General features: G+C 45.1%; 1 pseudogene; it reads right to left on the bottom strand.

The window, feature by feature from the left end:
• Positions 1-61323: 61323 nt before the first annotated feature.
• LOC146812675 (AP-1 complex-associated regulatory protein pseudogene) lies at positions 61324-62249 on the bottom strand (annotated as a pseudogene).
• Between the last annotated feature and the right edge of the window lie 226109 nt (positions 62250-288358).

Below are 288358 nucleotides of genomic sequence, written 5' to 3'. Positions count from 1 at the left end.
TCCAGCGGGAAGACCGCTAAGATCCAAATCAGGCCCTTAGTGACCCAGATGTACTAATTATTTTACAGCACAACACTATATGGAATTCTGTATTTTTACAGAGTGCCATATTTATACAGAATCATCTTTGCTGATGCCATTGGCAGTACTTGAGGTAAAAAGTTGTTCAGCATAACGCTAAGCATTGCACTACAGCGAATCCCAATGCCTTGTGTGAGATTTTTCCTCAAAGTACATACTTCAGTACACACTTCAACAAAAAGAAGCCATGTAAATGACTAATTTCTTGAAAATTGCATGTTACATATGAGAATACCACACAATATTCTACTTGCCCCGTGTTAGATTCTGTTTCAGGCTTTGAAAAGTTACCCTCTCCATCCAACGCAAAGACTCCTCTTTGTGGTGGAGGGAGCTGTAGGGACCAGGAAAGCATCACTGGCAGTTGTCGATGCAGCATGAGGAGCAGGCCTGGTGTTGCGTACAGTCGTCACTGTAGTGCGAAGATTCTGGTGACATTGTGAACGGTCAGGCCAGAGCTTCGCGATGGCATAGCTAGCAAGTGGTTGATGCTGTAGCGAAGAGTCTGGTTGATGGCACTTCACATTGGTGGGCTGTGGAAGCGACAAGGTTTTGGCACAAATGGGCCCATTTGCGATATATGGAGCCAAAAAATGTCAATTCGGCTCCACTTAGACCACGCCAAGGGTCCAATATCCTGAGAGGCACCCCTTGGGGTCATGGACCTACTCCAGCTGGATCTGGGTGCTGATCCAGGTGGTTGGGAGCCTGTTATGTCCCTGTGGTTCCGTACAGGAGGTCAGCAGACTAGCCCTTGGAGTCACTCTGGGAGTTCTGAGGTCAGGTGCAGGTGTAATCCCTCTGACTCAGGCATGAGGGTAACAATGAAGCAGGGCAGCAATCCAGAAAGGCTCTAGTCCAGCAGCTCAGTTGTTCATCAGAGTGGCAGTCCTTTCAACAGCACAGTAGTCCTTATTTCTGTCAGAGTCTCACAGGTCCAGAAGTGTACTGAAGAATTGGTGTCTTAAGTGCAATATTTATACCAGGTGTATCCTTTGAAGTGGGAGAAGCTTATAGAGGTTTCCCCTTGGAGTGCAAAGGTTTTCCGCCTCCCCTGCCCTGGCTCAGGACTAACTACATGGGGTATTCAGTCCTTTATGTGGATGCAGGAGACAGCTTCTTCACGTGTAAGTAGGGCTGTGCTCTGCTTCACCCTCCCATCCTGCCAGTGATTGCCCATTCAGGAACACCTAAGCTCATCATTCTATGCGGCTGTCTAGGAGGAATATACAAAGCCCAACTGCCAGCTACACCCCATCATGTGACCCAGAGACAGGCTGCAGGCACTAAATGGGTAAGACAAAAATATGTCGATTTTCTAAATGTTGCATTTTCAAAATTGTAATTTAAAATCCAAATTTACCATAACAGAGGATTTTTTATTACAATTCCAACGACACCTAACATGAACTCTTTACCTGTACCTATTTGGAAATTACATCTTAATAAATGTAATAAGGTAACTCCAATGTTATCCAATGAAACAGGCAGGCCTTGCAGTAGTGAAAAATTGATTCAAGGGTTTTTCACTATCAAGGCAAGTAAAACTTAAAAGTTCATGTCCAACTTCTTAAATACACTGCATCCTGCCCGTAGGACTGTCCAGGGCCTATTCTAGGGTTATTTATATGTATTAAAAAGGAAAGGCTGGGCCTGGAAAAAGGTTTCTTTTGTAACCTACAAAAAGTGATGGGAGGCTGCTTACGATAGGTCTAATCACTGGCAGTAGCTTGAGGTAGTACTCCAACCCATCGTTCATGCCGCTTCAGTTTGGACCCAGCCATATGCAAATTAGTCTTGTCCCTACTCCTCATGGGGACAATCTGGCCAAACTGCAAAGCCAGGTCCTCCCTGAAACAGAACCAAGTAATTCAGGACCGGTTTTGTTCTATTTATGGGCTAATCAGCCGGCTACAGCCTGGTGCCAGTGGCATAGTGAGCATGGGACCCACATCTGGGCATACCCATGCAACTTAGGGCAGTACATGAAAAACACAAAAGGTGATGAGAGGCTGCTTGCAATAAGTCTAACCCCTGGCAATAACTTGGGGTAGCACCACAACCCACCGTTCTTTTGCTCACCTCAGTTTGGACCCAGTTATATGCAAATTAGTCTTCACCCTGCTCCAGTAGGAACAGTCCATCCCAACTTCTTTCATCTGTCTGTGAAACCCGTTCTGCTTTCACAGACTCATTGAGCCCCTAAGGGCATTAACTTTATTTACTTTTGTATTTATTTAATTGTTTTGTAAAGCTTGGGCTAGTAACCGACAGTCACTTTGTAGTGCCCAAACCAGCGGCAACAGCACTTTAGGGAAATCCAAAGCCTCTCCTTTATGACACGCAATTGGATGCAGTAAAGTTAGTTCAAAATGTCCTTTTGTTGTCAGATTTGATTATTGCTGGATCAAGCTGCTCTCATTGGACCGCGGTTACTTTTAGGGGTACGCTGCCGAAGAGAAGGCGGTCAGCTGCTCTCATTGGACCACGGTTACTTTTAGGGGTGTGCTGCCGAAGAGAAGGCGGTCAGCTGCTCTCATTGGACCACGGTTACTTTTAGGGGTGTGCTGCCGAAGAGAAGGCGGTCAGCTGCTCTCAATGGACCACGGTTACTTTTAGGGGTGCGCTGCCGAAGAGAAGGCGGTCTTTCTTCGAAGATCCTTGTCTTCAGATTATTCCCAAATGTTGACAAGTTTGGTTAACTCCTCAGCTCTGGTCTCAGCCTCAGAGCATCCCACGCTAACACCCACAAAGGTTAACCTCCAAAGCCTTATGGTTGTTGTGATCTGTTTGAGCAGGTTGACGTGGCACAGTCCGAAATTGTGCATCGAGGAGTCATTTATGAATCGAGATTTTAGGTGTTGAGTGCTTTAAATGAGGTACATGGAAGTGTGAACTTTAGACATTGTGTCCCCTTGGAGTAAGTGCAAGTCTCTGAGGACTGGATTGATTTGGTGTGATTTGCTTTAGCTGTGGCATAGACTGGATGTATTTATTTCCTTGCTTTGTTTTGTAATCTCTCAAGATTCGAGATCTCCCTCTTTGGGACTCCAGCATAGACGACGTTACAATAGTTTTTTTTCTGGATTAATTCATTGAACTAGCAATGCAGAATTGACTTGGGACCTGAAACAACCAGAACACCATTCACAGCAACGTAATATAAACATTTGTATTGCAAAGGAAAGAGTAGCATCAAAGCACACTCCACGATTTCTTAAAAATCCTAATTTCTCAGATCAATTAGCTGCAAGGTTGTCACATGAGGGTGTTCAACTCTTATCCCCCCAGACAGCTGTAAACATGTTTCAGGCAGGCAATGATACTCTGACCCTGACAGCTCTGCATGCCCAGTCGAATATTGTTTGGGGTGTCTTTTGCACACTTTGCAGCCTGTAGATTGCAATGGGACTGGGGATGTACTTGGCAGGGATCTACAATAAACATTGAATAACTGGGCCTTCATAGGACGTGCTGGTGGAACCCCACAAGCGATGTGTCTGACAGATGATGAAGACAAGCCCCTTCTGATTTGCTGGCTGTGGTTGGATGAGGAGTGAGCCCATCGCAGGACCATTCTGGAGATTAAAGATGAATCTGTCAGCTACTCGAGCAGCATTGATCAGCTGTCTCATAATAGACAGATAAGTCAAGAATGGTAAGGGTTGCAGCAATAGTATATTCCCAAAACTCATACCAGATGGGGAGTTCTAATGGAGAATTATTAGGTCGATTGGAAAGAAGAAGACTTTGTTTAGTGAGATAATGCCAGCAAAGGTACTGCCGTGTCTCGGAAAGAGTTCCATTATGTCTGCAAACAACAGGCCGCTAGGTACAAGAAGATGACTGTCACCTCATGCGAGAGACTGCAGATTAGTCAGTGCCGTGGGATGTGAATGTTAGTGGCAAGTAGTGTTGTACTCAGTGGCGTAGCAATAGTGCCATGGGACCTGGTGCAATCAAGGTTCATTGGCACGAATCCACAGGCTAGGCAGCGAGGTGGTACCCATCCACAGGCTAGACAGCGAGGTGGCACCCATACACAGGCAAGGCAATGAGGTGGCACCCATCCACACGATAGGCAGTGAGGTGGCACCCATCCGCAGGCTAGACAGTGAGGTGGAACCAATACACAGGCAAGAGAGTGAGCTGGCAACCATCCACAGGCTAGGCAGCAAGGTGACACCCATCTACAGGCTAGGCAGCGAGGTGGCACCCATCCACAGGCTAGGCAGAGAGGTGGCGCCCATCTACGGGCTAGACAGTGAGGTGGCACCCATACACAGGCTAGGCAGCGAGGTGGCACCCATACACAGGCTAGGCAGCGAGGTGGCACCCATTCACAGGCTAGGCAGCGAGCTGGCACCAACCCACGGGCTAGGCAAGGCGGTGGCACCCATCCACCGGCTTGGCAGAGAGGTGGCACCCACCTGTGGAAATTTAGCTTGCGAACTGAACATTATCTGCGCCATCTTGTCTCTCCCCAGCGCGACACACAGGAAAGCGCACGGCAGCCATTTTAGGCACCCTGGTCTCTCCCTGCTCATTGCCGATCGCCAGCGCGTCCCCCTGGCGCTGCAAGCATCCCCCATGCGCCGGCCACCCCCGCTCTCTCATACACGGGCCATAAACCCTCTCCTTCTGCGCGACCCTGCCATAGAACCACATCCCACGCCTGACCGACATCCCATACATGGTCATGCATCTCTTCTGATAACCCCCTTCCTCTGCGCCCCATTGTCCGAACTGATCCCAGGCCATCACCTAGCCCTGCGGATGCAGTTTATTACCCCTACTGTAAGGGAAACACCCCACATCAAAGGGATTACAGTAGATCAAAGCCCCTACCCCCTGAGACCCGGCCGGTCGCACACACCCCCGGGAATTGGTGGAATGTCCAGCTGTGTGATAGCCATCTCCTACTGTGGATGGGGTGGGGACTTCCACTGTAGATATGTGTGGGAGCGAGCTCGAAGTGGGGATTCCGAGGATGTTCTTTCATGTTCCAAAACAATCTCAAGAATGTGCCATGTATGATAACCCTGCAATAAAGTCATAAACCTGTGTATAAGAGGCCAGGCCTCAGAGATGCAGTTAGAGCACCTCGTGACGATACCTTGCTGTCTGATCTGATGTGTTCTGCTCCGACGGAATAAAAACTTTGTTTCCTGCCTTCCAGTCTCCGGTGCCTGCCTCTTTCATTGGTAAATTATCAAATGGTATGAGAGGCGATTACCGCCGGGCAATACTTGAAGGGTTATCGACTGAAACTGCCGCTACCATTTAACAATTGGCGTCCCAAACGTGGGGCCCATCAGCGACACGTGGATCCAGTGGGAGAGGTCCTGACGACAGAGTGAACGACTGCAACGATCGGGAGAGCTCCTGCCCGATAGACCCTCGTCTGGCAGCCGATCATCCGAACTTCACTGGTTCCGAGCAGACCTCTCTCGAATGATCTACGGTCCTGACTGGGAACCATCAGGAGTGCCGCGGCAAATACGGAAAGTAGTGGACGATCGGGCGCTGGAGGCGGAAGACGAGAAACTGTCCACGCGGTCCGGGTAAGGTCGTGAAACACGACAAATTGCGAAATAATTGATTGATTATCTGAAATACTAGTATTGCTCATTGATTGTTCTCTTTGAGATATCGCTGTCTACAAACGGGGAGGAGTAGAAATTCTCTTTCTCTCTCCCTTTGCAGATAGTGAAGGGTAGGTAACGCAGACTTTTGTCCCCGTTGTAACCCGTCGTGCCTATCTTTATCTCCCCACTGATTGATTGTCCGAACATTGATTGTTTTGAAGAATAGTGCTCTTTGAGATATTCTCTGTTTGCAAATAACGTAGAATAGAAATATTCTGTCTAGTCTTTGCAAATAGTGAAGGGTAGGTAACGCAGACTTTTGTCCCCGTTGAAACCCGTCGTGCCTATCTTTATCTCCCCATTGATTGATTGATTGATTGATTGTCCGAACACTAGTTGTTCGATATTGGTTCTTTGGAGGTATTCTCTGCTTACAAATAACGAGGAATAGAGATATTCTGTCTAGTCTTTGCAAGCAGTGAAAAGATAGGTAGTGCTGACTTTTGTCCCCGTTGAAACCCGTCATGCCTATCTTCTCCCCACTGATTGGTAGTTGGTTCTGCCCGGACCGCTTATTAGAGGTGGACCATCCGGCTCCACTGGAAGGCACCCCTAATAAGGACATGTTCACTAAATATGGACTAGTCGCCGTAGCTTATAGCAAGCTATGGCATAAATATACAAGGAAGGACCCCGAGAGTCAGTGGCCACTGATGGGATCCTTCGACGACCATAAGATAGAAATGCTAGAAATAGCTCTGCGTAGCAATAAAACGACGCCTACTATGCTTGACAGTATCGGCATGTGGCGCAAAGAAGCAACGCAACGGAAAAAGAGGGAAGAGGTAAAAGCAGAAAAGGAATTACGAAAGGCAGCTCACCTTGCCGCTAGAAAGTTAGAGGAAGAGATAAAGGAGAGAAGGGAAACAAAACTAAGACAGGAGCCCGAAACATCAGGCCAGTACGCTGTTAGGACCCCCTCTATGCTCTACCCTGAGTAGTCCTCTAAGCAACGGACGAATGATGAATTACTATTAGGTCCCCCGATCATTTACATGCCCCCTCCATACGCACCCTCCCAATCGGTAGTGCAACACCCACAACCCCTAAACACAAGCGAAAGCAGTACAGGGGCCTCGGTCCTCACGGCCTCCGCGCCGGCCGAGCCTCTTGTACTGAATACAACGTCGGCAATAACGTTGGATAACCCTGAGATGAGAAAGAAAGATCCCACCAGAATGAATCGACTAACAAGGGAGGAACGAGCAGGAATCGACAAGATAGTAGGGACACTGGTGGAGCGAAAGGAAAGTGAGGAGTATATAACAGACGTGTATAACTCATATGCCGACAGCCGCAGATGACACTTTGTCGTGCGACTCTGTTATCACGCCCTGAATACATATGAGGATAGGTACCACGATAAAGGTCCCGAAGGCTTAGCGGCCCTATATAGGAAGGTAGACATTGGGGAAGAAGGAGAGGGCGATGTGACGAACCTCTTCACTCGTACACTCGAGGTCTATCGACACCTTAAAGAACACAGACAGGCCACTAAAGCAGAGACCCCCGTAGCAACTAAGCCCCAGGAAGGAAGGACTGATACCATGATGCCCATCAAAGAGGCCGCCCCCTATTGGGTCCCCCCACGAGGTCAGGGAACTCATGACGACATCAACCACCAAGATGCGAAGGGAAGGGTTGTATATAATTGGGTCTACCAGCCATGGGACCGACAAGATATTTTGACCTTTCGAAAAACTCTACCCGACTTAAGAAAGAACCAGACTGCCTTCTACACCGAACTAGGTACAGCCTTAGCCTCAACAATAATGACTTTAGCAGATATCGATTTGTTCTTCGGATTATGTCTGCCGGCTGATGTGTGGAAGCAAATCCGGAAAGTTGACCACGCTGAACCGTTCAGATATACCTGGGTACAACTCGATACCATAGATAAACAGCGAGAACCGGGACAGAAACCCCCGAAAGCCATATTGGAGCTCCCAGACAAGATTGTACAGAAATTGAAGACTCTAATCCCAGAAAGAAAGGTAGACTGGTCGATAGTGACGGCTTGTCGCCAGAAACCCCAGGAGGATGTGTCTGAATACTTCTCTCGATTCGAGACTGTGTTTTCCGATTATAGTGGCCAGGACATGACCACTGCAACCGGACATCACCTCTTTGTCCAGAATTATGTGAAGGGTCTGTCACAAGAAGTCTCCCAGAAGCTACAGACCAGCGAGAGTAGTTGGGCAGCCTCTAAACCCGCAGCAATCCTCCAGATGGCCCAATACTACGAAAACCAAAAGAATGAGAACGATAGGGCGTCCAAGAGAAAGAAAAAGGAACTGAAGGAGAGGGTAATGATAGCACAGTTGCAAGGGGTGACCATAGGAAGGGAACCCCCGAAAGGGAATTACCAACCAACCGCCCCTAGAAAGCTACCCCCTAGAGACCATACACCTGCACCCTACAACGGACGGAGAGACTTAGATGGGAACCAATGTGCGTTCTGTAGAGGGTTCGGACACTGGAAATCCCAGAGCCCGGTCCTTCTGGAATTGAACAAAAATAGGGACCCCAGAGACACAGCATATGACCCCAGAAATAGAGGACAGGGACGAGGGTACACGAACGACGCCATCAACGACAGGCCAGGCAGACCAAACACTTTTGATCGCCCCTGACAAAACCAGTGTCAGCAGTCCGACTACGAAAGCACCCATGACTTCGCATAGGACCGCCAGGGACAAGGGAGGGATCCAGTCGAACTCCGTGTTGACCAGCAAGGTCCTTACGTCACTGCTAAGGTCTTGGGCACCAAGTCTCCATTCCTGGTAGATACTGGGGCGACACGTGGTGCGTTATCTAAACGACTGATTCCTAGGGCACCCTTGTCTGGCTCACATGTAACCTCAATAGGCTTCGATGGAACGCCCTCCACTAACCCCTTATCTACACCAATCTCCTTTGACTTAGAAGATAACGTCACTGACACGACCTTTCTACTCTGCTCCAACACCCCCGGTGCTATTATGGGACTTCATTTGCTAAAACATTTTCGGGCTACCATCAGATGCTCCCCAGACGGAGTTCGAGTCATCCTGCACGATAACCCCGATCCATTCAGACCTCGTCACACACGGCGTATGCTCTCTATAACCGATGCTGACCTGTCCCTACTCGACACGTTACCTTCACATCTATGGGCTAAAACCGACTCAGATGTAGGGCGCATGGTGATCGACCCAGTACACATAACCGTCCGACCGGACGCAGTGCTCCCAAAGCTCCCACAGTATCGGATATCGCCCGAAGGCGAGAAGGCATTGGTGGAAATCATCGAGTCCCTAGTCGATGCAGGAGTGGTAGAAGAAGTAGTCAGTAATGTTTGCAACAGCCCTATCCTACCCATTGTAAAAAAGCAAGGCGAGGGAGATGAGAAAGCATACCGCTTTATTGTCGACTTGCGAGAAGTTAACAAAGTAGTCATACCTCAGTACCCCGTGGTCTCAGACATCACCACCATCCTCACCCTGATTCCGTCCACTGCCACCACTTTTACCGTTATTGATCTCAAGAACGCATTCTTTTCCATCCCCATCCACCCAGACAGCCGCTACCTGTTCGGCTTCACCTTAAAAGCCCGTTCGTACAGATTCTGTAGGGCACCCCAAGGCTACACTGAGAGTCCCAGCATTTATAGCCAAGCCCTCAAGAGGCAACTAGATGCAGTCCAACTACCCGATGGAGTGGTGTTAATACAGTACGTCGATGACATTCTTTTGGCGGCCGACACCACTCCACTTGCCGTCACAGCCACCATTCACCTCCTCCACTTCCTTGCGGAGAACGGTCACAAGGTCTCCAGGAAGAAATTGCAATTCTGCCAACCCCAAGTAACATATCTAGGCCACCTACTATCCAAAGACGGGAGAAAACTTACCCCTGACCGAATTCAGACCATCCTAGAAACCCCTGTTCCCAAAACTCAGAAGCAAGTAAGGTCCCTAGTAGGCCTCACCTCCTTTTGTCGACAATGGTTGCCAAACTTCAGTCTTATCGTAAAACCTCTGCTTTCCCTGCTGGCTAAAGATGTCCCCTTCCCCCTCCCCTGGACATCCGAATGCCAATCCTCCTTCAAAGAATTACGAGACGCCCTCTGCTCGGCCCCAGTCCTAGGAACCCCAGACTACACTAAACCTTTCTCCCTCTACACCCACGAAAGGGAGGGATGTGCGTTGTCTGTTCTAACCCAGTCCATAGGCCCTAAATAACGCCCTTGTGCCTACTTCTCTGCCACTCTTGACCCTGTAGCCAGAGCTTTGCCCGCCTGCCTTCGAGCAGTAGCCGCCGCTGCTGTCTCTATCCGGCAAAGTGAGGGGATCGTGCTCTCGAACCCTCTCACAGTATTGGTACCCCATGCGGTTGACACCCTCCTAAACCAAACCAAGACCCAACACCTGACTAGCGCACGACTGACTGGTTACGAACTAACTCTGCTTGCACCCCACATCACATTGAAGCGATGCACCACTCTGAATCCAGCAACTCTACTACCTCTCCCTGACGCTGACCCCAATGCGTCCCCTATACATGACTGCGTGACCCTCACCGACGAACAGACCAAGAGTAGGGTTGACCTCCGGGATACTGCCTTCCCGGACCCTGACGGAGAACTGTGGGTGGATGGCTCATGTATCAAGCTCCCCGATGGCACCACCTCAGCTGCCTATGCAGTCACCACAGCCCGAACAGTTGTTGAGACAGCCCGCATCACACAGCGATCCGCACAGGCGGCGGAACTAATTGCCCTCACACGAGCATGCATCCTGGCAGCAGGGACAACCGCAAACATTTACACAGACAGTCAGTACGCCTTCGGGGTAGCTCACCACTTTGGGCTCTTATGGAAAGAGAGGGGATTCTTGACTTCCCACGGCACACCCATCCTGCATGGAGATCTAGTCTCTGCCCTGACTGAAGCAGTCCTCCTCCCCACACGGCTGGCCGTGATCAAATGCCAGGCGCACAAGAAGGTGACAGACATTATAGGACAGGGAAATGCACTAGCTGACATTACTGCCCGAACCACAGCCGAGAATAGGTCCGCGACCCGTATGTACGTGACCAGGTCACAAACTGAGAAATGGAAGGATGCTAGGGAAACGATTAGGGATATCCAACTAGCCAGCACACCACACGAATTAACTGAATGGGCCCGGGTGGGATTGAAAGACGATGAAGGCTGCTGGCGAACTAAAGACTCGAACAAATGGTTGCTACCTGACTCATACTTGATCCCCATGCTGACCATGGCACACTCCCCCGCACACATAGGGTCTGCCCCCATGATCGAACTCATCTCCAAAGTCTGGCACAACGACAAAATCCCAGACTCAGCCAAACGTCTGGTCCAACAATGCCTAGTATGCCTCCAACACAACCCTGGGAAAGGAACTGCTGTACCCCGGGGAGGGTTTGGGGTTCCCAATCACCCCTTTGAAGTCCTACAAATGGACTATGTCCAGTTAGAAAGGTGCCAAGGTTTTAAGTACGTACTTGTCGTTGTGTGTGCCTTCAGCAAGTGGGTGGAGGCCTACCCAACCCACGACAACACCGCTATGACAACTGCAAAAGTACTACTGAAAGAATTCTTCCCCCGATACGGCCTTTGTCGAATTTTGTGGAGCGATAATGGCCCCCACTTTGTAGCCGAGGTTATCCAACTCATCCTAAAGGGGCTGGGTGTGAAACAGAAATTCCACGCGGTCTTCCATCCCCAATCTGCAGGCCTGGTTGAGCGACATAATGCCACATTGAAGCTTAAGATAGCAAAAATAGTTGCCACCACAGGACTGAAATGGCCAGACGCTCTCCCGCTAGCATTGCTATCAATGCGTTCCACCCCCACTAAACACCACTTAACCCCCTACGAGGTCGTTTTTGGGCAGCCCATGAACCTTTGGACTGCACCAAAACCAACATCCATCCACGACGTCCCGGACGTCCTCATGTCTGACTATTTGTATAACCTAACTAAAACGTTGTCTGTTATCCATCTGCAGGTGCTGCAAGCCATTCCCGATGTTTCCAGGGGCCCCGGGCACGACATCCAACCCGGCGACTTTGTCTTAGTGCGTAACTTCCAGTGCACCAAGAGTCTGGAGCCCCGGTGGACGGGCCCCCCTGCAAGTCCTAATCACCACCCGAACAGCTCTTCGAGTGGAGGGGAAACGCAATTGGCTGCATGCACACCACTGCAAGAAGGTATCACCGACCCTGACGACCACGGACAACATCACCGCTCAAGAGGAACTACTGGACAAAGACCGACCATCCCTGAACCGCCGCCCAGATACGGAGACACTTGAGCTAGTGAAATATCCCGATCCCACTGTGCCATCCAAGGAAGGGTATAACTTGCGACGAAAGGAGAGAACTTCGGCTAAGCAGACCACAAACTAAGTGGAAAATCTCAGAGCGGTAGCCTAGTCACCTCAAAGGCCACCAGGAGAGAAACTAAACAAAGTCTGTGGTTCTGCCCGCTACCGAGTCTCTTGAAGGTGATGGAAGCGGCCGACATGAAGATGATGGAAGCAACCGGATGTCCGAAGATCCACTACAGAAACCCAAAGACTGACAGAATGCACAGCTCAAAGACTATTACACTTTTCATTACCCTTCTCTTTTGCCTTCTCCTCATGGTCACCTTCTGGATCATGGAGGAGAGCACACCCGCTCATAAGACATTGCTGACCACCGTTCAACCTACCACCATGAAAGAACACCATCTGATCTCACTTTCACCCCAACTCCGAGAAAGGCGTAAGGAGTTCTGGAATAACTCTTTTGTGCAGCTGCTCCACCAACACAATCTTGCCGCCAACGCCACTAATTGCTGGATCTGTGGATTGCTACCACATGCTACTGAACACTCTATCCCTTTCATCCCTTCACCTTTCTCTGTCCATGGTTCCTGCCTCGCCTGGCTAATCCTCCTGCAAGAAAGCTACAAGGACAATGCCACTTCCGGCAGAACCATGTCACACTTCTACCATGGGTTCTGGCTGAACAAAACTGGAAGAACTTCTGCCCCCTTCTGCCCTCTGAGATCAAACACTTCCTTTCACATGGACATCCCTACCAAAGAACGAGTTGAAATGCAAGTGTTCAACAACCCAGCCAGACCCACCTTCTCTTACCTCCGGAAACGGACGGGCGCCACCCTAACAGTGGCCCTGTCCGTCATCAACATCACTGGATTTGTGTGCCTCGAAGGCCTGGGGGCGCAGCTGGTGGGCCGCAGCTCCTGCCTCATCACCCGAACATTGGACTCAGTTGATCCACCCTCCTTTGTTGCCTCCCCGAATATGTACTTCGTCTGTGGTACTAAGGCCTACACCTGGCTTCCGAAAGGTTGGGGAGGCACCTGCTACATCGCCTTTGTCCTTCCTCCGACATATGTGGCTCCAGCAAACCATCACCGACAGAAACGTGCCAAAGACATTGTGCAAGCCGACTCCACCGGAGCACAGTTCATGGACGCAGTAAAAGGTCTTGTTCCGCTCTGGGGTCCAATGGCAAACAGCCGTGCCATCCGCCACTTAACCCAGGCAGTCGAAACGGCGATGAACATTACGGCTGGCGCCCTCGCCAACAACACCGCCGAGCTCCAGGCCGTCCGCCTAGTGGCCCTTCAGAACCGCCTCGTTCTAGATGTGGTTCTGGCTGATCGTGGAGGAGCATGCCGCATCATTGGGTCCAGCTGTTGTACCTACGTACCGGATAACTCACCCTCAGTCTACAAAGCAATTGAACACCTCCACAGACTTTCCGCAGAGGTTCATCAGGAGCAAGAAGAATGGTCACTGGGGAGTTGGTTTTGGGACACTATTAGAAATTGGGGATGGAGGCTGTTCTCATTTATCCTAATACCAATTGTGATACTATGTGGATGCTGCTTGGGGATTCAGTGTCTGCCACCTTTATGCTCACTTTTTATGAACTGCATCTGCCCTAAGACTTTGAACTTTGAAGCGGAACGAATGAAAGCTCTGTATGAGATGGAAGTTCGTAGTATTATGGGGGTAGATCCAAACTAGACAAGCTGGCGAGACATGTTAAAAGGGAGGACTGTGGAAATTTAGCTTGCGAACTGAACATTATCTGCGCCATCTTGTCTCTCCCCAGCGCGACACACAGGAAAGCGCACGGCAGCCATTTTAGGCACCCTGGTCTCTCCCTGCTCATTGCCGATCGCCAGCGCGTCCCCCTGGCGCTGCAAGCATCCCCCACGCGCCGGCCACCCCCGCTCTCTCATACACGGGCCATAAACCCTCTCCTTCTGCGCGACCTTGCCATAGAACCACATCCCACGCCTGACCGACATCCCATACATGGTCATGCATCTCTTCTTATAACCCCCTTCCTCTGCGCCCCATTGTCCGAACTGATCCCAGGCCATCACCTAGCCCTGCGGATGCAGTTTATTACCCCTACTGTAAGGGAAACACCCCACATCAAAGGGATTACAGTAGATCAAAGCCCCTACCCCCTGAGACCCGGCCGGTCGCACACACCCCCGGGAATTGGTGGAATGTCCAGCTGTGTGATAGCCATCTCCTACTGTGGATGGGGTGGGGACTTCCACTGTAGATATGTGTGGGAGCGAGCTCAAAGTGGGGATTCCGAGGATGTTCTTTCATGTTCCAAAACAATCTCAAGAATGTGCCATGTATGATAACCCTGCAATAAAGTCATAAACCTGTGTATAAGAGGCCAGGCCTCAGAGATGCAGTTAGAGCACCTCGTGACGATACCTTGCTGTCTGATCTGATGTGTTCTGCTCCGACGGAATAAAAACTTTGTTTCCTGCCTTCCAGTCTCCGGCGCCTGCCTCTTTCATTGGTAAATTATCGAATGGTATGAGAGGCGATTACCGCCGGGCAATACTTGAAGGGTTATCGACTGAAACTGCCGCTACCATTTAACACCCACCCATGGGCTAGACAGCGATGTGGCACCCATTCCACAGGCTAGGCAGTGAGCTGGCACCCATTTCACAGGCTAGGCAGCAAGCTGGCACCAACCCACAGGCTAGGCAAGTTGGTGGCACCCATCCATGAGCTAGGCAGTGAGGTGGCACCCATCTACAGGCTAGGCAGTGAGGTGGCTCCCATCCACGGGCTGGACGGTGAGGTGGCACCCATCTACAGGCTAGACAGTGAGGTGGCACCCATTCACAGGCTAGACTGTGAGGTGGCACCCATCCACAGGCTAGGCAGCGAGAAGGCACTCATCCACAGGCTAGGCAGTGAGCTGTCCCCAACCCACAGGCTAGACAGTGAGGTGGCACCCATCCACTGGCTAGGCAGAGAGGTGGTACCCATCTACTGGCTAGGCAGCGAGGTGGCACCCATTCACAGTTTAGACAGTGAGGAGGCACCCATCCACAGGCTAGGCAGAGAGGTGGCACCCATCTACTGGCTAGGCAGTGAGGTGGCACCCATTCACAGGCTAGACAGTGAGGTGGCACTTATCCACAGGGTAGGCAGAGAGGTGGCACCCATACACAGGATAGACAGTGAGGTGGCACCCATCAACAGGCTAGGCAGTGAAGTGGCACCCACCCACAGGCTAGACAATGAGTTGGTACCCATACACATGCTAGGCAGTGAGGTGGTACCCATCCACAGGCTAGGAAGTGAGGTGATACCCATCCACAGGCTAGGTCGTGAAGTGACACTCATCCACAGGATAGGCAGTGAGATGGCACAAATTCACAGGCTAGGCAGGGAGGTGGCACCCATTCACGGGCTAGGCAGTGAGGTGGCACCCATCCACAGGCTAGGCAGTGAGGTGGCACCCCTTCACAGGCTAGACAGCGAGGTGGCACCCATCCACTGGCTAGGCAGAGAGGTGGCACCCATCTACTGGCTAGGCAGCGAGGTGGCATCCATTCACAGTTTAGACAGTGAGGAGGCACCCATCCACAGGCTAGGCAGAGAGGTGGCACCCATCTACTGGCTAGGCAGTGAGGTGGCACCCATTCACAGGCTAGACAGTGAGGTGGCACTCATCCAAAGGGTAGGCAGAGAGGTGGCACCCATACACAGGCTAGACAGTGAGGTGGCACCCATCAACAGGCTAGGCAGTGAAGTGGCACCCACCCACAGGCTAGACAATGAGTTGGTACCCATACACATGCTAGGCAGTGAGGTGGCACCCATCCACAGGCTAGGAAGTGAGGTGATACCCATCCACAGGCTAGGTCGTGAAGTGACACTCATCCACAGGATAGGCAGTGAGGTGGCACGAATTCACAGGCTAGGCAGGGAGGTGGCACCCATTCACGGGCTAGGCAGTGAGGTGGCACCCATCCACATTCTAGGCAGTGAGGTGGCACCCCTTCACAGGCTAGACAGCGAGGTGGCACCCATCCACTGGCTAGGCAGAGAGGTGGCACCCATCTACTGGCTAGGCAGCGAGGTGGCACCCATTCACAGTCTAGACAGTGAGGAGGTACCCATTCACAAGCTAGACAGTGAGGTGACACTCATCCACAGGGTAGGCAGAGAGGTGGCACCCATCCACAGGCTAGACAGCGAGGTGGCACCCATCAATAGGCTAGGCAGTGAAGTGGCACCCACCCACAGGCTAGACAGTGAGGTGGTACCCATACACATGCTAGGCAGTGAGGTGGCACCCATCCACAGGCTAGGAAGTGAGGTGATACCCATCCACAGGCTAGGTCGTAAAGTGGCAGTGAGGTGACACTCATCCACATGATAGGCAGCGAGGTGGCACCCATCCATAGGCTAGGCAGTGAGATGGCACCCATCCACAGGATACCCCGTGAAGTGGCACCCATCCACAGGCTAGGCAGTGAGATGGCACCCATCCACAGGCTAGGCCGTGAAGTGGCACCCATCCACAGGCTAGGCCGTGAAGTGGCACCCTTCCACAGGCTAGGCAGTGAGGTGAAACCCATCCACAGGCCAGACAGTGAGATAGCACCCATCTACAGGCTAGATAGTGAGGTGGCACTCATCCACAGGCTAGTCATCGAGCTGGCACCAACCCACAGTCTAGGGAAGGAGGTGGCACCCATCCACCAGCTCGGCAGAGAGGTGGCACCCATCCATGGACTAGACAGTGAGGTGGCACCCATTCTACAGGCTAGGCAGCGAGCTGGCACCCATTCCACAGGCTAGGCAGCGAGCTGGCACTAACCCACAGGCTAGGCAAGGAGGTGGCACCCATCCACGAGCTAGGCAGCGAGGTGGCACCCATCTACAGGCTAGGCAGTGAGGTGGCTCCCATCCACGGGCTAGACGGTGAGGTGGCACCCATCAACAGGCTAGACAGTGAGGTGGCACCCATTCACAGGCTAGACTGTGAGGTAGCACCCATCCACAGGCTAGGCAGCAAGGAGGTACTGGAGATAAGGTGTCAAGTTTGAACCTGGCTGTGTCAGTGTGCTCATTCTGCAGGTATTTAGGTAATGCCACAGTCCGGTTAAAGCAGGCTTCTCCAAGGAGTAGCTTGTGAACTACTAGTAGCTCTCCAGGTATCTGTAAGTAGCTACCCTGTGTGCAGCCTAGACTACTAAATTAGAAGCTTTTACTTGGTTGAATTAATTATGTATACCACATTTTTGAGTGTATAGTTGAGACAAACGTTTTATTTTCAGAACTCATAACCTGATATTTGGAGAGAAATGGCTGAATTTCCAAAATATATTTAGAGCTGATATTTGAGTGATAAATAATGTGGCTTATGGAGGACTTTTTACAAATGTTATTACCTTGGCGACAGAGGCACTGAAGCTATTATTGTTATGTATTACCCATGTAGAGGCATTCCAAATTGACAAATGTGCTTATACATTACTGTTTGCTAACATGTCTGATGAAATGAGATGATCGCTGGAAGTAATCTTGTATATTGTAGCTACTAATGTAATCTTGTCTGAGGTAGTCACTATTACAACACTAAGGGCCCGATTCACAAAGGTAAAGAGAGACAATGGTCTAACTTTACGACTTTCGGTATTCACAAAGGGCATTACCTACTCGTAAATGCCTTTTGTGAATACTGAAAGTCGTAAAGCTTCTCTTATGCAAGGGGCTATTCCGAATTGCCTTAAAGCTGGTCAGGTTACCCCGATCCTAAAGAAACCAAATGCGGATCCCACGGACCTTCTTAACTTTCACCCAATCACTAACATCCCCACCTTGGCAAAACTCTTGGAGAAATGTGTGCTTGCCTAACTTTGCCATCACATTGACCATTTCCAACTCCTGGATCAATGCCAATCTGGTTTCCGCCCAGGTCATAGTACAGAGTCGGCGTTAACGCACACCATGGATGATGCCCTTAGAATGCTGGATCACAATGAGTCATGCTTACTGATCCTGCTGGACCTTTCGTCAGCATTTGATACTGTCAAACATGATCACCTAATTGACCTCCTAGAGCACAGGACGGTGCTGTCCGGGCTGGTTTTAAGCTGGTTCTTGTCCTTCCTGCATCACAGATTACAAAGCTTCAAGGTGAACCATTCCTTGTCCCACCCTGCACCAGTCACCTTGGTGGTGCCACAAGGGTCATCATTGTCCCCCACTCTCTTTAACCTGTTTATGGAGCCTCTGACAGAAATCTTAAAATCTTAAAATCATCCAGCATTCGCTATCATATGTATGCGGACGATACCCAACTATACCTGAAGATTGCCTCCCCCGAAGACATCCAGTCCCTCAATTCAGTCCTGCTGGAAACACAAAGATGGCTGACATACAATCACTTGAAGCTAAATACTCTTAAAACAGAATTCCTTCTGATCTCACCCCACAACCAATCCCTCGTCATGGAGCAGACCGCACCTTGTAGATTCGGCATCATCTCTGGACATCATTCTAGACAAAAGCCTGAACATGCAGAAGCCCATCAGTTCCCTCACCAAAGGAGCGAACTTCCAACTCAGCTTACTTAGGAAGCTCAAACCCTTCCTCCCTGCTCATGGTTGCAGTTCAAGCATTAGTGATCTCAAACCTGGACTATGGTATTGCAACACTTTGTGGCCTGCCCAAAGTTAGGACGGCTCCTCTTAGGGCTACCCTCAACTCCGCTGCGAGGCTCTAAACCGGCACAAAAAAATACCACCACATCTCTAGGACTTGCGGGTACTGAATTGGCTGTCATATGAAGCTCGGATACAGCTAAAAATTACATGCATGGCTCACAAAGCCATCCACTTCAAGACGCCGTTGTACCTTGCACAGAAACTGGAACTCTCCTGTTGTTCTAGAGCCTCCAGAAGCGCCAGCTCCCTTTTGCTCAAACCTCAAAAATTAAACAAAAAAGAAGACCTATAACCGAGCCTTCTCAGGGATGGCTCCGAGGATCTGGAACTCCCTTCCCCCTGAAGTCAGGGTGAACCCGTCTACTGTCTTCTTCAAAAAAGAAGTCAAAGGGCTACTGATGAAGAAATTTCTGCCTGGCACCTTCCTTTGATTCTGGGTCCATACCCGTTGTCTGTTCCCCAGCCACCTTGTTCATGAGTCGGTCGGACAATTCTAGACTGTGATATTTTTGCTCCCTCTGTTGTTTATGATGTGTTTTGCTGTGCCTCACGAGATTGCTGGACAATTTTGACTTTGAATATGTCGTTTTGGTCATTCTGTTTTGTATGCTTTTTACCTTGTGATGCATAATCTATAAAGCGCTCTGATACCCTCGGTGGTCAAGTTTGCGCTATATAAAACTTTCAAAATAAATAAATAAGTAAAGTTCGACTTTCATCTCACTTTACCTATGTGAATCGGGCCATATAATGTTAATAGCTCTCAACGAGTTGATACAAACACACAATGCTAGCGGTAACCCTCTAGGACAGCACCGGATTTAAAAGTAACTCAATGTAACTGCTGGTGATATAATCCATTCACCATAAGTGTGCAATTTTGGTTGGCACCCGCCAGCACAATGCCGTTCCAGTTACTGGAATGTACACGTACAAAAATAACACCAAATGCACCACTTAAACAATATAATTCAAATAAGTCCAAATCCTTAAGGTTTTTTTCTTTTTCAAAAAGTTCTTCTTTGTTATGCAGTAAGTCATGCAATTATAAAAATTTTCCAAAACAGCCAAAGCAGCCGACGCGTTTCGTCCACCTCTGGACTTCTTCAGGGCTGCAACAAATTTATACAAAAGCGCAATGTAAATGATCAACATAAAGACTAGGCACAAACATTTATGACATAACAATAAAAGACATTATGGACATTTCTAGACGCATATTTGATGCCAAAAAATACAAGCTCAAATACAATTACATCATGTCTATTTTAACAATTAAAAAACAACGTGTAACATTGCAAGGAAAAACCATTAATTCATAAAATCACAGTTGCTGTTTGTAACAATATTTTTGTGACAAATTGACTGGTTGAGTAGGCCGATGAGTGTATAAGCAGAATGTATGAACACTCCTCTCAAAATGCCACATAAAACGGCCTTAAGGGGCTGAATTTGTCGAAAAGGAGGGTTAAGTCAATGCAAGGTAATGGGTGGTAGACCACCAGAGTCTGATATAAAATAGCAAAGCGAGAATGAACGTGATAATGCAAAAAATAAGCAAGAAGTATCACCTAGTGTGGACAACATTAGCGAGTCCAAGTCTAGGTCTGACTTAAATGGGGAGAAAAAGGTAGAGACATAGTGACTAAAGGAGAGAGGAAGGGATATACACACCAAGAAAACTTGTTGGGGAATATCACCGTCTTTGGATTCTGACTTTCTTGTTTCTGCTCCCTCACTATTTCAATTGGCAGTATTGCTGGGGGTAGAGGTCAGTTTTCCTAAAAGAACAAAACGACACATAAGGTCCACTAGTATGCAAAAAGATTATATGCAAAAGGACGCCAAGTTTAAGATCATAAAAATATCTTACTCACTTTTTGTAAAATAAAAAACATTTTAATCGATGTGGAGAAGTTGTCTATTGATTGGCCCAGATGAGGCTTGCCAATGTAATGGTGGTCAATATAAATATTCATCCAATGGTAAGGGCAGCTATAACACGTTCCAAGATACCAATAATAAAGGACATATGTCAAAAAGTATTCAATCAATAATAAAAGGTCAGAAATCCAATGATGATACTTAATGAGAGGAGTGAGAGGGCAAGGGAACATCATATTTTAAGGAAATCGCATACCTCTCTCAAAATAATAACATCAAGTCAGTTTCATTAAAGGCGCTACAGCGATCAGAACAGAGGGTACAGTAACCTGTAACAATCCAAGTATGGAATCAACCAAGGTGACATCTAAGTAGAAAAACCGTCAATACGCTAACAAGATGGACTTCCCCATGTTGTCTAATCATGAAAATGAAACCTAAAACCACCTAACGAGTTCCATTGAACATACGTAACTCTTATTACAGAAAAGGTTGGCGATCCCTTGGTTAAAGAGAGGTGCATCAGTGGTTTTATGGCGGGTAGGAAAGCCCAAAGTGTGCAATGGCTGCCATTGGTAAGACTATGAATTAGTTGAATACCTGCAGGGGTTTGCTGAGTACTTTGGAACAGTGGTTTTGTGAGTAGGTTTAGTCTCTTAGTTTTAAGGAGCTGCTGAGCAAGGTGGTACCACGATTCCGTCTTTGGCCCAGGATGCCCAAGTGCAGTGGCAGGATGAGGGGCATGATGAGCCTGGAAAGGAGACCACCCGGCGATGGGACACACCCATTCGGACAGAAAGGCTGCCAGAGATCTCCCAGCCTTTTCTGTAATATGAGCTACTAATGTTCAATAAAGATCATCACAAGCTTATAATAATATCATTCTTGTATTAGTGACCGTAACAGACATGTCCACGGTGTGCAAGGGCGACGCAGCTGAATGATAACTCTGCCCCTCAGTTCTCCCAACAGTGCGTCTGCCTCGACAACAGATGCACTGGAGGAGCAGATATCCAAGGTGGATAGATGGGATGTGCCGATCAGTCCTGGTGACTCCACCATCTTGGAGGCTTGGCAGACATTTTGTTGACCGGATAAGTATGGATTAAATGTCTTCATGAGGGAGAAAATGTATTCATTATTTTCGGGACTATTTACCACCAAGGTGTTTTAAGAACTCTGTCTAGGGAGAGAAGGAAAATAATAAAATCACTGTGCAAAGTGTTGGAGTTTTTTTGATGTTCTAGTTTAGTTGCCGTTTAATTCTAGGCACTTTTTTCATGAATCCTCCTACGCTTTCATACTATGGCCAAGATTCACAAAGGTTTAGTGTTGGGTTAGAGTTACTTTTTTACTGCTAAACCTTTTTGGGGATTAATAAACCATCACAAATTAGTATTTGCATTGGGTTGTATGAAAAAGTAACACAAAGCAGCGAAAAATGCTTTGCGTCAAGGGTGCATTACATGGGTGGTACATGTGCATTCCCATGTGTAACCACCCATGCTTTTTGATGCCAAACCCTATCAACTAACATTAGTAGACAGGGTTTAGCTCCAAAAATTAATGCAGCTCAAAAGTAGGTGCTAAAAGGCTTGCTTTTCCGACTTTGCATGTGTGCTGCACTGTACGGCACACATACAAAGTAGGAAAATGTTTTAAACTTGTCTAAACCCTTCTTGTACAAAACCTATGGTGGACTCAGGCACACGCCCTAGCACTATGGCGCTAACATGTGTGCCTGGCACACGGCAGCTAAAAGTGGCGCCGGCGCTAGGGTTGGAGAGAGATATATCTCTTCAGATATGGCTCTCTCTTGCTCCCTCCCTGTCACACAACGCAGCGCAGCATTTTTGGCTGCTGCGCTGCGTTTCGTGATTTTTTGCAGAATCTGGGACCAAATGTACAGTTTGACAGCCTGCACGTGCCACTCCGGGTTGGAAATCCCCGAGCAGACCCTTCTCGCTTTTGTCATACATGAAATGCTTCTTGGAGCTGCGGGTCCTCAGCATGGAATTATTTCACAATTAATAATCCGGGCTCCGTCCAATCAGAGAGCGGAGTCTCCTCCCTGGGGCCCCGTGTCTGCCGCGAGAACATCTGTAGCAGCTGTCCTCGTGCCGCCAGGAAGGTTCGCGGTCCCAGTGGCTGCTCGTCAGTGGATGGCAAAGAATGACTTTGAGAGCCCTACCCTCCTCGACAGATGTGCAGAGCCCATCAAGATTTTATGATTTCTTTGCAGCGGGAGGCAGCAAAAATCAAATGCTCCCCAGGAGAACTGACACATCTCAACGTGCTTGTCACTTGCGCAACCTCCAACCAGACGCGTCCTGCCCCGGATTCCTACACAAGAGAGAGGGAAGGTTGCTGCCATGAGCAAATTCGTAGGTTGTGCAAATAAGTACTCCCCGTGATATGCAGCATGAAATCTAAATAATATTTATGCATTTAACACTTCCTGTGGCTCTGTTGCACCGAGATCTTATCGATACCTTATATATAGACATATAAACTTGAAACGTTTTGTAACACCATGTATGTATTGTCAGGTCAGTTCCCCGGGACCTGTAGATCTCAGTTCAAGACCAATAAATTCATTTTTGACACTCATATTTTCGATGGTTCTTGGAGTCACAGCTTCATGCGAGCCTTGTCTGTTGGCTAAGTGGACTATTTCGTCTACCACAGGGGCCTGAATGCGACGTCATGGTCACAGGTTCAAATCCCAGTGGGTCCACTGAGCCTCTCATCCATCTGAGGTCGAGAAAATGAGTACCATTTAGTTGGGTAGCAATAAACAATCTGTTATTTAGCGCCAAGATGCCTACGGGTGAACATGTGCTTTACATACATGTTATGTGTTACTCAAGCACACTCAATACCTCATCTTTGGGCTTGGACTTTTAGGGAGTAGCAAGGTCGAACAACTTTGGGGGTGATTGACTACGTTTTTGCGCCATGTTTGAGTCAAACGTAAAAGTAATGTGAAGCAGCTCATAGCGTTGCTTCTCATAAGTTTGCGCCATGCGGGCGTGCCAAGGGAGGTTCATAGGCATTCCCATGCTACCACCGAAGGTTTCTCACGCTAAAACCAATTTACTAAATACAGTATAATGGGTTTATTGTGAGAAAACTGTGCCCTTTTAAACTAGGCACGAGGAAGGAGAGGAGTTGGCCTAACGGCTAGGGCGGTCGACGTCGAATCTGGGGATCCAGGTTCGAGTCTTGGCAATGACACTGAACATCCTGTGATTCTGGGCAAATCACTTAATCTCCCCATGCCTGAAAAAATGAATGTGTCCTCATTTAATACAACTGGTGCTATGTAAAGCGCTCTGATACCCGATTCGGGTCAAGTTCGCGCTATATAAAACCCTGTAAAAAAAAAAAATTGAAATGCTTTCATTTCTCCTTCCTTTCCCGACTTTGCATGCGTGCTGCACTGTGCAGCACGCATACAGTGTGAGAAAAGCTTAACCTCATGTATAGGCATAGTATTTTGTACAGGAAGGGTTCCCTTCCTGTAAGAAACCTTTGTTAGACACACACACACCCTAGCACTATGGCGCTAAGGTGGTGCGTGGTGCACGGCAGCTGTAATCAGCGCCGGCACAGGGGAAAGGGGAGGAGAGAGCGATATCTTTGAAAATATGGCGCTCTCCTGCTCCTTCCCTGTCACTCAACGCAGCACAGCCTCGCGGGAGGCTGCGCAGCATTGCATGGAGATTTGGTAAATCTTCCCCTAGGTCTTTTTTTTGGAGGGTGGTGAGGGCAACAACAGCTAGTTCAGTGAGTATGTACCAAACAAAATAAATAATAATAACCAAGCTTTGTTTTTCTTTTGGAAACAAATATTAACGTATAGAAAATGCGCTTAATAAATTCAGAAAGTGTAATGCCATAAATCACTATTCTGTCTCTCTTCCAACATCGATGCGGTCTGTACATGTGCAAGGTGTAGGCACACCTATGACTGTAACCAAATGGCTCGGGCCAAAGCACAGTTCTGTCGTTTACTCAGTTCTGTGTCCGGACTTCAGGACCCCACCACTCAGTCCCTGTCAGAGTCAGGCACCAGTTGCTCTTCTTCAGGATGAAGTGGTTCAGCTGTTGTCTTTAATGAAATCAAGATTCTCTCTGCATAGAAATTGGAGAATCGTCATTCTCCTACAAAAACAATGTTTGTGGTGCGCAGGCCCTCACGCTTGGTGGATGACACTCCACTGGGGAAAAGAACATTTGCTGCAGCGATGGCTGAGACACATGGTGTAGGAGAGTAGGGTCTGCTATCCTATGGTCACCCCAAATTTTTGCTTTTTGCTTCACTGGTTTTTGACATATTGAGGCTGTGGGCCTGCCAATCAGACCCCCAGCCTGCTGTTCTCTCTACTAAATTAAAACTATGCACCCTAGGTGCATAACCAATTGGAAGTGGATCACCCTGTCAGCCCCTGTACCAGTGTACACTAGGTACCCAGGGCATTGGTGTATCTAAGGCCTACCAGGGGCTGAAGCATGTATTATGCCACCCCAGGCTTGGCCTAACAAATTTGACACAACTGGCTGATCACTCAGCTGGGGTAAGTTGGTGTAACCACCTCTTACTTAGGTGTAGTATACCTATACCTAACCTTAAATGGGACACCTGGTAACCTATAAGTCACTCCTATGGCAGGCCTTAACAATCCTGAAGGCAGAGTGCTTGGTTCCATGTGAGATGGTGCTCTGGCATGAGCTGAGCCTGTCTGCAGTGGTCGGAACAACTTCCTTCTACTGTTTCCAGATATCGTCATACCATATACTCTTAAGTGCATTATGAACCTCGCGGTTAAATGCTAACTTTGGTTTGGCTTTATCAAAACATGTCGAGTAAGGTGTCATACGAATTGGAATACTAACCCCTCGCCAATTCTGGCGACGGGGTTAGCATTCCACCCTTCTAGAGGGACACGACATGTACAGTACCTGAAACCCGGGTAAAATCAGACATAGCCTCAGCTCCACAAAATGGATGCTGCCACCACAGACACAAGTCTGCCCTCCTGCTGCTGGGAGTCCTTCCAGCTTGGGAGGTGTGGACAAAGGGTTTCCTGCCAGGGGAGGTGCGTGCACCACCCCAGACAGGATTTTGTGTATTGGTCAGGTAGGGCTTGAAAGAAACCAGACATGCCTGAGGCTCACAAGGAGCCTCGGTGCATATGCCAGTTCAATCCGGTCCTGGGGCACACCAGTCCCGGGCCTGGGGCGAGCTGGACAAAGGATTGGGGGTGTAACCACCCCCCTTCCTGGTCCCACCCTTAGGGAGGGACCTAGCAGGTAGTCCGGCCCCTAGAATCCGCTTAAAGGTAGGAGCTGTGTCCTAAGACTTCAGACATCCTGGAATCAACTTGAAACTAAGAAGAAGATGGGAACTTCGACGCTCTGCCGCACAGAGGACTGAAGCCAATCTCCCCTGTGGTCAGGGAGTGACCACCTTGCTAACGCAAGCACCATCCAGCGAATCAACGTCTGCTTTGCCGCCGCCTCCCGCCGGAGCCCGAGCCCAGAGACTGACAAGACCTGGACCTCCAGACCTCTCACCGCCCGATCCACAGTCCCTGAGAAGAGGAGACCCGTGGAGGCACCGAGACACGTGGAGCCAGCCATCTTGAAAAGACCACGACAAGCTGCAAGCGCAACAACCGAGGCTCCCTCCGAGTTGTGCTTTGGGATCTGAGAAGCCCAACACCCGAGCAGCATCTGCACCAAAGGTGAGCCCTCCAGCATCTCCACGATCTGCGTGGGGCCCTTCTGCATTTTGCCACTTGACGCGCCTAACCGGTTGCTGGCCCGCTGGCTAGTGGCCATCTTGGCGACGAACTTCAAGAAATACACGGCTGGTCTGGTTGCTCCAGACTGGCCCTTGCTCCCCTCCAAAGGAGCAATCCCTCTGACCTTGCTGGTCAGAACCATCAGCTTATTTCGTTTTCCACAACAATTGCTTTTGCCAAGGCTTGTTTGCTTCGATCAAGTCGCCGACACCGCTGACAGCGAGAGCCTGCGTGGGACAGCTCGTGACTCGACTCCTGGTTGTCGTCAACCTTCAAGGACCACGTGGCTGCAGAGACAAGCTACACCTTCCTTCCTGTTTGCACCCGACATCGCCTGGTACCCACCTGGTGCCACGCTGGTCACTGGCTAGTGACTGTGAACACTGTCCCCTCTGCTTACAGGTCTTCAACATCTCCGATCCACTCTTGGATCCACTGCATCTCTTCCGGACCGGCCGCCTGCAGCATCTTTGCCCCCAGGCTCCATTGAACAGATAGAAGAAACCCGACGCACTTCGACGCCTATGCACCCGCTTCCTGTGGGTGAGGTAAAGCTGGCACTCCGGTGCCCAAGTGTAGAGAATCATCTCTAGTGTCTGTGTTTCCAATCTTAAGTTCCTAGTCCATCCGGAAGATCCTCTTTGCAGTAACTTTGTACTTTTTACGCACCCATTGAAAACCTATGGGAGCTCGCGTGTGACTATTTGCTCTGCACACGCAACCCGTGTACCTCCTGGTCACTAACTGAAGTTAGCTCCTTGTAGGCCCAGCGATTCTAGAGGCCCTAGGCCTTTTCCCTTTTCTGTTCGTGGTACTTATACCACTATTTTAGTATATGGTTTGAGCGGCCACCAGGGCCTATCCATATAAAGTGCAACTTCTGTGTATTCTGTTATAATCTTGTTTGACGATTTGTGCTCCTGTGCTCATAAAGAGACTAGGGGTTACTTTGAGAAATAAATACATATATATTTTGAATATATATCTGTGTGGTGTCCTTTCATTGGTATAAAAGGGGGTTACATTTGGTAAAACAGCTTGCTTAACACGTTTCACGAGTTTAGCCTCAAAGACTGCTTAGCCTACGCTACCACTAGGGCAGCTAGTCCGAAAAGGTTGACTTACAACCACACCATAAGGGTTGCTTGGCATGGTACAAGGTGGTCACTTTAACTAGTGAACATCATATACCAGGCCAACTTCTCACATTGGTGAGCAGCGGTTGGATTTGAGCTTGCTGTGTTTTACCATTGTAATCTCTTGGTTACCAATTGAAAGATCACATAGGTACCTATAGGTACATATAAAACAAGATTAGATATACTTAAGTTCTACTGAACTTAGTTGTTGTAGAGCAAAGGGAGTAGCACACCCTGACTACAACTACTAGATAGGTTTAGTAGGTAAACCCAAGTGTAGGTAGATTGCAACACATCCACCCACACTTAAGAGCAATGGCTGGGGCAGAGGGGTCCAATGTACCCATCTCTGTTGAAAGTGACCCCAAGAGGGCACCATCCATCTTTGCTACCCTAAATCAGAATGAGCTCAGGCATTTGGCAACTCTTAGAGGCCTTAAACAGCCCAAGAACCCTACCTCTGCTGAGCTCAGAGAACTCTTACAGAATGATGAAAATCAGAAAGAGCTCGAGAAAGCTTCCCAGTTAGCCCCCTTAGGGACAGGAACAGGAGGCCCCCCTTCTGAAGATGCCACTGAAGTACCCATTTCCAATAGCCATCCCTTAGATGAACACCATACTACAGAGGAGGAAAGTGGTGGGGAGACAGATGTGAGTGAGGATGAAGGGAGAACTAGCCCAGTGCCAAGTGTTATACTTGGCCCAGCTAAACTAAGGCTATTGGGGACTGACAATGGGATCATCCCATTGGATCTCCCCAGTGGACTTAACCAGAGGTCTGGGAGGCAAAGGAATCACTCAGGTGAATCTAATGCTTCTCATACCTCTAGAGGCTCTCAAGGTCACTCCAGGAGAAGGATGACCACCCCTCAGAGGAGGGAGCATGAGGCCAGAATGCAGGAAGCCCAGCTGAGGATCAGGAAGCAGGAGCTAGAAGTAGCCCTGATGGAAGAAAAACTGAACAAGGCTAGGCAACCTAGAGAGAGTGGGTCTATACCCACTGGTGGCAGCATTGTCCCTAAGGACAAAGATAGGGTCTTTGATAATAGGAACCTGTCTAAGGTTGTGCCCCCCTACAAAAGTGGGGATGACATCCACAAATGGATAACTGCTCTTGAGAGAGCCTGCAAAGTGCAGCAGGTTCCTGAAGACCAGTGGGCAGCAATCCTCTGGCTCTCCTTTGAAGGAAGGGGCAGAGATAGACTCCTCACTGTTAGAGAAGAGGATGTCAGAAATTACAGAGTCCTGAAGAGTGTCCTAGTTGATGGGTTAGGCTTAACCACTGAATAGTACAGGTTAATGTTCAGAGACACCCAAAAGACACAGACTCAGGACTGGTCTGAATATGTTGAATGTGCCACTAAGGCTTTGGAGGGTTGGTTGCTGGGAAGTAAGGTATCTGATTTTACAGGATTGTATAATTTGATGATGAGAGAACAGATTATAAATAACTGTCAAAACCAGCAACTGCATCAACACTTGGTTGACTCTGATCTGACCTCTCCCCAAGAATTGGGAAAGAAGGCAGACAAATGGGTCAGAACCAGGGTTAAGCAAAAGAACCAGAACCAGGGCCAAGGGGGTGATCAGAAGAAAACAGACCAAAAGGGTGGAGATCAGAAACCTAAAGACCAGAAGTCTTCAACAGGGCCCCAAACTACTGCTAAGGAGGGTGGGTCCCAACAGTCCAAAAAGAAGAAAGAAGGTCAAAAGAAACCCTGGTGCAATCATTGCAAAAATACAACTCACTGGACTAGTGATTGCAAAAAGGGTGGAGCCCCCAACACTGTTGCCCCTAAGGCACCTGCTCCCAGTACTACTGTTAGCAGTGTTGGTCCCCAGACAAAGGGTGTAGTGGGAATCACTATGGGAACTGAAGGAGATTCTGACTTAGACAGAACCCTGACACAGGCAGTCCTGATCTGTGATGCCGACATTGATTTGTCCCTGACTGTGAGCCCCAGTAACCTGGGCAAGTACAGACAGACTCCTTTAATTAACGAAAAAGTGGCTCAAGCCTACAGGGACACATGTGCCAGTGTCACTATGGTGACACCAGGCTTTGTGGATCCTGGACAGTACATACCAGGTGAGAATTACCTGGTGACCAATGCCAGCAATGCCACTACTTCACATAGTGTGGCAGTTGTTAACTTCTCATGGGGAGGGGTAACTGGCCTCAAAAGGGTTGTGGTTAGTGCAGACCTCCCAGTAGAATGTTTGTTGGGCAATGACCTAGAGAGTTCTCTATGGTCTGAAGTGGAGTACAGGACACATGCAGAGTTGTTAGGTATATCACCACATGTCCTTGCTGTGACCAGGTCACAGGCCAAAAAGTGCCTTACTGAACCACAGGTCTTGGATCCTGGAACAATGGACCAAGCACCTACCAAGAAGAAGAACAGGAGGGTCAAGGCTGTGCCTTCCCCCCTGCCTCAGAGTGATGATCAGCCTTCCCAGGAAGCTGATCTAGAGAACCCTGAAGGAACTGTCCCTGAAGAGCTTGAACCTGATCGGGTTGAGTTTCTGGGGACAGGGGGACCTTCCAGGGCTGACTTGAGGCAGGCTCAGTTATCCTGTCCCTCTCTTGAACCCCTCAGACAGCTGGCTGCTGCTGAGGCCGCTGGGAATGCTCAAGGTACCCATAAAGTGTATTGGGATGATGGGCTCCTTTATTCAGAGGCTAGAGACCCCAAGCCTGGTGCCACCAGGAAGTTGGCTATTCCTCTGCAATTTAGGGGCTTCCTTCTTACCTTGGCCCATGATATTCCTTTAGCAGGACACTTAGGCCAGAACAAGACTTGGGACAGGCTTGTCCCTCACTTTCACTGGCCTCACATGAATGAAGATACCAAGGAGTTTTGTCGCTCCTGTGTTACCTGCCAAGCCAGTGGCAAATCAGGTGGCACAACAAAGGCCCCCCTAATACCACTACCTGTGGTGGGGGTCCCCTTTGAAAGAGTGGGAATAGACATAGTGGGTCCCATGGATCCTCCCACTGCATCTGGGCACAGATTTATACTGGTGGTAGTGGATCATGCCACCAGGTATCCAGAGGCAATTCCCCTTAGGACCACTACAGCACCTGTTGTGGCCAGGGCCCTGCTGGGAGTATTCTCCAGAGTGGGGTTTCCTAAGGAGGTAGTATCTGACAGGGGTACCAACTTTATGTCAGGATACTTGACAGCTATGTGGAAGGAATGTGGTGTCAACTACAAGTTCACCACTCCTTATCACCCACAATGCAATGGGCTTGTTGAGAGATTCAACAAGACCCTAAAGGGTATGATCAAAGGATTACCTGAAAAGCTCAGGCGAAGATGGGACATCCTTCTACCCTGCCTTCTGTTTGCTTACAGAGAGGTCCCACAAAAGGGGGTTGGCTACAGCCCCTTTGAATTGTTGTTTGGGCACCCTGTAAGAGGCCCACTGTGTTTAGTGAAGGAAGGATGGGAGTTACCTCTCAAAAAGCCTAAACAAGACATAGTGGACTATGTACTTGGTCTCCGCTCCAGGATGGCTGAGTATATGGAGAAGGCATCCAAAAACCTTGAGGCAAGCCAGGCCTTACAGAAAGCTTGGCATGACCAAAAGGCTGTCTTGGTTGAGTTTCAGCCAGGACAGAAGGTATGGGTGTTGGAGCCAGTGGCCCCAGCAGCACTCCAAGACAAATGGTCTGGACCCCATACAATCCTGGAAAAGAAGGGAGAGGTCACCTACTTGGTAGACCTAGGAACTCCCAGGAGTCCCCACAGGGTACTCCATGTTAACAGGTTAAAAGCATATGTTGACAGGGCAGACATGGGCTTGCTCATGGCTACAGATGAGGGACAGGAGGAAGAGAGTGACCCTCTCCCAGACCTGTTGTCTCAGAACCCTGAAGATGGCTCAGTTGAAGGAGTGACCCTTGGAGGCAACCTCACTGCCCATCAGCAGACTGAATGTAGACAAGTTCTACAATCATTTCAACATCTGTTTTCCCTAATACCTAGCCAAACTGACTGGTGTACCCATGTTGTGGACACTGGTGACAGTCTGCCTGTAAAGAACAAGCTCTACAGACAACCTGACCACGTCAGGGACTGTATAAAGGCTGAGGTACATAAAATGCTGGAATTAAGTGTCATTGAACCCTCAGAGAGCCCCTGGGCTAGCCCAGTGGTTCTGGTAACCAAACCTCACACCAAAGATGGCAAGAGAGAGATGAGGTTCTGTGTGGACTACAGGGGTCTCAATGCTGTCACCAGGACAGATGCACACCCTATTCCAAGGGCAGATGAGCTCATAGACAAACTAGCTTCTGCTAAGTTTTTGAGCACATTTGACTTGACAGCTGGCTATTGGCAAATCAGATTAGCTGAGGAGTCTAAGGCCAAAACAGCATTCTCAACCCCAGGTGGGCATTATCAATTTGTGGTGATGCCCTTTGGTCTGAAGAATGCACCTGCCACCTTCCAAAGGCTGGTGAACCAAGTCCTTACTGGGTTGGATGACTTTTGTGCAGCATATCTTGATGACATTGCTGTCTTTAGCTCCACCTGGGAGGATCACCTGATCCACCTGAAGAAGGCTCTTGAGGCTCTGCAAAGGGCAGGCCTCACTATCAAGGCTACTAAGTGCCAGATAGGGCAGAGTAAGGTTGTATATTTGGGCCACCTTGTAGGTGGAGGCCAAGTTCAACCACTGGAGAGTAAGATACAATCCATCAAGGACTGGTCCCCTCCAACCACCCAGACTCAAGTTCGAGCTTTCTTGGGCTTGACTGGGTACTACAGGAAGTTTGTTAAGAACTATGGGTCCATTGTGACTCCTCTTAATGATCTGACATCCAAGAAGATGCCCAAAAAGGTTCAGTGGATAGTAAGCTGTCAAAAGGCATTTGATGACCTGAAGGAGGCCATGTGCTCTGCACCTATCCTGAAAAGTCCTGACTACTCCAAAGAGTTTATTGTCCAAACAGATGCTTCTGAGTTGGGTGTGGGAGCTGTGCTGTCACAACTTAATGTAGATGGTCAAGACCAACCCATTGCTTTTATTAGCAGAAGGTTGACCCCCAGAGAGAAGAATTGGTCAGCTATTGAGAGGGAGGCCTTTGCTGTGGTGTGGGCCCTGAAGAAGCTGAGGCCATACTTGTTTGGCACTCACTTCAAGATTCAGACCGACCATAAGCCCCTCTTGTGGCTAAATCAGATGAAGGGTGAAAACCCCAAACTGCTTAGGCGGTCCATTTCCCTACAGGGTATGGACTTTACAGTGGAGCACCGGCCAGGTACTGACCATGGGAATGCAGATGGTCTCTCCAGGTACTTCCACTTAGGACATGAAGACGAGACTGGTCAAGGCTAGTTTAATGTCCCTGCGTTTGGGGGGGGTTGTGTAGGAGAGTAGGGTCTGCTATCCTATGGTCACCCCAAATTTTTGCTTTTTGCTTCACTGGTTTTTGACATATTGAGGCTGTGGGCCTGCCAATCAGACCCCCAGCCTGCTCTTCTCTCTACTAAATTAAAACTATGCACCCTAGGTGCATAACCAATTGGAAGTGGATCACCCTGTCAGCCCCTGTACCAGTGTACACTAGGTACCCAGGGCATTGGTGTATCTAAGGCCTACCAGGGGCTGAAGCATGTATTTTGCCACCCCAGGCTTGGCCTAACAAATTTGACACAACTGGCTGATCACTCAGCTGGGGTAAGTTGGTGTAACCACCTCTTACTTAGGTGTAGTATACCTATACCTAACCTTAAATGGGACACCTGGTAACCTATAAGTCACTCCTATGGCAGGCCTTAACAATCCTGAAGGCAGAGTGCTTGGTTCCATGTGAGATGGTGCTCTGGCATGAGCTGAGCCTGTCTGCAGTGGTCGGAACAACTTCCTTCTACTGTTTCCAGATATCGTCATACCATATACTCTTAAGTGCATTATGAACCTCGCGGTTAAATGCTAACTTTGGTTTGGCTTTATCAAAACATGTCGAGTAAGGTGTCATACGAATTGGAATACTAACCCCTCGCCAATTCTGGCGACGGGGTTAGCATTCCACCCTTCTAGAGGGACACGACATGTACAGTACCTGAAACCCGGGTAAAATCAGACATAGCCTCAGCTCCACAAAATGGATGCTGCCACCACAGACACAAGTCTGCCCTCCTGCTGCTGGGAGTCCTTCCAGCTTGGGAGGTGTGGATAAAGGGTTTCCTGCCAGGGGAGGTGCGTGCACCACCCCAGACAGGATTTTGTGTATTGGTCAGGTAGGGCTTGAAAGAAACCAGACATGCCTGAGGCTCACAAGGAGCCTCGGTGCATATGCCAGTTCAATCCGGTCCTGGGGCACACCAGTCCCGGGCCTGGGGCGAGCTGGACAAAGGATTGGGGGTGTAACCACCCCCCTTCCTGGTCCCACCCTTAGGGAGGGACCTAGCAGGTAGTCCGGCCCCTAGAATCCGCTTAAAGGTAGGAGCTGTGTCCTAAAACTTCAGACATCCTGGAATCAACTTGAAACTAAGAAGAAGACGGGAACTTCGACGCTCTGCCGCACAGAGGACTGAAGCCAATCTCCCCTGTGGTCAGGGAGTGACCACCTTGCTAACGCAAGCACCATCCAGCGAATCAACGTCTGCTTTGCCGCCGCCTCCCGCCGGAGCCCGAGCCCAGAGACTGACAAGACCTGGACCTCCAGACCTCTCACCGCCCGATCCACAGTCCCTGAGAAGAGGAGACCCGTGGAGGCACCGAGACACGTGGAGCCAGCCATCTTGAAAAGACCACGACAAGCTGCAAGCGCAACAACCGAGACTCCCTCCAAGTTGTGCTTTGGGATCTGAGAAGCCCAACACCCGAGCAGCATCTGCACCAAAGGTGAGCCCTCCAGCATCTCCACGATCTGCGTGGGGCCCTTCTGCATTTTGCCACTCGACGCGCCTAACCGGTTGCTGGCCCGCTGGCTAGTGGCCATCTTGGCGACGAACTTCAAGAAATACACGGCTGGTCTGGTTGCTCCAGACTGGCCCTTGCTCCCCTCCAAAGGAGCAATCCCTCTGACCTTGCTGGTCAGAACCATCAGCTTATTTTGTTTTCCACAACAATTGCTTTTGCCAAGGCTTGTTTGCTTCGATCAAGTCGCCGACACCGCCGACAGCGAGAGCCTGCGTGGGACAACTCGTGACTCGACTCCTGGACATCGTCGACCTTCAGAGACCACGTGGCTGCAGAGACAAGCTACACCTTCCTTCCTGTTTGCACCCAACATCGCCTGGTACCCACCTGGTGCCACGCTGGTCACTGGCTAGTGACTGTGAACACTGTCCCCTCTGCTTACAGGTCTTCAACATCTCCGATCCACTCTTGGATCCACTGCATCTCTTCCGGACCGGCCGCCTGCAGCATCTTTGCCCCCAGGCTCCATTGAACAGATAGAAGAAACCCGACGCACTTCGACGCCTATGCACCCGCTTCCTGTGGGTGAGGTAAAGCTGGCACTCAAGTGTAGAGAATCATCTCTAGTGTCTGTGTTTCCAATCTTAAGTTCCTAGTCCATCCGGAAGATCCTCTTTGCAGTAACTTTGTACTTTTTACGCACCCATTGAAAACCTATGGGAGCTCGCGTGTGACTATTTGCTCTGCACACGCAACCCGTGGACCTCCTGGTCACTAACTGAAGTTAGCTCCTTGTAGGCCCAGCGATTCTAGAGGCCCTAGGCCTTTTCCCTTTTCTGTTCGTGGTACTTATACCACTATTTTAGTATATGGTTTGAGCGGCCACCAGGGCCTATCCATATAAAGTGCAACTTCTGTGTATTCTGTTATAATCTTGTTTGACGATTTGTGCTCCTGTGCTCATAAAGAGACTAGGGGTTACTTTGAGAAATAAATACATATATATTTTGAATATATATCTGTGTGGTGTCCTTTCATTGGTATAAAAGGGGGTTACATTTGGTAAAACAGCTTGCTTAACACGTTTCACGAGTTTAGCCTCAAAGACTGCTTAGCCTACGCTACCACTAGGGCAGCTAGTCCGAAAAGGTTGACTTACAACCACACCATAATGGTTGCTTGGCATGGTACAAGGTGGTCACTTTAACTAGTGAACATCATATATCAGGCCAACTTCTCACACATGGTCTCTCCAAAAGGACTCAACCAGGGCATTAAGTGGGAATAAAAAACTGGGGGGTCTCAAAGGGGCGGTTTCTATGTCATTAGGACGTGGCATAATAAATCATAAGCTAAAAATCTCTGTTTAGCATAGTGTGCTGCCCAACTGGTATTTTGCTGCTTCTGTCATTGAATCCAGATATATAGTACATGTAACATCACAGCTACAAAAAGCCAGGACTATTGTCTTTGTCAATGGTTGTTAGTTGCATAAGCTAAATAAGCAATAACTATGGCTCCTTATATAGAATAGGAAAAATGCTTCAGTTCTGAAATGATGACACTGTAAAGAACTATAACTAGTCTCTGAAGTTACATCCAAGGTAGTGGATGGTGGTACTGCTGCAGAGTTAAGATTTTCTTTTTCCGCGGGTGAGAGCAAAAATAGAGAGCACTATAGGGACCAGTCTTGGCACCTGTTTTTCAGAACTGCCTGTGCTGAGCAGGACATGGTCCACTTAAAGCCCTGGGCTCTGCACTGTTGAAGCGTGGCGCAGGTGTAAGATCGGAGACACGCAGGCCTCACACCATGGTCAAAGTCACTTAGGCAGGAATCCTGATGCACTGATGTGGTGGAGTTAAACAGGTCCTTAATCTGTGAATCAGCATTCCCACACTCAGAATCAGCATAGCTTGGGGGTGATCACTAATGTAGTAAAGCGGTGGAGACATCCGGTCCTCAAGCAAGCAATCACCCTTGCTAAGGGGATTCAGGGGTTATCACAGATGCAGTGAAGGGGAGGGGTCAGAGGTCAGGTTTGGCAGCAATCCAATCCCACAGTTTAAGCAGTTATGGTCCAGCTGAAGTCAGAAGCGGCTCGTGTTTGGGATGGGTGACAGGGCGGTCAGGCAGAGGGTGGTTTGGGGGAGCATCGGAGTCACGAATGAGGGGGGCAAAATAAACAAGAATTTAAAAAAATGTACCTTCAGCTGGCCACGTCCCACGTCATGCTCAGCTACTTCAGGCACAGGCTCCCAAAATGCCCTGCAGTCATTCCTGAAGCTGCTCTCGCATGAGAGCAGCTCCAGGATTGGCCTGCGCCCCCTTGATTGGCGCTCCAGGACAGACTGGGAGTTTGTGCCTGCTCTCTCCAATCTTAGAGATGAAGCTGGGGCTGGAGAGAGGTTTACTGAGCATGATGGTTTGCAGGGCTGAGACGGCCGGCCATACCATCATGCGCAGTGAAGGGAATGGACTACCAATCCCCTCAATGCTATCACCCCCCAGGCCCGCCCTCAAGACTCGGCAGGAAAGGAGAAACAAAACAAGTGCTGTTTTTTTTCTTTCCTGCTGTTCTTGGAGGAGAGGCGACGCTCCTCTGCTATAGGGGAGGAGCCGCCACTAGCTAAAGTCTTATTGGCTATGGTCTGAAACACTGGGAGTTAACCATTGGCTTATCCACAATTGACATATATAGTTTACTTATTAATCCCTAGTAAAGTGCACTACATGTGCTGAAAAATTACATTCTATGACTTGGCCTACACCACTGATTATGTCACCCACTTAAGTACCCCTTTAAACATTTCTCAGGCCTGCCGTTGCAAAGCCTGTGTGTGCAATTTTAAACTGCCATATCGACCAGGCAAGTTAACTCTCTTTCCAGTTCCAAACCATCTTTTTTAAAACATATGTCACCCCTAAGTTAGGCCCTAGACAGCCCTAAGGGCAGGGTGCAGTGTATTTAAAAAGTAGTACATGTACTTTTAAGATTTACATGTGCTGGTAGTGAAAAACTATTAAATTAGTTTGTCACTACCGCAAGTCTTATCTCTCCCATTGTTTAATATTGGGATTACCTTATTACATTTTTTAAGTGTAATATCTAATTGGGAAAAGATGCACATTTCGGGTTTGGTGTCTCTGCATTCACAGTTTACAATCACAACTTATGGTAAGGTTGGATTTTAAGCTGCAAGCCTGAAAAGGCCACATTTAGAAAGGTGTCATTTTCTTACTTTTGCCGTTTGATGCCTTCTGCCTGTCTCTGAATGGACATCTGAGGTGAGTGACAGCTGGGCATTGTGCATTCCATCTAGATAGTCACAAACAATGGGAGCTTAGGTGTGACTTGATGGGCCTAAATAAGCCACTAACTAGCTTGATGGGTGGGCGGAGCTGAGCACTGCCTCGAAAACACATGCATAGTTTGTGTCCTGTCCACACATAATAGGGCTTAACAACACTGCACAGTCACGTCAGCCAGCTTGGAGCCAGGACAGGGGAGACAGGGCATCTGTGCACTTCACAGGCATTCTTCTAGAAGCTTCTCCTCACTTCAAAGACACACCTGTGTATAACAGAAGGACCTCAGACACCACCACTTCTGTACACTTTTGGACTTGTGGATCCTCTGCCAGAAAGAAGGACTGCTGTGCTGATGAAAGGACTGCCACTCTGCTGGACTGCTACTTTGCTGGATTCCTGATTTGCTGTGCTGACCTGTGCCTGCTGCCTTATTGCCTGGGAATGAGAAGGACTGGACCTGCATCTCTATAATCTGGAAATCAGAGGGACTCCAAAGGCCAGTTGACTGGCCTCCTGTTTTCTGAAGACTCAGGGACACAAAAGACTTCCAACCAACCTGTTCTCGCACCTGGGCTATGCATTTTGTGGGTCTGCCGTTCCAAGTGGTACAACCCCAGTCCTGGAACCTGAATCGGCCCAAAGCAACGCCAAGCCCCACAAAGCCTTGCTGCACAGCTTTCCGGGGCCGATGCAAAGAAATGCCAAGCCCCACAAAGCCTACCGTACACCTTCCCGGAACCAACACCAGACGACTTTAAGCTTTGCAATGCAACCCAGGTTTTAAGGTACTGTGTTCAGTAGGCCCGAGTAGATTCCTATAGGTGGCATGTGCTCTAGCACAGTCAGCCAGAACATGGGATTTTGTCCTGGTCCAGTGCAAAGAGTTAACCACAGTTGGCGCTTTCCACTTTTATGCTCTATTTTCACCTAAATCTTAAAAAATTGGATATCGCAGGATCTACTTATTGGATTTTTGTTGTTTTGGTCTTGTTTTATTTAATAAACCAAATTATATTTTTCTAACCAGGTGTGGTATATTTTTGTGGGGTGTTTTCACTGTTTTACTGTTTGAAGTGTTGCACAAATGCCAGTGGCGGTTGCTTCGTAACGGGGAAGGTGATGTGAGGGGGACATTTGGATAGATTTTTTGTTTTTAAACTTACCTTCTTAACCGCCGCCAGCTCCGCATGCCTCACCTCCCTCCTCACCAGCACCCGAAGCACCCAGGCTCCCAGACTCAGCTGCATTGTGACTGGTCTGAGCGGCCTGTTTGGCCAGTCAGGCAGTACCTGGAAGCCTGGGCATGTTCTCTACAGGGCTGTGCAACACAGTCGCATGGAGAATATGCTAAGTGCGCATGATTGTTTGGTCAGCCCAAGAGGGCCGGCTAAACAATCATGCGCATTTGGGAGTGCAAAAAACACTCCTCACAGTGCCCCACCTGGACCTGGCTCCAATCACTCACAGAAAAATAAAATGATAATAATGGCTTGTTATTTTCATTTTATTGTTATTTTTTCCACTGTTCAAATAGCAGTGGGACAACACTCCTCTGTCGTAGTGGAGGAGCCGCCACTGACAAATACTTAACACATTGCCTCTTAAGTTAAGCCTGACTGCTCAGTGGCAAGCTACCAGAGAGTGAGCACAGGTTCATTTAGGGTGTGCATCTGACTTACCCCGAATAGGATTGTGGTTCCTGCTGGGACAGGGTGGATTCCTCTGCCAACCAGAAACCTAATTTCTAACACCCCCCAAACCGGTTCTGAAGCGTGAGGCCGTGGACGCACATGTACTATGACTCAAATGGAAATTCTGTTCTTATACCATAGGCTGATTATGTGTTTCCCTTTCAGACAACTGCATGGCACCGTTTTCCATGTGTGAGGTTGACCCCCCTTGTTACAGCCTAACAACACTCCCCTTAGGCAGCCTCTCAGGGCTGGAGCTGAGTACTTCTTCACAACAGACTGCACAACCAATTCAGCTGCCAAATCAACCAGAGCTGGGTACGTGCTTTGGAAGCCTGGATTGTACAGTACATGCACCAAGTAGCAAATTAATTTGTTAAATTAACTTGGTAAGCATTCAAAAGCATATTAAGTTTTAATAACAACTGTCACACTCCTCTGAGACACTATTCAAAGTTTATGTCAGACATGCAAGCAAATTAAAATTGTTGTTTTCAACTTACATAATGGGCGGTTTATATTCTTCAACATATGCTCTTTGCATTGCAGCATGTGATCCTGATATTTTTGATGGGTTTGATATATAGGATAAAGTACCCCAAAAAGTAAAGTCTAAGGATATCACAAATAACTGAGGTGTTCTTTGACCATATTGGGGCACAAGCCTGCCGGCCAAGTGCCTTTATAAGGCTTATAATATATTGTGGTGTTTCCCCCCTACACTTTCTGTAACTGCCAAGTGTCCCTGTGGTGCTTTCAAATTTCAATTAAGTGCATCACTTGTGTGTTAGAACTCAAGAATGCACATATCAGGGATCCTGCTCAGTTTTCTAATTGACGGCGAAGACCTGGCCAATTTTCGAATTGAAATTTGTAAGCACCACCGGGGAATTAAGATCCAGTTGCTCTTGGCTGTATTTTTAAGTACATGAGGATCTTAACACGATTGCACTAGGCAACACATTTAAAACAGATGGAATGATGGTCCTGGAGCTGTTTGACAAACTGAGTTTCCAAGTATCCTTCTTACACTGATCAAGGTGCATCTTTGTCACTGTCCTGATGAAGACCCCATCGCTGTCGTTCAGTATTAGGAGGCCAAAACGTTGACAATATATGAAAATTGGATTGGCAATGTTTGGATTTAAACTAGCTAGGAGAACTTTTACATTGTAAACTCACATCAGTATAGTTAAAAATTTACAGGCACTTGACCTCAAGTTTATTGAGCCATCTTTGTTGATTTATGATTCATTTTTTCACAAACTCACAAGTGCAGTAGCTCCTCTATGCACTAGTTTATATAAGAACCTCATTGTTTGAGGTTTATCTTGTAAACATGTTTATATCAGCATGAACACTTTGATGCATTGAAATTAATTTATCCTACAAATGTTGGACTTCTTGTTGTTTATCTGAAGGAAACTACTTGTAGGGAGGAGGCTTTAACAAGGAGTTGTGTGTCTAAGACTTGCTTTACGAGAACCAGTGTATTGTAAAATGCTCATGCAACCCATGTTTTAAGAAATACAGAGTAGCCCCATGTTTTTCACTGTAAGGACTAAGAAAGAGTAGGTGCAAACAGTTTAATGGAAAGGAAAACAGAATACAAAAAGCAAGGCAACTATAATGTTTACAGAGTAACTGGACAAACACACAGGGTCACCACTAGGCCTGGGTGAAATTTAAATTATGCAGGTGCAATGCTAGTAGTTTTGTGTTACGCTTGTTACGTGAAATCACCCACATTTCACCATTATGCCACTTCATGCAGTTATGTGCCATTTGCTGTAAAAAATGTACTTCGAAATATTTAGTAGTCATGAACACCACCCCCACTTCACAACCCCCGGACGGGCTGGTTCCCACAGGAGTGGGGTGACACACTACAGGGTGGGCATACGCCTCTCAGATGCACCCATTGTTCTGTATATTTCATCTTGGGGGGGGGGTACTCGACCTTCTCAGATCACAGATGATTAATGTGGGATTGGAGAGCATTGTCTGGATTTTCTGGTTACATAGACAGGCAGTTACTGATGCAAACCCGGTTGGAGGGTGGGGGAGACAATCTCTGCAAATGTATTCAATGTTCATTGTATGATTCAACGTGGACTTACCTACTGCGGTGCGGCAGTGGACTACATATGTGAATGCTAGGACTTTTTGTATTATGGAAATAGAAAATAAAGATTACAATTTTTTTTTAACTTCAAACCAGAAATTCCCAGTACACAAATCAAGACTGCATGGGAACAACTGAACAAGAAGTTGTTGATTACAGTCTCTTTGTTTAAATGTGTCCTTGTGACCAACATTGACACAAGGATGCTTTTGCGCTGAAATATATAGCAGAATGACCGATTTCCATTTCACCTAATTATGTGTAATTTAGTGTAATTTCTCCATAATTACCCCATAGAAAATTACATGAATTTTGCACAACTCTTGTTACCGTGAGGGTTGTACACAAGTAAGAATCAGAAGTTCCCACAGCAATATGGAAACTTAGGGCCATATTATCAAGGAACGGCGATAACATTATCGCCGCTTTAGCGGTAGGAAACTGCCGCTAAAACGGCGATAATGGGCTTGATAATATGCCCTTGTGAATTCCCATAGAAGCCCAGGTTCTGGTGTGAAGTGAACCTGGGCTTCTATGGGAATTCACAAGGGCATATTATCAAGCCCATTATCGCCGCTTTAGCGGCAGTTTCCTGCCGCTAAAGCGGCGATAATGTTATCGGCGTTCCTTGATAATATGGCCCTCGGTGTCATGCTATTGATTGTTCTTACTGACTATCACTCTGCAAGCACTCCATAGAAAGAGGGCCAGAGATGGGATTCAGGTGAGTACAAAATAGTACACTTGTCAAACACTAAAAGCCCAAGAAAAGAACAAGCCAAGCAGCAGAACGAAAATAGCTCTAAATAAACAGGCACACAATGCAAAAAAAACTGGTGCATGTGACAAGCAGAACAAAGGGGCTGAGACTTAAGAACTGTAGCAAACATACAGGAGTAAAACACAATGTTAAAAATGGAGAACGAACAAGGAGGCCACGCACAAGGGTACACGTAACTATAACAAGCTAGGGAGGGAAAATATGAACAGCGAATACATCAAATCAAGTACAATAAGACTGGACTCAGTCAATTGCATAAACATGGACTGCAAAGTAAGAAAGAGATTGCAAAAGGAGAAACTAAAGAAAATTGTATATAAATCAAAGAGGAAAAATATAGTCAGTGAACAAATCAGGTGTCAAAAACAAAAAGAAAGGGAATAGTTTAGAGTGTAACTGGATCATAAATGGGCATACAGGACAGGATGGAAAGGGAAACAATAGCATCAATAACCAGAAACTCAAATCAAAGTGGAGAGAAAGAGAGAGAGGGAGAGAGATAGATAGAGAGAGAGAGAGAGAGAGAGAGAGAGAGAGAGAGAGAGAGGACTAAGTCAGCATTCAGGCAACAATAACTCTGGCATATAAAGGTTCAAACATCAATGCACTAACAAGCAGTGTTAGGAAATGACTGTAAGACTTGAAGCATGAGCCCCTAAAGTGGAACACCACAACTATACCCCATAACTTACCTTATTTGTACATCCCTCGATACCAACAAAATTAACTCTCTTCTGACCAGCGACTAGTACTTTCTTGACAAGAACTTGAGTTCAACAATCTCCTGTCGGGAGTTAAGGATGGGATGGTGTAGGGCAAAACCTCACTCGTAACCTAAGTCCGTTCCAATGTGAAGGGACTGTTCAGGCGAAGAACCCCGCCCTTGCAGGCTAATATAAAAAGCCTTGTGGAAATTCCACTAGTCTGTACACGCCATGAAAGCACGTCTACAACCACCTTATTATCTATGCTGCACAACTGTATGTCTTCTGGAAAACACAAAATGAAGATTGCCAAAACTATCCTACAGATGGACCTAGATTTTTTGATCTTGGTGGAAATCTGGCTTGGTGAATACTCTCTGCTGGTTATGTTCTTTCTGATGTTGCCAAACTATGGTATTATCAACTTGACAGGGTAGGCATTAACGGTGATGGAGTTGAGTCATTCAAAGAAATTCCATCACCTGCAAATGATGTGTCATGGACCCCCCCCCCCCGCACCACCTTTCAATGCCTCAGAGTAGATGTCAACTCCATCACAGCCAGACCAACCAGACTTAACATCATTTACCACCCAACCGAGGACAACAAATTATTAGTTGAACAATGTATGGGCTTCATTATATACCAACTTATATTTTCTGACTACCACCATATATTCAGTGATAACTTCAACCTTCTCTGGGAAGATCCCAAAGATAACCATTTTCAAGCTCACCCCTCATTCACGCTCAAAAATGACCAAACTCAATTCTCTCTGAAACCTAATCACACCAAGCGGGTCACACTGGATCTGCTTACCACTGGAAATTAACTTATACACACTGCTGAGTTTTTGTGGACTGATTGGATCAATGCCAATTACCCTTTAGCCTCTCGTTCTCTGAATCCATAACTCCTGGTCAGCCCTAACACCCCAAATTCCTGACCAGGGAAATGAGAAACATCAACCATGATGTCCTGGAAACCACCTAACCTACATACTCCTGATCTTTTTGGACCAATTAGATGTAAACATCACTGCTAGCCAACTCAATGTCACTTTACTGGCAATCATGGATGATGTAGTGCCCCTGAGAGAAAAAAGGGTTAAGGTGAAAAGAACATTCTCATGGTACGCCAAAGATCCCAATGAAGAAAGAAAAATCCTCAGATTCAGTAAAGGTTCCTGACACCAAAATCCCTCTAGTAACAATCTAGAACTTGGTTGTTGCACCTGAAGATCCTACAAAAACATGTCTTTGATGCCAATTGCCAGTCTATCAGCCAGATCATAGATCAATCAGGCTCAAAACAGACCCAGAAAGTTATTTGAAGTAGTCAAAGCAGAGTCAAACCCACAGATCACTCTTGTAGTTCTGAAACCGGAGTCGAAATTTTAGCAATTTGCACACTTTTTCATGCTAAGAGCAAAAGTACTGGAACCTCCTTGCTTGAACCTACCATCATTTCTCACTCTTACCAGGAAATTCACAAGCACCTGGTATCACTTCACGAACTTTTAAGGATCACGCTACGAAACATCATCTCCCAGATTAACCCTACTAGTCACTTTTAAGACTCAATACCTGCTAACCTAGCAAAAGAAGTGTGTGGTGCCCAATTACCACATTGGTCTAAGATTATCAACCCCTCACTTCAAATTGACATTTTTGCTAATTGCTTCAAAATAGAGCAAATATCCCAATTACCAAAATAAAACCTGATGATCCTGAATACCTCACCATCGAGTAGCTGATCTCTGGGCACCCATTTATAACACAAATATTGGAGAGCTCTTTCAATGTCCAACGAATACAATTTGCAAAAGTCAGTAACCTTCTAGGTGAGCTCTAATCTGGCTTTAGAGCGGGCTGACGCACAAAGTCTACCATCCTACAAGTTACTGAGAATGCTGTCAGAATTATCAATAATGGAGACTCCTGCCTGATAGTGGTGCTGGAAAGAGGGACATTATTGTTGTTGTGTTTGCATAATATGAAGGTGAGAAAATACAATAGAAAATAACAATTTAAAATGTCCCAGATGCACTGTGTTTAAGGTAAAACTAAATTCTTGCATTTTAAAAAAGGTTGTCCATGGGCTTGAGTGTCTTTGACTTAAGCATTTTTCCATTTAGTTTAGTTTTTAAAAGGCATTTTCGAGATTTGCCAAGTGCAAAGTCATAAACTGTAAGAAAGCATTGGCAAAGCCAATCAGTTTGGTTTTGCCAATGCCTTTTGGCCTTGTCAATGCTTGTTTTGCCATGGTTTTTAAAGAACATTACTGGGCGCACTGCAGGATCCTTGTCTAAACTAAAAGAATAAAAAAAATTTTGGGGTCTCCAAATGCGCTCATTGCCAATGTAGTTCATGGCCCTGAAGTCAACTACTTTGTGTACAGTGTCTTCTTTGCTTCAGGGCAGACCGTCAGTTCCTCCACCAGAAAGTACAAATGTCAGGTGATGTACCATTATCCCTGGGAGACTTACTGGCATGCAGTCTCCAGTCTCCATGGCATGGTTTTGAAGTACTTATAATGGGAATAAAGTATGGTGGTTTGGATCTCACATTTATACATTTTCCCCATCCATTTCTAGTTTGGGTTGGTTCTCTTTCAATTGCCATTTTTCTGGCTGTTCCTCTAACACACTTTTTCTGCAAAATGATGATTCACACAGCAGGTAGCAATAATGTGGCTCCAAGCAGGAGTATCCAAAACTGTGGCACAATGAAGTGTGAGATTTCCGCACCTGGTGGTCATCAGCTTTCCAGAAGCAATAATCAGGGACTGACAAAAGGACAGACAATTGTTTTCACCTATCAAGTAATACGTCTGCATGCAGGAAAAGTTCCAGAGGTTTATTGGTAGAAGGCATAGTAATCAAAATGCTGACAGCCACCTGCCCTGGAACCTCTGTACCTCTGTACCCCCTACAATCCCCATAACAAGGAGAGTTTTCCCTTTAGTACTCTATAAAAAGAAGGGAAGGCCACAACACAGCCTCAGCCAAGAAACAGAGGACCTGATTTAGAGTTCTGCAGATGGTTTACTCCATGACCAACATGATCAACATCCCGTCCCCCATATTACAAGTCCATTATATTTAATCACACTTGTAATACGGCGAATACGATATCCGTCATGTTTGTGACTGAGTAACCCATCTGCCACACTCTAAATCAATCCCTCAATCACTTGAACAGATACTGCAGTCCCACCCCTCAGTCGTGTTAATTAAAAAATGGCAGTGCGTAATGAGAACATTTGCTAACACATTTTTAAGGTGGACTCTGTCTGCATCATCCTTCACTTCAGTGTCTGGTCCCCACGCTCCAGCCATAGATATGCAGTCAATACACTTCCACTGACAGGGGAAGCTATGTCCACCCTCCACACTGTGCCATGCTAAACCAGGTTTTATCTGGCCCCAGTTCTCAGACTCTCACCAAATACAGAATCCAACACTGTGCATCACGCATTCTTTGCTCATGCATTTACTTTGAATACCAGCACAAGGACCGCGATACTAACAGATACTAACAGAACTTTACTAGAGAGACAGAGAGGAAGGTTTGGTCAATTTAAGGATTCACAAAACTTGGTATACTGAAACCACTGCTTTATGTGGCTTACATAGGGCATGGACAGGAGTCCTATACTCACCATAAGGACACATTTTGTGCAGCCAGGCAACATAACAGGTTTTGGACCTTGTAATATTAGGGACATGGCTACGCATCTGCCGCCATGCTAGGTTAGCATGCCACTGGGACCAAACCAAAAGTCAGGATACTAGTTTCACACGCAGTTGGGCACTCAGGGCAGGGATCCATTCCAGGTCATGCATGGGACTTCCTGTCCCAATAATCTCAATGATGCTAACTAATTAACTTGCTCCCATTCATATTTGTTGTATATTTTATCACTGGCTTCACAAACCCTTTTGCCTAATTTTCCTTATGCAAAAGCCTTTCTGTAATATGAGCTGGAACAAAATTTGGTGCTCTGATGAGTATTACAAATGCGTGATAAGTGCTGAAAATTCACTCTTTCTTCCATGCTATTACCCAGTCAGGAAAGACAGGAAAACTGTATTGAAAGACATTCCTTAAGGTAGGTATTTTGGGACAGATTTACAAGCCCCTTGCGTCATTTTTGTGCTGCCGTTGCGTCACTTTTTGTGACGCAGTGGTGGCATAAAAATGCGCCCCATTTACAACAGGACGCATCTAGGGAGATGCATAACGTTGTAAAGACCTGGGTCACATTATACCTGCGTCAGGTATAATGTATGCAGGGTGGGCGTTCCAACTCAAAAAAGTAGAAGTGACGCAGTGAAATCTTCTAGGACGCCACTACGTCAAAACCTCACGCCTGCTTGAAGGAAGCGCAAGGAGTGACGCAGTGTAGTCAGAGTAGGCCTCAACATGCATTGCTGGAGTTTGTATCAGGCTCGAGACACGACTTCAGCAATGCGTGACTTTTGCACCAACAGATGCATCAGAATTTGTGACGCATCTGACAATCCTTGCGCCATGGTATGCCGTATTGTAAATACGGTGCATCTGTGGTGGTGCAAGGGTGTCTCAGGGTTGCGCAGGGACAGTGACGCATCTCTACAGATGCGTCACTTGCTTGTAAATCTGCCCCTTTGCATTTAACCTTTCAAGGACGGATTAAGGGCGGTGCGACCAGCGTGGCTGCACTGGGCGCTGACCTGGAGGGGAGAGCACCGACCTGGAGGGGGGAGGAGGGGTTGTGTGTTTAGCTGTAAGTTATGATTTAAAAGCACCTGCTGCAGAGTTCCTTATGCTTCCAGCATTCAGACAGCAGTAAAATGTCAAGATAACTCTTGTGATAAAAGTTCCTGCTGGAGAGAGATCGGAGTTTTGTCTAGTGGCAGTTTTGTCTCGCCATAACCTAGAGCAGAGGGTTTTTATGCCTGCTGCAAACAGCAAATCTGTATTTTATCTGGATAGCTGAGTGGATGAGTAAAGCCAGCCTTTACCAGTGCTTTAAAACAAATGAAATGTATGTGAGAGGGGCTATGGAGAGATGATGGGCACCTTTGCTGGGTGGTAGTGAGGGAATCAAAAGAGGAGGTTATGGGGGTGTCGCCCAAAAAAATTGCCGCACCAGGCTCCACCAACGCTGGCCTTTAATTTTCTCTTATTCACAGTGTTAACATTGCATTCATTGCTTCCCCCCTGGAATGCAACTCACATATGATTTCGAATTGCACACAGCTTCCATGTATCTGGCACTCACACACACCTGTGAACCTGAGACTGGCTAGAACAGGGGACTTGTATGCGATGGCTCTTACAAGACATGCGGTAATAGCCCATACTACAGGAAACAGTCATCATACGCCTGTCTGAATGGACAGGGCAGTGCAGGCCCCCCTCCTTCACCTAGAGACAGCAGACAAATTGGATGCTCAGCTCAAAGGCAGTCAAGGGCCTTAAAATAGATTTTTTCTTAGAATAGGGTGATTTTCTGACATCAACAGAATACTGTGTGCTGCTGTTGAAAATATTTAACATCACTTGGTAAAAAGCCAGACGCAGCAGTTTTATGGTCACTGAGTACCTTTAAATGCAAGTCGGCAATATGAAGCTGGAAAGCAAGAATTAATGGCTGCAGGTCTGCGTTTGCTGCTTCGAAGGGGAAGGTGTGTGCAAAACATTCTGAGACAATGCCCTGATTTACTAAGTGTTAGAAATGGGTGTCTCTAGTTGGCAGGTTGTTACCCTGTCCAAGTAGGGACACTTCTTTCTAAATCAGGGTAAGGGGGATACACTACTGAAATAACCCCTGCTCACCCCCTTGGTAACTTGGCACAAGCAGTCAGGCTTATCGCAGAGGCAGTGTTTAACGCGTTTGCACATAACCAGCAGTAATACAGTAAAACACTACAAAAGGATACCACACCAGTTGTAGAAAAATATCCAATATTTTATCCTAGCAAACAAGACCAAAAATGATAAAAATCCCCCATGCAGTTCTTAGAATGATCAATAATCAAAAATAGGCTTAAAATACAGTTCCTTGAAGTCGATAGCTCTGTTCGAGGGCTATCACAGCGTCGTGAACAACAAATCCAAACAGTACTGGCTGACCGTGACTTAATCCATAAACACAATTTACGGTAGGAGAACTTGCACTTTAATACTGAAAATCCCCCCTCACCTGGCCGCGGCTGCATTTAAAAAGTAATGCACACCTGTAGTATCCTCAGGTCATGTTATTATGTTCCTTTCATTCTGTACCTAGCTGCTCAGCCAGTGTCAGTGTTCCGCGTAGAATGTTAGTGTGGGTGGAATGCTTGGATACTGTGTGGGACTGAGACAGTTGGGAAGATGGGCTGAGCAGCTAGGAGGCTGCTCCTGGTGGGGTTAATGCTGGGGCCTATGTTGGGGCCTATTGTGGAGCCTGTTCTGGATTTACTACCTTTACGTCTATGATCTTAATAAACTACATCTACTCCTACCTGGCCACGTCTACAGCGTCTACTTGTCATCCTGCACACGTGGGGCCAGCCCACTACATTTATGGCGACGATCTGGAGAAAATCTCACGCTTAAAGCAACATGAAGTCAAGCAAAAATGAAGAGTGGACAAAGAGGACGTGTAGAAAAGAACTAAGGTCAAGAAAAATGAAAAAAAAAGAAACCAGCGTCAAGAAATTTAAAGTAAAGAAAAGAAACCTGTTTAGCGACGCAGCTGAAGTCAAAGAAATTTGTCAAGCATGCCTGTCTGCCCCACCAGTGTCCATCACACCGGACAGCCCTGCCCAGGCGTGCTGTGTTGTCATCCCTGGCGTCTACAATTCTTGGTAGTTGATCATCAAAGCTGCTTGCGTTAACATGAAGATTTGTCAAACAGTACCTATTTGCTGTAAAAAATGTCTAAAGGGCATAAGGTATTTCAGAACCAAGGAATTTTAATGTCTGACTTTGACAGTAAGGATCGTTTGTGTCTGTTTAAAGTACATTATACCACAACCAACATCGAGACCGCTACTACTAAAGTATACTCTGCCCATCGAACCAAGGTATATTTATTTTCTGACTGTGTCTTTGCTCCAGTGAAAATGTATTGATTGACACAGGATGTTGGATTGCTGACTGTTTTCGTGTGCTCTGACTTTTACTGGCGCTGCACCTGTGTGAGGTTTACTTGTGCCATTTCTCGCTGTATTGGGCTGCTGGTTTTTTTGGGAAATGTGTGAAAGAACTTGTTTGAGTCCCAGAGTCTCTGCCTGATTTGGAGGAAAACCACACTCCGATTTGTAATTGATTAATGTGAGGTTTTTTTTTTCAAGCATGCTCCGAGGTCTGTTGGTATTGACAGTTACGCTTTGAAAAAACGCTCGCGCTTCTCACCTCGTTATTGGTGTCGCACGGAGCGTCAAACGAACTTTCATGATGTTTGGAATTGCATGCTGCCTATGGAAGTTTGCAAGCAAGAGCGCGCCGATTGCCACACGGTGCACGTATTCTAAACGTACCGCCATTTTGGAATTGGCGTGTGTAAATGTAATAGCTTTTGCAGTTGGCGATTTTGTTTTCCTCCGATAAGGTGCCAACCACGTTTTGTGCGTAAAAATAAAGACAATTGAAAAAATCTGTGACGATTGGGCACAGGTGTTGCAGTATCCTTGCAATGAGAGCCTGAGGGGAATTTGCACATTGGCGACAGCCAACGGAAAATAATAAGTAAAAGAACAACTAAATAAGAAGAAGCAACAGCAACAGCAAACGGAAAATAATAAAGTAAAAGAACAACTAAATAAGAAGAAGCAGACAAGTGGTATTTTCGTATTTAAAGGTACTGTGTTTTGATGGTAGCAGCGATCAAAGGGTCACCAGTAAGCACTCACCGTTAATTCATGAAGCGACGAAGCGGTGTATTGAAAGTTTCAAAACTGCGTGTGCGACTACATGAATTTGAAGTGCTCAAATTGTTTTTGTTGGAACGCCTGTCGCGGTGACAGGCACACCATTGACTTTTGAATTACAAGTTTGTGGTACATGTTTTAGAGATTTCACGCAACATGTTTTTTTTTTATAAGTGGGAGAATTTAATGCAAAAAAAAGAATGTTTCACAAGAGAGTTAATTTTTTGCAAAAATGGTTATTTCTTTCTACAATGTCTTATGATTTGCTGTATGCCAACGTTGTTTTATCGCTATGTTATAGATCTTGTATTGTTGGCATGGGAGTGGGTACTAGTCCCATGTCTCTTATTTATGCATCCCTGCTTAAGGGATAGGGGTGGGTTTTTAGTCCCATGACCCTTGTTTCAAAAGTTTTATCCCTGCCTGCCTAAGGGATAGGAGTGGGTTTTAGTCCCATTTCCTCTTTAGATAGTTTTATCCCTGCTTAGGGATGGGAGTGGGTTTTTAGTCCCATCACCCCACGTTCACAGTAATTTATATGGGAATGGGTTTTAGCCCCATTTTTTTTAAAAGGGGGTTTTAGTCCCACCTTTGAGTTTGGGTGTCAGTCCCATTTACTCTGTTATAGGGGGTTAGAGTCCTACCTATTTATAGGGGGTTAGAGTCCCACCTATGTGGTTAGTAATGGGCACCAGTCCTATTTACTAAGTTTAAAGGGGGTCTTTGTCCCACCTTTACGTGTATGTTGGGTATCAGTCCTTTTATTTACGTTTTCACTGTCTTGTGTGTGTGTAGCCATCTTTTGATGCCACACCGTGCTGCATGTCGGTTTTACATTATGCACGTGTCAGTGGGTTTCAGTCCCATGTGACGTATTATTTAAATTTGGGTGTTAGTCCCAAACACGTGGGTTTTAGTCCCATAGTGTCCCTTACATGAGGGGTGGCGTTTTGAGTTTTTCGTCACAGTCTTCTCACGTGAGAAGTACTTCCTTGGGTGTTGTTCTACCCATAGACATTTATACCCGTAGGATTCTACTCTGGGTATCATATTCATGTGTTATATGTGAGCTCTTATTTCACTTCTAAAATTATTCTTTGTTCAGTATTAAGGAAAGGGGATGGTGTTAGTGTGTTGATTTATGCTTGCATCTTTCTTTTATCCTTAGTGTGTCTGTTTCCCTCTCTTGATGTATTTCTACATGCATTCCTGGGTTTATGGACTATTCATATCTTGTGTACATTTCTGTATTTATTTGTTTGCTTATTAATAGTTTGGGTTTATTTTAGGTTCTATTAATTTTCAGTGTAAAGGAAGAGGATGTGTAGTATCCTCAGGTCATGTTATTATGTTCCTTTCATTCTGTACCTAGCTGCTCAGCCAGTGTCAGTGTTCCGCGTAGAATGTTAGTGTGGGTGGAATGCTTGGATACTGTGTGGGACTGAGACAGTTGGGAAGATGGGCTGAGCAGCTAGGAGGCTGCTCCTGGTGGGGTTAATGCTGGGGCCTATGTTGGGGCCTATTGTGGAGCCTGTTCTGGATTTACTACCTTTACGTCTATGATCTTAATAAACTACATCTACTCCTACCTGGCCACGTCTACAGCGTCTACTTGTCATCCTGCACACGTGGGGCCAGCCCACTACAACACCCAATGCAAGGTCTTCATAAATATGGCTAATGTGTTTTGGCTTCCTTGACCATTATCTTAGGGGGGGCAATATTATGTAGCCTTATGGCTAGAGCGGTCGATCTCGAAGCTGGGGACCCAGGTTCGAGTCTCGGCAACGACACTCAACATCCTGTGATTCTGGGCAAATCACTTAATCTCCCCGTGTCTAACAAAAATTAATTTGTCCTTCTGTAACAACACTGGTGCTATGTAAAGTGCTCTGATACCCGATGTCTCGGGTCTAGTTTGCGCTATATAAAACTAAAAAAAAAAAAATCTTTGGCAGGAACTCTTTTCTGGCAAAACAATGACCTCTATTTGAAGTGCAACGTGTTAAAGGAGAATCTCTGTAAAACTGGATAAAGAAACTCATTACATCAGGCTCATCAAGAAGACAACACTGCCAGCAGGCTTTTATGATTTCATGTATTTGTTACCATTACTCATTGAAACCTGGGAGAGCTCTCGGCGAACTCCACTCCCACTCCACACCTACATACCCTTATTTGTCACGGCTGGTTTATGAAGCTCCACCCACCCCATAAGTAAAAATATAGATCCCTCCCTCGGGGAGAAAATTTATTAAGAAACACACATAAATAAATAAATAAAGAAAAAAGAAACACAAGATAATATTAGGCATGTTTCTTGAAAGCTGTTTAGCCGGCAGCATCTTCACGGCAAACAAACGTGTCACAAACAATAACGTGATAGAAAGAATGCAAGGTGCATCAATACAGGATGACACCACTGGGATCTGCCTTGCTGCTTGTTCTGAAGGATCATAGCAGTACAAACCCCAGCAACAGCTCAATGAACAGGAATGCCTTGGAAGAGAGAAGGCAGATATAGACTTTAAGATGAAGGAGCAGCACATGATAAAAAGTAACAAAACAAGCATTGAGGCTGGATCTGTCCTGAGCAATTTTCTCTGGGTGTCTTCCTAACAATTATGATCTCCTACTTAACAGAGTAAAATTGTCATTTTACCCCAAGGCATCAAGGCAAACCCTTGCAACCATGTTCATAGCCGAGATTCCAATGGGTTTGAAATCCAAAGACATACAAATAGAAGCTCAAGACAAGCCTGTAGCCTAAGGGAAGCAATGCAAGCTGCCCTCTAAGAGGAAGACCTTGGAAGCCATAGTGCCGCGGACAGGGTACCTGTAGGAGGAGAGATGTGGTGCAGTGGCCAGAGCGGCTGACTCCAGAGCGCAGGGCTCACACTGGCCAGAGCGGCTGACTCCAGAGCGGGGGGCTCACACTGGCCAGAGTGGCTGACTCCAGAGCGCAGGGCTCACACTGGCCAGAGTGGCTGACTCCAGAGCGCAGGGCTCACACTGGCCAGAGCGGCTGACTCCAGAGCGCGGGGCTCACACTGGCCAGAGTGGCTGACTCCAGAGCGCAGGGCTCACACTGGCCAGAGTGGCTGACTCCAGAGCGCGGGGCTCACACTGGCCAAAGTGGCTGACTCCAGAGCGCGGGGCTCACAATTCGATCCCCAGCGCCGGCGGCAGCTCAGCATCGTGTGACTGGGCAACAGCTCACTTAATCTCCCCAACGGTCCCCAGCGCCTTGAAACCCTTAAGAGGGTGATATGTTCACAATTTACTAATAGGAATTATCAATTATGTCATTATTTATTATGCCAAACTTACGGAGATCTATACCAGCCGACTGTACGACTAAACATACCAAATATAGGGATCAACGGGCAGAGACTCATCATGCCTTCCATTTGGACAGTGGTGAACTTGAGCCGGTGGGAGCCACAGGCACTCCTTTTTGGGGATTGGCACTTATTTGTCCGCATCAGCCATTTACCTCGATCAAGAGAGGAAAAACACACAAAGCAGAAAGAAGGATGAAGAGAAAGATGGAAAAAACATCACAAAGGGAGAAAAAAGGAACCTGCAAGAATGAGAAACATGGGCTAGAAGTGGATTAAGGAGGCATGAGGTGGATCTAGGACTATGCAGCCCTGGTATTGAGTGCGCTAACATTCAGTGGCACCGGCCTCAGGCTTCTGAGCAGATCTTTGGGCACCAGCACTCTTTCTTTTAACAAATGAAGCACTGCAAGTGAGTCATGAAGCTGGCCATCATAGAGCTACTGGACCACAAGGGTTGTGCACAGTGCTCCTGGTCATGAAAGACCAGGTGATGCTTTTTTGGTCTTTCCTTAGAGAGAAACCCTGCAGGGCGTGGGTGCAGCAGTCATGTGACCCTCTTATCTGTTTCTAAACTGATGAGCACTTACACGGGCTAGGTTTCAGTAAGGCATAGTTGCAACAAAGGATAACAAAGGGAAACATTGTCCGAAGCTCGGAATAGTAGTGTTATGTACCTCCCATTGTAGAATCAAAAACAACCAATGAAAATCAGCCCAATCCAGGGTAGACATCAGACTCTCACGAGATCACATTTCCTTGGAAATGGTGGGAAGTGATCGCAAGTTGGCATCACCCAGGCAATCGCAGATGCGTTTAGAGGTAAAGGTGCATTGCCATGGTAGCCTAGGTATGTTCCGGGGCACGAGGAAAGACAGAGCATCGTTTGATTTCACAAAATGATGGAAACCTGCAAAAGGTGTGTAAACCTTCCAGGAGGGGCAAAGACAGAGGAAGACCCAAGCTAGTGGGTGCACCCAAGAAGAACAAAAATTACACCCCTCAAGATGTATGTGGATTGTGCAGTGTGGAACGGTCTTGAGAAAGGTGAGTGTGGGATTGACGGGGGGCAGCAAGGCAAACATGCAAACACGAGTGCATAATGTGCCAAAGCGAGGGTGGGGGTGATAAAAATTATGGGGCTACAAAATTTCAGGGAGAACAAAAAACAAGATTACATTAATTAAGAAAGAGAGTGTCAGAGAATGCCATGCTGTGCATTGCTTTTAAGATATTAGCTAGACTTTCTATGGATCAACTTTGTGGATCTCCATGGTATGAGAAATTTGTTCCCATGTTGACCCACTGTGCGATCCCATGAAACATATGTGTTTTCAAATGAATAGTCTATATTTCAAACACCTCAGCCACACCATAAGTGATGGTCCAATCTCATCATCTCTTCACCCCAGATCTCGTTTCAACATTCTAGACCCTTACATTCGGATGTTCTATGTTGAGTCAATCAGGGGTGAAGGAAGATACCATACACCTTTCATTGTTATCGGAGAAAAAATAGACACATATTACAGATCATTGACAATAGCAACTAAGAAGGTCTGTTACTCAAGGGTTCGAGGCACAGGGTGACCCTTCTAACTTTCCAGCTCTTACAATTACTGCTGGCTTTACTTCTGTAACTCCTGAAGCCTCAAATATGGTGTCTACTAGTGACTTTAGGGTTCCCTACGCTAAGCTTATCTCCTGGAATCTTGCTGGAATAGTCTCTAAAGTTGCCTGTTTAGATAGGTGCCAGTTTATTGATAAGTTCGACATCTGTCTATTTCAAGAGACATTGTCTCGGTCCCCCCAGTTTCGCTCTGGCTTTGCTAATTTTACCCAGGCCGCAAGCTCCTCAGGAAAGGATTGATTGACCATCTGGAGGTGGAGAGTGGGAGGGAGGGAGGTGTTAACAATTTGGTAAAAACCACTTTGGTCTGTGCGCTCATAAAGATTGACCCGGGCTCTCCAGACGCATTATGTGTTAGTCTGCGATTCCCTACCAGTGATATTTATTACTTATAGACCATGTACTGCAGACCAGGAAGTAATACAGATGAACGACAAATTACAGACCCAAAAGACTCCCCTTTTGCGACTCTCCCTGCTGGTTGTTACACAATAGTGGGTGATTTCAACTGTAAATTTGAGCCACTCTCTACCAATTTGGATACCCTAACTGGTGACGAGGATCAAGTCTGGACAGTTCATGGGCTCACACTTCCCCCGTAAAGAATTGGACAGCCGCTGCAATCCAACTAAATGCATTTACTATGAATAATGTCCTCCGAGCCTGTAATGGGAGATCAATTTCAGATAAAGAGGGGAGGGACTCTTTCAATCTTGTGCACAACACAGTCCCACTGATTATATCTTGCTGGATATTAGACTTTGGCCTAAACTGGTTGAGATGCTGGTGACTCCACAGCAGGACAGTGACCACAATGCTTTGGATCTAACGTTGACAGCATTAGCTACTACTATATCTAACTCTCATACTGAACCCTTAACAGAAGACCTATACCCACTTACAGCCGATGTAGGATCCCCGGCATCTTAGAGGAAGGTGTATGAAGCAGTAACCACTGGTCTTGAAGCTGTGCAGGTTGCTGGGGTGTCCTTGAGGCAAACTGATTCCCTGATGAGAATTAATATAATTCACAATTCGATGTTTATATCCTCGAGCTATTGTTTTTTGGTGGAGTCCAAGACCATTCCCAAAAGAAAAAAGATGCCCCCGGCACTCTAAATTCTGTGTAATTGCCATGTAAGCACTATCAAAAGCCATTAGAGATCAGAACGGGAACTCGATACAAGATGCCAGGCTCGCCTATAAAGCTCCTATATTAAGTGCAAAAAGAGGCTGGGACTACTCAAAGTGGGAATCCATGTACTGCGCCATTAAAGGGAAAGAACTTTCTTCCTTCTGGCGCATCCTTGCCAATGGTTGCGCTGACAATTATTCCCCAATTGAACATAACCTCTCTGCAGCTGACTGGTTTGTCCACGTTTCAAAGCTGTACTCCTGCGGCACAGGGTCAGAGTCTCTCCAGAGTGGGAACGTTGGGTTGGTGGATACAGCTCTTGGTTGGGTTATAGGTAGTATTGATTTGTTAGTCCCCCAACTCGGACTTGCTGCCCAAAATTCTAGTCATATTTCTAGGGCTGAAATGAATAAAGCATCAGACTGGATTACTCCTACCAAAGCCCCCGGGTTGCATAACATCCCAGGAGATCTCTTCAGGGCAGATAAGGATATATGCCATCCCTGCTTCACACTGTTTTTTAATGCCATATTGAGAGGTGCTCCTATGCCTCCCACATGGGCGGGGGCAGAGATAATGCTGATTTTTTTATAGGGTTCTAGAGCCCTTCTATCAAATTAAGAGGCCTATTAGCCGTATTGACAGTTCTCAAAAACATTTTAGTCTGATTATCTTGGATAGGTTGCTTGACTGGATAGCTGATTCTCGAATGTTGTCATTATTGCAAGCCAGTTGTAGGCATGGTATAAGTACTATCAATCAGGTCTTTTGACTCCAGTTACTTTACGGGAAATGTGTTACTCTGGAGGGCGTCGTCTATGCGTGTTCTTTGTGGACCTTCAGTCCGCCTTTGACCCAGTACCTAGGGAGTCTTTGTGGAAGGTCCTGGCAGAAATAGGGATCCCAAAGTACCTTCTGGATATTATTATCAGGTTGCATACTAATAACTTTGCTCAGGTCAGATGTGGTCACAGGGCGAGGTGACAGACCCCGTTCCAGTCAATCAGGGCATGAGGCAAGGGTTTGTGCTAGTTCCAACCCTATTTATTTTATTCATCAATTACCTGGTGACTTATCTAGAGAAGTGTGAGAATGATGCCCCAAGTGTAGCCAAGGGAAAGGTTTTGGACCTTCTGTTTGCAGACGACACTCTTCTAATCTCAAAATCACTCATGGCTTCAGGATCAGTTTGGGTTCTTCTGCAAACAGAGGGGCCTAGATATTAACATCAGAAAAATCAAGTACATGGTCTTTAATCCCTGTACGTCAACTAGATCTAATCCATCTCTTAGTGGAGTTCAGTTGTAGAGAGTCCATGTTTCGGACTATCTTGGGGTCACACTCATTGAGCGGTTTTATTGGACGCCTCATATTCTGAGATACAGGCTAAAAGTTTAACAATATTCAGGGAGATTTGTGAGGTTGCAACGAGGTTCCTTTCTTCATCCTATATCGCCAGTCCATCAAATGTATAACATTCAAGCCCTTCGGTGACCCTTTATGGCGGGGAGCTATGAGGTCATACTGATGTAAAATCTCTAGGGAAAGTAGAAAATTGCTTCATGCGACTCTAAGTAAATATCCCCGTTAGTAGTACCGCGCTGATCCTTTTACTGCTCAAACTTGGTTTTAGATCTACTGTTAATCAAACAGAACTGAAAACTATACTGTATTGTCATAGACTCTGAGCGAATCACGAACTCTTGCCGTACCAACGGGGCCTGGAGGATATATAGTGGCTGCCTGGAGCATCTAAGATCACTTGACTTAGGCTCGTAAAGTAAACATTACCAGTTTCAGATTGGGTGTGGGAATTTCTAGTCCACCCCTGCTCAAACCACTGGGGTATGGTAAGCAAGGCTATAGGGTCTATACTGATGGCATATTGAATAATCACATTTAAGGCACATAAGAGTAGGCACCCTTTCAGCCTATGTTTTTGATTTAAAAGACAATTACAGCATAATAGGTTTCTTGGATGAGATAGAATCTTTCCAAGCCAAGTCACTTTACATGAAATTCTAGCAAGGGTCCCTGCCTCTCTGTCTGTCATGGCAAAATGGCAGCGTGCCCACCAGGAGATTGATGGATAGTGTCTCCTCTGTTCTCAAGAGATGGAAACCTTTGACCATGCTGTAATATTCTACCCGACATATCAGGGGTACAGAAGGAAGTGGATTCTTCAGTTATGTTGTGACTTGGTCTTGGAAATAGGGTTCCTGGTTGGCAGAGGTATGCACACTGTCCGAGCAGGAACCACCACTCTAGTCAGTGCAAGCTAGATATACACTAAAGGATAACCTGTGCTCACCCTCTGGTAGTTGGCACAGACCAGGCATGCTTATTTAAAGATACAATGTCTAAAGTATTTGTGCAACACACACAGTAACACAATGAAAACACCACAAAAAGACTCCGCCCAGGTTTAGGAAAATGGAGAATATTTATATTAGTAAATCAAGACAAAAACAGCAAAAATCCCATAAGTAGAACAGGAGTTATGAATTTTAAAAGAATAAACCAAAAATAGTGCTTAGAGGTCAATAGAGCTAAAAGGTTAGTTGAGATCTCACTAGACCGAGGCAAATCCAAAGTTCAGGCCAACCGCAATGGAGGCAGGTGGGCTACAGAACACAAACCGGTCCTGCTGACAAAGTACCCTGGATGGGGCAAAGAGGAGTCATCAAGAGTAAGATGCCTCAGTTCTGATTTACGCAGTGGGGTAGATGCATAGAAGTCAAAACTTGCAGTCAGGACCTCAGATCACCGCTGTGTCGGAGTCGAACCTTGCAGTCGTCGTCAAGCCATCAGCCACGGTCCGTGCAGGTAACAGGTGGGGGGGCAGTGTAATGGGGGATTTTGAGGGACGATGCAAAGGGAAAATGAAATAAATAATATGTTTCCCGCTGCATCATCCCTCGAAATCCCCCCTTACACCGCCCCACTGCTGTTACCTGCACGGACCGCGGCTGCAAGCTGTGCGGGACGTCTTTGGATCGGCACTGCATTTGCATTGAAGGGCACTGCGTTGGTTCCGATCGGTGCAGTTATAACAATCCATCGGTTATGTATCATAACAGCTGCAGAACCCACTTCTGAGGCCCAGGACTGGAGGGGGTACCTCAGGCAAGGGTAGGACTCACAGATGGCATAGACCAGCAGGGCTATCAAGGATTCAAGCAGTCTTCTATGACCCTGAGACGTCAGAGAACAGGAGTCAAGCCAGCAAGCTCTTGGAGTCATGCTGGGCTAAACTGAGATAGGTCCAGCCCTTGTCCTCAGCATGGCAAAGATCAGCAGACAGCAGGGGTAGCTCAGCACAGCAGTGATACAGTTCCATGGAAGAGTCAGTCAAGCACAGTGGCAATCCTTTTAGCATAGCAGTCTTTACTCCTGGCAAAGTTTTTCACAGTTCCAGTAGTGTACTGATTTGGTAGGGTCCGGCCCTCAAATACTTACACCAAAATGTACGTTTGAAGTGGGGGTGACTTCAAAGCAACTCCTTCAAGTTTACAGGTCCCCTTTTATCCCTGCCTTGTCTGCCAGGCTGTGGGGGGTAATCAGTCCTTTGTGTGGGTTGATGACACAACCTATTCAGATGTGTCAGCTCCCTCTCCCCCTTCCTGTCCAGGAAGGCTATCAGAATGCAGATGGATGCAGATGATTCCTGTGTCTCACCCAGCTCTCCTATGTTTGTGGCTGCCTAGAGGGAATGTATCTGTCACCCACCCTAGACATGTATTCGAGACAGGCTGCAGGCACAGTGAGCTAAGTTAAGAGCAGAGAAATGGCCACTTTCTAAAAGTGGCATTTCTAAAATAGTAATGTTAATCCAAATTTACCACTAAAGAAGATTTATTGTTCCGATTCAAAAGATATGAAACATGATTTAGTTGCTTCTTTCTAATTAGGAATTACAGCATAAAAGTGTTTTTTAGGAATTCCCAATGCTAACCTATGAGATGAGCAGGCCTCACAGTAGTGCAGATAATTTAATAAAATACCCAGGTGATCTAGAAAAATTCGTGAAAGAACTGCAGTACCCAAAGATCTTTAAAAATGTAGGATGTACATGATGAAATTGCACTTAATTCTGAATTAATTTAGATAAATTGTGTTATTGCCATTCCTTACTAATGAGCTTTTTACAGCATGGTTTACTTTTCTTCTTATTACAAAAGGCTCAGAATAAACATTTGTACATTCCGTTCAACAGGGGTTGTTCATTGCTCTCAATGGGTGCCATGTATTTCAACCACCAGCTCCATTTTCCTATCATGCAGGTCAACATCAGATGTCTTCATGTCTGACCATTCTAAGATAGGGTTCACAAATCCTGCATACTCAGAGTTTCCATTGTCATCCCTTTTGGCACTAACAAAATCATATTACCACTCCTGTCCGTTGGAGTCATCGGAGGTTGAGGTTAAGTGGCTGCCTATCTTCGTGGTCCAGTGCTTTAGAGTAGTGCACAAGATGTTCTCTTCTGTTTTAGAGCATTCTTTCACTGGAACCATTCTGTTCATTCCCCCATCTTCTCACTCTAAATCCAGGGAAGTGCTGTCATCATTTCCACTTGCAGATTTAGTTTTGGTAGTTAAGTCACAGCTGCTTTTGTTGTTTAGTGTCAGTGCGTAAGTTTCTGATGAAAGTTGGCTACTCCTTAATGCTTCATAATGCAAACTCACATTCCGCAAATAGGACCAAATTCTTCCTCTGTTGCAAAACATTCTTGGTTGCCACCAGTGCCATCTGACTGCATCCTTTGCTTGAGCCATTGGATTCTATGTTGCTCCAAGCTCCTTTTCTGCTTGGCTGCCATGGCGGCCTCACACTGTGTAGCATATAAAACCTCCTCTTCTAGTCTCAACTCTTGTAAGGCTAGCTTGGCTTAGAATTTTGCATCACATGTTTTCTGTTTTTCAGTAATAGAGGCATGGTTTCCTTGTTTTAGAGTTGAGATTTCTTCATCACTCAGAGGCCTTTGACTGCTTCCTGGACTCTCATCCTCATCACTTTCCACAAGGTTTTCAAACTCTGTTGTGTAGTGTTCTCCAGTTATGCAGGTTATAAAGTACTTTGATCCTCCTCCTCCTCACTGGAGGTGGTTTCTGACTTTCTGGAAGAACCCACAGCACTGGGTCCAGCAGATCCCCATTGCATACTGTCCGGTGGCAAGGTGTCCCCTGCGTGTCTGCCTCCGGGCCTATCCAACCGCACACAGGCTCCAGCTGTTCTATGTGAGGGGACAGGACATAACATATTCAGATATAAGTGTCAGCTCCTTCTCCCCCTCCCTGCCCAGGAAGGCTATCAGAATGCCGACACATGCAGATGAGTCCTCTGTCACACCCACCCTTCTTGTTTTTGTTGCTGTCCAGAGGGAATGTAGCTGTCACCTACCTTAGACGTGTATTGGAGACAGGCTGCACCCACACAGCGTTAAGTTAAAGGCGGAGAAATGGCCACTTTCTAAAAGTGGAAACTCCAGAACACCTGGCTACTGTTTTGTGGTACTGCTATTTAATTTGAACAAACACACTGAAAGACCCAACGTTTGGAATCCTCTTAGATCTGCTTATTTATTTAACTTATTTATTTTTTCATTTCAAAAACGCTTTTGGATTATTTGATAAACGTCTGAATGTCAAGGAAATACTTTTTCATTTTAACATCAATAAACTTGGTTATGCAACCAATACACATATATTAATACTGTGACAAAAAGAAAATACATTTTTGTGAAACATTTAAAACATGTAATAATAATGCACCTGTTCTAAAAGTGGCATTTTTCAAATAGTAATGTTAAATCCAACTTTACCACTAAAGAGGATTTATCATCACCATTCAAAAGATATGAAACATGATTTAGTTACTCCTCTCTAATCAGTATTTACAGCTTAAAGGTGTTTTAAATAATTCTCAGTGCTAACCTATGAGATGAGTAGGCCTCACAGTAGTGAAAAACAAATGTAGCGGTTTCTCACTAACAGGACATGTAATACTTAAAGTTACCTGTCCTATTTCTTAGTTACACAGCACCCTGCCCTTATGGCTATCTAGGGCCTACCTTAGGGGTGCCCTATCTGTAATAAAAAGGGGAGTTTGATGCTTGGCAAGTAGTTTTAAATGCTAACCGAAGTGGCAATAAACTGCACACATAGGCCCTGCAGTGGCAGGACTGAGACAGGGTTGAAAGGCTACTTGTGTGGATGGCACAACAGGTGCTGCAGGTCCACTTGGTAGCATTAAGATTACAGGCCCTGGGTATATGGTATACCTTCACTTCACTTTTATTTCTTTATTTCGGCCTGTAAGGCCATAAAAGATACAACAATATAATATCAGCATAAACACACACTAGGATAGGAACATTAGATAAAAATCATAAAAGTGCATTTAAATGGTGGTCTAATCACGGGTAGAAATTACAGTTCATATCAATAGTATTTAAACATTTAATAGTTTTCTCCTTATCTGCCACATGGCCATTATAAATTTAGCAACTGCGAAGACTATATGGGGGAGGGTACTTGTTTTCAGTATTCTATACGAGTGCAAATAGCTCCTTATGCCCAGGTTTCTGCATAATGGTACTAGCCAATATTTCCTTGGTCTATTGTAGGCTGGGCAGAAAAATAGTACGTGTACTTCGTCCTCCTCATGGTTACTACACCCTGGGCAGATTTTGTCATCCCTCTTTGTTCATTTACAGGTGAACGTTTTAATGGGCAAAGTGCCTAGCCTCCATTGAATAAACAATTTTCTAGTTAAAATAGGAAAAATTGTGTCCAGAAAACCCTCAAAGTGATAGGAATTTTTGGAATCCAGAAATCGATCGGTTTGAATACCGGTATTGGATGCAGAGACCAGGGAGGCTAAACTTTTCTCCTTATATATCTCCGCAAGTCTTTTACGTGAGACCCTTTGGCAGCCTTGTTCAGGAAGCTCCCATAACTCAGGGAGTCTCAACCGGTAAAGTTCTTTCTTTATAAAAGCCAACCACGGGATTCTATCACTCTGATTCAAATTCATTACGTGAGTGAGCTCATGCCTATAGTGTACGAGCTCACCAGTGGACCAGAGCCTATGCCAGAATCTTAGTGGCATTAATTCCAAATCCTCACCTATAGAGGGAAGGCCCAGATCTAATCTCAAGGGGAACAAGGGTGTGCCACGGGGAAGGGCCAGGAGGCGTCTGAGGAAGCTATTTTCTACAGTGACCAGTTCTACCCCTGCTTTGTACCCCCATAGCTCTCCACCATAAGATGCGGCCGCTTTGGCTTGGGTTTTATACACTTCTACTGCCGGGCTAATGGGTTTAAAACTAGAAGTGTTTACAACCTTCAGAATTGCCCCAGACAGTTGGGACAACTTTAGCCGACATCTTGCTATTTGAGGTTCCCAGGATAGGTTCTCTTGCAGGGTTACCCTCAAATACTGAAATGTTTTTACCCTCTCCAATCTTACTGAGCTCAGTAATGGGTTAGGTCGAGTTTTGAGTGAGGGGTTAAATATCATGAACTTGGTCTTCTCTGTATTGATCTCTAGACCATATTGTCTACAGAAAAGACCAAATCCATCTAATATCCGTAGAATCACCATCGGGGATTTCGAGAGCAGGAGGGTATCGTCCGCAAACATGATGGCAGGTACCCTCCTGCCCCCCAAAGATGGAGCGTCATTGTCCCTAATATTGTCAAGATGGGATATGACATTATTAACATAGAGACAAAACAGGGTTGGCGCCAAGACGCAACCCTGTCTTACCCCCCTGAGGACTGGGAACCTGGATGACAACGCTCCATCCCTCCCACACCTGACCTGTGCATAGTTGTTATCGTGAAGCCTGATTATGGTATTTAATAGATGGATCGGGACACCCAGCTCCTTTAGGACCTCCCATAGTTTCTTTCGAGGGACTAGGTCAAAAGCTGACCTCAGGTCCACGAACACCTTGTACAGCCCCCCCCCCTCAATCCTCACGGTTTTCCAATAGAGGAGAACAAGGCGGAAGATCTGATCCATGGTGGACGTTTTTTCCTGAAGCCAGCCTGAAGGGGGCTGAGGATTTCCTTTTCCTCCATCCAGTCTAGAAGACGGTCCAAAAGGAGGCGGGAGAATAGTTTTTGTGAGACATCTATAAGGCTGATCGGCCTGTAGTTGACTGGGAGAAGAGGAGAGCCCTTTTTAAAAATAGGCACAATCTCTGCCCCCAGCCAAGTACAGGGGATCTCCATACCTCCCGCGATGGAATTAAAGAGGATGAGGAGGTAGGGACCCCAGATCTCTGGGTGATAACGGAAAAGATCACCTGGCAATCTATCGAGACCCGGGGCCTTCCCCGTCGCCAGACCCCTTATTGCACTGGTCACCTCGCCAAGGGTAAATTCCAATCCAGCTGCAGGATTGGATGGGGCAGCGATTTTCGCGTCGTTAGCATATTCGGAGGTTTCTTGGTACAATTTACCAAAGTGAGCCTCCCAAACAGAAGCTGCAATATTTGGCTCCACTGCGTCTTTGGGTTCCCCTGAACCGATATTTACGAGGGACCAGAATTTTTTCAAATCCCTCGCTTCTAATGCTAATGAAAGATCCTGCCATCTATTCCAATCCCATTCCGATCTTGCCAATTCCATAGCTTTCCTGTATTTCCTTCTGAGCTCGGAGACCTTGGGCCTATCAGGACCTGCTTTTATTGTATTTATTAGTTCTGTCTTGATCTTTTTACAGGTGGAATTGTACCAGGTGGGGGTTCGGGTCTTTTTCTTCCGTAGGGGTGCCACAGGATAAAAAACCTCACCCAAAACTCCCACTAAGTCTACGTGAATTTGGGCTACCTTCTCATAGAATTCAGAGAATCTAGGCTGGTTTAATAGTACATCCAATTCTTTTAACTTGGGGAGGGCAAGCTGATATATTTTACTTATACTCTTTTCAGAGTTTGCCAATTTCCCCCATTTAACCCTACGTCTATTGGAGCTGAGAACCAAATTGCCTGGACCCTCACTGGGCTCAGTAGAAGGTAATCCAACGGCACATACAGGATGCGCCATATCCAGTAGAAGTGCATTGTGATCACTATCCGTTCTTACAATCACTCTAAAATCCTGGACCTTGGACCAAAGACCAATGTCTACAAAGATGTAATCCAGCCGCGATTCATGGTCCTTCCTATTGAAGGTGCATGATGAAGGGATATCGGAAGGAGTGCGTCCATTACACGCCCTCAGTGCAAAATTTAATGTTAGGGACATGATTTGAACTGCAAGAGGAGACCAGGATTTGGGGTGAGGGGATTGGCACGGCGGGACACCCCAAAAGTCATCTTCAGCGGTAAGGGCACCTTCCTTTAGACCACCCAGGGGTTCGAAATGACAATTAAAGTCACCGCCCATCCCTATCTTGCAGTCATTAGGAAGATGTCCCAAAAAAGACGAAAGATCGTCTAATGTGGGTGATTCCATGGCCGCACTGACTGGGCGAGAGTACACATTAATAATTGCGAAATTTATAGCATTAGGCCACCTGAGTAGAACGCATTGTATGTCCTGCGAGAGCGTGGGTACATTCTCCGCATTACACCCAATGTGACAAGCTACCCAAACCGCCAGACCACCCGGACTCCCTTTACCAGACCAACTTGCTTTAATCTCAAAAACTGCGTATCCTACTCTAAGCAGCGATTCCCTCGCCCAAGTCTCTTGAAAAAGACAGATGTCACTATTGCCTACTAGGGAGTCCCATTCGGCTGTATATACTTTATTGGCAGTACCCGCCACGTTCCAAGAAAGAACCTTCAGAATTTCAACTGGATGTTTAAATCCCAGTCCCCCAGTATTCTCAGTTACAGTATCCAATGTTGGGACTAAAGGCTCTTGCAGGGATGTTTCCAGAGAAGTTGGGATGGTGGGAGTTGTATTAGGAGCGGGCGGGACTAGAGATGTTAAAATGTGACCAGATGGGCTCTGAGGTATATCGGTTTCTTGCTCCCGGGGGCTAGTGGAAATTAGGTTCTCCCGCCGAGGTGTATCTGCTCCTCTATTGATAATTTCTGTAACATCTCTCACGGTCCCCTGTCCTGCGGGTTTGCTGGTTGAACCTTGGGTGTACCGTGGGGATGCACCCTTATATGGTCAATCGACGTAATCAAGACAACTGTACCTGTTGGAGTGTATATAGTTGCCCTGAGTAGTGATAACATTGCGTGTGGGCCTATTTCTGGGCCCATCACCAGCAGACCCCACCTTTATCCAGCCCTCGTCCCTCATCCCAATCAAATCACGTGTATTGGGATAAAAGTATGACAAATGGACCAATTCAATAGATTCGGCTCCTACACTCCCAAACCAGTTGGAAATGTAAGACACAACCTGCGGGCTCTTGAAGCTTACAATTATGCAGTCCCCCACACTTTTCTTAACGGTGTATCCAAACCATGGTACCCTTCTAACCATAAGGATTTCTCCTCTTAAGTTGGGTGGTAGGGGCCTGTGGACATTTAACCAGCTAGTGACCTTGTTACGTAGGGAGTCATAGGATTCCACCACGTTTCCGGGGAGCACAGGTACCCCCTTCAGAATCGCAGTGTAGGCTGCCGCCTCTGGGGGCAAATTTACTATTTTTCGCCAGTTATAGGGGCCAGCTGGCCGAAATGGGTGGTTAACTGTGTCAATTATTAATCTCTCCTGGCTTGCTAATGGGGCTGGGTCAAGCGATTTCGACATCCTAGCAGTTAGTGACAGAGGCGATTGCCTAGAGAGAGGAACAGAGACAGATTGTAGCAGGGGGGTTGCAGTGGTGTTTTCCCAAGAGGTGGTTTTTGGCAAGGTAGAAGCCACGGTGGTTGAATCAGTAGGGATATGAGTAGTCCCAACGATTGTCCCAGGGGCTTCATGTGAGCTCACTCTTGAACCTGGAACTAGGTGTGCAATTCCCTTTTGCAAGTCCATTAGACACATCTCCATTTTTGCTATACGTCCTTCCAGGGGAGTAAGCATTTCACTCAATAGAGTGCGAATATCCAAGAGAGTAAAAAATCCCCCACCACCGGGACATTTTGTCTAGGGGGGGTTTTAGCAGGGATCTGGGGGGGCTGTAAACCTAATTTTGGCCCTTTATTGGGTATACCTGGTTGTTTGCCCTTGCCCTCAGGATTAGGTTTTAAAATCTTGGGTTTTCTCCCCCCTATAGTGTAAGCCCTTTTTTTCCTTTTCGGGATAGCTCCTTCCCTCTCTCCTGATGTCGACTTCGCTGGCTGGTGAGCCCTGTCAGTAGTTGTGTTCATAATGGGGACACTTACTTCAGCAGTGATTTGAGGTGGAGGGCCCTTGAGTGTTGGAAGGGGTAATATACTAAGCTTGGCGGTTGTAGAGATGTCACAATCTATAGTTGAAGTAGCAGAGCAGTTTATATTGGAAGAGACAGGCATACTATTTATCCCCCCTGTAACTGGAGATAGACAGACAGGCGTTGGTTCTGGAGTGGTAGCATGAGCAAGGGGCCCCAAAGAGGATCTCCTAACCCAGTCAATTTCTTGCGAAATACGCCTTTCTAAGGTAGTGATCTCATCGATGAGAAGGGACCCGGCTTTTGCAAAATACGTGTCCAAAGTACCTGTTGTCTTCCCGGAAGCCAGTAAAGCTTTACTCCTCGTTTCTCTGTTGGTCATCATAGTCCCGGGGAAACTTTACAGGATTTAAAATGGGGGGACTTTTGGCGTGGGGGATGGCCCAGGCCCTAGCTCGCCCGTTCTCGAACGGCCTCAAATGGCCCGCTCTTTGCCCGGTCTTCGCCCCGGACTGCGCCCCGCTCACGTCCCGCTAACGCGTTAGAGGGCTGTCAGATATAACAATCAGGGGGAGGGGTCGGGAAGAGGCACCAGCTGCAAGCAATGATGGGAGGGGCGCAAGGCCCGCTGGTCCTCGCAGTCCCACGAGTACAATGAAGATAGAATGAGGACTCGTCCCTCTAGCTCCCCACAGCAGACTCCTCCGGCCAATTCGCAGCGTTCCGATTAAGGTCAGCACAATGTTCAGCCTCCGAGCAGCTCCCGCGAAGCGGGGGCCTGAGGCGTTTTGTACCGTGGGAGGGAGGGAACGGGAAGAGGCACCAGCTGCAAGCAATGATGGGAGGGGCGCAAGGCCCGCTGGTCCTCGCAGTCCCGCGAGTACAATGAAGATAGAATGAGGACACGTCCCTCTAGCTCCCCACAGCAGACTCCTCCGGCCAATTCGCAGCGTTCCGATTAAGGTCAGCACAATGTTCAGCCTCCGAGAGGCTCCCGCAAAGCGGGGGCCGCGAGGCGTTTTGTACCGTGGGAGGGAGGGAACGGGAAGAGGCACCAGCTGCAAGCAATGATGGGAGGGGCGCAAGGCCCGCTGGTCCTCGCAGTCCCGCGAGTACAATGAAGATAGAATGAGGACTCGTCCCTCTAGCTCCCCACAGCAGACTCCTCCGGCCAATTCGCAGCGTTCCGATTAAGGTCAGCACAATGTTCAGCCTCCGAGCGGCACCCACTTTACAAGGGATGTACAGGTGCCCTAATTATGTCAATCAGGTATACACCAATGTCACCATGTTTAGAGGAGACGCACTTGCACTTAAGCACTGGTTGGCAGTGTTAAAGTGCTCAGGGTCCTAAGGCCAACAAAAAGATACAGCAAAAGGGAGAGGTAAGAAGGCAAAAAGTTGGGGGAAGACCACCCTAAGGATGACAAGTCTAACATTTGGGAATAAGGGACGTTAGAGTAGTAATTAGGATCCTGAGAAGCGATGTGAGACAAGTAATTGAGTTTGCTGATCTCGTTTTCTGTTGCTTATGTGGAGTCTTAGGCAAAAAAAGATCGCAAGCTAAAAGGCTGTTTCTGGGGTCTGCCTCTTTTAGATATGTAAGATTGTACCTGTCTCCTGACTGGACTTACAGCAGGTACTGTGTGTGGGTCGCTATCAGTGTAGTAGGCTACTATCTACACATTTGTACTATTGCATCGGTAGTGCAGATTGTATTGTAATTAAATGAATTGTATAGTTTTTACATTATTTTACTGCATTAGCATTTTAATGATTTTAAGCATTTTATATATTATGCTGATTCTGTGCGCGTTTATGGCTGTACAGCCGAATAAGATTTAAATGACTCGTAACTAATTTTGCACAATAGTGGATGAAAAAGAAGAAGGACGCTCGGAAAAAGGTTCATAAAACCAAAAACTATGATATGGATAATCATCCTAAAATACCAGATATTGTAAAGATGGAGGAACCTGAGGGAGAAATACAAACAAATTCAGCCTTAGGCTGATAATAATGGGGAAGAAGCATTGGGGTAATAACAATCTAGGTAGCCTCCTGGCTAATTGCTCACATAGTCTCTGCGATACTTAGGTGGAGATGTAGTGCAAGAACTTGTCCTGCATGCAACACTTCCCTAGTGGTTCTGTCCCCACTGACCTTTGTGTGCCAGACATTACATCTGTTCTTGGTATGGTCATTATGAAATCTATTTCCTTCTGTTAGACTGGGAGTCCTGGCATCATCAACAGAGTTGTGGAACTTAACCACTCACCCCAAATTCCAAATCCTACCATGATCAGTCTCTACTGCTTTATGAAACTATTTTAAAACTTTCATGGGTTTGGTGAACTTAGACAACCTGACTGCCCCTGTGGTGGCTTTCACTTTTTCCAATCACCCACATTTCTTTCAAAGTGTGTGGTGTTCCCTGTCATAGTCACTTTGTCTTTCTCGTTGCAGGTTAAGATCTTTTTGCCTCCAGCATTGCCTAATGTTAATATCTACCCATCTCTTCTGCCAATTTATGTTGCAATCATTGATTGCATACTGATTTGTCAAAGGGGTTAGTGTGGCTTATTCAAGGTGGAGTTTGTCCATGAAAGGTAACTTCAAGTATGATACAACTGATGTAGCGCTTAAAAGCTTGAAAATTGTAGGGGTGCGTTATATTCACTGTTAGTCGGCACCCGCATATAATCAAATGTGTACTCATGTATTTTGTGTGCGAAATGTATTAAGAGATGTATAGGCTGTATCGATTTAATTTAGAAGTATTAGTAATGTACCATGATATTATGAATGTGTTTAGAGAAATGCATAGAGTTTAGTTTAGATGAACGCAATGTGAAGTTAACGTGTAACCTAGAAAATGTCCATGTAGATTGTCTAAACATACATGAAAGGGAAGACGTAAACGTCAATAGTGTGATTTAGACATGCTTGTGTAACCGAAGTAGTGTAAAACAAGGTAAGAGAGGGGCTCAATATTCACAAAAAGGAAATAGAGCACCAAAGAACTATAAAGTAAAAAATGTTTTCCTTTTTGGGTAGAATATATGTTGACTCATTCACACATTCTATACATTCAAGCTACCTCAATAAGGGGTTCACAACTCACTCATTTTCATGGAACACTTCAATACAATAGAGCGTCAATTTATGTAAAAGCAAACTATTTATTTGCGTCAAAAAATTTCTTTTATCACAGTATAATCATTATAAAAAAATGATTATACTGTGATAAAAGAAATTTTTTGACGCAAATAAATAGTTTGCTTTTACATAAATTGACGCTCTTTTGTATTGAAGTGTTCCATGAAAATGAGTGAGTTGTGAACCCCTTATTGAGGTAGCTTGAATGTATAGAATGTGTGAATGAGTCAACATATATTCTACCCAAAAAGGAAAACATTTTTTACTTTATAACCGAAGTAGTGGCCAGAATTCACATATATCGTTGAGGCGAAAGGTCTGTTATTTTCTTATGTTAGCCGAGGGCAATAGGCCAAAAGGATTTATTCCAGTAGAGGTTTTAGGCTGTAGTAAATTGCAAAGTTAAAAGATGTGAAGTATGTCTGCATTGCATGATCTCACTCCAGGTGCAAGGACAGTTGCTCGTTAGTAGAGAAGTTCTTTGTTCACGAATTGACTTATGTAGTTAAAGCCAGACATGGGAGTGCATTGGAATGTGCCAATCGTAACTCCTAGTGCGGACGGTGTCTGGGACTCAAGGCCAAGATGATGGACGATGGAACTGGACAGCGCTCGATGGAAAATTACTGAAAGACGACCCGGATGAAGAGGAGGTGCAAGAGGGCGTGTTCTGGGATTTGGGGTTCTGTATTAGGGAAAGCGCCCCGAGGGTGGAGGCAGAACAGAGCAGCCCAGAGCAGAGAAGAGTTAGGCGAGGAGCTAGAGGGGGCAACTTTAGATCAAGCTCTCTAAGTGAAGACTTCTTAGGAAGTTTCACTCTGACACCTTTTCTCGATTTGAGGGTCTCAAGGATTGCTAAGTAGGGATGTCATCCAGTACAGAATAGGGACAGAGATGGTATGGTCCAGTGTCCCTAATATCGACATTGGCTTGGTAGTTTTCTACCTCATGTTTTTAGAAATTGTGCTTTTAGTTATTTTCAGTCGTATGCGGATTCTTCGTAGAGTAGCATTTCTGTTAGTGCCTATGTACTTGTTGTGCCTCGTATTGAGGAGTTTGTATCTTCAAATTTTTATGCTGATAATAAAAGCCAGAGAGCCAAGAGATTAAGTCTCGAGTCCTTGATTATGACAAATTGCGAACAGCATTTTCCGATAATTGTGTTTATTCCCTCCACGCTATTGGGCAAGTAAAAAGTTCCATCCGACCAAAGTGGGTTTTAGTAGATAATTGGCAGATACGAAAATGGGCCGGAGCAGTTGGTAGCAGAGACGGATGGTTACTTCCGATAGCGAGGGACGATTAGATTAGATAAGAATAAGTGATCCTTGAGGCCCATAGACGATAAGTGATGGTGAATCATCAGATGGTGAGCGGGAGACGACGGCGGCAGATGAGCATCGACGGCGAGTAGCAGTGCGGCAGGAAGCAGCAGTTCCAGGAGTGAGTATGAACAAAACGAGATATTTGTAGATTGCGGTGTTGAGTTGGTGTGTGATGTCTTGCGGAGTTGATGTGTATGTCGAGTGATTGTGAGATCAGGCAGTGAGTGCGCGCAGCCCGGGAGTTGTGGTGTAGAAGACACCTGAGATAGATTTTGTTGACCACCCAAAGGAGATCGTGAGGTACCATCGATCACCTGGACTGAGATAGGGGGAGCAAATGTGTGTGTGTATGGCAACTTAACGCTGGTCGTGGGTTGTTGTGTGTGGATCGGAGTGTTAGTAACCTATCAGTGGTGATCTGTCTGGCCGGACGGGGGCAGACGGTTGCCAATCGAGGTCAACAAGGTCGAGAGACTGTGGACGAACAGTCAGAGGCTGTGGACGGACAGCCAGAGAAGTAACTTAATCGGTTATTTCAGTGTATGAATGGGACGAGAGTAGGCGTGACACGTGTCTGGAGAAGGGAACTGCTGCGAACGAAGGAAGGTGACTTCAGAGAGTGTCGCGCTGTGATAGGCCGGTTGGTGTGAGTCGCGCTGTTATTGGAGGATTTAAGAGCAAGAAGTAAACAGAGCGCGAGATCAAACTTGCTCGTCATGAAGTGTCTTAGGGTTTTACGAGAATTGTGTAGAGGCGACAAGCATGTGGTCACTCGGAAGGGAGAAGAAGCCCCTCCCGAGGATATCCCAGCACATTACATGGCAAAGAATGTGGGATTACATACCATAGTTTGGATCGAGAATTGGCATAAGATTACACAAGGTGAAGGGGAACTAGCTTTCCCGAGGTATGGATCCTTTAGGTTAGCGGTGCAGTATCAGTTGAAGTCTGTGATGGCGTCCTTAAGACCCTTGCCAAGGCCAACACAGTTCGAAGCATTACATGCGTGGATTAGAGCAGCGCATGATAAAGAAAAGGGAAGGAGTCAGGAAAGGATGAGAAAATCGATCAGGGCATTCCAGGATGCCAAGTGGGATGCAGCGGAGAAAAGATGAGAGAGTGCAGGCGATTGAGGAAGAGAAACTGTATCCCTTATTAATAGACTCGACGGGGATAAGGCATGTGAAGGCACAGGACGAAGAAAGTGACTCCGATGACGGAGTATTGGAAAGATTGTTGGAGGAGAGGCCACCTCCTTACAATCCAGAAGAAGCAGATGACAGGTGGGGTGAGAGAGGGGAAACTAGAAGGGTAACAATACAACCCGAGACTCGAGTAGAAGGGTTGGTCTCGTTTGGAACAGAGAGTCCACGGAGTCAGTCTGAGGCTAGTGGGAGGATTGAGAGAGAGATGAGGTTACCGGATGCATTGAGGGTACCGGTCACCATTGGACCGATTGTGTCGATTTATAGTCCGGAATCGGAGGAAAGGGAGAGGTCCGAACAGGTAGCTGAAAGAATGAGGAGGAAAAACGAGGAAAGTGGGTCGGAGGGCGCAACGGCCCGACCTCCAAGCCCTGTACAATGGAGTACACCATTGGTAGCGGTGTCAGATACATCTAGGGGCGAAGAGGAACAGAGACAAGTGAGGCCGAGAAATCTGATGGAGTCGAGATCAGATTTAAGGTCGTGGGTACTATCAGAGAGGCATCAGAACCCGAATGCGGTCCAATCGGAGAGAGATCGGGCTAATTTTATGAGTCGTTCTGCTTTTATAGAAGCACCAGAAGAGAGTAGAGAAAAGGAACAGGAATGTGAATATGGCGAGAGGCGTGGAGCAAGTTGTCAGGTGTTGAGAGGAGCCTTGAAAGCAGGGATGATAGACATAGTAAGGCTCACGGCGGAGGTAGATGAAATAATATATGGAAGTCTACCTCTTGAGAGAATAGTAACATACAACCCGGTTGAGCTGTTCTTTGTAGCGAAAGATGTGACTCGTAAAGCACGAATTGCACATGAGAAATTAAGGGGATTGGCGAAGGAATATGATGTGGATTTATCCAAGACTAGGGCGTTGCAAGGAAGTCATAGGATGCATTATACTGAGCGGGAGCTGGAGGAGAAAAGGGTTGTTGGATTAAGGTCACATGCCAGAGAACTGATCCTAGCCATGCGAGTATGGCTGATGCTTGATAAATGGGAGGAGAGATGGTCTAAGAAAAAGACCTCTAAGGGAGCGGAAGGAGGAACTCCGGGTGAAGGGTTGCTACTGGCAAAGACCTTCCCTTTGAGGGAAGTGGTGAATGGAGGATATGTGCATGTACCATGGAGCAGGGGTGATTTGGCATCATTTACGAATGATTTTCCCAGGCTCAGGGAGAAGCCTGCAGAGTGGTACAAGCAAGTTGAGCGCTTTGTTAAGATTTCGAAGGTATTATGGATCGATCTGAATACCTTGTTTGATATTGTGGTTCCGGGAGATTTGTGGAACGCATGTAAGGTTGCCGTTGATTGGCCGGACTATGAGCCTGATAGGAACATGATTACAAATGGTCCATCGCCAGTGGTGATGAGGCTGTATGATAAAGTAATTACCTGGTTGAAATCGAAGGTTTCACCCCAAGACATTGATTGGGTGAAAATAGACAGGACAGTGCAAGAACCAAAGGAGACAGTACATGAGTTTTATGAGAGACTCTTGAAGGCTTTTAAGCAGTACAGTGGCCTAGATCAGCTGGAAACGCAAGATATGGGACAGTTCGTTTCTAAGTTTGTGTTGGGTTTGAAGCCACAGGTTAGTCTCATGATACAGCAGCATTTGATCTGTTGGCAGAATAAGCCTGTGGATGAAATCTTAGGGTACGCCAGGTACTGCACGGATGAGATTGAGTCGAAGCATAAGAAGATGAAGGATAATTTGTTGTTTATACAGATGCAAGCCGCTCAGGGACCGCCGAATGGGGGTCCAGTGGTAAGGAGACAGGGAAACTATCAGGTAGGAAATCAGAATGTGCAGGGGCAGGGATGGCCAAGGCCCATAGACCCTAGGACAGGCATGGATGTAGCGATACTGAAAAAGACGACTGCTTGTCACCAGTGTCACCAGGTGGGACACTGGAGACGCGAGTGTCCCCTGAACCCCTGGAACCAGCAACAGATGGAAGGAGGAATGGCTCAGGTCCCTGGGGCGGAGCAGGTACAGACAGTGACTACACCGAGAATGATGAAAGGGGGGACAGGCATCCCGCAGGTGCAGGTTCCCCAGCCACCCAGGATGCAGAACATACAGCAGGGAGCTCGAACTTATTTGCAGATGCCCATGTTTGAAATAAGTGAGGAAAAGGATACAAATTTGCTGGCCCGGTTGAGTTTAAGCCAAGACGATGACTGCATACTTAGGGCCATCTTAGAGGTAGATCAGAGAGGACCCTTTGTGGAAGCAGAGCTTGACGGACACCCTACTACCTTTTTGGTCGACACGGGGGCTACAAGGTCGACTATAAGATCAGCAGTAGTTCCGGGAGTAGCCCTTTCTGGGGAAAGTATACAGGTTGTTGGGGTGGCGAATAAGAGGCTAGTTAGCCCTTTGACAGAACCGATCCCAGTTAGGATAGGAAATTTTAGGGATCGACATCAGTTCGTGGTGTGCGATTCTAGTCCTGTTTGCTTATTGGGGAGAGACTTGTTGTGCAAGCTCAATTGCACAATTTACTGTACCCCGAAAGGAGTAGAGGTACAGACAAGGGATGATGACGCGACCTTTAAGGTTGCAAATCAGCGGGTGTGCGTGGAAATGTACCCTGCTTTGACAGTGGAGGAGCTTCCACTTGATTTGAGGGACTCAGTGTCAATCGACGTGTGGGACCTAAGTGGAGAGGAGATTGGCTTAGTCAGGGGAGTGGAACCAGTGAAGATACAGGTCAAGCCAAACGCGGAATTCCCGAGAACCCCTCAGTATAAATTATCCCCTGAAAGGATTGCAGGGATTTAACCTGTGATCGAGTCCATGATTAAGCAGGGAATACTGGTGGAAATCATGGGTAGTCCATGCAATTCGCCCATTATGGGACTGCAGAAACCAAGTGGGAAGTTCAGGATAGTGCAAGATTTGCGAAAAATAAACGATATAGTTGTCCCATGTTGTCCAGTGGTACCGAATCCATCTGTGATCCTGTTTCAGATCCCATGTGAGGCTGAGTGGTTCACAGTAATTGACTTGTGTCAAGCATTTTTTTTCGATTCCCCTACATGAAGAGAGCAGATTTCTTTTTGCATTTAGACTAGAGAACCGTGTATTAACGTGGTGTCGCATCCCACAGGGGTATACGGAGAGCCCATCGATCTTTAATCAACTTTTGAAGAAAAACCTCGAAAGTCTTGTGTTGCCACAAAACTCTGTTTTAGTGCAATACATTGATGATCTGCTTGTTGCGTCGGAAACAGAAGACGCTTGCAGAACTGATACGATTGCATTGTTGAATTTCCTGGGAGAAAACGGTCACAAGGTGTCCCCAAACAAGCTGCAATACTGTTTACCTGAGGTACAGTATTTGGGGCACCGAATTGAGAAGGGTAAAAGAAAGGTGTCTCCAGATCGCATTGATGCGATTCTGAGAATGCCAGTTCCCTCGACGCAGAGGGAAGTTAGAATGTTTTTGGGAATGGTGGGCTATTGCCGCCAGTGGATCCCAAACTTTTCCTTTGAAGCGAAGCCTTTACAGCGGCTGACGCGAAAGGACGTAAGTGATCCGGTACCATGGGACGACGACTGTTTGAAATCATTTCTGAGGCTGAGAGAAGCCTTATGTAGCGCTCCTGCGTTGGGAATGCCGGATTACAACAAGGCATTTGCATTATTCTGCTGCGAAAGAGAAGGTTGCGCATTAGCAGTGTTAACTCAGAATCATGGAGGTGTCCGTAGACCAGTTGCCTATTTGCAGCTACCCTAGATCCGGTAGCTGCTGCGTTGCCCGGATGTCTCAGATCCGTTGCGGCAACAGGTGTCAGCATCGAGAGATGTGAGAGCATTGTGATGGGTCATCCTCTTACTGTACATGTGCCACACTCTGTTGAACTGTTGATGACTAGGACTAAAACACAGCACCTCACGAATAATAGGCTGACTCGTTATGAGCAAGTCATCCTTGCAGCCGATAATGTGATATTGAAGAGGTGTGCTGTTTTAAATCCTGCTACATTGTTACCTGTCCCAAATGTAGATGATGATGAAGATTGTGAGGATCATGATTGTCTCGATGTGACTGAACTATGCACCAAACCGAGACCTGACATTGTCGATGAACCGCTCCCAGTTTCAGATGAGATCTTCTTTGTGGACGGTTCATGTTTAAGAGACAGTGTCGGTCGATTGAGAGCAGCGTTTGCTGTATGCACCATCACGGGGGTGGTTGAAGCCGCTTGTTTAGAAGGAGTACACTCCGCACAGGAGGCTGAGCTTATTGCTTTGACTCGTGCCTGTGTGGCAGCGGATAAAATCCGTGTAACCATTTACACGGACAGCCAATATGGGTTTGGTGTGGTTCATGACTTTGGACAGCTATGGTCCCAGAGAGGGTTTATGACGTCTTCAGGTTCACCCATTAGAAATGGTGACTATGTGCGAAAATTGCTTGAAGCATTGCAAGGTCCTGATGAAATTGCGGTTGTTAAATGTGCTGCACACATGAAGGGAAATGATTTTGTTTCATTGGGTAACAATTATGCTGACGAAGTAGCCCGGTTTTGTGCAGAGCAGGGATGTAATTACACGGAGAACCACATTGTGGAAACTGAGGAGAAAACGGTGTATGATCAGATGTTAGCAATGGCAGACTCATGGGAGGAACTGAAGCAGCTTCAGGAAGGGGTCTCGGATCAGGAGCGAGACAGTTGGATATGATCTGGATGTGAGAAAGGAGATGTGGATATATGGGTTTCGAATGATGGACGAGCGGTGTTGCCGGAATGTTTGTAGAGTCTCATGGCGAGGTTGATACATGGTGCTGTGCATCTTGGTAGAGACGCAATGATGAGAGTGTTTCGTCAGACTTGGTACAAGCCGAACTTTCGGGCAGTGGCCGAAACCGTGTGCCAGAGGTGTGTCACTTGTCAACAGATGAATGTAGGAAAGAGGACAGCTGTGACATTGAGTCACATAGGGAGGTCAGGTTGACCTTTCAATAGGATGCAGCTGGATTTCGTTGAAATTTGGACTGATTCAAGAGTGTTGTAAAGCAGGAAAAGGAAGATAACCTAGGCCCGAGTGGAAGAAGAATAAAATTAGGGACCTTCCGTTGTAGAACGAAGAAAAGTTAGGGAGGTCTGCCAAAGTTTGCAAAAGAGACATTAATGAGAAAGAGACTTACCATTCCAGAGACTGTATTGAACATTGAGTATATTCCGAAGATGGCAGATCCTGCAAACACACATCGTAGGGCTAGATTGATAATAGGCACATTGGTAGGAGTTGTGATAGCCACTATATTTGCTGTAGTGATAAGTTCGTACATGGTGCCCACAGGCAGGAGGGGGAGGTTCAGGGAGCACCTACACCTATTACCCCAGGACAGAGAGGCGTTAGTATCAGAGACCAGAGAACATCAAAGTTAAGGGAGGATCGTAGACTCCACATGGATTTGTCGAAGGGTGATTTTAAACTCAATGCTTATGCGAAGTTGTTGTACGAGTATGTTGATGCGATGGATGTGAAGGATTGCTATGTGTGTATGCAGTTGCCTGCTTCAGTAGATGAAGGTATCAAGTATCATCATCTCCCATTGACGTATGGGATTTCCTGTAGTTTATTGCTTAGTTTATTTTACGACAGGAGGCAGTTCGAGTATTTCTTTTCAAATTTTGATACAGTACTTCCTGAAGTTCCAGCAATCAAGCATTTGAATAAGTACGACTATTATAAGAAAGAGGACAGACTCCTGAAGTATTTTAGACCTACTGTGAAGTTGGATACTGCGCATGCTCACAGGCATAACCTGACATGTGCATTGTCCGAGACGGAGAAGAAATTCATTGATCAGGTAGAGGACAGATATAGAAAGTTGACCCAGACACGAGACCGGAGATAGTCCAGTAGATTGGACTGAGGAGGAGAAATCTCACAAGTCCAAGGGAAGCTATGGACCAATTGCATTAGATGAAGTGCAGAAAGGGAATTTGTGTATTGGACGTCCTCAATCGGCTACTGAGAAGGTTGCAGTAGGACATAGCACCTGTTCCCAGACCTTCACTATGGAGGTTTCTGTTAAGGACTTTATGCAAGGTCCAGTACAAGTGATTCCGACCGTGTATTATGTATGTGGGAAGAATGCTTATGTCAGATTGCCTGCATATTGGTATGGCATATGTTATTTGGCCATCATATTCCCGAAGATTTATCACACAGAGGACTTGGAGTTGTTAGAGACGAGACAACATTCTAGAAGACGTAGGACTGTAAATGCAGGTGCAGTGATTGGTGATCTATATGGAGCAATGATACCTAGTATGGGTGTGGTGTTGAATGACGTGAAGATCAGAAGGTTGGCGACTGTAGTTGATGAGCTGTCTATGAATACGGCGAGGTCTTTGTTGTTGGTGACTGAAGAGATGTTGTCGATACAGAATATGGTTATGCAGAATCGCCTTGCGTTAGACGTGTTATTAGCTAAGGAGGGCGGGGTCTGCAAATTATTGAAGGTTCAAGAATGCTGCACATATATTCCAGACAATACGAAGGAGTTGGGGAAGTACATAGACAACATCACAACTATTCACAAGGAAATTATGGATTTGACGGAGGAGAATGTGTGGGAAAAGATAGGACAGGGATTTGGTAGAGTGGGAACATGGTTTGCCAATTTGGGTAGGGGATTTCTTGGATCGGTGTTGAAGCCAATTATCATTGCTGTAGTTTGTGTGATTTGTTTGTGGGGATGCGTGAAAGCTTGGAAGTGGTATCAAGGAGGCAAAGTTGAAAGAGCTCTTAGAGCAAATGAGAAAAGGATGGCGAAATTTCAGGATCAACAATATGAGAGTCTTAAGAGAATGGAGGGAGTTCGACATGGCAGAGCTATGACCAGTACGGTTTAAATCAGTTCTAAAGAAGGAAGATTGTAATGGTGTGATGACAGATGTCATCAAAGGGGGGAACTGATGTAGCGCTTAAAAGGTTGAAAATTGTAGGGGTGCGTTATATTCCCTGTTAGTCGGCACCCGCATATAATCAAATGTGTACTCAGGTATTTTGTGTGCGAAATGTATTAGGATATGTATAAGCTGTATCGATTTAATTTAGAAGTATTAGTAATGTACCATGATATTATGAATGTGTTTAGAGAAATGCATAGAGTTTAGTTTATATGAACGCAATGTGAAGTTAACGTGTAACCTAGAAAATGTCCATGTAGATTGTCTAAACATACATGAAAGGGAAGACGTAAACGTCAATAGTGTGATTTAGACATGCTTGTGTAACCGAAGTAGTGGCCAGAATTCACATATATCGTTGAGGCGAAAGGCCTGTTATTTTCTTATGTTAGCCGAGGGCAATAGGCCAAAAGGATTTATTCCAGTAGAGGTTTTAGGCTGTAGTAAATTGCAAAGTTAAAAGATGTGAAGTATGTCTGCATTGCATGATCTCACTCCAGGTGCAAGGACAGTTGCTCGTTAGTAGAGAAGTTCTTTATTCACTAATTGACTTATGTAGTTAAAGCCAGACATGGGAGGGCATTGGAATGTGCCAATCGTAACTCCTAGTGCGGACGGTGTCTGGGACTCAAGGCCAAGCTGATGGACGATGGAACTGGACAGCGCTCGATGGAAAATTACTGAAAGACGACCCGGCTGAAGAGGAGGTGCAAGAGGGCGTGTTCTGGGATTTGGGGTTCTGTATTAGGGAAAGCGCCCCGAGGGTGGAGGCAGAACAGAGCAGCCCAGAGCAGCCCAGAGCAGAGAAGAGTTAGGCGAGGAGCTAGAGGGGGCAACTTTAGATCAAGCTCTCTAAGTGAAGACTTCTTAGGAAGTTTCACTCTGACACCTTTTCTCGATTTGAGGGTCTCAAGGGATTGCTAAGTAGGGATGTCATCCAGTACAGAATAGGGACAGAGATGGTATGGTCCAGTGTCCCTAATATCGACATTGGCTTCTTAGTTTTCTACCTCATGCTTTTAGAACTTGTGCTTTTAGTTATTTTCAGTCGTATGCGGATTCTTCGTAGAGTAGCATTTGTGTTAGTGCCTATGTACTTGTTGTGCCTCGTATTGAGGAGTTTGTATCTTCAAATTTTTATGTTGATAATAAAAGCCAGAGAGCCAAGAGATTAAGTCTCGAGTCCTTGATTATGACAAATTGCGAACAGCATTTTCCGATAATTGTGTTTATTCCCTCCACGCTATTGGGCAAGTAAAAAGTTCCATCCGACCAAAGTGGGTTTTAGTAGATAATTGGCAGATACGAAAATGGGCCGGAGCACCTCCAATGCTTGCCATAATCTGCCATATTGTTTTATAGCAGCTCCAGTTCCACTAAGGGAAAGGGGCCGCAATAAAAAACATGCATTGGCAAAGCCAGAACATCTAGTTTTGTGTTTTATTGAAAAGATGGAGGGTTGATGACAAAAATCTATCTCCATGGATCTAGTTTGTTTCACAATGGCCATGAGTTCTTGCACATATGCCATACAGATCAGTGAATAGCCAGTGATTACGGCAAGACTGCAATAGTCAGCAGGGAGATAAGAGCTTCTTTGGGGACACAAATCCTGCAGAGTGCATTAGTAAACAAAGCTTTTCCGATGAGCATTTGTAAACAAAGCTTATCCCATGGCCTCCTTCTGTGGAGCCATATTCTGCTGATCTGAGTATCCATCAGGAACCGTTGAAAGCCTGGAGAAAGGCATAGAAGCATACACTGTTCGTAATGATGCAGTGGGAAATGTCTGCATCAGGACGGACTATGTGATCCCAGCGGCCAAGTCCCAACTGTAGACACAGCGGAAACACTATAATGATCCAGCAACCACGACCGACACTATAGACTTGGAAGATAGAACTAATCTGCAGCCCTTTCTGAGAGCAGAGCAGAGCAGACTAGCTGACCCTCATGCATTGCATTGCAAAAGAATCCATTATGGATGGATGGACCACTGGCGTAACATAGGCCAACACAGCCCACGCAGTGCGTGGGGGCCTGAGTTCCAGGGGGCCCCCTCAGTGCAGTAACCTGGCCTGAGAGCTCCCAAGTAAGTCCGGATGTGTGCCTCTCCATGCGCTTTGCAAAAGCCCCCCTCAAGTTTCGTTATGCCCCTGGGATGGACACACCCAATCAGTCATTAGAACGAGGTCGGTCATAAATAAATAACTATTTAGGCTGATACGAGATGTGGTTGATAAAGTCTCAAGGCAAAGGCTGAAAGATAATGGTTAAAAAGCCAATGTTTGAAAGCAGCAGACACAACGCCCACTCTATGCATATTGCAAGCTATAGGTCTGATTTGATTTGAGATTTAAAAAAATACATTTTGTCATTCACAGGCCTGCATCACTGCGTTTCCATTGCAGTAGGATTTTTAACAGAATCCTGCATCATTATTATTAATGTGTAGTCATTAGGTAGTGCTAACAAGAGAGTGCATGCCCTGTAGTAGCAAGGCAGATTGTGACTTACCAAGGACATAGAGGGGCTTGGAGACCGTTGCTTTTTCTTGTCACTTCCATTTGTCTGCTTCTTATTTGTGCTGCAGCTTGCCAATCGGGTGTATTTGCCTCCCATGAAACATTTCCAAGTTGCAATATCTGATTTACTGGAATTGAAGCTTTCCTTCCACTGCTTACTTTTCAAGCACTACATTTTTCTCACAAGAAATGCGCATGCGCGAGCGTCCACGCATGCGCATTTGTGAGAAGAAGTTGCCGCTGAACCAGGAAGAGGGAGCCCCGGGACGCCGCACCGCAGGTAAGGCATTTTCTCTTACCTTAAAATACTTTAAATTATTTTAAAATGAGGGCGGGCGGGAGGCGGGCGGTGCGTAGTGGGGCTACGCGGAGCGCGCGAGTGTGCGTAGATTGGCCACACTACGCGATTCTCCACGTAGCCCCACTACGCCCAGGGTTAATATGTACACAATGTGTGTATTTGCCTATTCATTGGCAACAGCACCACCCACCAGCCTGTGGTAGATGGCGATTGGACTATTTGCCTGTAGTGTGTCCAGGGCTCTCACACCCTCAGGATAAAGGTGTCTATGAGGCCCAGTTTGGTGACATTTGGTCAGTGCTTTAGATGAGCAGGTATGTTTGGTACTGAGTACCAGCAGTTCAGCCGCGGTCCATGCAGGTAGCAACAGTGCGGCAGTGGGGCTGGGTAAGGGAGAGTTTCGAGGGACGATGCAGAGGGAAAATTAATTATTTATTTCATTTTCCCTTTGCATTGTCCCTCGAAAACCCCTCTTACCCGGCCCCACTTCCCTTCTATTGTTACCTGCATGGACCGCGTCTGCAGCTGTTGTTGAATTCGGAAGGGAAAATAACCACACTTCTTGGCACTGCTGCAATATATTTAATGGGACAGTACCGGCACTTCTCAGCACTGCCGCAATGCATTCTATGGGAGAGTACCTACACTTCTCAGCACTGCGGTAGTACATTTAATGGGAGAGTACCTGTACTTCTGAGCACTGCCACAATACATTTAATGAGAGAGCACCTACACTTCTCAGCACTTCTGAAAAACATTTATTGGAAGAGCACCTGCACTTTTCAGCACTGCTGCGATGCATTTCATAAGAGAGCCCCTGCACTTCTCAGCACTGCCGCAATACATTTAATGGGACAGTACTGGCACTTCTCAGCACTGCCGCGATGTATCTCATAGGAGAGTACCTACACTTCTCAGCACTGCGGCAGTACATTTAAATGGAAAGTACCTGAAATTCTCAGCACTGCAGCAATACATTTAATGAGAGAGTACCTGCACTTCTCAGCACTTCTGAAAAACATTTAATGGGAGAGTACCCGCCCTTCTCAGCACTGCCGCGATGCATTTCATGGGAGAGTACCTGCACTTCTCAGCACTGCCGCAATACATTTATTAGGAGAGTACCTGCACTTCTCAGCACTGCTGCAATACATTTAATGAGAGAGTACCTGCACTTCTCAGGAACAAACAGGTACTGTGGATAGTGAATGCCAGCACTTTCATGTTTCCATGTAAAGCACTACATGAAGTGTGTGAGGCATCCTTGTCCTGTCCATTGACCATGCTTTTCCTCGGTCTTGCGGAACCAATCAGAACAGCGATGAAATGCCAGCGCTGCCTCCCATCCATTCTGCGGAGAATCAATAAGGAATCAAAAAGCTTCTCAGTCACACTTAATGACATAGCCAGGGGTGGCTGACAAATCCCTGCACGACCAGGGGCCTGATTATCAGTCAGGCAGCAACAATCGAGTCAGAAACGGGTTCCATGCTGATCTGATTGATACATTTACCTGCAGGAACTGCAACAACGAACAACTTGGATAGGACCTGGGAATGAAAAGGCATGTTTTTTTCCACTTAACTCCTTGATGTACCTAATCAAGCGTGAGCTGAGCTAGTCATGCTGCTGCAAAACACCCGGGGAGGCAGGCCTGCCTGTTGGAATGTCATTTCTCTTTGTTCGTCTGCAGATTGCTGTTTAATTATGGGGCTGATAAAGCGCCCACATAGAACTGGGAGCAATGCAGAGACTGGCGCTGGGCCTGGGAAATACTTTAATTCAGGTAGTTCAACAAAGTTTGCTGAAGTTTTGTACTAGTGCAAAAAAAAGTTCAAAAAAGCACACTAATTGCTATATATTTCTTCTTCTGTAAAAACGACTGGCACATGAGTAATAGACAATTCCTAGTCCAAGAGCATCAATCCTTTTACTGACATAAGTAGAAGAAACTGGTTTTGCCTCATTTTGGCTACTTATACAATAAAATATGAACAAACATTGACCATTCAAACACATATAAAAAATGAAGAAAATGTACGTTGTCCGTTTCTTATTACTTAAGCATTGAAACTAATAAGACATCAGCTCGTCCAATATTTGTTCTCCTTTTGCATAAGCAGCAAAACGTGTGAAAAATCATTTACACTGTATTTTGGAGCAGCAGTGCCAGGTTTCCTAACCACAACCACTTCTGCAAATGAGAATATATATCTCAGGCTATGTAGCATTAATATCCATAACGTTGACCAGTACCTCCTTATCTTCCTCATAATTGTCCTTGTCTTGCACCACAGACGATGTTTACTTTCCACCGTTTAACTGTTAGCACAAACAAGAAACACATAAATATAGTCACGCCCCTTCCCCCTCGCACGCAAAAGCGGAAGCCACGCCACAGTACTTCCTGTTTACGTGTGTATAGACTTTGGACACATTACCTGTATACCTGGCATCCAGTAAGTGTTACTTATTGAGTTATTTTAATTAATTGTTAATGATTTCCATTCAATTCAAGCATGTTTTATTAAGAGGCATTATAACATCCATAAAAGCGTCATACAATGTAAACTGTCAGAAAGTGCAATTCATAAAATGCAAAAAAATCAAGACTGAAATTTAAATAATGATAAAAGATAATGATTTATTTTGTAGGCGTATGCATAACACGCGTACAATGGGTACTGCCTGGGTAGTCCCATGTTTATTTCTATTCGACACTGAGGCCTCTGGTGCATTCAGTGGGACCCGCTTTAGATGTTCGGTGCATGTGTCTGACCAGCACCGAATAGATTTGTAAGCACCTCCTCTTGCACATTCAGTGGGTCATTCTTAGTCGTTCCTATACCCCTTCAAGACCATACTGCAGACATCACTATTCGGGGTCAGATGTTCGGCAAATGGGTATAGTTTACTAGTACCTGCTTCTGGAAAGGGTTCACGCTTGTCGATCCTTATTCCATTCATGTGAACCGCTATCCAGGCGCATAAGAGAGGCCCCTGAAGTGTCAATGAATATCTGTGAGCTGTGGGAGACTCAGGAACCCCTCATCACATTTTGCAGGGGATCCCCATCATTTTTGTAGGGGTGGGCGTGACTGGCGAAATTCTCTCTAGCATAATTACCTCAAAATGAGATGCAATTGTGCATAATTCCATGAGAAGTGTATCAAGCATTCAGCATAATTTTCTTGTCAAAATGGGCTGGGATGCATTATGCACTAAGAAAATAGCACTAAATGCTACAGGACATGAACAGCAGTAGCCAGCAACCGCTCGCACTCTCTTAGTTCATTCTTCCTATTCTCCTGTGGCAGGATTTGTGCCCCAAATTGCTCTTACTTACTCAAGCTGTTATAATTGCTTAATTTCTGTAGTTTTGCATCACAAGAGTAATGCGTAATTATGGAAATTACTCTGATTACTCTGGTGTAAATAAAATTTTGCCCAGGCCTATCAGTTGTACAAGTTACACCACTACTGCTCTCTAAATGGATCTTTTATAGTACGGCAGTATTTTAAGAAGAGCCACCATTTCGAAAGCTGGTTGTTATAAGTAACGACAGAACGGGAAGTCCTGGTTTGTTTTGCACTTGGGGCAAGTCTTCAACTCAATCTCAGCAGTGGTTGAGCCGAAAAAAGAATCTACCAATGGTGGGCACATTGAAAGTGCCAATTCTGATACTGAGGCAGGGGAAACCTCTTTTGAGCCAAGAAATGAGGTTACTTCTAATGCAGCAATTCAGAGGATAATAGAAGCCATAGTGGTTGCATTGATGCAATCACACGCGTCTCAAATGCAGTCTGAGCAGCCAAGGGTGGAGAAAGAAGCTCAACCAGGTGACACTTTGGATAAGGAGCAAAGAATTAGGGGGTGCTGAACCTCAAGAGGTTAGACTTGAAGGTGGATTTGGCCTTTTAAGACCCAGAGGCTGAGGACAAGGATGATTTTGTTTTTCAAACATATCCCAGAAAAAAGCCAGATTCCTTGCACAATACTGACTGGAAGGGAACAGAAACATGAAAGTAATAATTCCTGAGATTTTTATCTTAAAGATATCTGCTGCAAGGTTGCCAATATAGTCAAGGAGGATTTCCTGAAATCGGACATACCATCACAGAGATCCATCTTATCAGAGGATGTCTTACCAGCAAATTTAGTGCACCAAAAAGTTGAAAAAGTGATTAAAAGAACATATGATGCATCTAGGTCCTCAATTAAAGTGCACATATACAACTTATGTGGTATACTATCTGGCATATTACTTTTAAGCATTAACAGACAGTATGAAGCAAGGTTCAGCCTGTACTTCAATTCATTCATTTATGGAGGAGCAAGTCAGATTCCTGCCTGATATCTCCTGTGATGCTTTGTGTGCGGCTGCTACCACTTCAAGTTGCTCCATTGCTGAGCATCGTCCAATTTGGATGAGGTTCTGGAGGATTGATAGTGCACAAAATACTTTGCTGAAGCATCTCCTCTTTTCAGGAGTGAAGCTTTTTAATTCTCGGCTAGAGGAAACGGTCAAGAGATCGGCTGAAGAGCGCCAGTTGATGTCTCCCATAAGACAATCAGAAAAATGCAATAAAGACTTTCCAGTAGTTCCTTTAGTCCCTTTTATACTACCAGGTAGTAGATCCATCACGTTTGAGGCAAGGGGTTTGGTGAGGGGAGCCCTTAGAACAGTCACATTTCTGCTGCAAGAATGGCTGCCTCTCCCCCAACACCTCCAAAAACATGACTCTCCAGCAACTGAGGAGAGAGCAGTAGCATGACTCCTGAACTTTTCAAGTATTTGGGACTCCTCCATTTTAGAAGCTTGCTAGATATTCTTCACCATGGCTGAATCATCCAGGTTTTAGAAGCTCCCTATCAGTGGTTTTCTGCAGCTCCTACTTTTTTTTGATTCTCTTCATTGCGAAGTCCTGCTTTGGGAAATTCAAGACTTTTTTCCTAAATCAGTCATCATTCCAATTGCAGAGGAAGAGTGTTTTCAAGGATGTTATTCAATACTTTTTCTAGGAAAAAACACAAGCCAGGGGTATCCGTTCTGTTCTGGGTCTAAAGAATGTCAATGCCTTCATTCCTCAGACTACATTCAAGACGGAGACCTTTTAGCAAATCCTTCTTATAGTGGCCCCAAGAGATTTCCTCACATCTTTGGGCTTAAAATGCATATCGCCACATATCAATGCACCAAGAATCCCAAAGGTTCTCCACTTTTGTTATTCCAACCACCAATATCAGTTTCAAGAATTGCCATTCAGCATTGATTCAGCTCCCAGACCAGTGCGTTCACGAACGTTCATGCTCCTCTTGTGGGTATTTTGCATTCTGTGGATATTAATGTTATCTAATTTTTATAGTTATATTCTTTTACGGTTTTCAGTGACGTACAGTAGGTGATTCAAGTGGTTCAGAGGCTCAGGTTTCTAATCAACTGGAAGAAATCTCAGCTGACTCTGTCTAAGACTTTACCTTTCATCAGAGTCCAGTTCCCATTGACTGCTGGTCTTGAATGGTGGCTGTTTACTCTAAAGTCTACTTTTGATGACAGTCAGTTCAAGGTCCGATGTCTCAAAAACCGCCAATATCTGTCAAGATTGTTTTTCCAGTAGCTGGGCACCCACAGATCTGAGGGCATCTCAACCACAGCCACGGGTGGCATTAAGACAACGCTAGCGTGTAAGCTGGCACAGGTGTCCAGACTTCGGGTTTCAACCGCTCACATTTCTGGGAACATTTGATTTAGAATGAAAAATCATTGATTTTAGAATCGAGGGGACCTTCACTAGCAACCCTATGGATCCAGAGTCAAGGAACTGAGGTCAATGAACCTTTGAGACCTTGGATACAAATAGAGGGAAGGATACAGGATCGCTACGCATAGGGAGGGTCCAGGACAACACCGGATCTCCCTTGGAGTTGTCTTAAAGATGAAAACCTTTCCCTGTGCCCATATGACGATGTTGGAGTTTTTGCCTTCTTGAGACGTGGCTGGAGCAGTCTCATGTCTCTGGGCAGATATAGTCTGCTGGGCTCTCCAGTATATGTCCTTCACGACAAATGCACTCTGTTGCTCACTGTGAGATAGTTGCTCCTTCTTGCAGTCATAGCGCACCTGCCAACACAGAGGGACAGGACTTCTTCCTTATGCACATCCACAACAGCGGGACTGCCAGAGTCTTTTCTGAACTTTGTTTCTGGCTGGAGTAGGGAGAATGACAACTAGCAGGAGCTTCTTCCTGGATCATCCATTCTTCTTATATGCTTTGGAATGAAGACCCTCATTGGAGCATGAGAAACCACTGAAAAGCTTCCTGGTCACAGAGGCCAGAAGTTATAGGCCGGTCTTGCCAATCATTGATGTTCACATCTCGGGGTACTACGGGTTACTGGAGGTGCATGGCCTTAGCATGATTAGTTGAGGAGAACAGCATCCATTGCTGCAGGCTGACCTAATGCTGGTTGGAACTGGCTCATGGCAAATGGCTACAGGCTCTAAAAGGGACCCCAAATGCTAAAAGAATGGAGATCAGTTAGGAACTGGAGATATGGCATGGCTCACATGACATTGGAAATGTAGCTAGCTTCAAAGGACTGTTCGACTACCTCCCCTGAACTGGCAGAGACAAGTGCTTGCAAAGAGGAAGACAGGAAAAGGTGTATGTGCAAGGAAGCAACTGCACCAAGCAGACCACAAACTTGAGGTGCACACACGTGTAGTCTAATGGACTCTTCGCCAAGCGAGGTACAAGTGAACACAAAGATGCACCCGAAACACACTGGTGCCAAGCATGTTTCAGACATGATGGAGGCAGGGGAGCCCAGTTAGGAGAGGCTGCATAGACCTTACTTCGAGGGAGTCAGTAGCCCATCTCTCCAGAGGGTTAAGTGCACACAAGCCTTAGTCCCTCAAAAACATGTTATACTGCTATCAATTTCAGCTCCCCCTCGCCCCTGCCAGCCTGGAAAAAGGGATGGTAGTAACCCTCAACTGGAGGGGTACACTTTGGGTACCCCTTGGCATCAACACTCAGCTTTCATGCCTCTCAACAGTAAAGCAGAAGTCTTCTTAGTGGCTTGTAACTTTGCTGATCCACTGAGGGGAAACATCCACAGGGCTGTCCTAGAATGCACAGGGCAATTGATGCAAAGTTTTCCACAGCCGTGTGGAGGACTTTACTACTGGTGGCATGTGAAAGAAAAGAGAGTTGAGACAAATAGGTGAGTTAAAAATTTAAAAGAGGCAGTGAGACACCACAGAAGGAGAAAGAAGGAAAGAGACAATAAAGAAATACAGTGGTGCAGTGCAAAAAGAGTGCCAGAGCATACAGAGGTGGAAAGATTATTCATCAAGTTAATGCATCCAGACAGAACTGGAATTAAACAGCAGCTGAGATCTTCAATAGGTAGGTAGTTGCTTGCTTGCATTTCAACACAGAATTTTTTAGCAGGGGCGAAGGAAGAAGAAGGAAGAGAAGTACAGCAGGTAAATTGGTTGCTGAAGAAGCAGCGTGATAGAGGTGGGAGGCGTGGTTACACCATTTTTCCCCTAAAATTTAACCCATGCATTTTTTGCAACATGATGCCCATGGAATTCAGGAACGAGAAGTCTCAACAGAATTTTGCATATGACATAGGGGGAGGTGCTGGACAGTGATACAGAAATAAAAGCAACCGCGTTTGCGGACACAACTTGGTGGCCACAGTGTGCAAGAAGGTGCAGGAACAACCTGTGTAGAAGGTAGATTGGTGGAAATCAAATGATGAGAGGTAGGGGGCGAGGGCACAGAAAGTGAATGGAAATTAAAGGAGTTGACAAACAAGGTAGTCAACAATTTTTATATGGGAAATAAACTATGTCAAAGGGAAAGGAGACAGTCCACAGGATGTGAGAGTGATAAAGAGGTCAATTGTAGCACCGTGGATGCATTGCCTACTGCGCAGTGGTTAACAGTCTTTTTGGGGGGGGGAATAGGAAGTAATTTCCCTGGCTAGCATTAGGTTGTGCTATCCAAGCAAAGCTGCACTGGACCTCTGATTTGCTTTCTGTGTCATGTTTATAAGTATATAATGTAGTTTACACTAATGTAGCCGCATGTCAAGCAGAGATGCTAACAAAAACTGATATTTGTATTTTTAGACGTGGGAAAATAGATTTCTTTTTTCTTGTGAGATATACTTAAAGTTTAAAAAAAATATGGGAAATTTTGCATATTACATGAAATGTACTTGATGGTATTTTACATAAAAAAGAATATGTGGCCATTCCTTGCTTACAAAAATCTGCAAGATAATGTCAGGAGACTGACTAGATTAGAAAATGACTCTCGAATGAAGTAGATATCAGTTTTACACTTCCTATAAGACGTTTTCTTCTTGAACTAGTCTCCTGTGAGCAAACATTTTTCAACATAGCACAGCCACGAAATAGGAAAAAAGTTAGCAATGATCCCATAGTGTGAAATATGCTAACTTTGGCGACTTCATCAGCATATTAAAAATGTCACCTGGACTTAGTGTTATTCTGTGTGTTTGGACATAGTGGATATCCGTGCCATTCTGGGGCTGTTGCACCAAGGCAGTCCCTGCATATTTATCCTCTCAGATCCATCTATGGAGACATCTTTTGGATCCTTTCCCTTTTTCACAAAACTGACAACAATCGCCTCTTTGAAAGGTGAGAGCACCACACCGCCATATTTAATGTGATTAAATAATTTAGTCAGGGGTGGAGTAAATTCTTTGGCACATACCTTATAAAATTCTATAGGGAACCCATGTTCTCCACAAGCTTTGGCTCCAGTAATTGATTTTAAGGCTGCCAGAATTTCTGTATTTGAAATGTCTAGTTTTAGATGTTCCAAAATGGGATCAGACAGTTTCGGGAGATCTACACCGTCAAAATAATTCTGTATAGTATCTTTCCCAACTGGGTATTCCGTTGTATACAGCTGTTGGTAGTGTTCCATAAAGGCCAGAGGGATCTCGTCACTTTTTGACACTAGAAATCCAGTCTTGGGATCCACCGCTTCTTGTCTAGTTTTTGTGGACCCAGCTAACAATTTACCCACCATTTGGCTTTCCGCGTATACCCGTTGTTGGTAAGTTAGAGAGCTACTAATTTCTTCTAATAAGAAGAATTCCCTCAACGCCTTTTTGGCATCTTCAAAGAGATGTAATTGAGACACATTGCTCAGATCTTGAGCCCTTTCCACGGCCTGCTGAAGTTCAGCTATTTTTAACACCATCGTACTTTCGACTGAGCAGCCGAGAAGGAGATAATTGGTTCTCGAACAGCAGCCTTGAACCCCCCCATACTGCGACGGGTTCAGCCGTCCCCTCATTTAGCCTGAAATATTCAAGGATCCATACTCTTAAGCTCTCGACCCATTGTTGATCCTGAAGGAGAAGACGATCCATCCGCCACCTGGATCGCTCCCTTCTCTCCTCGTCAATTTCTAGGGCCAAGCTTGATATATGAGTGGTCAGAGAAAGAATTAACCCCGATGTCTGCCTTTAAGATATTCAGTGATCTGGAAGTTAAAAAAAAATCAATACGGAATGCCATCTGGTGTTGGCGGGAGTGACATGTATAACTATTTTTGACCGGGTTGGCATTATGCCGTGGGTCTATCAGCTGATAGTCGTGTTTTATAACTTCAAAGATTTTCTTTTTTATTTGGTTTCAATTGTTTTTTATTTTTTCATTGGAGGTATCTTTTTTAAAATCCTGAATATAATTGAAATCCCTCCCCCAATAATAATCTGACGAGAGGCTCCCCTTAGCAGCTCGTTGTTCTTAGCCAGCCCAGAAGCATCATCCATAATCGGACCATAATAATTCACAAAATTCAAAATCCTTCCATTTAATTTCGCCACTACCCAAAGGAGTCCTAACTTTACTACTCCTAAACTGAGAAAAATCCTAACTTTAAGACTTTCGGTATTCACAGAAGGCATTTAGGAGTCCTAAAGTTAGGAGTCCTAACTTTACTACTCCTAAACTGAGAAAAATCCTAACTTTAAGACTTTCGATATTCACAGAAGGCATTAAGGAGTCCTAAAGTTAGGACTCCTAACTTCTGTGAATACCGAAATGAGTAAGTGCCTTCTGTGAATACCAAAATGGTAGTAAGTTTAGGATTTTGTCTTAAATTAGTTCTGAGAATCGGGCCCTATGTTTCTGATCAATATCAACAGCTATACAAGTTGAATTATGTAGCGATTAAGGGTAAAATCAAGAAACTGCTGGACAACTGGTTGCTACTACCTTTAACTTTGATAGGTCGAGTATCCCTTATCATAAAGGACTATACTTTCATTACTTGTTTTTCTCTTTATAAATATACCTATCAAAATTAACATCAAGTACTTTAAGGAGCTGGAAACTATGTTTAGACAGTTTGTTTTGGGGAAAAAGACATCAAGGGTTAAGCTTTCTCTATTAGAATTAGATATTAACCAGGGTGGATTGGCCTTACCTCATGTTCGCTCAGATTGCGAAGCAGCCTTTTTAGACTTTACATCTCGTTTATTGGTTTCCAATGGTTTAAATGACAATTTCTTTGTGGATAAAATGGTGCAGGAAGCGGGTTCCCAGATTCCAACATTTTTAAAAACCTCTAAACTCCCTAAAAGGACAAGATATAAGACGTTGAAGGATTACTCTATCAGACTTCAATCCTTTTTTAAGAGGGCTGATTCCTCCGGGTTCCACTGTTTAAAATTAGAAGAATGTAATAAACTCAACCTCTAAATCCCATTTAGACATCTAAGAAATTGGAAGGATTGTGGGTTTGAAGAGTTAAGACATTTCTCAATTAAGAACAGGATAATTACCTGGCAAGAGGTGCTGACGAGGAGTGGGGACCGGAGGAAGCCAGTCTTTTTTTAATATCAACAGATTTTATATTTCCTAAAAAGACAAAATGTTACTTCTAATACGCCAACTGAATTGATGACAGCCCTTTTTGGAGCAAAGCTGAGAGGGTTGGGTAACTGGTATTGTCTCCTGCGCAATCATGGCCAACCCTTACTGGTTGAAAAGCATCTAAAAAGGGTAACTCGGGAAACGCAATGTACCCTCTCTAGTCACGAATGGCAAGTCTTATGCCAGTTTGGTGGTAAGGCCTTGAGAGCTGCTAATTTTAAAAGAATGGCCTTTCTATCCCGGTGGCTGGCATACTTTAGACCCAAAGCACTTAAAAAAATATCCAGAAGTTGAAAATAGATGTTTCCATTGCCAGGCAGAAGGTGAAGGGGCCTGGCTACATATTTTCTTTACATGTCCTAGATTAGGGCCCTTCTGGAGTAAGATCTTCTTGGCTCTAAATAGGGCAATTAAGAAGAGGGCCCAGCCAGAGGCCGAGGTTGCCCTTTTTAGAATTAGTAAAAATAGGGCAATTCTGACAAAAGCATCTCTTCCCTGGTTGCCCGCTATTTAATTCTTCAGAACTGGAGGTCGTCCCACTTATGAAAAGTGGTTAAACAAAATGAAACAGACTAGGGCCTTTGAGGAAGCATATGTGAGGCGGGTGGGTGCTTCCAAAAAGTTCAATGAAATCTGGAAGTATTTTAGGAGTTTTGATAATCAGATAGGTTAGTGGTCTTACTACGATAAGGTATTTAGGTCCTTTTGAATTTTAAAGGTTGGTGGAATATGAGGTATATGTTTAAGGGGTTCGGAGGTTGATTCCTGAGACATTTCAGCACTTTAGCTTTTTTGCACTTTAGCACTTTAACACTTTCATATATTAGTACTTTAAATATTTCTGCAAGAATTGAATGGCAGACATTTCTAATGCTGCTCCTCTATTGTTATTTATGTAAACTGTGTTGTTCTCGAACCTCTAATGAAAAAATGTTTCTTGCACATATTCTATGCTTTCATGAACCATTTTTATCCTTATATTGATCTATTGATGCTATCCTGTTTTATATTTCTTCGGTGATGAGTTATGCTCTCGATGCCCTTCTCAATAAACAATTAAAAAAATTAAAACTGAAAAATAAAGATCCATCTATGTTATATTGTAAACTTTGTTGTAATTCCTTGAAGTTTTCGCCTCACCTTTGACAGTTTGAAGGACATGTCAAATGATGAGCGAAAATAACCCTTCCTCTTGGAGTTGGTCTCTTGCATTAGTCCCCAGTGCTCCATTTATTTCCATGTTCTCCCTCCTCAACAAGCTGCCTGCAGTCTATTTTATTTTTATGGGAATGCACGTTTGACCTAATTGCTGTTGAGCTCAGCACAGGGCTCATTAGCGTCTCCTCTGTGTCACCAGAAGAGCGTGGTTCTTTTACCCAATTCTACCGATAATGACAGACACTTAATGGGTTGCAGGAAAGCATCACCTTCATCTGAGGCCTGACCTTGTAGGCAATCTGTCTTTTAACACTGCTGAGGCCTAATGGCGAGCCATCAAAAGACCTCTCTGAGACACCAGCGACAGTGTGCCATTCAATGTTCATCCAAAGAAGATGGAGCTACAGATGTGTTTCTAAATGTCTGGATTAACCATCAGTGATGGCTTATTCCTGTTTGGAGCATTCTTCCAACATATCTGACCTAGGTCAAATGTAAACATGGGAAAAATGATTACTGCATGTGTGTAGCTTTCTTAGAAGGCTTTAGGTCAGTGCAACACTTTTTATACTTCCATGAAATTAAATAGAAATAGCAAATTCCCTGCTCTTGCAGCTCCGCACAATTATTATACAGAAAACTGCCTCAAACAGAAAATGACTGTCAAGAGATATTGTCTCCTCCAACCACTGACCTTGCCAGTATCTTGCAATGTGAGGTTTGAGCTTTCGTGCAATTTCCGTGCCAGATACCGCAAAATGAATTTCACAAAATTTTGCATAATTTTCTTTAACTTCAAGAAATTATGCCAAACAAAATTTAAATTTTTTGCACACTAGTAGCAGATACCATGTTTAAATGAAACAGATTTATTTTTTGTGCTAGAGGATGGAAGTTTGAAGTATCAACATGTCTGTATGAACATATCATAAGCAGATAGTATAAAGCACACTTTTTCCTTTCTCTTGTCCCAGCCTTATGAACACGGGGTGTTCTAGGGTCGTTTGACGAAGTGCTCTGGTACACAAAAATTGTTGATTTGTACTTTCATCAGGAGAAAAATTACCCCAAATTAGGGTTTTATGTCTCAGACAAAGACAAATAGGATATTTGTTTTGTAAGGAACAAACACTATTTCTGATTAGAATTTGGATGTGAGAGAATTTGCTTTCTCCCTGGAACACTAGATATGTGGTCATTCCACAAAGGAAGAAGTACCATTAATTTATCTAATGCACTAGAAAATTGATCAGTAATATAGAAATGAAGCAAAACAAAATTGAGGGATGTTTTTTATTAGAAGATGAAAAGAGAAATCCAGATATTAATAAAGACTGTCTTTCCAAGAAAAGGATTATTCGTATTGAGTAAAATGAACATTACAGAAGTTGCATTTCTTTGTTATGCCAGCCTAGGAAAGTATAGGCCAGATTAATTAAGTCTTTGTAAAGATGCAAAGTCACGAAAGTGATGGAAACTGGTGTAAAGTGTTGATTTGTTATTTACTTTGAACTGTAAACCTTGTTTTGCACCTGAAAGTTGTCTTTAAAAAAATGCAAAGAATTGCTATGCACTACTTTGTGTTAGGGGGTGTTCCATGGCTGCATGGGTGTTCCCATGCTACCACTCTTGGTTTTTGATGCAAAGACATGTCTATTTACAGTGATACGCATTGCTTTGTGCCAAAAATACATATGAGATAGGCGCAAAGAAGGAGAACATTTTTATTTTCTCCAATTGTTTCTATGGTTACATGAGTGTTGCACTGTACAGTACACAAGCATAGTGGGAAACATCTGAAATAAGTCACAAAATAGGATTTTGTACTGAAAGGGCATCCTTCCAGAACAAAACCTATGCTAGACGCACTTAGATGCCTTTGCAATAAAGTGCAAAAGTGTGTGCTTGACGCAGAGCAGTCAAAAGTGCGCCCAATATCTGAGATGATATGATGCCGTCCTGTTCTCTCCCGCTCATGCAAAGTAGCAGTAGTACACGAGGATTTAGTAAATCTCCCTATGCATGTGGCAGTTATATAAAGACAAATGCAGTCTATCATTATTACTAGGCATAGGTGAAATTTTAATTAGCTAGTGAACTTTCTCAAATTTGCTTTACTTGAAATGTAAATAATTCATAAAGATTTGCATAAGGCAATTTTGCATCACTTTTTATTGTGGAAGACTGGTACATGCAGAAACTATCTCTGAAAGAGACACTGCTCAAACCAGTCTCTAGTCAGAGTCTCATGTGGCTTATTCATGGAAGGTCTGCACTTTCAAGAAAATGTCACACAAGATATGACGAGTTATCTGAATGTTTGTGTCATTAGCATCATTTTGCAGTGTTTTGTGAGGTTCACGTAAAAATATTTGCAATTTTGCAACCACTTGCACATAATTGACTATTGAGTTTGTTGCTAAACAATCGTCTGGCTATACAGAAGAGATGTGCAGTTTGTGATTGGTGAATTATGATTTTAGTAATCCTCATGAGTCGGGCATGCAGTGTTTATATTATGAGAACAAAGTCTTGAGTAGATACCAATTATCAATCAATCAATCAATCAATCATGTCATTTGATTTGTAAAGCGCACCCGGTGGGTTTCAAGGCGCTGGGGGGGGAGGGGAAGGAAGTTACTGGTCGAAGAGCCAGGTCTTGAGTTGTCTCCTGAAGGTCAGTCTATATGTAGCTCGCGGAGTTTCAGCTTGACTTATATTTATGTCTTCTGAGAGATGTTTTTTGAGAAACTGACGATATTCCCTCATGAGCTGTAGATGGCTTTGAGAGAATGGGTGCCATTGCTTTGCAATATAACTTTGAGCCCTTGCATCTGGATAGATATTTGTGAGTTTTTTTCTCAGAACTACTTAAAATGTGAATACCCGGATGCGAAAAACTGCACAAACTACGGGGGATCTTCTCAAGAATGTGTGATAACGACCGCAAAAGTAGCTTAATGCAACTCTTCACATCGCAGTCTATCGTGGGAAAATAATGCCGTGTTAACATGGTATTATCAACACGATGCGATAGACCCACCACAACGCGTCAAATGAATGCGTTAAAATCAACGCGACGCCGCAAAAATGCGAAACACCAACACGAAAAAAGCAGCGATGACGCAAATCGCGATACAAAAGTAAGCGAAAACCAGCCACAAGCCTGCAATACCCACGCGACATGCGGGAAAATGCACTACAAAAGTTTGGAAAAAACACATACAAAAGCCAAACAACAGCGAAGAACAATGTAGTCAGCCGGAGCAAGTGCACAGGACAACCAGAACCCCACAGGCCCCCCGGAGGACCAGCCTGGGACCTCGGGGTCAGGGAAGGACAAGGAGAAGAAGAGTAGGAAGAAAAGCTTCAGTCCGCAGGAAAACAGGATCCTGGTAACGGAGGTGATAGAACACCATCAACTACTGTTCGTCACCTCCACTGTGTCACTGGCAACTAAAAATGGAATATGGCAGACCATCGTGGACAAGGTGAATGCAGTCAGAGTCCTGAAGAGGACAATGGAAGAGGACAAGAGGCGCTGGAATGATGTCAAGCGCAAAACCAAGCAGAAACTCACAAACAACCGTAAGGCAGCAATGCAGACTGGAGGTGGGAGCCCAGAACCACAGGAGCAGCTGGACGAGATGGAGGAAATGGTGGCCACAGTCATCAGTGGGGACATGGTGGCAGGAGTTGGGGGCCCGGACACTGATCAACATGACCAGACACAACAGCAACTGCTCGTGGAGAGCCTCCGCAGCCCACTTCCATTTGAAGGGCAGCCCAGCTGCTACCAGCTGCAGGTGGGGTTCGACCGCATGGCAGCCAAACTAGACGCCATACGTGGGTGTCTAAGTTCCATCGGGGACCACTCACAGTCCCTAACGGACACCGACAGTCCGCTCCATGCCCTCCAACAAACCATGCCTGACATTGCCAGAGTCCTGACTTTGCGACAAGAATGACTGTCTAGTCAGAGTGGCTTCAGCGAGCTCGCTCTGGAGTTGGGACGCATGCGGAGGCTCATGGAGAACATGGAGCGGACGCGGGCAGAAAGAGCGGCTGCCACGGCTGCACACGAGCGAGAGGTAGCTTGGTCCCTCAATGCCATAAAGACCCTCCTCATGGCATTGCTGCCACAAGGCCTGGAGCTGATGAATGCTGCCACATCTCCGGCCCCTGATGTGTCAGTGCCACACAGTGCGGCAGACATTCCACCTCCGGCCGCTGAGGTGTCACAGCCACACAGTGCTGGAGACAGAACACCACCACCCACATGTGAGGCACCTGAAACAGCAAAGGACGAAGATGCGGATGAATATGCCTTCATGGTCAAAAGGAAGTGGTAGCATTCATGTCCGCCATATGGCCTGTTTCTGCTTGTTTCTGCCCTCTGCATCATCACCTTCCACTGTCCCCCGATGCACTCTGCGACACTCACCTTGGACCTCGACATGGACTGCCACATTCTGTTTGGTCACCAATGACACAGCTATCAGATTGCGGACTGAACTTCTCCTCTCCTGATGTACTGGTCATTCCCTGAAGGACTCTGGCTGGCCTGCCGCGGGCTAACAATGTAAAGTGGGGTTTGCATGGCCCTGCACTACTCCAGCTACGACACTCCATTGAATGTGCATTAAACATTCATTGTCACACCGATCTGTCATGTCTATGATCTTTCAAGTTTGGAGATATGGATGAATGCTCATGTTTTGGGACTTGGGTCACAGGGTGACACATTGCCGATTGTGTTCCGGGTGGCGCGGACACTAGAACAGAGACACACGCATTAGTCACTTCCTTGTCTAGCCCAGAACGGAAGCACGCCCAGAGCCCAGGGGTAGTTGTTCACACCCTGATGCTGGACTGGCATACGCCAGGCCAGCCCACTCCGCTTACGCTCACAGGGGGGGACGACAATGCTACATTTCCCAGGTCTTCCCTGTAGGGATCTGCTGCTCACAGGTCTAGTTGTCAGCATGCCACAGCCACTCCCTCACGGCTGGTTCACACCCACACCACACCCATTCAGCACCGGCGGCACAGGACATGTGACCCTGCCAATAAAAAGGGCCTGGCTCACGTGCTGGACGCCATTTCCACTCTCCAACTGGGTGTCTCCATATGGGTCTCATTTATGCATGAGGGCCTAGGGCCCTGCCACCTCACATTGCCCAGTGCTGGGGGTGACATGATGGCGTTTGCACCACGGAACTCACTCATAAAGGGTCCATGGCTTGTGGTGCACAGACTTGGTGGCACCGGATAAACTGCGGCAGGCAGAGGCACACCGCCACAGGACGGTGTCTTTCGGTGCACTGAGGTAGGGGCACCTAAAGCTCTGAGCGGGTGTGCAGCCTGCCATGATGCGCCGTCAAGGCGGTCCAGAATGGTGGCATTGTGAGCCCTGCTGGACTGCAGTTTAGGCCTGAGCCAGCGGGCAGTGCAGGCCTACCGACACCTGGTGTCGCCTTGCAGTTCACAGAGTTACTGGCACCTCTAGGGTTGAGCGGGTGTGTAGCCTGCGATGAGGCCAGGTACACTGATATGTTCTCTGCCATAGCAAAATCAAGATCCAGAATCAAGTGCGTGACCTTGTGGGCCGCGGTGCAGGGCTGCATGATGTGGAGGGTGCCATGGTCATAGGCCCCGGGCTTCGGGCTCTCAGTGGCACGTGATGGGCCCTCTTGGAGACATGCCGGTGGCGGAAGGTGAGCAGTGAGGCCTGGTTGCGCAGGGTCAGGCAATCACCGCTGGGCGGCGGGAGGGGCTGGGGTGCAGCTGCCTGTGTGTGCAGGGGCGGGCAAGCGATGATGGCGTGTGCTACTGTATGGACTCTGCCATTCATGTCTCTGGCAAGTGTTTCAGATGAGGGACCTGGGGGACTGCAGTGTGTACCGGCACGTAGTTGGAGAAACACCGGTGGCTGCAGGTGAGCAGTGAGGCCTGGGTCTGCATTGTGGGCACTCTCTCTCCCTCCCTCTCTTTCTTTCTTTCTTTCTTTCTTTCTCTCTCCCTCTCTTTCTCTCTCTCTCTTTCTCTATCCCTCTCTTTCTCTCTCTCTCCCCCTCTCTCTCTCTCGCTGTCTCTCTCTGTACTTTGATGGGTGCATGACACAAATTCTTATCTGTATTTCTGTCTTGCAGGCTGTGATTTACAGAATGCCCAGAGAAGACCTGCCGCGCATCTTCAAGATTGTTGTTTTTTTTTAATCTGTAATAAAGGTTTTATTTGGATTATGTGATTTGAATGTATGATCTCTATTTTTCTGGCCACACCTGTATGTTAGGTGTTGTGATTTTGCGACTTCAGGCGATTTGTTTGGTTCATGGTTTCGTGGGGTTGATGTGCATTCTCTTTGCCAAAGGGAGGGAGTGGGGGGGGGGGGTTCGGGGGGTGGGGTGGGTGTTGTTGCCCTATTGGGGCTCCGGGCTGCATGTTCAGTTGCTCGGGGGTGTTTGTGATTCTTCATGTTTGGCTATGGGCTGTGCTCCCTTGTCTGGTGCCGGTTGTCGTCTGACTTTACACCAGGTAAGAGCAGGTGTTAGTTTCCTGCTGCTAACACGCCTTATCGCCTGTTTTGTGATCTTATCGCCGATCTGGCTGGTCATTGAGAATGTTGTGGAGTGGTGTTGTCGCGGCTTTTTACTCGGGAATGCCTACTCTGCATCTCATTAGCGTTAGTTGCCGGGGTCATCCGTGGCGATGTTGTTTGCGGCTGCTATCGCCGGAAAACTGGTGATATCGGCTGGTAGTACCTACTTGTAAATGGATCGATGAATTTATTGCGACTCTGGCTGCGATAAGGTGCCGATAACTCAGCGATAGAGCCTTCAGAATATGCCCCTACATGAAGTAAATGTCGTGCTCATTAAGGCAACAGGTAGTTTGGAGAGAAACACTTCAGAACTTTACAACACCCTAAGTTCGCTGTCGGCCTAGATACTTGACATCTGGTAGGGTCTTGGGAAAGTCTTGCTATGTCTCTTGCATTTGGATGTCAATTACTAACCCCTAGATTTTGGCACATGGTTGTAAGGCAAAATAGCCGCAGAGGAGAGAGGCTGCCCTCTGCAGGGATGTGAAAACTGAAGACAGAGAGGTGGCATCCTATAGGCCATTAAACTTCTCATCACTCTAAGTTTGATTTTTTGTTTTTTATTTTATAGTGCACAAACTTGGCCCAAGGACACAAGAGTGCTTTACATGACCACACGTTTACATTATAAAAGCTCAGATAAAACCTTTTTAGGTGCCAGGACATTTAGTGATTTGCCCAAAATCCCACGATATTGAGTCCCTGTTAGGGCACGCCATATCTACTCCCTAATAAACTGACCACTAGTCATGCAATTAAATGTAACAACTGTCAATCATAGTACTACAGATCTGCATAATGAACTCATTGATACATCACAAAAGTATGCCACATTCATAATCAGTCACTTTCAGCCTAAAATAATAGTAACATTCTTGTAGAAGTCAACTGAAGCTGGTAGTGCAGTACGGCTCACATTCTGTTGCATGAACTCACTAGTGATAGCACCACATCTTGTGATTTTCAAAACATATGGATATATTTATGTTCAATTAGCAAAGTTTTATCTTCAAACCTAAGTCCCATAGGTGAGTAAAACATCAATTTGAAAGAATAAACCCCGCATCCCAATTCACAGACTGAGGATAGGTGGACTTTCGCCATTGCTATGTACAATTATTAATACAAAAATATGTTATTATGGTGGATTTTCTATGCTTTTACATGCAAGAGGAATGGCATGAACGTGATTGTGTTTGTAGGGGCCACTGTGCAGATGTAGGTGAAACCAAAAAAAAGGTTTATAGGTGTTCAGAGACCCAATGAAAGTAGTTGTTCACCCTTGAAATTCCTGTCAAAAGGAGTAGTATGTAGTGCCAAAGTGCCATGTTTCCTGCAAGCAAATCACACTGAACTGTTTTATAAATACAAACCACGAAAGGTCAGAGAACTTGTTGGCTAAGCAGGCAGTGTTCCATGATAGAAAATTATGATCAATGTCACCCGGGGTCCCATTACTTTGCCATGATGTTTCCTGCTGGGTAGTAAGTGTCACTGGATCCATGAGAGCAGGCCCACTAAGTCAATCACATGCATTCATAGCAGCCAAGGGTGCAAAACAGTTTGTTAACGCCATAAGTGGTAGAACTGACTGCTGACCACCTTGTGCTGGCCAATACATATGGTATGGATAAGGAGTTAAATTTAAATGTGAGTTCCTGAGAGGTGGATATGATGGTGTCCGCCTGTTAAATGGAGCCCTGGTAATATTAGTCATGTAATTTTGCCCAAATATCTTGGGATTGTAAGACAATCCAAGGGGTGGAGCCATGATGAACGACTTGGGGCCAAGAGGGGCATTATTCGGAGTTGTGACCAAAATCCTTTCCGCAATGTGGGGTCTATTGAAATTGATGATAACACAATCATCCTTTCAGGACTTGTGAGAACTGCCTACCCAATTGACCCTTCGCACAATGTTAATATTTTTAACTACCCTTGTGCCTAGATCAGTATTACAGGATAACCAATATAAAACGTTATTCTTCAGTTGAGAGTAATCCTCCATGGCACCCTGAGGCAGAGTTGGCACATTCCCCAGGATCACAACATATGGTGTTGATTCTGCTGGCAGACGTATAACGGGCAGGTTCTGAGTAAAGCCCTCCCCTCCCTCCTGAGATGGCTTTCCAGCTATGTTACTCTCAGGAGTGGGTTGATCCCATGTAGAAACCCTTTCCTAAGGGCCAAAGTTTGTGCCAGTTTTGATACTGTGTGGATGAAAGAGGAAGGCGAAACCCGTCTGGAGTGTGACACCTTGTTGACTTTAAGGGGAAAGGTGGATACTCCTTAGTGTTTGAGTGTGGGGCTACCAAGGTGGGACAATCCATTGCTGGGGGAGCCATTAATGGCCTTGATTCCAGGTTGACGGCTACACCACTTAGGGGTACACAGCATTTGAGGTCAGAAAGTCCATTTTCAATCAAGGGCAAACATTGAAAGAGTGAACCCAATTTGGAGTCCATCATAGCCTTCAAAGAATCCTGGAAGGATTCTAATATGCACATCATGTCTACCTTTGTCAGTGCTTGATCGATTAGGGACTCCTGGGATGTCAAATCGGCTATTGGTCTTTTGGCCTTTCCCCCAGGCATTTGGCCCTTTCTTTTCTTTTCGTGTCCGACTCTTGCCTAACCGACTCAACACCCCCGTTCTCCCTTGCGTAGCAAATCCGTCAGCTGTTGGTTTAACCACCTTTATGACAGATCTGGACTTATCAATGAATGACTCAAATCTTATGTGATGGAGGTGGGTCTTCGCACGAAAAAGACTTTTCAATTTAGGGTAGGATCTGCTCAGGTCCCCCACACTGATGTCTTCTCCTACCTGGGGGTCATAATGGATTGAGAAGATGAAATAGGGGAGAATTAGTGTGGGCAAATACGGCCATTTTTAATTTTGCTTCTAACTTTAGTAACAGACCGATTGAGACACTTTTAAAGATATATCAGGCTAAGTGTAGTGCGAAAGCCTCTTATGGCAGTGAAATATGGGGGCATGTCATTGACGAGCTACAAGTGGCTGAGAATATGTTTTTGAAGCGTCTGTTAGGTGTGCCCTGTAGAATGTCCAATATGTTGGTACATGAAGAACTGGGGTTGCCCTATCTGTGTGACATAACCGCCCACTAATATTTTGGTTGAAAATTTGGCTGAATGAAGGATCGTCTTTGAGTCGATTGATATTGAAAGAGTGTATGTCCCTTGACAATCCCATCACATAACCTGGCTCAGATACTTAAAGAGTAGTTTTGAAAGATTAGGAAGAGTAGAATTATATACAAACCCTGAATCTGTATCTAAAAAGGATCTGAGGTGGACAAGGGTGTCCTTCTGCAGTCTAAGGAAATTAGAAAGGGAAGAGCTGGAATTGAGGAAATCTAGTGTTCGAAAACTTTTAGTATTGAATACAACACTATCGACTGAGCCATATCTCCTGGGATCTTTTAGCACTTATGAATGCTTTTTACTGACCCGGTTTTGCCTGGATCTCTTTCACCTCTTGTTGGCCTCGCCACGGGGGAACAGTAGAGGACAGATTCTAGCATCCTGTGGCTGCGACGGTGAGTCTCCACAGGACTTGCATCATTTTCTATTATTTTGTAAGTATGATGCGAATCCCCAGCAAGTTTTTATTACCCCTATTTTAAGGAGGTCGGAATTTAAGCAGACGCGTCCAGCTCTTATGTATTTACAACAGTTACATGGAGATTCTATTTTATTGGTCCTTATTTTCCTAAAACCTGCTGTGTAGCTTAGAGCCTGCCTTGATTAAATGGTAGCATCTGTTAAGGTTTGTTCTTATTCTAGTCACCATGATGATACATATAGATCAAATAAGGCGTCGCGACTCATCCTGTTAATGGTTTGCTTTTACTTTTATGTTCAAGGGAATATGCACTTTATATTGTATTTTGGCTATGTATTATAAGAGACTTCGAGGGAGTCTGGTCCATCATGTGATGAATTGTGTAATTATTTTATGAATGTTTTAATATCATTCGTTGTTTTCTTAATCTATCAGAGTACTTTTATGGTTTTATATGTGAAAACCGAATAAAGTTGGTTTGGTTGATTGATAGTGTCAAAGTGGAGTTAATATCCCCATACTTAATTTGGAAGTTGGAAAAAATGGCAAAAACAACTTTTCAGCGTGATTCTTCTTACTCATGCTGCATTTCTTGCCGGTACGTATCCACATGCCTATGTTTTTTTAATGTAATCAATCCTAGAAAAACTAGATGTACAGGAGCACCCCTTTAAGACTTTATATATACTTCCAAAGTTAGAAACAACTCTAAATTTAGACTTTTCTGCATGGAAGTAAATTTATTGTGTGCAGGAGTAAACATTAGTTTTTTTTAATTGGGCTGGGTGAATGGATCTCACTGTTACTAATTTCTACTTTACCATCATTTGACATTGTCAACATTCCACAAAAATGTCTATGTCTCATTAACTACTTGTTAGAAATGGGATTTCTGGTTTGCTAGGACTTGCGCCAAAGCCAGGCAGAAACCACAACTCTAGTCAGGGCAAGGGAGTTACACGCTGAAGATAACCCCTGCTCACCCCCTTGGTAGCTTGGCACGTGCAGTCAGGCTTATCCCAGAGGAAATGTGTAAAGCGTTTGCGCAACACACACACACAGCAGCAACACACTAGGCACACCACAAAAGAGACTCCACACAAGGTTATATAAAAAATAGCCTTTGTATTATCAAAAACACACTAGCATCATAAGCACACAATATACACTGTGCCAACTGGCACTGGGCAATATTCACAGTGGATTTTATACAGGACAGGGACAATTGGGCCACAGTCAGAACCTTGAAAAAGCACTAGTAGCAAACGTAAAACACAACCAGTAACTACTGGCAGAATACTGTACTCAGCATTAGCACATTAGCATAGGCAACATAAACGCATTAAGTCTGCATCACTTTAGGCATAAAACATATTAGGAATAAACCACATTATGCAACCTCTGTAGGCATTAACACATTAGGCAATAGGTATCATAAGCATAAACATATTATGCAATAAATCACAATTTGGAGGGCACCATAGTGACACTCCCCAGGAGCATACATCACCTTCGGGCCTTGCGCCCTATCAATACCATAAAGCTAATCACAGGCCAAGTGGTCTTCTCTGGGCTCAAATGCCCTTTGTCCAAATTGTCAGGGCTTGTACTGGGGCCTTCCACTGGCCCTTTGCTGCCTATGCAGCCCACACAAAGTGCGCAATGCGCTGGGGGGTGGGGTGCTTCTCACCCCTTCCTTATGAAAACACAAATGTACCCATGTTGCAGGTGCCCGCTCTTGGTGCGGTGCAGCTGTGGCAAACAAAATGAGCACTGACACCTGTGGTACCTCTGAAACCCCACTCTGGAACTCCTATCACCAAAACTTCCCCCTCGGGGCAGCTGTCCGCAACTGCGCCGCAACTGAGAAAACTAACAAGTACCGGCACTCGCAGTGCCTCAGGAGCACCAACACAGCTCCGCGCTCAGCCCCCACTCACCGGGGCTCACTGGCAGTCTTCAGGCACTGACAATGTACCTCGACAGGCATGCTCCACCGGGACTTCTCCTGACTTCGCAGGGTCCCTTTCCTGGGATACTGCCTGATATTGCCCTTGCCCTTCCACATCACTACCGTATCCTTAGGTTGGATAGAGTAGGAAAAATGGGGGGAGGGGTCGCAATTATATATAAAGAGGCGACAAAAGTCACAATGATTGACTCCTTTCAAGATAACACAATGGAAATGTGTATATTTAAAATTGAGGTCACCTCCCAAGAAACTATAAAAGGCGCTCTTGTCTACCGCCCTCCGGGGCCATTAAAAGATTTTAATTTAAAAATAATGGAAAAAATGAGTCCTTATATAATTTCATCAACGCAATTCCTGCTGCTTGGAGATTTTAACGTCCATAGTGATGAAAAGGAAAACTTAGAGGCGTCAAGTTTTCTAGCTGATATGCCCACTTTAGGCCTAAATAAAATTAATTCTGGGCCTACACATTCAGAGGGCCATACACTAGATATCCTACTCTCTACATCCCCTAATATTGTTGATGATCCTGCTTGTCCACTAATATGGTCAGATCATTTTATGATTCCATGTAAAATTCAGAGTAATTGCAGACCCCTATTGATGGAATGTTCTATAAAATGTCCTTTACGACGATGGAATAAGGTTACATCTGAATCCTTTGATAACATTTATACTCCCCCTGTTTTTAATGAGTCTATGGATAGCGCCACAAAACTCAAGATTTTTAATACAACCTTGAGTGAGGTGATAGACACATTGGTGCCCATGTCAAATAGGTTTGGCAATACTAGGGAAAAAAAAGTGAAGAATGGTACACTGATATAGTGCGCAGTGAAAAATCTAGGTGCAAAAACTTAGAAAAGTCTTGGCGTAAATCCCAGCTGGAGACAGATAAATCAAGATACAAACTGGCCCTTACCAACTATCATAAAAACCTAAAAAAGGCACGTAAAGACCATTTTATAACCAAACTGGACCAGGCAGGCAATACATCAAAAGATCTTTATAAAATTCTTAAAACCCTTACCGATCCTACTGCATGTGTACAGTTGAGCACCCCTTCGCAAGGGCTTTGTGATAGTCTAGCCATATACTTTGATGACAAAATCTATTTGATCTATAAACAATTTCCCCAAGAAATAGACCAGGGGCCACCTGTCAACTCCGAATTAGGACTGAGATTGGAATCAGGAGATGGTTTGAAACAGTTTAAACATATTTATGTTTCACATGTGGAAGCCATGCTAAAAAAGGCTAAATCTGGCTCTCCCTTGGATATTATGCCTGCACATAAGTTTGCTCTTTTAACCCCTTCTCTGGCAGCCCCCATTTCTGAGATCTTAAACTCATCACTATATGAAGGTAGCGTGCCTTTAGACTGGAAGGCCGCTCAGGTAATACCCATTAAGAAGAAGGATCAGGTGTCTGCTGAAGTGCTCTCCAACAACCGCCCCATTTCCCTTCTGCCTTTAATGGGTAAGATGGTAGAGAGCCATGTCAACACACAGTTAATGGATTACCTTGAGACTAACGGCGTTCTTGACACTTCACAGTCTGGATTTAGATCTAACTACTTAACGGAGACAACTCTTATTGGCGTCACGGACTGTATTAAAATGGCCTTGGATGACAATAAAGGAGTGATGCTGGTCCTGTTGGACCTAACCGCAGCCTTTGACACAGTCTCTCATCAGCAATTGATACTCCGACTGAGAGAGACCGGTCTGCAAGAGCTGGCGCTTAAATGGCTTGTTAGTTTTCTGGACCAGCGCACGCAAACTGTCAATCTGGGCACATTCCGCTCACAAACTGTGAAGCTTAGTAAGGGAGTGCCCCAGGGCTCTTGTTTGAGCCCAACCTTGTTCAATATCTATGTGGCCCCCCTTGCTAAAGTCATCCGAAAGTATGGCTTCATGCCATTTTCTTACGCAGCTGATTCTCAATTACTCCTATCCTTTGATAAGGATATGGAGCCAGTCGATCAGCGTTTTGCGGAAGACATGTCTGCCATAGCTGCCTGGATGACTGATCATTTTTTGCAGTTAAATGCAACCAAAACTGAAATTTTGTTGTTTGGCCCTGCACGCACCTCATGGTCACCTGCATGGTGGCCGACGGTGTTAGGCCCCGCTCCATCTCCTACCTTGGTGGCAAAAAATCTAGGAGTCCAGTTGGATACACAGCTATCAATGAAAGATCAAATAATGACCACCGTTGGGACCTGCTATCGCACCCTGAGCCTTCTACGTAGAGTGTTCATCTGGCTGCCTCTCACAGTACGTAGAACCCTAGTCCAGGCTCTGATTATAGATCTCCTTGACTATTGTAATGCCCTACTGGCATCTGCAAATGATGCCCTTCTTAGCAGATTACAGATTGTTCAAAATGTGGCCGCACGCTTAGTCCTTAGTAAACCACCTCGTACCACCTCAGGGCTATTACTGAAGTCGCTTCATTGGCTTCCTATTCATCAAAGAATAAAATGTAAGCTCTGCTGCTTTGCCCATAGAGCGATTTTTGGCAAATGCCTGAGTTATATGGCAGATAAGTTTAAATTGTACCGCCCAAATTGGTGTTTTAGATCAGAAGCAAACGGCTGCTGGTGGACCCGCGCTTTAAGAAAATTCGAACTAGAGGTAAAACAGTTGCTTTCCTGGCCCCAAAATACTGGAATTCCCTACCAGAGGAGCTTTGAAAATGCTCTAGCTTTGCGCATTTCAGAAAACTCCTGAAGACGGAATTATTTAGGTCAGGGTAATCTATGCCAGTCCGCTCTGTTTTCTATGTTAGCGCAGAGATACCCCTGTGGGGGTGATTCCGGCGCTTTACAAATTCCTTACATACATACATACGGGACTTCGACGTGGAGCCTCCGGACAGCTTCCCCACGGCAGAGGGAGGCGGAAATGGAGACCGCGAGGCTCTGGTCTGCTGACAGCAGGCCCCGCCCACAGTCAGACGGCGCTTGCCTGACTTCCTGGTCATGGTGGGGCCTTTCAGCGTCTCCTTTCTCCGGCTACCAAGTGTGGGGTAGGCTCCCGCAGGTAAATACACAAATGCAGGGTGGGCTACCGCCAACAGGAGCACACAACAGCGGGGTGGGCTCCCGCGCTTCAATTTTGGCAAATGCTGCAGAGATCATCAGATGCGGGGTGAGCTCCCACTTTCTCCTTAAAGTACAGGGGAATCCCCACACCGGGATTCCCTCAGAATGCAGCGCGCAAAGAGGCGTAGGTTCCCGTTCTAAAGGACGCAAATGTGGGGTGGGCTCCCGCTCCACTCGGAGGCAGTGTGGGGTAATCCCCACGCCAGGATTCCCTCGAGGCAGTTTTCAGCCCAGCACTGCAGGACACACGCGCTCTGCTTTTCCTTTGCCAGGATTGGAGTCCCCCTCTCTGGGGCTCCAGTAATAAAGATATAGCGCTCATGAGGCACTAGCAGCCAGAGCTCCAGGGACACAAGGCTGGGCCCAGGTAGGCCAGCTCACAGGGCCCTCCAGCAGGGAGGCAGTCCCTCCTGGTGGTTCCTCCTGGGACCCAGCAGCAGCAAGTCCCCCCCCCAAGTCACAAGGAAGCACAACATTCATGGGGTCACAGCCCCAATATTTATACAGCATTTTCTTTTGTCTGCCCTTGGCCCAGGGCTTGGGGGAACCAGCCTGAGCTGGTTCTGTTTTTTTTGGAGCACTTTGTTTACACGGCTCCTCTTCCCTATTGTCAGGTGGTGGCTCGTCATCAGACACACCACAGGGGGGTGGAGCCAGCATACATCCTGGAAGGCACATACCTATTCAGGTACAGGGGACTACTCCTCCCACTACTCCAAATGGAGATCCCCTATTCAACCTAGCGCTGACTCACCCTGCCCTCCCTGGAGCCGCACACACCTCACCAGCCCCTGTCGCTCCAAAGCCAGACATGCAATACACATCAGGCAGGCAGACACATAGCACACAGAAATGCCAACTTCTAAAAGTGGCATTTCTAAAATAGGTATAATAAATCTGTGCACACCGTTGCGCAGCATTTATTATTGCTATTCCAACCATACCAAACTTGACCATGCTCCTCTCATGACAGGAATTACCACTGAAACACTTATCAGGGAATCCCCAATGCATTTCTATGGGAGGGCAGCCTCACAGCAGTGAGAAACCAAATGGCTGTTTGTCACTACCAGGACATGTCCTGCACTTAAGGTACATGTCCTACCTTTTACCTACAATATACCCTGACCATACTACTAGCTATGGCCTACCTTAGGAGTGACCGACATTCAGTAAAAGGGGGGTCACAGACGTGGCACACACTTTAGGTGCCATGTCACAGCGGTGGTAACACTGCACGCACAGGCCCTGCAATGGCAGAGGCCTGAGACAGGTTTGAAAGGCTACTTCGGTGGGTGGCGCAATCGCCGCTGCAAGCCCACGAGTAGCATTTAATTTCCCGGCCCCGAGTATCTGAGATACCACTTTACAAGGGAATGACAGGTAAATTAAATATGCCAAACAGGTGCAGACCAGTCTTACAATGTTTACAACAGAGAGCACACACACTTTACACTGGACAGCAGTGCTAAAGTGCCCGAGTCCTAGAACCACCAGCACCCTGTCAGAAGAAAGGCTAGGAGGAAGGCAAAAAGTTCAGGGATGAACCTGCAAAAAGGGCCAAGTCCAACACTTCTGCTGTATATTAGCCTTTTTGCTTTGAGAATGGACAAAAAGCATGAGGAGACAGCAAGTATGTGCTTACAGAAGGTATATTTGGGCACAGGTGTTAAAAGCATTATTTTCCACATTGTGGCAGTTGTTATCAGCTGTAAACTGCCTTAATCCCTCATTATGCACCTTTCTTTGTCTAGGATGTAGATGACGCAGTGTCAGCATCATTTATTTGCTCTTAAAGAAATGTTAACTTGTAACCCACATAACCATAGCTTACAGTTTACATATGAGTTATTTATCATGTATGCGCATTATTTCACACTTTATTTTATGTTTTATATTTTGCTTTTGGCAGCTACGTGAATCATATAGTTGATTAACTTTAGTTAGCATATTTGCATATTAACATTGACACGAGAAAGCCTAGGTGCCTCACTCCCTTTTACCGCTTGCTGTGCATAATTTGTTTTTGTTTCAGGCACCAGAGTCCCCATGTGCTGATTTAGAAATGTTAGTCATTGTTAGTTTATATTTTGAAGGTTGCAGAGTAGCAATCAATTAGTTTGAAAAGTGATTTGTGCTCCTGCATGGAATGAGAAACTGAGGAAGGGAATACTCCTTTGTGAGATATTGAAAAGTTTGCAGTAAAAGAAGAAGTTGCCATTGTATTATCTGTGAGAAAGAGGCCAAAACCAAGTATGGAGAGAACACGTGGCCATCATTGGTTCTTGACCGGTGAGAACCTCAAGAATGTATCACTTGGATGGAACTTATGCTTTAACTGTGTAAAGCTCTTTAGTTAGTTAGATCACTTGCCCCTGTCCACTGTTGCAGATGGACATCCTTTTCTTTCTCTTGAGACCAAATGCTCCCTAGTTTCCTGTTCTTAGAGTTACTCTCAAGATCAAGCATATTCTTTCTCATTCTCATCGTAACCTTTATTTGGTTCTTGTCTTGACCCTATATTTGCTGACACCTGCTGCATCTGAATTTCCCCAAAATGCCCACAGCCTTAGCTTACAATTAGGGAGCTTCCTTCATGAAAAAGAGACTTGGCTTTGATGTGCACATTTTGACTTTAATAACAAAGGGCCCGATTCACAGAAAAAACTTAAGACTAAATCCTAAACTTACTACTTTGTGGTATTCACAGAATGCACTTACTACTTTTGGTATTCACAGACTGCACTTACTACTTTTGGTATTCACAGAATGGATTTACGACTACTAACTTTACGTCCGCATTCGGGCCGGAAATTCCGGCCTGGAGGCGGGGCTTCCAGGCCGGAGGTGGAGCTTCCGGCCCAGAGGCGGGGCTTCCGGGCGAGAGGCGGGGCTTCCGGCCCGGAGGCGGAGCTTCCGGCCCGGAGGTGGGGATTCCGGCCGGTGGCGGAGATTTAGCCATGGCCGAAATCTCCACCTCCGGGCCGGAAGCCCCGCCTCCGGGCCGGAAGCCCCACCTCCGGGCCGGAAGCTCCGGCCCGAGTGCGGACGTAAAGTTAGTAGTCGTAAATCCATTCTGTGAATACCAAAAGTAGTAAGTGCAGTCTGTGAATACCAAAAGTAGTAAGTGCATTCTATGAATACTACAAAGTAGTAAGTTTAGGATTTAGTCTTAAATTAATTCTGTGAATCGGGCCCCTCATATTTGCATTAGTAATTGAATGACTTGGATTATGTTTATGTCCGCTGTACTCAAGTGAATTTTGAGTTAAGTCTAATTGATTTGATTGTGGATTGTAACTTTACTAGTTTGGTTGTAAAACTTTATGGGTTGCAAACGTTTTTAATTCTCTTGTTCCTGTGGAGCAGACTCTTCTTCGCTGTCAATCCAATGTTAATGAATTTGTAATTTCAGCCTCAGTTCGAGAAAAAGCTCTGTCCTTGTAGACATTGTGGAGTTCTGAATTTGTGCCAGGTTTGCGCAGTGCAAATACTATCCTTTATCTAATTACTCTATCAATATATAATTTGATGGAGGCAATTAACAACTTTAAATACTTTCTGAGGAGAATAATAATGCTTAAAAAGCATCTCATTCGCTTCCATCCATCTGATATTGGGGTGTGAATTCAATTTCAAATTAAAGAGCGTATTTTAATGCACCCAAATCCCAATGCTGCCTTTTGAATCTCAACCAAGTCAGAAGACAAGTAGAGCTACGGAGACTCTCCTTCTTATCAGAAAGGAAATACATATTCTGGTGTGCCTGTTTATTCTATGACTGGTTACATTTTGAAACTCAAGATTGTGGCCATATCACAGGAAATCCTTCCTATTTGAATATCTAACCACCTTCTTATACACATATCCACACATCTGTTTCTCTGAATGGGTGGGCTTTGTGAGCCAATATAACAAAATAAATTGGATATAAATTATTTTAAAACAATCTACAGAAAGAAACAGCAGAGAAATCAATGGGACGACTCAGAATATCAATACTCAATCATAACTGTTACGAAGAGAAAGTCCTAGAATAACTGGAATACATAAAAACTGTGCATTGGAGCAGGCTAGTGCTTAATTTGAGCCAGTGGTTTCATGGTGCTTGGCACTTAATTGTCAGCACTTGCAATTATGAAAGTCTACCACATAGTGGCACTGTTTGTCTAATTTACAGATGAGCACAACAATAGTTGTTTATTAATTTAATATAAATTAAAATAGTTAATACCGGCGACAAAGCCATTTTTTTTTATAGCTTTGGGGTCCTGGAACAGTCTAAATTGTCATATTTATAGGAGGACGATGGTTAGTGGTTTCAATGGTATTAGCACTGGCAGGAGCAATGAGTGGTGCAAGCTGCAGTGACCTCCTGACGAGGGCCCTGGCACCTACTGTATTACAAATTAAGCACCAGAGCAGAATCAGAAAAAGACCGAATAATCAGGAGTTACTGACAATCATTACTATAAAGTATGGTTACTACAATCACATAAGCATTTTGAAAAAAGAAATACACACTGACTCTTACAGGGCCAGCAAAATGCTTGCCAACTACTTTTAAATGCATATCTCATCAATTCACTCAAAAAAGGCATCCTCAACACCACCCGAAAGGAAATGAGATGTGCCCAACTGCTTTTATGCTGAATTCAAAACAACATTCAGACACACTATTGTATCAAACCTGCAGAAAATTGAAGAAAACTGGGAAATAGGTAAGGCATTTTTTTAAAGAGTGAATATAATAACAGTACTAACAATAAAACCTACCAACATGTTTTGAACCCCATACTTAGAATGACAATAATATTGGGCCCGATTCACAGAACTAACTTAAGACAAAATCCTAAACTTACTACCATTTTGGTATTCACAGAAGGCACTTACTCATTTTGGTATTCACAGAAGACACTTACTCACTTTGGTATTCACAGAAGTTAGGAGTCCTAACTTTAGGACTCCTAAATGCCTTCTGTGAATACCGAAAGTCTTAAAATTAGGATTTTTCTCAGTTTAGGAGTCCTATAGTTAGGACTCCTAACTTTACTACTACTAAATTGAGAAAAATCCTAATTTTAAGACTTTCGGTATTCACAGAAGGCATTTAGGAGTCCTAAAGCTAGGAGTGCTAACTATACTACTACTAAACTGCGAAAAATCCTAATTTTAAGGCTTTCGGTATTCACAGAAGGCATTTAGGAGTCCTAAAGTTAGGAGTGCTAACTTTACTACAACTAAATTGAGAAAAATCCTAATTTTAAGACTTTCAGTATTCAAAGTAGGCATTTAGGAGTCCTAAAGTTAGAAGTCCTAACTATACTACTACTAAACTGAGAAAAATCCTAATTTTAAGACTTTCGGTATTCACAGAAGGCATTTAGGAGTCCTAAAGATAGGACTCCTAACTTCTGTGAATACCGAAGTGAGTAAGTGCCTTCTGTGAATACCAAAATGAGTAAGTGCCTTCTGTGAATACCAAAATGGTAGTAAGTTTAGGATTCTGTCTTAAGTTAGTTCTGTGAATCGGGCCCAAAGACTCCAAAATATCATCCAATTGCAGGATACCAATACTGCAATCGTAGGTGACGCTAACACCAGCCTCCTTGACTCTCTGGGAAGATGTACTTGAGCAGCCAAGGAAGAAGAGGTGAGTGGGCAAAGTTCTATACCTTAAAGTGACATAAAGTAACAAGCACTTGTAAAGTGCACATTTATCCCATCGGTCATATTGGCACTGGATAACAGATGTTTATTTTTACCCTATATATGGTACCCATTTTATCAAACTCAGACGGAGGAAACGCCTAGAGGACTCACCAGAGCTGCCGACCTTGGAACTGGGGAACCAGGTTTGAATCTCAGCGTCGGCTCAACATCCTGTGATTAAGTGCAAATCACTCAATCTCCCCATGCCTACAAAATATTAATGTATCCTTGTGTAATGTAACTGGTGCTCATGTAAAGTGCTCTAGTACCTCAGGGCTGAGATTGTGCTATATAAAATAGCAACAACAAAAAAATGTGCAACATCCCACTTATCACATCTGCACTATTATCACTACTGTCACAGCAGCACTAAAGTAAGGACATCTGGTCAATATTGTGCGATCAGTATCATATCTAAGTGACATATATTTACGGTGTACCTGCTGACCGGAAACAGACAACACAGAAAACAAATTTTGTACAGTAATAAAACAATGAGAGATTAGTCCCATAATAACACTGATAATCTCATGTGGAAACTGGCAACTAAATAAAGCAGTTGGTACATGCTATTCAGGTTCCCCAGCTAAATACTATCATAATTTTCTCAAAGCCCTATTTTGCACAAGCTGTCAAATAAAGGATGCTGGGAAGCAAATAGAGAGACAGAACTAATGCAATAAAGTAAGGACATAGTACATATAGCTAGTGAGTTTGCAAACAGCCATTGACTGTGAAGCTTCATATGGATACAGAAGCAAAATAGAAAATCACAAACTTCCTAACTTGGTTTAAATTGGATCACTCGGTGTGACCTTAAAGGTTCTTAAATATGTAAATCAATATAGGCCAAAGCAAACTCCAAGCCATTTCAACAACAGCATCAACATTACAAGTAAAGAAAGAGATCAGTGCCTTGAAGTTCATGTGCAGCCTATATACACCAGAGAGATATGCTGACTCAGTGTCAAGATAGAGCCAGAACTCACAGTCAAAGAGCATATGAGGCTCAGAAGAGACCACACGAGGTTTCTGATTCCGGCTAGCTGGCTAATCCACCTGATACTGGACCAATGAAGTCGCCATGGGCAAGAGAACTATGAAGAGATAAAACAGCAATAGCTGGTTCAGGAAGGGGTTGTTCATCACCTGTCACTTTAATCCTCGGTTAAGCTTTTGGAGGGCTGAGTGTATGTCCGTAACCATTAATTGCTGTCGAGATCAATACTTCAGCAGTCACCTCAGTTCTTGTGTGAGAAGTAGAGGGCTTTAAGTTCGTAGATCTGTTCCCTGATCTCCTTCGGGCTCATTGGGAGACTTCCTGTTAGACCTGGCATCTTTTGGCGTATTTCTCCTGTCTTTTTGCTTTCTGACCTCCCGGTTTTGACTGTGTGTTTGCTGGTTTAGTGTCTCTGCGCACTTTCTTACTGCTGTTCAGTGTTAAAGTGCAAGTTCTCCTGTTGCAAATTGTTAATATGGATTGGTGTTTCCATGTTTGCCATATTTGTTTTACTTGTAAGCCCTTAGTAAAGTGCACTGTGTGTGCCAGGGCTGTAAATCAAATGCTACTAGTGGGATTGTGCCACCCACCTGAGTAGCCCTGAAAAGGTATGTCAGACCTGCCACTGCAGGGTCTGCACGCAGTTTGTAACTGCCATGTCAACCCGGCAATTGCCAGGCCCTAATTTTCCCTTTTCTTAAATATCAGTCACCCCTACGGTAGGCCCAAGGTACCCCTACAGGCTGGGTGGTGTGTATGTTAAAGTTAGGACATTTACTGGTGTGTGTGGCATGTTCTGGTAGTGAATTACAGTGCATTTAGTTTTTCACTATAGAAGGCTATATGTCCCATAGGTTAGAATAGGAGTTTTACTTATACCATCTTATAAGCATAACTTCCCATTGGGACACGTTAGGGAAATTGAGTTTAGTATGCCTGGACTCGGAATGTAAAAATGCATGTTTTAGTAAAGATGATTTTTATGTTCTGTGTTTGAAAATACCACTTTTAGAAAGTAGGTGTTTTCTTGCTTAGCAATCCTGTGTGCCTCTGCTGGGTTTGTGGATTGACAGTCTGGCTTTGGAGTGACAGGGACTGGGGATGTGCATTCTCTTCAGACAGCCACTGGGGGGGTTGAGGTGTATCCTGCTTTTCCTGGAAAAGTAACAGCTGGGCTGAATAGACCTGGGCTGCATTTAGAGCAGTGGAAGGAGATTTCTTAGCACCGGAATGGGCCTGCTCTGCCTTGAACAATGCTGTCTCCACCTCCTGCCAGGAGGCTGGGCCAGAGAGTACAGAACTGGCTTGAACTAAGCACAGCCACTCTCTGCCTGAGTGAACAAAGGAATTTTTAGTATAAGTATTGGGGCCCAGACCACAGAACTTTAGAACTCTCTGGAATCACGGAACCTGCCAAGAACACGAGCTGGGAGAGCTGCCAGGAGAAGTATTGCCCTTTGCTTTGTTGGGTTGGCCTGAAGTTGCTGCTTCTGCCTTGGGCAGTAAAAGGACTGGACAGAACTTTATTTACTTGTGCTGAGTATCTCCAAGGGCTTGAAGTAGAGCTTGCCTTCTGTTCTGAAGTCTTAGGGACTGCAAAGACCTCACCAACCTCTGGGTACCGCTTCTGGAATCGCTGTTTTAGTTGCCACAGAGAAGGGGAAAAGCAACCAACTCCATCACTGTCTCTGTTGCTGGCTCCATTCCCTGAAGGCACCACAGAAGGCACTGCCGCATCTTGCACCACAACCCTGGTCTCATTACCGACGACGACCAATGATGCCGCCACTGAGCCGCTGCTTGCACCGTTACCTGTGGGAACCGCACTCCGCAACGCCTTGCTTCACTTCGCCACCCTGGTCTCACCGACGCCAACGCTGCTTGCTGACTTTGACACCCGTGACCGCATTGTGGCTGGGGCCACTGCTCATAAGTTTCACGACGCACCGTCTCGTCCCACACAGCAGTCTGGGCTGACCAACGCCAGCTCCCACTAACCGGCTCTGTTGCCTGCAGCACAAACTGACAGCACGGCATTGAGCACCACCTCGCACCGTAAGCCTTGGTCACACCCATGCTCTCTGGATGATCGTCACCGAGCCGCTGCCTGCTCCACATCATGAGAGTACCGCACCCTGCATCACTTCCATTTTGCAATGCAACCACAACGGTTGCCCCGACAGACTTGCATCAACATACCGGCCGCAACGAGAAAGGTACTGTTCGCGAGTCTGTCAACGCTTTAGCTGGCCTATATCAACGCAGTCGGCTGGAACTGTTAGAGTCTGTTGTTTTCAGCAACGTGGTAGCCACGGACGGAGCTAGTGACTTGGAAGAACTGTGTTTTTGAGATATTTCTGCAATTTTAAGGATATCTTGCAGAGCATATTTTTTAAGTTTTGGATATATGAAAATATTGGATATTTTCTAAACTGGTTTGGTCTCCTTTTGTAGTTCTTTCACTGGATTGCTGTTGGTTAAGTGCAAATACTTTACACACTGCCTCTGAGGTAAGCTTGACTGCTTGTGCCAAGCTGCCAAGGGGGTCACCAGGGGTCATTTTAGGAGTGTAACTCCTTATCCTGACTAGTAGGAAGGGTCCCTACAAAGGTGCAAACCCCTTGCCAACTAGTGAACCCCATTTCTAATTCTTCCACTCAGGCAATGCAACAGCATATCATCAGTGTGGCCTTCATGCTTGGCCCTAGTCATAAGGAAGAGGTTAGCTTGCAGCTCCACACTCAGATACACTGACAATACCATGTACACACAGACTAGGGTGCTCATGCATCCTGGATTTGCAAGAACAATGCTAGTTTTTAATCATCTGTTCCAGCAAATGTCATCCTATTTGGCACGTCCCAGCTTTCAGTTAGAGTCAAGTGAACAGATAGGGAGGCAAGGTTTATTTTTTCCAATGCAGGATTAGTTAGCAGGCGTCATTGGAGGATGCTCTGTGCAAAGGTTGCATTTAGTTTCCCTTAGTTCTCTGCTGTCTCTGATGTCTATATTGGTTAGCATTGCCAATTGCGCCACTGTGTGCCCCTCTGCCAATGCAAAACCTTAGTCTTTATTCTATGCTTGTGACATGTCCGGATTTTTGATGTTGACAATTTGGTTACCCTTAATACAAGCCAAGTCAAAAGCAGGATCGGGCCGTGCAGGTAAGAGTGGTGTGGCGGGAGCAGTGTGGGAGATGGGGGGAGGTGAAGTCAACAGATGACCACTAGGTAAAGTAAAATTTAAAAGAAAAAGAAAGCCACTTACCTTGCGCTCGGTGTATTGCCGACTCAGAGATGGGGTGAGGTCAAGGTAAGTGTTTTTCTTTTTTAATTTTATTTTACCTCATCGTCGTCTGTCTGTCGACTCCACCCCCTCCTCCCACCCCTGCCCCACCGCTCTTACCTGCACGGGACACTCTTGGTCAAAAGGATGTTAAGTGACCTTCAGGGAAGTTCCAGTATAGTTAGGGAGTTGGGCAGATGCCAATCAGTGTCGAGTGAAAGTCACATTTTCCAATGGTCAGCCAATCATGACGCTGAGACAGAATTCGCTGCTCATCAATGCTTCTAGAGTAGCATCTTTCCCAGAATCCTTAAAGCAGCAGATGAGGAGAAGCAGAACTGGAGGTGGGACTATCCTCTGAACAGCACTCCAACCTGCAAAGTCTATTCTCACATGATATTAAATGTAAGACGTTAAAGGCATCCCTAACAATAGGCGCAGTGGTAATATTTGCGAAGCTTGTTGCTGTCACTTACTCTTGTTAATATTCACGAGTGATGCCTGCCAATAATCCTTGTGAACATTACATTTGTAAAAAAAAAAAAAAAGCAAGGGGGACTCAATCTGCACTTAGTGTTTGGATGTAAATTTATATAATTTATATAGGAGTGCAGCTTGCCACCCAGAAAACTACAACCGGCTGTCATCAATCACGGCTCAAGCGGAGACGGCCAAGTAGGCTACCCCTTGATGATATGGGGTCAGGAGACCAAATGAGTAGCTCCTCTCTCAGGAAGACCCCGAGGGTACTAATATGCAGGTATATGGCTCCTCACACTCTTAAAATAAAAACACAGGGGAAACTTCAGGGGCAAAAACAGCATGGATAGAATAGCTGTGTCATCTGTTTACACCGTCGGTAAAGACGTTTGTCCAAAGAGGTTAGAAGCAGAGAACTTTCTGTCTTCAATGATTCTGTCTTGTCTTTATATGCATTTGTTGGGAAAGCACTGAATCTTGACAGAGATCCAGGACCTCACAGGAATCAATGGAACGCTGTTTGGAGGTGGCTGGCAGGTGATTTGTGACTCCTGACTGATGTACTGCTTTGTGGCTGATCCCCTGCTAATCAGTTAGGGTAGCGAGGCTAGCGTGGGCTAGCCGATGCTACTCCTGACTCCTCCTTGTTACCGCCTGGCCACATGGCTCATGAAGGCAACAACATGAAAAGAAAGAGAGCTTTACAAATCTATAATACTATAATCTCATACAGGTCCCAATTGTTTGCCTACTTGTAAATTGAGTAGTTTCAGGTTTTTCTTAAGACCATGTCATTTGTTTTGCAGAAACGTCTTGCGTGAACTCTGAGAATGAATATACTCCCTGCTTTTTCTCTTGCTGCAACCCTGTAAAACTAACTTGTGAGCTTTGAGTTTTTCTATGCAACCACAAGCCTTATTCACCATTTTGCACAACTCACTCCACAGCAGAGACCTCCATGAAAGGTGTAACTTGCAAGAATTATGTGTAATATCTGATGGAAAAAAGTATGTTGTTCACTCTTAATCACCAGTAAATATGTTAAGGGGACTAAGGATGAGATATGGGGCCTGAAACGATGTGAAGTAAATGCTCACAAACACATGTAGACTTATTCCAAGATCGAATGTATGACCAGGCCGGCATGCCAACCTCCAACTGTCTACTTCCGAACCTCCCCACACCACATTCCACATTTTCTAATTTTCCTTCATTACATCATGGATTACACTACAATGTAATAATGAAAATACAAAACATCCCTTTCTATATAAATTATTGTTTATCAATAAACTTGTAAGATATATGTAAAGAAAAGTACAATAACTAATGTATTCATAATAACATTCATAACACACCAAATAACTGAAATATACACAACTTACTTATAGAGATTTTATAAATTTATGAACAAATAAAATCCTAGAAAGAATGGAATAACTGTACATAGTCTTAAATTTACATCATCCAGTACCTCAACACACCCTACACATATTCTTCCATTTTCAAAGGTATCCTCCTTTGACGAGTACTTTTTTGCACAGTTTTGGCCTCAGTCTGTTCTTAGAATCAATCATAGATTTTCCAGACAATTGGGAAGTTTGCCCTTTCTAGAGCTTCACTTCAATCTCACCACATTCCTTACATTCGATCTCTTGCTGTCTTCTAGTACCACCGTGTAGTTTCCGACTGCCTTCACTTGTCTCGGCTCCAACAACTTAGATGAACCTTTCTTCACTTCTGCAAACATTTTACATCTCACATAGTCTCCCTCCTTGAACAAACAACCCCGAAGTACGACATTATGATATCCCTTTGCAGCATACTTCAACTGCTTCTCATGTAACCTTCTCTGCAATTCTGACTCACTAACATGTAGCATCTTGTAACTCATCATCCATCACAAAACACCCTTCGAAGAAGGTTTCCAACCCTTCAGCAATACGAAAGGAAACTGTCCGGTTGTGGAATGTGAGGTTATCCTATAGCCCCATATCCATTTTTTCACTCCTCTCTCCAATCCAAACCAGTGTGTACTGACAATTGTATACTCTCTCCTAATACCCTGTTGAAACTTAATGGTCCTCATCCTCTGTTTGTTCACTAAACTCACCTCTGGCCACTTAGAAATAATAATCCATAAGGACAATCACATACTTCTTACATGCATTTGGCAACTCAAAAGGACCACACACATCCATGACCCCCCTTTGCCAAACATTCTCTGGAAACTCAATGGGTACAACTGGGGTAGCCCTCACGTTATTGGATTTGTCATTACATGCACAACATATATAACCTCTCACAAAACTCTCCATGTCGCAATCCAAACCTGGCCACCAAAAATCCTCTCAAACTTTCATGCCAGACATCCCACTGTGTCACTCATGCAACATCCTCAAGACCTCCTCACGCAACATCATAGGTACCAACAAACGTTTCCCTCTTCTTAATACTCCATTGATGTAAGATAGATCATGCCATATCAGCTTATGTTCACACAATTCCAGTTTCTCATCTATAGACTGCCACTTTCTGCTCTGTAACAACTCAAGAATCCTCTGCATGTCCTCATTGCTCTGCGAACTCTGTTTCCACTCTTCCTCAGATATGGCTTTCATTTTGACACACTCCACCACCGCCACCATCCACTCATCTCCCTCATCATTCATCCCCACCTACACTGGTAGTCTTGATAGACAATCAGCATTGACATTGCTAATTTCAGGAACATATTTTATGACAAAGGTATATACTTGCAAGTAGTACAACCACTTTGCAGTATGAGGCGTTTCTTTACCTGCCCCCCTCATGGTGAACAGATCTATGAGATGCTTATGTTCTGTTTGCATCTCAAATTCAACACGCCATACATAGTTCCTAAAATATTGTACCCCCCACCAACAAGCTAATGCTTCTCTTCAACATCTTTCAAAGTTCTTGATGCAAAGGCTACCCCCTCTTATGCCCCTTATATGATTGCATCAGCACAGCACCTAGACCATGCATACTGGTATCTGTTGCCACAATGGTATGATCTTTGACATTGAATGTTTAAGCTCCACAACATTTATCATACACTTCATAATCCCTTCAAACACTTCTTGACATTCTCAAGATCATTCAAATGTATGACCTTTCTCCATCAGTAACCTTAACGGTTGGACATTGTCTGAGAATTTGTCAGCAAATTTGGCATAATATTCTGCCAGACCCACGAAGGATCTTATTTGGTCCTTATTTTGGGGACTGGGTGCATTCTCAATTGCCTCCAACAATTTGATATTTGGTCGCACCCCAACCTTGGAGATCGTATGTTCTAAATATTCCACTTCTTCCACTGCAAACATACATTTCTCAATTTCCATAGTGAGACCCACCTCTTCCAAAACGCCGTGTGCCTTTCTCAACAACTTGTTGTTTTTCTCGTCTCTACCCCATATCAAAACATCATCCTGGAAGAGTCTCACATCTTTCAGACCTCCCAGCAGCTGTTGAATGACACTTTGACATTCAGCTGAGGCTGACACCCGCCTTAAAGGCATACATACAAAACAGAAACCGCCTTCCGTCAAGATGAATCAGGTCAGATGTGTAGACTCCTGGTGCAACTTGATTTGATGATATGCATTAGACAAGTCCAGAGACAAATAGAACTTTCCACCTATTACATCAGACAACATCTCATTAATGTTGGGCAGTGGGTGCCGATCAACCCAAATATTCTTGTCGAGGACTCTGAAGTCCACACTCATCTGGATTTTTCCATCTGGTTTGCATGCAATGACCACTGGACTCAGCCATTCAGAGGCCTTCATAGGCTTAATATTATTGTTTCTAGTCAGCCTATCCAATTCACACTTCACATCATCTCTCAAGGCCAGCGCAACACTACACACTTTGTGCACCACCTGGGTAGCGTCTTTCTTCAAAACATGTATTTTGTAAGCCTCTCAAACAACCCAGTCCTTTTCCAAACAACTTAGGGAATCTGCCAACCCACTCTTGTGTTCCACCTGGTTCTGAAGTCAAGACCTGATCCTTAGCATTTGGAATAAAAACAATCCTGCAGGCTCTTTGTTCACACCACACCAGAAAAAGTCCTCTCCATCTTTACCACATACACTGGGTCTTGTGCAGACCTTCCATTAAAGCATAACACTTCTTCAAAATAACCAATCATTGGAAACTTTACACCACAATACCCTTCGGGCTCTATGTCAGACTCTAGAAACTTTTCTTCATTCAAGTTATTCCATCCTTCCTCGTCTATCAGGGTGTACGGCGAACATAAATCTGCCCACATCGTGATTTCCACATCACCCATCTCTGCCATGCATTTAGGTGGATGGCATGGCTCAGTATGAGTGCTTCCATCCAAGTCGGTCTCCCTAGAAATATCACAAATCACCAAAACATCTACTTCACCATCAGTTTCAACATCTCAACAGACTTCCTTGGTCATCACTTTACCTTCTGGTATCAAAATCACATTCTCCTTCACAATACACCTCCCCGTTTACACACCCTAGAAAAGTGTCCAATTCTTTGGCAACTAAACCATTTTGCCTTTAATTTTGGAAAACTTGCAGAAGTTGCCCTCTGCTTTACAGTCCCACATTTATAACAGGTTTTGTTTTCCACCCCCAGCAAAAGCCTTCGATTTACTCTCCTTTTCCCCTACAGGCTTTCTGTCACCTGCATTGTAGACTGTACCCACTCTCCTTTGCTCTTAGCCCCACTGTCTTTCACCTTTGGTTCATCTACATAACGTGATGTGTATTTTATGCGTTTGGCTACCATTATTAATTTTTTTAATATGTTTCCATCAAATATAAGAGTCTAACTTGGATTTTCATGCTATGAGTATGATTAATCAATTAGTCTATAATTATTTCTTCATGCAGCTCTATAAACTTGCATGTTGCAGCCAGGGTTCATAACACAGCTACTGATCAATAGATACACGAGGCAACTGTGCATGAGAGAAAAACGTGTGCCTCGCCACAACAGCACTTTTTGACATAGTTATCTCTTAGGACTTTCAAGGTGGATTTGAATTTGTCGTCCACTTCCTGATCCATGTCAGATCCATTGTCCTCTCTCTCGCCATGAACACACATTGGCAGAGACTTCAATACCTTCCTGCCCTTCACCCCCAAGTTGTGCTTTAATAAGTAAAATTTCCTTTTTGCCACAAGCATCCCCCCTCCTAGTGGCCTTCCAAAATTTCAAATGCCTCTTTCCAGTCCTCCCGTTGCATAATGGGCTCTCCTGGCACAGACACAAATGTAGGTGGAGGGGCAACTGATTGCATGCCGATAAATATATAACACAGTTCAAGTAAAGTTTAAATTTTCCAACAAAGCAAACTTACATAAAAAAATAGTCACCATCATCTTCTAGATAGAAAAAATAATTTAACATAAAAAAGTAGTCACCAATGATCTACAACATATGGTTGTAGGTTTCCTTGAAGAGTTCTTAGGTTGGTCACTCAAGGGTTGTTTTAGATCAGCTAAATACCGGTATTCATGGAACAACCAATCAGGGCACTTCTCACAACACTGGATGCTTCTAGCTTCAGAGAGATTGAGACAACAATGGTAAGCAAAACTTTCTTTTCTTTTATTCAATTTCCCCCGAAAAGTAATGATGGTATGCCACTAGATTCAGCGCATTTGCCAGTCATTCTTGCTGGTCCTAACCAGTTCTGTACAAGGCCTCATGTGCAAACAGGCAAGCGCGAGGAAGCGCAAACACAACTACCGTGGCATTATGTACATTTGCCCAGCACAAGCTCTTGCCCCATTGCCCCAATAACCCAACCATTTCTCACCACCACTAAGTAGCCAGAAGCACTGTATTATTTTTATAAAAAAGATCGGTCCAATCTTCTGCTGCACTCTTATTACCCCAGGAGCCAGCTCACTGATCACCACAACCGCCAAATCCCACCTCGCCCCGCTCCTTGTGGATTTACGCGAGGTTTATTCCAAGATCCAATATAAAACCAGACGGGCATGCCAACCTCCAACTGCCTTCTTCCGAACCTCCCCACACCACATTCTACATCCTGTCACGTTCCCTCATTACATCATTTATTCCACTGCAATGTAATAGTGGAAATGAACAAGTTACTTACCTTTGGTAACACTTTTTCTGGTGGATACAGTATCTGCCTGTGGATTCCTCAGTGACCAACCCTCCTCCCCGTTGTCCACCTTCGTATACCAAAAGAGCTTTTCATTATTTGACATGGGTGTTTCCCTATGTCTTTTGATTGCCTTGTTTTTTTTTTTTTGTAAACAGATTTTATTCATTTATAATACATCCCGCAGTTTTATCATTAGCCAGAATCAGTGCCCATACATCAATGTGTAACTTCGCATCTTTTACATGTAGTATTATATATTCTTGGGAGCAACTTCACTGTTGATGTCTCCACCTCCCACAACGTACCTGCGACCCTCCACTTGGATAGCAGTTCTAGGATATTCATGATCTATATCCCTACCTGGAGGATTAATTCCATAAGCATCTCTGCTAGGCCTCGCTCTGGTCTATCTCAGTAGTTAACGGGTTAAAAAAACACCCCCTACCCTCCCTCCTCCCCTCCAACTTCACTCCCCCCCCCCCCCCCCACCGTCAGACATGTCGCTCCATCCGTCATCTCTCAGTGTTAAGAGTGAGTCACACTTGTTGGACAACTGGTATTTCAGTGCCGGGGAGCAAAAAAGGGGGGGAGCCACCACGTAGGTCTTTTGATTGCCTTGTTATTGGTGTTTAGGAAACACTGTGTTTCTTTAGCTTTTCCTATTTTTCTTTATGCTGTGTGTATTTATGTATATATTGTATACTGTGTATACTCTAATTATGTGTCGGTCGGCCTGTTCGCCTCGGAGGCATGGAAAAAATGGGTGGAACTGACGTCAGCACGCCGACAAGGTCTACTTGTGGCTCTGGTGACGTCATACGGAGTCGCGAGCGGAGCCTGTGACGTCCTCGTCGACGTGGGAGAGCTAGAAAAAAGTTTCAGTGGAATGCAGGGGTAATTAAAGAGGTGAGGAATCCACAGGCAGATGTATCCATCAGAAACAACAGGGTCAGTACTTTATTATCATCCTAGTCAAAGGAAGTGTGACCTCACTTCCGCTTCCCGTGGCATTTCAGTGAACTGAAGACCCTTTATGGAAATCATGCTTAAGAACATTGAAAGCAACTTAGCACCAAAGAGACGTCATGCCCATGCCCGTTTATAAAGAAGCTGAAAAGGCTGCAGCGCTCAGTATCTTTGGACTGCCACATCAGCTCGAGCTGCAGTATTTACCAGCCCTGGAAACCTTCAGCCCCTTCAATTTCATTTTTTGTTTAACCTCCTGCCCCTCGTTCTGAGGAACAAATCCTCACTACAGAGAATTGCATCAGTATTTCATCTCTTTATCCCTGCACAAGTGCCTCGGATCAGGTGCCTCACCACGTCTATTTATTCCCAGCAGATTGAGAAGAGGGCCAAACACGCATTTTTTTTATTTTCCTGGAATTTTTCAGATAGTATCATCTTCTGCACTATCTTTCTCCTTGCAGCAAAACAAACAAAGCAGCTTTTATCGTGTGCTGCTGATACCAACAAGTTCCTGTAATTTATCTTTGAAATAAGTACTTGCTCTTGTGGACCTGCTTACCTTGCAGCTTGTGTGTGTGCCAAGCGCAGAGCTTACCCTGCTCTTCCAAGAAAGAACACAAGAATGACCTGGGGAAGAGACCTGGACTTGCTCTGTTTCTTATTAAATCTTTGAACAGTTTTATTATTCTGTCCACACATACAAGCCTCAGTGAACCCAGCAGAAGAATGCAAAGGGTGCATGTGACCCATGTAGGCACTGTGGGAGCCCAATAGAGTATGCTGTACTGTGCACAAAAATTTGCAAAATATAAGGAAAAGTAAATACAATATAGTCCAGTGCTTAATTTGTGCCAGTGTTTGCAGGTACTGGGCAACAGCACTCATTTGTATTCTTATGAACTTATTGCTGCCCTAATCAAGTATGATTGCTGTGCTCAAACGTATGTAGGTGCACTGTCAGTGGGGTGAAAAAACTTTTTCTACCTTGCTGGAGATTCTTAAACTCTCTAGTAGGTATCAAAATTTGATTTGACCTGCGCCAGAGTAATCAGAGTAATTTTGGAAAGTTTGCATTACTCTCATGATGTGAAATTACAGAAAATTCTGCAGTTACATCCACTTGCATACTTTAGAGAAATTTGGGGTGAAAACAATTACTGCAACAGCACAGGGACGGAGCTAAAGTGGCAGCTGGCGACTGCTGCTCATGTTTTCTTTTTTTTATAACAGTTTTATATAGAGCAAACTTGACCTGAATCGGTTATCAGAGCGCTTTACATAGCACCAGTTGCATTACATGAGGACACATTCATTTTTGTTAGGCACGGGGAGATTAAGTGATCTCCCCAGAACCACAGGATGTTCAATGTCATTGCCGAGACTCGAACCCAGTTCTCCATATTTGAGGTCGACCACCCTAGCCTTTAGGCCATCTCCTCTCCCCATGTTATGTTTCATTCTTGGCTGAAAATGCACACTGAAATCCATTTTTGACGTGAGGGTGCATTTTACATCAAGAAAATGGTGGTGAATGCAGGGTTGCATAATTCCGTGAAATCCTGCTTAATTTTGGTGTAATTTTGCATAACTATGCTACAGCAAATTGCACGAGTTACACTCACACCTACTCTCTACATCACTATACTTAGGTTTTAGCAACTCTATGGGCATCATTAGGATGGCAGGCGGACAATCCTGACGGAAAACGGAACCGCCCGGGGGGAGATAAGGATGCGCCCGCCACACTGGTGGGCTCAACACGCATTTTTAACATTGCAGCGGGCGGTGCTTTCAGCAGCACCCGCCGCAACGGTAAAAATGCATGTTGTGCATTTGCATGTGCAAAGTGGCAGGCACCGCGCGGTGCCTGCCGCATTGTGAATGCAAATGCAGGGGGGTACCATAGTTACCCCCCATGTGCACCCCCACCCCCCCAACTTCCTGGGGGCCCCCAACTGTGAACTCGGCATGCCTTTCAAGGCTGCTCTCTGCCTGCATACTAATATGGATGGCAGTGTCTAGCAGACATCGCCACCATATTAAACCCTTTTCCGCCCGGTCGACTCACCGCCCACGTGGTACCCCCCGCCATACTGATATGGGGGGTAATTGGCATGCGGGCGGTGTAGTATGGCGGGCAGATCGCCACAGCCGTTTGGGCGATGGCGATTCGCCCGCCATACTAATAGACCCCTATGTGTGTAGTAGCACTGACTCATTTTCACCATGATGATATCATAGTCCCTCAGTAAGCGAAACATTTCATGGGAATAACCAAAGGGTACACAGATTGCAAGATTCTGTGTCCCAAGCTACTCATCACTGGTGTAAAAAATCTTATTATGGGTCCTAATCAGAGTTTGATATTATGACTTATTCCATCTGATTGTACTCCTAGCAAAGTGTGGGTGGCTTGTTCAATTTGTGTGTGTGAGTAATCGTTTGGAAATGTGTCAATCAGTTTTTACTGCTCCTCAGCTATACATTTATCTAAAAAACTACACTACATAACTTTATCGCTCATTATGGCTAGCACATATTAAAATTACCGAAAATTGGTTAAAATTTAAAGAGCGCAAAATGTTGCACTGCCTACATCTTTATGGTAGATTCATCAGGACCCGAGGACCATTTTTATCTACAATTAATGCCAACTTCTACAACCACTACAAGAAAAAAGGCAACATTTGCACCACAGCACATCAAACTGAACACTTCTTGTGGTCCCTTCTTCACACTAGGAGGAATAGGCGGTCGAGGTAGAAACTGAGCAAGGAGATGCAAACTCCTTTCCAAAATGAAACCTCACACCCACACAAAGTTAACAAGCTGCCCACAGCTTGATAGGCATTACCTTAGCTGCAGCTGGAGTGCAGAAAGTGCTTCCAATCTTCGCCCTAAGTGGCATATTTGGCTGGAATTAGCCAAAATATCCAACTTACGACAACAATGAGAAGCTCAGGACACAGCAACTTGAAATCGATGTGCCTTTTGGTTGATCCTGTGAGGTGCCTCCTTTACTGAAGGAGTAAGTTCTCCCCAGAGAAAATGATATAGAGGTACTACACACACACATTGTTACATGCTAATAGAATCGGTAGTTTTATTTAGAGAGTCTCGGCACCAACAGCAAGGTAAAGATAGGTTTTAGCCTCACTGGCATCAGACATAGAGAGTTTTAAGGGGAGCAGTCAAATTTGACTAAGGCAGTAAGAGCTTCCATAATTCCTAGGTGAAATCAATCAATCTGTACTCAGTTCATGCATTGAAGTATTTTCGAGGACCAGAACATACTTATTCTTCATCAAGCTTTGACGTAGAGCAAGAGAGGGAGGAAAACAGAAAAAGGAGAAAGACTGAAGAAGAGAAAAATAAGAAAATAGTGGCAAAGGAACCAAACAGAGATGAAAAACAACCTATAAGATTGAGATAAAATGACAGAATGTGTGGGTGTTGGAAGAAAAAGGTGCAATCAAGGCCAGGTAGCTTTGGTATGTAGCAGCTCTAATGTTCGACCTCAACAGTGGCAGGCTCCTAAGACAACTGTGTGGCCCAACACTTATATTTCTAATTGCAATTTAGGTACTACAGGAGATACTCGCCTCTACCAACCTGTGCAGCAAGGTGTAAAAATAGGAGAGGTAATCAGGTTTTCCAACTACCCAAGGTTCAACAGTCTACCACGGCCATCAGAAGGTCAACCTCCTCCATCAGAAAAATGCAGTGTTCCTACTGGCTTATTGGAGAAAAGGTAGCAGATGGTGCCAAGTTCTTGCAAATGCCACTGTTTAGCCCTGGTGAATGTCTGACATTTATTAGAGGCCTACTCCTGCTCAGGAAACGTTGCCATAGGAGACTGGGCTCAGGAAATGGTGACAGATCAGATCAATGTGCGGTGCAAGACAGCAAACATGTTTCAGGTTGAGTTGAAGCTCCCTGTGGTGAGGATGCTCTCCGGCGAGCATGCAGCTGTCATAGGACACAAGTGTGCTCTTCTCAAGGAGAGTACAGTATCCTGGCAGCAAGGAAAATTATTTTTTGACATCGTCTATTCCTGTTACCCGCAAACAAATGCTTGTATTTGCACATCAGCTGATCTTATCCACCTTAAACGAGCGTTTCTATTCACACACATCCCTCCTCTGTCCTTCTAAAAAAAAATTGTCAATTCACCAATCCTGTCTGTATTCTCAACACGCTAATAATTGTATTCACACAGCTCCTAGTACTAATGTGCACCATGTAAACCTTCTATGGACAGATTATCACCCATATCCTTCAAAGAATATTGCTCATGTTTGCCAACACTGCCCACCAGGAAAACCTTCCGTTGACCAATTTATTCCATTCTTCCACAAATACACTTCTATTCAGACCATAGGCACGAGCATTCTCTGCAAGATAGACCTTTTATTCGCCACTTACCACCCCATTCGTGCAATCCCAAAACTGCCCATCATCTAGTTAAGATTCTAAATATTTCCCCCTGTAAATTAACTCTCTTTTCCATACAATTATAATCCCATTGTGTCACATTTTCTCTCTCTGTCTCCATTTCATTTTCTCTTTCCTTGCAGGCCCCGGTCACTGATAAGGGTTGGTGGTAATTTAAATTGCAGTATTCAATTGTGCAATTAATCCGCCATTTACAGAATTACCGCTTGCTAATTAACCTTGGTAGACGTTCTGCAACATGTTAGTTACACTGAAGTGTCGATGCTGCTGCCTACAATTAATTTTCAGCATTCATTGCCACTAAGCAGACTGCACATTTACCCGAATCAGACGGTCGGTCTCTGTTTACCTTTCCCACCATCAGTTACTGTTTGCCTCTATTTTTGACTATGCACTGAAATCATTGTATTTTTTGGGGGGCCAGTTTTATATTGCGCAACCTCGACCCCAAGGTACTGCAGCGCTTTACATGAGCACCAGTTACGTCCTTCTTTCCGAGTTCTTTCTTTTGTCCTTTCCACTCTTCGCCCCCTTTCTCTTTTTATTTGCCTCACACTTTCTCCCTTTCCATTTTTTTTGCACTTGGCTTTTTAACCTGCTGGCAAGCTCCGCGTCGACCTGCACGTGCCCCCGCTCGAATTTGACGCACGCAGCTGAATCTGGCGCGTGCGTGCTTGCCCCTGGCGCGTGCGTTTCTAATGCGCGCCCGCCTCTCCCGTGGAGATCTCTTCTGGGTGGCATTAAGTCTTCTAGCGGTTTCCCGTGCTGCAGGCTAACGATCCATTAATTAGAACCGAGAAGTTAACAATTCGTTTTCTCCAACGGACTTGTATAATTAATGAACTACGAGGCTTTATTTCTGATTTGAAAGTGCATCTGGGCAGCAATTCCAGGCGTCGCTCAAGCGGGTCCTTTCATTTCAGGTTTAATGTTCCTAGATATTAAAGTCTTAAATACTAGAGAGTGCGGTGGCGTCCAGCGCGAGCCGCTGCTCTTTGATGAGAGTTCCAGCTCTGTGAGAGCTGAAGAGCCGCAGCATAAGTCCAGTGGGATAGGCGCTGTTCGCTGTGGGCAGGGCGCGCGACTTGGGCTCCTGGTCACCTGCCCAGCTGCAGTTTGGCATCCACTATTCCGATTGTCTCGGGGGCGTGATCCCCCACCACCAGTTGTACATCACAAGGAGAACTCACCTACTCCTTCAAGATAGAGAGAGCGTGGTCCATCATGGAATCTGGACCCAAAAAACCCAACCATGCCAGCAACAACTCAATACCAATACGTCAAAGAATTAAGTTTAAGATCTGCTGCATTGTATATATAGCCCTAAAAAACAAAGAAGCAAGCTATTTAGCAGAAAAACTCCTCCCTTACCAACCGTGCAGACCCTTACACTCAGAAGACAAATCTCTTCTCATCACCCCCCATTTTAGGAAGTCTCGCACTAGGGGTAAGTCATTTTCTTATTTGGCTCCCCTATATTGGAACTCCCCACAACCCCGTCTCCGCAAGTGTACAGATCTCCTTACTTTTAGAAAATTTCTGAAAACTGAACTGTTCCGCAACTGTTAGACTGGACTAATGCTACATAGCGCGGAGATACCCCCTATGGGGGTGATTTAGACGCATTCTAAATTCTTTCATTCATTCAACTCAAGAAGGGCTCCCTCCTGGCACCCAATGGGAGATGGGCCTGGGCAACCCCTCTCCCTATCGGCTGGGGTATCCCCAGACATGTCTAGTATAATGGAACTTCCCCTAGGATTGGAAAACCAACAATTAGTAGTCGTCCGGATGGACTTGCAAAAAACAGCAAACTTCCTGTTGTCCAGAAGAGAACGCAGGATCCCAGGTACAGGCGCTTTGACTGTCATGAGGGGCAGCCACGCGAAAACCAGGTAGTGGTGAGCAGGACTGTGCCGCTCTTTTAAAGTCACCTGGCTGCCCTGCCACCCCCGCAGGCGACACCATTACCCTCCTGTCAGGCAATGGCTGACATTACAGGTGCCTGAGGGAAATTTGAAACAAATACGAAGGCCACCGTTGGCCGCCGCCTTCACCTGTCTTTGCGTTGTCCCTAGTCCAGGTGCAGAAGACTGTGGTACAGTCCACATGCAATCACACTGCAAGTGTCTTGGAGTTCAGAGAGGAAAGGCAGCAGTAATGGTCTGGTCCGCCTATGTCAGGAGTGTCCAAGTTGGTACCGCTAGCGCTGGATACATGATAGGTTTTCCAAATAACTGATTACTGTGTGAATGAGTTCCATTCTGCTGGACCTTGCCCTCTATGAAGGGTCACCCGCAGACCTTCTGCTTTCACCTTCCTGTTTTTGGAACCCGTTTTTGTTAGCTTTTAGGACTCTGTGCACTTTACCACTGCTAACCTATGCTAATCTGCTTGTGCTTTCTCCTTTAAACAATGAGAAATTGGCTTACACCCAATTGGCACATTTAATTTACTGGTAAGTATCTATTGATGTGGTACAATATGTACCCAGGGTCTGTAAATTAAATTAAACTAGTGGGCCTGCAGTACTGATTGTTCTACCCACATAAGTAGACTTTAAAACATGCTCCACACCTGCCATTTCAGCCTGTGTGTATAGTTTTAAACTGCCATTTTGATCTGGCAAAATAAACCTATTGCCAGACCTAAATCTTCCTTTTCAATACATATTAGTCATGCCTACGGTAAATCTGAATTTTGTTTTCAGTACTGCTAGGCGTACCGCTCCTATAAGATAGCATTGGGTTTCCTTATTACATTTAAGAAGAGATAACTTTCAATTAGGAGCAGGTACACAGTTCAAGTTTGGTGACCAAAGAATTGTGTGTAAAAGCCCTCTTCAATGGTAAAGTGAAATTTTTTGGCACAATCCCGAAAGTGCCACTGTTAGAAGTTGGCATTTTCCTTCCCTAGCCATTTCGTGCCCGCAGCCTGTCCCTGAGTCACATGACTATGTGTAGCTGGCAATCGGTCTTTGTGATTTGCTCACAGACAGCAAGACAAATGAAAGATCAGTGTTGGCAGGATGGGCCACTCTGAATTAATGAGGGGGTGGAGCTGTCACCTACCACACTGGCACATCACAAAGGTCTTGACTGGGCACACACACAAAGGGTCTGTCACTAGCCTTTTGTGTCCCCAGACAAGCTGGGCTCAGGGCAAGGATGAAAGGGATACCTGGTACCTTGGGAGCAGGACCTCCAGAACTTTGTCTTACTTCAAAGTGGGCACCAAGTTTAAATAATGGACCCTCAGACCCAACTCTTCAGTACACTCCTGGACCTGTGGCTACTACAGAAGAAGGACTGCTGTGCTGCTTTACTGCCAAAAGGTCTGCTACTCTGCTCCACTGCTATTCTACTGCTCTGCTCCCTGAGAAGGATGACTGGACCTTCACCCCAGGCTGAAGTGACTCTAAGGGTCAGTCCACTGACCTTTTGTTTTAAGCTATAGGGACATAACAAGCTCCAGAGGTTCCCTGCAACTGCCCAGCTGATCTGCTTCCTGGACAGGTAACTGGACCTGCCTGAGTCCTGCAAGTCTCTGCTGAAGTGTATTCCTGACCCTAAGTGGTCCCTCAGGTGCAGGACCCTTGGTGTGTTCTCAGTTGAGCTCTCTCCTAAAAAAAGACAAATCCTGGAGTTTTGGGATCTTCACGAATGGACCTGTACCTACCAAAATCTTGCCGACCACTTTGCCCGCCAATGCGAAGTTCCGCGAACCAACTCTTCACACCACAGAAACCTCCAATGACTTGCGGTTGCTCAAGATCTGCACTTTGTGCTACAGCGGTATCCGTTTATGGTCACCACCAATGCGAAGCTTCAGCAACAACCATCTACAATGCCAACAGAATCTTCACGCTACAGTGACGACCATCCGAGACACCCAGCCTGCTCTTAGCACTAAATCTATGACCATCCGTGGCACTCTCCCTACCCCTTGCAGCCCCTTCCATTGTGCACGGAACCCTTCGCACTTGACTTTGAAGGTAACTCTTTTAGTGGAACTAACCTGGTCACTGTATCGAGGCCCATGCTCCATCACGATTGGCTTGAACTTGTGACTTTCACCCGGTCTCATGCAACCAGATAGCCATGAGTAGTGCCTTGTGCTTTTAGGTGCTTTACTTATCTGAAATCTTTAAAATTGCATACTAAAGGTTCTACAGATTGGATTTTTGTCATTCTCATGTCAAATGATTTAATAAATTTTACTCTATTTTTCGAAATTGGTGTGGGATTTTTCTTGTGTTGTGTGTTCACTTTACTACTGTTTGAATTGCTGCAAACATCTTCTCACATTAGCTGACTGCTTTTATGCCAGGCTACCAGAGGGTTAAGCTCAGATTAATTTGGGGCTTGCTTGTGACTTCACCCTGACAAAAATTGTGGGTGCTGCTTGAGTAGGGTTTAACCCCCTCAACCAGTAACCCAATTTCCAATACATTTGTATTCATTTTATAAAAACAAATATTATGTGGATATTCTGAAAATTTGACATTTATCTTGCCCTCCAGCTTCTACATTGGATGACCTTGTTGTATATGAAAATTGTGGCTCGGCCTTCACTTGAGATCCAACTCCACATTTTTGTAACTCTGCTTTCTAACTACTGTCTTCCTACTTGCATCTCTTGCCTTTTCTTTACACCTTGAGGTGCTCATACTTGCTAGGATAACTCTTATGCAAATGAGTGCATTGCCTTCAATAAGAAGTAGCTCACCTCAAACCGATGGACCCATTCTCTTAACATAGCACAACATGCAACCCACAATGTTGTTTCTGGTTTTTAGACAGAATGAATGACTGGATTTTTTAAGGATGTGGCTTCTCAGGAGTGTGCCAGTGCTAATGCAACTACAAGTCCAGTGTGGTATGTTATAAACTGAATAATTGAGTTTTTAACAATTTCCAAAAGGAAGTCTCATCGGCATATTTCATAGTTGGAGAGGGAGCTGATTCCAAATCAAAGCAACTCGCACCGAAAAGGAGGAGCCGCTCTGTCTCTTTTTCTTGAAGCACAGAACCAATAGTAACTGTGCATCCCTCGCCGCAAGACTCTAGAAGGTCAATGTTTTCGAATCCTGACATTAGGATATTTAGGTCTTGCTCCATGAATAGCTCGGTAAGCAATTTTTAGGGCTTTGGAATGTGATTATTTTGCTCACTCGTAACCAGTGAAGCTGCTTTCGGAACCAAGACACGGAAGTACACCTCATGGGTTTGTACAAGGGGCGGAGTGCAGTATTCCGTACCACTTTGAGCCGATGTATAAAATACTCTGGTAGACTCAAGTAAAGAGCATTGAAATAGTCTACCCTGAAGTGAATTAGCTCTTGAACCCCTATTTTTTTTTAGCAATCTGGGCTTTCAGGGGAAGATGATAATCGAATAACAGCTCTAAATTCCTGGTCACTTCATTAGGGGAGGGGCGAATAGTCTCCTGGCCAGCATTCTGTCCATCCCGGTAGTGGGTCTGAGCCAAACAATAAAATATCTGTCTGTATTACCTTGAACATTATCGTCTCTCAGCCATCTCATCACTGCCTTTATGCATAATGTGAAGGTTTCCTTGGCTTCGACTGAATGGCCAGTGAAGTACCAAAGATGTCCATGATTCAAAGATAGGCAACTCTTGAGATGGTGGATAGCCTTTAGTGATGCTCTTTTTAGTTGGAATTGTTTGTGTTCAGAGTTTAATGTTTAGAGATGTCCCCAAAGCATATAGCTTTTCTGGCCACTCTATGTACTGACTGAAGATAATGTGAGAAGGGGAGCAATAAGCACCATGGTATGTCTTATGTTGATTAACTCTTAGTCTTGATAATGCGCTGTTCTTCATTTATTTATGCAAAAAGAACAATTGATGTCTGCATTGCTGAACAATGTCAAACATTCACTCCTAGTATAGAGATCTGGACCTAAATCCATTGTTTATTTGCTCCCCATGCCATTCCAGTTTAAACCCAGCCATATGCAAATCGGTCTTGACCCTGCGCCCAATGGGAACAGTCCAGACCAACCTGCCAGGCCAGGTCCAACCTGGACCAGAAACAAGCATCCAGGGACTGGTTTCGGGGTATCATCCATCATCAGCCAGGATAGCTTGATTCCAGTGGCATGGTGAGCACAGGACCCACATCTGGGCATACCCGTCCCACTGGGGGGACAAATGCAAAAAGAACAATTTATGGACAGAATGCAGAACAATGCCAATGTGCACAAAATAACTCAAAATCTTTAAAATGCAAAACAAGAATTATGAAAGATTATGATTTAATTAATTGAACTACACAGATAAAAGCAGTAATGCCCATTTCTTATACTACCGAAAGGTGATAGCTCATCTATTGCAATACACTAATAAGCTATTTGAAAATAAATTGAATTAGTGATTTTTTGGCAAATGCAGCTTTTCTTCTGACCTGCAAGTAGCCACTGACTTAAATTACACCAATTAAGTAGTTACACACATAACATTTCCCAAAAAAGAGAACATTAAGGGCTGATTATATTCATATTACAAAAGTACAACTATCAAGTTTCATCATATTCACTGAATTTTGAGTAGACCACGTGCGTTGTTTTCATTTGCAGAACATGGAGTCGGTAAATGTCTGCTTGTTAAAAGTGAAAGTGAGTTAAAGTGAGATGGATTAGACATTATTGAGCAAAGAAATGCCGTTTCCCTTCTTTGCAAACTCCAGGAGTCTAACACCTAAAGCACGAGGTAAGGCAATGCTTTTCTTGACTGAGGTGAACAGCATTTTCCAGAACATTGCACCTTGTGTATTGCCATCCGTCACAGGTCACTTTTTTTCAGCCTGTGATTTACGGGTAGCATTGATCCTGTATGCTAATGGCTCGCCGGGCTTGCGAAATGGGCTTTCAATATTAAAAAAAAAAAAAGTCCGGCAATAAATGAGTACTCGGCAGCGGCTGAGGCTTGCTGCCACTTGGGAATGAACAACAAACACCTTCCTCAGATCCTGGCGTTTTATCTTAATTTAACCGCAGCTTTACGCTTCCAGACGCCAAGGGGAAACATTTACTTCATGAAAGAAATTGCACTTCATTAGTTGGTGATTTTAAACTCGAAAGTAAAACCTGTGTGAGAGGGATTATCGCGCGCACATACACACGCGCGCGCGCGCAAACGGAGCGCACTAAAGACTGAGGGGCTTATTTACAATCCCTTTGCGCCGCCAGTGCGTCACTTTTCCTGTAAGAAGAAGTGACGCACTGGAAGCGTAAGAAACTTGTAAATAATTCCTTGAATTTCAAGAGTTTGATATTGACTTAAAGTAGAGGTCTATCAAAGAGACAAGAATGCAACCATTAAAAGTCAGTTCACCAGAGGTAGAGGATGCGCAGGGCCGGCTCTAGGGCGGTGCGACCGGTGCCACCGCACCGGGTGCTGACTCTTGGAGGGGGCGCCGTGTTTGGAAGGATTTTATGATTTAAAAACCACCCGGTGCTGCATTGCTGGCTTCCGGCCATTTTCATACAACAATAAAAATATCGAGGAAACTCCGGTGATTAATGTTCTTCGTAGACAGAGAAGGAGTTTTTTCTAGAGGAAGTTTTAACTCATTTATGGTAGCACAGAGTGTTAATGTGCCTGCTGCAAAGAATGTGTACCATGCAGATCACAAAGTGAAGCTAGTTTAAATAGGTCAGTGCATTTGTCAGATCTTTTGGTTAAAAGCAGTGTAGATGTTAAAAATAAATCCTAACATGGAACAGTGAGCTAATTACTGTCATTCAAGAGCTGCATGCAAACAGTCAATGTATGGATTAGAGCACTATGATGTTTTCCTCCATCTTTCATTATTCTAATGTTTCAAAAAGGGTTCATTTCAGTAAAAAAAAAATCCTAATTATTAAATGTAACCCCCAACCCTGGGGTTATATTTTAAATTCTGAGTCTGTGCCTCTCCAGACTAAGCACTCTTAAACTATACTGTCTACCAGTATGGATGACATGTGACTTACCTTGTAGTCCTCTGGCTTATGTAACATTTCCTATACACTAATTTACACACATATGATTGATTGTCTCTGTGTAATGTGTGTGTGATGTTAAGTGCCCTGACACCTTACACTGGTATAGGTGGCACTATATAACTGATTAAATATATCTGAGAGAGAGTGGTCATGGAGACTTGAGGGGGGCACTGCTAAAGGGTGGTAGTGATGGAATCTGTGGGGGGCGCCCATGAGGGGCGCCAACAAACATTGTCACATAGGGCGCCACCAGTGCTAAAGCCGGCCCTGAGGATGTGACATCTAATTCACCAGATTACATAATAGGAGAGACCTCTTGCTTCGCATTTAGACCCTCAGCAGCCTAACCTTTGTGCTAAAGAGCTAAAAGGAACAGCAAGGTGTTGGATTTACACCTCTCAGGCCTTGCTTAACAGTTATGCCCGACAATTGCCAAAAAGTGAGGGATGTCCCGTCTGCCATATTACAAGTGCATTTATGCTACTTGGGGCTGATGGCGCTGCTCTGCCAACTTTAAATATGGGCCTTAAAGCCAGGGCTGAAGCTTATGTAAGGTACCTTAAATCACACCTTTCAATGGCACCAGTTTATGCTAAAAGGTCTAAGGGGCATATTAACAAGGGCTTTATTGGCTTTAAAAGCCAAAGAAGCGGAGATAAAAATATCGCCCTATTAACAACAGGGTGCTAACATGCGAAATCGCATGTTAGCACCCTTTTTCACAACGCTTCCCTTTGCATCTCTAATGAGATGCAAAGTGGGCGTTCCAGAGCAAAATAATAGGAGAAATATCGCTAAGCGACATTTCTCCTATTATCAAGCTTCACGCTAACTCTGTTAGAGACAAAAAAAGCAGCGCTAACCACGGTTAACGCTGCTTTTTTACGTCTGGTAATTTTCAGATTTAGCAATGTAATCCAATGGTAGGTGGATTACATGGATAAGTCCACCATGGGCTATCAACAAGGATATCCCTAGCCTTGTAGTTTTATCGCTGCATTACCAGCGATAACCTCCCAAAATGCCGGTTAGCGTTGTTAATAACGCGATAACCAGGCGATATTATCCAGCGATAGCGGGCGTTAAAAAAATTAACACTAAGCGCCCTTAGCGTTAATTTTCCCTGTTCCTTGTTGATATGCCCCTGACTTGGTTAATCATTGCGAGCCCTCCAGAGGTCACTTCTCCTACTACTGTTTTAATGACCTTGTGACGCCAGAAGTAGTAAAAGTAGTAAAGCCAGTGAGGGCTTTATAATGCCGAAGAGAAACGAGTATATCAGCAGTGAAAATGCTAACAGACTACTTAGCAGGTTATTGTTATTTAGTCTAGACAGAATTAACCAAGCAGTTATGTGTTCACTGATCAGAAACTGTATTTCCTCAGGTTTCCTCCATTTTTGTATCTGTATGTTCTAGTGCCAGCGGAGATGTTGAAAACTGTACGTCCAATGAAAAGGGAATCCACAATTTAATGGACAAAGCAGATATTTCTCCTCTCACATGCTCCCCCTTTCTGCAGGATGCCCTGTCCCCAATTCACATTGGATCTTGATTCTTCCTAATAAATATCATTGCACCCCACCCCCTTTTTCCCCGCATTACCATACTTGGGTGTCACCTAACCGGCCTTCTCTTCCATGCTTTGTAGTTTCATCTTCTCTCCATTCTTTCCTTCTTCTCTTTACTTTCCTCTTTCTCTAGCTTATTTTCTTGCCCCGCTATTACTTTTCTCCCTTTCTTATATATTAGGATTGTTTGTTATTGGTGCATGTATCGCACTCAAGATTTGTATCTCAATATGGATTCATGCTTGACTTGCATGTCACTGCTGTTATGTTTCAGTACTTAAATTATGGCAATAAAAAAACCCACAAAAAAAGGAAACTGTATTCCCTCAGGTTTTCTTCAAGTATATATCTGTTTGCTTTAGTGCTAACCACAGCTGAAGTGTCTGTGATGCCATCACTGGAAGGCTGGAGTTGGTGCTGAGATAAAGGTGTGTGGGACTATTGAAAATTGGAGGAAGGAGAAGTAGGAGCCAGGAATTGACCCAAAAAGGGGTGATGTTTTACCCAAAAAGGGGTGATGTTTTTGAGTAATACCTCATGGACCGTCCGAGAGAGAAGAATGTGTGTGTTGTGTGGGAGACAGTGCAGAATGACCCTTAACCAATGTATATGACAAAGCTTGCTAAAAAATCTGTTTAGAAAAGGGAATTGTAAAATATTTGTATAAAGTATTTAATAGGTCCTTAGGCTTTAGATAATGTATTTTTACTATAAATGTGTGAGATTAATTTTAAGATTAACTGTATATACGAACTTAATGGAAACCAAGTTAGTGGTGATAATTCTAAGAGCCTGATCATGAGTGGGTTGGTTAATTCCGACCCATGCGTAAACCGCTGTTTATAAATGGGTCGGAAGTAGGAGTTCAAAGGTATTTAGCGCATCTGATAATTATCGGATGCGTTAAATAACTCAGCCTTTGTTAAATTTCAGCAGCTCAAACCTGCCAAAATTTATTGGGGGTAAATCATACAGTATTTATCATATCATGCAGATTTTGGTGCTTTAACCATTAAAATCTGCATGATATTCTCCAGAAGCTCCTAATAAGTGCTATTTATCACACCTGATAAATAACAAACCCATTAGTATCGTTCTTTACCAGGTGTGATAAATAGCACCTATACTCATAATCAGGCCCTAAGTGGTAATGGACATATTTTACCAGTTACATTTAAGCAGTTTTGACCTGCTGAATTTGAACAAAGCTTGAGGTATTTAATACATCATATAATTATCAGATATGTTAAATACCTTCAAACTTGTAATTCCAACCCATGTGTAAACAGGGATTTGCCCATAGATCAGAACTAACCGACCCACTTGGAAATGTGGACATTTCCATAAGAGAGAAAAGATGTATTTAAAGTTTTTTGTCTGGTCAATCAAGCATAGGGTTTACTCTGCATCTGTTGACGCCCACTGGAGTAACAGTTGATACTGCACACCTTCGTGGCTGTGCATCTGCTGTGAATGTGCTTGTGTGAGTGGCTGCAGCCATGGTGGTTTTGTATATAAAGTTGTATCAAGCACTGTCGCGGGCCGATATATTGCGATTGCTGGGTAAAGTTAAACAAACATAACAATGTTTGGCACCATAAACAGTGGGTGTGGCCAATTTGTTTATTATTGACAGTACTGTGCAATGAACTATAGATTCCTCTATAATAGCTTGGCTCGTCTTGCATGTAATAAACAATACATTCCTAACAATAGGTTCCAGAAGGCAAAGTGGAGGCATTGTGCAAGTTAATATTTACTACATTATTTAGGTAATGATTATATATGTATTACGCCTAAATGGCATATATGTATGAAGGAGTTTTGAAGGATTCAGATTGATATAGAATTAAACAAATTTCTGAGAGAGTTATACCTCATCTCTATTAACCACGCAGCTCTCTAATATAAAATGGGACTCATCATTCCAGGCTACACTGGCACTCCCTAGGTAGTGCTACTGGAACATCTATAGTTATTTATTACAAAAAAGCAAGCCAGGGATCACAGCGTCTACCTTTAGCTGTCCTTAATGCAGGCCCAAGTGGAGGAGAAGGAACTGCTCCCTCTGCGCAGGGATGTTGGGGGAACCTGAAGGAGAACCCTGTGGCATAAGATGTGGTGGCTGTAAGGACACAGTGTTGGCACATGACACAGGAAGCATAAGCAGAAGGAAGTTCTCTTTGCATGGTGAAGGAACCATGATGGGATCATGGAGAGCTCTTCCTGGAGCACCACAGAAAGCTGTCTTTGGAAAAGAGCAACAGAGAGGCAAGAAGCAGTGGTAAGAGTCTGAGGTGTTTCAGGAGCCTAAGGAGAGACAACACCTTGATGGAACAAGAGTATATGGGTGATTGGTGAGATGCATGGAGCCATGAATGTATGGATGTTGAAAAGTGTGAGAGAGAAAGAAGGACAGCAAGGGATTCTGAAGAAAATGGGTAGGGACCTAGTGGAATTGTGGGAGAAGTTTGTGGAAAAGAGAGGCCAAAAAGAAATGGAAAAAAGGAACAGGGAGCAGTGATGGACTGGCCTTTCAGTCAGTCAAGCAGTCTGACACTGCTAGTTGGGCCAGCTTGACAATCCCTGTGTCTGGGCCTTTGCTTTAGTCCCATGGGGTGTGATGGGACCAAAACTAAACAGTACAAACCCTGACCCTTTGATGTTGTGGTGGTAGAGGATACACTGCACTACTTGTATAATTCTTTGATGGTAGTAGAGCAGGTGATAGGGGAGAATGACAATGACGGTTGGGACTTTTGGAGGATACGACAAAAGACTTTGGGATGGCTTTAGCACTGGAAAAGACTGAAAGACTACCCACTATCACATTCTTAGGCGCAGCGCTTGAGGCTTCAGCAAGGGTATCTTGTCTATCAGTTGGCATAGGGCTGGTTATTACAATAGGTTGTTGGCAACCTGAAGAGTAACTTGAAGATACTGCAACAGGTACTACATCATCAGAACTTTGCATGTGAAATGGTGGCATCAGGTAGACATTTTTCAGGCCAGAAGATGTTTGCCATATTTGGTTTTGATTCTTGGAGGAAAACAATAGAGTGATTGTTTGGCATCAGAATCAGAATAACTTAATGAGATTGTCTATGAACGTTTCTCTGACATATTTGGGTTAGCCTTTACTGGAAAGAATGCTGATGTGTGGAACAGTGGCCAGTGCTGGGAGAGAAGAGATTTTGAGCTCACTTAGAGGTTAGTGGGGCTGCCTGCTTGCCCACCTGGTCAGCAGTGTGAAGCCCTCTGCTTCACTGATGAAAGACTGCCCACCATCGTTAAAGATGGCAAGAATTTTGGTGCTGTCATGGGAGCCGCTTTGACTCCCCTTAATTCTTATTAGTTTTTATTTAGTATATCTCCAAACAACCTCAGTGCAGCAGAGGAGCAAACCTTGTGGCAAAATATCACTCATATGGTGAAGTTCATGAGGTTGGGGTAACACACGGGGGAAGTTATTAAGAGATGGCAGGATGAGAAGAAGGATTTGAAACAGAACAATGCTTATGCTCATGCCAAAGGCCACTTTAGTATGGACATGCAACTAGCCAGTATAATAAATTCTTTATTCCTTTCCTTTGTCAGACTTACACTCTTTTCAACTCTTTCCTATCCAATTGCACCAGCTCTGCCCACCCTGTCTTCCTGGTCCAACCTGCAGACTTATGTATTTTATTACTGTCATCTTCCAATGTATGTTAACACCAATATTGCACAATATTACTGATATTGATCAACATTTATGAACTACCTTCCAGCCAAATCTTGCAGCAGCTTGCCATACATGGTGTCTACTGCCTTTCCCACTTCCATCTACTTTTGTTTGCTATCTCCTCATGTTTAACCAGTATTTTGGTGGTTTCCGCAAGTCTCTATCATAATCACCAATGTATTTCTTACCTTGAATCACTTCTGCCAAACCATCATTATCGATTATCCTCCATCATGACAGGATAAAGGTGTACCACTATTGAATTACTCTAACAGACCAACAGTGGTCAATATGGATGCACTATGATGGGAAGGATGTGATGAGCTTATGTGGGGTAATCTCTCTTTCTTCACCTGAAGGTGAGCAAGGAAAAAGCTTCCTTTTTGTTTAGTTACCCTCATACACCCTAGTGGTGTCATGCTTCATCATCGGGTCACCCCGACGCCTAAAAGTCGGGGTGGGCTCAACCACACTGTTGGGAGCTCTTGAAAGAAGTGTATGACCTGGGGGGCTGAAAGATTAAAATACCTCCGACAGATCCCCAGTATCCCTTTATTTTTGGGTCTGTCTGGGTTAGTAAAACAAAAAGAATTTGGGTCTTATTGGAAGTCTTATGGTCCTAAGACCCTAGTGCCAATATGTTTCAGTCCATTAGTGGCCATAAAGGTCCAGGACTTTCTTCAGGGCAAAGTAGGCCTCCCTAGGGGACAGGAAAAAGGGGGGTTCCCTATCCTGCACCTCGTACAAGGGCAGAGTAGCTACTCCTTGTGTTAATGATTGATTATTTATCAGTCATGCGTCATCCTCCATCTGAAAAGAGAAGAACAAACGACAAAGAAACAAACAACATACATTTGTACGATATCATAATAGTATTTCTATAATGCTGTGTCCCATAACGCGTGCTTTGGAAATAAATTCTTGCCAGTTGGTCTATATATTCTCAGTAAAATAACTCTATACCTCGCTCTCACTCATCACTCACACCGTGCTTGTGAATAAAACATAGTCACTGATCATTATCTCTCCTTACAAAGGGTTGTGCTGGAAACATCAATAAAAACGTCCTTACCCAAGTTCTGGAGGGTTTCTGTGTCTCGAGGAACCGTAATGCATCTAGGGGTAGCTCTATAGTCAAACCCTAATATAATGGCCCCGAATAGGTAAGGGAAATGCAAGAGAGCAGCATAAGGGGTATTACTCTGAATCGCGTCTATATTCCCATGTGTTCCCCGTGTGGGGAAACACGATCATACAGAGACATCCGTGCACACGCCCGTCACTTACTTCGTCAAGAATTTATTGTCAGGATATGAGCAAATTCGCCACCACACTAATCATCTGTCACGTAGCAATATTATGTACAGATACGGAGATGAGTGGTACACGTCTGGAAAGAATTGAACACCACTATGTCATAGACACAACTTGGCACCTGTGGTTTTTGGTCTTTTTCCAAAGCACGCGTTATGGGACTCAGCATTATAGAAATACTATTATGATATCGTACAAATGTATGTTGTTTGTTTCTTTGTCGTTTGTTCTTCTCTTTTCAGCTGGAGGATGACGCATGACTGATAAATAATCAATCATTAACACAAGGAGTAGCTACTCTGCCCTTGTACGACGCGCAGGATAGGGAACCCCCCTTTTTCCTGTCCCCTATGGAGGCCTACTTTGCCCTGAAGAAAGTCCTGGACCTTTATGGCCACTAATGGACTGAAACATGTTGGCACTAGGGTCTTAGGACCATAAGACTTCCAATAAGACCCAAATTCTTTTTGTTTTACTAACCCAGACAGACCCAAAAATAAAGGGATACCGAGGATCTGTCTGAGGTATTTTAATCTTTCAGCCCCCCAGGTCATACACTTCTTTCAAGAGCTCCCAACACTGTGGTTGAGCCCACCACGACTTTTAGGCGTCGGGGTGACCCGATGATGAAGCATGACACCACTAGGGTGTGTGAGGGTAACTAAACAAAAAGGAAGCTTTTTCCTTGCTCACCTTCAGGTGAAGAAAGAGAGATTACCCCACATAAGCTCATCACATCCTTCCCATCTTAGTGCATCCATATTGACCACTGTTGGTCTGTTAGAGTAATTCAATAGTGGTTAACTGATTATAATAAGGAGGAGTTAATCTGACTCTGAATCCTCTCTACCCTCTAGGCCTCGAAAAAGTTTTTTCACTAGCCTTTGATGTGAACACATAAAGGTGTAACCTGGACTGGCCATTCTGCTCAAGAGGTTGTCTTGCCAAATGTGTTTCTCCTTCTCCTTTCTTTGTTCTCCATCTATGGATGCTCACTATCATGGTGCTAGTGCTGTACTCATAATAGACAGGAGAGGGTGTGAAGAAAGTACAGCCTGAACACGTTTAGTATAATTTACAAAAACGATCCAAATAAAGCGTGGATCACCATTCAGTTTCATCAGATGTGTGGTTATGTGTTTGTCTACATGCAATCATCATAACAAATAAGAAGCACTTTAAATGAAAAGAAAGATAACCTGTATGTGCAGATCAGGGTTGTGAGCATGGTTGAACACAGTGGGGCTGAAGCACATATCCTCAGGAACCCCAGAGGTCAAAATACGAAAGGTGTATAGAATAGTGGCGAACGTTACTACAAGAGAACTGCCAGTCATGAAAGATTTGATCAATTATAGTGCTCGTTCTGAAATTCCAGATTCAGAGAACCTTGTGCAAGAGATTATTAGGTCCAAAGTGCCAATTGTGATGGAGAGGTCTGAAAGACTCAACAGCAGATGTCATCTATTTGGCCAACCAAGAATCATTCTGTATTATGAGTAAAGTGGAAACTAGACTGCACTGCAACAAGAATAAGATTATCCTCAGTGAATTAAGATGGCTTGGCATTTAAATTCCTGTTCAATATTTGGGCATGGATGTTGGCCGTAGTTTGGCCAAGATGGGATGACCTGTTAAGTGATCTTCAACTATGGAACAATAGCCTTTTGGAAATCAGAGGACACTTTAGTGGTTTTTCGGGACACATAAAAAGACAGGTCAAAAGGGGAAATAATGATGTTGGGTACCTTATTAAAATGAGCCATTGGACAGAGCTCCAGAGGGGACCTAGATCTAAAGCAAGGCAGCATCCTAGGTGACCTCATCATTTTCAGTAAATTTTAAAAATGAGGGAGAGCGCCGTCCAAAGTAGGCATGCGTGTAAAATTCCACTCTGCCTTCAGAGTTTGTGGAATTCGGGAACTACACAGAGAATGCGGAGTTCCAGATAAGTTCCACTTTCTGCCTTAAGGCAGACTGTTTTTTTGGTTGGCGCGCTCGAGCCGTGATTTGCACATGTTGGCGAGCATGACGATTCTTGCCAGGAGCTTGCTAGTGCTCGTGTGACATGGCAGCCGCTTGCGAACGCTCACATGATTTGACTGCGTGGCTGCATCCTCAAGGAGAAGCCGCTAAATCTACTTGGAGAAATGTTTTAGGTTTAATATCCATCTCTAATGGACCGTTTAAGTTGTTGTATAGTTTGAGGAGCCTTTCTTTTATTTTACATTTGTTTTCAACATGAAGGAAGTGCCCCAGAATCTCCAACTTCCTGTTCCTGTCCAACAAGCTCCTCCCAGTGCTTTGTTGATCTACTTGTCACTTTTCATTTGAATTTGAAGCTGGAAGAATCCCCCTCTTTGTCTGCTGCATATATACCATTGGATTTAAGGACTTTATTTTTCTGATACCTCAAGTAAGTTCAAAGACTGCTGTCTAAGGATGTTGTTTGTTTGATAGAGGACATTCACCATGATTTATATCTACTTGTATTTGATGTTTAAAAGTTATTGTGGTGGGTGGCCTGCAGTTTCAGTAGGATGCAAATTATTTTTTTGCATATTATTTTTCTTCTTTTGTAATGGAAAAATGTAGCACAGTTCAGTACATTTCCCCCATGTTTTTAAATAAATGTTACTATGTGGCCTAGTCTGCCAACTGTCCACCCAGCCAGTAGGCCCAGTACTTGTAATGGGCACATGAAACCACTATTTCTGTGGTGGCTGTTCAATTGAAACAACATTTAGGCCAGAGATGGCATTGGATAAAATGTAAAATTTTGTTTTTTTGGGGGTAATACACGTTTTCTTCTGTAAAAAGTGTATAAGTGGGGTAATATATATTTGATGCCTTTGGACGATGTGTGTCTGTTGATAAGTTTGGACATTGGGCCTTGTCCCGTTTTCTTGGAAACACTCATTGGTCTCTTCCTGCACAAATATCAATAGAGCCAGAGAACCCTTGTTTAAGAAGCCCTTGATTGTAAAGGTTGGACACTGGGCATTGTGCTGATTTCCTGGAAACAAGCAATTGTCATTACAATTAGCGATAGTGCCACAGGTATTCCCATTGGCTGAATGGTTGGATATTTGGATGGAACAGACCATGATGTAGCCATATGAGTTAGGTTATAATTTGAATTTACTTGTTCTTATATTGATTTATGTATCCAGGCAAACATTCTATTGTCCTGATGAGGATCCCATATGTTTAATGGATCGAAACGTCATCGACTGAATCACTCTGACTTGTATGATTATGTACAATTGTTTCTTGGGTGCAGTAGAGTTATCTTTGATAGAAGTGTGACTTTTGATTTTATGTAACTCTCGATGTCACAAAACGTTTTTTGCCTGTCTGTTTGTTCAATACCTGTTCTGGTGTGTCCCTTAGGTGTACACACTCCTACAAACCTGGTTTAATTTTGATACAAATAAACTACTGTTTAAATAATTGATTGAACACTTCCTGGGAATTATTGCTGTGTGCTCAGAGTATCACTCACTCTTCTATAATGCTTAGAGAGCCCTGTTCCTTATAGCCTTAACTACCCTTGGTCCCTGGGTATCCTTGAGTTTCCCTTGTCTGGTTGAAACAATATAGTAACATAGTTAATGCCATGGCAGATGTTGGCTATTTCAGGGTCCTGTGTTCGGTGCACTGCATCAGCATCGTTGTACAGGACTTTCTCAAAAAAGAAGACCAAGTCGGCAACTTACAATCTAACTGCAGAAGAATCTGCACTTATTTCAGCTATTCTTTTAAAGCCCGGAAGCAGTGGAGGATCGTTCATCATGATAATAGAATACCACTTAAAACCCTCATACAGGAGGTGCCAACACATTGGAACTCAACCTCGTATATATTGCAATGTCTGTTTGAGCAGTACAGACCAATCAAATTATGCTGTGGAAAGAGGGGATGCAACTGGGAATTGCATGATTATTGGGATGGTCAAATGGGGGCTAGTCAAATACCTGACAGAGATGCTGCTCCCTTTTGAGGTTTTCACACAGGCAGTCAGCAAGGAGGACAGTACATTGGGCCAAGCTATCCCATTGTTGCATATGCTACAGGAACACCAAAGGATATGCCTGAACTGTACACAGGTGTGCACGAAAAGAAAGATGCACATGAGTTGGTGGAGAGCTTAATCCTTCACTTGACTGATAATATAAGACTGAAAAGATATACTGTGTCATCCAAACATAACATATGTGCCACTATTCTTGATCCATGGTACAAAAAATGACTGGCCATTTTCATTCCTTTTTCCGAAGGTTATGTTTCACAATACAAAATGTGGATTACTGAGCTAGCCAAAAACCTGGAAGACGAACAAGATTAACAATGAACGATAATGAACGAGTGGAAATTAGAGGCCTCCCTCTCAGCCAGAGTTCCTGGGGTCCCACCTTCAATTTCCACAGACGTCAGTTCTGTTGTCTCACAGCCGCCAACACCATCAACAAGTACACCAGCAACAACCACAACCACAGGAGAATCATCCCTAACCTCCACAATGGCTTGGTCTCAAGTGGCAGGTCTTAAGTCACATGCAGAGGCTAAGACAAAAGAAGTCAAGCAAGTTGTGCCACTAATGAACATTCAGAGGATGTTCTGGGAATACCTGGATGACCCAACAAAGGTCTATGTGGAACAAAACCCATTAGGGTATTGTATGAAAAGAGGCACCAATCTGGCTTATCCAGTATCCAGTGTGTCTGCTGAGTGTGTGTTCAGTATGGCTGGTGTAGTGTTCACAGAGAGAAGGACCAGCCTCTCACCTCAAAACGTGAAGCAACACTTTATACCACCAAATTACACCATGATTGAAATAACACTGGAGGAGGATGTGAGTGATTGGTCAGACTCAGGTCATAGTAGTGTGTTAGCTGATCAACTTCTGGGTAACCCTCTTGAGTTTTAGGACAAACTCTACTTCTCTGACTTAGTATGCCTGGGCCACCATAGAACCTTCTGTTGCCGAACTGCTTTGCCAAAAACATATATATATATGGATATAGCTAGGGTAACATTACATATTTAGTTTGTTTGAGTCTGACTGACTTATGCAGCCCCACTGTTTTAGTCACATGCGTGGCCAGATTGGAGTTGGACCAGTGTGCAGTGAAAAATTCTTACCCCTATTCCCTTCAAGGACATTGGAGAGACAATGCCTGCCTCCGTCATGTTACTATTTTTTTTTTTATCGCCAAGTAGGACTGCCCCAGAACATTTGTTTTACAAGACTTCCCAATGTGTGTTACATGCATCAAAGAGGATCTACAATTGTGTACCACCGTGCTTGGATTGGAACAGGTAACAATTGCACCAATGAATGATATATGAGTGATTGTTAGTGATGATTTATGTGGTGGCAGACAGCGAGGGAGGGTGTTCAATTAGTATAATTTTTAAGCTTGATTGTGATGATTTTCAATTTTGTGGCCTGTTGGGTGATCATTTTTCCTGAAGGTGATTGGCCCTTCCCCTTTGACACTTAGGGTCTTATTACTATGTCGAGCGGACCGTCGCGGAAACAGGACCAACTGGCCTTCGGTCGGTGGTCCCGACTACCTAATTACAATTTCTCAATTGGAGCTTGTGTTACGGCTGTAAACCCGCCATAACAGAAGTTCCCATTGAGAAATGGGAGTCTGTGTTCATCCTTGCACCCCGTGGAAGGCAATTCAAGGTGCCTGCCACAGGGTGCAGGGTCAACAAGGACCCCCAACTGGAGGGCGAATACAGAAGGGGGCCCTTCTAGGGGCCCCCTGACATGATTTCCGACAGGGTTTCAATGTCTTAAAGGCTGGCATGGAAACTCCGCCGGAAACCATGAATTGTAATCCAGAAGGTGGAAACATCTTCCATTTGGATTTTGGGCTAGTCTCTGACTGGCAGACGGGCTCCTGGAGCCCATCGGAAGCCAGTCAGAATGACCTGCCAGTTTCAATTCCGACCAGCTGTATCATAATCAGCCAGTTGGAATTTAAAGGGTCGATGTTGGTCATAAGGCCTCCAACATCAGGTCAGAGACATTACGACCTACATCGTAATAAGGCCCTTAGCGTGATTTGCTTTCCGGGTCCAGTCTTTTATTTTCTGGTTCACACTCTTCAAATACCAGAACAGTCCATTTAGTTAACAAACACAAATCTACACACAAAAAATTACTGAATGTTTCTGTTCTTATTCATCAACAGCATTGCACTACAGGTCAATGACTCTCATGTGGACCGGTCAGAACGGAGTTGTACAGATTCATTACTCAAAGTCAGGAGGAGTATGACAGAAGGACTCAGATGGGGCTACCATAACAACAGCCAGAGGAAGGAAGTTATCAACTTCAGGGAAACCAACATGATGATGACTCTAAAAGGCCTACTCAGCTCTGTGGACTGGTGAGAAGTCCATTGATTTGGTGGAATGCAATTCTTCTGAGTGTCTGCCGGGTCAAATTTGAAACTCCTCTATTATGTGGTCAGGTTGGACTGTTGCAACTTAAGTATCAGGAGACAGACATGTGATGTCACATAATCACATTATACACGCTCTTGGCTAAATATTATGACAGTTGTGAGATTGATCACCCCGGTACATGTAGGTACTTGTCTGTGATTGGTTGTAATTTCCTCAAATTTTTAAGTTTATCACTCGCACATGAGTCTTAAAATGAATGATTGCAGAAGATTATGCTCTTGCTCTGCCTCTGAGTCTTATTGGTACACTCCTCATGAAGCTTACCTTCTGTCCTTCTCCTTTACTCATAATATCATTTCTGTTTTACAATCTGCAGGCCGTCTCTTCTCCTGCACAAAAGGCAAAAACTCCATAACATTCCTGCTTACTTTACTGAACCGCTTTAGCAGGCACCCAAGATTGATGGACAATAGGGGAAAAATGCAGATGCACTGCCCCATTTGGCAATACAGTATCGTATCTTTTTTGGAATAATTTTTTCGAACTGTGTGGGTACACTTCACTCCTCCATAATTTGTATTTTTCAAACGTAGATGACAGTACATTTAGATATATAATAATAATTTGGGTCTCTCGGGCCAAAGGACTGTTTGCAATGCATTTAACTGAACTGTGCCATACTCAGTCCTTCATTTCCTTTCACAACAGATTGATGATGTGCTGCTCATCGTCCAGATGAATATTGTCTTTGTGTTGTGTTTGTCTTTATCACACCTTCCCCAAATCCCAATTCCCATTTATTCATCAAACCCCAGGGCTGGGTGATTTATTGAGGTGTGACTTAATTTACTCCATAAGCGGATCACACACTTGGTAGGGTGGATGTAGTGAAAGGGATACCAATTAACTGTGTGATGTTCTGTTACCTGAGTAATAGCTTAAATGATCCATATTTTATACATAGAAAAACATAATTTGTCAGTATCATCTTTCGGCCCTTGTGTTGCGTAACGCTTAACCTTGTCCACCCTGGAATTTAAATCCACTTTTCCTGACTCAAAGATTTTAAATGCTAGCTCCACATTGCTCAGAAGTTACAATTGCTATTTTTTGTGATATTATCAGGTGTTCGTTGTTGTGTCATGGTGCTAGTAATCTGGTGACAGTCTCAATCTTTGTAAAGCTTTGATATCAATATAACCCTCTAACTCTTTGTTTTTCTTCCATTTTAGTTGCCTGTGATAGATAATCAATTTGATGAATCCTTCAGTTGGAGCTCACCTAGGTTGGAGTTGAACTTTGCTTGTGATGCCTTCCCTTTTAGCACACTAGCCTACTACCACTACTACCACTATTAAGAATAAGAATGGCACATGGGAAACCATGCAGTTACTAAGGTTGGAAGATTTAAAGAGGTAGCCGCCATAGCTTCATCTATTCTGGTAAGAGAAGTATGGAGTGAATTGAACCAGTTTAGTTAGCAAGTATGCAACTAATTTCTAGTACAGAGAAGCAATTTCTTATCTAGGTTGTTGTAGGCAATATAGGTCATAGCAGTGTACCCTCTAATGGTCAAGATATTTACAGAGGGTAGTAAGACAATGGTATACAACAACCAATAACTAACCGGTATACAATTTGATAAACAGACTAAAAATGCAGGTAGTACAAAAATGCAGTAGTGCAAAGTAAAAGTAAAACATAAAAAACTACTTAAGGAGTAAAGTATGATAAAATAATTTCCCTTTAATATTTAACAACAACAAAAACACCCTCTCCACCCACAACATGCCCACCCCTCTCCCCAAACAAATTTGTCCCATCCCCAACTAATGTTCAAAGAAGAAAATTGGCAAAAAGTCCACAAAAACCCAGCCCCTCTCCCTTCCCACCCTCTCCACCCAAAACAAAAGACCCTCCCACCAAAATCAACATTTTTAAAAAGGGCTCAGAAGAGAGCATTGTCAATGCAGGTCCAGAGTTGGTCCAGAGTTGGAATAGTCTGTCTGAGAGGTATGGGGGGGGGCAGCAGTGGTGGTTAGGGCCACTGACAGCTGCTGGCAGCTGGCTGGATGAACTTGGACCCGGGGCAGATGCTTCTGCCTCCTCATCCACCAAGGACACAAGCCAACAGTATTCGACCTGGATGGTTCAAAATGTAAACAGACACTTTGTGTGGGAAAAGAATGCCTCTTATTAATGAGAAAGGCATTATGCACTGTGGAGTACAAGTTGTTGTACTAAAGTATTGGAGGCATGCTAGCTAGCTTGTTGGGTACTTTTCTACTCTCTGTAATCTGCAGCTAGGGTAGCTGTAATGAACAGTTATCTTACTTTAATTCCAATGGCCCTGCTCTTCTCCAAATGCCTTTCAAATTCTACCCTGACACCAAAGAGGCAGATGAATAGCAAATAAAATACTACATCACACACATCACGTATAATATGCAGATATCCTGTCTGCCGTGAGTAGACGGTGGGAAAAATTATGCACTGCACTACAGGTAAAGGAACCGGATATACAGATTGCATTTGGCATGTTCGTCAGAGACTATCCCATCTTCCAAGCTTTAAATCAGGCACTTAGTCCCACTTTACTCCCTGTCCTTGCTCTCCGCCACAAATTATTTCCAATAAATTAATTCACTTGGCATTAAGCAAAGGAATCTTGACATCCTCTACTGAAGGGTAAGTTAGAGGGATTAGGTCAAGTAGGTAGAGCTTTTGCTATAGAATAGCTGGGTGTCACTGATCATCACCATGTGCCTAAGCTTTGGCTTATTCAGTCACCGTAGTTGATGAAAGCCGAAAGAGAAAACTTTGAGCAGGTGGAAATCTGTCATGGGAAACTATGAAATATTTTTATGATTCACTTCACATAGCCATAAAAATGTAGCACATGGCATGAATGGATTTTCAATATTTAGGTAGGCTGGGACAGAAGACTTTAGAACAGAATAAAGGAGTTAAATACTAAAAGGAAACTGAGTGGGCTAAGGGAAACACCTTGTGTTCGGTTTGCAGTGCATTGAAACTTTGTAATTGCCGCATTAACTGAAGCAGACGCACATTGCACAGCCAACACTGCAGTCACAAATTGAACCATACTACACATAGGTCATGCGTGGTGAAATTCCATGGGCAGGAAGCAGGGTGATGAGTGATGATTGGTGGGATACCTATCTGGCACGCTTAACACGAACAGTGGGTCAAGAGTGCAGACCAAAAATAAATTATAGCTCCCACTTTAAACCATAGCTTTCATAATCATCAAACCAAGTAAGTGAAGTAGGTGAGCATGCCCTTCGGCTGAAGAGCTCCCTTGTTTCTTCATTCAAGCAATTATTCATACATCTTTTCATTCTCCTATATTCGCCCATTGATAGCCACCATGATTGAATCTTTACATACTCTCTTCCAGTCTTTCACCAAAATTTCTAATCCATATTATTCATCCATATATTCATTCATTCAGTATCTACCCTTTCAACCATCCTTTCACCTATCCATCTAGTTTTCCAATACCCACCCACGCATCCTTTCACCTACCCATGCTTCCTTTCACTCATATACCATTTCACCCATCCTATCTTTTAACCTTCTGTTCTTTCCCGTTCCCATCAACCCATAATTTTTAGTGTTCATTTTGTGAGCTTTTGCTGAGTTGCAGATAAAAGAGGCCATAAGAACTGAAGAAACACTGTAGCTGCTAAAGCTAGGGGTTCACAATCATAAGTCTCATGAGTCACAGCGCCCTGGTAGCTAGTGAGTATAATAGTAATTGTAAGCAAGCAATGTGACTTACCACCACCTGTCCTTGCCACAGCTGTATCTCCCTGTCAACTGCCTCTGCAGGACAAGTGGCCCATCACTGGTGGTCTTATCAGCTAGAAAAAAGCATTACATATTTTTTAGATGCCAAATTCGCTGCCCCTTATTTATTTTTAATCAAAAAATTACAACTGCAATACATCACTACAGTTCTGTTAGCAGTATCTTCTATCAGAAATATCACTCTGGGCCTTTTGTTGGCTGAAAATGTTAGAAAAGCCAGGTAGGCATGCCAACCAAAACTGTTTGTAATGAAGGAGCAGAGCTACAGCTTATGATGATGATCATGAGCCGTTAAAGTGCAATGAAGGGGTGGAATCATGGTCACTAAAGAACATATCATATGGTGCTGGTTGGCAAATGCAATGGGATGTCATAGTTTCCAGCCATGCTGCACTGTCATGGAAACTGCTGCTGTACTGCATAAATGAATTACAGCACAGCACTGAGTGGTCGGGGGATGGTCCATGACCATGGTCACTCTTTTGTTAACATTTAGAGCATGAGCAAAAAAAAGAAAGCCTTCTCAACAAACACGTGTGGTGAATATTACTAGCTTACCTGGGCCTGCAATCATCACAGTAGACAGTAGAGTACTAAAAATCTGTTCATAGTCTTACAGTACCACAAGATATATAGGGGAGAGGGAAAGCTTGCTAACAAAGCAGAATAAACTATAGACTATTGTAGAGGAGAAAGCTAGCTACAAAAAACATGAAATAAGAAAAAAACAATAATACAGGGATAACAAGAATTAAACAAAATTTGATAGGTGAGTTAGGAAAAAAAGGAGACAGTATAAAAAAAATTAACAAGGCAAAATTAAAAGTAGTAAAATAGTGGGTAGAGATAAAAGTTAGGGATATAATAATACATAATTGGAGTTACTGGGATGAGCAGAGCCCATTGCTGCGGCACTGGTGGTCGGTGCCTCCTCACTGACTCCTGGACCCACCCCCAGGCTATCCCTCTTCTTCTTGCCCTTGGGTGCTGATGCAAGAAATAAAGCGGATACATACAATAGATTAGTGATACAGTTAAACTCCCCAATAATATCATGACAGGAAAACACAGTAACATTGTACTTTTCTAAATCAGATCGCCTATATTACTTGTATCGACTGTCGAGTTGGCCATACTAATCCTAAAATCTCTATTCCAAATTTCCTTCACAAAAATTACATTTGGAACTAATGCATTACAATGAATGAACTTCGATTTTATTCTCATTTCTCAACCCCCTTGATGGACCAACTCAGTCTCCCTTTTATGCAATCTATAGATGCATACTACACATCACAGTGATATTGCTTGGCACTGTACGTGCTATATAAAGAAAGTCACAGAGAACGCTAATTCACTGTCATCAGAAATTCACTATGAAGCCAGGAGCACAGTTGAGGAGTCTGCAATGACTTAGCCGCTGAGTACGCTTAGGTAGTACCAAGAGCCAGGCTAGCTCGACCTGGATCACATAATATTCTTGGTGTAATCTGAACTTATCGCTGGGTGTGAGCAGCATGCGATTTGGAATTTTTTTTTAACATTGTAGATCACAAACACAACAAATAATTACCCACCGAACCCCACAATTACCTTGCCTATCAGGTTGAACAGGTTCTGCTCGCGGTCGATGATGTGCGCCCAATGGTACATCAGCTGCTGTTAGGTGCGCTGGACTTGGGTGTTATGGCAGACACACCGGCGCACCCTTCCCCAATGCCACCCTAAGTTGGAAGGGTATGCCCATACATGGGTCCCTTTCTCACTTAGCCACTGGAGTCAAGCTAGCCTGGCTGATGAGGTGTGTTACCCCGAAACTAGTCCCAGGATGCTTGTTTCCAGTCCAGTGAAGACCTGGCTTGGCAGTTTGGGCTGGACTGTTCCCATGAGGCACAGGGTCAAGACTGATTTGCATATGGCTCAGTCTGAACTGGGGTGGCGAAGGGAGCTAAAGAACGATGATGGATTCAACCCAAATCTGTTACTGGAGGTGAGTGTCTGAAAAGTTTCAGCACTCTCTCCATCATCTGGGTATGGCCAGGCGTGGGTCTTTTGCTCACTTTGCCACTGGAGTCAAGCTAGCCTAGCTGATGAGGGGGTGTTACCCCAAAACAGGTTTCAGGAGACTTGTTTCCAGTCCAGTAAAGACCTGGCTTGGCAGTTGGGCTGAACTGTTCCCATGAGGCACAGGGTCAAAACTGATTTGTATATGGCTGGGTCTGAAAGGAGTGGTGAAGTGAGCTAACGAACGATGATGGATTCAACCCAGATCTGTGACTGGGGGTGAGTGTCTGAAAGGTTTCAGCACTCCATCCATCATCTGGGTATGGCAAGGCGTGGGTCTTTTGCTCACTTTGCCACTGGAGTCAAGCTAGCCTAGCTTATGAGGGGTGTTACCCCTTAACCGGTCCCAGGATGCTTGTTTCCGGTCTAGTGAAGACCTAGCTTGGCAGTCAGGCTTGACTGTTCCCATGGGGCACAGGGTCAAGACTGATTTGCATATGGCTGGGTCTGAACTGCGTTGGCGAAGGGAGCTAAAGAACGATGGTGGATTCAACCCAGATCTGTGACTGAGGGTGTGTGTCTGAAATGTTTCAGCACTCCGTCAATCATCTCCTTGTGTTTGATTTGTTCACCCTAAGTTGGCAGGTTATGCGGGACGTGGGTCCCTTGCTCACTTTGCCACTGGATACAAGCTAGCCTGGCTGATGAGGGGTGTTACCCCAAAACCGGTCCCAGGATGCTTGTTGCTGGTCCAGTGAAGACCTGGCTTGGCAGTCAGGCTGGACTGTTCCTATGAGGCACAGGGTCAAGACTGATTTGCATATGGCTCAGTCAGAACTGGGGTGGCGAAGCGAGCTAAAGAACGATGATGGATTCAACCCAGATCTGTGACTGGGAGTGAACGTCTGAAAAGTTTCAGCACTCTGTCCATCATTTCCTTGTATTTGCTTTGTTCGCCTTAAGTTGGCAAGGTATGCCCAGATGTGGGTCATTTGTTCACTTTGCCACTGGAGTTAAGCTAGCCTGGCTGATGAGGGCTTGTTACCCCGAAACAGGTCTCTGGAGGATTGTTTCCAGTCCAGTAAAGACCTGGCTTGGCAGTCAGGCTTGACTGTTCCCATGAGGCATAGTGTCAAGACTGATTTGCATATGGCTGGGTCTGAACTGGGGTGGTGAAGTGAACTAAAGAACGATGGTGGATTCAACCCAGATCTGTGACTGAGGGTGAGTGTCTGAAAAGTTTCATCACTCTGTCCATCATTTCCTTGTATTTGCTTTGTTCGCCTTAAGTTGGCAAGGTATGCCCAGATGTGGGCTCCTTGCTCACTTTGCCACTGGAGTTAAGCTAGCCTGGCTGATGAGGGGTGTTACCCCAAAACCGGTCCCAGGAGACTTGTTTCCAGTCCAGTGAAGACCTGGCTTGGCAGTCAGGCTGAACTGTTCCCATGAGGCACAGGGTCAAGACCGATTTGCATATGGCTGGGTCTGAACTGGTGTGGCGAAGTGAGCTAAAGAAAGATGATGGATTCAACCCAGATCTGTGACTGGGGGTGAGTGTCTGAAAGGTTTCAGCACTCCGTCCATCATCTCCTTGTGTTTGGACTTGGGTTTTGTGGCACACACACTGGCACACCCTCCCCCGATGCCACTGATGCTCCCAAATGGGGTCCCAGCTTGCAGGTCTGCTGTCTGCTGCTAGCATGGATGGGAAGTGTCACTGCAAAAATAAAGAACTAGTGCTGCCACCGCTGCATCACAAAAAAGTGAGTGGGGCTGCACCCCTTCGTGGCACCGTTGACCACAAGTTAGACAGCTGCTGGTCATTGCTCGGATCCTGGCACTGCTGCTCCCCAGCTTGCCCTGCTCTGCCTTGGTGCTGGGTGGGGTGAACAAAAGAAAAGAAACCGGGAAAGGAAGGAAGAAAGGAAGAACTAAGGAAGTAAAGCAAAAAATATAAAAGTACAAAAGTCACAAAAAATGAAAAAAAACTAAAATACACACATACACACACTGATGCAATAAACAAAATTGAGGAGTAGATGAGTCAGACAGGAAAGGATTGAAAAGACTGAGTAAAGACTGAAAAACCAGGCCCAGCACCATGAACAGAACAGAAAACAAAATGGTCACACCCATGTGAGCTGCATGGTGCCGTTGCCGTGCAGTTTTTGGTACGAAAACGCACTTTGCGATGTGTACAACATAAAACGGTATGCAAATGGGCTAGCGAGCAGTTCTGCCCGCTCATGGAACTCCACGTAGCACAGCAGAGATTTTGAGTCACTCTGCAGAGTTCCGCGTTGCGCAACTCCACAAACTCTGCCCGGGCCTAATAATAAGCTGCAGGAAGGCTTGGGTGATATGGTCAGTAAATCCATTTAGCCTCCTTGTCTTTCCATTAATTAAATTGGACAAACACTTCCTTCTTAGCAATCGAGGAGGCTTCTTTAGTAGTATCACCATCTTTGTTGATGAGGGTTGGTAGGTAGACCTATTCCTCCCATTTCTGGAAACAGCATGATTGCTGCATAATAAATTTGCAACTCGGATTAAGCAAATATACTATATTATGTATCACAATGAAATTTCAACTTGTCTTTCTAGGCTGAGACTTCTATCTGCTACCAACCTCATATTCAACCTTACTTTCTCTCCAATCTTCCATGCTGATATAAGGCTTCTTGGACACCTGAGTTCACAAATTGCTGGAAATCATGAGCTTGTATGAAGTTTCCAATTTAAGTGAACTAGATTACACATGCCATGCTTTGCAGCACAAAGGCTCAGCTGAGAGATCAATGACTACTAAAGACGAGCTCATGCAATAAGTGTACGTAATATTAATATGTTCATTTCATATCTGCCATAATGCAGAGGCAAAAGGAGAATCCTGATGACTGTTTTTGAGAGAAGGAGCAGCTCTCGGAAAATTGTTAATAACATTTTTAGAAGTGGCGGATAGAGCACCCAGAGGACTGATTAATACAGAACTGCACCAGGCGATTCAAATCACATTAAGGCAGCACTAAAATGTTATCATTCTTCATTAATCCAAATGGGAATTGCAAATGCATTCAGTGTGTTAATGTCTCACAGTCCAGAGCAGAATGTATTTCCGCTCCAGTGGCACATATGGAACAGCGTATACCTAGAACTGGCTATAGAGGATATTAACTTGAAAGAGTGCAGGCTCTTAAAATGATATAGCCAAGCTAAAGAAGAAAGTAGCTCAAGCCAGGTCTGCCTTGAACACCTCACTTGACAACGATTGGATGTAGAGGCCTAGGGGCATATCTACAAGGCGGCGATATAAAATTATCGCCGCTTTTGCGGCCGTTTTCGGCCGAAAAGCGGCGATAATTTTATCGCTATATTAGCAAGGTCACGATATCGCATGAAACCTTGCTTTAGCGCCTGAATTCCTAATGCCAATCTTTGCATCTCTAATGAGATGTAAAGTGGGTGTTCCTCTCCAGGATAAAGGGAGAAATGTCGCTAAGCGACATTTCTCCTATTTTCAAGCCTCACGCAAAGCAGCATAGCGACAGGAATAGTAGCGATAACCTGTATTATCGCTACTTTCCTTACGCCTGCTTTGAAACTGACTTAGCCATGATATCCTATGGAAGGTGGATATCATGGCTAAGTATGTGAGGCCCTATCAGCAAGCTGTTGCCTAACTTCTTGGGATTATCGCTGGGTTTCCAGCGATAATCTCACGTTTGGCAGTTAATGCTAAGATTTGTATCGCTTCTGAGATAAGCGTTGCTAATAGCACACTATCTCAGCGATAAAAATCCATGCTAGCTGGCGATAATTATCCTAGCGCTACGTGCGCTTAGCGATAATTATCGCCGGTTGTTGCTGATATGCCCCCAAGATTTACAAAGATTAGCCCAATGCAGTGCTGTGCGGAAATCTACAGCGGTGCATCACGGGAACGGCACCTAATGCACTATCTGTTACATCCATATTATCATCAGTTGTGATGGTGCAAAAAAATCCTTCTTAGCACGGTGTGAATCACAATTTAGCACTACACTAAGGTGCAAAATTAGTGTCTTGTTTTTGATTTGCACTAGAGGGGCACCTTCCAGTACAAATCTCTTTGCGTGGCCAATCACTCAAGTGTTGATCGCATACTATGTGTAATTTTGCAGATTACATGTGGGAAAATCGCACACTTTTGCCCATTGTTTGCACCTGTTCTCTTTTGGTGGTAAGATTCCACTCAAAGCTAGGTTCCAATGTTTTTCCTGACTTAAGTCGATCAGGCTTTGCATGGGAACCTAGGGGTTGTTGTGCTGTTCCCATATGTTTCAGCTACACTGAACCGATTGTAGGGGGCGGGGTGTTGGCACTAGGCAAACACTGTGCCTGGATCAGCTTTTAATACAAAATTCCTTTTGAATTGTGCAGTGCCGCTTAGTATCTTATGAGATTTTAGCTACAGTGCCATTCCGAACTCTATGATTTTCAAAGTAAACCTATAGTGAAAACCCCAATAAAGAGTGCATTGTTTGATTCGATTCATACCAACACGAAGCATCACTTATAAGGATACGGGTCTGCTTCAAGCCTTTATTCAAACCATTAACAATGATCCAGCCAGCAAGCTCAACACCTTGTGGGTGATGGTGGGCACTTCACACAGTCACTCTGTACTCAAACTGTAGGTGCCCAAATGTGTTCCCCAGAAAACAATGACAGTCCTTTGTTAATGCCACTTCCTAGTGGAACTTTCTTCTACCTTCTGCTCGACTATCTGATGTTACCTCCAGTGTAGGAGTGCAAGACATTTATAATTTGCTCCTGCATGTAAATTTCAGGCTGGAGGTTACTCAACTTGCTTTCTGTTTTATATTGTTTTGTGTGACTTTGTTCAGATCATGCTGGGTCTGATGGCTCAATGTACAATGAATTCATGGCCAAAGATGAGCAATATTTAGGGCCATATTCTCAAGGAGCTATCGCAGAGTTAATGGCACTTTAGCGCAGGCAAACTCACGATAAATTTATCACCCCATTCACAAGCTGGCGCTAACAGCCCATAGCACCAGTTTACCTGTGATAGCAGCCACAAAAAACATCGCCACAGATGACCCCGGCAACTATCACTAATGAGATGCAGAGTAGGCATTTCTGAGCAAAAAGCCGAGACAATACCACTCCGTAACATTCTCAACGACCCACCACATCGGCGAAAAGACCACGAAACATGCGATAAGGTGCGTTAGCAGCAGAAATCTAACACCTGCTCTGACCTGGTGCAAAGTCGGACACCAGCCTGCAACAGAAAAGGGAGCCCAGGCCAGAACCACACCAAAAGAACAACAGATGCCATGGAGCCACTGAACATGCGTGCAGGACACCCAAGAGGGCCACAACACCTACCGCCACCACCCCCAGGAACCCCCACCCCGGCAACCTCCCCCCCCCCCCCCCAGTCAAAGACATGCCAAATCAACTACACGGAATCATGTACCACATAATCAGCCTGATGTCGCACATTCACATCTGGTGACATGCATGTGTTGTCACAAAAATGAGCCTCACATATTCACCTTCGAAGCAACAAATGAAAATGTATTAAAATTAACACAGAACAGAAATGAAGACTCATGGTGGCTCCCCTCAGGACATTCCGTAGGTCACAGCCTGCAAGACAAAAAACATGATGAGAAGGTGTGTCCTGCGCACATCTAGGGACAAAGAGAGAGCGAAGGAGAGAGAGAAAAAGAGAGAGAGAGAGAGATAGATGGACAGAGAGGGGTAGAGAGAGATAGATGGACAGAGAGGGGGAGAGAGAGATAGACAGATAGAGAACAGGAGAGAGAGATAGACGGACAGAGAGGGGGAGAGAGAGATAGAGAAAAGAAAAGAGGGACAGTGAGAGGGAGTGCCGACACTGCGCACCCAGGCCACACTGCTCACCTGCTGCCACTAGTGTGTCTCCAACCACGTGCCGGTATGTAGTGCAGTTCACCAGGTCCCACATCTGTGACAGACCCGTCATCTGTAACAGAGTCCAGATACATGAATGGCACAGTACATACAAGTGCACACAACATCATCGCCTGTGCGCCCAGGCAGCTGCACCCCAGCCCCTCCCATCACCCAGCGGTGCATGCACGCCCCTGCATACCCAGGCAGCTGCACCCCAGCGCCCCCCCCCGTCACCCAGCTGTGCATGCCCGCCCCTGCACACCCAGGCCTCACTGCTCACCTTCAGCCCTTGCCGCGTCGCAATGAGGGCCCACCACGTACCGCTGCATGCCACAAGCCCGGGGTCCGCAGACAGGGCACCCTCCAGCATCATGCAGCCCCTTTCCTCAGGCCACCAGGTCTCACTTTTGTTGCTGAAGCTTGATTTCGCCATGGCAGAGGAAATACCAGTGCACCCGGCCTCATCGCAGGCTGCACACCTGCTCAGCCCTTGAGGTGCCACTAACTCTGACCCACAAGGCCACGCCACACGGTGGTAGACCCCCGCTGTCCAGCAGGGCACACAAAACCAGAGCAGTCCGGACCGCCAGGACAGGGCATCATCGCTGGCTGCACACCCGCTCAGCACTTAAGGTGCCCCTACCTCAGTGCACCGAAAGTCACCATCCCATGGTGGTGTGCCTGTGCCGGCTGCAGTGTATTGTAGTTCCTATTTCCATTATAGGCTCTACGCATTGGAATAATATACACTATAGTTTTGCAAAGGTCTAAGGTCAGTTTGCTCCTATCGAGTACAACTTAATGACTTGTGTGTGCCAGCTAACTCAGAGGTCAATAGAAACTTCTCGAATGAACAAGAAGGGATTCGTGTCTGACAACCGCAGAAACATGACAACTTTGTTTCCCTTAGAATCGGAACGTGTCTCAGAATCGTGGAATCAATTGAAAACAGTTTCACTCAGTCAATCGTGCATGCTTAGTTTCTCCAGAGTTACACAGAAATAGATAGACGGACGTTTCAATAAAAGGATTTATTGAACAGTCTTGTTTCTTGTGTAAGAGATATGAGCTGTTACAATCATTAGACAGTAAGCAAGATATAATATGCACAGTGTAAGCAATAAGAAGAAATAATACTGCAATAGCATTGTCTTTTAGCTATGACATATATTCATATATACATACATAAATAACACGACTAAAAAGTGGATACTCGTCTGATGCTTCAAAATAGTTCTACCCCAGTGTACCTAACCTAAGTGTAGTACGAGGTAAGAAGTAGGTGCTGTTTTCTATAGTATGGTATATACTAAGTTTAGTATACCAAGAGTCCCTCTAGGGTCTAGTCAGCTCCATACCTTAGAATGAGAGAGGTGGGAATCTCTTTTCGGGTCTCAAACTCTAACACCCCGTGAAGGGAGTCAGAACACTGGAAGCTGGATTTTCTGCGAGTAGGGATGATAGCGTCTGGTCAGTGCGTCAGGCTGGGATATGGTCTCTTCCGAACTTGCCATGGCGAACTGTGCAGTCAAGTCGTGCTGTGGTTTTCCATGGTATGGGAAGGTATATTTATACCTGGAAGGTGCTTAGGAATGCTAGCATTGAAGTAAAGTCGGGCAGAGGAAGACGTCATGGATGAACCCCTAAGGAATAGTAGTTCATGCATAATAGATGAGTTCTTGGAGAAATCAATAATCCTAGCTAGGGAAGTCCCGTTCGACTTAAGGGTCTGGTTTCTAAGAACTGGTTGTGACGTGGGATGGACGGATGTAGATGACCATGCCTGTATTTGGATTACATGGCTAATGCCTAAATAAGGACTTGGATCCTTATGCCTAAATAAGGGCAATATAAATTGTGCCTATATAGTGACATGATTCAGGGAAACCTATATACGGGTATCTAAATCGAAACACAACAGCAGTGTATCCGGTGCCACCAAGTCTGTACCCCGCAAGTCATGGACCCTCTATGATTGGTTCACGGGGTGCGGACACCATCAAGTCACCTCCGGGCCTGCGGAATGTGATGTCGCTGGCCCCTGGGCCCCCATGCCTACATGCACACCACACAGATACACCCTGAGAGAGGTGGGAAATGGCGTCGAGCACGTGCGCCCATCCCTTTTTATTGGCAGGGTCACATGTGCTGTGACGTGTGTACTGGATGGGTGTGGTGTGGGTATACACCAGCCGAGAAGGAGTGGCTGTGGCATGCTGACAACTAGACCTGTGACCAGCAGATCCCCACAGGGAAGACCTGTGACCTGTAGCGTCGTCATCCCCCCATGAGCGTAGGTGGAGTGGGATGGCTCTGCATATTATGTGTGTGTGCTGCATGGGGGGTGGTCCTTGCTGCTCTATTTTGCTGCCCCTTATACCTTTCATGCGGTGTGCCTTTGACTTCTGTGCTTGTACAGTGCTGACATGTAGCATACTTGGGTACAGTGTTCTCTTGGTGGGAGTTGGAGTCTGGGGCATGGTTTTTCCGAAGATGTGCTCAGCTCAATTGTGCATGTGTGCCATTGTTCCCATCTCCCCCCGTCCCCTAGTCCCTGGTCGTTACTCACCCTGGTGCTGTTGGGTCCGTTCCTGTGGAGCAGTGTCCGGTCCCCCAACTCCTGCCACCGTCTCCCCACTGATGACTGTGGACACCATTTCCTCCATGTCGTCCAGCTCCTCCTTTGGCGCAGGACTCCCACCTCCAGTCTGCATTGCTGTCTTCCAGTTGTTAGCGAGTTTCAGCTCTTTTTTGCACTTGACCTCATTTCTGCGCATCTTGACCTCTTCCATTGTCCTCTTCAGCACACCGACTGCATTCACCTTGTCCACGATGGACTGCCATAGTCCATTTTTTGTTGCCAGTGACACAGTGGAGGTGGTGAACAGTAGTTGATGGTGTTCGACCACCTCCGTTATCAAGATTCTGTTTTCCTGCAGACTAAAGCGCGTCTTCCTACTATTCTTGTCGTTGCCTTTCCCTGACCCCGAGGTCCCAGGCAGGTCCTCCGGGGGGCTTGTGGGATTCTGGTTCTCCTCCGTACTTGCTCCGGCAACATCTATTGTGCTTGGCTGTTGTTTGGCATTTGTTTGTCATTTTTATTTCTACTTTTATGGTGATTGTTCCTGCCTGACGTATGTGAATTGCAGGCCTGTAGCTGGTTTTCGCAGATTTTTGTATCACAATTGACCTCATCGCAGCTTTTTCTGCGTTCCGTGTTTTTGCGGCATGGCGGTAATTTGATTGCGGTCAGTTGACGCGTTATCTGGGGAATATCGCATGGTACCGCCGTGTTGTGAATACCTGGTTAACACAGCGTACATTTCCAGCGATGGACTGCGATGTTGAGGGGTGCGTTAAGTAACTTTTGCGATGGTTATCACACGTTCTTGAGAATATACCCCTTAGTGTCTTTGATATAGCACCTAGGAGGTGCTTGGGGTGAACAATTGCTTTTCAAAGAAAATTGTGCTTAATTCATGTATGAAAATCTATGTATGGCGATCTCCACACATATTGTTTTTAGCATAGGTACCTATGGAGATATCCACCTAGTAGTACAATCATGTGTCTCCATTCCTTTGTATGAGGGGTGGAGACATTTATGACTGAAATCAAAAGCATGAACATACTACAAGTAACCTTACGGGTGGATTTTAAGCAGTTCTCCACAGCGGAAGCAGAGTTAGGCCTAGGCGAAAATTCCGTTCCGCTCGCGGAAATTGCGATAATTTGACATTTTCGCGTTCCACGGAGAGCTCGGAAAATGTAAACATTTCCGCAATCCGCATCTTACCGGAATTTTTTTTCTGGCTCGCGCTGTAAGAAAAAACATTCTCACGTGCGCACGATCGCCTTACCTGAATCCCCGCGTTCGCCGACAAGTTTTCCCGATCCGGTCACGTTCTCCACGAGATGTTGGATTGTTGGTAGCCATTTGCGCTGTCTCGCGACTGTTCACGCCCGCATTAACATCATTCGTCGCGCGATCACGTCATTCGTCGCACGATCACGTCTTTCTTCTCGCGATCATGCACCGCGAGACAAGTGAAAACAAGATGGCCGCTCCCGTGAGCAACCGCATGGGTAAGTTGGCGAGCCGCGATCACACAGAAAATACCGCGAACGGGCAGGAAAAAAACTTCGGCGTCTTCGCGATATTTCTGCGTGTTTGCGGAGATTTTTAACATTTTCGCGATAGTTTGCAAAAGTAAATTTCTCAAATTCCGCCCAGAGATCCCAATCCCTGCTATGTTGACTTCTAAATGGAAAAGAGTAGGGAAATAACATTCACCTGAGCTAAATAAAACACACCTGACAAACAATCCTTCAAGCACATAAATTCAGCCCACATCCTTGCCTCTATCCTTTTAGTATATACTGTATGACTTTGCACATGGTAGACGACAGCTCCACCCTACAGAATGGAGCATACCACACCAAAGAAGAAGAGCAATGTCTCCAAGGAGAAGGCAGACCTTGTAGCCAACTTTGTTGTAGATAACTATGGGAATCTACATGGTCTCACCCTCAGTTGAAAGGAAAAGGAGGTCATGTCTCTGTAGCTTACAGATCAGATGTCAGTGCATTGTGGATGGATGTACGCACTGTGTGGGATCTGAAAAGAAATTGACATGAACATAATGAGATGTGTTAAACATGAGATATAACTTTACAAAATATTCAATCCATTGACTAAACAATACATTTTCTATATGATAAAGGCTTCGAAAATCAACCAAGCAATTGTAGGATACTCCTCTGAAGTGGGAAGAGCATTGAGTACTGTGAATTGGCTTGGGAGGATACCCCTAGGTCAGCTGTGCCTTAAGGTGTGCGGAGCATCGAAGGTCCTCAGAGGGCTTTCATCACTCTCTTGCTCTATGGATGTGAACACCCACTGAACTGCATAGCCTAGTAATGCCTTTTCAAATTTCTAGTCACACTGAATTGCTAAACTGAATGCCTCTATCCCTGTTTAGCAAAGGAAAGTTTTAGAAGATCAGCTCCCTGATAACTAACTAATAATTCCTCCTGGGGGATACTGGGGGCCCTCTCCTTTCCCCCCAGCCTTTTTGTGGATTTCTTGAACAAAAATAGCAGCAGGTGCAGTGATCCTCAGAAAGGCTCAAGAATTTCCTACTTTTTGATCCGATATGTAGATTTCAGTTTTTTGCTGTTGATGGAAAATTCTGCTTCCATTACTTGGTGCTCCACCGCTGTTTCCTAGTTCTCCACCTATGTAGCGAAGGCACGGAAATCCGCCAGATAGGCATAGCAAGTAGGGAAAAAATGAAAGTGAAAATAACAAGATGCCTGAGGTTCTAAAAGACAACCTAGTAGTACCTGGCAACAATTTGCATTAACATAGCATTTTTAGTATTGAAATAGAAAAATAGTTACATTTAGATATATGGCTATACTCCTATATGTGTTATGTGTCATTCTCTGTACCCTGCATTTGGGGTTAATTGTTCTGCAATGAGATTATGAGTGTGGGTAAAAGATGTTTGTAGATATATAATTTCTTCTGCAATTTACAAGACCACTTTGGTTGTGACTATATAAAGGTGCCGCAGTCATTTCACAGATTACTATATTCTGAAAAAATATCGAGGCACACAAATATTTAATTTTTAATATCGCGATACACAAATATCGTTATGCATGAATATCATTGAGAAGAAAATCGATTTTTAAAGGTAAGTAATATCGATGTAAAAAATATCTCTGTTTGTAATATTGTTCATGAAAATATTGTTGACAAGAATATCGTTTTTTAATTATCTTTATGTATTTTAACATTTGTTTTAATTGTATTTGTTATAAATTGTTTGTATAAGTATTGTTAATGTTTTTAAATAAAGTTTGTAAATTTTTTGTTGATTTTAAATGTAATTTTATTGTTAATTGTAATTTTTAGTGTCGTAGCAGGTTGTGGGGTTTGTAGAGGTACAGAGCGGGAAGTACATTAATAATAATTAATTAGTAATGAATTTTAAATTAATATTAAATATTTAGTTGATAATTATGTAAATTGTGAAAATCATTTATTTTTAAGTTATATTTTAGGTGTGGGTTGTGAGGTTTGTAAGGGTACAGGGTGGGAAGTAAATTAATTATAATTAATTATTATTTATTTTAAAATATTTAATGTCTAATTAATTATGTGAATTGTATAATTAAATTAATTCTTAATTTATATCTTTGGTGCAGGTTGTGGGGTTTGTAGGGGTAAAGGGTGGGAAGGGTATTAGTTAAAAATAAGTAATGATCAATGATAAATAATTCTAAATATTTAAGTGATAATTAACTATGTATATTGTGTAATTAAGTTGGTTTTTAAGTTATATTTCAGGTGCAGGTTTTGGCTTTGTAGAGGTAAAAGGTGGGAAGATAATTAAAAATGATTAGTTAATTATTATTAATTGATAAATAAGTATGTGCATTCTGTGAATATTATAATTTGTAGAATATATTTTAGGTGTGGGTTGTTGGGTTTTTAGGGGTACAGGTTTGGAAGTTAATTATGAAATAATTTATTGATAATTTAATTTGTGATTAATTAATTAATTGATAATTATGGTAAATTGTGAAATTATCATATTTGTTAAGTTATATTTTAGGTTGTGTTGTTTAGTTTGCAGAGGTATAGGGTGGGAAGTTATTTAAGTAATAATATATTTTAAATTATTTATTTATTTATTAGAAAATTGTGTTATTTATTATGTAATATGTTAATTGTGTTTTGATTTTAAATTTCAATTACATTTTAATTGTTACCTGTTGTGATTGTGAAAATATAGTGTAGTATTTTAGGTAAATTAATATTACTTGTTTTAATTGATAATTATTAAAAATTGAAATAATCATGTCATTTGTTTAATTTTTGTTAAATTGTAAACATATTTTTAAATCTTAATATTTAAAATTTGTGTTATTTGTTAAAATATGTTATTTCTTTGAAGTGAACTATTCTCTCTTTACTGTTGCACCGATTGGAGTGGGAAAAGTATAGGTTACCCCTCCTGAGTCCAATGCTTTTCCTACTGTTGCACAGACTGGGCTGGGAATATTATATTTTACCCCTCCTGAGTCCAGCGCTTTCCCTACTGTTGCACAGATTGAAGTAGGAATAGTAAAGTTTTCCCCTCCAGAGTTTAAAGCTTCCTCTACTTTTGTATACATTAAAGGGGAATAGTGCATTTTTAAATTATATAGTTAATTTCCTTTATTAATATTGTTCAAATGTGTATTATTATTATGTTTTTGTGTATTTATTGTATTTAACTTTATATTTTTATATATATATACATTTATGCAATGTTAAAGATATTTTCTGAAAAAATTATTTTTATATATTGTTTACCTTTTATGTATAATTAATTTGGAAATATGTTATATTTTTAGCAGTTTATTTATTGTACTTTACATTTTCAAATGTGTATGCAAAGTATTAAGCTTAAAAACTTTTTGTAGAAATGGCAAAGGACTTTGTCCCTTTCTATCTCAGCGTGGATGGCTAATCCTACGTTTAAAGACTTTGATAGAAAAGCAGACATTTGAGGTGACCAAATTTAGAGTGTTGCTGGTGTTGAGGGTGCTCTAGACAGGAGCTGCTTTCCACCTAAACTTGAGAACTACCCAGAGTTCTCTGCTCCATTTTTGTATAATTTATGCATCGCCCTAATCCAGAAAAGGTATTGTTTTGACTTATACTGGGTGCTCCCTTGTGTCCAGACAAAGCTATACATCTCTGAAGAGCTCTAATGAGAGCGAAACACGTGTCAGGGGTTGGTTTTATTCATTTTACGGTGGCTTGGTTGGTATTTTACCAATTCAAAGCTGTAATACTGTGCTTAGAGTGGTAAAAGGCTTTTGTCATTTTACAGCTCGGCATGGATAGCACTGTGCTAGTCCTATGCTTAAAAACTTTGCTGTAGGAATAGCAAAAAAAAATTGTCCCTTTCTATCTCGGCGTGGGTGGCGCTGTGCTAATCATTCGCTCAAAGACTTTGATAGAAAAGCAGACATTTGAGGTGAGCAAATTTAGAATGACGCTGGTGTAGAGGGTGCTCTATACAGGAGCTGCTTTCCACCTAAACTTGAAACTACCTAGATTTCTCTGCTTCTTTCTTTTTTGCATATGTATATATATATCCATGCTCGTGCTTGGTTGGTCGTTTGTTTGAAAAGCACTCGACAAGCACCACGGTGTTCCAAGCATCACCTTTATTAAGCGGAAAGGAAAACGTCTCTCTACTGCTTACACAGTTCCCACTACGTACGCCGACGCGTTTCGAGGCAATCCTCTCTTCAGGGCTGGTAGTGGAAAAATGCACCTCCGATCACTCCCCGCTGAAAGCACCATGTGATATACCATGTGGTCGGTTGTCACCTGTGCGATGAGCAAAGTATTCTGGGCAATGTAGTGTCGGCTTTGAATAAGAGTGCAACTTCCTGCTGAACGGAGCCCCCAAATGAGCCCCGGCAGATTAACGTAGTCCTCAATTCCTTGGTGTTAGTCCCCAATTAGAGGCCAGCAGATGTTAGCCCCTGGGGCCCCCAGGTTCTCGGGGTGGTGCTCTTCGACGGCACGACCGCCGCCAATAAATCCATGCTCGTGCTTGGTTGGTCGTTTGTTTGAAAAGCACTCGACAAGCACCACGGTGTTCCAAGCATCACCTTTATTAAGCGGAAAGGAAAACGTCTCTCTACTGCTTACACAGTTCCCACTACGTACGCCGACGCGTTTCGAGGCAATCCTCTCTTCAGGGCTGGTAGTGGAAAAATGCACCTCCGATCACTCCCCGCTGAAAGCACCATGTGATATACCATGTGGTCGGTTGTCACCTGTGCGATGAGCAAAGTATTCTGGGCAATGTAGTGTCGGCTTTGAATAAGAGTGCAACTTCCTGCTGAACGGAGCCCCCAAATGAGCCCCGGCAGATTAACGTAGTCCTCAATTCCTTGGTGTTAGTCCCCAATTAGAGGCCAGCAGATGTTAGCCCCTGGGGCCCCCAGGTTCTCGGGGTGGTGCTCTTCGACGGCACGACCGCCGCCAATAAATCCATGCTCGTGCTTGGTTGGTCGTTTGTTTGAAAAGCACTCGACAAGCACCACGGTGTTCCAAGCATCACCTTTATTAAGCGGAAAGGAAAACGTCTCTCTACTGCTTACACAGTTCCCACTACGTACGCCGACGCGTTTCGAGGCAATCCTCTCTTCAGGGCTGGTAGTGGAAAAATGCACCTCCGATCACTCCCCGCTGAAAGCACCATGTGATATACCATGTGGTCGGTTGTCACCTGTGCGATGGTGCTTTCAGCGGGGAGTGATCGGAGGTGCATTTTTCCACTACCAGCCCTGAAGAGAGGATTGCCTCGAAACGCGTCGGCGTACGTAGTGGGAACTGTGTAAGCAGTAGAGAGACGTTTTCCTTTCCGCTTAATAAAGGTGATGCTTGGAACACCGTGGTGCTTGTCGAGTGCTTTTCAAACAAACGACCAACCAAGCACGAGCATGGATGTATATATATATATATATATAGATGTATCCTGTTGCTCCCTCTTGGAGAACACTTCTAGGTTTGTCAATATCTTCCTGTGTCCGTACTTAGCCAAGTTACCATCCTACATAGGGGACTCCATGGATTTCCTCAACCGTATCAATGGCATCCCTTGGAAACCAGGATACATCATGACCACAGTTGAGGTGGTCTCACTCTATACCTCGATCATCCATGATGATGGTCTAAGAGCATGTGAGCACTTTATGAGCTCTCGCTCGTTGAACTTACTAGATGATGTCCTTTTGCCTGAACAATAATGTAATTTTTTTATGGCAGATTTTATAAACAAAGACAAGGAACTGCCATGGGCACATGTTTCGCTCCAACATATGCACATCTAACAATGGGCTTCTGGGAGGCAGAATGTCTGTGGTCAGAGAACAACAGAGCAAATTTGGAAAAGGTGATTTCATGGGTCCGGTATATCGATGACCTCTTCCGTATATGGGAAGGAGAGGAAAGGGATTTGAAAAATTTCTTATCATCACTAAATAACAATTCTTTGAACTTACAATTCACCTATCCATACAGTAATAGCTCAATTGATTACTTGGATATCGAGATCTACATTGCAAATGGAAAAATATGCACCACCTTGTACCGAAAAATCCCTGCATGTAATAACATTCTGTCGGCCAACAGTGCACACCCTAAAGCTCTCAAATGGAGCATCCCCTACAGAGAATTTCTAAGGGCTAGTAGAAATTGCTCTGAGGACAATGAATATGAGATACAGATTTATGTTATGTTTAACAGAGTTAAGAAACGAGGATATCCAACAACTGTCCTGGAGGATGCATGAATGAGAACTAAGAAACAGAAGAGAGAAAATCTATTGATGCCCAGGAAAATGCAGACACCGACTGAACAAAATCAAGTAGTCATTAGGTTCATCACAGACTTCAATAGAACCAATAAAACCATGAATAAAAGCTGTTGGCAATCATTGTTATGTACTCAAAAAGGACCAGGAGCTTAAACATCTGATAACGGATCATGTGAATATCACATACAGAACGGTACTGGGAGATCTGCTTACCCAAAGTTATTTTATAAACAAAAATCCATAGAAGGGCAATTCGCTGGTATGTAATGGTTTCTTTAAGTGCTCAAAATGCAAAGCATGTTGTTATGGCACAACAGGGGGAACGTCACAACTATGCAAGGCATGCTAAAACCCATCAAAGAAAGGATAACATACAAGAACATCCATGTAGTCTATCTCCTGGAATGTGGTTGCGGAAAACAATGTGTGGGAAGCACTGTGAATAAACTCAAACTGCGTATTTTACAACATCTAGGGACCATTACAAATAAAGACTTCACATACTTGATGGCAAAATACATCTGGAAAGATCATGAAGGCGAGTTGGAGAACAATTTCCTCTATTCCGGTATTGAACAAATCCGATTAAGATCAGGGGAGAAAATAGAGAAGCAGCCCTGAGAAGAGCCGAATCAAAGTGGATCATCAAATTGGGAACTGAGATCCCATGTGGCTTAAATGCAGATGCTGAACTTTAAGATTTTCTGTAGTATCTCCTAGCATTGATCTGAACTTCTTTGTCACTACCTTTGTTCTATAACAAGGCACCTTTTTCACCGTTTTCTTCCACATTGTGGTACATTGTAATTAGATTCTGCTACAATATAGAGAACAGGTGTCAGCATAAAAATTGTTGTATACATCGCAGGTATAGGGACAGTTTTGTTAGAGAAACATGTTTACTTGAAATCGGAGAAATATGGTTCTATATTGGTGACATCATTTTTTCAGTAGAAAGATGAAATTCTACCTAGACAAGCACGGGGCACTTTCATGTGTACTTTACATATTCATCACGTTGCATTTTATAATTGAGAAAAAAACAGAGGAGAATTAAGTGGCACTTTTTGGTTCCTCTTGTACTTTACAGGAATAGCACTATGCACTTTAAAACAATGAGTGCAATATTGCAGTTTGATATGTTAGCATTCTGTTACATTAACTCAGGGTACAAAGCATGTTCGCCCCCTTGTTTTAATAGGAATAGCACTGTGCACTCTTAGGATTGAGTATAATAGAGGAGTTTTGACATCTTAGTATGGTGCTACAGGAATGCTATGTAGCATTCACTTCCTTTGTATTGTATAGGTATAACGCATTGCATTTTATATTTAGATTTATATATGTAATTTAGAAAGCTATCAGAGCTTTCTTACCTGTGTTAAATTGTTTAACAGCTTTTTATAATCTCTGTACTTTACATTCCATGCTTTCCTATCTCTGAACTTTTATAACATATTTTATATATTGTTTTATTGTATTCATAATTAGTAGTAGAAGGGTATGAATTTTGGAACATATGAGCCTTATTATGTGAACACACAAACACAGAAGAAGGCACCTTGCACTTTATTTACATTTATATACTTATATCTATACATGTGCAATATGGTGGTAGCATGTGACATCTCTATTCATTTGTGCTATATTCAATGACAGGAATGCATTTTGCACTTTATCTCCCTTATCTCCTTTAATGCCTTTATTGATCAATTTTAAGTTACCCCTACCACTGTAAAATATCAGATTATCTGGAAATGTAGACTTAACCACCTGTCTGTCCATTATGAAAGTTAAAATCGATATGTTGTGAAAATAGGTTTGTTCGGTGGCCAAAATATTTCAAATTATGAGGTATATTTGTGTACTTTACACTGATTTCATTTACTAATTTTTGTAGTGAGGATATATCTCAATCTGAAAAGAAAAAATCATATATGTGTTTTCCCCTTTAAGATGAACAGAAAGTTTTTTTAATTGGTGATGGGAAAAGGAGCAGCTGTCCCTTTAAAAATGACACTCTAGGAGGAGCCTAGCGCTTGACCAAGATGGCCGCGTGAGCTCTGAGCTCCCGAGACCCTCGTGCCCTCCGTCGACTATCCTGTCTCTAATCCTGTCGGTATGCATGGCATCGTGTGGATGACCTGTCAGGGAGGCGATTGATGCTACCCGCGGTCGGATCGCCCACCGGGAACCGGACTTATGCCTGGCGGAAGATTGCGGCCTATCTCCGAGGGATGCCAGGCGCTAGAGTTGGCAGGATGCCCGACTTCTAGTTGAACAACAACGGCCAGGCGAGGTGTGAACTGTCGGACGGAGGTCCCCGTCCTTTCACTTTCGCTTTCTCTCCCTTTGTCAGCCCTGCCCCTGGAGAGCTCCTGGTGGCTTTATTACCCTATGGACGTTCTGCAGGCTACTCTGGTGGCCCACTGCAGAACTGATCACCCCTGATTCCTTTCATTGAGAGGGACCCGTCTTATCTGCACCGACCTGCTTGGTATCAACCATGTCGGGCAAAGCAGAGGTGGATCGGCTGAAGGCTAAGTCTACCAGGCGGGGAGCCTATACCCAAGTCAATAGTATGGACCGCTATGCTCTGCAGAAGGGATCACCGAGTGGGTCGAGCCAGTCGCCGGATACCCAGAAGGAGGCCTCGCCTTTGGCCCCGGAGCTCTCACTACAGGATGTCATGGGCGCGCTCGAAGGGATGCAGACCTCGATTGGGAGACAGTTTGATGCCCTGGCGCATAAGGTGGATGCCATCTTGGTGGATGTTAACCTGATCCGTGCGGACTTGGGCAAAACGAATGAACGGGTTAGGACCCTGGACCTCAAGACCACGGGCCTCACCGAGGACATCACGGAACTGCAGATCGAGGTTCGTAAGCTGAGGACCGAGAGTGATCTCGCCGCCCGCCGGCTGGAGGATTTTGAGAGCCGGGCCAGGCGCAACAACGTGCGCGTCATCGGGGTCCCGGAGTCCTCGGATGAGGCTTCGGTTGACCTGCTTGTCGAGGACTTGGTGCTTAATCATCTGAAGCCCAAGGGTCTTGGAAAGTTCTTTGCGGTTGAAAGGGCCCATAGAGTGCCGGGTGGGAGGCCCAAGGTGGGTGCCCCACCGAGGCCGATTGTCGCTCGGCTCTTTCACTTTCGAGATCGGGACGCTATCCTGCAAGCATCGAGGGTGGCGGGCCCGGTCCCCTTCCAGAACGCGTCGGTGAATTTCTACCCGGAATTCACCCAGCAGGTGCAGAGGCAGAGACAGGGCTTTCTGGGGGTGAAGAGGCGGCTTCGGGAGAGGGATCTGAAGTATGCCATGCTCTTCCCTGCCAGACTACGTGTGGTGCACGAAGATCGGACATTTTTCTTTGACTCTCCTGTTATGGCCGATGAATGGCTGGACGCTTTGCCCCGACGACGGACGGGGGAGGACATTGCCGAGGATGGGGACAGTGGCCGGGATGGGCAGGGCTGATTTTTCGGAGCCGGTCTGACTCGAATTGGCTATATTTGAAGACTTGAATAGAGTGCAGTCAATGCGGAGGGCGGCGGGAGGACGAGGGGTGCTCTTTTCCTCCCTTAGGGTACTTTTTGTAGATTTTTGGGGGTTTTTGTAGGGCGACAGGCACACTGCAAGGTGGGGGGGGCTTTGTAAGCTGCCGCAGGGGTGCAGGGTGGGGGGGGTTCCTGGGATTTTGGGTTTGTTGTTGGGGGGTTTATTTCTGCAAGGCATGATGATTCTTTTTAGGACTGTTCCATGGTGGCTCTTCGGGAGTGGGGTGGGCCTCTTTACGTTTGAGGATGGGGGGTAGGGGTTTAAGTGTTATAAGCTGGAATGTTAATGGTTTGGGGGATCGCATTAAGCGTGGGATTGTTTTGCAATTCTTGAAACGGTCAATGCCGGATGTTGCCTTGCTGCAGGAGACGCACCTTATTGGTAATACGTGCTATGCTCTGAATAGGAAGGGTTATAAATTCATAGCACATTCGGGATTCTCCTCTGGGTCCAGGGGTGTGGGCATCCTATTCAGAGCCTCGCTACCATTTGAGGTGGACTCCACCATTGTTGATGATAGGGGGAGGTTTGTGGCGGTGGCGGGGCGGTGGGAAGGAAGAACTTTGGTTTTAGTTTCGGTTTATGTCCCGCCGGCCCTGCAGGCCTCCACGTTCACAGATCTGGGTAGGGCCCTGCTGGATCTCCCGGGGGGTATGCTTGTGGTGGGAGGTGATTTCAACGCTGTTGGCTCCGGCCTGCTGGATAGATACCCGCCCAGAGACACAGGGGGGGCTCAGAGGTGGCTCCCAGACTTCCTAAACACACTTGGCCTGATAGACTGCTGGAGGCTCCGGCACCCCACACAGAGCCAATACACGTTCCACTCCGGGGCACATGGTAGTCTCTCCAGGATTGATTACCTACTCACTCTGGCTGCGCATGCCTCATTGGTCTCCGAGGCGAGGCACATGGCGCGTGGTATATCTGACCATTCGCCAGTGTGGATCTGGTTGGATCTAGGTCGGGAGGGAGGAGGAAGGGTGGCCCCTATTAACCCGTGGTATTTCCGAGACCCCAAGATGCGCAGCGCGCTGGTAAAGAAAGTAGATAATTTTTTCAAGGATAATCAGGGATCCGTGGACTCGGCAGTGTCGCTGTGGGAAGCATTTAAGACCGTGCTCCGAGGGGAAGCCCTCTCCCTAGTAGTAGCTGCCAAGCGGCGGAGAGATGGCGAGGTTCTGCAGGTTGAGGAGGAGATCGCGGCTCTGGAGGGAGCGCTGGAGGAGGAGGTTACAGAGTCCTCACTGCATGAGCTTTGCTTGAAGCAAGCTGAGTATAAGGACCTGGTGACGAACGCCGCTAAGACCCTCAGCAGGGAGCAGCAGGGCCGATTGTATGATGTTGGGGACAAGGCAGGGAAACTCCTGGCTTGGCTGGACAAAAAAGAACGGGTCAATAGAGTCGTGCCTGAGTTGACGGGAGAGAGGGGAGAGGCGATTGTGGAACCTGAGAGGATTGTACAGTGTTTCTCGGATTATTTCTGTAGGGTTTATGCCTCAGTGTCGGATAGGCCGCCCGAGGACTCGTCTGACCTCCTCCGTGATATCGAGTTGCCCTGTCTCTCCGACATAGATAGGGACGATCTAGATGGTGACATAACGGTTGACGAAGTGGCGGGGGCTATCCGCGCGTTAAACTCGGGTAAGGCCTCGGGACCGAACGGTTTGCCGGTCGATTTGTACAAGCTATTTCCGGATAGGGTCGCCCCTCACCTGCGCGCCATGTTTATGGAGGCGCGGGGGAGTGGGACCCTCCCGTTGGACCAGCGACTGGCGACGATCGTGGTTATACACAAAGAGGGCAAACCCCGAGATAAGTGCGCCTCATATAGGCCTATCTCACTTCTTAACGCAGAGCCGAAAATTCTGGCTAAAATCCTGGTGATTAGGGTACTCGGTGACTTGGTCCACCCGGATCAATCCGGCTTCATCCCGCACCGAAACACGGCGTTAAATCTTCGGCGCCTTCATGGTGTAATCGCCAGGGCGGACACACTGCGTGAACCAGCTATTGTGGCGTCTCTTGACGCCACGATGGCATTCGACACGGTGGAATGGGCATATTTGTGGGCCGTGCTGATCAAGTTCGGCTTTGGCCACGGGTTTGTGAGTTGGGTGAGGTTGCTGTATGAGGGGCCACTTGCGAGTGTGGTGGTGAATGGTCGGGCGTCGACTCCGTTTCAGCTTGGGAGGGGTACCCGGCAGGGTTGTCCCCTGTCGCCTTTGTTGTTCGCCCTCGCCCTTGAGCCGCTGGCTGCGTGGATACGTTGGCACCCGGATATACGGGGCCTTAGATGGTCGCCTGAACACGAGGACCGTATTTCGCTCTATGCCGATGATATCCTGCTGTATCTTGCCTCACCCAAGAAATCACTTATAGTGGTCTGTGACGTACTCACATCTTTTGGTAGGAACTCGGGCCTTGTTATCAACTGGAGTAAATCATATTTGTATGTTCTTAGTGGCGAGGTTCCCCCGATCCCTAGAACATGTTCGATACAGGTCGCTCAGCAGGGCTTTGTGTATTTGGGGATTTTTATCTCCATGGACTCTGCTGTGCGATATGAGAAGAACCTGCTCCCCCCCCTGGCAAGCCTGAGGCGGGATGTTGAAGGCTGGCGGAGGCTGCCGCTCTCCCTCGTTGGGCGTGCGGCCCTGTTCAAAATGATGTCGCTTCCCCGCTTCCTCTACGCACTGCAGAATACTTTGGACTGGGTTCCGGCCAAATACTTTCGGGAGGTCGAAGGCCTCCAACGAACGTTGCTTTGGGATGGGCGGCCGCGAATAGCTATTGCAAAGTTGACACTTCCATGGTATGACGGGGGCATTGCGCTCCCAGACATCCGGCGGTACTATTGGGCCACCCAGCTGAGTGCGATCAATCATGGGTTTTATGGCCCTGCCCTCAGCCCTGGGTATGCCATGGACAGGTGGTTGCTGTGTGGTGGTAACTATTACAGGGCGTTGTATTCGCGGTCCTTGGACTCGTCCCTCACGGGGCCCACTGCTGTGGCGGTGCGAGTGTGGAAGATGGCAACTGACTCGCTGGGCTGGAAGGATAGGCTCACCCTCGCTACCCCGCTATTTGAATCTGAGAGACTGGGTAGGCTTTGGCACACAAAAGGCTTTGACAAATGGGACTTGATCAGCATCTCCAGGGTCGGAGATGTCCTGATTAAGGGGAGGGTGAAGTCCTTTGAAGAGTTGCAGAAGGAGTATGAACTGGGGCCATCTGAGTCTTTCCGCTATATTCAGGTGCGTCACGCCCTCCGATCAGTCCTCATAGAGGGTGAGAAGGTGCCTGAGTCCTCTCCTTTGGAGGACCGGGTCCTTGATGGCCATATGCCCGAGAGCACGATCTCGCTCATCTATAAGAAACTGATCAACGTCCGGGCGGATATGCTTCTGGGGTTGAGGGACCAGTGGGCTAGGGATGGCCTCGAGTTGGATGACGAGGATTGGCAGTCTGCTGTTTCCTCTCCTAAGGAGGTTGCGATCCCGTCGCGTCTGAGGCTGGTGCAGCTTAAAATACTGCATCGAGTGTATGTGACGGGGCCAAGGCTGGTCCACATGGGATTCTCGGAGGACGGACTATGCAGGAGGGGTTGTGGTATGGTGGGTACTTTCCTGCATATCATTTGGGAATGTGGTGTCATCACGGAATTTTGGAGGAGAGTCCATGCAGTGATGGGGGAGGTGACGGGCATTGCTATGCAGCCGGCAGCGCGGTGTTGTCTACTGAATGTCTGGGGGCCCACTGATCATAATGCGGCGCAGACCCAATGGGTGACTCTGGGCAACATGGTCGCTAAGAGAGATATCGCGCGATTGTGGGGCTCTGCGGGGCCCCCCACATTGACCGCGTGGAAAGAAAATATGGACTGGAGTATGTTAAGGGAAAAGACGGTCTATTGCGCTAGAGGCCGCCCCCGGAAGTGGCACGCCATATGGGGGCGGTGGAATCAATACAGGGGGGGAATATGTCTTGCCCCGGATCTGGATCCTCCCGAGGAACAGCTTTCCTCCTAACCTTCTTTCCAGCTCAGTATGGTTTATGGACTTTTTGGCCTCTACAGTCCCTCTTCTTCCTCTTTACTTTGTACTGTAACTGTTAGATGAGTGGGGTCCGGCCTCCCATGGGGGGCTCATCATGGGCTTTCAGTGTTCTTGCCTTGCTGGGGTTTGTTGTGCGTTTTTGTGTTTAATTAAAATTGAACCTTTGCACTTTTCCTTTCATGGTATTGGGGACGCATCTCTGTTTCTATATATCGATGCTGCCGAACCTCCGGGTTGTCGGCTGAATAGCTGTGTCCTGACTTTTGAAAATAAAGGTTTTGAAAAAAAAGAAAAAAAAAAAAAAAAAAAATGACACTCTATACACTAAAACTTGATGACCCAGTAGAAGCCTACGGCCGAAACGCGTACGCCTGCTTTAGAGTTTACATGCACCTTGCACTTTGGGTTTGACTGCAGAAAAAAACAATGAAAGCAATTGAAAATAAACTGCTTCTCTAAGGATTCCTGTGTGCTATCCTTCTGTTTCGCCATGGATCACAGTATTTTATATATGTGTATATGGCGTTGCTCCTTCCGTCTCCCCTTGCCCACGGCAGAGGATCGCTGCAGCCGGCAGAGCGCGCCGGATAATTTCTCCAGACAAAAATCAAGTAAAGCGATCACTCAGAGTTTGCACTGACACCAGTGGATGATTTATTTCAGTATAAATAAATCATCCACTGGTGTCAGTGCAAACTCTCAGTGATCGCTTTACTTGATTTTTGTGTGTGTGTATATATATATATATATATATATACACTCACTTTTCCCTTCTTCTTTAAGGAAAACAGCACTTGGGGGGGTCGTTTGCAGATTTTATTGTTTACGGTAAACCCAAAAGACGCGTTTCAGCTATCGCCTTTCTCGATGTTGCCGGCCATCCAGGAAGCGATTGTTTTTAAAGCTACCATATGGTTTCACAGACATAGAAAACAGACAACTTCTTAGTTGCATTGTGGGCACCACCTTAACATGTTATATACACAATTTGCTAATATAATAACAACTTATTCTTGTGTTGTTCCCATATAGCTTGCATTAAGCCCGTGTCTTCACAGAAATTATATTTACACATTTGTTATAAAGCTGTGGATCGGCAAATTTATTGCAATAAAAGTTCTTTGTCTGAGAAAATCAAAAGTAACTCGACATATTTCATAAATATCTAGCCATATATCGGCAGTCACTGATTTCAGATTGTCACATAATTTCATTTGCTTTGCTCCTATTAATCACATTTAATTCATTCAATAGCACTGGAGCGTATGCAATTTTACTCATTATTATGCCACATATTGGCTTTCTTCATATTATTCTTCCACAAATCCAATTTACCAAATGAATTCAATGATGCAGAAAAAATACCAATATCTGGATTCATGGTCCAGCTTCATTGACTTCAATGACCCAAATCCAAAATGGTTAAAACAAAATTCATCATTCCCAAAACTTCTACATATTTATTCACCCAAATGGACTGCCAGCTCCTCCCCACTGTTCATACCATTGGGGGACTTCGTTTGAAAGTCTATGATATATCTTGACTCTAATCTACGAAGTTTGGTAATTCGATCTTCTCCCCTTTTATTCACTGGTATATTGTCAATTCCATAATACTGCAACAGATCACTATTGCTTTTATGTTTGCTTGTAAATTGTCTTGCCACCGGGTATGTACTCGAATTTTTTGTTATTGCTCTCATGTGTTCTAGATTGCGGATCTTCATCGAATGAACCGTGCTGCCTATATATTTTCGTCCGCACAGACATACAAGGCAGTAAACTGAGTAGGCTGTATTGCATGTGAGAAATTTATTGATGGCTTTCCGTTGTGTGCATCCTGGAATATCATAGGTTAATACTCTCTTGCTGTTAGCACAGGCTTTGAATTTGCCACATGGAAAAAAGCCCTTCATTTCTTTTAAAGTGCCCGCTGTTGGCACTTTCTTTTCCATGTGGCTATGCACTAGCCTGTCTTTCAGAGATCTTTCCTTCCTAAATGTTCTTAAAGGAATATTGGGTATATTTGAGCCTATTGTACCATCAGTCTTTAAAATATGCCAATTTCTTCGCAAAATATTTCTCAACTTGTTAGCCTCATCAGAGAAAGTCGTTATTAGTCTGAACTTTGTCCATCAGCAATTGTTCCTTTGGCATGTTTTTAACTCTTTTAAATGTCACGTTAAGCAATTCCTAACTATAACCCTGGGCAATAAGTCTTTCTGAACTCTCATTCACTGCCAGTCCAAAATCACAATCTCTGGTACTGTTACATTTCAACCTTAAAAACTCACCATGTGGTATACTTTGGATGAGTTTGGTTGGATGACAACTTATGGCATTTAGTGTGGAATTGCCAGCTGTTGGCTTTCTAGTGATGTATTTAGCTTTCCCTCTACTATGGTGACCTTTAGATCTAATAAATTCCCTGTTGTCAAGCTTACATCACATGTGAACTTTAAGTTCACTTTGTTGTTGTTCAGGTATTCGATGAATTTATGTGCTGAATCTAAAGATCCATCCCAAATTATAAATAAATTATCAATATACCTATGCCATGATATAACCATTTTCAGCCATCCTGCATTTTCCGGGTCTGTGACACCTGCTTCTCCCACCAGCCCACAAATAAATGTGCGTAGCTGGGGACGAAGCAGGTGTCCATAACTGGCCCAGAGATCTGTCTGTCATAGTCCTCCTGAAATAGAAAAATGTGGTTGGTTAAACAGAACTCAATAAATTCCAAGAGCATAAGGTTGTGTTCAGCAAATTTAAGAGATTGCTTGTTTAGAAAAGATTTTACTGCAGTGAGTCGATCTTGATGATCTATGCCAGTATGCAATATCTAGTGCTATCAATTTATGGCCTGGGTCCCAATTTATCTTTTCCAAATGATTTAATAAGTCCTTTGAGTCTTTGACATAAGATGGTAATTCTGTTACAAATTGGAATAAAAAATGATCTATAAATGTTGAAAGGTGTTTTGTCAAACTTCCTCGAGGGGACACAATTGGTCTTCCTGGAGGATGTACTCGGTTTTTGTGAATTTTTGGTATGTGATAAAAAGTGGGGGTTGTTGGATTTAAACATCGCAGAAAGAAATATTCATCTGTTTCCAACATTGCTTTGTCATACCATTTTCTTATTAGCAAATGATACATTGTCACACTCTCATTATATTGTGTCTTTGTATTATTTTCATAGCATTTTCTGTCTGCCAGTTGCCTTAACGCTTCCGCACAGTATTGTTCCTTTGTTTGCAAAACAATGTTCACCTCTTTGTCTGCAGGTTTACAGACTATCGATGGATCATTTTGAAGATTTACCAAAGCTTGTTGTTGTTCTTTACTGATGTTATAATTTTTCGATTGTTTCTTGCTTATATTCTTTCTCATATATAATAGATCTTGATTTACAGCTTCCGAAAATATATCTATTGCATCGATTGTCATCTGGGATACAAATTGTGAGGCTGGTTTAAAAGGACTAATGTCAGTGATCTGCTTGATTCCTAGTCCAATTGCTCTTTGTGCTATATCTTGAATAGTGGTAGTATCTTCCTCTTTTCCTGTGCGTAATGTTTCCATGGCTTCTAAAGCTCCCAAATCATCCACTGACAAAGCGTCTGTTACTGCTGATATCAACTGTGATTTTCTAGTTTTGGTGACTGTTGTTTTTTGTTTGAAATGATTTAAATTTTCTAGTGAACTTAAATAAGTCAATTCGAGTTTGTGTGTATTCCAGCTAGTTGGATGGGAAAAAGGTTAGTCCTAACCTTAATATCGATTTTTCTTCTGTTGTCAACTTCCTTGGTGTGAGCACTCTTAACACCAGCGACACTAGATATGCTCACCTCAAATGTCTGCTTTTCTATCAAAGTTTTTAAGCATAGGATTAGCACAGTGCTAACCACACCGAGATAGAAATGGACAAAGAGCTGCTTTCCACCTAAACTTGAGAACTACCCAGAGTTCTCTGCTTCTTTTTTGCATAATTTATTCGTCACTCTATGCCTGAAAGGGTATTTTTTTTAACTTATACTGGGTGCTCTGTAATACTATGCCTGGAGTGGTAAATGGCTTTTGTCATTTTAGAGCTCGGCAAGGACAGCACTGTGCTAGTCCTATGCTTAAAGACTTTGCTGTAGAAATGGCAAAAGACTTTGTCCATTTCTATCTCGGCGTGGATAGAACTGTGCTAATCCTATGCTTAAAGACTTTGATAGAAAAGCAGACATTTGAGGTGAGCAGATCTAGAGTGTCGCTGGTGTTGAGAGTGCTCTATACAGGAGCTGCTTTCCACCTAAACTTGAGAACTACCCAGGGTTCTCTGCTTCTTTTTTGCATAATTTATTCATCACTCTATGCCTGAAAGGGTATTTTTTGACTTATACTGGGTGCCCCCTTGTGTCTGGACAAAGCTATACCTCTCTGAAGAGCTCGAATTAGAGCGAAACACTGTGTCAGGAGATGCTTTTACTCTTTTCAGGTTGCCTTGGTTGGTATTTTACCAATTCAAAGCTGTAATACTGTGCCTGGAATGGTAAATGGCTTTTGTCATTTTACATCTCAGCAAGGACTGCACTGTGCTAGTCCTATGCTTAAAGACTTTGCTGTAGAAATGGCAAAAGACTTTGTCCATTTCTATCTCGGCGTGGATAGCACAGTGCTAATCCTATGCTTAAAGACTTTGATAGAAAAGCAGACATTTGAGGTGCGCAGATCTAGAGTGTCGCTGGTGTTGAGAGTGCTCTATACAGGAGCTGCTTTCCACCTAAACTCATCATGTGAAAACCACACTCCCTCTTGGTAAAGAAAGCGGAGCACACACGGGTTTCCAGGTAAGCTGCCTTTTATTGTAACCATCGGCATGACGCGTTTCTTTTCTCCAAACTTCCTCAGATGCCGCCAGATTCTTAAATGGTTTTTCAGCTCACTTATTTAAAAAGGAAATGCCTCTCTGCGATTGGTTGAAGCACCTCTGACACAGTCACCCAGGGATTGGCCCGAACTCAGTACTCCAAGTTCGTGTCGAGCAGACACCAATGGCGTAAGTACTAGCCCCAGTGGGCGGTGTCTGCTCTTTCCCCAGTACGTGCCTTGATCTTGTTTTGTGGGCGGTAAACAGCTCTCCTGGTCCCTCACCCCACCGCTGTGAATCCGAAGTCTGCCTTTTAACACCGCTTCAGTGAGCAGTGATCTTACAGCGAAGTCGCGCTCCATCCGATCACAACCAGGCACGGTTTCAGGTATGCGGTGGTTTCAGCGTTTCTAAAAAGTTTTTAGAATGTCCACAAGTTGCCACACTAGCTGCTGAAACACTGGGGGGTTGGTACTCCTTACGGTGCATGTGGCCGCACCCAAAATATCAAAACCACACTCCCTCTTGGTAAAGAAAGCGGAGCACACACGGGTTTCCAGGTAAGCTGACTTTTATTGTAACCATCGGCATGACGCGTTTCGTTTCTCCAAACTTCCTCAGATGCTGCCAGATTCTTAAATGGTTTTTCAGCTCACTTATTTAAAAAGGAAATGCCTCTCCGCAATTGGTTGAAGCTCCTCTGACACAGTCACCCAGGGATTTGCCCGAACTCAGTACTCCAAGTTCGTGTCGAGCAGACACCAATGGCATAAGTACTAGCCCCAGTGGGCGGTGTCTGCTCTTTCCCCAGTACGTGCCTTGATCTTGTTTTGTGGGCGGTAAACAGCTCTCCTGGTCCCTCACCCCACCGCTGTGAATCCGAAGTCTGCCTTTTAACACCGCTTCAGTGAGCAGTGATCTTACAGCGAAGTCGCGCTCCCTCCGATCACAACCAGGCACGGTTTCAGGTATGCGGTGGTTTCAGCGTTTCTAAAAAGTTTTTAGAATGTCCAAAAGTTGCCACACTACCCGCTGAAACAGTGGGGGGTTGGTACTCCTTACGGTGCATGTGGTCGCACCCAAAATATCAAAACCACACTCCCTCTTGGTAAAGAAAGCGGAGCACACATGGGTTTCCAGGTAAGCTGCCTTTTATTGTAACCATCGGCATGACAGTTTATATATATTATCTACTGCCGGTCGCCAGTAGATAGTTAAAGTTAGGACCGAGTTCCCATAGGAAATCTGAAAATTCTATTTTTAATAACTTTGGCGCCGGTTGAATTATCTTCGTGAAATTTTCAAAACTAATGGGGGGGGGGGTGGGCGCTCAGCTCCTACCCTGAAAGTCTCGGGGTGATTCGTCAAGCGGTGGCTGAGAAAAAAGGGGGGTCCCAAAACGCGTTTTCCCCATGCATTTTCCCATAGGACCTTTAGTCGAAGGTACAGCCCGAACGGCTGAACAGAATTACTTGAAATTTGGCAAAGAGGTAGTCCTCAGGTCTGGCATGTGCCTTTTGCATATATGGTGTCAATCTGTTCAGTAGTTCCTGAGAAAATCGAAAGTAAAATCACATATATATCTGGGCGGAGCCTAACTACACATCTCATCGTGAGATCTGATTGGCTGTCAGCACTTCATCCAAGAAGTGTTGGAAGCCATCTTGGGACCAATATACATGACAGCACCTTGTTAAAAAGCATTGCAGTTAATAGAAGGTTTTAAGACTTTAGTTACATTATAAATCATTTGCTGATGGTACCATACTCATTTTAGGTATTGTGGTGTGTTCTAAGGTGATTTTACCATGTGAAAAAGCCTTCTGCTGTGATATCATGAATCGTGTTTGAGAAAAAACTATTTTCTCATGCTTTTCCCACAGAGGTTTGGAAGGTGATCTATAAGCTAAACTGAGAGCATATTTTCTGTAAATTCACATTATCTTTCTCAGTCACCTGAGAATGAAGTCTGACATTCTCAATAAAACATGTACATCCAAAAAGGGCAGAGACTGTCAGTTGATTCCTTTGTGTTCTACTGCAGCCTCCCAGAGTGTTCTAAAGAACAACTAGAGCGCTAACAGTCCTACTTATGACAAACGTATGGCACAACTGAAGCCATCTTGGTTGGAATAAAGTGGTAACTCTTAAAACATTTAATTTAAAAAGGAACAAAATGAGGGGGTTCATTTTGCCATAGAAAGTATGATTAGTGCTGCAGAAAGAAAAATTAGGGCACATTTTGAGTGACTTCTCAAATCCTCTTCTATTTCATTAAAAAATTCTGACATGCAGACTGAAACATGCACTTTCAATACCAGCAGCAGACTTCCCTGGTGAGCAGTAGCTTTACTACAGCGATCTAATAAGCAACTAGTGTGCTAACATTCTGAATTTATGGCAAATGTGTTACACATCTGAATGCCTTCTTAATGGAATCAAAGTAAAAAACTGAAAGTTTTTCCTACTGAGGAGACTGTAGTAAATGAGGAAATTAGGAAACATCATAACAAATAAGTCTCCCAAAATGGCCACCAGAGACAAAAGAGCCCAAATGTAGCCCAAATATCACCAAGATGTAGCCCAAGTATAGCCCAATGACAGAATATCCCAGAGTGTTCTAACGAACAACTAGAGCGCTAACAGTCTTACTTATGACAAAAGTATGGCACACCTGAAGCCATCTTGATTGGAATAAAGTGGTAACACTTAAAACATTTAATTGACAAAGGAACAAAATTAGGGGGTTCATTTTGCCATAGAAATTATGATTAGTGCTGCAGAAAGAAAAATTAGGGCACATTTTGACTTCTCAAATCCTCTATTTCATAAAAATATTCTGACATGCAGACTGAAACATGCACTTTGAATACCAGCAGCAGACTTCCCTGGTGAGCAGTAGCTTTACTACAGTTATCTAATGAGCAACTAGAGTGCTAACATTCAGAATTTATGGCAAATGTGTGACACATCTGAATGCCTTCTTAATGGAATCAAAGTAAAAAACTGAAAGTTTTTCCTACTGAGGAGACTGCAGTAAATGAGGAAATTAGGAAACTTCATGACAAATAAATCTCCCAAGATGGCCACCAGAGACAAAAGAGCCCAAATGTAGCCCAAATATCACCCAGATGTAGCCCAAGTATAGCCTAATGACAGAATGTCCCAGAGTGGTCTAACGAACAACTAGAGCGCTAACAGTCTTACTTATGACAAAAGTATGGCACACCTGAAGCCATCTTGATTGTAATAAAGTGGTAACACTTAAAACATTTAATTTACAAAGGAACAAAATGAGGGGGTTCATTTTGCCATAGAAATTATGATTAGTTCTGTAGAAAAAAAAATTAGGGCACATTTTGACTTCTCAAATCCTCTTCTATTTCATAAACAAATTCTGACATGCAGACTGACACATGCACTTTGAATACCAGCAGCAGACTTCACTGGTGAGCAGTAGTTTTACTAAAGTGATCTAATGAGCAACTAGAGTGCTAACATTTAGAATTTATGGCAAATGTGTGACACATCTGAATGCCTTCTTGATGGAACCAAAATAAAAAACTGAAAGTATTCCCACTGAGGAGACTGCAGTAAATGAGGAAATTAGGAAACTTCATAACAAATAAATCTCCCAAGATGGCCACCAGAGACAAAAGAGCCCAAATGTAGCCCAAATATCACCCAGATGTCTCCCAAGTATAGCCCGATGACAGAATGTCCCAGAGTGTTCTTAAGAATAACTAGAGCGCTTACTGTCTTACTTATTATAAAAGTATGGCGCACCTGAAGCCATCTTGATTGGAATAAACTGGTAACACTTAAAACTTCATAACAAATAAATCTCCCAAGATGGCCACCAGAGACAAAAGATCCCAAATGCAGCACAAATATCACCCAGATGTAGCCCACATGTAGCCCAATGACAGAAGTGTGCAAAACACTTATTTTTTGTATATTTGCAGTTTTATATAGTGCAGACTTGTCAGGTATTGGAGTGCTTTACATGAGCATTGGTTACATCACACAAGATCAAATTCATTTTGGTTGTAGACATGGGGAGATCAAGTGATTTGACCAGAATCACAGAATGTTGAGCTGAAGCAGAAACTCCAACCTGGTTCCCCAGTTGCAAAGTCTGCAGCTCTGGAAATAACACCACATCCTCTCCCCTAGGTGCAACATTTAATCAAGTGGTCAACTGGATAAAAAAGCATAAAGATTACAAATAATTTAAAAGTTCTTTGTCGCTATTTGAAAACTCAGAAAATATGTCCTCATTTTAGTTTTTTAGAGCACTAACCATAATTTTGATGCAAATAAGACCTTCTCATATATGTAATTTCTAAAAGAAATACTCTAGGTATTACAGGTTTGATTACATCAAGATGACGTCAGGCGTTCCACACTTTTGTAATAAATATAGAATGTTAGCAATCTAGTTGGTCATTGGGATACTGTTGAGAGGCAGAGGCCAGGGGCATGGACTCTGAAAATTGAAGGCAGGTAGGAGAGTGCAGAGGCAACAATTTTACCACACTAGGCAGGCAGGAAGGGCAGTGGCAGCACAACAGACTATGGAGGGCAGTGGAAAGGGGGCAGGGGCAACAAACCAACAATACAGGACTGGCAAGAGAGGCTGTGGCAATATAATAGACCATTGTGGGCAGAAGGAAGAGGCAGTGGTAGTACAACCATACATGCCAACAGACCTGTTTCAGCCAGGAAACGTCCAATGTTTTTAAGCTCAAATGGGCTTTATTTGATCTGTCTCCTGTCTACAATCTCCTCTTTTTCAATGTAACTCAAAGGGGAAAATCAATACCCCAGTTTTTTTCTAAATCTCCCTCTTACCAAGTTCAAAATGTTCGCAAGTATGGGACATTGGATCATGTTAGGCAGGAGGAGTTGGGGTAGGGACATGGACTCGGATAACAGAGGACAGGCGGGACATGGAGACGTGCACCAAACTGACCCTACAGGGCAGGCATCAGGGTTTGCAGCAGCACAATACACAACACAGCGCATGCGGGACGGGAGTGCAGCACAACAATCCATAGAAAGCAATAGGGAGGGGACAGCACCATGCACATGGACAACAGAGAACAGAGGGGAAAGAGGCAATGGTAGCTAGCTGACCATAATGGACAGACAGGAGAGAAAGCTGCGGCATAACAGACCATAAATGGCGGAGGGACGGATCAGGGGCATTACAATGGAACAGACAAGCTAGGAGGGAGGGAATAGGGGTCTGCACATGGAAACAGAGGGCTGGGGGCAAGGGGACAGGGCAGGAGCAGCAAGATGACCATGGAGGTCAGGCAGGATGGGCACTAGAAACAATACTCACCATGGAGAGAAACAATGAGACTATGATGGCATACACACAGACCATGGAGGGAAGGTGGGAGGGGGTCAGGGGCAGCTAGCTGACCACACAGGGAAGGTGAGAGGGCCATGGCAGCACAGAAGACCATGCATGGCAAGCGGGAGGGTTAGTGGCAGCACAATGGCTATGATGGGCAGGACGGAGGGTGCAGGGGAATGCACAAAGGACCATGGAGGATAGAAGGGAGGGTCAGGACCTGGCACAAACAAGAGAGTTCAGGGGAAGGGGCTTCTCAACAGACCGCGCGGGGCAGGCAGGAGGAGCAGTTGCAGCACAAAAGACCAGGGAGGGCAGAAGGGTGTGGCAGTAAAATGGACCTTGGAGGACAGGAGGAAGGGGATAGGGCCATGGCATGTGGACAGGCAGGGTGGAGGTGGCAGGGACAGGTTACAGTCATCTGACAATGCTAGGCAGGTGGGAGGGGAGTGGCAGCTCAACAGAACACTCAGAGTAGATAGGAGTGGCAGGTCCATGGTACATGGTGGGCAAAAAGGATGGAGCAGGGGCATGCACAAAGACATCGGAGGGCATGGGGAAGGAGAATAGGGGCGGCAAGCTAAGCACAGAGGGTAAGCAGGAGGTCAATGATGGGCCATAGAATTGGGCAATGGAGGGCAGGTGGAGTGGACTGGTACATCATGCTAAATGGAGGGCAGTGGCAGCACATCAGACCATGCATGGCAGGACGGTGGAGGCTAGTCCATGGATTCAGACAACAGAGGATAGGGAGGAGGTGGATGGGGCAGCAAGCTAACTGTTCAGAGAAGGTGGGTATTAGGAACTTTATTGTTTTTAAAATGTGTGTCTGTGCGAACTACTTAAAATATGAACAAGTATGTAGCATAATCTCACTTTTATTCAGGAAGAAGAGGACGTTTGTGACTGTGACTCCGGGCTCACTTGGCAGAAACACCCCCTGACCCTCCACCCCCCATCGCAAAATGTAATGCCCGTGAAAAAGGTAGGTGGACGCAGTGTTATGTAGAACATAGTCCTGAGAGCACGATTAAAAATGAAAACTAGATATAGTATATGGTTTAAACTATGCACCAAAAAGTGTGATATTAGATGAACCGGGGCTTGAAATATAATATGCAATACATTGTGCGCAATGACAGCTTCATTGGAGAGCGCGAGATAGCACAGGCACTAACTAGCGAGTGCTATGCAATAAGCGCCTTGGAGTGTAATATGCACATGGCAGTGTTGTGTAACCTAACTAGTCTCTAAAGTTGTAATATAAAATATGTGCTGGGGAGTGTAACGTTGCATATGCACTGTGACAAAGATATAGATCCCAGATTGTAATAGGTATGGCATAGCGCTGTGCGTTATAACATAGGCATCGAGGAAGGCACGTTAGATGGGGCAATATAACCCGTGCGAAGGCAAGTGTGGCATGACATATTCACGGGGTGGTGTTACAGTGCACATGGGCTAGAGAGTGTCATAGCATACGCACTAGCTGGTGGAATACAACACAGAGGTGTGAGGCACTCGGCAGGCACTGGTGGGTGTAACACAGCATTGGGCTCAGCCTGGAGCACGCTGTGACTCTCAAGTGAGATTCATCTCCTTTCCAGAGAGTAAAATAAAAAGTATTACACATCCAGTGGTGGATGTGTATATTATTAACCGTGAGGGGGGTTTCTTGCATAGTTTGGTCGAATTTTTGTCGAATCCCCTTTGAATGTGCGTGTATATTAAATGTGCCCGTCAATAGCTATCCATGTTTGTATAAATAAAAGACAAGGGTGTCTACTTGGAGAGTACCCACTGGCGGGGACGCCGAGATTAGGCACGGTGGGTCGTCAGACACGTCAGAGCTTCACTAGCGGTGTAAATACATTCCACGTGGATTCATTCTATGCATAGTCGCCTTTTAATGAATATAACGCAAATCGTCATGGTGATAGGTACATATGGTTTGTCCAGCATGTCCTAGGTGTTTCTATAAATATATATTTTTTTTAAATAATAAAAAACAAAGGTCGGCCCGGGGTATGGGGTCCCCGGGGCCATAAGAGGCCTGAGGAGGGGGGCCGCGCAGCCCCCTCCTAAAGAATTTTTTTTTAAAAAGGCCATGATCCCGGGGGTTGGGGTCCCTGGGGCCGATTAAGACCTTGGGAGGGCTAAATTAATTTTTTTCAACAAAAAAAATTAGGGTGCAGACCCTGGGGGATGGGGTCCCCAGGGTCAGTAAATTAGAAAAAGAAGGGGGGCCACACAGCCCTCCTTCTTAAAAAATAAAATAAATAAAAGACCGGCATCGCGCCGGAGGCCACGCCCCTTCCTTGCAGCACTCTGCAAACGCGCCCCCTGGCCAGTTGTAACTTGGGGAATTAATTCCCCTTTAATACTGAGGGTCCCTGAGGGCCAACTAGCCCAACAGGTATCTCCAGTATGCGCCAGGGAGCAGCGTTGCAGACAGGTGTTCTGAGGCCACGCCCCTTTTTACACCTCTATGCAATGCAGCTCTGTGGCGCTTACTGGAGGTACCTAGTGGGCTAGTTTGACCCTAGGGACCCTTAGGATTCAAGGGGACTTAATCTCTCAACTTAGAACGGCCACAGGGCGTGTTTACACAGTGGTGAAGGGAGGGGACGGGGCCTGAGGTGACGTGTGCAAACACGCCCTGTGGCGCGTTTTAAGTTGGGTAAATAATTCCCTTTCAATCCTGAGGGACCCTGGGGGCCAACTAGCCCACCAGGTGCTTTCAGGAAGCGCCACTGCGCAGCGTTGCAGAGAGGTGGTCTAGGCCATGCCCCTTTTTACATCTCTCTGCAACGCAGCACTGTGGCGCTTACTGGAGGTACCTAGTGGTCTAGTTGGACCCTAGGGACCCTCAGGATTCAAGGGGACTTAATCTCCCTACTTAAAACAGCCACAGGGCGTATTTACACAGTGGGGAAGTGAGGGGACGGGCCTGAGGTGACGTATGCAAACACGCCCTGTGGCGCGTTTTAAGAGGTAGTTTTAATCCCCTGCCCTATTATATACTAGGGGCTTACAGAGGAGGTCATGCTGATCACACGGTGATCCCAACGCATAGTGTTCCCTAGTGTATGTAGGTGGTTTCACTGTATTCTGAGTGTCTTTTAACATAGCACTGGCTCTAGGACTGGTTAGTCAGACTCAGTTACCACCAGTATCCGTCTGAAAAAGTTGAGGGTACAGGATGATTTTGCAACAAGGCTTCTTTCTGCTCTTCTGTTTGTTCTTTCTGCACGTTATCCTTCTTCCTGCACTTTTTTTTGTCTTTGAGGACTTCTGTTGCTTCTTTCTGCATTTCTTTTTTTTCTTTCTGTGCGTTGTTTCTTCTTTCTTCACATGTCCTGTCTCTGTAGGCATAGTTAGAAATTAGCATTTAAAAAACCTTTGAAATTCACTGAAAAAACCATAGGCTTTAGGCATGTTATAGTTAGGAATTAGCATTTAAAAAACCTTAGAAATTCACTGAAAAAACCATAGGTTTCAGGGGCGTTATAGTTAGCTGGACTTTTCACTCGTACAAAACCATTGAAATTCCTGCGTTATAGTTAGTTCAGCTAACTATAACTCGCGCGCCCGCAATGCACTGCTGATGACGTCACATATTACATCACTCATGACATGGTCAGTGACATCACTCATGACATCACTGATGACATCTCAAATTACATCACTGATGACATCATCCTTGTGATAGCGTGGCAGACCTCCTCTCCCCCTAATATAACCTTTGATACATACATTCAAAAATAGAAACTAAAATTTTCAAAACAATTGAGATACCAATATCAGTTACAACAACCTATTCAGTAATTCTAAGATCCACATACACATCCACTCATTCACCAACAGTCCTATACAGTCACTCATACATGTACTCACTCATCATATGTACTCATACATCTATACATCCTGTTACACAACGCCACTCATCCATAAAGTTACCCACACACATAGTCACTCATGCTAATAAAGAATCAAACATCCATTTACTTGCATATACAGTTATACACACACCACCACACTTACTTCTACAGAAACTTACACATACTTTGTCTTTTAAACAATCACTTATAGAAACACATACTTATTCATACAGGAACTCTTTCAATCTCTCACTCTCAAATATACTCACTTATATACACCAATAGTCACATATACTAGTTTAAAACAGTCCTGCACACATGCTGTCTTCAACATATACAAACAGTGAGTCACTCATTCATACACCTATGCACTACATAATACCCCCACCGAACCTCAAAAAAACAACTGATAACCTATATAGACACTCATGTAGCTACTCACCAACCCATGCAGCCACTTATACACGAAGTGAGAGACTGATACAGATATTTACATATTTAAACATTACTCACTAAGCCATGTATTCACTAAGATACACTTAATCAGTCAGTTATACAATCAATTTTTCAAAAACAAATCATCCATTTAGACACTTATATACCCATTTATTCTTCCATCGACCTTGAGATATACATATATAAAACATATGTAATTTTCAGAAAAACACACATTCACTGGATGATGTCATCAGTGATGTCATCAGTGATGTCATTTGAGATGTCATCAGTGATGTCATGAGTGATGTCACTGACCATGTCATGAGTGATATAATATGTGACGTCATCAGCAGTGCATTGCAGGCGCGCGAGTTATAGTTAGCTGAACTAACTATAACGGGGGAATTTCAATGGTTTTGTACGAGTGAAAAGTCCAGCTAACTATAACGCCCCTGAAACCTATGTTTTTATCAGTGAATATATATATATATATATTCACTTAAAAAACCATAGGTTTCACACATGTTATAGTTAGGTGGACATTTCACTCGTAAAAAACCAATGAAATTCCCCCGTTATAGTTAGGTCAGATAACTATAACTCGCGCGCCCGCAATCCAGTGCTCATGACGTCACATATTACATCACTCATGACATGGTCAGTGGCATCACTCATGACATCACTGATGACATCATCCTTGTGATAGAGTGGCGGTCACGCGAGTTATAGTTATCTGACCTACCCATAACGGGGGAATTTCATTGGTTTTTTACGAGTGAAATGTCCACCTAACTATAACATGTGTGAAACCTATGGTTTTTTAAGTGAATTTGCAAGGTTTTTTAAATGCTAATTCCTAACTATAATGTGTGTGAAACCTATGGTTTTTTAAGTGAATTTGTACGGTTTTTTAAATGCAAAGTTATGTATGTTTTTTTTTTATTTAAGGCTTTTCACGGTGCAAAAAAAAAAAAAAATGTTCACCCTTCGGGGTACATTAGGGACCCCCTGACAAAGGCTAGGGGGTCAGGAACTCTCTACCCTGCCCCCTTTTCACGGTTGCCACCTCTATTTTTCACTCTCGCACCCACAACAAACAAAATGGCGGCCGACACTTCCTGATTTCGACCGATTCGAACGTTGACTGACATGTAAACACCAATCAGATTTACGCTCGCGCACGTTAGGGTGCGCGCACGGTGCGCGCACGGTGCGCCCACGGTGCGCAGCTATAGATATTTATGTGCTTTAACTGCAATTTTCTCAGGAAATACTGAACAGATTGACTCCATACCTGCAAAAGGCATATGCCTGACCTGAGGACTACCTCTCTGCCAAATTTCACATAATTCTGTTCAGCCGTTCGGGCTGTACCTTCGACTAAAGGTCCTATGGAAAAATGCATGGGGAAAACACGTTTTGGGACCACCCTTTTTTCTCGGCCCCCGCTTGACTAATCAACCCGAGACTTTCAGGGTAGGAGCTGAGCGGAGCGCCCCATTAGTTTTGAAAATTTCGTGAGGATTCGTCAACCGGCGCCAAAGTTATTCAAAATAGAATTTTCAGATTTCCTATGGAAACACGGTCCTAACTATAACTATCTACTGGCGACCGCCAGTAGATAATATATATATATATATATATATATATATATATATATATATATACATCCAACAGAAACGCTGTACTACGTCAACTCCTTAGACAAACAGCAGCAACGGACACCAGTTAGCTTTGATACAATCTTTTATTCGTGCAGTGTAGCAACGACCACTCAACGCGTTTCGGGAAAACCCTTGCTCACGAGTGTAATGCCGATCGACCAGGAAGTGTTTTTAACATACCATGTGATCGCAATGACAATAAACAGTGAAAACATACTTCGCGGTTTTCGTTCACTCACGATACCGCTGTGTTTTTTTCTTTCAATAACTTTAACTGAACCGTTACATTGCTGTTCATTAATCTTCGGGACAGAGAGCTCTGATTTCACAGGTTAAATAATTACCGAAGGAGTTTGCAATTTTCAATAAATGTAGTTTTACCCCAGTGGGCAATTAAACCGTAGACATTTACATTGAACTCTAAAATTGATACTCGTCAATCAGCAAAATTAACCTTAAGAGAGTTAATTCGTGCCCTAGTGGGCATAAAGACCAGATGCTAATCATCACATAATAAACCAGCGACAGCAGTTAATCAAGATAAAAATGGCTTAACCAGAAACTTTAGTTCTTCTGCATTTCTTTAGTTCATCAGTGCCTTGAATATCTAGCAAAGAAAAAACACATATCTGTAAAAAACTGTTCTATACTGTTACTTCTCAATTACAATTTCTGGCTTTTGGCATTAGAAAATAAGTTCATTAAAACAATTATTAAAAAACATACAGAAGGTTGCCGGTAATGCAGTTTAACAATGTCAAAAACACCAGCTGACAGTTGAATAACATGCACTGGTCTTATTAACCTAAGTGTGCTGCCAGTTCCTCTCATCACAGTTGTGGCCTAAAGGGGTCAGAGTTCTGTATTGAATTATGAGTTTTGATTCTAGACGTCTAAGATCTTGGACCCTATTGCCTCCTCTTTCATTCAATCTTACTGAGTCTAGGACACAGAAGCTAAGTAGATCGCTGTTTTGACTGTGATGACTTGCAAAGTGGCGTGCTATGGGATACTGTTTGTCGCCATTTTTAATTGCACGCAAATGCTCAAGGATCCTAATCTTAGCCTTGTGGATAGTACTCCCTATATACGCCTTTTTGCATGGACAAAATAAGGCATAAACTGCAAACTCTGTGTTGCATGTGGTATGCTTCAAAATTTTGTAAGGCTTAGCTTCGGGAGAGAGTATACAGTCTTTGAGATTTTTGCTGTGTTTGCATGCTTTGCATCTTCTACATGTGTAAAAGCCTTTTACTCCTAAGGTATTGACTTTAGTGGGTTCAATGGCTCTACAAAGTGTGTCCTTTAATGATTTGGCCTTCCTAAAAGTTATTTGTGGAATAGCCTCAAAATTATTTGTTAAATCTTTGTCCGTGTGTAGTACCGGCCAAAATTTGGTTAGGCTTTTTCGAACCTCTTGAGCTTGATTGTGGTAGGTGGTAATGAACCAAATTTTGTCAATCTCCTTAGTTTTTTCGTTGACTTTATCAAATAGCAGTGAATCTCTCGGTCTCTTGGCTACTTCTGTCTTCGCTTTGTTAATCACCGCCTCTGTATACCCTCTTTCCAAAAATCTTTTCGTCATCACATCCTCTTCTATTTTGAAACTCTCCACTGAGCTACAGTTACGCTTTGCTCGTAACAATTCTCCTAAGGGAATGCTGTCAAGCAACGATTTAGGGTGGCAGCTGCGGGCATGGAGAAGACTATTCCCTGCTGTTTTTTTCCTGAAGAGGGAACTTTTTAAGCCCTCTTTTTGAATGGTAAGGGAAAGGTCAAGAAATTCAATATTGGTTTTTGACCATTGACTGGTGAAGTGGAGATTAAAATTATTAACATTGAGACTTTGAACAAACTCATTTGCTTCAATTTCATTACCATTCCAAATGCAGAAAATATCGTCAATATATCTTCTCCACTTTATCACCTTGTCTTTAAACATCTCATGTTCACTGGCCACTTTCTCCTCCCAGTACCCCAGATAGAGACCCGCAAAGCAAGGAGCAAAGCAGGTCCCCATCGAAGTACCGAGGGACTGTTTGAAAATTTTGCCATCAAATATGAAAAAATTCTGTTTCAGACAGGAAGACATCATTTCTACTAACATTTCAGTGTGGTAGAAGTAAGAGATAGATCTCTCAGTGAGGTAATGTCTGCACGCTAATAGTCCCAATTCATGCGGTATGCATGTGTAGAGACTTGTAACATCCAATGAAAGGAGGGAATATCCGTACTTCCATTCTATACGTTCTAGCTCTCTTAGAAAATGACCCGTGTCCTTCTGAGACACTGAGAATCAAGAAGAACAAACCATTTTTTACATATATTTTAAAGTGACAGGTGCTAAATAAACGCAAGGTACATAAACATAGTAAAATACTATTACAGAAGCAGTTGATTAGAGGTCAGAAACAATGTTCTTTACATAGATGTTACAAATATCATTAAGTGATTTCTTGAATTCATTTAAGAAGAATTATTCTTAAAAACATAGCTAAATAGATCTAAAAAGACTGCTTCTGTTAAAAAGAAACCTTAAATGCATTGGTATACCCCTCACTGCTAATAGTCTAAAATAGTATTTATAAACTAAAAGCATGACTAGTTAAAACAACATCCCAGTAGAAATACCTAAAACCACCTCAATAGGGATTTCGAAGTTGTAAAACCATGCACATTTATCCAATGTTGTAAATAAAGTTTCAGATAAAATTTGATGTTACATTGATTTACAGGCTGGCTGTACATTGCCAATGTCTGTACATTTATTATACCAATGTTAATGATCAAATATGTAAACCTTGCGATTTTCAAAAAAAGTGCGAGTGCGATGATACTAAAAACATAGTGTAATGTGTATAGTTCACCTCTGTGCAATAAAAAAGCTAAAACCTATTGAGTGAACTGTGATGGTTATAAAAGGGAGCATAGTGCGGTCTTATTTATGCCGTGCCACGACTAATGTTCTTATCCTTGCAGCTAATGTCATTATCGAGTGTTAGAGGCAAGTGTAGAGATCCTCAGTTCCATTCAGGCCCCCTGGCTGCTTGCAATCCAGCTCTAGGATGTACCTTGTTTCCAGCCTCCTAAGGGCCTTCTCCCTGTTTCAACCTCTTTTGTTTGGTGGCACTGAGTCAATTAGGAAATATATAAGGTCTTTGGGATCTCCACTCTGGAATTCCTCAAAATGTCGTGCTACTGGGTAGACTTGATCCCTGTTTTTGATAGCCCTAATGTGCTGGAGTATCCTCTTGTCGTCTTGGAAGAATGGTGCTGCCTACATAGCATAGGCCACACGGACACTCCAGCACATAGATCACAAATTCTGACTTACATGTCAGGCTTTTGTGTATGGGATTCTCCTGGTCGCTGAAGGGTGTTCTGTAGGAGGATTTATTGACCCCATGCTGACATGCCTTACAAGATCTACACTTGAAAAAGCCCTTTCGTTGGGATAGCCAAGTAGTTAACCAGGATCATTGTGAACCAACTCGTCCTTCATGGAAGGTGCTTTACTATAAGTTATTGCTGCCCGAGTGGGTAGCAAATGGCCTATGGTTGGATCACTTAGGACAAGCGGACAATTTTTCCTGATAATATTGTTAATGGCTCTCACTTGTTTGCTATAGCGAAGAATGATTTTGAAAGCTTCGGGGTTGTCTTGCTGAATATTCAATATACTAGGTCTGGTTCTCTTTGACCCTGAATGAGGTGTCAGCAAAGCTTCTCTTTTTATAATGTTACTTTTGGCTATAGCAGCGGAGATCGTCTTTTTAGAAGAGCCTCTTTCCAGAAACCTTCTTTGGCTAGCTGACTGGGCTGTCAGTAAGTTATCATCATTACTGCAAATGTGTTTTAATCGGAGTATCTCACCATACGGTATACTGTATATAAGAGGTTGCGGGTGAGAGCTCCTGGCATGTAAAACTGCATTTCCAGCAGTTTTTTTGCGATGTAATCTGGTGGCAAGTTTCCCTTCCCTGATGTAAATCTGTACATCTAGAAAGTTGACGATTTAATCACTTACAGTAGCTGTAAACTGTAAATCGAGGTTGTTGATGTTTAGGTTTTCAATGAACTTTTCTGCCTCTGGCAGGGACCCCTGCCAGACGATGAAAAGATCATCGATAAACCTTAGCAAAACCCTGATGTTATCGGTGACAACTGTCTCATGTTCTTTGTGCAGGACCAGCTCCTCCCACCATCCCATGTGAAGGCAGGCATAACTGGGGGAGAAGCTGGCCCCCATGGCTACACCACACAGTTGTTGAAATAGAGTATTCTCGAAAATAAAGATGTTATTATTTAAACAGAATTCAACCATATATCTAAGCATCTTGTTGTGATGTGCAAACCTTGACGAACTTTGGTCAAGATAGTATGTCAAAGCCCTCATACCATCCTGGTGAATTATAGATGTATAGAGTGAAGACACATCTAAAGTGATTAACAGACAATCATTATTCCACTCACAGTTCTGGATTTTTGATAGGAAGTCTCCAGTGTTCCGGATGTATGAGGGTAACTGTTGTACAAAGTCTTGAAGGAAATAGTCTACATATTGGAAAGTACGCTCCAGAAGACTGTTTCGTGCTGATATAATCAGTCTTCCCGGCGGTTTGGAGGGATCTTGTGTATCTTAGGGATAAGAAACATGATGGGTGTTACAGGATGGTCATTGTGCAAAAATAGGTATTCCTGTTGCGTGAGCAGTCCTGCATTCTTCCAGGCTATCATTTTCATACTGTATATATTGTATATAGTCCTGAGGGTAGACTGGTCGCATTTGCGGTAACATTCCCTGTCCTGGAGCTGGCTCATTGCTTCTTGAGTATAGTCTGTTTTATTCCATAAGACTAGATTTCCTCCCTTATCAGAGTTGCGAATGACCAATTCAGTGTTGGATTTGAGTTTTGTCATAAGTGTGTGGTACTGGATGTCCATTTTGTTATTCTTTTTTTTGGGCAATCTCTGGACTTTGTGGTTGATTTTCTTGATCTTAGTCACAACTTGCTCTTGAAATATATCAATTGCATCACAAGGTGCGATTGGATTGAAGGTGGAGCTGGGTTTAAAAGGTGTTACTGCTGTGCCATGGTCTTTCTTGTTGCATGGAGGGGCATTTTGCTCTTCAAATTGTGTAGAGGTCATATTTTCGTCAATGAGTTCTTGCATCGTTTGGAGTGTGGGCATGTCCAATGCTGTAAGGTTGAAAGGGGGAGACAGCTGTGGCGGTTGTTCTTGATGCTTTTCTATGTTAGTCTTGTTGGATTCGTTTTGTTGTGAGAAGTTTTGTTTAAGTTTTAGCCTTCATATGCTTCTGTAAATATCCATACGAGTCGAATCATAATTAAATGAACTTTCCGGACAAAATGAAAGTCCCAGCGTTAATAATTGCTTCTCCGCTTAGGTCAAATTGATATTTGCCAAGTTTATTACAGTTGGACTTACTGTTGGGTCTGTCGTCTCCAATTCCAGCGTGTGTGACTCCCTTGCCACCTTCTTCCATCGCAAGATCGCAGACATCCAGAAAAGCTTCAATAACCTGACCACCCCGACAGCCACCGAGACCTCCGACCTCACGACCACCACCCACATCGATCCCCTGCTCACCTGGATCAACTTCAACTTAAACGACGACAACACCATCAAGATCATGAACACCATCCACTCCGGCTCTCCGTCAGACCCATGCTCACACCACATCTTCAACAAAGCCAGCGCCACCATCGCACCCCATCTCCACAAGGCTATCAATGTCTCCTTCGAGACCGCGACCTTCCCGGAGAGCTGCAAGCACGCCGAGATCAACGCCCTGCTCAAAAAACCCAAGGCTGACCCGAAGGACCTCAGGAAACTTTCAACCCATCTCCCTGCTCCCGTCCCGGTGAAGGTCATCGAGAAGACCGTCAACAGACAGCTAACCCCCTACCTCGAGGAGAACTTCATCCTGGACCCTTCCCAGTCTGGGTTCCGTAGCAATCCGAGTACCAAAACTGCCCTCATCGCCAACACAGATGACATCAGGGCCCTGCTGGACAATGGCGAAACCGCGTCCCTCATCCTTCTGGACCCATCAGCCGCCTTCGACACGGTCTGCCACCGCACCCTATGCACACGCCTCCACGACGCAGGGATCCGAGACAAGGCGCTGGAATGGACCACATCCTTCCTCTCCGGCAGAACCTAGAGCTATCGCCTCCCCCCTTTCAGATCCGAAGCCACAGAGATCATCTGCGGCGTACCCCAAGGATCATCCCTTAGCCTGACACTGTTCAACATCTACATGGCGCCACTCGCCCACGTCGCCTGACTTCACAACCTCAACATCAGCTCTTATGCCGACAGCACCCAGCTGATCCTCCCCCTCACCGCCAAAACCAACCTCCACTAAGGAATGAAAGCCATCACCGAATGGATGAAGAACAGCCGTCTCCACCCCCTTGACATGGGACGACTCCTGGTGGCCATCCTCATTGGGAGCAGCACCAACACCCACCGACCACGCATGCAACCTGGGGTTCATCCTCGACTCAACACTCTCTATGACCAAGCAAGTCTACGCCGTCTCGTCCTCCTGCTTCGACACCCTCTGCATGCTCCGCAAGATCTACAGGTGGATCCCCACTGAAACAAGAAGAACGGGCACCCAGGCCCTCGTCAGCAGCAGGTTGGACTACGGAAACGCCGTCTACGCAGGAGCCTCGGCCAAACTCCTGAAACTACTACAACTCATACAGAACGCCTCTGCACGCTTGATCCTTGACATCCCCCGCCGCAGCCACATCACACCCCACCTGAGAGACCTGCACTGGCTTCCCGTCAACAAGAGAATCACCTTCAAGCTACTCACCCACGCACACAAGGCACTCCACAACACCGGACCAGCATACCTCAACAGACGACTCACCTTCTACACCCCAAACGCCAGCTCCGCTCCACCGACCTCGCCCTTGACACCGTCCCCCGCATCCGAAGATCGTTCTCCCACCTCGCTACCAAGATGTGGAACACCCTCCCCACCCTTCTACGGCAGACCCAGGACCTACTAACCTTCAGGAGACTACTCAAGACCTGGCTATTTGAGCAGTAGCATCACCTCTCCCCCCTGCGCCTTGAGACCCGCACGGGTGAGTAGTGCGCCTTAGAAATGTTCTGATTGATTAATTGATTGATTGTTTGTTGTCCTCGTTTTTTGGGTGAAATTACGTTTTACTACTCTCCTCTCTAGGCACTTTGCGGTTGATTTTTTGCTTGAGGTTTTATTTGGTTTCTGGGGCGCAGGGTCTGCCTGCGCTCCCAACATAAAAAATCAACTTCTTCCACCAGCGAGATTTGCTGTGCTGTATGGCTTTGGGGATCTTGTTCCATCTCGCTCTCCATTGCGGAGCTGAGATCTGAGGTAGAGATTGCTTCTGTCTGAACTCTCCCACCTGCAATACCCGGTTTTGCCCTGTGGGGTGCGCCATATTTGGAAGCCTTTAATGAATCAAATTTTTTCACAAACATGAAAATGCGTCCACACTCATAGTCCATGCAATCTCTATGAAATTTAAATGCCTTCCTTTCTCGTATTATTTCTCCCTCCTTCTTTAATCCTTTAGTCATCTCCTCCTTGAGTCTGCTTAAGTCGTCATTTTGCCCCATTTCAGTTGGTTCAGTGGTTCAATTTCATCCCTCGGCCACTGCCTTATAAAACTAAATACCTCACTATACAGGAAATTCCTGACCCCTTGTTCCTCCCCCCACCCCTACAATCCCCACATCATTTCCCCCGTCCCACAAAATACAACATAACATTCCATAACCATAATATAACCCAATCCTACACAATCTAGCCTTTCCAAATCCTAAACTCCCCTGACCGTAATCCCTACCTGCCTTTGTGCTACTGTAACTAACCAACCTCTAATCTAAACTTATCCTACCTGGTTACCCTTTCCTTGTTCCTGCACCACAAACTCCCAAACATATAACAACAAACTCCAGCCAATCCCGGCCAACTGTCAACCACCCCGCCTGCACCTGTTCCAAGCGACAATACACTAATTTGCCCCTATGTACCTGTTCCAACAAAAGCCGCCTGCAAAAAACTCCCCACGCCAAAAAGGCTAACCGCCAACAAAAAAGACCCTTGAACCCTTAAAAACTTGGAAGGCGGGCGGGGACAAAAACTGCCCAGGACAAGCACTCCCAGCCACCTGGTCACCAAACCTAAAATGGTGGCTGGGATAAAGCGAAACATCATTATAAACCTAATTGGGCTACAAATTCCAAAATTGGGCTACATTTGGGCTATCCCCAAATGTAGCCCAAATCCTTCAAAACGGCCGCTCCGGCCACTCCCCCCCTCGCCCCTCACAATCTGCCCGGGGGCAGACCTCGCTGTGCTCGGCTGCCCCCCAAGCTCCCATTTTTGCAGAGGGGGTCCACAGTTAGCCGGAGGAGTCAGAGCCGGTTACATATATGAAAACAACTCTGCTCGTATTAACGATAACAACGATGAACAGGAGCCCGGACCACCAGTATGTGCAGTGAGTAGTTTATTGGCAGCTCTCACAAACCACTGCCATGACGCGTTTCGGCCTCTTGGGGCCTTGTTCACATGACTCGTTTCACAGTTAATGGCCAGCATTTAAACAATTTTTTTTACATATATTTTAAAGTGACAGGGGCTAAATAAACGCAAGGCACATAAACATAGTAAAATACTATTACAGAAGCAGTTGATTAGAGGTCAGAAACAATGTTCTTTACATAGATGTTACAAATATCATTAAATGATTGATTGAATTAATTTAAGAAGAATTATTCTTAGAAACAGAGGCTAAATAGATCTAAAAAGACTGCTTCTGTTAAAAAAACTTAAATGCATTGGTATACACCTCACTGCTAATAATATAAAATAGTATTTATAAACTAAAAACACAATCAGTTTAAACAACATCCCGGTATAAACACCTAAAACCACTCAATAGGGATTTAGAAGTTGTAAAACTTTACACATTTATCCAAAGTTAAAAATAAAGTTTCAGATAAAATTAGATGTTACATTAATTTACAGGATGGGTGTACATTGCAAATGTCTGTACATTCGTTATACCAATGTTAATGATCAACTATGTAAATGTTGCAAAGATACTAAAAACATATATAATTCCTCCATTGGTAAATTTAAAAACAATTATACAATTATAATATAAGATTTAATTTAAAAAAATATATTTTTACATTATATATGTGTATGTAAACATACACACGTAGATATATATGTGTGTTTGTTTAAATTAGTAAATGTTTATATATCTTTTTAAATATTATTTGAACATTTAATTTACATTATGTTAATGTTATATGTTAAAATATTAAAGTTTTACTTGTTTATACCTAATATATAGTAAAAACGATATTTTTGTATATATTTGTCGATATTAGTGTGAAATAATATTTTTTTTATATATCTGTACTTACCATTGAGGGCCTTATTACAATGTCGAGAGTACGACCGTCACGGATACGGGTCCGGCCGACCTCTGGTCGGCAGTCCCGACCGCTGAATTATGATGCTAATGCACATGGTGCAGTCGCAAGCTCCCTTTTCTGTATGGGAGCTTGTTTTTTTTTTTTTAAATATATGTTTTTATTTGCAGTAGGTACATAATGACATCATAATAAATCAAAAAAAACAGTACACAAATTTTGAACTTACAGTTGTAGCATCGTCTTCGAAGGTCCTTTGCCCCCTCAGGATCAACAAAAAACAAATTAAATTCCTTCTTTCTATTCACTATGACCTGCTCTCCTCCTCACTTATTCTCTTGATCTTGCCTTCCTCCACCTTGTAATGGGAGCCCAGATACCTTTCCCAAAATCACCTTTTTTTTTCCCTTTCTGAGCATACAACAAGATCTCTATATTATGTAGGCCAAGTAGTCTGGTGAGCCACATTTGAAAAGAAGGAGCAACAGTGTCTTTCCAACCTGCAGAAATTAATATCCTAAGTACTGCAACGGAGATAAACACCAGGGCCTCCTCCGTTTTCCCCAGATTGAACCTATTATCGGTGCCTAGTATCATAAGGGTGGGTGACAATAGGATTTTTTGGCCTAACAACCCCTCCCAGAATTTTTCTATTTCCCTCTGTATTCCCTCCAAGGACTTACAATCATTAAACATATGGAGCAGATCTGCCTGGCCTGTCTTGCATCTGGGACAGCAATCATCTTCCCTTATCCCCCAAGAGTATAGTTTCGCAGGCGTATGGTATAAATTGAACAAGGTTTTATAATGTTGCGCCTTCAGATTAGAGGAGCGGAATATTTTCTTTTGTAAGAGAAGGGCATAATCTAAATCTACGTCAGGATTCCCCAATTTCATAGCCAAAGAGGATTCTGTTTTTTCCAAATCATCTTGTATTGAGCCGATAAATAGTGTATAGAAAGCCTTAATCTTCTCGCTCCCCTTAACTAGCTGGTCCATAATGGGGAATTCGTCTACCAGTAAAGTCCTAGGTCTTACGGCCTTCATCCAGCTTGTCAATCTTATATACTGTAGCCAGTGTTTTCGAGAGATGCCAACACTGTATTGTAGTGCCTCAAAATCCAAGATCTCCTCCCCACTCATTAAATCACTAACTGTCCTAATTCCTAAGTTTCCCCATACCTGCAGATTTCTATCGTCTGCCATCTGAGGGAATATCCTAGAATTATGGAGGTGAAGATAACGATTTACTTTAGGGATTCCAAAAAACTTTGACACTGCCCTCCAGACCCCCCATGCCCCTTCCAATACCTTAAAGCGAGCCTTTCTATAATATCTTCGATCTACTTCCCGCATAAGTAGACCTACCGCTTTACGGCCAATTAATAATTCGAATATTGAGGGAGGCATCTGAATAACGAGATTCCCCTGGGTGGGTTTAGCCTCAGTCTGAAAGAGGATAGACATATGTACCAGCAAACATGACCAATGGTAAAGCCTCAGATTCGGTAATGCCAGACCCCCCCCTATCCCTGGGGAGAGATAATAAATTAGTAGAACGCCTGACTCGCCCATATTGCCAAACAAATTTTATAAAGATTGATTCCAGGCCTTTGATTACTGTTTCATCTATTAAGAGGGGTATGGCACGAAATAAATAAAGAACTTTGGGGAACATAGTCATTTTTAGTACGTTGACCCTTCCGATCAATGAAAGGTGTAGGACATCAATTCTTTTTAGCTCTGTTTCTATGGATTTGCTCAATGATCCAAAATTCTCAGCGACAGTTTTCGCTGTTGCCGCATTAATTCTGACCCCCAAGTATGTCGCTGAGTCAACAAATCTTTCATCAATTTTGCTGATATTTTCAGTACAAATTATTTGTGTTTTGGATACATTCAATAAGTATCCTGAATCTTCACCGAAATCCTTTGCCATTTGTATCAGCTCAGGAAGTGCCTGCTGCGGGTCCACTGTGGTCACCGCCAGGTCATCCGCATATGCCATAACCTTAGTTTCGAATCCCTCACATATCACTGGACTAATTCCCGGGCATCCAAGGATCTTTTGGATAAACGGGTCGATATATAACGCAAAGAGGATTGGGGAACAAGGACAGCCTTGACGTGTACCACGGTTTATTGTTATCAAATCAGATCTCTCACCCATAACCACTACTCTGGCGACTGGGTTGATATACATTGCCCTTAATGCTCTTATAAGTTTCTCACCAAATCCCCTTCCTGCCAAAATCCCCCAAAGAAAGTCCCAGACCACTCTATCGAAGGCCTGTATGGGAGCTTGTGCTGCAGTTGGACCCTGGCCACAGCACAACCTTGCATACAGAAAAGGGAGTTTGTGTTCATCCCTGCACTGCGTGAGGTGCCTGCCACACAATGCAGGGATGAACAGGGGCCCCTAACCAGAGGCCGCAGGAAGAAGGGGGCCCTGCTAGGGGCCCCCAAACTCACTTTCTGACAGGCTTTTGATGTCGGAAAGCCCGGCATGGAAAGCCTGTCGAAAACCGAACATCGCAATCCGGACGGCGTAAAACACCGTCCATAGGGATTATGAGCCGGTGAAGTGCTGGTGAAGTGCCTTTATATGGGCTGCAGGGAGACATGTTCAGGCTTGCATTAGCCTGAACTTGATTTGGAAATCCATCCATCCAATTGCGTACTGCTACCTTGATTTCAAACACCCATGTTTGCAGTTTTCAGTTGGATTTTTATTGTATTTCCTATGGCCTTGAATGTGCATGTTCCTATGTCTGTTCTACTTTTGCGAGGGAGCGTCCAAGTGTGGATATTCAAGTCAGATTCTTGAGCTCCTTTACTTAACTGCCGTCTTTGCTTTCATTGGTCAGTGTGGACAGACTAATGTGTTTATTTTTCCTTATCTTTCCCTAAAGTTTGGTTTGACAGATGCCGTGTATACTAAAGAATCTGCATGGGTTTCTCTATGTCATGGTTGGTTTCCTTAGTTGACAGCAGTAGACCTTCAAACTATGTCTGGCCTTGAATATCAGTGGTTGTACATTCTTGCGATTACTGCTTTGCTATCAGACCCTCAGGAAAAACAAACATTTCCATAGGTTAAGCAATGAAGACACTATTCGCCTCCAAAAGCTATTTTCTATAGGCAATTGGAATCAAAAGCATTTTCTCCATTGATGTTCATTTTATGCCCAAACCACGACATTGTAGGTAATGGAACCAGTATAAACCATTTGTCTCTGATCAACAGGAAAATAGACCATGGCTTCATGAATTCAATAGTCCATAAGGCAAGGTAACCATGTTGTATATTGTAGTAGTGTCTGGTATCGGAGGAGAGTGGTGGGTTGGGGGGATGGGGAAAGACGACAACTATAAAACAAAGGGGAAATAAATTACTTACCTGCCGCCAGCAGCCCGCCACGTCGCCGGTCTTCTGCTCCTGTCGTGGCTCCACTGCAGGCATAGGCTCCCAGCCTCCGCTGCGGCCAATCGTGAAGTTTCTCTCATGCATGGGAGCAGCTTCAGGATTGGCCTGCGCACCAAGGATTTGCACCCCCAGGGAGACTGGGAGCCTGTGCTTTGCTGTCTCCAACTCAGCAACGCGGCTGGATTGGAGAGAGCTTCAGGGGCAGATTTACAAGCCCCTCGCACCTCTTTTATGCTGCCGTTGCGTCACTTTTGTGACGCAGCAGCGGCACAAAGCCAGCGCCATGGTGCGGGGTACTTACAACGTGATGCATCTGGGAGATGCATCACGTTGTAAAGCCCTGCGCCACAAGTAGGCGTTCTGACGCAGGGGGGGGGCGTTCCGGCGCAGGGGGGGGGCGTTCCGGCGCAGGAACGCCTCCTAAAAGTGGCTGAGTGAAATCTACAAGATTTCACTCAGCCACTTTTAAGGTCATGCTGCGTCAAAGCTCTGCACCTGCTTAAAGCAGGCGTAAGGTTTGACGCAGCATTTTAAAGATAGGGCACCCCCGAGCCTTGCTGGAGCTGCGTCGCGCTTGCGACGCAACTCCAGCAATGCGCCGCCTTTACGGCAGCAGATGCATCACGCATCTGTCCATTTTTGCCCATGGTGCGCCGCATTGTAAATGCGGCGCATCCATGGTGGCGGAGCAGTGACGCACAATAACTGGCGCATCCCTGCTGATATGCAGGGATGCGTCAGTTATTGTAAATCTGCCCCTCAGTGTGCATGAGGTTTGGTCGGCCTGAGACGGCCGGCCAAATCATCATGCACATTGATAGCAGTGCCCACCTCTCCCTTTGGTGCCTATCATCCCCCTAGCCCCACCCCCAAGACTCGGCTTGCAAACAAAATAAAACGATAATAAACCCAGAGTTCATTATCGTTTTAAAGCTGCTCGCTGGGTGGCAACGCTCCTCAGCCACAGCGGAGGAGCCGCCACAGGTATATTGAAAACGGCTTAACTGCTGATGATGTGAGTATTCCACTTTAATCATGCAGTGTTTGTGTCAAAGTGGGAATATATTCATCTGTGAGCAGATGAGCAATCTGGTGTGAGACTACATTTACTCATTCCATTCAGTATCAAGCAAAACACACACGCAGTATGTGCTGTCGGAGGCTGTGTGCTGAATATAGCAATCTGTCTCACTTCAAAGCCTTTGTCTTCAAGACAGAGCTAGATTGAGCGGACTCATTTTCTCTGTTTGTCTCTGTATTTTTCTACATACCTTGATAAGTCTGTGGGCCTTTTTTACATTTTAACATGATTGCTCATACAGACCTTCTGCTAAAAGAATGGTAAGGTGGGAAGAGATTGTGGCATAGCTAGCTTTGAAAAGGTGAGCTAATAAACCCCTGGGGTGGCTGAAGACCCGCTTCTGCTGTCCCAGCTTAGAGCCGCCCACCATTTTAGAAGTTCTCAGCCATATTGCCTGGGAATGTTTGCAAATCTACTCTTGCCTGCACGGAAGAAGATCTTTTTGCAAAATGCATGCTATTATTTCATAACTAGGCCCGGGATATCTTTAAATCACTCTAGCATAATTGGTAAAGTTTCAGGGATTTTGCATTACACTTGTTTTACTTGAAATTCCTGCCATTATGCCATATTGTGTAATCACGCAGCAGGTTTTCAGCAAAACCAAAATGCGGACCTCTGCTGTACACTGTGATAGTGTTTTTTGTGCTATTTTTGAGGGCAAAACACATCTTTTCATCAAAAACTGAAGTAAGTATGCATTTTATGCTCAAATATAGTGTTAAATGACAGATTTGCATTTTGCATAACTATGCATACTTTTCCTGAAATTGAGAGCAATTACGTGAAAGCAAATTGCATGAAATTCGCACACTCCTAGACATAGAAGTCTAATTAGAATGTTTTTTTTTATTTCAGCACCAAATTTGGGGGGTTGTTTTTCTGAAATACAAAAAGGAAATGTCCCTGATGTACAAGGAGTTTTCTTCCTGAGCACACGGGTCATTGCAGACTTTTCCTTACTAGCATACAAGGCCCTGCTTGGGGAACCTGGACAGCCTATATTTGCACCAGAGGGTTCACCTTATATAGGGTGTTCCAGTACTCGGAGTCCGCTAGTCTTATGGTGCTTAGTCTCCTGCTCAAGATTTCTGACACTGGGACAAGCTGATTTTATGCTGTTGGAAGTTCACTGCCTGCCTATCTCTAAATGAGGTGGGAACATGAATGGTTTTGACCATTTACAAGGGGTGTCCCTCCCCACGGAAGAGTAAAAAGACCTTTGACATTGACAGATGTGGAGTTAACTATAGAAAGTCTATACATGCACTGACCTGTTGATATTCTTGTCTACGATATCTAGGTTACGATATAAAGGTGTCACCCCATATTTATTTGTCATCAACCAATAACAACACAACTCCTTTGTTAGGCACAAACGATGAGGTATGAGGCAATGGTGACTGCACCTATTATTTAGTGGGGTCAAAATCTATGTTGCTTTCTTAGGGTGCTAAGGATCTGAGGTTCAATACCTCTAAACTGCCTAGAAAATCATAAACAAAGCACTATGATCCATCACGCCCACATAATCATTATATGTAATACAATATTGTATATTGAAGAATATCAATCCAAACAGCAGGTCTGGTTTCAAGTTTCTTTATTTAATTTTCTTCTTTAAAATCTGCGTAGCCAATGCGTTTCGTCCTTACGGACTTCGGCAGGGTAAAACTGTAATAAGAGGGTCTTTTCCGTATGTTCCCTCAATACTGAAGTTAGTGGTTAGCATGGACTACGTGATGGAAGGACCGCTCCTGTGACCCTTAAAATAGACACAAATCCTAGCTCCTAACAGGCCAATTTACATTGAGAGCTTTATACAAATTCGAGGAATTAAAACGTTTGTATCTAAACTTTTCTCTAAAGGAGCGCTAACCACTAACTTCAGTACTGAGGGAACATACAGAAAAGACCCTCTTATTACAGTTTTTCCCTGAAGAATTTTAAAGACGAAAATTAAATAAAGAAACTTGAAACCAGCCCTGCTGATTGGATTGAAATTCTTCAATATACAATATTGTATTACATATAATGATTATGTGGTGTGCTGGATCATAGTGCTTTGTTTACAACTCCTGTGTTAGTCTATGCATGATTGGCACTTCAATAAAGAATTTAAGGGGTATATTCACAAGAACGAGTGATAACTACCACAAGAGTAGCGTAACGCAACTCTCAACATCGCAGCCTATCGCGGGAAAATTACGCCGTGCCAACCAAGCATTCACAAAGCGGCAGTAGCAGGCGATAGTCACCAGATAACACGTCAAATGGCCGTGCAAAAACCAATGCCACGCAGCAAAAATGCAAAACGCGAATGCAAAAAATGATGCGATGAGGCCAGTCGCGGTACAAAAAGTTGCGAAAACCAGCCACATGCTTGCAAATCCCACGTGTCTGGTGGGAAAATGCACCATATAAACCACAGAAACAACAAACCAGAAACAAGCCAAAGCACGTAGCAACATGGAGGCACCCTGACCCAGCGCAGAAGCCAACGCGAAGCCCACAACCCCTACAGACCACCAGCAAGGAACAATGGGGACACGGACGGCCGAGGAGAAGAGGGAGAGGAAGACGGGGTGCAGTCAGCAGCAAAACCAGATCAGCGTCACGGAGGTGACAGAACACTACCAGCAACTGACCCACAAGTCGACCACCTGGAAAGCAGTCGGAGTGCCTAGGAGGCCAATCGAGGGGGCCAAGAGGCGCTGACATGATGTGACAACCTAAACCAGGCACAAACCCAATGCCAACAGGAAGGCTGCAACAGCAACAGGAGGTGACAGTCCTGCGCCACAGGAGGAGCTGGAGGAAACCCAGGCCACAGTCATCAGTGTGGAATCTGCTTAGAGGAGAACACAGAGCCTGCAACAGACCACACAGCAGGAAGCACCCGCAAGCAGAGCTGGCTCATGACACTTCACCCACCCACACATGGCACCACAATGCCATGTGTCAGCACGCCAAAAAGAGGTGGCACAACAGGTGTGGGTGAGGTCCCAACCCATGGAAGGCAAACTAGATCACATACGTTGGTGTCTATTACCCTTCAGGGACCACCTGCACCCCACAAAGGAGACCCACACTGCCATGGGGACACATGCAGATGCACAGTCACAGTACACAACCACGCCCAGGGGCACGCACATATCAGACACACACCCAGACTGGCCCTGCGTACGACGGCCCAGGCCACTCCCCTTATGAATTGAGTGGGTGATGGCAAAACTACGGGCCCGATTCACAGAACTAACTTAAGACAAAATCCTAAACTTACTACTTATGGTATTCACAGAAGTTAGGATTTTGTCCTAAGTTTGACTTAAGACAAACTTAAGACAAACTTAAGAAAAACTTAAGACAGACTTAAGACAGACTTAAGACAGACTTAAGACAAACTTAAGACAAACTTAAGACAAACTTAAGACAAAATCCTAACTTCTGTGAATACCAAAAGTAGTAAGTTTAGGATTTTGTCTTAAGTTAGTTCTGTGAATCGGGCCCTACATGTCCAAGCTCAAAAGCGATGCCTGCGGTGAAATGAAATGAAATGAAATGTAGACTTATAAAGCGCGAATTGCTGCCCTGAGGCGTCCAAGCGCTACCTGGAGAGTGTAGTCAATTGTCAGAGGCGGTCAGCTGGGGGTTAGTTATGGACATTAAAAAGAAAGGTCTTTAATTGCTTACTGAAAGAGAGCAGATTAGGGTTAGACCTGAGTTGAAGGGGGAGGAGGTTCCACGATTTTGCCGCATTATAGGAGAACATCCTGCCACCAGCTCTCGCTCTCCTGATTCTGGGAACTGTAGCCAAAAAGGCCTGGCCGGAGCGAAGGTGTTTCCTGGGGTGGTACTGTGTGACTAATTCACGGCTAATTGCCGGGCCTTTATGCCAGAAGGCTTGATGGGATATGCACATTGCCTTAAAGGCAATTCTTTGCCGAACTGGAAGCCAGTGCAGGCTACTCAGCCCAGGTTTGGCTGACAGTCTCCGTGGCAGCTGGAGCAATGTGCGAGCAGCGCAGTTTTGAACAATCTGCAGCTTGCGCAGTGTGTAGTCGGGGGCACCGAGATACAGCAACTTGCCTGGCCTCCATAGGTAGAAGTGGGAGCACTTTTTTCAGCATCCTGAGGAGGCCAAAACAAGTTGCAGAAAGCCTGATGGCCTGGGTGTCAAAGGTTAAGGATTTATCCAGCCATACCCCCAAGCTTTTTATGTTGTCCTTGGGTACAGGAGGGGAGCCTAGGCATGGAGACCAGAGGGAGTCAACAGGCGTTGGAACAGCGGGGCCCATGAGCATCAGCTCAGTTTTATCTCCATTAAGCTTAAGGGAAGATCTCGTCATTCAGCTTTTTACTTCCTCCAAACATTTCCTTAGTCCCATTTGTGCAGATTGGCCGTCCTCCTGTGCCAGGGATACCACTAGCTGGGTGTCGTCCGCATATGAAATGATCTTAATGGCAAACGGACGAACAACCTCAGCCAGTGGTCTCATATAGATGTTAAATAACGCAGGGCTTAAAGAAGAGCCCTGCGGAACCCCACAACTCAGGGGTTTGCTAGAGGAGACTGTATTTCCCTCAAAGATCTGAAAGGACCTGTTGCTCAGAAAGGATTTGAGCCAGAGTATTGCCCTGCCTGAGATTCCAACCTCAGAAAGGCGACACAACAGCACGTCGTGACTAACCGTATCAAATGCTGCGCTCAAATCGAGGAGGACCACTGCCACTGAACCCCCTCGATCCAAGATCCTTCTGGTTTCCTCGGTGACAGCTAATAAGGCAGTCTCCGTCCCATGTCTAGGTCGAAAGCCCATTTGGGTGGCATCCAGCAGCTGGTTATTCTCCAGAAAGTCCATCAGGTGTGTATTGATGTGCTTCTCTAGAATTTTACTCACCCAGGGAAGCAGGGAGATGGGGCGGTAGTTGCTAAAGTCGCCAAGGTCAAGGTTCGGTTTCTTCAGCAGTGCACGCACCATAGCCTGCTTCCAGGGGAGTGGAACTATGCCGGAGGTAATAGAAGCATTGAGGAGATTCCTGATAGTGGGGAGAACAACCTGAATTACCGGGATCATTGCCTCTGGTGGGGCTGGATCACATGGTGACCCTGATTTTACTTGGCGAGCTAGAGATTCCAGGGAGTCCTGATCTAACAAGGGAAAGTGTTCCAAGGTTGCCGTGGGTTGAAGGGGAGCCTCCACTGGACTTGGCCATGTATGAGCCATGGGGTTAAAATCCATGGCAGGAAATGAGGAGTAAATTTGGAGGACTTTTTGATGGAAAAATTCTGCCAGGTCGTTACAGTGAACTAACGTTTTACATGGATGCGTAGGGGGTGGTGGAGGTTTTGTGAAGCTCTTTACTATCTGAAAGATTTCTTTAGGTTTAGATTTTGCCCGCATGATTTGTGTAGAGAAATAGGTTGCTTGGGCAGTTTTTACCTCATCTTTGTAGGCTCTAATCGCCTCTCTATATTGGATTTTGTCGTCCAAGGAGAAATCCAGACGCCACCGTCTTTCTAGTTTCCTGCAGTGCCGTTTTTTCTCCCTGAGTTCCTTAGAAAACCCAGGGGGCAGTTTTTTGTGAACGCTTCGTAGTGATTTTGCGGAGGGGGAGTGTAGCCTTCAGAGAATTCGAGATCCACTCTTCATAGTCCTGATTAGCTGTGCAGGGATCCACGTTAGGAGGAGGACGGGAGGTAATAAGGCTGTTGGACCAAGACTCCACTGGGAGTCTAGCCCAGTTTCTAGCGTTCTTTACAATGGGGGTTAGATGAGGTGGCTTGCGAATAGACCATGTGAGGGGGACAAGTGAATGGTCCGTCCACGGAAGACAAATAGGTTGGCCAGCCTTGAGCTCGATACAATTGCTGAACACTGGGTCCAAAAGATGGCCCTTGATGTGGGTGGCTGAATCGACCAGCTGCTCCAATTGTAAAGCCGCTAAATCGTTTGCCAGCTCAATGGCGGTATGGTCATAAGCGACATCAAAATGGAGATTGAGATCGCCTAGCAGTGTATAGTTGGAAAAAGTTGTGACCGACTCGGCCAGGGTCGATGGGAGGATCTTGTGAAACTGCTTTGGGGGGCCCGGTGGTCGGTATATAAGGGTGCCTGAGAAACAGTTATTGGGGGAGAATTCAATGCTGAATGCGAGACTTTCGCAGTCAGGGATTGATTCGGAGGTACATCAACAAAGGAACTGTTCTTTATATATTATTGCCAGGCCACCTCCTCTCCCAACAGCCCGGTCCTTTCGCGTAATTTGGAAGCCTTGGGGCAAGGCTGCTACAATATCTGGATCGGATTCTGGCGTCAGCCAGGTTTCTGTTAAGAAAACTACATCTGGCATACGCTCCTCCAACATGAGAGCTATTTCCGTCCTGTGTTTGGGTAGGGACCTGCAATTTAAAAGTGGCATGATGTAGTCCTGCTTATTATCGTGTTGCTGGGTAGTATTCAGCTTATGTTTGCACGAAGGGCAGACCGCAGGCAAATCCAGCGCTTTGAATGAGTGCAGGCAGTCTTTTTCCCCAGTAGTCCTCATACTAAGTAGGGACTCAAAGCTGTAATACCTTATCTGTCGAGGAGACGAAACAGGGGTTGTGGCCTCCGATCCCGAACGGTCGCGGACGGGCGCAGACGGGCTTGCCTTTAGCGCGCCTTTGGCGTGCTGGCGGCGCGCCCGCTGCACTCGCCCGCTGCGCGCTCGCGCTGGCATCCGTTTTCATGTCCCCGAGCTTACAGCGACTAGAGCGCTGTCCACGACCCCCACCCAAGATGTCTGCCAACCACAGTCTGCCAAAGTCCTCCTACACCGCGCGAGCGAGCGATGCGGATCCGGACGGCAGCGGTGGCAGCGGATTACTAGTGAGGTGAGTCTAACTGGGAGCAAGAATGAAGAAACGCTAGTAAAATACAGGCAAATTAATACCAATTTCAATAGTTAAAAAAATACCTCCCGGCTTCCGCCTCAGGAGTAAAACAGGTGACATGTCTGCATCCGCTGTACACAGCACAATGACCAAACAGAAGTGTCCGTGAGTTGCAGCGCACTGAGGTCTGGGCACTACAGCTGAGTGTGCCCATGTGAAGAAAAAGTCTCGGATTGTGTCCCTTCGAGATATTCCTGATCTAGATGCAGTGGGGTCTGTTACACCTGCATCATCTTCCTCATCAACGTCCCAGGACTCCCACACTGCTTGTGGTGACATCGTTGAGCAACCTCTCCACAGCACAAAACTCAATCAGTAACCGATGACGGCACCTGGAGTGCCGAGCAGAGTATCAGTCTGATGATGGCATCCACGACAGGTGTGAGCAACTCCGTAAGTCTGTCAGGACCACCGTTTCGACTCTGGCACATGGCAGATGGAGGTGGTCCTGGCGGTGGTGGCCTGTGCCTCCTGCGGTGATGCGACACCTGGGCCGGTCAGGGCTCGATTTGGTGTGTGAGCCCTGGTGGACCGCAGTTGAGGCCGGAGGCACTAGACAGCGCAGGGCCACAGACACATGGCGTTGATGACCCTAAGGCCATCACCTCAGAGGCCATCCAATATCTCAGAAGGAGGGGTCCTGGACCTGACCAGCACAGAGTTAGTAGCCCCGGATGCACAGCGGCCGGCACAGGCACCCTGCCACGGGACGGTGACTTCCGATGTGCTGAGGTAGGTCCACGCGCAGTGAGTGGGTCCTCATCGAAGTCGAAGGTGAATGTGGCGGAGTCTTGCGGTGGACAGAGGAAGGTGTCCTCCAGGGCATGATGCGGAAGGTCTGATGTTATCCGGAAGCAGAAAATGGTGGAGTGGAATGCGACAGCCTCGTTTTCACCACCATTTCGGTATCAGCTACATGAGGATGAAAACTAGCCCCTAGTCCATAGACTCAGAGGCCACAATGTACAACCAGAGAGTGTCCATGAATGTCGGGGAACAGACTTAGTGGCACCGGTGCTGAGAGGGGATGCAGTCTGCGATGATGCTGGTACACTGATATGAACTCTGCCATCACTAAATCAAGACTCTGAACTACTGGACCACACTGTAGGCCGGAGGCAGCGGTCAGCAGTGACCCACACCCAACAGTCGTTGGCTCGTGATGCACAGAGTTAGTGACACCAGGGCAGTTGTCGGTAGTACTCGATCACCTCCGTAATGATAATCCTATTCCCGCCAGACTGCAACACGTTGTCCACTTATGCCTCGCCATGCGTGCGATGACATGCTTTCTGCCTTTGAATAATCGATGTTCAGTTCCAATTCTGTGGCCTACTCTTGCGCAGCGTTGACCAAGGGCAGTAGTCCATGTAGGCTAACCCTGGGCGTAGTTCGCGTAGTCGCGCTTCGCGAAGCTTCGCAAAGCTTCGCGAAGATGTCATTGCACTACGCGACCTTCGCGAAGCTTCGCGAGCTTGCGTAGTTGCTTGTGGCAACCTGTTCGCGATGGCTTTTTCTTGTTCGCGAGCGCGGTAAGCATGTTCGGGGAACTGTTTGCATGCTCGGGGGATATATCTCGCGATCTTACCCATGCGGTCGCCAATGGGCGCGGCCATCTTGTTTTTCTATAGTCCCGCCCGCTCGCGATGCCTTATTTCCTGTTCCGGGTCGCGGATAGCGTGTTTGAGATGTGCATTGACGTGTTCGGGAGCGCATTTTACTTGTTCGCGATAAATAGTACATGTTCGCGACAAATATCGCGCGAACTTACCCACGCGGTCGCGAATGGGCGCGGCCATCTTGTTTTTCACTCTATGCCATGTTTCTGGGCCTCCTTTTGTATCCTCCCTTTATCTTAGCAATCCTTTGTCTTTAAAGCCTTTTTCCTGACTTTTTTTAGTTATTATCTATCTCTCTGTTTGCCTCAGTTTATATTTTGTATTTTATTTCTACTTTTACTGTGTTTTTGTTACTTTTATAAAGTTCTTTCTACCTTCTTCCCCCTAACTTTTTTTCCCCTTCGGACTTTTCTTTTCTGCCTCCCACCCACCCCAGAACCATGGCCAAGGGCACACCAAGTCCCAAGGGCAAGGGACCTGCAGGCGCAGAGAAGCGCCGCCTGCCTTGCGGCAGAATGCGTCCTGCAGGGGTGCAGGCCCGGCAACTGTTTGGGGAGGAGGAGGTGGCGGCTCTTGTTTTCTTCATCCAGCGCCTCCTCCCCTTGACCTTGGCAGCAGGCGGCAGGCCCGGCTCCGGGTACGCCACCCAGGAGCGGCACCGTCGGTGGGCGAAGGTGCGCCGGGCCGTGTTCCGGTGCACTGGGATCCGGCGCACCCACAACCAGCTAGCCCATCGGTGGTCCGACATCCTGGACCGGGAGCAGGACCTGTTGGACCTGCTAGGTGTCGAGGTCATCGGGCTTGGTGAGTAACTGATTGTGTATATTAAATTAGATGAACAACAAGATTACTGCTGCGTGCCAAGCGTTGCTGGTAAATTACGTTCCAAAAAGCAAAATGTTCTTTGATTTAAGGACCCAGGTGCACGGTGGTACTCTTCTTACTTGTTTGCAACGTAGTTTGCGCTAGCTTGTGCTGATGCTGATTATGTAAGAGTTTACTTTACAGAACTGAAGTTAGGTAATGCGATTTGCTAGAGAGACTCTAGTCCTTCCATTGTCCTACTGTGAAATAGTGGTGGATGGATATTGGATACTAGGTTTAGTTTGTTAGTAGTAGTTACTAATTGTTTTATGCGGTCTGCGTGACGCATCCTCTGTCACTGAGTGCTGCTTACCCCAGTCCTCCGTCGAACCTTTTGTACTTTGTTTAGTGAGTGGTAGGCTTAGCATGGTCAGTCAGTAGCAGAACTAGATCAGCATTATGCAACCAACCCACAATTTGTTGTATGTATGCATTAATGTATGCAACTATGCATGTGTCCTCCATCTCATCTATGCATTTGATGGCTGAAAAAAATTGAAGTGCAGACTTAGTCAACAATTGGCCCGTCTGGAATAGGTGGTGTAGGTCAGGTGGTACTTACTAGGCTTTGTTAGTATTTGGAATCAGAATGATCAAGGAACACTGGAGTGTTCATAAATAAGTAGACGATCCGTAAATGCACTAGGAAGCAGCCAGTAGTCGATCCATCTGATTAGATAGGTCAATTTTATTGCACTTGTTGTTTCCTAAAATGTTCTTTGACTTATTGTTTTTCCAAATGATTTATTATTTTTCTCACAGCACTCCTTAATGTTGGTCTCTTTCTTTATTATATTTGACATGATCATCAGCACCACCCAGGGGCAAGAAGACGGGGTCGGAGTCGGCGGGGGAACCCCAGGACCTCTCCTCTACTGAGGCTCCTGCAGCTGGCCCCAGTAAGTCCTCCATTGGTTAGATTGACATTAATATTTCCCTAAATGTTATGTTACTGCATCTTTTTTTTCCCAAACTCTAAATTATGGTTCCACTTTCTGAATCTCTTTTTTACAAAAGCTTACTTCTTTGACCTTGACTATCTGTTTACTAATTCTGTTTATCCATGCCTCGAAGTTGCTTCTAACTCCCTCTGCTATGACTCTCTGTGCTACTAATACTACTATTACTATTATTACTCTGTGTGTAGCGAAGCTTGCACAGTTGCCCACTCTTTAATAGAAGGTTTTCTTTGCAACAATAAAACTCTGATTGACCAATAGCTCTAGCCACTGGGTCCTGTCCTTTGGGTTGTCCTCTTCAAGTCTTCTTAATGTTGAGGCTTTGACAATTACCACAAACAAAATGCCCAACCAGATATTTGACTAGTATTTTTGATCGGATAGTACATGATACTACTATTGTCTAGGATTCTGCAGAGCCACATACAGAACTATGCACAACAAAATAGGATGTTGCTGATGGGAGGTTGGATCTTACTGATCACACCTCAGTCCGAAGAACCCAGGATCCCCTAACCGACTAGCTATAGTGTCTCACATTAGGGTCCCACTCCCGACCCCCCCACGAAGACGATACACAATGTTGATGATGACTGAGACAGAGACAACCCAGAACATAATAACAAACACCATTTTGCTCACACACTTGTGTAAGTCCACTCCACCACACCAAATACCACAGAGTCTATGTGTAAGTTCAAAAGGTTTATTTGAAACAAGTATCAAACTCTGTACATCGTTAATATGAAATTTAATTTACGACAGCCATAGTCAATAAGCCAGCAAAAAGCCTAACATTAAAACAGTAAACATTTACAAGTGCATGATTGACAACAAGAACAAGAGCCCAGATCTTTTAAATTCTGGAAGACCCCTCACCGTAGAACGTAGAAATACTGGTTACATCATCTTGCATCCAATATGCTCTGTAAATCTCTGGTTTGTAGAAGGGAATCTTCCGCCTATGATATATGAGAAAAACGCTGCGAGTTAGCCGTTAGATAGTATACTGGTGAATGCTAGCATTTTGCAGTCATGCCAAAAAGTGTAACATGTATGTGTGATGGCTAAGCAATATAAACTAAACAAAGTCAATAAGTTGTTTTTTTTTCGACCTCTTCACTTGTACGCAACAGTCAAGCGGCCTTAAAGGCATCTACTGCACATGTCAATAAGCTGGCAGGTATAATATGCACCAAAAGAGTAGTAGTCGACATGATGAATCTAAAAGGGTTACTCATGGCTCAGGCGAACTTTCAAAAGAGTAGAGTAGGACTAGATGACCCTAGGAAGTGGAACCATATCCTACTAGTGTCTGTCTACTGACTGTACTTACTGTCTAGTGCTGATGTATGTTGCATCGCATTAACTTTTTTTTCAATGTTCCAAGTGAACACTTAAAATAGGGGGAGGTTTACAGGCATCTAAAAAATTTGTGATGCTTTTTTCTAGGCACACTACCATCCACCAGTGCCGTCGGGGCCAGCGATGCGGCCATTCCGGAGGGGGCAGGCGAACTGGCGGCACCTGCAGGAGACACAGGGCCCAGGGGGGATCCAGCAGCAGTGGCCGGCGGCGGTAAGTTATATTCATTACTTCTTGACATTACAGCTAGATGGAACTGTGTTCACTATTTCACTGTACTGTGCGACTTATTATACAACGGTTGAAGAAGACACCCTTTACGTAGCATTACCAGCGTGAGTAGAGTAACCAATGGCCTCTTCTATTTGACTCCAAAATCAGCTGTGAATGTTTTATGGAGAAGACAAACTCAGATCAGATGACCTTCATGGATGTGTTAAGCATAGAGGGAAAGCACTAAGGGTGGAAGGACGGGCGAGATAAACAATATGACTGACCGGCAGAGAAGGATATGTTGTTGGAAGCATGCATAGGTGGCTGATAGTAATAAGATCAGATGCATGGGTTGTTGAAGGATGGGTGGAAGGTGAAAGAATGCCTGCCTGGGTGGGCGACACAGTATGGGTGGATAGTACTAGATAGCAAGAATCAGCGGTGTTTTTGGTTCAAACTCAAAGCCAAGGCAAGGAAGGAAGGAGCAGAAGCATGGGTGTTTGTTGGTGTAACCAACTAAGGTTTGTTAAGAGATATATACAAAAGGATAGACGTTTACTTTAATGGATGTATGCCTGGATGTACTATCACCAAGAGACAGTATAGGTGGAAAGTGTCACTGGAGATTCTTACTTTGAAGAAAGTGTAAAAGAAACTGCGCGACAGTAGCAAAGCCTAGGGGAATCAAGGTAGTATTATGAGCATACAGTACACTTGTAGTAGTTTGCAAGCACGTCATATATTATCAAGCGGAAACCCCTTCCTCCCACTCTGGGGACCACTCCCTACCTATTATTATTAATGTATTTTCGATTGGGGCAGCCAGCCTGCAAAGGGTGGCCTATCTGTTGTTTAATGTTTATGTATATTGGTTACACAATCAATGAAAGCAAAGTACCCTCTGCAGTAGCGGTTGGTGGTGGGATTGTTGGCGGGCGGTGACATGGGGAGGGGACGGGTGGGTGGCACTGGCGAGTAAACTGTGTATTACTGTTACGGCCAAATACAGGTAATCAACATAAAAATAAATAAAACTATATTCAAGGTGCGCACTGCACCGCCGAATGCGATGCAGTGTGTGCTACTGTGTGCAGCAATGTTTTTTTTTTATGTATTCTTTAATTACCTGTGAATGTCCTTAATCCATCGTTTACTATCCCCACCCTGCACCTTCCCATGTCACCGACCGGCAGCACTCCCACCACCGACCGCTACCGACCTGATGTCGTATATCGTATTAGCACTAGCAGCATCTATAATATGAATAATATAAGCAATGATCGTTGGATCCGATAAATAATCAGCCTTTTTGTAGTACCCATGGCGGGGTGTAAGTGAAATTGTGCATGCCATTTGCCCTCATGTAACAGAGTATGACCAGTGCCAACGGCCGTAAGGCGTCAGACAAAAAGATGAGCTTCCCCACCTGCAGACAGTAGTAGTAAATAAAACTAACGTGAGTCTGCATCATGTGGCTCATATCTGTTTCTCTTGGGTGCAAGCTTAGCTGATGGACCTGGCATGCCACCTACAACAAGGTTATGTAATTGGGCTAAACTACAGATAAGAACAGCACGACTGGTGTACCGGAGTACATACATAGTACGATTATATTTATAAATAATGTCTGAAACGGTCACAAATGTTAGAGTCTAAGGAAGTAGGATTAGAGATACTTACCCCACCACCAAATCCCAAATGTTATGAAGTGTGCTTGCTAGTGATACTGTGACACTATGTGTTGAATGATTTTAGTGTTCCTGTTTTGCTAAGAGTATTGGCTCCAACATGTTCTTTTTCTTTCTTGATATAGATGATACTCCTTCCACTAAACCATCAAGGAAGGAGTTGGCCGCTAGGGCCCGGCACCAGACACTGGAGGCCATCTGCGAGCATTATCGCCGGCTGGTGGCTCAGGAGGAGGAGGAGGAGGAGGAGGAGGCGGCTGCAGCTGCAGCCTCCTCCAATGCCCCGGGCCCCAGTCAGGCCAGGCCTCCACTTTCACGGCGCCATGGTCCCGCATCCGCCCGCTGCCGCGCCTCTATTTCCAGCACTGCTGCCCCCCACCCTGGATGTAACTGTAGGGCATTTCGCCGCCAGCTGCTCCGCCGGATGGCCCGCTTGGAGGAGAACATGGAGGAGCGGGTAAAGATCCTGGTGGACAAACACCTTAAGGCCCGCCGACAATAGAGGACCTCGTTGTTTGCCCCTTTTTTAATTCCTTTTGTTGGTGGGTGGGTTTGTGGGCGTTGGGGATTTCTACGGACATTGGGACTTTGGACTTTCGTTTTGTTTCGTTGGGGTTAGGGAGGGGGGTGGGTTAGGTCAGAGCGGGATAGTTTATTTTTGTTAGGGGACATTAAAAATATACTTACAATTTATTTATACGATGTTAATGTTTTGTGGTGGGTTACAGTTTTCCGAATTCAATGTAAGTTACATGGTTGTTTACTTTGTTTCCGTGCTGCTGCATGCCCACAGCCAGTGTTTGATTTAAAAGATCTGCCGATTTTGTAACACACAAACCGATAGATGCAGTACCCCTCACTGAGTTATTTTTAATTGTCATAATAGTACTGTCAGTCTCTCCTCCTAGTCCATACCTCCCACCAAACTTATCTTACCTGTGATTGATGATGAAGTTCGGCACACTGATGGCTGCATGGTTGGTTTCCCAAATTGACGGAGTAGATGTCATTATTGTGGTGGTAGTAGTAGACACTGGCAATAGCGTTTGAAAAAAGAAAGAGAAAGTCACTTGACTGAGACTCTGGGAGGAGGAGTGGAACAGAACACAAAGTAAACTACAGCATGGGTGGTCAAGCAGAAGAAGATCCTTGCCCTGCCTTAGTTGAAATTCAATTAGTGTTGCTTTCACCACATCTGCCTCAGCAAGCGTGTGATCAATTGGTGTACATAGTCATCACATCACACCTCAATATAAATCACACAGCCCGGGGGAAGAGGGTTTGGGATTGATGATTGGATGGGAAGTGGGGTTTTGGGAAAGGTTTGAGAAAGAAAAACAGACAATATGCATGGACACAACAAAAGTAAAACACAATCTTGTAAGACGACCATGATCCATTATCAAAGAAATCAAAGTATGAAGTGAGAGAAAGCAAATGCATGCATGCTGAGGAGGATAACTTGATGGTTAATGATAATGAGTTGTACTATAACTACTATGACCCAATGAGACAGTACAGTCAGGGACGAAATTGAAATTTGCCTTGCCTGTCTGACGCCCTCAGAGCTCAGACCGAACCCAATTACATGCTGTACCGGGCTTACTTTTATTTTTCAAGCTAGCTAAGGAAATTTTAAAAAAGTTGGGTCAATTAACAAACAAACCACAACACACAGTCGTAATGATTAAAGAGAAAAAAGCAAGCAAATAAATGTAAAGACGAATGATGATACTAAAGTTACTGTATTATCCTGGTCCAAATGTGGAGTTGCATCATTCTCGTCATTCTTCTTGGTCCTCCCTTCCATGGACACTCCGCACATCAATCTTGGGTACCACTGCCTGCCTGATGCGGATTGGTAAGGTACGTGTGAGTCGTTTCTCCCACTGTAGCACAGGGTAAAGGCCAGCCTGTAAGTCTAGATGGAAAAACAAACGGGGTATTGAAAAATTACAGCATTTACAACAATAAACTCAATTACAGTGGAGTGCAAGACAACACTCTGGAGAGAACACTTTCAGACTGAGGCAACTTGGATAGGCTACATAGTGTGTCTACTCTACAGCATTAAGGTACAACAACAACGGGACAGGATTCAGGAGCCAGCACAGCCACAGAACAGGAGAACCGCGGCACAGGCCAGGCACCCTACCCCTTACTTATATTTTGACCGAGCCTGAGAAATGTCATATGCACTGCAGCAACCTAGAATTTTCCCAATGAAGTGACTAAATCAATGTGCCACTGTCCGTCATACCACTACACTCTACTCCAGTCCACACCACTACACGGACATCTAGCCTAGGTCTGCTGTGGTTCTTGTTCAAACTTTTTACCTTTTATGTCAGCCCATGAAACGCCTGATGCGGATTGGTAAGGTACATGTGAGTCGTTTCTCCCACTGTAGCACAGGGTAAAGGCCGGCCTGTAAGTGTAGATGGAAAAACAAACGGGGTATTGAAAAATTACAGCATTTACAACAATAAACTCAATTACAGTGGAGTGCAAGACAACATTCTTGAGAGAACACTTTCAGACTGAGGCAGCTTGGATAGGCTACATAGTGTGTCTACTCTACAGCATTAAGGTACAACAACAACGGGACAGGATTCAGGAGCCAGCACAGCCACAGAACAGGAGAACCGCGGCACAGGCCAGGCACCCTACCCCTTACTTATATTTTGCCCGAGCCTGAGAAATGTCATATGCACTGCAGCAACCTAGAATATTCCCAATGAAGTGACTAAATCAATGCGCCACTGTCCGTCATACCACTACACTCTACTCCAGTCCACACCACTACCCGGACATCTAGCCTAGGTCTGCTGTGGTTCTTGTTCAAACTTTTTACCTTTTAAGTCAGCCCATGAAACGCAGTTATTCCATCAATTTTCTCCAATCCAACTGACTGTGTGCAAAGATAGTATGCTCAGCATCCTCAATGATGGTGACCGTGTGGTACGTATTCTCCAACACCAACTCAGTCTGTAGTGACTGATTAAGTTTATAATATATTCCATATTACCAAATTGCAACGGATATTGGCCGGCACCTGCAGTGGTAGGAGTACAATGTGGTCATTATTAAACAACAAGGAAACATTAACTGTCACCACACCTGAGTCACTTTTACTTTGTCGATAAACTAGTATAGTTCTACTTCATGGCATGCACAATTCTTCGTAGTCAGCCAGCATCCAATGCAATGCATGCCACCATCATTCACAATAATCACTCATTACCTGTCTTGGTGTTCTCTTTGGCTGTCTGATCTGATGCCTGCCTAGCCTTCTGCCAGTCAGTGATGAGTTTCTTTCGGATTGGAAACAAAATGGAATATAGGTGGAGTCACGTTTCACTTCTTATGGAGGGACTGTTAGAGGCAACCTGTATTGTACTATTCTCCATCTCCATCCAATGTCTGACTTGCTTGAAATGTACTTAGGGAGAGTAAGGAACATGGAGCAGGACCCTGAGGAGTGGAGTGGACAGTTATGCACAGACATGCAACTCCAATAGGGAAATAAAAAGAGGAGACTGTTGATGGCTTTGTTGTGAATGTAGATTTTGAACCAGAAAAACAGATACACACAGTCACACACAAATAAAGGAAGGGAGAACAATTTGAAAGCCTAGTTGTCAGGGAAGAGGAGCTCGTCCTCAAACTCTGGTGGTTCGGACAGCAGTACGTCTAACAATCCACTACTTATGTCATCAAAGTCGCTCTCCTCTTCCTCCTGTGATTCACGTATTTTGTACTCTGGTGGTATAAAGTGTTGATTAATTTTGATCATGGTTAACCTCTCAACACTTTTGGGCGAGAGACTGGTCCTTTTGACAGTAACAATGGCACCAGCAGCACTGAAAACACGCTCTGAAGAGACACTTGCAACAGGGCAAGCCACATACTTTATCGCCAGCCTGCTGAGCACTGGCCATTGGCTTCTTTTCCCATACCAATACACCAATGGGCTTTGCTCCATGTAGACCTCTGTTGTGTCATCTAGATAGGCCTGAACCATCCGCTCAATGTTCAGGGGTGCTCCGATTTCCTGGGCCTCTTTTGCCTTTGCATCAGTCATGGATGTGCAATACCCTTTCCGTAGAAACCAATCACCTGCTGTTTTTGTAAATGTGCCTGATGATCCTGTTGGTGCTGTTGATGTTATTGCTGCTGGCAGTGTTGACTGCTGGGAGGCAAACGCACTGCTCTTGGCTTCTGAAGTAGAACTTCGTTCTGGGTGCCCTGCAGTACTTTTTCTGCCCTGGAGGGGCGGGCCTTTAATGAAGATCCTTTCGTTTTCAAACTCAGTGGCTTCCTCAGCTATCAAAGTTTTGTACTGGGCAACATTCACTTCTGAAAAAGGAATGACTTCATTACTGCGCAGCAATAATTTGTAACGTGGATCCAAAATTGAGGCAGTAATGTAATGTGGATCGGACAGAATGTTATTTTGAATCCGTGTATTGTGAGATAAGCGAGCGGATAAGGTGTCTGCCAAATAATGTGCGTCTACTTTGTCATCCACACCTGCGTACATTTCTGCCACCTCCTTCAGCTCTTGCTCTAGCATGTACAACAATGGGATAGCTTGGCCCATAGTACAGTCCTCCCGGCTCACTTCACGGGTGAAGACCTCAAAAGGAAGTAGCATCTCTGTCAGGCTTTTGACAAGGTCCCATTGGGCCATCTCAACTCTCATGCCTTTCACTGTAGGATCCCCTGACCTTTTCATGACATAAGCATTAAGTGGTATGTACTGCTCAAACAGACGCTCAAGCATGTAATACGTTGAGTTCCAACGTGTTGGCACCTCTTGGATGAGTGCTTTGACTGGCATTTTATGCTCACGTTGAATCACCCTCAGCTCCTTCCGGGCTTTAAAAGAATGGTTGAAATGTGTGCATATTCTTCTGCAGGTGGTCAGTAAGCTGCTGACTTTGCTTTCATTTTTCAGAAAGTCTTGCACAACAATGTTTTTTTTTTTTTTTTTTTGAAAAACCTTTATTGACATTTCAAGCAATAACAAGTATGGGCCTACAACCCCCCGGGGCCGGCCGCTGAGCAATCAGAGCAATAAGGATCAAATGTGAACACAGGCGGCACCTCGGAGAGCAGAATGTTCATGCTAATATAGTCCGGCCATTGAGCAGCGCAGGTAGGACACCAGGAGAAAAAAGGTTTTTCATTTTATAATGGAACAAGACAGTAGGATCAGGTGCCAAACAATTTCCCGACAGCGATAAGAGGCAGGCAGAATAATGGACGTAAGCAATAAACAGCAATCTATTGGATCAATGGCGCAAACACAGGAAATTCAGGATGGGGAAGAATATCATAAACAGTTGCGCCTGCAGGCCCCCGCCATAACGCCCAAGAACACCCCGGAAACTGTGGCACACATGAAAAGGCGACGATTCACAACAAAGGAGGTGTACCACGCTGATCCCAGAAAAGAAAAAACAAGAAGAAGCGGAGAAGAAAAAGGAGGCCATGGAAAAAGAGATGAGAGACTAAAGAATCCCCTCCCCCAACCCCCCACCCTGCACCTCTGCAAATGAGTATGGCCCCCCCCCCCAGCAGTGTGCCTGTCGCCCTGGAACTAGACCCGAAATATAGAAGAAACAGGGAAAAAGAAGTAAGAAAAGAACCCCACCAGACGGGGGGGTAGAGAAAGTATAATAAACTGGAGGAGGGCCTTCAAAACATACCCCCGGCTTCTCCCTCCCGCACGGTGAGGTCTCCCCACAACAAACAGTAAGCAGCACAAAATCGACCATATCAAAAAAGGGAAGGGGAGCATTATGCACCTAATATGCTAATAGCTATGTCATGAGAGTACGCAACCCCTGAGTCAGCCCGTCTACTAGATGACCACCCCCGAAGGATCAGCCTTATCCTTGACCACTCTTTGCAATTCTGCCCATGCCTACCCCTCGACCCAGCGCCATGTCCGATGTTCCAGGGTAAAGGAGTGTCCAAAAACGACCGGGAAGCGACGCACACAGGTGGGGTGGAAGTCTCTGAATACCAACACAGTCCGCACCATGGAGGGACGTCTTTCCCGGTGCTGCCCCAGGATCTGCTCTGCACACAAGGTCCAGGAAGGCGGAATCAGCCGAAGCAGACAACTGTTGCTGAAATTGTCCCTGGGTCGCCGGAGGCCGTGCACGGGACGAGGCCACCGCCTTCCACTCAGGTCCAATACCTCCGGAACAGATCAAACCCTCAGCTAGCCGATCACACGGTAGCATACTGTCCGGAGTGTCCAGCTGTGCACTAATCGCAGGGGTGGCCGCGACATTGTCCTCCTGTGTGCAGTGTGGGAAATCCCTGTGTACCTGTGGACAGGCAGGCCGCCACTGTCCCAACGCTGATGCCACACCATCGAGCTTACTCCCCAAGACCCCGACGCCCCGAGCCAAGGAGAAATGAAGGGCACCAAGGGCCTCTAGGAGGTCGCCGTACCCCAGCACAGCTCTCTGCGATCGCTCCGCCACACTCCCAAAAGTCACACACTCCCAATCCTGCTGCGACCCAGTGGACAGGATGGTAGGCTGCATCGCAACAAGATGGCCGCCGGGGAGGCCCGATCCGTATTGGGGCCGGGACCCAGGGACAAGCGCCTCGAGGTCCACGTCGCTGGAGACAGGGTTCCGGGGGCAGGCAAAGATTTATCCGTTGCGTGGTCACGGGCAACAGTCGTCCCCACCACGGACCAGCTCCCGCGAAAATCCGGGAGCAGCCCGCAAGGATCAGGGCGAGCCACGGGCGGCGTCCGGGCAGCTCACAGTCAAAGGCAGGGGCAAACACCGGAGAATCTGAGAATTGCACCCCCGGGCATGCCCTCAGTCCGTTACGCTTAGCAGTGGGAGCGACCACGGCGAAATGCAGGCCGAGGTTAGCACCGCCCCGGTGGACCGACTCCACCCAGTCACCACAGGCCGCTGTTGTTGAACTGCCACCCGGCCAAGGCGTCCACTCGAGGTCCCGGCTCCAGGGCTGCACGGGCCGCAAAGTTCAAATGCACATTTCTCCGGCGGTACCGCAGCCAGAAACCTCGGAGTCACACGTTCGGTTGCCACTCTCATTCACAACCACGATCGCATAGCGCAGGCTAAGGATCTCGTGCAGGATATCCGTGCGGGATGCGGAGGTTCACGGAGCCGGGAGTCTACGCTGCCGTCCCGGTCGCCATCTTGGCTCCTCCCCTTGCACAACAATGTTAATGCAGTGTGCCAAACATGGCACCCTGAAATAGCCACCATCTTTCGTGGCCCGAACTACATTACTGCCATTGTCCGTGGCAACAAAACCAATGGTAAAACCTCTTGGTCGCAGCCACTCAAACACCTTGCTGTTAAACTCATCCAAAATGTTAGCAGCAGTATGAGATTTCTCCATTGCAAACATGGCTACAGTTGCATGTTTGCGAGTGTCTTTAAAAATCTCAGCGGTGTCAACAACGCCGTCAGATATCTTAGCTTTAACACCCGAAAAAGAGACCCAGTGTGCAGTGATGCACATGTAATCAGTGGCTTGGCAACTGGTCCACATGTCTGTTGTCAGGTGTATACTCTGAACAGCACTCTTTTTTAAGGCTTTTCCAAGCAATTCCAGCACGTCGTGATGTAGTGCTGGAACAGCAACTCTTGCAAAATAGTAGCGGCTGGGAACTTTCCATTTTGGGCAGATGGTGGTCACAAACTCAAGAAAACCCACCCCTTCAACAAAAGAAAAAGGGAGAAGGTCCAGTGCTAACATTTTTGCCAGCTTAGCATTGTACAAACGTGCTATTGGGTGGTTGCGTTCGTACTGCCCCTCCGGCCTACTAAACATGCTAAGAATGGTAGGCTGCATGGTATTCCTTCCTGTGGTCGACGTCTCACTTTTTGGGCCAGCAGTACTCCTTGGTGTCTCAGGCTGGCTCTTACTCTTGTGCCAATGAGATGTGGCTGAGGATGTGGGCGTTACCACTGCAGTGCTGGGGACAGGGCTACTTTGTGTACCACTACCACAGAGAATGTCTCCCTCTTCTTCCTGTTCCACCGTGAGCAGACTTTCTACTCGTTTAAGCCCAACAGCAATGGTTCCAGTTTTGATGAGCCTAAGGTGCTCCTCCCACTGGATTGCGTGGTGTTTTTTCAGATGGGTCATTTGGCCTCCGGTACCATAGTTTGTACCAAGCTTTCCACGGCTAACACAGGAATGACAAACGGAGCATACAGCAATGTTCTCCTCCTTTCCGCTAACCGTAAAGAAGTCCCACACTGGGGAGCTTAACTTTTGTCTCCTGCTGGAGGTGCCACTCCCACTTCCAATGCCGGATGAACTGGAGGGTGTGTGTTGAATTTGACTCTGTGCAGGACCACTACCTACTTCTGCTGAGGTGGTGCTTTTTGTGCTGGATGTAGGACGCTGCCGGCCCTTTGCTAATGTAAATATGGAAGCTGGAGGTCGTGTTGGTGTTACCTGTGTTGGAGGTATGCGTGCTACATCCCTCGCATCCATTTTGGATAATGTAAAAATGTTGCTCTCCATCTCCTCAGGCCCGGGAGTGATGCTTGTGATGACTGGCTCATCATCATCATCATCATCATCATCATCAACCTGCTCTTCTACATCAACATCCATAAGTGTAAGGCTTTCTGGAACCTTCCTTTTCCCATGCCTGCTCTTGTGATGTGTTTCCCTCTCAGATTCAGTTTGTGGCTTCCAAGTGACATCTAGATCATCAGAAGGGGGGCTTGGTGAAGAACTTGATGTACTAACCCTCCTTTTCCTTGCTGGGGATTTAAAAGCCAATGCAACTTCTAAAGGAGTGGCTTCCTCTCCTTCCTCTGCATGATGCTCAATTTCCTGAACTGCCCCTACTTCGGGAGGAACAACAGCTACTACTGCGGGCGGTGGCTGCGGCTGTTGACCACTTATCTGCTGTGTTGATGATGTTCCCTCCTGCGTTGATTGTGTACTACTTTGAGATAGCGATAAGTTTAGTTCAGGCTCAGCATCACTGCTTTCCACCATAAGGCTGGCTACCTCTTCCACACTCATCTGCTTGGGCATGGGTTGGTGGGTTGGGCCCACTGATCTGGAGGTGCTGCCCCCAGCTTGCCCCCCCCGACACCGCTGCTGCAGGCGTCATTTTTGGTGAACCAAAAAAGGTTTTGGGAGGCACACCAGACTTAAGTGACACTTCCTTCTTCTTCTGTTCCTTCTTCTTCATGGCAACTTTCTTGGTACCGGAGGACCTGCTACCTGCTTTCTTTGGGGGCATCTTCAACAGATGTCAAAACAGCACTCAGTTGCACAAGTTGCAGAGATGCCTGGTCAGGTCACTGACATGTCACGTTGTGTACACTACAGCAGCAGGACGTCGGTCTGGCACCACAACAGTGGATGATGATGACACACCTCTGTCTTTTGTGCACCTAAAAGCAAAAAAGCCAGAAGAACATCAGTCAAAAGATCCATAATATAATATATAACTTATTAGTGTCTCGTGGGTGGTCATCACAATTATTAAATTTCATGAAGTCAGTGAACAACATCAACAGTATAGCCAGCCATTAAGAGACTGACAAGGCCAGGGATCCTGTTGTATTTGTACTGTGTACACTTAGGAAGAAGAATAGCAAGGAACAAAAACCCGCCGTGATGATTGCTGATTGTACCCCTGGGCCTACTGTACGACTAGGCCACAAGTTTGGACACCTATGGCAAAGGCACAATGCATGCCTTCCTAAAATGGCCGCCACACACATGCTCAGCCCACCCACCACAATAACAAACAAAAAGTGATTGCAAAGGACAGGAAGAGGAAGTTGTAGTGTCTGTGGAACTTAATCCCTCTCATAAAAATGTTTTCCAGACAAATAACAGCTTCTCCCTGCTCCAAACCTACAGCTCAATGACAGCCTGAGGAGTTTTTTGTGCAGAAATGCACAAAAAAGCGTTTTCGAGAAGGGTCTATGTTGCTCGCGAGATATTGTTTGCCAGATTGCAAAAGCTGCGTGTTCGGGATCGCGAACTGTACAAAAAGGCTTTTTCGCGTGCGCGAACACGCATATTGCGAGCGCAAAAATTACGAAAACTGTAAGTCCGCGTTGTCGCGCTGTGCAGAGTTACCGAAAGTTCGCGAGCTGAATCACTTGCCTTACATGCTGGCCAAAAAAGCCCAATTTGTTTAGCACACACCCAAAAAATGCTATTCCACCCCAAACACACCTTTTGCAATAAAATCCAAAGCCATCCATGGAGTAAAGGAAAATCACCAGACAACACCAACTGTACATTTAAGTCACGCACCACAGATTGGAGGCTGACTACCTCTGGGCCTACTGGAAGACTACTAGGCCACAAGCTTGGAACCGGATGGCAAAAGCAAGCACACTGCTTGGATGGCTCCACAAAATGGCCGCCACACACCCACAAGAAATGGGAGACAGTCAATGTACGCCTATGGCAAAGGCACGCACAATGCATGCCTTCCTAAAATGGCCGCCACACACATGCTCAGCCCACCCACCACAATAACAAACAAAAAGTGATTGCAAAGGACAGGAAGAGGAAGTTGTAGTGTCTGTGGAACTTAATCCCTCTCATAAAAATGTTTTCCAGACAAATAACAGCTTCTCCCTGCTCCAAACCTACAGCTCAATGACAGCCTGAGGAGTTTTTTGTGCAGAAATGCACAAAAAAGCGTTTTCGAGAAGGGTCTATGTTGCTCGCGAGATATTGTTTGCCAGATTGCAAAAGCTGCGTGTTCGGGATCGCGAACTGTACAAAAAGGCTTTCTCGCGTGCGCGAACACGCATATTGCGAGCGCAAAAATGACGAAAACTGTAAGTCCGCGTTGTCGCGCTGTGCAGAGTTACCGAAAGTTCGCGAGCTGAATCCCTTGCCTTACATGCTGGCCAAAAAAGCCCAATTTGTTTAGCACACACCCAAAAAATGCTATTACACCCCAAACACACCTTTTGCAATAAAATCCAAAGCCATCCATGGAGTAAAGGAAAATCACCAGACAACACCAACTGTACATTTAAGTCACGCACCACAGATTGGAGGCTGACTACCTCTGGGCCTACTGGAAGACTACTAGGCCACAAGCTTGGAACTGGATGGCAAAAGCAAGCACACTGCTTGGGTGGCTCCACAAAATGGCCGCCACACACCCACAAGAAATGGGAGACAGTCAATGTATGCCTATGGCAAAGGCACGCACAATGCATGCCTTCCTAAAATGGCCGCCACACACATGCTCAGCCCACCCACCACAATAACAAACAAAAAGTGATTGCAAAGGACAGGAAGAGGAAGTTGTAGTGTCTGTGGAACTTAATCCCTCTCATAAAAATGTTTTCCAGACAAATAACAGCTTCTCCCTGCTCCAAACCTACAGCTCAATGACAGCCTGAGGAGTTTTTTGTGCAGAAATGCACAAAAAAGCGTTTTCGAGAAGGGTCTATGTTGCTCGCGAGATATTGTTTGCCAGATTGCAAAAGCTGCGTGTTCGGGATCGCGAACTGTACAAAAAGGCTTTCTCGCGTGCGCGAACACGCATATTGCGAGCGCAAAAATGACGAAAACTGTAAGTCCGCGTTGTCGCGCTGTGCAGAGTTACCGAAAGTTCGCGAGCTGAATCCCTTGCCTTACATGCTGGCCAAAAAAGCCCAATTTGTTTAGCACACACCCAAAAAATGCTATTCCACCCCAAACACACCTTTTGCAATAAAATCCAAAGCCATCCATGGAGTAAAGGAAAATCACCAGACAACACCAACTGTACATTTAAGTCACGCACCACAGATTGGAGGCTGACTACCTCAGGGCCTACTGGAAGACTACTAGGCCACAAGCTTGGAACCGGATGGCAAAAGCAAGCACACTGCTTGGATGGCTCCACAAAATGGCCGCCACACACCCACAAGAAATGGGAGACAGTCAATGTACGCCTATGGCAAAGGCACGCACAATGCATGCCTTCCTAAAATGGCCGCCACACACATGCTCAGCCCACCCACCACAATAAAAAACAAAAAGTGATTGCAAAGGACAGGAAGAGGAAGTTGTAGTGTCTGTGGAACTTAATCCCTCTCATAAAAATGTTTTCCAGACAAATAACAGCTTCTCCCTGCTCCAAACCCACAGCTCAATGACAGCCTGAGGAGTTTTTTGTGCAGAAATGCACAAAAAAGCGTTTTCGAGAAGGGTCTATGTTGCTCGCGAGATATTGTTTGCCAGATTGCAAAAGCTGCGTGTTCGGGATCGCGAACTGTACAAAAAGGCTTTCTCGCGTGCGCGAACACGCATATTGCGAGCGCAAAAATGACGAAAACTGTAAGTCCGCGTTGTCGCGCTGTGCAGAGTTACCGAAAGTTCGCGAGCTGAATCCCTTGCCTTACATGCTGGCCAAAAAAGCCCAATTTGTTTAGCACACACCCAAAAAATGCTATTCCACCCCAAACACACCTTTTGCAATAAAATCCAAAGCCATCCATGGAGTAAAGGAAAATCACCAGACAACACCAACTGTACATTTAAGTCACGCACCACAGATTGGAGGCTGACTACCTCTGGGCCTACTGGAAGACTACTAGGCCACAAGCACTAGCACACACATCCAACAAAGGTAAATCACACACACACACACCAACAGTGAAATACACCACAGCCACGTTTAGCATTTCAATCCTATGCCATCCATGCCCTACATGATGTAGAAATTCTACAGACACCACAAAACATGGACCCATGGGTACCCTACTGGCTGAAATTGCAGAGAAAAACAACTAGGCCCCTATTGAAAGTAATACAGGCCACCCACCACAACAATAATTTTTAAAAACAATAAAAATCCCAGAAAAATGTAGGTACAAACGATCCCCAATGAAACAAACACACCAATTCTCCAACTTACTTGTAGTAAATTAAATCTCAAATCAAAAATTCCTCAAATAAATCCAATCCAATGGTATGATGCAGCAGACAGACACAAAAAGTGATCCTTCCAGCTCCAAATCCAAATGAAAGTGAACAACACATGCACAAAGCACGTGGGAGGAGCCTGCTGGACAGGAACAGGAAGTTGTAGACTCAGGGGCACTTCCTTCCTCTTGAAAAAAAAGAGTTAAAAAAATTAAAGGACTCTTTCTTACACAAAAGACTACAGCAAGATCACAATCTGAGGAGTTTTCTGAGCAAAATGATCATTTTAGAGAAGGTTTTATGAAGCTCGCGAGATATTCTTTGACAGATTGCAGTTTTTCCATATTCGGGATCGCGATCTTACCAAAACAGCCGCCGGAAGTCAGCTTGCGCGCACCAATGACGTGTTTGGGGTCGCACACTCTCGCGGGCTTGGGCAGCCATAGTACAAATCTCGTGGCGCTCGTGAACAGACAGAAAAGCAAGATGGCGATCGCAGAATCAAGGTAAGACGTTACCGCGCGCGCAAGAATGAATATTGAGCGCGCGAGGAAGCAGAACTACTACGCTACGCGCTAGATTGCGTAGCAATCTGCAACTTCGCGCTCTACGCAAATCGCGAAGTTACCTAAACTTCGCAAGCTCCGCGAACGGAGCGTAGTTCAACGCCCAGGCCACAGACACGTGTGGTTGTAATGCTATGCACAGACTTGGTGACACCACATCGAAGAGAGTATAGTGACATGAACTCTGCCTTAAATAATGTTCACTGCCATGGTGTAATCAAGACAAAAGGTGTGACCTACTTGATGGCAGTGTAGGCCGGAGGCGGCAGTAGAGTACGTCAACGAGAAAGGTCTAAAGCGGGACTCTGTTGTGGAGGCCGTGATGGTCTGAGAGGCTGCCAAGGTCAAGGGACTCAGGCTTGGAGCTTGCGCAGGCACGTGGTGGGCCCTCCTTCACACACCGGGGTCGGAAGGTGATCAGTGTGGCCTGGCTGCGCAGGGGTACCGCAGGCCAGAGTATGGCAGGTGTACAGGATCGCAGGCATCTCCGCTCACAAGGACAGCATCGGCCTCGTGGAGTGGTGAGAGGCACTGCCCTGGCAGAGACGTTGGGCTTTCCGGAAGAGGACCACGCCCAGGGCTATGTGCTTTTTATTCACATCCCTATTCTGGCCTGGTGTACACCGGGCCATTCCACTCTGCTCACGCTTACGAGGGGGACATAACAGGCAACATTTCCGCAAACTCCACCACTGGCCTGGGTGACATGGTTGCTTCCACTGTCCACTACACTCCATACACCAACGGTGTATGTCGCCATGGATATGGGTGTGTTCGGCATACTGCGGTCTGTCCAGCACATCTCTGCCACTCTTGGCATTGTGTGCTTTCTCAGTCATGGTTCTCCTGTCTCCTTCACACATGCCTGGTTGCCACCTCTCCCCACATTGGGCTAGTGTGTGGCTGAGGTGCCGTGCCGTTGAGGGCTCATGTTCACGGCTTGCCCAGGTTACCATTGTGAGTTGTTCTATCGTGTCTGGTGGGTGGGCATGTTGTTTGGCATGTTGGTTTTAATTTTGTGATGTGTGCATTGCCAGAGTTGTGAGTTGCATGGTTGTGGAGTTGAGGTGAGTGGGGTGTTCATTTGGAACTTGCCAAGGGGCTGTGCATTTCCCTTGGTGCCATCCTGGGGACGCTGGTTGCTGATGGACTGTCGGAGGATGGAGGAATCATGCACAGTGCCTGGGTATTTGGAGGTGAGATTGGTGGAGGTTCCACGGTGCTCGTTTGTTGCCTGCACATTGATTTGAGATGTGTGCTTTCTGTTGCGGTGATTGTGTGCTGTGTCGGCAGGGGGCACAGGTATTGTTATTGTTATTGTTAACTTTGGTTTATATAGCGCCAACTCACCTACAGGTCCCTAGGCGCTCAAGACCGACGACAAACAGAAATAATGCAGAGCGTATGAAAGGCAGAAAGAGAGGCATTCAGTGCAGCTAATTGGATGAGCCAATAGCCTCCCTAAATAGAAGCGTTTTTAACTGCTTCCTAAAACGCAGGAGATTTACTTCTCTCCGAAGTGGTTCTGGAAGTTTGTTCCATATCTGTGGAAGGATCTCCCACCTTTGGTTGCTAGCTTATATCGGGGGCAAACCAAAAGCTGAGAATCAGAGGACCTAAGAATTCATTTAGGCTTATAAACCTTCAAGCGCTCTTTAATATAGGCAGGGGCCTGTCCATAGATTGCTTTATGGTCCGTACATAAGCTCTTAAACTCCGCTCTCTGCTCGATAGGAAGCCAATGTAGCTTGAGCAGTAAAGGAGAAGCATGAGTTCGTCTAGGTAGCCTGAAGATTAATCGCGCTATGATATGTGTGCTGTGGATTGCCCCAGACACGTGCATGTATCCAGTTATGGCGTATGGGCCTTGCTTGGTGTCCAGCTGATCCTGCGCAATGTGTTGGACGTATAGGGACTGGGGTAACAGGCTGATGGTGATGTCCAGGTCAGGTGTGAGGGACTTGGATGTGGCTGGCTGTGTGACTCCTTCGACTGTGCCGGGTGTTGGTTGGGGGTACCAGGGGCCAATAGGTGCAGAACAGCCAGCAGCTTTGTGTGGGGTGGGATGTTGGTTGTCTGCTGTGTTAGTGCCGTTGGCCTGTTGGGCGTTGTTGGTCAGGATGCGTATGATGGTTGTCCTTTTGAGCCTGTAGTGGGCAATGACATTGTCAGGTGTTGGGTAAGTGTGGCTGGTGTGTTTCCTGGGGGTCCACTGTCTTTGTTTGCTCTGCCTCCGTGGTGGTCCGGGGGGGGTTCCGGGTGGGAGTTGGGGTCCTGGGGTGGTGACGGTGGGTGTTGTGGCCCTCTTTGGTTTCCGGCCCGCATGACCAGTGGCTCCATGGCATCTGTTGCCCTTCCGATGTGGCTGCGGGCTGTGCTCCCTTTTGTGGTGCAGGCTGTGGTCCGACTTTGCAACAGGTCAGAGCAGGTGTTATTTTCCTGCTGCTAACGCACCTTATCACCTGTTTTGAGTTCTTATCGCAGTTCTGGCTGGTCGTTGTGATGTCGTGGCTTTTGGCACGGTAATGCCTACTCTGCATCTCATTAGCGATAGTTGCGGGGTGGTGATGTTTTTTGTGGCTGTTATCGTGGGTAAACTGGTGCTGTGGGCTGTTAACACCAGCTTGTGAATGGGGCGATCGATTTCTCGCAACTTAGGCTGAGATAAAGTGCCGTTAACTCGGCGATGGCTCCTTGTGAATATCCCCCTAAATATTTTCCTTGCCCATGTCCTGTATATATGTGTACAATAATCAAATGCTGTTACTCAGCTTTAAAAAAAAGTAGCTACAGGTGCCAGGTGCTGGTTTCCAGGCATATTTGTGGAAATAATGAACAAAGCAGTGGTGGCTATGCAAAAGGAACCCCACACATCGAATAGCTGCACAGATAAATTAGGGAAGGTCAATTTGAGTAGCAAACTCAAAATGATATGGTGCTTACATGGTATAGAAACCCTGCCACCTAGGGTATAGACAATAAACAAAATATCGAAGCACACAAAGAACAGTCCATTGACATAGTATATTTATCCAATGTAATAATCTTCTTGTTTCAGACTCAAAGATTATATGATAGATGTTTTATTCTTTACACAGACAATCTGTTATTCATAGCACAGTATGTATGAAATGTTGTAACTGAGGTGGCAATATAGGGCATACACTGGTTAAACATCGCCATTATGTTGCTTGAATTCATGAAACGCTCCATTCGTTCATAAAGAAGAAGGCAACCATGAGTGTAAGGCATTTAGTGTCTGTGAGCAAAGAGAATAAACTTATCACATGTGTACCTTAAAAGAAGCCCATATATGTGCATGTGGCAGAAGACGAAGTGGGTAGATAGTTGCATGGCCTTAATAAGGCTAGAAAATGAAACATTATGCAGGGTACGTATCCCCAATAAATATGATCATAAATAAAAGCACATCCTAAAATCACTTATAGAAGAGATGGGGACAAATGAGCCAGGGGGTGGAGGAGAAAAATGTCTGATTCTGAATTTATCCTCATTACGTTAAAGTGAAGGCAATTGGGGGTCTGTATCAATACGAAAGCATTGCATGTTAACATGGAACTAGAATGTACCTCAGTTGTATCAAAAGGGATTTCAGGATGTGCTTTTACAATTATGTTTGTCCACTTCTTTATGAACGAATGGAGCGTTTCGCGAATTGAAGCAACATGATGGCGACGTTTAACCAGTGTATGCCCTATATTGCCACCTCAGATACAACATATCATACAAACTATGCTGTGAATTAAGGATCTCAGGTCTCTCTGATATCCCATAGCACTCCTCACTGCCCTATTTTACTGTAGATGTTTTCTCGATTTGAGATGAGATATTATGCCTCTACATTACAATAAAGCTTTACTTTGCTCAAGAGTTGGATACCATCAACTTTACCTGACAATGCCTTTTATCAGGTACATCCTATATTAGCTCTACTACAACCTTTTTTAACAAAACCTATATATCAATATCACCTTGTTGTCTATTTTTCTTACATTGCACTGACGGATATAGGTGGTAGGAATACTTCTCAGTAATACTTCATATTTCTTGACCATACATTGGTGTGGTCTAGCTATATTTTTGGTGATGGCCACCACAATTATGTTTTAATATGCCGGCAGAGTCCTGGGGACACGTGATGAGGATATTTAAAGTGTCAAATTTCGAAAGGCTGGGGCGGGTACGCCAAGGCCGTGTGATTATCCACACGGCTCCAGTGTCCCCGGCGTTTCGACGTCTTCAGACTATAGGCGCCTGGACTACCCTGTAAGCGCACTGTACGATACTGCCATACTTTTTCCCGCACCTTGGCTCCTCATTACTGCCCATCGCCAACCCGGCTTCCCGCAACCCACCACGCTGCAAGACACTGGATCGCAATTTCCTGCAACCCCAGGCATCATCGTCCTCTCAACCGCCTTGGCGTACGCGCCCCGGCCTTTTGTTCCGATCACGCCGCACGGCTTAACTCTAGCCCGCATCTTCTATTATTCATCCACTCTTCTACACCAGCGCGGCACGCTATCCAGCGGCGACTTATCGCATCACCTCCAGTCTTCTGCTCACCCCAACCGGGTTGGAATTATCACCGGCCTCTGGGGGCCTGCACAACTTCTTATGCAACCGCTATTTAGTCGTTGCTGTAATATAAAAGAAACTTTTCGAACTTATACTGGTGTCGACCATTGCATTTAGATAACGCTTTAAGACTAAATATGACACTTTAAATATCCTCATCTCGTGTGCCCAGGACTGTGCCTACTTTTCAGTGTGGATCCTGTAATTCACACATGCCCGGGGGTTATCGGGTTACTCTCCCAACCTGGCAGAACTGAAGAACCAAGACCTTAGGGGCCTGGCGGTGCAGGGTACACCTTAATCTCCTGAGTTCATCTGCTTTGTCGAACAGAGACACGGGACACTCCGTTAGGCGTAGAAGATAAGGTTTATTAGCTGCAGCAAGTACAGTTGTCCCAGAAGTACACTCGGTATGTTCTTAGGAGACTGCCACTTTACTTCGTGGTGCACAATCTTTTATAACATACATATTCACAAAGAACACTCCCAATGCATACAGGGTCAACCAATGAGAAGAATGTGAAAACAAGATATTGAGTAACTCAAATAAGCCCCTCTCCCAACAGTGTTTGTCACCCTTCCCCACAAGTTAATCAGTGGTAGTGTTTATAAGTCGACTTGCAGGTGGCAGGACACATTTGTATGGCCTAGAGGACAGTTGTGAAATGAGAGAATACGAGTAAAGAATAGCGAAGGCCAGAGGATAAGATAAAGTCAGGAAAGAATGGTGCGAACCAACGGATAGTTGAAACAGGGATCAGTCAGACCAGACGAGGATTAGTGGAGTCGGCCGGACCCTGACACCAGCTATAAACAGAGGCAGGAGGTTATTTGACACGTTGCAGTAGGATGAGGAAAAACAACTCTTCGTTCACCGTGCCGCCTGAGTGAGGGCAACACAAAATGGCAGAAAGGCACAAAATGGTGGCTAAATAAAAACGAGATCGGAAACTGAATTACCTCAGACCCTCCTTTTGCCATTACTCAGGCAAGACACACAGACTCATTTTAATCTGAGTCGACGTCAATGGCCATGAGGTCATCAAGCTGTTGCTGCAACATCATTTTAATGCTCTCCGTCTTCCGTGGCACAGGCCTTGGGATACACATAGTGGCACAAAGACCACAGATGGCGGGGCCACACTGCATACAGAGACAACAGGAAAAAATGATGGCCAAAATCACTCCAAGGAATGTTAATACCTTCTATCCCCATTTGGACAGTAATCCCCAAAACCATTCCAACAAAGACCAATCTCCTTCGTCCTGATGAATCGACTCGGAGATCACATGTAATTTGGAGATGGCTTGGTATACCGTAGGGGCGTCGTCAGGTATATAAATGCAACAGCTAGATCCGATCAATTTACAAACTCCACCACGATCTGCAAGAATAACATCCAAAGCAATCCGGTTCTGAAATGTCATGAGACGATCCGCCTGAAGTTTAGCTGTGAGATTGCTCAAGGCTCCCACAGTGACATCTATGGTAGTCTCAACAACACAAACCAATTGTCTCATGTTTCTACTGTTGGCCATCGGGCCCATAAAAGGAAGAAATCTTTTAAGGAAATCACCTCCCTCTTGTCCTGCCGTGTCTTTAAAATCAATAATCCCTCTGCCATAGCTGTTTCTGTGATGTCCTGAAGGAGCAGTATATGTAGGGGGGAGAAGAAAGGCTACATAGCATGTTCCTGAAAAATCCGTTGGTAGCCACGTGTAGGCTCTATCGTGGCAGACAAAATACGTGCCCTGGGATGGCACTAACGGTGGTGAATTCTGAGATGTGTGAATGTACGTATGGGAACAAACACTCTTTCCTTGTCCAGTGTCAGTAGTCTGGCCATTTATTTGTAGACACAAGTTACCTCGATGAGGCACAATCCAAATTGGTGTAGATTTTCCCTGTCTACTCCTATCTGTAAGGCTAGTGGCGTAACGAGCCACGTACCAAACATCGTATGCCCGTTTCTCAACAACGGGAATCTTACCATTCTCCACGATTCTAGCCATAGCCACTATTCCTTTTATCAGAAAACTATGACTAAAATCTTGTCCACTACCATATGAACCAGCTGGACGTCTAAACCGGTTCTGATATGCATTTGAAAACATTACAAAACAGGCCCAAGCGGAACCTTCATAGGAAAATGGAAGGGCTAAATATGGCATCCCTTTTTCTGTGGTATGAGGCATAAGTCCACACACCCAACAGTCGGTTGTGTTGACTACCAATTGGTGTTGGTGCAATAACTGGACAAATGAATTGTTTAAATATTCTGTTCTCCTGATTAGTTCACGTTGGAGAAGCGTATATAATTGATGTGGGGAGATAGTAGAATGAAAAGGCAAGGAAATAGAAGTAGGAACAGATTTGTGCTGCATAACATGAACAATCCAACCTATACAAGCCAATAAGATACTAAAAAACATAAGAACACACAATGTTATGCCACATTGACTGTACACTAATTTACAATATTTCTTTTTCATCTCTTCCTTCTTGTTATTCTTCTGCAATTTGACATCCATCCTCTAAAATTGTTGCTCACGGCAATCTTCCTTACTCACTTGGCAGTGATTATTAGCCGTCCTATGACACTGCAAGTCCTGGGGGCCTAGCCACTATACAGGTCACAAACCAAAACTCCTACGGTGACCCTGCAACCTGGACAGATGATACATGTCATGAAAGAGATGAAAATTTCAGGTGTCCTTGACCAGTCTAGGCCTTAAATTATATCGAGTTCTGTTCAGTACAGTTTGGTCCTGAAATAGTGTCTGTGGATCTGTAGTGTTCAGTCGAAGATGTGGCGGTACTGCTTCTTGTAAAACATCGTCATCTTCTTTTTCAGACCGAGCTCCATCTAGGTGTGCACTACTGAAAGGTACAAACCGAGGGACCCTTTCGCCTTCAAAATCACCTACACCCTTACGGACCCACTGGTCAAAAGACAAGGGCAAGGGCACCTTTTTGCAGTTCACGCCATGGATCCAGTTCTTTTTCCCTTCGACCTTCACTGCTGTACGCGTGACCAGAAGGACCTGTCGAGGCGCCCTCCAACGAGGCTCCAAATTCCTTGTCCTCTGAAATTTTTTTACACAGACCCAGTCTCCCAGTTGGATAAAATGATCTGGGTCTGTGGAGGCCTCTGGTAAAGCGTCTCGAACCTGTTGGTGGAGAACACGTAATTTAGTGGTGAGGTCATGCAAATAATCAATCAACATTGGATACTGTATGTCAGAATACTTTTTAGGGCGAGGGACTCCCCAAACATTAGCCGGGCGCCCAAAAAAACCTTGTATGGGCTGAGTCTCAAATGAGAATGTACAGCTGTTCTAGTGGATAGGAGAGCCAAAGGTAAAGCATCAGGCCAGGCAAGTCCCGTGCTAGCCTGTACCTTTGCAAGCTTAAGTTTGAGAGTGCCGTTATAGTACTCTAACAAACCTGCTGATTGGGGATGGTTCACCGCATGGAATTTCTAGACGATCCCAAGGCCAGCACACACCTTTTTCATAATTTGGCCCACAAATTCACTTCCATTGTCATTCCAGACAATGCGCGGCAAACCAAACCTAGGGAAGAACTCTTTCAGAAGAACTTTGGCAGTGGACAAAGCAGTGTTGTCTTTCAGGGGGTAGGCCTCTATCCATCTGGAGAAGGCACACACCACCACCAAAACATATTTGAGATTGTTGCATCGTTCCATGTGAATATAATCAATTTGCAACACCTCAAAAGGATATGTTGGGGGAGCAAAATGACCTGCCGGAGTTGGGGTTCCCTTTCCTGGATTATGCATCAAGCAAACGATACAATGCTTCACTAAATTATCTGCAAATTTTGGAATCCCTTCGTTCAGCCACACTGGAGCCAGAAGCTTACATATTCCTTTCGCACTGATGTGGGCTGGACCAAGTGCCATAGCAACTACAGGCAGTACATTGGCATCTGGTAACAGCCAACGCTGATGTTCTGACAATTCTATCCAACATCCCATCGCGTCTAACATTCCTGTACTTTCTTTCCACTTACTCAACTCTTTCTCTGTAGCCTCTCCTTGAATCGATCTCACACTTTCTATAGTATCCTCACACATTCCTTTTTCCTTGACCCAATTTGCAGGGCCCGCAACATACATGCGACTCATAGCATCTCTGGCTGTTTCTTTCGCTAACTCATCCGCAAAAGCATTCCCGCGACCAACATCATCAGTAATCCTCTTATGCGCACTACACTTTATGATTGCTATCTGGGTAGGCAAAGCAAGTGACTCAAGAAGATCAGTTACCAACTGACCATGCTGTATTTTGGTACCGTGGGAATCCTCTTTCCTTCCACAAACGTCCAAAGCTATGTGCCACACCAAACACATACTGGCTGTCGGTATATACATTCACTCTATTCCCCTTAGATAACACACATGCTCTGGTCAAAGCTATCAGTTCAGCCGCCTGAGCTGAATTATGTCTGATGCGTGCTGTCTCCACAATTGTATGCAAGGTGGTAACAGCGTAAGCTGAAGTTGTTTCACCATTAGGGAGTTTAAAACAAGAACCATCCACCCATAGGATCCCATCCGGGTCCATTAGTGGTGTATCTTTCAAATCAATCCTACCTTTTGTCTCCTCCTCAGTACGGAAAAAACAATCATGTTGTTCCTGAATACCTTTCTCTTCCGGTAGAGGTAACAATGTGGCTGGATTTAAAGTGTTACATCGTTTGATGTGCATGTGACTAGCCAAGAGCGTCAGTTCATACCCAGACAAGCGAGCGCTTGTAAGATGCTGCGTTTTTGTCCTATTTAGCAAGGTATCCACTGCATGTGGTACCATGACAATAAGAGTGTTATCAAGCACCACTTCAGCAGATTGACGAATAGAAATTGCTGCTGCTGCTGTAGCTTTAAGACATCTAGGCAATGCCTTGGCTACTGGACCTAATGTAGCCGAAAAGTAAGCACATGGCCGCTGCTTGTCTCCAAATCGTTGTGTTAAGACTGACAACGCACAACCCTCTCTTTCATGGACATAGAGCGTGAAGGACTTACTGTAATCCGGGGTACCCAGCACAGGAGCAGAGCACAGAGCAGCACGTAAATCAGAAAAACTCTTCTGACATTCATCAGTCCAAGGAAGGGGTTGGGGTGTGTCTTTCAAAGTGAGTGCCAACAAAGGTTTAGCCAACAAAGAAAAATTTGGAATCCACTGTCTACAATAAGAGGTAATGCCCAGAAAGGCATGCACTTCTCTTTGTGTGGATGGCACAGACATTTGTGCAATTGCCTGAATACGTTCTGGGGTCAGTCGCCTTCCCTCCTTCGACAAGAGATGACCTAGATAGGTAACCTCTTGGCGGGCATATTGTAATTTAGAAGGTGAAACCTTATGGTGAAGGTCAGACAAGTGACGCAGTAGTGCAATAGTCACGTTTTTGCAAATATCCACTGAATCAGCAGCAATTAATAAATCATCCACATACGGATGGGTAGCACCTGGCGGCAAAGGAAAAGCATCCAGCTGGCATTTCAGAGCTTGGCTATAGATGGAGGGACTTTCACAATAGCCTTGGGGTGCGCGCTTGAACCGGAAACTTCGGCCTCCTAAAGAGAAGCCAAAAATATACCTACTCTCTTCAGCAATGGGGATGCTGAAGAAAGCATTTTTCAGATCGATAACAGAAAACCAAGCTGCCGAGGCAGGTATCATAGTTAACAGGGCAGTGATATCTGGAACAACAGGAAACTGCGGTACAACAATTTTATTAACCTCCCGGAGATCAATAACAAAGCGATAAACAGGAGGCTGAGAAGGATCGGTGCGTTTAAGAACCGGAAGAACAGGACTGTTGCATACATTTCCCCTTGTCTAATCGACCACACCCTTCTGAACCAAATCATAAATAATAGCAAAAAGTGCTCTTTCACCATCATTGGGAATTTTGTATTGAGGGATGCGTGGCAATTTAGCATTGGGCTTGAGGGTAACAACATAGGGTGGGATCTCAAGACAACCAACATCATTTGGACCCGTAGCCCAAAGTGTTGCAGGGAGAGAGAGCAATTCCTGTGGAAATTGATCTTTAGACAAATACATTGGGGAAGTCAGTTTCTGCCCCAAAACAAGATGTACACCAGCAGGAGAACAATATATCGTTGCATGCAGTCTTTTCAATAAATCCAAACCCAACAGATTTTCGCCGCAACCAGTCGTTAGAAGAAGCGGAGCTTCCAAATCATAAGAACCAATTGAAATAGGCAGAGGACAAGAGACCGGGCTATGGACTGGGGCGCCAGAAAATCCTATCGATACGTTTGTTAAGCCAGACAAAGGTGCCCCAGGGAGTTTGGAGTGAATAATAGAACTTCTCTTCGCACCAGTATCTAAAAGAAATGGCTCTGAAACACCCATTGTAGTGACATTAACATAAGGCCCATTCTGATCTACTGGAATCGATACAACTCCCTTACTTTGTCTATGGCTGTCCTAGTTAGCGTGAAGACCGTCATTCTCACCTTCAACATAGTAATCATCATTGTAATACTGTGTAGACTGAGTATTTTGTTGATCAAAGTAGTTTATAGAATGTGGAGGTGGAGGGGAACGCTGTGTCTGGGGCGACATACCTCGACTTCTACCCCTGGGCGCTAACTGGGAACCACCACGACCTCGTTGAGTAGATAGTCCTCCATTACGCTGTAATAAAACCGGGCAGCTATTCTTAAAATGAACTTCCTCCCTACAATAGGCGCATTGGTTGGGACCTAACAAAGGCCGCGGAATATAGGGCTCAGGTTTATGAAACACCCTCTGAAACTAGGGAGGCTGTTGAAACTGGCGCTGAGCAGGGCGAGGAGGATAAGCTTGTTGCAGAAGAACCTTCGTTTTTAATTCTTTAGTCTTTTTCTCTTGCTTGTTTTTTTCCTCTTTGTCCCTGTTTTCTTAATATTGAGCAGTAGCCAATATCTGAGCCGAGAAAGAAACAGCCCATGAACTTTCAGAGTCTTTTAACTTATGTGACAACTCGGGGAGCAAATTGAATACGAATTTATCTACAAATAATCGCTGTCCACCCTCCGTAGTCATATCCTGACCACTGTGATCAATAAACGTCTCCTCAAAACGAGTGAAGAAATCGGAGACACTCTCATCTTTCTTCTGTTTACACGCGGCTAATTTATCCCAATTAACTCGTAAGGCAGGCATCATTGTTTTCATTAGAGTAATAATCCTACCAGGGAGTTCTGTGATCAAAACATCAGGCTTAGCACCACCCACTTGTGCTCTATCCGAGGCAGTTATAGCATCCCATGTACCACCCAATTCTTGAACGTGATCCTCTCTACGAATCCGAGCCCATAATGCTTGCGGGACTACATTTCCCATCAGCATGTCAATATCCGCTAAGTTCATAATACAGGCATCAACAGTCTGAGACAATTCTTTATAATAACCAGCAGGGTTTTTACGGGGATCCGGTAAAAATTGTTTGAGGGCCAAAACATCAGATCTCTTCCAGGGCACATGTACCCGTATACGCTGGAAGTGAGCGGGAATAGCTGGATTATTACCTGCTTGCGCAACCTCTCCCCTCCATATCGGAGGAACCTCTCTCATTGGGTAATGTTTCAATGTCTGCCGAACAGCAGGATCAGAATCAAGAAAAGTTTGTGAATAAAATAACGACCTAAAAGTAACAAGTGTCCTTACAGCGTCCTCAATCTTAGAACCCACAATGAGTCCTTTATCGAAATTAGCCTGAACATCCAACAAACCCTGGGGAAGTAAACCCAAATCCATATCCTCCCATTCTTTAGCGAGAGTGTCACACATAACATTAAATACATATCTCTGCGTGGGCGCTTCCCACTGATGAAAGGTGGCCATGATATCTTTCACACTATACTGGGGACCCTTCGCGATCCATTTGCGAGCGAGAGAGTCCAATACCACCCGTTCGTCGGAACCTGGAAGTTGACTACGAGACTGTCTTCGAGAAAAAGCCGGAGACATGTTTAGAGTCTCAAAGAAAGGGGACAAGAAACCAGATATTCGTTTGCGCACAGTAGGAGAATTAGACATAAGGACAGGGGACAAGGTATTAGGCGATACAGGAGAGGAACTGGCAGTTATAAGGGGAGCCGAAGGCAAGGAAGATTGAGGTTCAGGAGATGGAAACAAAGGAATCGGTGGCACGAGAGGTGGGGGTGGCAATACCGGAAGAGGCAATTGTGGAAGAACCGGAACAGGTGGGGGGACAACAGGTAGCTGAAAAGGTTGTAACAACGGGGTGCATTAGCACCTTGTACATAGGGTGGAGGCAATCTCAATAGGTGAGACATCAAAGGGTCTTCCTCCAGATCCTTACTTTTATCAGAAGGGAAATTAGGCAACACCGGATAGCATCTATCTATTGCCATACGATGCTGTCTCTCTGAAATTTCCGTTGCATTATCAATCTCATTATCTTTAAACTGCTGGGCAGCCGGTATAATCGTCATATTTTGTGCTTTCCTATCTCGTTTTGCCTGCTTAATTTCTTTCTGTTTAGCTTCCTTACGCCAGATGCGAAAAGAGTCAAACATTGCTGGCCGGGCTTGTTTTTTGAACAATATCGCTTCCAAATTGTCTAATATGTCAGGCTCAAAACTACCATTTAGTGGCCACTGCAAAACGCCATCGTTCTTCGTGTATCGGATCCATGCCTTATTAAAGGCAATGGGGCCGACACCATGTTTTGCATAAAGCTCATAGGTGGGAGTCCCAACAGGAGGAATCGGACAAGCGTTCTCCAGCCGGGAATCCCTATTACAACCAAAGCAACAGAACTTCTTAAACTTATTCAGACCAGGCATCGTTATTTCACTGGACTGTTTACAAACATCAAGGGGTTAAATCAAATACTATAGCACAAACGTACTCACCCCTCGGCTTCGGCTTTTGCAATAGCCGAATCAAAGACCCAAATCAAAACAAAAATAGTGGTAGATACTCACCAATACTTAACTAAGTGTCTTCTTACGCCAACAGAGGCCCGTCTAATGTCTCGCGATACCAAACATCATCAAAGGGACCAAAGCAGGGCGGCAGTCAGGGCAGCAGTCATCAGCAGCCGTCAGATAGGAGAAACCGCGCTGCAAAAGACCTTCGGACCACTTCGACATACAGGGGTCGCTTGACGTGGTTCGCGATTCTTCCAGAATTTTCCTGCAGGGCTCCTCACGATCCTCAGGCAAGAACTGCTACCTCTGAAGCCGCCCCACGTTGGGTGCCAATTGAAGAACCAAGACCTTAGGGGCCTGGCAGCGCAGGGTACGCCTTAATCTCCTGAGTTCACCTGCTTTGTCGAACAGATACACGGGACACTCCGTTAGGTGTAGAAGATAAGGTTTATTAGCTGCAGCTAAGTACAGTTGTCCCAGAAGTACACTCGGTATGTTCTTAGGAGACTGCCACTTTACTTCGTGGCGCACAATCTTTTATAACATACATATTCACAAAGAACACTCCCAATGCATACAGGGTCAACCAATGAGAAGAATGTGAAAACAAGATATTGAGTAACTCAAATAAGCCCCTCTCCCAACAGTATTTGTCACCCTTCCCCACAAGTTAATCAGTGGTAGTGTTTATAAGTCGACTTGCAGGTGGCAGGACACATTTGTATGGCCTAGAGGACAGTTGTGAAATGAGAGAATACGAGTAAAGAATAGCGAAGGTCAGAGGATAAGATAAAGTCAGGAAAGAATGGTGCGAACCAACGGATAGTTGAAACAGGGATCAATCAGACCAGACGAGGATTAGTGGAGTCGGCCGGACCCTGACACCAGCTATAAACAGAGGCAGCAGGTTATTTGACATGTTGCAGTAGGATGAGGAAAAACAACTCTTTGTTCACCGTGCCGCCTGAGTGAGGGCAACACAAAATGGCAGAAAGACACAAAATGGTGGCTAAATAAAAACGAGATCGGAAACTGAATTACCTCAAAACCGTACCGACACAGGCCCTTAACAGTACACGCAATAGCCTGAGCGCCACTTTCCTGATGTAACTAAAAACCCCACCCCTAACCTTCATGTTTTAATATGCCCTTTGTAATCCATACATATGTATGTCATTATAAATAGCATTTTGAGAAAGTCTTTGGACTAAACACGTGACGGCTGCTTGCTTGTATTGAAGACAACATGAACAGAGATAAAAAAATGTCTGTGCAAAGAATAAAACATCTATCCTATAAACATCGGGTCTTAAACAAGAAACATTGGATTATATACTATTACAGTGGACTGCTCTTTGTGTGCTTTGTTATTGTGTATATTTCTGGCAATGTAATTCTTCTATTCCCAATGGCTTCTGATTCTCTTGTACAGAGTTCTTGAACTAGAACCTCCAGTGTAAGCACACATTTTTCTTCTCTGTTAAGATTTACTCCTGTTCTTTGCGGAAGTAGATCCCCAACCATTTTCAGGATGGAAAGGGACCGGAGAGGGGTTTGGGAATGCACTCAATCTTAAGTATGTTTGTAGGCGACCCCAAACTTTCAAGGCAAACCACAGCTTGGAACACCCATTTCCCACCCATGAGCTTGGAGGGGGGATTTACAAGAGTGGATTTCTCTACATTCATCCTGACAAAACTCACACTCATAAATTCATGTGCACATGCCAGGAATCCTTTGTGGATTTCAGGCAGGTGGTTCCACATTTCTAAATAATGAAATGCTCAATTACATACTTATGATAGATACGTTTCATGTTTACTTTGCAAGCTACATCCTCCAGAGGCTGGGGGAAGTGTTCACTGTCACTTTGAGTGTATTTTGTTTTCTTAGCATCTCAGGATGAAGCTGGTCCTTACAGTTTCCTCCCAAGTTAGCACAGTAAAAATATGCAGATTTTAATTAATTTTTATATAGCAGTTCGTGCTAAATTTATGCCGTTCTCAGCACTTTCCCTATGTAGTTCTACTAGCCAAATTTTCTAGTGAGTATAATCGAAACTGGTGTTCCTGCACCTAGAAAATTCCGGTGTAGGAAGACAGGGCTCCTTTTAATTATGCAGAGCAGAATTCCATTAGGGAAATCCGCTCCACACAACTTACAGTCGGGGCCACAGAAGCATTTCTCTAAGAACAGAATGTGGAAAGTTCTCACACCAAATTCATTAGTAATGCTGACATGCACTAGTTCCCCAGTAGCATTCAGTCTTCCTCCACTAGCAGGAGACATTACCAGGCAAACTCATGAATACTGATATTATAATTCTGTAGCCCCTCGCTATCAGCCTGATAGCCCATGATATTATTAAAAACAATGATTATAATTATGTGACAAAAATAAAAGTTTGTACAACACTGAAGATGTTTCTAAGTAGGGGTGGGCAGAACTCACAGAATTTCACTCTGTGGAAATCGGTGGAGTTACATAAAAACTTCTCGAGAATCCGCAGGGTACCATGAGTGGGTGGAAATTGGTACATCGTGCTGCTCTCGCTAAATTTATGTGCTGGGAGCTTTTTCCGCACTGCAAAATCCGCTAGAACTGCACCATGCAGAGTGCCAGTGTGTGCTGCTTCTTTGCTGCCACTCGAGTAGATTTTCTACTCGAGTGGCAGCTGTCTCAACGCGAACGGTTGCAACCACCTGTGACTGGACGTGTTGAGAAAATCTCCCCAAATGCCATTTTAGTGCCCAAAAATCTTGCTAGGAGATGCAAATTTTCGCTCATGCATGCCAACTTAACGTACGCGAGCAGCACACGAGAAAAAACTCTGCCATGCAGCAGCTGGTAGAATTTTGCAAGAACTCTGCTTTGCAAGCGTATCATGGCATGGGCAAAACTCTGCGAAATCCGCGGACAGAGCAGAATTTATCACCCACCCCCATTTCTAGGCACTGTATTAACAGAAGTCTTTACCCAATTTTTTTAAATCAATTTACTAACCTCAGAAAGAAGACTGATGGCCTGATTTACAGTTTGGTGGCTGAGTTACTCCATCAAACACGTGACAGATATCCTGCTCGCTGTATTACAAGTGCCGTAGGTTATAATGCACTGTCATCCTTATGACCTACTGATCACGGCATTCGCCAGCACTGAACGGACTGCTCACTGAGCTGTCCCTGTGACTTTAGCCACTCCCTCCTTGTTTCACCACCTTTGATCTGACACGTGTTATGCATTAAACTTCACCTTCATCACACAGGCGGTCAGACAGAAGTTCATTTGAATATATTCTCCCATCCTCATTTCTACACAGGGATTCCTCTCGGCCAACTTGTAGTTCAATAATTAAGGGTATATTTGCTAAAGTTTTGCATGGGTACTTACATGGCACACCCTGATCCAAAACTCACTACTTTTAACGGTGTTAACTATGCCCCTTAGATTCTAGTTTGAATTCTAGAAGTTTTACATTCTCCTGGTTGGAAAATCTTCTCAGCAGCAAATCTTCCTACTTTTTCCTGAAAATATACGGTGCTAGTTGGTCAACGTCCTTAAATGTGAGGCAGGGAATTTTATATTCTATGCTGGCTATGATAAAATGCCAGGAAAGTGGTTTCTTTGTAGCAGAAATCCTATCCCTTTGAGATAATAAATTGAATTACAGTACAATAACTTAAATCGGTCTGACACCTGGATTTTGTGTGACTTCTGCATTGGACACAAACTTGGGCACAGACCTCTACAGATGGCTATTCTTGGGTTTGTAATTGCTGCTATGTTTTTAGTTGGTATAACACTTTTCTTTAATCAAACTAGGAAGAAGTGTTTTTAAGTACTGGAGTCAAACGAGGAAGCAAATGACTCTCCCTACTCAGGGCTACCTCCATATTTCTTACATTTTGTTACTCCGACAATGCTTAATTTGAACCGCTGCTTGCTGGTGGGGGCCACCGACACACATTTTTGGGAACCAGCACTTATTTTTCCTCAACAAACTCTGATTCAGAGCAAGATAGCAAAACACAAAAAGGAGAAGAAGCATGTAAAGAAAGATGGGGAAAAGGTGTCAAATGAAGAAAGTGGGATGAAAAAACTGCAAGAGTGAAGTAAAGAGATAGGGAGTTTCTGGTGGTGATACAAAGAGGCATAAGGTGGAATCAACACTAGGAAGTCTTTGTATTCTTGTATTCCTCTTGTATTCCTGACTTTTACTAGTGCCAGCAAACTTTTGGCTCTTTTTCTTTAACAAATCAAGCACTGGACTCCAAAGACTTTTATCATTGATGGAATCTGATCAATCACAGACTCAATGTTAGACATTTTTCAGAGTTGAATAACTTCAGTCTTGCCTTTCTCACACTGCTAGCAGCACTGGCCAGCCATTGTCGGGTGAGGTGTATAGCACCTGCAAGACTTCTCAGAGCTTTTTGGAAGGCGAGACCGTGATATGAATTGGGCTTCTAACTGGACATGATTGCACTGACCCAGGGGATTCACCCAGGCATCCATCAGAGAATAAACAGAGGGGAATGCTCATGATGAACATTTGTTACAGGAAACTCAGTGCAACAAGGGGTAATTGAGTGATTGCAGTGAACCCCGGTATTTCATATTAGTTTCCTCTTTAATGTTTTACTTATTTTGACATTACTAGGTTATAAACTTTTCACATTTATAGTGTTTTGATATTACAGCGCTTGGACCCTTGCGGTACTGGGTGGCCACTAAATAGGATTTAAGTAATCTGCTGGGAGGTGTTAATGTGTGGTTATAAAAGTTATGACGCAATGCGTGCAGTGAATGATTGTATGTTGAGGAATAAAGACATCTGTTATAGATCGCCATGTGCAGCATATTTTATTCGCATCCTACCGGGCTGGAGAAGATGCTACAACTGGCGACGAGTAGGAGATATGTGCCCCGAAAAACAATGCTGCTTTCCCTGAGAGTTTTCAACAGTACAGCAAACAGTTACTGGTGCCACGTGCACCGTGAATCGATGTAAAGCAGTCTGCAGGTGGCATTTGTGGAGTCAAAGTCCTGCTCCAGCCCATAAACAGCCATCAAAGAAGCGGAAGGCCCTGCAGAGGAGCTCATTTGAAAAGCCCACAAGAACCCGCTGGTAAGGCTGAAAGAAGAGAGACTGCGCCACGCCATAACACAGTGCCATCATCCATATGAAGCAAACACTAAAAGCAGTCATGACCAGGTACGAAATCAGAAACTTATGTACTGGCACAAGCGAGTGAAGTCCTCTACGATCTCAAAATCGGATAAGACAACCAGGATCAAGCAACTGGGGTGTTGCCTTGAGAGGTTGCTGGGCCTACTGTGCGCGAATAATGCTGCCTGAACAGCACGTGCTCTCAATGGCAACAGAAGGGAGTGAAAAGTACAAGGCACTGCATTTCTGAAACCATCACCACCATTTGACACAGCAAAGAACTAGAAAGAACATTGGTGCCAGTTAGACTGCATGTATCAAAACGTTTGATGATTTCATAGATGCCCTGAAAGAGGGAAATGATAGAAAATCATTAAATATTTGAAAACCCTTGATGGTGATGGAGTGAAAGAAGTGGCAAATAAAGTCTGACTAACTGATGTGAAGTTGTACTGAAAGATAAAAGCAGCATTGGGAGCCAAGTTCAATCTGATGCCGAATGTCGATTACGAAACGTACATTTTCAATCTAGCATGACAACAGGCTTGTGAAACGATGGATGAGTTTATTGAGAGACTTGACGCACTTATCAAACATGCACCTCAGAGTCATTGATGGTTGTCTTTCAAACTCTTTCGGAAGAATGAATGAATGAATGAGGTATTTATAAAGTGCTAACTGCCACTCCGAAAGGAGCATCCTGGCGCTGGTTGGAGGTGAGAGGAAGCCCAGGAGATCCTAAATGAGTGAGAGACAGAATTCATATGAGGATCCGAATATCCAAGTTTTCAGTGCCTTTCTAAATTGTGTTCCTGTTTTTTAGCAATCTCAGATGAATTGGCAATGGGTTCCAGGCTTTTGTTCCCAAGACGGCCACTGTTTTTCCTCCCTTTGTTTTACATCTAAAACTGGGGTGTTTGAGGAGATTAGCTGATGAGGACCTAAGGGTCATGGTTGTGATGTATGGGGTGAACCTCGCTGAGAGGTACTTTGGTCCCAGTTTAAGTGAGGCAGTAAAGGTGATTAAGAGAATCTTAAAAAGTATTCTCTTATGCAGTGCGAGCCAATGAAGAGTTTTTAAGGATGCCAATGCGGAGGATCTTCATGGTAGTTTTAGTACCAAATGAGTTGCAGCGTGTTGGACCACTTGGAGTCTTTTTGATGTTTGTTTATTGGCTCCTGCCAAGAGGCTGTTGCAGTAGTCCAGGCGCGAGAGGATCAGGGCAACTGCCACTGATTTCCTTGCAGTGAGTGGTATTAGATCAAAGAATTTTTTCAAGGACTTGTTGAGGCTAAAACAGGTCCCTGCTATTGTCATTGCGTGTGGTTGGAACTTGGAAGGTGAGAGCGGTATCAAACTGCACTGCTAGGTTTTTAGCTTCCTTCACCATATTAGGCGGAGGTGTCGCACCCTCTGGCCACCACTCACAAGGCTGAAATGAGACATCTTTTCCTATTGGTAGGATCTCGGTTTTGTCAGTGTTGCACCTGAGGTGGTTGTCCTTCTTCTGCTGGATGACCTCGGTTAGGCATCATTTGAAGTTAAGTTCGGTGTCCGTGGAGTCGTTGTCCAAAGATAAAATAATTTGGGTGTCGTCTGCGTAGGATGTAACTTCGATCTCAAATGAGGCTATCAGGGAGATGAGTGGGGTCATGTAAATATTAACCAACAACGGGCTTAGCGATGAGCCCTGTGACACTCCTGTTGTGATGGTGCGTTCAACAGAGAGTAATGTTCCAAGGAACACAGCTTGTCTGCGATTCATGAGGAAGGATTTTATCCATTCCAGTGCAGTGTTTGAAATACCACTGGATTTGAGCCTTCCTAGGAAAATACTGTGTGAGATAGTACCAAACGCGGCCGACAGGTCGAGCAGGATCAAAACCGCCATCGTGCCTTTGTCAACTATAATTTTTAAAGCGTCTGTTATTTCCAGGAGTGCAGATTCTGTGGAGTGCTTGGGGCGAAAACCAGATTGCTGAGGGTGGAGGATATTGGTGGCCTCAATGAATTTAGTTAGTTCTTTGTGAATTAATTTTTCTGTAGTTTTGCCCAGTAGTGGAAGCAGTGATATGGGGTGGAGGTTAGAGAGAATGGATGGGTCAATGTTTTGCTTCTTATTCACTGGCTTTACTATCGCTAGCTTCCATTCATCTGGCACTGTGCCTGAACTTAGTGAGGAATTAACTATCTGATTTATTATTGGGTTGACCGTGTCTATGATTTGGTGGAGGATCATGGGAGGTCAGGCATCCAAGGGAGAATGTGATTTACATGTTGCAGTGGCCTCATGAGTTTACTCCAGCGACATAGGTTCAAAGGTTCGCATAGAATGATTTGATTTGATTTGTGAATTTGTAGAGCGCACAAATGCCCAGGGGCGTCTTGGCGCTAAGTCAATGCAAAAGTCTGGAGCTGCTGGTGATATGATGTTCTAACTAGGAGGTAAAGAGCCAGGTTTTTACAGCCTTCCTGAATGATAGTAGCAAGGAGCTATTTCTTATTGTAATAAGTAGTTGGTTCCAGGTTTTAGCTGTCTGCAGCAGGAAGCTTCTCCCCCACCTTACCTGCTTGAATTTAGGGACCTTAGTCAACTTTGCCTGACTAGATCTTAGGCTCCTGGGTGGTGCGTACTGTTTCAGATGAGTTTTTAAGAAATGGGATCCTACCCCATGAAGGGCCTTGTAGGCTAGGCAGACTGACTTAAATCTTAACCTTTTCTCCATTGGTAACCAGTGCAGGGTTCTTAGTCTGTGGGCAACCGGCCCAGAACTGGGAATGTCCAGCACCAACCGCGCTGCTGTGCTTTGTAGATGCTGAAGTTTTGTTAGATGTTGAATTTGTATCCCAGCATACAGGGCATTCCCGTAGTCCAACCTGGATAAGGCCAGTGCCGTTAATAGTGTTTTGCATGATTCTTGGGGAATAAAAGGCAGAAGTCTTTTAAAATTTCTCAATGACCAGTAGTAGCAGGGTCGTGCTCCAGGGCACCGTCCTGGTTAGGGACAGATTCGGCCATAGTGTCCTTTTGAATATTATAAATTTTTACTTCAAAGAAGATTGATATTTGATCACATAAACTCTGGGAAGGAGGTATTTCTTTCTGTAATGCTTTGGGATTGGTGAAGGACTTTATGACCGAGAAAATGACTTTTTGGTCTTGGTTCGCCTCTTGTATTTTGTTGGAGTAGTACTCTTTTTTGGCTAACTTGATCTGAGTCTGGTAGAGCTTCCTGCTTATTTTAAATACTTTTTTCTCTCCCGCATCATAAAATCTTCTCCACATGCACTCTTGTTGCTTACATTGGAGATGTGTTTGAACAAGGGCCGGCGTACCAGGGGGCTTATGAGTTTTTGGTTTCGCATTCTTATTGGGCTTCTCTGGTGGGATGAGAAGATGCATGCTGAGAGGGGCACTCACTTTAGAGAAGATGCTAATAGCTGCAAGAGCAGAGGAACAAGCAGATCGACAAGCTGCAGATAAGGAAGCAGGAACATTGCACACTCAGTCCTCCTTTTTTTTAGTTTTATTTTTAAACATATTTTATTTCTTTTTGCATGTTCACATTTACCCCGTTACATACCATTTTCGTGCTGGCTTCTCACCACTTACTTGCATTCTCATTTACATGTTTATTTAGTACATATTCTGTATAACACACAACTGTTCCTGTGGTGATTTTCCCCAACAACTCCCCCCTCCTGTGCCCCCAATTCAGGTCACCATTAGTGATGGTCTACGTTTGTATATGGCGCCCTTTATTGGCTATTGTGTGCATGTCCATCTCTACTAGTACCTATCTTCGTCTTTAAACCTTGCGTGGACTCCACGGTTTATCTTAGAGTTCCTCAGCTGGTGGTGCCTGCTCTAAAGCCCTTTCCGGCCTGTGTGGTATTGGACATCCCTATAGGGACTGTGGCCCTGGCATGGTGTTTCCGGATCCCTAGTCGGTGTAGCTCATACTCTTTGCCAGTGCCTCCCATGCCCTGGCCCTCTCAAGTTTTCCCAGTCCCCTTCATGCATTCCTAAGCAGGCTCCTGCCCTCGCAGCACGCCCACTTCTCCAATTCCCGCTTCCATCTAGCTATGCTTGGCCTACTCGGTGCCTCCCACTGGCTAGTAATTTCGTGCTTGGCTAGGATGAAGGCCAAGTTCTGAAATTTGTCGGTGACCTTTGTTTTAGCTGTGTGTGGGAATATGTTAAGGAAGCAGTGTGCCAGAGCACACAGGACCTCACGGTCGATGATTCAGGCTGTTTTATTCGTCACTGCCTGCCAATAAGGAGTCAGATCCTGGCAACTCCATATCATATGTAGGAGGTCCGCTCCCACCTCTCCACATCTCGGGCATCACGCATCTTCTCTGTGGAAGTAGCGGGTAATTTGACTTGGAGTGAGGTATGCCCGGTGTAGAATGTAGAAACTGATCAGCTTAAATAGGGCATTTCTTGAAACCCTGAGGGTCCTATCCAGTATGTTCTCTCAATCCTTGTCCTCTAGGGGTCCTTCCCAGAATGAGAACCGACTGGTCCAGGTGGACAAGATTAGTCATATATGGGAGGAATCTTGTTGCCAGCAGTTTGCTCAAGATTTTAAAATCTAGATTGAGCATCGACAGTTGCCTATAGGCTGCGTATTCTAGGGGGGATTTGTCCAGTTTAAGCAGTGGGATCACCAGTGCCTCCCATGTGGTTTTTGGGAGGAGACCCTCCTCCCAGGCCGCTGCATACAGCTCCACCAGCCTGGTGACCAGTTCCCCAATATATGTAGCATAGAACTCCATAGGGAGCCTTTTGGTTCCCGGGGTCTTACCACTGGCCAGTCCTTTAATGGCTGCCCTAACCTTGTGCTCTGAGATTTCATCCCCCAATTCGTCCGCATCGTCTTCATTCAGTGTGGGGATTGGAAGCCGGGCCAGAAATTCCCACATTTCTTCTCCCTCTTGTACCCCCGAGCTCTTGTACAAGTGTTTATAAAATTCACAGAATCTGATATTTATCTCAGTCTGCTTATATAAAGGATGTCCCGTTTGGTCAGCTATCACCATTATGGTGTTGCCACTACGGTCTGGGTTGGCCAGCCAGGCCAGTAGTCTGCCCGCCTTGTCCCTCTCCGTGAGGGTACGGTCCATGTATGTTTTATATTCAAAGCATCTCAGTCATTCTTCTTTGACTGCCACTTCCTCTTCCTCTTTCGCCTCCAGAAGCTCCGGTCGTAGCTCCGGGCGTTCGGGTCATTGCGTCTCTATGTCTCTCAGTTCTCAGTCTGCCCTTTCCACGGCCGTAATTAAGGTCCGATGGACCCCACGTTATTGGCGTTCAACCTCTTGTAGTCTACCCAAGGGTCCCTGGAGGGTCCCCTACTTAAAACTTTATAAATCCCACAACTCCCTCACCCCAGGACAAGTGAGAAATTCTCCCCCATCCAAACTTTCACCCGTATGATACAACTGATAGTAATTGAAGCTCAAGCGGGGTTAGGCCAGGCGCTCAGTTTGGAGAGGAGCAGTGCCCTCTTGCCCCACCCAAAATTCCCCCCCTCTCCAGTGTGCTCATAGTTCGAGTAGCATGCCTTGGTTCTGAGCCTACTCAATCCCGCTTTATTATTGTCCCTCTGATGCGCCCCCCCCTTACTTAGCATTTATTTATTTATTTATTTATTTGCAGAGTTTTATAAAGCGCTGGCTAGACCCGGAGGTATCAGAGTGCTTTACATGAGGATCAGGGAGTTACAAGTTACAAAATTAACATCAGTTACAGGAGCCAAGTATAAACATAACAGAAAAACAGTGATTACATAATGAGTTATTAACGCATAGCATAACCAAGACACACGCCAAATGGGGAATGGAAGGTAGAGGGGAAATGGTAAAAAGGGGTAAGGAAAGCAGATGGTGTCAGGCATACCGGCAAGGTGGAAAGTACTTCAGGGGGAGAAAACAGTCAAAGTGAAAGACAGACAAACCGGCTGGGGACCAACAAAACATCCCGTGTATCGGTGAAAGTATACAATGGGAGGGATGTAGGAGACCTAAGGAGGGGGTCGACTAGAGGAAAAGGTCAGTCAGGCGGATAAGGAGCAGTCCAGCACCAATGAGGGTCGGTTGAGACCGCTAAGATTGAGGACCCAGGGGAGCCGATAGCATTATCCCAAGATGGCGGGATACAGGAAAAACCAATCCAATAACTATAAGGTAGCTGACTCCACGGCTCCACGCAGGGCTGGAAGGGGGAGGCAGCCACAGGATCATGGAGGGAGGAGGCGGGGCAGGAAAGGAAGCACAACGGAGAGACAAGGAAAAAGCTATGTTCAATTCCCGGCTGGGTAGGTGCCGGCCGAGGGGGTGAACCAGAGCCAAACTCCTTTATAGCTGCCTAAACAGCTCCACTGGACATAGGCCATGTTGCTCAGGCTCCGCGGTCAGTACAACATTCATGGTTTCCACCCGGGGGGGGGGCATCGTCATAGTTCCATTGGCCGCACCAGTCCCGTCGTTACTGTGAAGCGCCGCCTGCCTCACCCTCCACCTCGCCCCCAGGAGGGCCGAGCGCGCCACTGTAGTTCCTTGGTTAAGGCATGGAAACTCTCCACCGCTATCAGAACTTCTAAAAAGCCAAGTGGTGAAGCTGAGTCAGTCACCAGTCAGGAGCTTGTCCGCCTCCAGCTGAATATCTCACATGCCCCAAATAACTTGACTCTTCTCAGGAACGTGTCTGCTGGGGGGACTCAACGGGCTTCCTGGTTGTGCGTCTCCCTCTGTGCACTGCCCGTTCATGTGCTCTCAGGGGCCCAGTGGTCGCTCACCGCCTCATCGCCTCTCTGCTTCTGGGCGGCCATTTTGCAGCCGTGAAGTCTCCGCTGCGCCACCTATTGCTCTAGGTGCCGCGGGTCTGCCTTAGCTGCGCTGCCTCAGCGGAGCCATTTTCTACCTGCAGGGCACCCCTCGGGGTTGCGTTACCAGTGGATCTCCTTCGTCTCTGTCAGCCACACTGTTACGACACCCCTAACCTTGGAGGGTTACTACGCTCCGTGTTCCCTACTATACTTGATTACCACCAGTATTCATATGATGTCGTCTGCCAATCTGGGAGTCACAGTCTGGAGTTCTTGGCTGGCTCCCCCCACTGTGCTGGAGCTTTGGTGCGAGTCTCTAGAGTCTTCCCATGACATCGAGGTAGTTTTGCACCTTCCGGATGCCACTGAGAGATGCTATTGCTGCCACCGCTCTGTCTCTTTCCCGTTGTGTCTCCGCCTCCACTGGTGTGCCTGCAGTCTTTCCTCCTCCCTTTCTTTAGCAGTCCAGTCCTCTTTCATGCCTGTCCTGTCTAGGGCCGTTCTGCTCATGTGGTGCGTGTTGGTCTATCCATTCCCACACCTCCTGTGGCATGTTAAATAATGTTTCCCATCAGTGGTTGCCACTCTCAGTTTAGCTTGGAACATCATGGAGTATTGTATGCCCTGCTGACGCAGTTTCCTTTTTAGCCGCTACTTAGGATGCTCTCTGTTTCTGGACCTCTCTGAAGTAATCCGGGAATATTCTGATGGTGCTATTGTCCACTTTTAGTTGGTGCCTTTAATCGTGCCAATCGTGCTTGGCCCAGCACATGGTTTCTGTCCTTATAGAATAGCAGACGTTCCACCACTGGCCTTGGGGGTCCCCCAGGCAGGGGGGCTCTCGCTGGTACTCTATGTGCTCGCTCAAGGGCAAAGTATGGAGAGAGTCCCTCTTCCGCTACTTTGGTGCGGATCCAGTTTTCTAGGTGTGCGACCATGTTTGCACGCTTGATTTTTCCTGCAGGCCAATGATTCGTAGGTTGTTGCACCTTGCTCTATTTTCAGCGTCCTCCACCCTAAGTTCCAGAGTGTGCACCCGCTTCTCCATGTCTGAGAGTCTATTTGCTGTTGTGCCCATCTTAGGTTTCATGTCTTGGACATCGCTTTCGGGTGTTGTGACCCATTCCGCAACCCCAGATCCTCTCTGAGGTTGGTGATTTTTGTTTCCACTGCCACCCGTGATAGCTCAATGGCTTGGAGTATGTCATGGATGGTAGGTCCCTCTTGGGCATCTCTCCAGACACTGCGACTGTCTTCCTTCGTTTCAGGGCCCCCTGGGTTGTCAGATGCCTGTTCCTGCTGTTCTGGACCTCTGCTCCTGGACACCTTCCCCATAGTGATCCTCTCTAACTTTGCAGGCCTTTCCTATCAAGTTTCCTGCCCTCTCAGCTCGTAGCCTGTTTGGGGTCAAGGTGTCAGGCGGTTCTATACCTACAATGCCCTCCGCTGTCCCGGGAAACTCGCCAGCGAAGTGGAGAGCCCCAGATAGCTCCTATATGTCCAAGGAGGGCGGGAGGGCTTTAGCTCCTCTCCTCTTTCCTTCCAATTCAGCCCTCCTTGTATCATGATGGGCTGTGTCACTTTGAGGTGGTCGAGATCTTAATTTTGGGGCAACTCCCTCCTCGTCATGTTCCGCTCGAATATGCAGAAGAGGTGTGGTGCAGCGGCCAGGGTGTCTGCCTCTGGAACAAAGGGGCTCACGATTCGATCCCTGGCACCGGTGGCAGGTTAGCTCAGCACCATGTGACTCTGGGCAATAGCTCACCTAATCTTCCCGACGGCCCCCAGCGCCTTGACGACCTCGGGCAATTGTTTGCGCTTTACAAATACTGGATTTACATTTATATGCCCCTCTCTACCGCACTCTTCTGTGGGGTAGCAGTTCGAGATCTGGGCCTCACCTCAGCTATGTCTGTATGCCTCCCTCACCTCTGTGCTGCGCAGCTGTATTGCGGCTCCTCTCGCCGCTCTTTACTAGGCCTCAGGCGCCATGCTAGGGCAGTCGTATTGTTTTTTTTTGCCCCCTAAGAGGCTGCCCGGATATCTAGGCTCACCGCCGATGCAGTTTCCTGGGTCCAGCCCAGTCGTTGGCCTCTTGTGGGTCCTCTGGCCTCAACAGCAGTCTACCTCCACTCTACGCATCTCAGTCAGGTGTCAGCTGCATTCGCTGCTCAATTTCAGGCCTCGTCTACTATTTTCGTGGCTCCGTTGGGGTTCAGCTGCCCCCGCTGCTCGATTGCAGGTCTTGGCCCCTAGTTTTGTGACCTCTCTCGCCTAGGGGGCAGAGCCTCTGTCATCAAGGCCTACTCCCCTGCAAGTCCTTCTAGGGTTCCGGATCTCCTGTCAGCTGCTCACGAGCCCGCAAGCCCCTGCATCAATGCCCTCCTTCTCTGTATGCTGTTGTTGGGTTCCGGTCTTATCTGCTGCTCGTCCAGGCCGAGGCCGCCATTTTAGTGCAGCTACCTTTCTCAGGAGGGGGGAGCCCAGGCCCCTATGCTTGCCTCCTGGTCAGTTTTCCGAGGGCTCCGGGTCACTCAGTGTCCCTCTCTTTCAGGTCCCGGTCAGGGGTCCGCTGCGCCCCTGGGCCTCCCCGTGTGATTCATTTACCCGCCGCTGGTACCATCTTGCCTTGTCTTATGGTTCCACCTTTCGGCTTCGGCTAGTGGCTCTCTTCACTTTATCAGCCCCTGGAGTCGGTCTATTGGTGTCCGCTGCTTAGTGGGGGTCCAGTCTCTCGTTTTTACGGTCTAAGGGCCCCTTGATTGTGTCAGGATGGCACTGGATGGGAGATGGTCGGAGGCAGCACGGGCTAAAGCTCCCTACTCCATCGGTGTCAGGCCACGCCCCCCACAATGAGTCATTGCTGACCATGTAAAGTAAGCAGAAGCACAAAATAGATGCCCACAAGTCAACATCTTCGGTGAAGAAAAAATTCTGCTTCCAATGTGGGTTTTCATTTCCCCATGAAAGTAAATATCCAGCCATAGGACACACATGCAAAGGCTGCAGGAAAGAAATTCATTTCATAACAGTCTGCAAAGCAAAAAAGAAACCAAATCCGTCCCTACAAGAAGAGAAAATTAGTGCTAGAAGGTTCCAGAAACATTTTCTCCACGTCCACAAGGCTTGAAAGCAACATCAGTTATGCCAAGTAGAGCTAAGCAAAGTCGATTGTTGTCAAATTCAACATATAAAGGCTCTTCAGCGTCATTATCTAGCGCTAGTGAAGAAGACAGATGTGCGTTGTTGATATCTACTCAGGAGCAACATGCGCAGGTAGGATTAGCTATTTGCGAGGAAGATCCAAAGTCAAAGAAGAGTCAGTGAAGGAGCAACAAAATTAATTCGAACTCTATCCCAAAATGTCATTAAATGTGAACGGTTGACCCATAACCTTCATTATAAACAGTGGTGTGTCGATTAACATCAGGCCAAGTCAAGGGTCATTTACAACAACCATGCAACTTAAAACGATACCATTACAAGCACCAATTAATTTCCTTCAGGGAACTTCATCAAGTGCATGCCTACTTAGCTTTGCCACTGCTGCTGACATGGGACTACTATCTCTCACCTACAATCTCTGTGCTGACTGAACTTGTGAGTCAGTTCTCAGTGATGTTTCATGGCCTAGGAAGACTCAAGAAAATTAAGGTGCAACTTTCTATTAATGAGGACATTCGCTCTGTGCCCAACAGCATCGCACAGTCACTTTAAACTTCCGCAGAGTCACTTTAAACTTATAAGAAACCGTTGAGAAAGAACTAGATACATTGTTGAAACATGACATCATTCAACACTTTTGGGGTGCCAAAAATGGACAGTGGAGGTGCAGTGCGCATTTGTGTTGATTTGCGCCAGGCCAACAAAGCAATCGAGAGAGAAAGATTTTCTGGTCCCCATATAGCGGACATGATCATGCAGCTGAACGGTACCAAAGTCTTCTCTCGTCATGACCTGAACAAAGAATGCCATCAACTCGAGCTGGAAGAAAACTGTAGGTACATTACTACTTATTCGACTCATGTTGGTTCGTTCAGATACCAAAAAAAGCTGAGTTTTGGAGTATCTTTGGCTACAGAGATATTTCAGGATGTCATTCTTTGAGTAATTCAACCTGCAACGCATGCTTTCAATCACAGTGATGACATACTGCTATGTGGGACAACACAAAAGGAGCATGACAAGGCTCTTATACAAATGTGGCAACTAATTGGTGATGAAAGTCTCACTCTGAATGCAGCACAGAGTCAGTTTCACAAGACCAAAGTTACATTTTTTGTGCACGTATTCTCTGATGGTGGAAGGATTCCTGTCCCGGATAAAGTGAAAGCATTGTCATCTACTTGCCCCCACAAGATGTTACCATGCTGCGATCTTTCATACGCATGGCCAGTTATTGCTCAAGATACATTTGTGACTTTGGTACAGTGAGTGGCCCATTGAGAGACTTAACAAAGTGAAATGTCCTATTCCAGCTGTCTCCTGAATGCTACCAAAGTTTCAAAGAAATAAAACATGCAATTGAAAATGCAACCAAAATGGCCTATTTTGATCCCAAGCTACATACTGAGATCACAGTAGATGTGAGTCCGGTCGAGCTTGGGGCAATCCTGCTGCACACAATGGTCATCCGAATGTGGTTGGGCCTGCTCAAGGGCAGGGAAAGAGTGGCTTGCCCACTGTTGTGGGCACTGACTGTTCTGGCCTCCCCATAGACGTCTGTGCGGTGGGCATCCTAACCAATCACAACGCTGACATTGCAGCGTTGTGATTGGCTTAGAGGAGGGGAGGGAGACTTCCTGCTGCAGCGTGACCCCCTCCCCGTGCGACCCCCCCGCCCCGACACCCGCAAGTCATGGCAGCCGCAACTGCATTGTAGCCTATTCCAGTAGAAGCCAGTCTGAAATAGAATGTGGCTACTCTCAGCCATAGAGGGAGAGTCTGCCTGTAGTGTGGGCCTGCAAATATTTTCATGTCTTTTTAATATGAGAAACGTTTCACTTTCATCACAGACCACTGGACGTTGCTCACTATCTTTGGAAATTCAAGAGCTAAGATGACTCCTCACATCAAGAGAGGGAGGTTGCAACTGCAAGAGTGCAATCATGCAATTGTACACAAGCCAAGGAAAGATCAAAACCCTGCAGACTATTTTTCACGAGTGCTCCTACAGTGCCACAGTTGAATGATCAAAGCATCTAAATAGTATTTCAACAACATTGTGAGGTCCAGCGCACCAACATCTTTATCCATTAAACAGATTATTGTTACTACAAATGCAGATAAAGACATGCTCAGCCTCAAGGACCTCATTACAACGCAATCTTGGAAAAAAGTATTCGACCCTTTGCTAATGATGTTGAATTCCAAAAATTAAAACATTTACATGATGAGCTCTCCGTCACCAGTGAAAGCATCATATTGACAGGCTCGAGAATTGCGACACCTGTGAATCTAAGACAGCAAATCATTGAACTGGCTCATGAAGGACATCCTTGTATTGTCACCACCAAAGAGCCCTGAGAGATCGTGTGTGGTTCCCTCGCCTAGATAAATGAGTTGAGAAAGAGCTGAAAGCATGCCACCTTTGTAATTGTTTATCCCCAAGGTGATGCAGCATCCACTAATATTGTCTGACCTTGCTGCGCATTCCTGTGAGAGAGTTGCAGTTGATTTCTTTGGGACTCTAGGAAAAGGACATCATCTCATGGTAGACATTGATGAACACTTGTGTTTTTCTTTCGTGGAGGACATATTATCAATAACCCATGACAAAGTCATTGAGTAGCTTGATAATATCTTTTCAGTGTGGGGCATCCCTGCTTTTCTCAAATCTGAAAATGGGTCACCCTTCTATAGCAAACAATTCAAGGCGTTTCTTATTTAATCAATGTCAAGCAAAGAGTACACCTCTCCGGTCCAAAGCCAATGACCTTGTTGAACGATGCATGGGATCCCTCAAGAGGCTAATTCAATGAGCATAGATGGAAGGAATTGATCTAAACCACGCTATGTGTCAATGTGTCTATCGATCGACTCCTCACTCCACAACAGGTGAGAACCCTGCCATCTTGCTATTTAGGAGAGCCATCGGAACCAAACTATCACAATGGAAATCAGATCTATCGATGAAGTCGATAAGTAGGGGTGGACGGAACTCGCAGAGTTGTACTTGGCAGAATTCTGTGGAGTTACATAAAAACTCCACAAGATTCTGCAGAGTTCACCTCACCCTTTATGATCAGATCACACTTTAGAAAATGGTAAATTATTTTCTCACAATCTCTTAATAACCACTATATAAGTGCTACAACCCGCTTAGCACACAGTGCAAAAAGTGATAAAAGCCACACAGCGTTCAATGGTAGACAGGCAATCTCCGCCAGGTTCCTGGTGCCAGTCAGCACGTTGACCCCCACATCACGTATGGCAAAGTAAAGAGATGCACAGCCATCCATTGAAAAAGTGCAACAACAACTTGTTGTAACATAAGGGCACGTCTACATACAGTCAGTCTGCGACGGACACCGTTCTGAGGAAGAATGTTTCACTCTCTGAGGAGCTTACTAGCACTTGAGAAACTACGTGTCTGCTTCCTGTACACTACAACCCCGGCCCACACTTGACATAACCAAGCAGTGCTATAGAGTTGACCCATGCCTCTTGGAGAGGCTTCCTAGTTATGCATTGTTGGCTACTATTCATCTCACTTAAAGCATTGACTTCATTTTAAATAAAGTTAGAACCTATAGCCAACGGATTAGAAAAGGAAATTAAAGCAAAGTAGAGTTTTATTACTGTCACATAGCTGAACATAATTCCATAGTTGTCTGAGTTGGAGGGACTCCTAACATGTAAGGTGATCTAGGAGTGGAGTAAATGTGTCACCTCAGCCAAAACTCAGGCATGACGCAATTCTGCAGTACCCATTGACTTTTGGGTCTGCATGTGCTCCTGTGGTGAATAAACACTGTCCGAGTAGTCCTCTGCTGGCTTCGGGGAAGCCTCTGCAATTTAGTACAGTTCCGATCATTGAGCCAAGGGGAGGGGTACAGGCAGAAATCGTGCAGGCAAGCATAGCAAGGAGGTGAGCGACAGAGTGACAAGTGATAGAGCATTGGACAGTAGAAAGGAAAGTTTGAGAATGAGATGACAGGTTAATATGGCGACACCTCACTTTTCACTAGGGGTGAGTGCCGGCAAACTCCACCATGTGATTGTTGGCAGAGGTTTTGCCTAACTCCACGCTCCAAGCAGAGCACAGAGTGGCAAAACTCTGTGAACCCCGCTGGCAGAATGGAGCTTACCGCCCACCCCTCCTTATAAGGTTTGTCTCACAGACACTTCTGGAAAGTGCAAAATTAAAACATATGCCAATAAGCACCTAAATGCACAGAAAAACAGTCGTTTACAAAGGGGACTAGGTACTGGTTAAACAGAAATGGTAGTGGAAAACAGACACTCCGTTTGCTGTCCACCCTTTGAGGGCTGTAATGTTCAAAAGACACATGATGACAGGCCTGGAAAGTCTATCAACCAAGACTCTTCACACTTTAAACAATTACCTCAATGTGCGTCAGCTCCTAAGATCACAAGTGAGGCGACCTCGCCAAAATGTCCAGATCAAGCATCTGAGCCTATGTCGTCTGTGCCTAATCAAGGTGCACCTCAACTACCTCATGCCACCCCATCTGGTAGACCAGTGCGAGCACCTCTATGACTCACAGAGGAACTATGATGCTAATGCTATCTATACTTTTTATTTAACAAAGGGGGAGATGTAGTGTCTTGATATCACACGCGCTAGCACCCTTGCTGTTATGTACTCACCTGGGATTCCCACAGGAGTGGGCTGGAGTGTGCTATTGCCCAAATGGGGAAAAAGCAAATGAGGGGAAAAGACTGATATGGTTTTCTTGTATTTTCGTGGCCTCTCCTTACAGCCCATCAATGAATAGTTAATCTGGTTCCACTTCCTGTAAATTGGAAACACCCTGATTAGATTTATGTGAAACAAGTGTACCCTGACTTGCTTCTACCTTCTATCCATTGATATAATATATGTACCTGAGCATCTCCTCTTCTCCACTTACACTACTTGTTTTCCTATTAAGTGTACTGTTCGGAATTTTGTTAGAATGACATCAGAAATATCTGGAATCGACAAAACCTCGATAATCAAAGGTAAAATCCTGTCCAATAATAGATATGTATATATATCATACAGTTGGTAATCTTGAATTTCAGTAATTTATCTGTTACTCACAAGAAACTCTCTGCACATAACGTAAAATACATAAACTCAGTTCATAACATAAGGTAACATGTCACTTCTTTACCAGGTTAACACAACAAATGGTAATGAATTTTGAAATCATGTGTAAAGGAGTCAAAAATGCATTCGAAATAGTCTTTAGTCAAAGTAAACTGTGGGGGGGGGTGGCTAGCACCCAAAGGAAATGGCAGCCGGTCCCTGACTCTCTCGGGACGGCGGAAAGAATGACGAACCTGGCGTGATTTGTAGCATCTGCACGGACTTCTCTTTAGGAGCCTGAGCGTCAGAAATCTTCCTGAGCGGAATGGTTACCCTTTGAAGTGTAACCACCTTTCTTCATTTGCGCAACATCGCGGCTCTTCCTTAGAAGTGCCCGCCATCTTGAATTGAGGTAAGTTTATGGCGCATTTTACCCGCGAATACTCCTTTATATGGCTGTTTAGTCATGCATCTCAAGTAATCTTTGAAACTTGGTGTCCGTTAAACATGGACTGTAATGTTCTTTTTTGCTTCATTATTTCTGAAACAAAGCACTCTGAATGTAATGTTTTGACCTGCATTTTCCGCTGAGAGGAATGCTTTATTTCAAAAGCATGCAGGCTCTTCTTTTTTCTTTTTTCTTCTGGGTCACCACAGCTCAGTTATCGGCTTTGAGGAAATTGCTGCTTAAACCTCACCTTTATATGAGATCATTTCAGTGCTGCCTCCCGCCTACCCATTTTCAGCACATTGAGGCATACTCTTCTGAGATTTGAGACTTTCTTTTACCACTTTCTCTAATTGTTACAAGGAGGCCCTGATCACCCCTGATGATATAAGTTGCTTCACTATGCGTCCCACCTGTACGTATGGACAAGCCGCAATTTTTCATCACGCTCTAAATCCCATTTATGCTGTTCTTCAATGGAAGATTCTACAAATTCCTCGCCTAAAGGCGCCACTGCTTCTTCCATTGGAGCTTCCTCTGTTACAAACAAAGGTCCTAGGAAACGTCTAAAGAAGGATCCTCCCTCTCCCCCCAAACAACCATCCTCCATTTCTATGGACCTATTATTAGAAGAAATAACTCGAGGGCGCTTCGTCCATTTGTTGAGGAAACCAATTCTAAGCTCCTGACTCTAACGGATAGATGGTCGAACCTTGAGGACAGAATTACCATAGCAGAACAGAATATTGAATCTTTGTCTTCAGCCAGCAGTAAAATGGATGCCCTTCATTCTCAAGTCTCAACGCTTCAAAAGCAGGTCGAAAATTTGGAAAACAGGAATAGACGGAAGAATTTACGCATATATGGATTATCAGAAGGCTCAGAGGGTCGTGTCCCCATCAATTTTTTCAAATCTTTTTTGCCTAAAATCCTTAATTTGTTTCCAGATACTCAGCTTAACATCCAACGTGTGCATCGTTTGGGTCCTGCTTCTTCTACGATTTCATCTACTGCAAGGAAACCGAGAGGAGTAATCTTATATTTTTTAGAATATACTGACTTACTCAAGGTCCTTTCAGCTGCTAAAGCAGCCAACCGAGTTATTTGGGCAGGTAACCCTATATTTTTTGCTCATGATTATTCAAAGCCTGCAGCCGGTCGACGCAGAGACTTTCTGGCACTAAGACCACAGCTTCGCTCTCTTAGTGCTCGTTATGGACTTTTCCACCCATGTCTCTTCAAGGTGACCATGAATAATAAGACTACTGCTTATGAGGATATACAACTGAAATGTTTTCTCAACTCACGTCACTCGGACTCCTTGGACACTTCCTCAACTTCTGCAATGCACATCAAATAATTGTTTTTGTTCTCATTCTGCATAAGTTCTTACTTGTTTCTCATATACTGTTGTTGGATTTCTTCATATTTACTTGTTGCTGATAATGCTCTCTGTTTGCTTGGTTGTTTTGAATGTTTTATTAACCTCTTTCTTATTCCTTGCAGGTTTCGTTCCTTTGTGTACTACACCTTCTTGTTGTATTGCTCGTTGGTTCTAGTTCCTTCCCGTTTCCTGTTTGATGACGGATACGTCATTCTCCAATATGGCCTCATCTCCCCCCTTACATATGTCTTGGATTTTTTGTAAGTATGTTGTTTGTGTTTTCTTCATTGGATCTTGCTCTATTTCTTTTTCTCCCTCTTTTTGCTTCTATTCCCTCTCTTCTTTCTACTTGCTGTCCTATCCAATGTTATATTCACTATTTTTATGGTGATACTTTTTCTCTTTTCCCTCCTCCTCTCCTTATTGTTTTCTGTACTCTCGTCTGCTCCTTTTTGCTCATCTTTATCTCCTCTCATACCGCTATCTTTCTATTCTCTTCAGTTGCTTTTCGTATACTCTCCTTTCCCTTTCTCCCTTCCTTCTTTATCCTATTTCATTTTTTTTAATTTCAAGTTTTACTTCCATCTATTTGCATTTTACTTGTTTTTTAATGGCATTTGCAATATGACTGGTTTATTGTACTATTTATTCAACTTTCTTGACTAATGGCTCTAAAGATATTTACTTGGAATGTTAAAGGATTAAATTCTCCTATTAAGAGACAACGGGTATTATCTTATTTAGCTAAACTGGATGCTAAGATTGTCTTGCTACAAGAAACTCACCTTATTGAATCTGAGTCTATAAGCTTAAGAAAAATTGGATTGGTGAACTCTTCTACTCACCTGGAGAAGGCAAACGAAATGGTGTCGTCACTCTCATTGATAAATCACTGAAAACCTCCCTCATTTCACAGTAAAGAGATGAGGAAGGCAGATGGCTATATACCAAGTTGGAGATTGATGATATCCCTCTCTTTAATGTCTATGCCCCTACTTCTGATGAAGCTTCTTTCTGGTCCCATTTAAATCAACTGATTTCTCAACTTTATGACAGTAATGTAATTCTAGCTGGAGACTGCAATCAAGTTTTTGACCCTTTTATAGATCGAAAATCCACAGCTCCTTTCACTCCTTCAAAAGCACATAAAACTTTCACGCAAACTATAAAATAATTACATTTAGCTGATGCTTGGAGATTGTGCAATCCTTCCTCACAAGAATATACTTTCTACTCTTCACCCCATCAGACCCAATCAAGAATTGACTATTTTTTCACATCACACAATGTTTCTCAATCTCTCATTTTTGCAGATATAGGCCCTATACTCATCTCTGACCATGCCTCTGTTTCCATCATGTTAGACCTATTACCTCATTCTGATCACCCCAGGAGATGGCGCTTTAATAACTACATACCTCTAGATTCTCAATTCAACACTTCCTTTATTTCTTTCTTTAATGAATACTTTCTTCTAAATAGTACAGCTAACATGCCCTTTCATATAATTTGGTACGCATTTAAAGCTTCTGCTTGTGATTTCATCATTCAATACACTTCTACTAAGTGGAAAAAAGTGCAGGCTTTAAATAGGGAACTCCTTTAAAAAATTAAGAATTTGGAACATACTTATTACACTCCCAAGTCGAAACATAGCTTAACTGATCTAATTAAGGTCAGAATTCAATATAATAAAGACACGACTGATGCTGCCTCTTTGTTTCTTTTAAAGACAAGCGCTAAATTCTATGGTGGACAGAACAAATCCGGTAAACTGTTAGCCAATTATTTAAAGACCAAACAAAATAAGCTCCACATTGAATCCATAATATCAGACACAAACACCTCTAAACACAAAGACACTGATATCCTACAAGAATTTGATAAATGTTATAAACAACTCTATACTCCTGAGTCATATCCGACTGAGGAGGATATTTCTCTTTATCTATCCTCAATTCAAAACCCCCCTTCCCAGCCTCTGTGCCTTGACCTCCTTGAAACTGATTTGACCCAAACCGATTTACTTAGTGCCCTTAAATCCCTTAAAAAAGATAAGGCCCCTGGACCTGACGGTTTCACCGTTGAATTTTTTTAAATATTTTGCCCAAATAATACTATCTAAATTACATACTTTAATTTCCTCTTTTCTTTCTTCTGGCAACACTTCTGGCACTTTCCTTGATGCCTTAATTTGTCTTATTCCAAAGGAAGGGAAGGATTTACGCTATTGCAAGAATTACCGACCCATTTCCCTAGTTAACAGAGACTATAACATTTTCTCGAAGTCATTGGCTCTTTGATTGGGATCCTTTCTACCCCACCTCTTAGCTAAGAAACAATCGGGCTTTGTTAAAGGACGATCTATTAACGACAACACCCGCCTATTTTTTGACGTCATCTCCAAATCACCGAATCTATCAGAACCCCTTGCTGCCATTGCTCTGGATGTCGAGAAGGCGTTTGATAGAGTTTATTGCCCTTTTATTTTCAAACACTAAAATGGTTTGGTTTTGGCCCAAAAATCATCTGCTTCATTTCTCTGCTCTACTAGACAAAGTAAACTGTTGACATTAGTTAACAGTCCGATGTCAATGAGCTTTTCTTCTGTTGGCAAGAAAAAAAAACAATAAGACAAAAGAAAACATACCTGCTTGTCGCTCAGGAAACAGCAAACACCCAGACTCCCCAAGCCAATCACTCCATTGCTGTCACCAGCATGACAACAGTGTCGAGATGGTCTGAGGGCCGTGGTTCGGCGCTCAGACAGGGAGTGGGAGTCTTGCATGTTCTCCACACAGGCTGTGCAATACAGCCAGTGAAGAACATGCTAAGTGCACATGACTGTTTGGCCAGCCCAAGACGGCCGGCAAAACCGTCATGCACACTTATGGTGCAGCCACCACTCCTCCTCCCTCTGGCATCATGCGAGCTCAGCTGTGCCTTACCCTAACGTGGCTGCAAGCTCAATACAAAAAATAAAATGATAATAATGTTCTGTTCTCATCGTTTTATTTTTCCTTTGCACTGCTCTTAGAGCAGTGGGGCGACGCTCCTCCGCCTTAGCGGAGGAGCCGCCGGTGATGAGACATGGTCAGTCTATTCATTTATTTAGTTCTTTGTTTATTTATTTATTTATTTGTGTATTTATTTATAAAGAACAAGCAGCCACCTAAGGGCATCATGATGCTCACATGTGCCATCTACGTGATGGCCTGTGATGAAGGAAGCGCACCTGATAAAAAGGCCTCACAATGTTTGTAGAATTAACCTGAAACTTCGGAACTTACAGCAGGGGAACTCTGGGGCTTATTTATGAGAGTCCAAGTTCCCTTTTGCACCCTGTAAAGCAGTACATGCCTGACGCAGGGCTCTCACAAAGATTTATGAAGCCACGCAAAGCCACCCTGCGTGGCTTTGCGTGGCATCATAAATCATGAGTAAACCGACACTGCGCAAATCGCTGCATCGCCTTACTCTGCGCCTGGGAGGCGTTCCATGGGTGTTGTGGTGGGTTTTCCCACGCAACATCCATGGAATTCGATGCTACCCCAGATTTATAAAGTGATATAAACTTGAGGAATCGTCAAATCCATACACCTCCCACGGTCATTGCGTATCAATGAGAAATATGTTAATTTCTACTCATTTTTTCCACTTTCCATGTGTGTTGCTTTCTGCAGCACACATAGAAAAAGGAAAACATTTCATAGGATTGTTTTTGTGCAGAAGGAGCCCCTTCCCGCACAAAAACGATCCTGCCTGCAATGGAGGCAGCCTTGACCCATGGTGCAAGGCTGCCTGCGTTGGCGCTAGTCTGCCAAAATGGCGCCTGCGCAGGCAGAAAGGACAGGAATGCACTGTATTTGCTGAAACACAGTGCCTATCATTTTGGCGTAGGGCAGTGCAGGTATCTTTCTGTCCCACCTTATGCCAAAATGCCACAAATGAGGCCCTAAGTTTACAAAATTCCACTTCTGCGATGTTCTTCACTTAACTACATATAGTACTGCATTTGACACATGATCTGCCATCAGCTGTATAATTTGTAAAGTACGCTAAAAATTGTTGAAACGTTTCCATTATTAAAAAAGTTAACACGCCTGGTTTACTTCTTGATTTCTTTAATTAGGCAATAGGTACAAAGTTTGCAAAATTGTTTCAATAATGACAAGTAAACGGACTGAAGACGGGATTTTGCTCCGGGTGTTGTGAAGTTTGTATTATGAGTGAAGCCTCGCATAGATGACGAATGTTGGGCTACACATAGTTTACAGAGTTTACCGGGTTTTTTTCTGTTTAGGTTGTGGCGTAGTTTTTCACGGCAAACTAGCAGCATTTCCTCTAAAGTATTAGTTACTGGTGAAGATGGATGTCTGTTTTTCAGAAATTTAGTTTAAAACCTTTTTTCCTAGCTAATTTAAAGGAGGATGAATGCTGGATTTTTTTTCTTGCTACAACTCACATCGGAATTGAGGGGTGAATTGCATGTGAAAATCCTCATGTGGAGAATTTTGCGAACTATGGTTGAAAAACTTCGGGGCATATTATCAAGAATTCCAATTGAAGCTCAGGTTAGATGTCCTTCACATCTAACATGGGCTTCAATTGGAATTCCATAGAGCATATTATCAAGCCCATTATCGTCGTTTTAGCGGCAGTTTTCTGCCGCTAAAGCGGCAATACTTTTATCGCCTGCCCTGATAATATGCCCCTTCACCTTTGCACACCCACATTTTCTTTCAGAAATAAAACTGCCCTGTATATTTCAATGTAATTCAAACAAGATTGAAAACATGATACAATTTTTGCCATGAAGGCTTTTAATTCATGCTAATTCTTATTTACAATGAAATGTTCTCAAATCAACAAATATTTTAAGAGGGCCCTCACAATTTAAAGTAATCTGAAACATTTTTAGTCTCCATTTAATGCGTGATCCGCCTTCCCCCCCTTCCGCTCCGAAGCCACCGAGCTCATCTGCGGCGTACCCCAGGGCTCATCCCTCAGCCCAACGCTGTTTAACATCTACATGGCACCGCTCACCCACGTCGCACGACGGCACGACCTCAACATCATCTCCTACGCCGACGACACCCAGCTGATCCTCTCCCTCACCAAAGACCCCCACACCGCCAAAACCAACCTCCATGAAGGAATGAAGGCCGTTGCCGACTGGATGAGAAACAGCCGACTGAAGCTGAACTCAGACAAGATGGAGGTCCTCATCCTCGGCTCCTCCCCCTCAGCCTGGGATGACTCCTGGTGGCCGACTGCACTAGGAGCACCCCCCACCAACCACGCACGCAACCTAGGGGTCATCCTCGACTCCAACCTCTCCATGACGAAGCAGGTCAACGCCGTCTCCTCCTCCTGCTTCAACACCCTCCGCATGCTTCGCAGGATCTTCAAGTGGATCCCCACCGAAACTAGAAGGACGGTCACCCAGGCCATCGTCAGCAGTAGACTGGACTACGGCAACGCACTCTACGCAGGAGCCCCGGCCAAACTCCTGAAACGGCTCCAACGCTTCCAGAACTCCTCTGCACGCCTGATCCCCGACATCCCTCGCAGCAGCCACATCACACCCCACCTGAGAGACCTGCACTGGCTCCCCATCAACAAGAGGATAACCTTCAAGTTCCTCACCCACACACACAAGGCACTCCACGACACCGGACCAGCGTACCTCAACAGCCGACTCAGCCTCTACACCCCCACCCGCCAACTCCGCTCCGCAGACCGCGCCCTCGCCACCGTCCCCCGCATCCGTAGAGTGACCGCCGGTGGCAGATCATTCTCCCACCTTGCCGCCAAGACATGGAACACCCTCCCCATCCGCCTGCGGTAGACCGAAGACCTGCTTACCTTCAGGAGACTGCTCAAGACCTGGCCCTTCGAACAGTAGCAGCGTCCCCCCTCCCCTAGCGCCTTGAGACCCTCACGGGTATGTAGTGTGCATTATAAATGCTAAGATTGATTGATTGATTGATTGATGTCCAAAGTTAGAGACAAAAATGATAAATGTGTTATGTATAATATTATCAGAAAGGCTGGTTGGAAATCTTTGCTTCACGAATGACTCTGGTAAATCACAGATTGTGTTTTATAAATAGCGTGGGTGAGCAGAACAAATAAAGTACACATTTAAATTACAGTAAGATGATATGTTGGGCTGGTTTTGTGATAAATGAAACACGACATACTTTACAGAAACTGTTTTACTCCAGGAGGTGGGAAGGCCACTGTTAATTTAAAAGATTTCCTATAATACAATGTAGACAAACTCATTAGCTGTTGAGAAGCAGCACATTGACTAGAACACTCTGATGTGAGTAATTTCTTTCTGAAGAAATGACTGTATTTTCTTTAATGTTTGGCTCCTTTTTATCAGTAACAATGTGTGTTAAGATGTAAAAATAGCTGAATGAACATGCCACAGAATTTTGCTTTCACTGTAACATGAATTATTCACAGTTGCTGCTGAGTGTGGCAGTCCATTTACCCATATTCCCCTGACCCTGGTTTCACTGGGAGAGAATCCTGGGTGACAAGTAACAAATGCAGGAGTGGTGTGTACTTGGCCTATGAGTTTTTGAGGTTACAACTAAATCTATTCTGCTCCTTATTGACATACATAATATGTTATGTGTTATTTTAAGCTTTTTGTGTCACTAAGTCTATATAAAAGGCTCTGAAGTTCTGACCAAGAAGCTGCAAGGGCTGGAACACAAGGAACTTCATGGGGCAAACACTGACAACAAATGAGTAAAGAGCAAAGTAGCACACACCATCGGGGACACACAGGAGGTAAATATGGAGGAGGGAGCTGCAAGTGTCAGAGGAGATCAATGCAGCATCTCTATCTGAACATTCCTACTATCCCATCATTAAGTGACTCAAAACTGCCTCAACTTCATTCATCTAAAATTCAACTCACCCATGAAACTATGGGTCACATATATCAACATTAGGAATAGCGATCACCTAATAGTGGTTTTCTGCGAATCATAATTAGATAATCGCTATTCCTAATGTATGAAACTCCAAGAGTTTAATTCAGCGATTCCTAGGGGGCCGCAAATCAACCTACCTCATGAATATTAATGAGGTAGGTCACAATTTGCAGCTCCCTAGAAATCTCTAAAATCACGGGGATTGTGGCCTGCTAGGGTCAGCAGACCACCATGTCTGTGACAGCTTTTCAATAAAGCAATATTTTTTTTTAAATGCAGCCCGTTTTCCTTGCAGGAAAATGGGATGTGTTTAAAAGAAAAAAAATAAACGTTTTATTTTTATTTTTTAAGAGCAGGCAGTGGTTTGTGGGACCACTGCCCGCTATTAAAAAATGTTTTCGCCACCATTCACAAAGGGGAGGGGGTCCCTTGGGGACATCGTCCCATTTGTGAATGGGTTGGGTTACCACCAACTTAACGTTTTTTTTTTTGCCGCGGATTCTGAGGAAGGTGATTTGTGCAAGAAAATGGAGGCGATATATTGGCACTAAATATACAACTACATTGTTGTTTCGATATTGGTACAATCTTTGGTGGAGGTGGCCTGGAGTCTTGATTAAATTTGGATTCGATTGGTAACGTATATAGGACTTAGGGTTACACACACCATTTGATTATTTGAGAGGCTACACATTTCTTGGATAATTGAAACCAGGACCACCTTGGAGTTGATTTTCTACTGACCCCGTGGAACTTGCTCACATGCGATTATTTGGGCCCTGACGAAGTTCGTAAGGAACGAAACGCGTTAGCTGAGTCTGAATTTTGAAAAAAAAAAATAAAAAATTAAATAAAGAATAAAGGACAGAACTTGGATCGATTGGAAAGACTTTCATTCTTTGGTGCACCGTCCTTCTCTCTAAAAACCAACTTAAAGATGGTGGTGAAATACAAATGCTTTGCGACCGCATTCATGGTCACAAACCATTCATACATACCGCTGTGATTCAGTATTTGTAAGGTACGCCCTAAACCCGCCCCTTACAAATACCGAAACGTAAACCCATTTTGCGATTCAATAATAGGTTATTGAATGGCAAAATAGATATATTCCTTAGGAAAAGCCTTTTTTGCATTCGCAAACGGGCCGATTCTGCGAATTTGCCTGTTTACAAATGCAAAATAGGTTCATACATGTGACACTATTAGTCTGGAGCAATGTGATGCTTCATGGTGGCTGGACGGAGCAACGTGACGCTTCATGGTGATTGAATGGAGCAACGTGATGCTTCATGGTGGTTAGAGTAGCAACTTGATGCTTCATGGTGGTTGGACGGAGCAACGTGACGCTTCATGGTAACGGAACGGAGCCACGTGACGCTTCATGAGGGCTGCACGGAGGAATGTGATGCTTCATGATGACTGGACGGAGCAATGAAACGCTTCATGGTGGCTTGGGCAGAGCAACGTGACGCTTCATGGTGGCTGAACGGAGCAACGTGATGCTTCATGGTGGCTGGACGGAGCGACGTGACACTTTATGGTGGCTTAGCGGAGCAACGTGACACTTCATGGTCGCTGGATGGAGCAATCTGATTTTTCATGGTGGCTGGACAGAGCAACGTGATGCTTCATCGTGGCTAGACGGAGCAACGTGACGCTTCATGATGGCTTTGGTGGAGCTACGTGATGCTTCATGGTGGCTGGGCAAAGCAGAGTGACACTTAATGGCGTCCCAGTTACCACCAAGCCCATCTGAAAGGCATCCTTGATACAACAGAATATGTCATCAAAGACCTTAAGAAAGTTGACTATTTCACCCCAAACAAGAAGAAACTGAAGTGGCTCACCCTTCAAAGCTGCATCATCTTCATGGCAAGATTGATCATATACAAGCCTACAAGAAATAACACCATTATATTTCTGGCAGGGACAATACCCATATTAGGGTGCTACAGAAGTACCCAGAACATCAGCAGAGTACAGCTGCAAAAACTGAAGCAGGCCTTCTCCCTCAACACCGCAGAATCTATAGGAACTCCCATGTCAACATCAGAAGTGCTGCAGGCCCTTGGCAGCTCAGAAAGAGTCTGAAAATCCACTTCTTCAGAGAACACTACTTCTCTTTATGGCGTGATTTGCCATCTTTGAACATTCGACCTCCTTGTGAGTGCTCCCTAATCCTATCTCAAGGCTCCTGCCTCTGTTCAGTGCTCTGTTGCTCTCTAGCTAGATTTGTACCTTACAAAGACCCTTACAGTTATAGTCCAACAGCAGAGCATGATTCTCATCAAACACACAAAATTGACAAGAGGTAGGAGGTTGCATGAAAATTTCGCATGAGAAGGTGGAAAACCACATTTAGCGCCATATACATGGTTTTACATAATTTTCACAAAATTTTCAGAAGAAAGAATTAAGCAATTTCTCACAACCCTAATAATCAAGCCTAGAGTCAATCGGGGAAGTACATGGTAAGCGACTGATCAGAGGATGTCAAAGGAGCTCTATTTTTCAGGTAAAGCACTTAGATAACCTCGGGTTTAATGCACTTTATAAATTTAATTTTCATTTCATTGCAGTTGTTTCAGCTTGATGAAGCAGGTGGAGGACACTGCAGAAATCTAATGGGCAAGTTGAAAAACAGTACCCAGAACGCAGCTTAATTTTAGGATAGGAATTACTGCAATTGGGCAGATCCTGAATTATGGAGGCGAAAGGGCTTGCCTCATAGATATTTGCTACCACCTATCACCATCTCCTCCAATTGTATTGAAGTCGACCTTCATCCTGTGGCTGCCAATGTAACTCTGCATCTCCACCAGGCACTGTTTGTGCAGAAGGAAATTGCACCAAATCAAGAGAAAGAACCAGTTCAAAAGGAGGTGGCTATATTTTTTTTTGCAGTCTTTATTTATATGTTCTAGGAATGATACACAGAAGTAGGAGACATCATTGCATGGATGAACCCTCAGCAATGCACAATGGTAACTATCCATCAGCACCGGTACAGCCACAAGGATGAGCGTAAGTGCAAACATAGTATCAACAAATACATGGGACTGAAACAACCTGAGGGTACTTAGAAAAGTAACAAAGTCCCTGGCAGGAGGCAAGTGGGATTAGCTCACTCCCCCAGTCTGCGCAACAGAAAAGATGGACCATTAATGATATGGTGATGTAGTGGGCTATGTGCTGGGGGAGAAAGAAAAAGGGAAAAATGAATACAGCCCTAGTAGGTCCAATCCATCCCAGATGGGGCAAGGCTCACAGATACCCAATCTGGGTAACAGCTGGGGACGGATCCCCAACACCTGCCATGGAAGCTGGATGGGCACCCGGAAGCAGTAACAAGACAGATTCATATGTGTGGGTAGAGAAGTGCAGGAGAGGTAGGTTGCCCTTTCTGATGAGCGAGATAGGACGGTGAACGCCTAACCCTTACCATAGAGTAGGAAGAAGGGGCGGGGGTGATGGAAGGCACAGTCAGATCTATACTCCCAGGGTGAGAAGATAAGGGTGAAAATGGTGTGAAAGGGCAGGGGGTCCCCAGCAATTAAAATAAAGAAACTTTGATAAAAGGGCAGGTAAGTATAGGCAGGGGCGATACCTGTTGCTATACACATAGCAAGGAAACTGGGCAGGAAAGGGATTGTGCTTCCTGAGTGGGGTGTGGGGTATGGGGTGTCAAGGAATGGGAACCATATTGGCAGAAAGATTTCTGATGTGACTTAGACCATATAGATCAGTTTTTCATATGAGACTATTTTATACATCCTGGTGAGCCATTGACGAGCACCCTAGGCGACTGCCAATGCCGCAGGATACAAAGGATGTGGCTATGTCTTTAATCCAGGCATTTCACAAACATCACTGCTACATATAATCCAGGCATTTCACAAACATCACTGCTACATATAATCCAGGCATTTCACAAACATCGCTGCTGTAATTAAAATGTTAACCATTTTTTTTTACTGAACATTACATTCTTATGACTGACAATATTGGTCTCATGGAGTTGGGTAATGTATATAAAACTTTTGGAATGTTGGTACCTCCATTAAAGACAATGGAGTGGCTCAGGGCTTATACCTTCTGCGCCAACAGGCCAATGTTTGTCTTTCTGTTTCTCCATTTTTAATTTAGAACATTCTACCCTCAGTGGATTGAATGTTCTAAGAGCCTTATAGCCCTTCTGCCTAAGCCTTTACTTGTTGTTAAAGGCACTTTCCCTCATTATAGGCACTTGCCTGCGGCTCGAGCATGTAACTCGGATCCAGGGCCATTAACAACCAGTATAGTCCTTGTACCAGCTAGAAGTCTATAA

This window comes from Triturus cristatus, chromosome 7 (assembly GCF_964204655.1).
Source record: "Triturus cristatus chromosome 7, aTriCri1.1, whole genome shotgun sequence".
NCBI classification, from domain to species: domain Eukaryota; kingdom Metazoa; phylum Chordata; class Amphibia; order Caudata; family Salamandridae; genus Triturus; species Triturus cristatus.
Note: the sequence above shows the minus strand (reverse complement) of the source record. Positions and strands in the feature narration are given on the sequence as shown.